Genomic DNA, 288358 nt, shown 5'->3' with positions numbered 1-288358 from the left:
AATTACTACCTTATTTTTGACCAGTTCACAAGCTCATTTCTCTTCCATACAGCATAGAAAAAAAAGAATAGATAATCTTCTTACAATTTTAGAAGATGGTCAAACCAGTCCAAAAATGACATCAGTGAAGTGACTGTTTCTACTTAGACATTTAAAGGAATATAATAACTTCTCCTTGATTTAAAAAAAAAAAAGACATTTCTTATCTGGTTGAAAACACTAAATAAATGCACAGACCTGTTCCAGTGAGGCAGAAGAATAGCACAGGCCCACCAATGTGAAGCATAGGTCTGAGAAAAACTCCAATCCAAGACTGGGGATCCCAGGGCAGTATGGGAGAGTGAAAAGCAGGTTGCAGGAAGCAAGGCTCAAGAATGAGCCTTTCAAGTTTAAGAAGTGGAGAACCACCTCAAAATGACTTCTGGTAAGCTATGGAATCTCTACGAGCTGTATTCTTATAAGCACAGCAGGGCAAAATATTTTGTAGAGCAGAAATCTACTACAAGAGGCAGCATCCAACATATTCCCTAACAGCACCCAGGGACTCCTCCTGCTATTAGACTTGGACATGTAAGTGTAAAGTATCTTTACTAGCACTTACCACTAAGATTCTTAGTAAGCCACCACAATTATTACTTAAGTGGACTTTCTCCCTGAACATAATCCAAGTCAACAATAACCCACTAGAAAGACTCAGATAAAACAAAAAAGCATGAGCCAGAAGACACATACACCCCAACATATGTGATATGTCATAGTCACAATGTCAAAAAAAAGGGCAAAGAAGCAATACTACAAGGTTTGAAGGAAAAATGCCAAATATCACAGAGGCTGAAATATCAGAACAGGACATCTGTTGAGAGTAATCCTAAAAGCTAGGAAAGAATTAAATGATATATTCCTGGTCATGAATGTAAATTATTGTCAACCAAGATTGTTATGCCCAGGAAAGTTATCTTGAGACATAGATAGATGATAGATAGATAGATAGATAGATAGATAGATAGATAGATAGATAGATAGACAGACAGTCAGATATCTACATACACATACACAGATATGCAGAAATATGACTACTTCCACACAAACAGAGGTGAAAATAAATAGTGGTAACTAAACCAGCATTACATAAAAGTATTACTTCTTTTTTCTTTTTTTGAAAACTTCAAACGTGTACTTCATCTACATCACTCCTCACTTGTTGAGGTTTTTTTTTCTTTTTGCTATGTATCATAATGCTAATATTGGTCCCCAAAATTGGGTTGCTCCAGGGACAAGAGAATCCCACTTTATACCAAGTGATGCTATGTGAACTTGCTCCTAAATTTAAAACTATCAGTCAAATAAAGATGCATACAGCCTACAGCAGGGCAGGGCAGAAGAGAGGTAGGCAGAGTTTCAGTTCCCATGCTTGGGCTCTGAGGAAGACCATGAAGGGAGGGGAGAAGTGAGAAAAGAGAAGGTGGAGAGAAGAGAAAATGCCATGGGGTATGAGAGTCACAGAAATCATGAATATGAGAGCTGGCCAATTAAAGTTAAGAGCTGTCCAGATGGGTTTATTGATGGGGAAGTAGAGTCTAATAACTTGTATATCTGCCCAGCTCTAGTACATTAAAGGCGCATTATAAATATAAAAGGTGTGTGTGTTTTATCTGGGAACTAACTGATCTAAGGCGGGGTAGAAACCCCTAGTAGAGATTAAATATTTATAAAATCGACCACTCACATCCCCTCCAACTCTTCCTATGTTCTCCTACTTGCTCCCAAATCATGACCTCCTCTTTAAATATTGATAGCTACTGAATCCATTTAGCACTGATCTTACATACATGTGTCCAGGGGCGACCACTTGAGACTAGACAACCTACATAGAAGCTCATCCCTAAAGGAAACTGATTCTCCCTCTCTCATCAGCCACTCACCAGCTGCTGGTACCTCTTTATCTAGGAGCAGCACCTCATGGAGTTTCCCCCATCCACATTAGCATGTTAACTGGTGCTGTCATTATATAATTCTTGTCCAGGAACGCTATACACAGAGAATGAAGAAAAGCTGTTTCACACACAAAAACCCAAGACAGCAAAAGCAATCACTAAAAGATAAAAAAGTGTGTGTGTGTTTAATAGTAATAATGAGAGATTTCAACACTTTACCCTCATATCCTCATATCTTCTAAACTGGAATGCAGCAAAGAAACTTGAGATATAAATTACACCATAGATCAACTGTAATTAACACATATTTCACCCAACAGATAAATAAAACATATTATTCTCAATACTGTGTAGAACTTTCTCCAAAATTTATTACATTATAAGCCACAAGGCAAGCACCAATAATTTTATAAACAAACTTACTCACTGCATTCTAGCAAACCACAATGGAATAAAACTAGAAATCAATAAGAGTACCCCCAGGAAATATACATATACTTATATATAAAACAATACACTATTTAATGAATAGTGTGTCACTGGAGACATGAATGAGGAAAATTTTTAATTCATACAGAAAATTAAAGTGCAAACAACTATCAGAATCTCTGGAATACAGCCAAGCCAGTCCTACCATAAGCCTATACCTATAAGCACTCATATTTAAAGATATCAGAGACTCAGGGACTAGGGGGAGTGGATGAAGAGGATACTTTTAAAACAAACAAACAAAAAAACAGACACTAGGGCTCTGCTATTAAGAGTACACACTCTTACAGAGAGTCAGGATTGGGTTCTCAGCACTCATGAGGTAGCTAACAACCATCTATAGTTCCAATCCTCTTCTGGCCTCCACTAGCACTAGCCAAATACATGGTGTACATACATACATGCAGGCAAATCTCGTGACATAACACAAAAATTCTTTTTAAAAATCTGAGATTTTGTTCATTTACAAAATTTCAAAATGAGATATTTAGGTATAATTTTAAAAATCAGAGAACTCTCAAATAAATAACCTAATGGTTTGCCCCAAAGGTCTAGAAAAATGAGAAGAAAATCACAAATGCAGCAAATGACAAAGAAAAAATAATAAATTGGGCTTTGTCTCTGGTTCCTGGCTAGCCATCAGGTAACATGCTGTATTTAAAAAAAAAAAAAAAAAAAAAAAGGGAACCTTCTGAAGTCCTGAGACAAACAAAATAAGTTTTTCTTCCCTTTGGTTACCTCCACCAGTTACTCGTTGTCATAGTGAAAAAGTAATACAGATAATAATGTAAAGTTACATTTGTTTTTCATATTTTATATTATTTTAGCTACTTCTCTAATTTTATCAGGGCCTCCCTCGGCTGATTGTGGTACTAATTATAGCAGCAGACTTTAAATTATCTCTGATCTGTCAATGTCTTAATTATCTCTGATCTGTCAATATCTCTGATCTGTCAGTATCTAGACAAGCCACATACATACATGAGTTTCATTCTTCATTGTAAAAAGAATAATCATGATGAGGATACTTTAATCACTGAGTAGTAAATAAGCTTTAGAATTCTGTAGCATAGAGTAGACACTTCACCCAACAACTTTAGCACTAATTCAAATCATCATACACACGAAATTTATGGGAATATTTAAAGTGTAAAAATGATACTTCAGTAATCACTAACATACTACATAAATATCTTGTTCAAAGTCTTAACTATCTGAAAAATAAACCTAATATATTAATTGGAGAAATAAATAACATGGAATCTATGAACAATATTTGACCAATGCAAGCTCTCAATAAATGTTTAAAATTGTTACAACTGGAATTCTCAGTGAAGCCTCAGAGACTTTGTGTACTACCTATTCCAGACTACTAAATGTCTATAATATTTACATATAATGTCCTTTCATTTATAAGACAGAATATTATACTGTATATTAAAATGATCAATTATTCATGTTTTGAGACCAAAGACCCTCATACAATGTTATTAGAAGCAATATAATGTGAATTACCACTATAGTACATTACTTTTAGTATATATAAACAAATATATAGTTGTGTGTGTATATATTTACATATATATTAGTTTCAGTATATTTATACAATTTTAATATATATAAGACAAAATTATTTTACAAAGATAAACTTAATATTCAGGTTTTTATATAATTTTTTTCATTTCTCAATTTTTCAAATTATTTAAATAAATATTGATTTTTATACCCAACTTAATCTCTAGATAGCATGTATCCATATTTATACATTCAACTTAACATATTTCATTGGTTTTCTTTCTTCTCCAGGTTGTCTTTCAGAGTTAGATTTCACATTTCTAAGAACACCATCATCATGTCCACACATCTACCTCATTGTTACCTGAAATTTTAAGTACCTAAAATAAATGTATCCTTTCTCCAATGAAACAAATTCCACACATTCTCCTGTTTCTGTCAATGGAAGCTAAAGTTTAATCGTGTTATTTTTATCTTGTACTTCTGAATCTTTTGAAAGATACATACAAGGAATAAAAAGTCCTTAGGAGTTAACTAGATCTTGGAGATTCTTGATGCTATTCATCAGCTGTGTGAGCTGAAATAAGTTACTATACTATTCTAAAATTACTTTCCATGTCTAAAAACATTAGAAATCAAACAAACTAATACTGCATTTTTAAAGTCTAAACACAAGCTATACAAGGTACTTAGAAAATCATGGATATTCAAAAATGCTGTCAAAGCAATTTCTCTTCCTTCATCATGGTTATCAAAAACTACAGTTGCTTTCTTTGAAAATATCCTTATTATCATTTCTTATTCTAGGGCCCTCTCATTTAAATCCTCCCGTTTCAGGTATCATTTAGTACCCACCCATTTAAAGCAATAACCACAAAGCAGACAAAGTTTTCAGAGTCCTACTTTTACCTGGCATGGTAGCTTCCAGTAGCACAGAAACTACTTTGTATTAATTTCTAATCCACAAATGCCTTCCTCCAAGCTCCCGATGCCTAAGTCCCATCCATAAGATGTCTGGTTTACTTTAGGATTCTTTGAGAGACTTTGGCATGAAATCTTCACCACTTCCTCACCTATCTTTATTATGCCCATTATTGTTCTGTCCAGAGGAAATGTGTCTTCTTTAAACTTACCTAATATTCTATTCTTTTTCTTATTCCAACATTCCAATAGGGTCTTTGATTAAGATCTGGCTCTTCCAACAGGATACTAACTGTTTTTTGTAGTCTTAAAAGGTGGTTGTATGTTATTTCTTTGCCCTCTAGCTTCTCTAGGAGAATTGAAGCCTAGTGTTCTTGGTTTCACACTTCCTTTTAGATCATTACTATTCTTTGTTAAGTACTCTTTTTGAGGACAAGCCATAATACCAACCTATTGTTCCCCTGCCTATAATGAACTACTCTAAAAATCCTTCTGACTTCTTTTCTAGGTGCTGGGCATAATGATTAATACAACAAATATAACAGGATATTGCAATCAATTCCTCTATCAATCCACTATACCATCGCACAAGAATATTGAATGAGATATATTGAATTTTAAAATGTACACTAAAATTAATTTCATCTGTCTTCATATTTTAATGCAGCTACCAGCAGCTTTAAAAGGGTCTATGTAGATTACATTTGTAGTTCATGGTGTATTTCTCCTAGACAGCAATAAGATAGAACTTTCCATTTCAACTCTCTCAGGCCAGAAGTCTAAGCCTTCAGTGTGTCAAGAGGTTAGTTGAATATGAGTTGATATCTTCCTTACTTTAAATTTTACAATCTCTATTCTACACAGACATTATACTTTTCTATTTCTGATAACTCTCAGATGTATCATGAAATTTCATGCTTTGTTATGGTTTTGAGCTACAATGTCTTCCGGAGGCTTACTGCGTTGGCCTTCCCAACACAATGTTTGGAGGTAGGGCTTTTAGTAACTGACTGAATCATGAGGTCTTTGACATAATGAAAGGATTAAAGCATTGATGGATCTATAATTTAGCATCATTAGAAGGTAGAGCTCTTTTTATAACAGCTTCCTCTTAGATTAAAACCTATCTTCTAGTGGAACTCATTGGGACATTGGATAGTTACAGTGAGGTAAAACAACCTGATTTTAAGGGGAAGGCAAGATTCCATCCTGCAGGGAAGCTCATTAAGCTCTCAAAGTAAAGAACTCAAAATAGCTTCAAGGAGTACCTGAAAAGGGCCTGATTAATTAGGCTCCTCCCTCAGACAGGGTGAGTTGCCTAAGAAGACTAGCAGACCAGTCTTGCAACCTGGAAGCAGCAGATACCACCTAGGCTGCCTAGAAGAAACAAGGACCAGCAGAGCTGCCTGGATGGAAGAGGCTCAGAGCATCATAACTATTTGCAAAGGACACTTCCAACATGTTGAGCGTCTGTAGGCTCTGCAGTGTTTTTCCAGCTCCAGAGTTCCAGATTTTGTAAGCTGCCACCAATTCTGGGTGAGCTTTGGTAATGCAGCTCTATGTGAGTCATTTCTGGTCTTCATCCGTATTCCTACAAGTAACCCCAGGAAAACCCATTGGTTCATCCAGCTGGATTTTAACAATATCCTTGTGTTGGGGTGTTCTCTATCCAGCATTACTTGACATTTGTTCACAACTCCCTGGGAAATAGCATCACACAACAGTGGTTAAGCTGAAAGAAGTGGGTTATTAGAGAAGTGCCTAACTCCTGGCCCCATCCTCGTTGTTTCTCTCTCTCTCTCTCTCTCTCTCTCTCTCTCTCTCTCTCTCTCTCTCTCTCTCTCTCTCTCTCTCTCTCTCCTTCCCAACTGTCCTGAGATAAACTATATCACTCCTCATCATGATACTCTACCTCACTGTGGCCGTAGTGACTAAACTTCTGAAACTACAAGCCAAAATAAATCTTTCTTATAAATTATTGTTTTGGGTATTTTCTCAGATCATCAAAAACTGTTTGTCCATACCCAAATTACCTTTTTACCTCTCATCTTTTCCTGTCACAAAAATACTTGATGCCCTCGCCTAAGGAAGGACTAAATGCTTGGAGATAATTGATATCAGAATAACCTAAAACATGGAAGAATAAAATGTTAGATATGACATGTATCATTTCCAAATAGAACTCTTAAGAACTATTATTCTGTTACAAAATTGTCTCTTTTCTTCTGAGACCAGAAACATTCCAGGTAGAAGCTAAGCTAGCACCCTGACTCCTTCCATGGGCATATGGAAACAGCGATAGGCTGACCTACAGTGGACAGGTAAATAGTAGCAATAAATAAATCATTATTGAAGACTATTGGGGGTTTTAGCTTTTTATTATCAACTGCAAAAGTTAACCAAAAGTGGCTAATGTATCATATCCTTTGAACAGAATCATTCACATTCATTAAAGCCTACCTTTAGACCCACCATCTCCATCTTCCTTAATAAAACCATTCATGAATTAGCTTGTTTTCCCCTCTTTTTCTCAATTTCAGATGGACCATTTTTTCCATCCTACTTTAATTCTTCTAAATGATTGTTTAAATGTAAATTATATAAAACCACTTAATAATTCTTCAGTGTCTTCCAGCATCACAAAAACAGAAATCCAGATGATTGCAAGCCTTTTGATGGAAGCATATACTACTTCTGAAAAAAGTTCAAACCTAATCAAATTTCTAGTTGTATCCAATAATTCATACAAAATATGCAAACATGAGAAGGTTATACTATACCAAAGAAATGCAGGAAATCAATCAACACAATGCAGGAAAATCACCTGTCTTATTCAAACAAGCAAACAACAAAAGTTGAGCTTTTAAAAGAAAGAAGGACCCTTTCTCAGGCTGAGGCTGGGCCTCTGCATAATATTATTATAATATAATGAAGCCCTGTTTATATGCTTCCTGGCCCAACAAAATATATCTGACAGGTTGATCTATCATAGTTGGCGTTAGTTTTCAACCGCTAGTCTAAGATAATCATCATACAGTGTGGTACAGAAAATAGAGATACATCTCAACTCTTTCCTGATAATGAAACTATGTGGCTATAAACACTGAGATGAAGGGATAAGTCCACCTGGATCACTGACACCTGCAATGCTTTTGTGTTTTTAAATTAAAGGTTAGTCCTACTAAAAAGTTGCCTACACTGTTCTGCTAAATTGGAGGAGTGATTATAAATTTCAGCTTAAATAGTGTTATGGTTGTCTTTCTGTTGCTATGATAAAAAGATTCTGACCAAAAGCAACTTAATGATTTATTTGGCTTATGCTTTCAGGTCAGAACCTACCATCAATGAAGTCAAGCAGAAACTTGAAGCAGAAACTAAGAAAGAAGACATTATCTGTCTTAGAGTCTCATATTTGGCCAGCTTTCTTATATAGCTCTGGACCACCCATGGAGGGAATAGTATTGTCCATACTGGGCTGGATCCTATAATATTAACAATGCAATCCTCAACAAACATGCTCACAGGTTAATCTAATCTGGGAAATCCTTCAATTGAGATGAGCTATATCAAGTTTACAGTTAAGGCTAACTAGGACAAATAGGTACAACTAAGCCTAGTTAGCTGGCCCCATATTTTTGCTTGTATATGCAATTGGAAAATGCGTAATTCCCTAAAGTCAGTTCAGAAAGTGCCCATTTGCTAATATTTACTTTCCTAAGAGTGTATACTAGTCCTGGCCACAAAGACCATCCAGAGGGGGCTTTAACAATGATGGACTGCAAAATGCATGGACATGGGAAAGACTAGTCCAGTTCTTTTAACTTCCTGCTCCTACTTTTGTTTTAACTAAAATGATATACACTAAAGAAAGAGCCTTGTATTGTTTATGTTCCTACTTTCTTTTTATAATTCTAAATTTATTGATAGCTCAATGTGCAATTGTAAAGATATGGCTTGGACACTGGGAAGGTAGCTAGATATATTTGAGTAATGATCATTTTAGTTAAAAAAAACTTTCTCTTCTTTCCAGAATTCAGACTGAGCTAGTGTCTCTCTTGTTCCTTTATAATTTCTATATAAATTCTAAATGTTATTTTTAAAACCTTATAACCAAGAAATAATGGCTTCTGGATGTGTATAGCTAATGTGATAGTTAATGTGGTAGTAAATGAAGACTGGCAAGTGCAGTCAGTCAGACATTCACTCATCCAACATTACTTTATGCCTAGGATAAATTTGCTTAGAAATTCATAGCAATAAAATTTGCAAAACTGAGAAAGGTGTACACGAAAAATTAGAACAATATGGTTCTGAAAATATATGAATAAGCTTCTGGGACCCTTTCCTCAGCTCATAAGCCAACTTTCATCCTTGGGAGTGCCTTTCTTTCTTCCTTTCTTTTGTTCTTGATAAGCAGTCTATTTCTATTGCTTTCTCTCCATTTCCTCCAGACAGGTCCCAGGATTGTCATCTAACCTATACTATGTTTTCTCTTCAACACTAATAAAATTGTACTTGAGCTTCAAAGAAGGCTATATGAACAACTTTGAAGGTTTATTTAAATTTTAATTACTTATATTTTTCAAAGAGAATAACACTTTCAAGTAACAGGGAAAGATGATTTTAGAATTAGTGAATTTAGTGATTTTTCAAATGCTTCCAAGGATTGTTTTACTTTTCATGAACAGCAATGTCCTTAAATTTATATAATATTAACAAAAGTATATATTTCTGCCAGTAATACAATTATTTTATTTGCTATAAAAATATAAAAATAGTTTACTAAGGAATTTGGAGGATTTTTTTTATTTTCATTAGTTTTTTAGGAATTTTGTACAATGTAGGGGTTTTTGTTTTGTATTTTAGACTGAACACAGACTCTTTCTTCTACTTCTGGCCAGCCATTTCTTGTCATTTCAACTCAAAAAGCTTCTAAAAATGTCTGTTATTTATCAATAAGAGGAAGAATACTGTGCTAACCCTGCTGGGCCACATTCTTATGGGCAGAATGAGCATCTTTTCATTGCTAAAAAAAAAATAAACCCATTAGACAAACTGCATCATCATTTGAATTAGCATGAAGCATTCCTTTATTATAGGAGGGACCTGAAAGGAAGAATTTTTAAGGATCTGAGATTTAGTTTTGGCTCTAATGGTTCATTTTTGTAATACAGCTCACATTACTCTTTAGGTTTGTCTATATTGCTACTTTCTTTTTAAATTTTCTTTTATTTTTGAGATTATATAATTTCTCCCTTCCCTTTCCTCACACCAAACTCTCCCATATAGCCATCCTTACTCTTTTTCAAATTCATGCTCTTTGTTCATTAATTGCTATTATGTATATACATAAGTACACACACACACACACACACACGCACACACATACATGCACACATGTGTTTGTATGTATTACCAAATACATAAATACAATTTGCTCAGTCTGTATAATAGTATTTGTATGTATGTTTTTGGGGCTATTTTATATTGGATAACCTATTGGTACCATCTTCCCTATAGAATACTTTTTCTCCCACTCTCAGCATTCCTTAGTTGTTCTCTACATTCCTCTGTAGTTCTTTGTATAGAGCCGAGATCTCCCCCCATCCACTGGAGCATGTTTATTGTTGTCCTGTTCAGCTTATGCTAAGGTAGTCAGATTGGTCACGCTGGTGAAACTTTTTGATTGTAGCTTGTAGCAGAACTAGAAGACTTAATCTCACAGAAAACTCCTTTATTCTCTGGCTCTTACAATCTTTCCATCTCCTCTTCCAAAATGATCCCTGAGCCTTTGGTGTAGGAGTTGTATTGTAGATGTATCAGTTAAGACTGGTCTTTACAACTGGTCTCTATATGTTCAGAGAAAAGTTTCCTTAATGAGGAGGGGTAAGTGTCCACACTTTGGTCTTCATTCTTCTTTAGTTTCATGAGTTTCACAAATTGTATCTTATATCTTGGGTATTCTAAGTATCTGGGCTAATATCCACTTATCAGTGAGTACATATCATTTGAGTTCTTTTGTGATTGGGTTACCTCACTCAGGATGATGCCCTCCAGGTCCATCCATTTGCCTAGGAATTTCATAAATTCACTCTTTTTAATAGCTGAGTAGTTCTCCATTGTGTAAATGTACCACATTTTCTGTATCCATTCCTCTGTTGAGGGACATCTGGGTAGTTGGTTTAATTAAGTAGTGGGTGTAGGTTCTCCTTCAGAATTTACAAGAATTACTTTACAAGTACTGGATTGTTGGCTAAATCTCCAGTACCAGGTATGAGCTCCCTTTTGTTCAGATGGTTTTAAGACCAACTAGGTTACCACCGAGATATACATGTCACTATTGCACTCTTCAGGTTATCATGCCACAGGGGTCTTTGTTGTGGTTCATAAGCATCATAGCTGTATAGGAATGTTCGTTGTTTCCCTTCTTTGGTAGCTAGCATAGTACTTTCATGAAGCATCTAAGATAGTCCTCATGGAGGAAGCATTCAGGTCAGTTCCAGCTCACAGGCCTCTTGGCCCTCTGATTGAAATGAATGCCTTTAGCAATAGGGACTTACTTTCCACCTCTGAAGGCAGGGAGCATCAAAGGTCAATAGCAATAGCCTATAATGTTCTTGGAGTTTATTGGACAACTCTGACCAACAATTCAAAAGAGGGCTTCTCATGCCTGGAGCTGGTTTAAATGATGGACTTTTCATCTTGGAAGGAGCATTGTTAGTCCAGAAGGGAAAAATGCAATTAAACCGCATGTGAGCATGTTTGTGTGTGTTTGTGTGTGTGTGTGTGTGTGTGTGTGTGTGTGTGTGTGTGTGTGTGTGTGTGTACGGCAGTATTTAATATATATAGTATGTGTGTGTTATCATTAGATAATTATGATTTTTTCAGATATTCTCATTGTTGCCCTCCTCATTTATCTTCCTCTCTCATCCTTAATTAGAACCCTTTGTTTTTGCTATTCTCTCCATCAGATCATTTGTACCCTGTTATTCCTCTCTCTAGTGTTCCATAGTGTGCCTAGCAATGGTCCTTTTTAACTTTCCCAGGGGTTAGAGTTGATCTAGGGTGTGTTGCATGACATGCTATACAAGGCATTTTGATCATATTTTCTTCTGTTCCCCCAGCTCTTCCCACATACATCTCCCCTCACCCATCCACCCAACTTTGTGTCCTTTTTTCACCCATCAAGACCAATTTGTGCTACTTCCATTGGGAATAACCTACTACTATTTTGCTACATGGACATCATATTAAACCAATTCCTAATGACATGCATGCTCACATTATCTAGAAAATTCTTTCTTAACACTCCTTTACCAGCTTATTCTGGAATCTAGAATCAAGATTATATCAGACTGGCAATTAAAATTAACCAGTAAATAAGTATTGAGAAGGCATAATAAACTAGAAGATAGGTAACCTGGATTTCCCATTATCAGTTTTCTCATATCAAAGTAACCGATGACCTCACTGTTGCTAAGTCTAGTCTCCTTACTCCCCATTTCATGTCACTTGGAAGTATTTAGTCTACTGAAGAGTCTACTTATCTTGAAATACTCTTTTGATTGCTCTCTCCCTGATTATACCTTCTCAGTCTCATTGGAAAGTACTAAAATATCTCAGTTGACCCTGGGCCTTTTCTCCCTCTACACAATTTCATCCACATTCATAACTATCTCACTTCCAAAATAACTATCTCCATGCAAGTTCAGATATAAAGTCAACTGCTTTGTCAATGTCTCCACTTACTTGGGTGCCTTAAAGATACCTAAAACTCCATAGTCAAAAACTAAATTTATGGCTTTCCCTCTAAAACTTAGCCAAAGATCTATTTTAACTTTCCCTATCTTTGTAGTGGCACAACCAACCCTCATTTGCAAAAGATAGAAAATGATTGATTTCTGATATCTCATATTTCACTGAGTTCTATCTATTTTATCTGCTGTGTCTCATTTCTACATCCCTGCTATTATTTCCTAACAGTTTCTCCTATAGACACTCTTGTATTAATACTTTCTACTACAGCAGAAATAGTTTTCAATTATTCTAATGACTCTATATTTCCACTTAAAACCTGTTGTAGTTTCCCATTAACCTTGGGAAATTTGAACAAAATTACAGTTCTATAAGGCCTAGCTTCAGCTTTCGACCTCTCTCCTCCCATTGTCTCATGAGCACCCACCCACATTTGTCTCCTTTAAGATCTTTACAAAGTATATTAATAATTTTGCCTTGAGGTCTTTGCACTTGGGTTCTCTGTGCCTATACTTCTCTTTGCTCTCTCCCTTTATTCAATCTCTATCACCTTTCAAGTAAACTATCACTTCCATTTAATCCAGTCATTTATTCATTGAGAACATATTTTACATCTGATTTAGTTCTAGACCATATGAGATTAATAGGCAAAGCAAAGCCTTTGTAGATTTTATATATTAGTCAAAGGAGATGGATACTTAATGATAAAAATAATAATCTGTTTACTTATATAATTGATTCAAGTGGGATAAAAGATTTTTAAAAATCAAGAGAATCAAAAAGGGTTTGCAGTGAGTGCCTAATTTGGTATTTCACATATAGTTAGCATTTAATAAACATTTTAAGTGCATGAGTGGATGAATGTTCTGTTCGTGTTCCTAAACATTTTTTCATAAGAAGCACACTGCAAAATGAATAGAAGAAATGGAGATACCAATCAAAAAGAAATCATAAAAAGCCATAAAAATAATAGTGTCTTGTACCATTCTTGTTCATTTCAAATAGTTTATTGTTACTGTTCCTTTACTACATAGCCTTATAACTAGTGGTGTGTGTGTGTGTGTGTGTGTGTGTGTGTGTGTGTGTGTACAAACACAGGCATGCATGCAACACACAGTGAGGAGGGTCTGGAGTAGTTCAAGTGAGTCACTCATAGCTATAGTTTGCAATGTCTTATTAACACATACATAAGGTAATATATAGCTCACTTTAACTACCCACCAATCTGTATATCCCAAAGTCACTGGTTTTCTATGCAAACACTGATATTAACCCTTAAAGTTTCAGCTGTTCAGTCCTCTGCCAGTTTTACTAATCTCCTAATATAAAAAAAGGACTCTTGCTTTCTTCTATTAGCCTGTAAAGCACGTTGGTTACTAATTCTCTAAGTCCAACCAGACCCATAAGGATACCCTTAAGAAACAGAATCCTGAGTTTCCATTCTTATCAGAATCCCTGCTACTTAAAGGCTATCTTATACTCACAGAGATAGGACATGTAACCCTTCGTAATTCTGAATGACCTTCAAGACCCCAAATACACGTATGCACTCCCGACTCCTTTGGTTGGGTGACCCTTCAAGTCTCTTGCCTTCTTAAGGACAAGATTTGTATACTTTGTGTGTGACTCCTTAGTGACTCTTAGGACTTTAGAGTTCTCTCAAACACAAATATTCTGTAAAAACTCCACTTCTATGGAGCCCAAATGGAGGTAATATATCTTCCACATAAACTTGCTTCCTCTCTCCCCAGTTCCAAATCATATCCCGGGTTGGGGGAGGGGATACCTTCCAAGGTACCACAAGAGTTTGAACACATTCCTTTTCCAGGATTTTGACTCAGTCCCCATAATAGGTGCCTCTCGTTATTATGGGTCCAATATCATCTTTCCAAACCCTTTCTGGGCCCATGCTTACTCAAGAGTGTAAGCCCTCCATCAGCAGAACTTTGAAATTCCCTGCTGGTCACTCAGAGAGATACAGACCTCCAGTGAACCCTGACCCTGAAGTAACCACCGCAGTATCCTACAAGGGCGCCTCCTCAGGGATAGGGCAATGAAGAGTCCCCAGTCCCCTCAGGCCCAAGACTGGCACCTCAACCTTCCCCTGCTCCACAGCCCTCACAGACCTGCCTCTGGCGCTGTCTGGCTCCGCTCCGCCATTTTTGTTGTCCGTCAGTCAATGAGCCCACGCAAAAACCACCGGGCAGTGGGGAGCGAGCGGTGGGATCCGCGGGCTGACAGAAAAGGCTCCCTCAGGAAGACGCTGCGCGGCGGTTGCCAGGGAAACCGGCGGCCCCTGAGCGGCCGGCTGGGAGCAGGGGGCGGGGCAGAAGAGAGCGTGCAGCCGAAGCTCCGCCTCCCCGCACGAGCATACCGCCTTCAAGCTCTGAAGTGCACTCTGCACCCAAGCCACAGTAACCTGGGGATTGAGCTTGCTTAGCCGCTTCTGTCTTGTCAAAACTAAGTCTGCAAGGATGACACTTTATTGGCCCCACTCTCCAGGTGCCAATCAAAATGTCTGGGTGGGTTGGCATTTCTAAGGCTGGCGATTATTCTAAGTACTTGGGATAAGTTTCTTAATTTCCCAAAGCTTCTTCCCTTAATGTCCTTGCTTTCATGAAGATGCTGAGTGACCTGTATTCAACTTACAAATATTGAGAACTAATTGAATAATTAGCAAAACTAAAGCAAACAGATGTCCTAAAGACCCTGGCTCCTGGCTCCTCTGCAACTGGGACATTAGTCTGTTAATTTCCATCAGAATGGCTGTAGATTGCTTTCTGTTGCTTAAATGAAACTCTCTCATATTTCCTTGTTCTGTTCTCCTGGGCCTAGCTGGCTTACAGAGTTTGAGAAAATGCCTTGATGCAGAAAAGAAGAGAGACCATTAAGCTTTTTAGGTAAAATGCTAGAGATGTGGCATACGTATTCATTCACCCGCACTAAAATATGTCATAAGATGGGGCACCATAAGAATATTTTACCGCATGAGTGAACATTCAGGATTGGTTCACAAAAAATATTGATAGATATGGATAGAAACTACTCGTTAGACATGTCTTTGACACTTAGGCAGTTTAAAATTCACAACATGTCCACATGACCAGCAAAGTGACAAGTAAGAGCCATGAGACTTTGTGAGAATTTCCTTGTAAGAGCAGTTATTTGAAGCTGAAAAAGACAAAGGAACTTCATTAAGTATGGGGAGATGAAAAAAAAATAGTGAGAAGGATGTGGGTTCCATTAACACCCTGACCTTATAATGCTTTATTTAGTCTTGGGGGGGGGGGATCTTAAACCCGTTGAGCCTCAGTATTCTTGTCAACAAACTGAGAAAAAGGCATTACCTATCACAGAAGACTGCTTTGTGTCGCACATGCGTGATGGACAGGGCTTCATTGCTTGATAAAAATCCAGTAAATTTTTAAAAACTTAGTATGCTTAGAATAATAAATCTCTCCCGATGCCTATTGGGAGCCAGACACTGTGCAGATGCTGGTAGTAAGGAGGGAAATGAAGCACAGGACAGAGATGCTCTGTTCAGATTTTACTTTAAATATTATTTAGAACCTAGTAATTTAGTTGTGCTGGCCACGTTTCAAGTGCTCATTAGCTCATTTCTTGTAGCTAGTGGCTACCATAGCAGACAGCATATGTGCAGAGTACTTTCATCTCTACGAAAGGTTCTGTTAGACAAGGGTTGATAGAAAATTGTCGGGTGGGCAGGGACATGAAATGCCTATAAAATTAGCTAACTGCCAGATTCAGTTCTTCTGTGTGCCATATAGTCTTTGGGAAGTATTTCGGGAGGAAACGTAGAGTACTTCTTTCTTAGTGAAGTTCCCAGCGACTTCATACATTTATTGTATGAAATAGCACAGCATGGAAAGTGGCTTAGAAGAGCACCCCACTGAGGGTCCTAGAAATGAGTTTCCCCATGGTATCATTCAGAGTGTCCCTGGTAGTCTATCTTTTTAGGGGCCTCCTGTGGTTTCTATATCCAGACAGCAACCTCCCACTGCATAGTTAGGGTGCCTCTTTTCAAATAAACATTCCACATAGAATTCACCCACTCTCGGTAAACACTTATTAAAATGACACCTTCCATGTGCTTAGCCACTGAGTTATATGTAGTATGGAATGAGGGAAATAGTCATGCTACACTCACATTTTTATGCAAGCAAATTCATTTTGTTAGCAAAACAATACTATAAAATTGCTATTAATAAAATTTTATAAAAGATAAAGGTGAGGTGAAGAGAATTTAAGTGTCTATTCAGAAAGCAGTAAGCAGGCTTCTTTAGTACCAGTACCAGGCTAAGAAATGTTGCCTCATGTCATTTTCACACCAAAAATACCATGTCATTAAGTTTACAAACTGGTTGGGAAGAAAATATTAACATATAGAAATCTAGTGTTACAGAAGTGGATGCTCACAGTCAGCTATTGGATGGATCACAGGGCCCCCAATGGAAGAGCTAGAGAAAGTACCCAAGGAGCTAAAGGGATCTGCAACCCTATAGGTGAAACAACAATATGAACTAACCAGTACCCCAGAGCTCTTGTCTCTAGCTGCATATGTAGCAGAAGATGGCCTAGTTGGCCATCATTGGAAAGAGAGGCCCATTGGTCATGCAAACTTTATATGCCCCAGTACAGGGGAACGCCAGGGCCAAAAAGTGGGAGTGGGTGGGTAGGGGAGTGTGAGGAGGGTATGGGGGACTTTTGGGATAGCATTGGAAATGTAAATAAGGAAAATACCTAATAAAAAATATTTAAAAATAAAAAAAAGAAATCTAGTGATCAACTCCAGTGCAATAAGAACTAACATGCACAATGCTCAGAAACAGTTAAGAGCACCAATCATCATCATCAACTTCATTTCCTCCTTTCTATGAGAAAAAGCCCTTTGAGCAAAGTACAGAGAGGCATTTATTGCTAAGACCTGAGAAATACAAGAACAATATTTTAAAAGAAGCATCGTTTTGGTGCACAGTTGAAGAGGTTTCAACTTCTAGTTGATGGTTCCACCTCTGTGCACCTGAAAATTGGCTTATGATGGTAGGAAGCAGGTGGTGGACCAAGCAGCAGGGGGAGAGAGAGAGAGAGAGAGAGAGAGAGAGAGAGAGAGAGAGAGAGAGAGAGAGAGAGAGAGACTCACAATTAAATGTAATACTCTTACCTTTTGGTAATTTAAAGGCAAATAAATTAATAACTGTACATACTTATGAATTTCATAAAGATAATTTCTATCCTTCTTCAAGTCTTGTTATCCAATCTCCTATATGTTCTTATACAAACACACATATATGTATGTGTGTATATATTAAATATATATTAAATGTATGTTTCATATATATGGTTTTACTTATCTATAAAAACCTAGAGTCTGCAAATGAAAGCAATTATGTTATATTTGTCTTGCTTAATCTGATTTCACATAGGGTAGTCTTCATTTATGACCATTTCCTGCAAATGTTATAGTTCCATTCTCCCTTATGAATGAACTAAATTCTACTGTGTAGATACACATGTTTTCTTGATCCATATCTGTTGACAGTTGCAGGATGATCTCACAGAGTGGCTCTCGTGAATAGTGCTGCAATAAACATGATCATTCAAGTGTGTCTTGAACTTCAGTTTTATATCCATAAGTGATATAGACAACTCATCTGGTAATTCTATTTCTAGAATTTTAATGATACTCAATACTTATATCCATAGTAGCTGAACTAATTTCCATTTATTCCCACCAGCAGTACATATAGACTGCCTTTCCCTATATCCTCCCCAGCATTGCTCATTTGTTAACTTTGTGGTTGCCATGGGGACCAGGGTCATAAATAATCTCAGGCTATTTTTTTATACCTATTCTTCTGGAGGCTAAGAATGCTGACATTTTTTGTTTGTTTTTGTTTTTGTTTTGTTTTTTGTTTGTTTTTCAAGACAAGGTTTCTCTGTGTAGCTCTGGCTGTTCTGGAACTCACTTTGTCGACCAGGCTGGCCTCGAACTCAGAAATCCGCCTGCTTCTGCCTCCCGAGTGCTGGGATTAAAGGCGTGTGCCACCATGCCCGGCTTGACATTTTTAAAATATATTTTAGTCATGTTTACTTTATCTTAGGGGAAAAGTTTGATCATTTCACTAGGCCATTTGTCAACTGAATTAACTCAGTTTCTGCTCTATAGTTTTGCACATTCTTTATATATTCTGGATATTAAAACTTTTCCAGATAAATATATATAACAAAGACTGTCTTCCATTCTGCAAACTCTCTACTCACTCAGTTTACTTCTATTGCTGTGAAAAATCTTTTTAATTTTACAAAATACATTTGTCAGTTTTTTGTTTTGTTTCCTAAGCTATGAGAGTGTTCTTCAGAAATACATTCTGCATGACTGTACCTGTAAGTGTTTTGGTATTATATTGGTGGTTTTAATCTATTTTGAGTTGATATCTGTACAAGGTAAGAGATACAGTTCTAGTTTCCTTCTTCTATATTTAGATATTCAGCTTTCCCAGGACCATATGCTGAAGGAGCTATCTTTTCTCCCTTGTATGTGGTTACAGGTATAACCTTGAGAGCTACACCCTCAGTGACCTACTTTCTCCAGCTTGACTCTACTTCTTAAATTTTTTAAGATCTCCCAAAATGTATCACCATCTGGACATTGAGTTTTCAGCACATTAGCCTTTGAAGAATTCCATATTCAAACCATAACAAGTGTGATCAGCCAGGTAAAAAGTAAAATGGGAATAAGAAAGAAAATCACTTCTAAATCCAATTTGTCATTTATATCTGCTTTAGTTACATTGGTTTGGCTATGTAGAAATGCCTTAAATTAGCTTCTCAGTATAGATTTTTTTTAACTACCCTATTTTAAAGCTCTAAAGATTATTTGTGGAATTCTTTTTAATGCCTTAGAGTTTTATATTTTACATCTTTGACCCAATTGAATGTATGTTGATATAAGTTAGGAAACATGGCTCTTGTCTTTTTTCCATGGTGACTATGCTATTACCCAAACAAAACCTGCTTTAAAAAATCCACTCATTGCCCTACAGATTTGAGGTGTCATCTTAATAATTTTCTAAATTACAGTGTTTGTATTGATTGCTGAACTTTTTATTCCATCTCACTGACATATATATGAACTCATGCAAAGTTAATCAATCCACTTTAAAGGTCTTTTGACATTCTCTAATGACAGGGAAGACTTGTCCCATTTTCCATTAATCATTTTTCCATATTTCACTGTATATTGACATCTTCAAAAGAACAGAACCTGGGAGAAACTGATCTGCCCAGGTTTAGGTACTTCTTTCAGATACCAAGAGGTTTCACAATCTATCTTGAGTTTATAGCCCAATCACATTCTTATCTAAGTCTAATGCATCTAGCTGGTTTTCCTTCTAGTCTATTAGGTACCAAACAACTAGAACCCCAACTCCTATAGGCCATTTCCACCGGAATTATTCAAACTAGTCAGTTGCTATGGTATGAGAAAAATTTATTGCCATTTAAATAGTTTTAAAAATTGGGACCTTTATAGGAGAATAGAAATGGATTAATGTCATTATTGCTATAGTAAATAATCACAGCAGTGAGTTCACAATTAAAAAGGATGGATTCAGCCCATTTTCCTTTGTCCAAGCCAGGCTGTTTCTAAGACTATAGGTTGTTCTCCACAAACTGACAATAAAGCCCCATTGCTGAAGACAACACCTATACCCCTCATTAAAGATAGAGATGTTAAGTGGGTGCCTATATAGAGCCTTCATTTCTACATTCCAAGATCTTTGGTACAGGAACATACTCTGCACACTCTTAAAAGAGAAACATAAACACAAAGACAGTCACAAATCATTTTTCTACCATAGTATACAGCCCTCAAGGTATGTAGCTTGTGGAAGTAACCAACAAATAATTGACCTGATATAAGACCCAATCAATGAGATGGAACCCATAACTTACCTTGAGTCTAGATAGCTAAGGGACATGGGGTTAAACTGAATAATACTGGTCTAAAAGAAGGGGAAAAGAATGCAGTAATATAACAACTCCTAATGATATTCTGCTGTACTCATAAATGAATGCCTTGTTCACCTATCAACACAGAAGCTTCCTTCTGCAGCAGATGTGGACAAATATAGAGACCCACAGCCAAATGTTACACAGACAGTGAAGACCTTGGAACACTCTGCCCTAAATGGGATGTCTCCATCAAATCCCTCCCCTCAGAGCTCAGGGAACTCTGAAGAAGAAGATGTGAAAAGAGCCAGAGAGAATAGAAGATATCAAGAAAACAAGTCCCTCTAAATTCACATGAGCAAAACTTGTACGAACTCATAGAGACTGAAGCAGGGTGTATGGGGTCTGCATGGGTCTGCACCAGGTCTTCTGCATATATATTATGGCTTCCAGTTGAGTGTTTTAGGGGATTCAAATTAGTGAATCTCTGGTTGTGCCTTCTCTGGGGCTGGTTACCTTGTGTTGGCTTGTATTATCAAATTTGATGTGATAGATTTGCTTTACCTTATTATATTTTAGTTGGTTGTATTATTTAAAAGTGAATGAGTGAGTGAGAGTGAATGAGTGAGTGAGTGAGTGAGTGAGTGAGTGAGTGAGTGAGTGGAAAAAATGAGAGAATGGGAATCGATCCACTGGTGTAAAGCTTAACTGAACTGCCATAAACTGGGAGAGGGAAAATTAGTTTTCCCAAATAGAGTGACACTGCATATATCAATGACTTCAGGTCAGGCCTTATGTTCAGGTATAGTTGATCAACATAAAAAAAAATTAGACTCCACAGTTTTGTGTGCTTTTATTTGGTTATAGTTTGGTGGGGTTTTGTTAACTTTTATTGATTGTTTCTGAGTTTCAACTCAAGTACCCTAATCCTACTCACTTCCCTGTCCCCTTGTATACACCCTCTGCCTTTGCAACCCCCCTCCCCCGATAATAAAAAACAGAAACAAACAAACAAACAAATAAATAAACAAAACAAAGCATAGAAACATCTTGTCAAGGAAACTGTAGTGTGTCATGGTGTGTACCAAACAATATCCCTCTGTCCACACATCTTCACTTGAGAATGTTCATTCCAATGAGTCATTGATTTGGTTCAAGGTCTCTAGCTTCTGTCCTACCATCAATACTGGATCCTCACTGAGACTCCTTCTGGTTATCCTGTTGCTGCCCTGTGTCTTTGAGATCCTTCAGGTTTGGATCAGCGGGACCAACCCTTTCACAAGACCCAACAGTTCACAAATGATATAGATTCAGGAGTAAGTCAACTTGAAGCCTTGGAATTGGTCCTCTTGGGTAGCTGAGCTGGTCAGCTAACTGAGTCTCCCTTATCCCCATGGTGGTTTGTTTCTTCGATTATAGTTTGTTTGTTTTTGTTCTTTTAGGTGTGGTTTTTGTTTGCTTTCTTGGTTTGGGGGAGATTTGATGTTATGTTGGATTTTTGTTTGTTATTTTTATGAAGGAACTTAAAGTTGGATGGATAGGAAGGGAAAGGTCTGGAAAACAAATGGAGGATGGAAAAAGTATTACCAAAACAAAATTTAAATTATTTTAAATAATAAAAGATATAATAATACAAAAACACATTTCCTCTGTCTGTGATCATGCCTTCTTGTTTGCACTATTATTATATTATGATTTAGCCCTCAGTAAATAGGAACCCCTTGCTCTTGGAATGCTGAGACTACAGAAAGATGAAACAAATAAATTTCCATTTTTTATAATTAACAATCAAATATGCTGTTATAGTATTGGAAAACTAAAGCAGCACTCCTAACCTCAGGAGAGCACGGAGAAGGCAGCAGAGGTGGCGGTTACAGTAAAGCAGCATCAGCTTATTCTTAACAACAAATAACTGATTCTGTGATAAAGGCCAAAGAATTATCATTTCAGGTAGTCTATTTTCAGATCTTATTTTTAAAGGAAGGAGGGCAAGGAATGGCAGTAAAGAAACTATGAGTTTTTCTCTACATTCACCTTCAGCAAATGAGGTCTCCTAACTAAAAAGCCATCCTTATCAAACACACTACATGTAAGTCCTGTTATTATTGACTAGCAGACTTTAGTTCTCTTCTAATCCAAGAATTATTCCAGAAAATAAGTCGCAGCTTCCCACAGGATTAAGGCAAGCACTCAACTCTTTTGGAACTATAAAGTCTGTACCTCACAACCTCTGATTATTTCCCCTGTTACTGAATTCCTAAGAACTTGGTGCAGGCCTGTGGGTTGCCCAATGGCATCTTCTCCTACATATATGTGTATGCAACTAATAAATTGATTTCACTATCCTCTGTCATTTCAGGTATCATATATTAGCCCATTCAAGACATGAGAGCATGAATCTATACTTGACCAGTAAAGAAAATAAGAGGGAATTAAAACAATATTTTTCTTCTTAAAGTAGAAAGAAAGGAGTGCCTTCCAATTGTTCATACAATCCAGTGGAGTAAGGTAAAGAAAAATGAAACAGAACTTTAACAGATTTAAAATGATACAACAAAATGTATATATTTGCATAAGGCATAATTGTCTGCCTAGTAAAACCCTAAGAAATAGGTAAAAGCTTGGCTGTCATTAGAGTGCTATGAGAAGTGATAATCTATGAATAAATGACAAAGTTTTTAAGATTACATAATGCAAAGTAAATTGCTTTTACTATGTTTAAGTATGGCCTTGAATTCCTGATCTTTCCAAGACTTTTATCATGAAGGGGTGTTGGATTTTGTCAAATGCTTTCTAAGCATCTAATGAAATGATCATGTGTCTTTTTTTTCTTTGAGTTTGTTTATATAGTGGATTATGTTGAAGGATTTTCGTATATTGAATCATCCCTGCATCCCTGGCATGAAGCCTACTTGATCATGATGGATGATCATTTTGATGTGTTCTTGGATTCGGTTTGTGAGAATTTTATTGAGTATTTTTGCATTGATATTCACAAGGGAAATTGGTCTGAAGTTCTCTTTCTTTGTTGGGCCTTTGTGTGATTTAGTTATCTGAGTAACTGTGGCTTCATAGAGTGAATTGTGTAGTGTTCCTTCTGTTTTTCTATTTTGTGGAATAATTTGAAGAGTATTGGTATTAGGTCTTCTTTGAAGGTCTGATGAACTCTGCACTAAACCAATCTGGTCCTAGGTTTTTGTTGAGTGGGAGATTATTAATGACTGCTTCTATTTCTTTAGGGCTTAAAGGACTGTTTAGATCATTTATCTGGTCCTAATTTAACCTTGGTACCTGACATCTGTCTAGAAAATTGTTAAGATTTTCATTAAGATTTTCCAGTTTTGTTAAGTATAGACTTTTGTAGTAAGATCTGATGAATTTTTGGATTTCCTCAGTTTCCATTGCAAAGTTAAAAAAATTCACATACAAGACAATTGCAGTTTTATTTGTTAACAAAAGTTAATTCAAAATTGAAGTTAAGAAAATGATATCCAGAAGAGAATGACATAAAAGTAAAAAATTAAAATAATAAAATCCGTACAAGAACTAAACATGAGAAACCAGAAACTCTTCTTTGAGAAAATTTAAAGAAAACATAAACTTCTTGGTTTATCTTGTAGAAGTTGGTTTTGTTTTTTGTTTTTGTTTTTGTTTGTTTGTTTGTTTGTTTGTTTTTGCTAGGGATTGAAGACAGAGCCTTGCTAGATAAATGCTCTACCACTGATCTATATCTCTAGATCCTGGATTTTCTAAAATGGGTTTCATTATGTACAACTAGCTATCTTTGAACTCTATACAGCTGGCCTATCCATGAGCTGTGAACCTCCCTGTCTCTGCCTTCCAAGTGCTAGGATGACAAGCATGAACTACCACACATATTTGAGAATGTTGCTTTTATTGAATAGAGAGATATCTGCACCTCTTCTGTGTGTGCCTTATCATTACTATCAGCCACCTGCTTCATATACCTAATTAAACACTGTTTGCAATGAGTAAGACCTAAAAAAGCAATAATTCTACCTTATCATGGACTAAAATCTCCAAATTGTATGTCAAAATAAAACTTTGTTCTATATCATTTGATTATATCAGGTATTTATCAGAAGGCTGATTATTATATATATGAAGATATGTTTATGGACCAGAAAACTCTGTCTTTCAGGTATCAATTCTCCTTATATGTACTTACTTGTAAAATGAAAAACCACTGTTCATATACTATAATTTAAATTTAAACTAATTTTTTAAGCAATGAAATGTACTTCTTGATTACACTAGCCAACTTGAAATTTCTCAATAATCACATCTGCCTATTGGCTACAATACTGAACAAAGCAGATTTTTAAAAATCATCATTATAGAAAGAACTACTAAAACAAGTCAGTACAATTTTAATCAAAATACCACTGAATAATGTTAGTTTATTAAAAATTATAAGCTGAATCTGAAACATATATATAAGCGGAAACAAATTAGCTGAGTTAAAAAGAGTAGGTGAAAGAAAAAAATCACACTTGAAGACTTTCTAAAGGTACAGTAATCAGAAGAGCAAGTTATTCACCCAGAGATACACATATAGTTCTACAAAACAGAAGAGAATCCAGCAAGAGCCCCACATATATGATGATCTGATTATTTTACCAAAAGGGCTAGAGAAATGCAATGTAAAAAATATCCTTCTCAATATATGATATTAAAGCAATACCTTACATAACATAAAAATATTGATATAGATCCTAAACCTCTAACTAAAGGGAAAACTAAAAACTATGAATCTAAAGGAAAAAACAAGCTAATATAGTTGTTGATCTATACTATATAGAGTTATTAGATTACAAAAAATCAATACAATAACATTTGAGGCAACAGACATGACCAAAATTAAATACCTCTGCTATTCTAAAGTTACTGTTAAGATTGTAAATGACACTTCAGGGTATGCTGGCCCACACCTGTAATTCCAGGGCTCAAGAAGCAGAAACAGGAGGATTGCCTCAAGTTGAAGGAGAGCCTGGGCTGTATAGTGAGTTATAAACCAGCCTGTTCTACAGATATAGACTTAGAAATTGTCTCAAAACTCAAAAACAGTAACAAAAGAAAAGAGAGAGAATGGGAAAAAGAGACCTGTTGTAGACTAAGAGAAAATATCCACAAAACTCATATATATTTAGCAAAGACTAATGTTCAGAACATGAACAATTTCTATATATCAGTATCCAGAATATCTATAACTCAACATTAAGGCAAATAGCCTGATTATAAAAAAATAATTGCACAATAATATATGCAAATACAAAGTAAGTATATAGGAAGAGACTCAACATCATTAGACATCAAAGAAATAGAAGTTAAAAATCACATTATCACTACCCCTCTCTCTTTCTCTCTTTCCCTCCCCCCCCCCATGTGGCCATGGCCTGTCTCTCTCTTTCTACCTTCTCTCTTTCCCCCTGCCTTTCTACAATAAAGCTCTAAAACAATTTTTTTTTAAAAAAAAAGATACCACTACCCAATACTGGGATGTTTAAAATTTAAAATCTTAAAATAGAGCTAAAGAGATGACTCAGTGGTTAAGAGGTTCTGAATTCAATTTCCAGTAATCATATGGTGGCTCACAATCATCTGTATTGGGATCCAATACCCCTTCTGGAGAGGCTGAACACAGCTACAGTGTACTCATATAAATAAAATAAAATAAAATAAAATAAAATTTTAAAATAGCAAATATTTATTAGAATGCAGAATATTAGAATTCTTGTGTGTTGCTGGCAGCTCTTAACATGTTACCTAACAATCCTACAGCTATGTGTAAAACTTGCCACACTAAAAATGGAAAATTCAATACAAAAGTAATTGCAAGAAAGGTTGGTGGCTTGTCAAAGCAAGAAGAAACCCTAAAACAGAAACTATAGAGTATAGAACAATACTGAACATAGCATTCACAATTCCTGAGAACTATTTTGTAATCTGAAAGTATCCTGGTAGTGTTTAATGGCATATGAAACTTTTATTTCCATTTTATGGACTGAATATTTGTGCTTCTTCAAAACCCATGTGTTGAAACCTTAATTCCAATATTCAGAGGGGTAGACTTTGGAGGGAAATTATCTTTTCAGGGTGGGGCATTACGAATGGGTGAATTTACAAGAATCATGAGAAAGCTACTTTGTTTTTTATTTAAATTAGATATTTTCTTTATTTACATTCCAAATGCTATCCCCTTTCCTAGTTGCCTCTTAGAAAATCTCCTATCCCCTAACCCTCCCCCTGCTCCCCAACCCATCCACTCCCACTTCCCCTGTACTGGGGCATATAGAGTTTGCAAGTCCAAAGGGCCTCTCTTCCCAATGATGGCTGACTAGGCCATCCTCTGCTACATATGCAGCTAGAGACACGAGTCCCACCATGTTTTCTTTGATAGGTAGTTTAGTCCCAGGAGGGTCTGGGGGTACTGGTTAGTTCATATTGTTGATCCTTCTATGGGGCTGCAGACCCCTTCAGCTCCTTGGGTACTTTCTCTAGCTCCTTCATTGGGGACCCTGTACTCCATCCAATGGATGACTGTGAGCATCCCCTTCTGTATTTGCCAGACACTGGCAGAGCCTCATAAAAAACAGCTATATCAGGCTCCTGTCAACAAAATCTTGTTGGCATCTGCAATAGTGTCTGGGTTTGGAGGTCGTTTATGGGATGGAACCCCAGGTAAAGCAGTGAGAGAGCTACTTTGTAAAGATACTAGACACCAGCAGTTTGCCACCTTGAAAGGAGCCCTTAACTAGAATCAGAGCTTGCTGGTAGACTGGTCTCAAAGTCCCAACTTGAGGATTATGAGGGGAAAAAAAATCATGAGTCACTTAATGTATTATATTTTGTTATATTTAACATATCTCACATGGAAAGATCTAAGAAGCACATACCAAGTACCAAAAATAAGAAATTTGAAGATGATCATATCTGAACTCGGCTGATGAAGTTGACAGGAATACTTCCTTTACTTTAAGATAACAACAACAACAACAACAAATAAAGATAAAATACTTTAAAACGTAAGAGTTGTCTAGACTTGAAAGGACAGAAAATTTTTTGGTGTCAGAGGGAGAAACAATAGCACAAGGGCATTGTCAAGCATTAGATGGAACTTGAAGAGTCTTAAGGAAGAGTTGTGGAAAAGATTGAGGGACCCAAAGTGGATAGGGATGCCACAGGAAGACCAAGAGAATCAACTAACCTGGACCCCTGGGGACTCCCAGAGACTGAACCACCAGGCAAAGAGCATGCTTGGGCTGGACCTAGACCCCCTGAACATATGTAGCAGATGTGCAGCTTGGTCTTCATGTAGGTCCCCCAACAACTGAAGCAGGGGCTATCCTTGAATCTGTTGCATGCCTGTAGGTCCTGTTCCCCTAACCGGGCAGTTTTGCCTGGCCTCAGTGAGAGAGGATGCACCTAGTCCTCAGTGATTTGATGTGCCAGGGTGGGGTAATGCCCAGGGAGGTGTCCCCCTTCTCAGGGGAGAAGAGGAGGGAGGAATGAGGGAGGGACCTATGTGAGGGGTTACTGGGAGAAGAGAGGCTGATGTTGGGATGTAATTATAATAAATAAACAAGCAAACAAACAAATCAATCAATAAATGTAAAAAAAAATCCACTGAAATTGTTTCCTGCTCAAAAACAACCATCTAAGAAAGTGTGGGGGGGGGGGAGGAGGTGTTTGTTTATTTTTTGTGGCAGTTTTTTGTTTGGTTGGTTTTTGTCTAGCCATATAGACAGACTAATAATCAGCATGGTAGTACACTTGGCAGTACTGTCTACCTGGCACTAGTTTTGCAGGCCCAGAGTGACCATGTGTCAAGCTGCAAAAGAAAAGCCCAAATTACAATAGATTCCTGGAGGTTGGGGATGCCAGTACTGTGAGACACACACAACAGAGAGATGCAGACATGAAGATGGGACTTATTCAACAAAGAGTCTATGTGTTCTGTAGGTGGCAGACCTTAAGGGATAAACTACCCAATGATGCTGGAACCCAGATGAGTTCAAGATGCCACATATGGAAGTACAGCATCTGGTGTTTGCCCCTCCTGGATTTTAGTCTTTCTTTCTTGGTCTTCCCTTGCTATCTTCCCATTTCTTTATTTACAATGTTTACTGTGTGCTGATATATATTTAAAGCTTGTCACTTCTTTTTAAATTGTGTGTGTGTGTTCATGTGTGTTTTCATGTGTGTTTGTGTGTGTATATGTGTGTGTGTGTGTGTGTGTGTGTGTGTGTGTGTGTGTGTGAGAGAGAGAGAGAGAGAGAGAGAGAGAGAGAGAGAGAGAGAGAGAGAGAGAATGTGGGTTTATGTATTTGTGGTAGAAGGGGGCTAGCATGGTAGCCGAACATGGTAGCACTGACTACCTGGTACCAGTTTTGCAGGCCCAGAGTGGCCATATGTCAGTACTGGTGCCCATAGAGGATAAAGAAATCAGATCCCTTGGACCTTATGAGTGGTGTGCCACTTAAACATGACAGACAGTTTAACACAGGTGCTGGGAACTAAATGTGGGTCCTCTGAACAAATAATATATGCTCTACTCTTGCATGTCCAATAGGCCTCTCTTTCCAGTGATGGCCAACTAGGCCATCTTTTGATACATATGCAGCTAGAGACAAGAGCTCCGGGGTACTGATTAGTTCATAATGTTGCACCTATAGGGTTGCAGTTCCCTTTAGCTCCTTGGGTTCTTTCTCTAGCTCCTCCATTGGGGGCGCTGTGCTCCATCCAATAGCTGACTGTGAGCATCTACTTATGTGTTTGCTAGGCCCCGGCCTAGTCTCACAAGAGACAGCTATATCAGGGTCCTTTCAGCAAAATCTTGCTAGTGTATGCAATGGTGTCATCGTTTGGAGGCTAATTATGGGATGGATCTCTGGATATGGCAGTCTCTAGATGGAAACAATCACCCATGGAAGGAGTTACAGAGACAAAGTTTGGAGGTGAGACAAAAGGAGAATGGAAGCTTTTTAAAATAGTCTTACAGTTAAGAATATGGTTAGACCTTATAATCTCTAAAGGAATAGCAGTCATTAAAAGTGTCTCCAACCAAAAAAAAAAAAAAAAAAAAAAAAAAAAAAAAAAAAAAAAAGCTCAAGGCCGGATTGTTTTAGTGCAGAATTCTGCCAGACTTTCAAAGAAGAGCTAATACCAATGCTCCTCAAACTATTCCACAGAATAGAAACAAAAAGAACACTGCCAAACTTACTCTATGAAGTCACCCTGATACCCAAACTATATAAAGACTCAACAAATAAAGAGAACTTCAGGACAACTTGTAACTTCAAATTTTCCAACACTACTTTTGATATGGTTTCTTATATGCTTTAACCTCCCTTCTAGGCCATCACCCACCAGAGGTAGTGGAAAAGAAAGATTATTAGGATCCAGTGGAAGTGGAGCTGTTTAGAAATTGTTCTTTGAAGCAAACCTCATCTGCTTTGTCAGGAAATTAGTAGTTCTGGTCACAGAACTCAACAGGAGCAGCTCAATCCACTTACAAACACTTCATGAATATACCAGCAGTCCAGTTCAATAGTATTGGGATAGCAAACATGAATCAGTAGTGGTGGTATGGCCTAGCAAATATCTAGGCCTCAGCCAAAACACCACAAGTTAGCAAGAGTGATATCAACCAGCAAGAACCCTAGGAGAAGTTCTCCCTGTGATTCTCAAAATGAACTGGATATCAACGAAGATGAAGAGACCAAGAAGCATTGCAAAACTAGCTATGCAAGTTCTCATCGCTATCTGTTGAGACCTATTTATACTCCCTCCAAACATCACGTGTCCTCCACGGGCCTTGCTTCACCATGTGTCTTACCTCAGCATGTGAGTATATAAACAAAACTCTATGTGAGTCTATATCAACTGACATCACTCTTCCAATACGCCCAAGTCCACAGAAGCAGCAAGAAACTGGCAGAGCAAGACAAGAACTTTTTGGTGCACTTCTCTCTATGGAGTCATGGCAAATGGAGCTCAGCTACACAGTGAACAACAAATCAATACGTGTGTGTCCTTAGCAAAGAATCCTTAATCAAGTATCTTTTCACATGAATGCTTTAGCAAAACATCTTTTCACTTGTGTCCACTTCAGGAAAACACTTCTTCAGATGTTTGTCCTGGCAAAACACCATCCAACACAATGGACTTTCCAAAGAAACCATAAGTTTTTATATCACCAATTTTTCTTATGAACATTGATTCAAAATACTCAATAAAATACTTACAAACCAAATCCAAGAATATATCAACGACAACATCCATCATAGGCTTCATCCCAGGGATGCAAGGATGGTTCATCAATGTAATTCATCAGTATAATCCACCATATAAATAAATGGAAAGAAAAAAATCACATGATCATCTCATCAGATGCTGAAAAAGTCTTTGACAAAATTCAACACCCCTTCTTGATAAAAGTGTTAGACATATAAGGGATATAAGACGCATACCTAACCATAATCAAAAAAGCATACAGCAAGCCAAGAGCCAACATCAAACTAAATGGAAACTTAAAGCAATTCCACAAAATCAGGGGCAAGGATATCTCCCTCTCTCTCTAGCCATTCAATATAGTACTTTAAGTTCTAGCCAGAGCAATAAGATAGCTAAAGGAGATCAAGGGTACACAAATTGGAAAGAAAGAAGCCAAAGTATCACTGTTTACAGATGGTATGATAGTATACATAAATGACCCCAAAAATTCTACCAGAAAACCTCTAAAGCTGATAAACACCTTCAACAAAGTGGCTGGATACAAAATTAACTAAAAAATCAGTAGCCTTCCTATATAGAAATGAAAACAGGCTGAGAAAGAAATTAGGGAAACAATATTCTTTACAATAGCCACAGATAAAATAAAATATCATAGTGTAACTCTAATCAAGCAAGTAAAAGATCTGAATGGCAAGAACTTCAAGTTCATTAAGGAAAAACTTGAAGATATCAGTATATGGAAAGATCTCCCATGATCATGGATGGGTAGAATTACCATGGTGAAACTGACCATCTTTCCAAAAGAAATTTACAGATTCAATGCAAATCCTGTCAAAATTCCAACACAATTTTATCGACAATGAAAGATCAATTCACAACTTCCTATGGAAAAACAAAACACCCAGGATAGCCAAAATAATCCTAAACAATAAAAGAACTTCAGGAAGAATCACCATCCCTGACTTCAAACTGCACTAAAGAGCAATAGTGATAAAAACTGCATGGTATTGTTACAGATACATTGATCAACGGAATTGAATCCACCACCCAGATATCAACCCACATACCTATAGACACTTGAGTTCTGATAAAGAAGCCATAACCATACAATGGAAACAAGAAAGTATCTTTTAAAAATGTTGCTAGTTTAACTGGATGTCTACATGTAGAAGAATGCAAATAGGTCCATATTTATCACCCTGCACAAAACTCAAGTCCCATTGGATGGAGGACCTCAACATAAAACCAGATACACTAAATTTCATAAAAGAAAAAGTGTGAAATATCGATGAATGCATTGGTACAGGAGACAATTTCCTGAACAGAACACCAATGGCTCAGGCTCTAAGAAAAACAATTGATAAATTAATCTAATGAAATGGAAAAGCTTCTGTAAGGCAAAGGACAGTCAATAAAACAAAATGGCAGCCTACAGATTGGGAAAGGATCTTCATGAACCTTAACTCCAACGGAGGACTAATATCCAAAATTTATAAAGAATTCAAAAATTTAAACACCAATAAACCAAATAGTCCAATTTAAAAATGGGTGCAGAGCTAAACAGAGAATTTTCAACAGAAGAATCTCAAATGCCAAGAAGCATTTAAAGAAATGTTCAAAGTCCATAGTCATTGGGGAAATGCAAATCAAAATAACTCTTAGGTTCCAGCTTATACCAGTTAGAATGGCTAAGACCAAAATCTTAAGAGAGAGTACATGCTGGCAAGAATGTGGAACAAGAGGAGCACTCCATCATTGTTGGTGGGAGAACAAATATGAACAACCACTTTGTAAATCAGTTTGGTGGTTTCATAGAAAACTGGAATAATTCTACATCGAGACCCAGGTATACCACTTCTGGACATATACCCAAGAGATGCTCCAACATATCACAAAGACACTTGCTCAACTATGTTCATAGCAGCTTTATTTGTAATCACCAGAAACTAGAAATAATCTAGATTTCTCTCAACTGAAGAATGGGTAAAGAAAATGTGGCACATCTACACAATGGAACACTATTTAGCTATTAAAAACAAAGACATGGTGAATTTTGCAGGAAAATGCATGGAACCTGAGAATAACATCCTGAGTGAAGTAACCCAACCCCCAAAGGACATGCATGGTATGTATTCACTTACAAGCAGATATTAGCCATAAAATATAGGATACCCATGCTACACTCTGTGGATGTAAAGAAGTGAATCAAAAAAGGAAGGCCCAAGTGAGATGTCTGAATCTCACTTAGAAGGGGTAATAAAATAGTCATAAGAGGCAAAGGGGAGGGTAGAAACAAGGTGATAGAGGGGATGGGGAGGAAAATTTGGAGTGGTTCAGGATCAGGTGTGGAGAGGGACAGGAGGGATGGCCAGATATCCATGTGAATGAATGGAAATCTTCACTTTACGGTGGGTTTGGGGGGCATCTCTAGGAAGAGACAGAGAACTGGGATAAAAGAGGTTCCCAAGAATCAGTGGGGTGATCTTAGATGGGACTCAAAGCATTGGGGATATGGAACTTGAAGAAGCTACCTCCTGTAGTCAGGCAGGAACCCCAATGGAGTGATAGGATACCAACTCACCCACAAAACTTTCTACCCAAAATTTGTCCAGTTTACAAGAAATGTAAGGACAAAGATGTAGCAGAGTCTGAGGGAATGACCATCCAATAACTGGCCCAACTTGAGACCCATCCCATGGACAACCACCAATTCCTGACATTACTAATGATACTCTGTTATGCTTGCAGATAGGAATCTACCTGTTCTCTGAGAGGCTCTACCCAGCTGACTCAGACAAATGCAGACATCTATAGTCAAATACTGGGTGGAGCTTGGGGACTCTAATGAAAAAATAAGAGGGATTTCAGGGCCCAGAAGTGGATAGGATCTCATAGGAAGACCATAAGAGTCAACTAACCTGGACCCTTGGGGCTTTCAGAGACTGAACCACCAACCAAAGAGCATACAAGGGCTAGACCTAGGCCTTCCCACACATATGTAGCAGATGTGAACTTGGTCTTCATGTGGGTCCTAAACAACTGGAGTGGATGGAGGCTATCCCAAAAGCTGTTGCCTATGTTCTTCCAGCTGAGCTGCCTTGTCTGGCCTGAGTGGGAAAGGATGTGGCTGGCCTAGCAGACTTGCTGTACCAAGGTGAGGGATACCTATGGGGCCCCTACCTCCTCAGAGGAGAAGGTGAAGGGTGGGAGAAGGATCGTGGAAGGAAATAGTTGGGTGAGGATCAATGAGGAGAAAGGAGGATATAAATTGAATAAATAAATAAACAGAAGAAAATTAAGTTTAAAAAAAGAATATGGCTAGACTATAGATCTAGATAAAAACCAGTAGGTTTTCTATTAAGTGGTCATAGTATTAAACCACCCTCTAGTGACCTATTATACACACTATTTAATGCATCTCTCAACCCTCATCACAGAAGCTTCTGTTTGCAGGAGACCTCCAACTGGCCCAGCTGTAGAGGATAAGAGACTGGAGAATGTTCAGCTCTGCATGTAACATATATTTTGTACTCATCCTTCAAATGTTCAGGGGTCACTGCAGAAGACAGGGTAGAACAAATATAAGATCCAGAGGCAATAAACAAGTACAAGGAAATGGTGTCTTCTGAACACAGCAGGACAGCTGCACATATGAACTTACAGCAGTTGTGATACTGTACATGAGACCTGTGCAAACCTAAACCAGACCAAATCCCAGCATGGGAAAGGTGGATGTGCTCAAAGTCCCATGCACCCCTGCCCCAGCAGAAGAGCGTTGGCAGTTCCTAGCTGCTGGGAGGAAAAGGATCAGTGTTCTCTAAAAGTGTAACCTCTGATAATTTGACCCACTCTAATAGAAAGTCACATGTCCAAGAATATTAAGGCAGAACGATTGACCTAGGTAGGGAAAATTAAAATAAAAAGGAGACAAAGTTGGATGAGAAGGAAAGGAGAGGTCAATCTAAAAGGAGTTAAAATTTGGAGGATGAAAATGATCAAAACACATTGTGTGAAGTTCTCAAGTTTAAAAAAATTGTTATTGAGTCTTAGAAGAGATTTGGGGCTTTTGAATAAAGTTGGGACTATTAAAGACTATGGCATGTTTTGAGTTGTACTGAATTCACTTGGCTGTATAAGATGGTGTGATAATTAATCTTTGTCTTCTTGATAGGCAGTTCCAGAGGAATTGCCAGAAGGCAGAAGAATCTCTCAGTGTGGGTATCACCTTTTGGCTAGTGATTCAGATATGAGGAGTCTGAGGGGAAAATGGCATTGCCTACCTGGCTGCCTTTGCTGCTTGCAGCTGAATGTGTGTATTGCTGCTTCCATTCTCTGCTTACATCAGACTCCAGTCTCTTCAGTCTTCCAGTGTGGACTGAGAACCAAAGCCTGATCAGGAATCTTCTAGCCATAAGGCCCTGATTAGGACTTCAAGCTTGATTAGCATCGAGCTTCATGGACTTGTTTAGCATGCCGTTATTGAGCTACCTGGATCCTCTTATGCAAGCCAGCTTAATAAATCTTGTTTTATGATATAAAAAGAATTCAGTAACATAATACTAGCTGCCTTTTCCCTTCTTGACCTTTGGAATATTTTTCCTGAGTTACTGCTTTTGCCAGGGCCTCTAGTATTATATCAATTAGAAAAAAATAGTATCATTAAAATATGTCAATACTATGAATATCCAAAGCAACCTATTCCTAGGAAAATACCAATGACATTTTCAACAGAACTATAGGAAAATCTAAACTTCAACAAAGCATGATGGCTCATTCCTGCCGTCCTAACACCTGGGAGCTGAGGTAGGTAGATCATAAGTTTGAGTTTAATAGAGACTTCATAGAAAGAGCTCTTAATTAAGCTTATATGAAAACACAAAAGATATTAGTGAAAACTTTAGCAAAAAGAATAGAGCTGGGGATATCACAGCATCTGTTTTGAAGATGTTTTACAAAGCCATAAAAACCCCCAAACCCCATAAGAGCAGACGCAGACATGGAACAAAACAGTGATTTGTGATGGCTACTTTTTATTGTCAACCTGACAGGATCTAGATCCCCCCCCAAGAGACATGATTATCTAGATTATGCGAGCCTCTAGGTTTACCTATGAGGTCATCTACATTAGGTAAATTGAGGTGAGAAGACTCGCCTTAACATGGGTGGTACCACTTCATGGTGCAAGATGGCTGCCAATGAGTTCACTTCAACGAGAACCAGAAAGATTGCACTTTTTATTGTATCTTGCACATTCTTTGAAAGCACTCTACACTAACTTATACTCCCAACCCATGAAGAAATAACTTTTAAGGAGGCAGAGTGTACTGGCTAGTTTTGTGTCAACTTGACACAGCTGGAGTTATCACAGAGAAAGGAGCTTCAGTTGAGGAAATGCCTCCATGAGATCCAACTGTAAGGCATTTTCTCAATTAGTGATCAAGGGGGAAAGGCCCCTTGTGGGTGGGACCATCTCTGGGCTGGTATCCTGGGTTCTATAAGAGAGCAGGCTGAGCAAGCCAGGTGAGGCAAGCCAGTAAAAAACATCTCTCCATGGCCTCTGCATCAGCTCCTGCTTTCTGACCTAAAAGCTAATTGATAAGGCTAGGTATGAGTCAAGAATCTTACACACATTCTCCTATTTCTTGGTCACAAGGGCTGCATAGGATTGATTTTATCCCTATTTACTGACAAGAAACTGGAACTGTAAGAATAAAAATAAGTTAACTAAGCTGCTTAAAGTAACATAAAAAGTAAACTGGAGAGATAAGGTTTGAAAACAAACTTGATCCCAGTGATCATATTCGTTATTGATACAGTCCATTGCTTTCCCACACTGGCTTCTCAGACGGCATCTATAACACATCTATCTACCTGTGGGGTTGCACCAGAGACAGGGATCTATGTGGGATCTGTACAAGTCTGACTTGCCATGGGCTTAAGGACTCACTGTCTAAGAAAGACTATAAAGATTTAGATTTTAAAAAATCTGTCTACTTCCTTGACCCTACACTTCAATCATGGTAATCCACACCATGAAAGAGAATTTAATAGACACTGGCATTACTTTTTCTCAGGATAGAAGGGCGACCATGGGCAGTAAGATGAGTACATGTGAAACACAGACCAGGCTCAATAGGTGCCAGTGACTTCATAGCACAGGGGCAACTGTTCTGAAAGGCGCAGGGATCACTTCATTATGACAGAATAGAAAGGGTGTCTTTGGTCTATATTAATTATCAACAAATAATATTAATGCCTGTCTCACCCCTGGGTGAGATGTTGATATAGCTTGGAAGAATCAGTAGAGAAAACACAAGAAACATCCTTCTGAGTAGGCCATGGCTAAGAAAAGAAGGCACCCAAGGCAAAGATGAGGCAAGCCAGATATATTTCAAGAATCAAAAAAGAATGGCCTTCAGAGAGGAGGACTAGAGTTTATACCCAACAAAGGACTACATGGGGCTGGAATTTGTAAGGTAATAAAACTGAAGAGGTAAAGGGAGAAGGGAAAGAGATCCCAAAGATAGGAATTCCCATTTTCCCCTTGAAGGCCCAAATCTAAAAGGCTTCCTCTTTTTCCACGAAAGATATTTCTAAACACGGATGAGTTCCAGCCTCTGTTTCTCTAACAATACTTTTCCTGCTCCTTAAAAAGTGGTGATTCCTTTAAGAACCTTTAAACGTTATGATTAGCAGGGCAGGTCATATTTCACCAATCCTTTAGTATCTAGGACTCTGGTGGAGATAGGATAGTGTGTGTGTGTGTGTGTGTGTGTGTGTGTGTGTGTGTGTGTGTGTGTATACATGCATACACACTCACATGCACCATTAATTTAGAGGACAAAGGCACTCATATCTTTCCTTGATGGATATATATATATATATATAAAGTATATATATATATATATATATATATATATATATATATAACTATATTCACTAAATTCAGTGCTCAAAGATTCCCCTAGCCTGTCCAGGCAATGAGCCTCAATATGTCTTCACATTCCTTCCAAAGGTGCTGAGATTATAGTCATAAGCCACTACCCTGGCTTTTTATTTGAACTCAGAAGGCTCTGAACTCAGGTCCTCATGATTGTGTCCTCATGCTTTATTACTACTGAGTCATCTCTCCAGCCTATGTAACATAATTTGTAAAGGGTGATACTTTTAATATATACTGCTTTTGTCTTATTATCATTAGCTAATGTTAATTCATGGACATTTTCTCAGATGATAAAATGTTCTTTGAAAACATTCCAGTTGGTGTCTATCTCACAGAAGCATCATAACTGAGCAATTCCTTTCATGTATATATATATATATATATATATATATATATATATATATATATATATATGCTGCCTCATATCCTTTTCTCTTATAATATAGCAGTGAACACCCTTACATATTTACCAGTCATCATAATTTCTCCTTACTTCCTTGGTTTGGAATTCTATGCACAAGATCACTAGGTTAGGAGGAGGATTTCTTTTTCCCAACATACTGGCAAACTGTTTTCCAAATGACAGCATCTTTCTTTCTGCTCCCACTAGCAGAGTGTACACACCTGTCACATGATACTCTTGTCAACATTCTAACTGTGATATTTAGAGGGAAAAAAATGTTTTACCCAATTAGCCAGGTCACGTGAACTGATAGACCTTAGCCATCTGCCGAGAAGTAATTTGAGAAGTTTGCTTTAAACATACAAAATGTGATTGTACTAGTCACAGATGGGACACCTGCAGAAAATGGAGGAAATTGTTTTCAACACATTATTTCCATTGGGAGAAAAGACTGCCAGATCCAAGCCTTTCAGAGAGAGTTTAGGGTGTGGACTATGTTACTGTGTTCTCTGTAGCTTAATAAATAAACAAATTTTAAAATCCTTAATTCTCTCCTCTTGCCCTTGACTTGTACTTCTCTATGGAGTATTGTGCAAAAGGTGAAAGATTAATTTGATCTAAAAAGAATCCAGAGTATTTTAGAGAGTATTAACAAGACAATAAACACAGTTTATTCTGATGACATAAATGTTTTAATTACTTAAATGTTGAATCAGTAAAATATGGAAGCTGGAGTTAGAGGACTCTGAAACCCCCATTTTGTTATGTCCCCCAGTATCATTAAGATTGGGCTTCCTTATGTGACAAAACAAGAAATCACTCTGAGCATGAAACTAATAAATAAACCATGGCTGTTGCTGACTTGTTCAATAAAATGAAAACATTCATATGGACAAAAGACCACAGAATTTCACTTTCAGTGCACAAATGACTGCTAATCTTTAGAGTAGATATGCAGACACCAGTGAATTTACATTGCTAAATTACTGCTGAAGTACAAATAGCAAGGTATATCTAAATATATAATAAGTACCTGTTAATTATACAGGGAGATGATTGATACAAAAGTTAATGATTGATACTTATTTGGCATAGTCACACTACCTAGAAAGTTATAGCTACAGATGAAAGAATGAGCCACACTTTTTGTCAAAAGATATCCAAAAAGCAATCTTACAATCACAATCAGTAATATAAATCTGGAACTAAAGCTATATGTTCTCTGATTTGATACATAACAGTTATGAAATACAGTTAAAAAAACAGTATTCTAAAAATATGCTTAAAACTTGCTACCTTTCCTCAAATAAACTATTTTAGCAGAGATGCATTCATCTTAGATATTAATTACATGTTTTTAAACAGAAAGAAAGGTCTTATTTGACTTCAAAGTACTATAGAATGTGATGTGTATAGATAGTGCAGCATAGGCATTGGTTTTGCAGATCAGTATGCCTAAATACTAGCTCTGTCAATCCAAGGAGTGTTCTCTTCTTAGCCTTTACAAGCCTTCGTGATCTGTGTAGGCCTTTTTTCTGATCCCATCCCCCACTTATCCTTTCTTCTCACTCATCTCTGCCTGCATAGGATTCCTTGCTGTTCCTCAGACACAAACACACCACGCTATATTCCCTATTAGCCTTTCTTATTCCCTCTGCTTGAACTGTTCTATTTCGCTATGCAACCTGCTCTCTTGTTTTATCCAGGACTCTTTTTCAAATGCCAAGTCTTAGAGAAAACGTTCCTGACCACAAAGTCAAGATATCTTCTGCCCTATTACTTTGTTCTTTCTTCTTTACTGGATAAATGCATAAGTTCTATTTGTTTATCTACCAGTTGATTGGCTGTCTTTTCAACTTGAAGTTTGATGAGAGCAATAACCTTATCCATTTTCTGCTCTACTGTATTTTCAACAGCTATGAAAACTTCTGGCACATATGGATATCTTACAAATTTTCCAAATGTCCAACTGAAGAGGTAAATGTACAAATGCACAATATGTAGTTCTATGAACCTAAGGAGGACAGAGAAAGAGTATATAACTAAACCAAGCTGAAGTAGGATGCGATCAAAAGGTTTCTTGGGAGAATGTGAACAGGGTTTTGAAGGGCAACCAAAGAAATGTGAAGAGATGTGAGGCACAGAGCATAAGAGAAAACACAGTGTACTTACTGAAGAGCCATTGGTGATCTGGAGTGATAACAGTAACATGAAGGAGAAAATGGTTCTCTGCGACTCGGATCACTGAGCAATGGTCCTAGAAATCCTACAAACAATTTGAGTCCTAAAGATGACAAAATATTCTCCAAAGATAATTGAAATCATCCAGTCTTTCCATTTATAATTCCCAAGAATTAGAGAGGTTAAAAACACTTAATAAATCAGGCAGTGGTGGTGCATGACTTTAATCTCAGCACTTGGGAGGAAGAGGCAAGGGGATGTCTGAGTTCGAGGACAGTCAGGGCTACACAGAAAAACCCTATCTCACAAAACCAAAACAACAACAACAACAAAAACCCACTTAATGTGAAAGAATTCATCTTTAAAAATTCTATATGTATTCCTTGCTTGCTGTATTGTCATATCAACTCTCAACATAAGATCTGAGAGATCAAGACAACTACCTACCTATTTATATGATCCAATTATATAGTATAAGCTATATGACACCAATTATATAATATAAGCCAACTTCTCTAGTGGAATGAGATATAGGTTCTATAGGGTTAGCTTCTCTCAGAGTGGCTTTAGTTAGTTATACCTAGTAAGTTGTATTGTCACTATATGTTTATTAGAAAATGTTTTAACTATCAATGACTCCTCAACTAGAGACTAATAGATTGACAATAAAATAGTTGCGAAAACCCACAATTTCTCACATTGACATACCTCACAATTTAAAAGTCATATGTTCTCTATATTTGGAGAAAAAAGAAAGTATGTGCTAATTTGCAACTGGTAAACTGGACTAAGCAACAAAACTGTATATGTACTCTAAGGAGTCTATAATCCCAAAACAAGAACAGGCATGCTTGGAACATAGCAAAACAATACCTATATAATGCAGGCAGATGGAGAAGCATATGGCCACCACAGCTGGAACACTTTGTAAATGATCCCAAACCACCACTGGTCTTTGAACACTTTCCCAGTTCAAAGTATAGAGAACCATATATTATCAGCAAGTTCTTAGTGAGTGAGATGTTTACATTTCTTCAGTAAACTCCTTGAATAATATTCCTAAAGTGTGTAGAATAAAAAATTAATGCTTTCTGGTAAGCAATATGCTTCTGTCCATGTACAGAGCCATCTATCCTTGGTGACATGCTCTGGATCCTAGGAAGTAATTATTACCTGTTGTCTTTTTCTGATAAGGTGCTGCTAGCTAATGCTTCAATAAAGGTCATAACTACTTGGGGAGACCAATTGTTCTAGGAAGAGGATTTGGAAATTTTTCACACAGCTTATAAAGAGAGTTATTAAAATCTGATGTTGCTATTGCTTATTTTATTGCTAATTTTTAGAAACAACAACTATACTCTAAAGGGGATATGGCAAAAAGATCGTTAGAACTGTAGTCATTTCGAGTGACTGATTCACACAATCATGCTATCTCACTCTTCTGAGCTCCATTTTTATTAAAGTATAATATAGGAACAGAGAATTACGTCTATTTCGCCTAACCACTTAGGAATTTCAATAAGGTAATATATATTAAGGCATTTTCTAAGCCAGGAAACTGTGTGTAGACATTAGAGCTTATTATGTAACATTGATTGATAGCATGTTCCCCCAGTTTTTTAGAAGCTCTTCAAATAACCCTACAAACACTATTATTTGTTATTGCTGTTTAAAAATAGGATTAAGCGTATTGCAGACAAAACAGAGAAGGTAATGTACAGCTGCCCCTTATTTCATACAGAGTCTTTCCTATTATTAGTATCTAATATAAGCATTGTACATTTGTGGCAGCTAATGAATTCTAATAATTATTAACTGACGTCTAGAAAGTCTTACTTTGCTTAATCTCTGTTTTCTTTCTCAAGATCCCATGCAAAGAACCATATCACAGTTAATTAACATGTATTGTTAGGCTACTCTTGGCAGTAACATATTCTCTCTCTCTCTCTCTCTCTCTCTCTCTCTCTCTCTCTCTCTCTCTTTCTCTCTCTCTCTCATTCTCTCTCTCTCTGTGGGTGCACTTGCACAAGTGCATGCTTGTGTACATATGAGAGAGAGAGATTGACAGAGTTGGAGAGTATTTTCAAGCATTATGTAGGATACTTGAGCATTTGGTGGGATATTTCTCTATTATATGTTACCTAATCTTCTGCTCACGATTATATTGGGATATTTGGGTTTTAGAAAGAAAGGCAAAGTGTCATTTATATCATATAAAAATGTTCTGTGGTTGCTAAAGTAATGCCAATCACCTGGCTTAGGTATGCTTCTTCAGTTTCTCTACTGCATAGTTACATTTCTCCCCTCATTTCCAAATTATGCATTAAGCTAGCCTCTAAATGTAGCTCATACTTAAGGAGTAGAGAATGATAAGCTCCTCTTTAGCTATGTTTATACCTTAAGTCAGAAGTTGGTCACTTTCAGTATACAATATTGAGACTAAAAAATTCTAATAAAAGCTAACTCCTTTTTTAAATTATTTATTTGTGTCTCAAATGTTGCCCTATTCCCAGTCCCCCCCCCTTTCAGAGTTCTTCCCACCCCATCCTCCCCCCCAGGGTATCTCCCCATCCTGGGGCATCAAGTCTTTACAGGATTAGGAATATGCTCTGCCACTGAGACCAGACAAGCCACCCCTCTACTACATATATGCCTAGGGCCTCAAACTAACCATGCATGTTCTTTGGTTGGTGGTTAAGTCTCTGAGAGCTCCCAGTGGTCAGGGTTAGTTAACATTGTTGTTCTTCCTATGGGGTTGCCATTCCTTCACTTGTTTCAATCCTTCCCCTAATCCTTCTATAAAGGTTCCCAACTTCAGTCCAATGCTTGGGTGTGCGTATCTGCACCTGTCTGTGCATCTGTGCATGTGTCTGTGCATCTGTCTGTCTTGGGTGTGAGTATCTGCATCAGCTGTGGGTAGAGCCTCTCAGAGGACAGCCATGCTAGGTTCCTGTTGCAAGCACAACATGGCATCAGAAATAGTGTCAGGGATTGGTGCCTGCCCATCAGTCATTGGACTGATCCCAAGTTGGGCTGGTAACTGGTTAGCTATTTCTTCAGTCTTCACTCCATTTTTGCCCCTGCATTTCTTTTAGATGGGAGCAATTTGGGGTCAAAAGTTGTGTAGGTGAGTTGTTGTCCCCATTCCTCCACTGGGGTCCTGTCTGACTACTGGAGGTGGTCTCTTCAGGTTCCATATCCCCAGTGTTGGGCATTTTGGCTAAGTTCACTTATATTGTGCCCTGGCGGCCTCCCCCATCCCTGTTTTCTTGGACTTCCTACAGGTTCCCCTCACCCCCCACCACCTGCAGCTGTATATTCAAAATATATATAAAGAATTCGAGAAGCTAAATTCAAAAAATAACCCTATTTAAAATAGAGTGTAGAGCTAAACAGATTTCTCAACTAGAGAATCTTCAAAGGCCAAGAAGCACTTAAAGAAATGTTCAACATCCTTAGTCATCAGGGAAACGCAAATCCAAATGTCCAAGTTCCTACCTTACATCAAGCAGAATGGCTAAAATAAAAATGACAGCACATGTTGGTGAGGATGTGGAGGAAGGGGAACGTTCCTCCATTCCTGGTAGGACGGCAAACTTGCACAACCACGCTGAAAATCAATCTGATGGTTCCTCAGAAAACTGGAAACAGTTCTACTTAAAGACTCAACTACACTGCTCCTGGGCATATATTCAAAAGGTGCCAACAATATCATGGGGACACTTGCTCCACTGTATTTATAGCAGCTTTATTCATAATAGCCAGAAAGTGGGAGCAATAAGATGTCTCTTCATGTAAGAGTGAATACAGAAAATGTGGTTCATTTACACAACGGAATGCTATTCAGCTATTAAAAATGAGGACATTATGAATTTTGCACACAAATGGATGGAACTAGAAAATATCATCCTGAGTGAAATGAACCCAGACCCAAAAGGACATGTATGGTATGTACTCACTGATAAGTGGATATTAGCCAAAAGGTACAGAATACCCATAATATAACCCCACGGGCCCTAAGAAGTTAAACAAGTAGGAAGGCCCAGATGAGGATGTTTAAATCCCACTTATAAGGGGAGCAAATAGTTATGGGAGCCAGAGGGAGGAAGGGAGTTGGGTGTGAGAAGGAGAATAGAGGGGCATGATCAGGTGTAGGGGAGACAGGAGAGAGGCCCAGAGGGCCAGGAGAAGGTAACCTCTTCTTAGAAGAAAAACTATAGTCAGGGTAGTTTTCTATTTCTTGCCTTGAAAGTCAGTCAGCTCCTGTTTTGCTTTCAAGATAATTTTACCTTAAAGAGAAATGTTTGCTTTGTTCAGTTTACCCTTGAATGCTGTGGGGGTCTACTTTCATACAGCCTTGTTTTCCCCCTTCCTTCTACTGTCTTATCAGCCACTTTTACAAAAGATAACGTGTGCATTCATTTCTCCTTTTAGAATTCTCTACCATGCTATTTCAAATATGTTGGCTGTATAATTTTCTGAGATAAAAAAAAAATTAGAATCCAAAGCTTCTCTCTGAGGGAATTTTACCTTTGAAGTTCAGGGAACATCAGAATCAAAGAGAAATCTACAATTTACTTCCTTACAACAAAATCAGGGGAAATAAAACTAACAAGATATAAAAGAAAAAAATCTGTTTCAAACTGATAATAAAGATGCTGTAATGAGGAGAGGAAAAAGAAAAGAAACCATGAAGTCATGAAAAAAGTTATTTGGTTTACAATTGCATTTCCCTAATCCTTGGCAATGTGAGGCATCCAACGTATTTAAGTATTTCTATATCAAAATTATGATTCAGCTTTTCCTGTCAACTTCTGGCCAAAGGCAACTAGTTGCAAGGACAGAAAGCAAATAGAGTAAATATACAGAGTGAAATTCAACACAAGAATTTAAATAGATTAAGCTGAGCATATAATGTGTTCCTTAATTTTAAAGGCTATATGTAGGTAGGCAACATTTTTAAAAGAGATTTATGTCAATATACTTTTCTATAAAAGAAAATATTCATGCATTGTGTTGAGGATATAAACCAATGTTAAAGGGTCTGTTTAGCATTTGCAAGGACCTAAGTTTGGTCTCAGTTGTTGAAAAAATAATTTAGATGTGCAGAAAAGTTTTTATTTGGCTGACAAATTACTAAGACAACTTGATTTTTCAACAATACAATAGCAGCAAAGATTAGCTGTTTCCTTAGTAATAGACAATGAAGTATAAAGGACAGAATATTAATTTTGGAGCAAGGAAGAGTTGGATTAAAACTATTAATTCAGTAGACACTTGCTATAGGCCTTGGGTGAATAACTTAATCTCTCTAAATACCAGTCTCATTTTATGTAAAATATACTTACAAGTACATTGTTTGTATGTCTTCATGACAAACAGAGATAAGGCAAATTATACACATAGCCAAGAGTTTCATTAAATATATTGGGAAAGAGAGAGAAAGGGGGCATTCCTGTCTTCATATAATTTATAACCCAGTAGACAAAATTAATCAAGAAATGACCAAAGTGAGATAAGATTATCAGAATAATAAATTATATGAAGGGACTTAGAAAAGTATAAGGGTTCCTTGGAAAATGATTGATTAAACTCAAAAGAAAGCTAGACATTAACCAAGCCAAACCCAGAAGACAGAACTCAAGACAAAGGAAAAAGAACACACAAAATTCCTATGGTGGGGAAGATATGATATTTCCAGGGAACTGAAAAGGGTATGCAGAGAAAGACTGTGAGGAAGGACAGGAGGCAAGAGTCAAGCATGCAAATCTTTGTTTAAATTAAATTGTTTTATTTATTTACATTCTAAAATGTAAGTTTGGCCCTTCCTGGTCCCCACTCCATCTCCCACACCTCTGAGAGGGTGCTCTGCCACCAGCCTTCCAACCCCTACCAGCATTCCTCTTCCCTGGGACATCAAGTCTCTACAGGATTAAGCATATCCTCTCCCACTGAGGCCAGACAAGGAAGTCCTCTGCTACACATGTGCCCAGGGCCACAGACCAGCCCATGTTCGTTGACACTGTTGTTCTTCCTATGGGGTTGCAATCCCCCTCAGCTCCTTCAGTCTTTCCCCTAACACTTCCATAGGGGTCCCCAACTTCAATCTAATGGTTGTCTGTAAGTATTTGTATTTGTCTTAGTCAGCTCTGGTAGAGCATCTTAGAAGGCAGCCATGCTAGGCTCCTGTCTGCAAGCACAATATGACATAAGTAGTAGTGTCAGTGTTTGGTGTACTCTCATGGGATGGATCCCAATTTGGGTCTGTCACTGGGTGGCTTTTCTTTCAGTCTCTGTCCATTTTTGTCCCTGCATTTCCTTTAGACATGAACAATTCTGGTTCAAATATTTTGTAGATGGGTGGGTGGCCCCATGCCTCAACTGGGGACCATGTCTATCTACTGGAGGTGGTCTCTACTGGTCAATCTCCCCACTGTTGGGCATTTTGGCTAATGTCATTCCCATTGAGTCCTGATAGACTCTCACAACTCTGGTCTCTAGGACTTTATAGGGGTTCCCCTCCCCCCACCCACACTGCTGTATATTTAGATTCATTATGTTGGCACTCTGGGCTTCTCTTCTGTCTTCCCCCATACATGGTCCTGTGCCCCCATTTCCTCTCCCTCTTCCTTCCCTCCTCTCTCCCTCTATCTCCCATGATTATTTTGTTTCCCCTATGTGGGTTTGAGATATACACATTTGGGCCTTCCTTCTTGTTAAGCTTCCTATGATCTGTGAGTTGTATCATGGGTATTCTAAACTTTTTGGTTAATACCCACTTAAGTACTTTGGCTGTCAGCCTTAGAGTAACAAGAAGTTGAAAGGCTACTACAAGAATATAGAGAGACAGAAGATGCAGAAACCAATGCCAAGGCAATTGGTTAAGCAGATAAAGGAGTCATCAGAAAATTAAGAAGTTTAGAATCAGATTCATGTTATCAGTCTTCTTTCTAAATGCTGTGTATCTTAGCTCTCATATGCTACAATAAAATCCTAAAAGCCCAAAGTGAGTAAATAGAGAGGTGTTTCAGTTTAGTTAAGATAATTTTCCCATAGTCAAGCATGTCAGTTTATTTTTATCAATAAAGCCACATAGAAAACATGAGTGCTAAGGATGGAAGCATTCATAAGAAACTGAAAAATTAACTACAGGTCAGAAGACAGGGGGTGTTGGTGGAATGGAAGTAGATGGGAAATTATGTGCTAGAGCCCCATCTCTGCTAACAACTGTTAGACAAACCCTTTGCCCTACACCAATATCCACCTGTACAATGACTAAGTTTAAGCAGCTATTCTCCAGCTAGTTCCCATCCAGATCAAATGTTTCACTATAGAAAACACATCTATGAACTTATAAAGGCAACTGAATGCAGTGTTTTGTAGTGCAGATTCTGAAGCCATAATAATAACCTTAAAGACTTAATAAGCGCTTGCTATGTGCAGGCATTTATTTTAAGCATTGTATATAAACTGCCTTAATCGTCCCAACAAATCTTTTAAGGGGTAACTATTATTATTATCACAGCTTCCTATTATAGTAGAGAAAACATAAACACAGAGACATTAAGAAATTTGTTCAAGAGTTTACGATCATTAAGAGGCAGGGTCAAGACATGAACACAGCTGTCTAGCTCAGCTAAGTGTGCCATCTTATGATGCCTGCACTCAAATATCAGCTTTGTTGCCATCAGAGGAGAACCTGTCTGTGCCTCAGTTTTCTTACTTATAAGATAGGGATGATAATATCTCTTATCTAAAGGAGGTGGATTTTTGTGAAATTTTTAAGGTATACATATAAATAATTGCTTTGGCTATGTGATATCTTTTTTTCTTCCATGTGAATTTTAAAATATCTTTTTCTACTTCTGCAAAGAATGTCACTGTAATTTTCATGGCAATTGCATTGAAACTGTAGATACCTTTGGGCAGTATTGTTCTTTTTATAATGCTAATGCTGCCAACTCATAAGTGTATGGAGGTCTTTCCACAGTCTAGTATCTTCTATTTCTTCCTTCAGTGTCTTAACATTTTCATTATAGAGGTTTCTCATCTCCCTGGTTAAGTTTTGTGTGTGTGTGTGTGTGTGTGTGTGTGTGTGTGTGTGTGTGTGTACGCGCGCATATGTGTATGTGTGCTACTGAGAATGTTTTATGTTTTTTATTCCTTGGCTTCTTTCTTGTCAGTTATTAGTACATAAAGGACCTATTGAGTTTTCATGTTGATATTTTGATCTGCTACTTTGCTGAAAAGTGTTTATTAGATGTAAGAGTTTTATAGTGGGGTCTCCAGGGTCTTTTAAAAGTATATATTCGTATTATATGTAAATAAAAATACTATTACTTTTCCTGTCCTCTTTGTATCCATTCTATTTCTTTATCTTATCTTATTATTCTACTTAGAGTTCAAGAACTATATTGAATAAGAGTGAAGAAAGTAAATATCTTTGTCTTGGTCCAGATTTTACAATAATTTGCCATTATTATGGTTATATGCTTGACTTACATTGCCTTTACTATGTTGACATATATTGCTCCTATTCCTGGTTTCTTCAGAGTGTTTATCATGAATAGATATTGAAACTTGTGGACGTTATTCTCTCAGTTGACTTAATGGATCATGTGAGTTATATACTTAAAATTACAAATGTGCTACTCACATTTATTGAATGCTAATACAAGTTGTAATTTTATTTCCATTCCTGCAATAAAATATAAAATAAAATAAGGGAGGTAAGGATTTGTTTTGTTTACAGTTTCAGGTAATAGTCGATCATTTCTGGGAAGGCTAAGCAGAAATTAAAGCATCTATTCATATCACATTCATAATCAAGAGCATAGAAAAATTAATATATCCATGCTGTCTGCTTAGCCCTCCTTTTTCTAACATGGTCCAGGGCCCAAAACCAGGTAATGATGTTGCCCACAATAGGATTGGTCTTCCTACATTAATAGAATCAAGACTATATCCCCCACAGACATACCTACAGTCTAACTTGATCTAAATAATTCAAACAAACAAACAAATATAATGCTCAAGTCCATCACAGCAACAATTCCACTCCTAGTACTATAATCTCTATATCAGGAATCTCCAGAAAAATAAAAGCTATAGAATCAATATATATTAAAGAAGGATTTATTAGATTGGGTTATACTTACAGTCAGAGTAGTTCAACAATGGCCATCTCACATCTTGGAAGCCAAGAACCCAGTGGTTGTTCAGCCTACAAGACCATATACCTCAGCAGTTCCAGTCTGGCACTGGAGGCCTGGAGGATTCCTGGAGAGACTCTAGTCCTCAGTCCACATTGTAAGCCCAAGGATGCTAGTTCTATTATAAGCAAGTGGGTCAGCAGAATTTTTAGTTCAAATCAAAAGCCTGAAGAAGTTTATTCTGGTATTAGTGATGGAATCAGCAGCAACAGAATGGATGAACTCATGAGCAAGAATGGAAGCTACAGAAGCAAAAACACAAAGTCCTCTTCCTTTCACACTACTGGAAGGTGCCACCCATATTTAAAGCTAGTCTTTCAACATCAGTTAAAGCAGACAAGATAATCCCACACAGACACACCTACAGGCCAACCTGATATAGACATGATACCAAGACTCTCTCTCTCTCTCTCTCTCTCTCTCTCTCTCTCTCTCTCTCTCTCTCTCTCTTTCTCTCTCTCTCTCTCTCTCTTTCTGGGTGATTCTAGATTGTGTGAAGCCTACAATTCAAGTTTATCTTTATGATATATGCTCTCAAATTATGCTATAGAGCCATAGTAGCAAAAACAATAAGGTACTGGTAGGCCAGGGGGACAGACATGTATAGTAATGGAAGAGAAATGATTAAGAAGAAACTTGCCACAGCTACAATCACCTTGTGTGTGTGTGTGTGGTGTGTGTGTGTGTGTGTGTGTGTGTGTGTGTGTGTGTGTGCGAAGGGACAATGAGAGAAGAAGATGGAATCTTCAAAAAGAGAGGGCAGTGAAATCTGAGTTTGGTGGGGATCAGCAAGACAGGTTAGGATGAATGGCAAAGGTCAGTAGGAAACAGAAATAATGTATAGTGGTATATATGTATAGAAATGCCATAATAAAATACACTAGTTTCTATACTAACTTCAAAATTAATAAAATAGACTTAAAAATAAAAGGGTTTAAAGAACAGTACCTATAAATCAGTAAGTGGTCAGTAAATGTCACATGTTGCCGTTATTTGTTGATACAGGAAATAATGGACACATGCATTTTTGAAAAAAGTACTGGTATGGGTGATGCATTACAACTTCAGACCTTTATGGATTGCCCAAGACAAAGAGACAAATTTTAAATACTTTATAACCCTAAAGAAAATGGTTAGTGTCTGCTCTATACAACGTATGTCTTCTAGTATATTTTTAATTTATATCCTTCCTTAACACATGAAAAGTGCTAAAAAAAAATCATGGTGGTGAACAAATTAACATATGCACAAAATAAAGAATAGTTATAATCCAGTATGCCTCAAATCAGATTTCTGAAGTGCTTTAGAGTTGTGAAGAACCACTATAGGGCTAGCAAGATAGCTTGCCAGGTATCCAACCCAAATATAGATGGAAAAGGGGAATCAGCTTCACAGAGTTGCCTTCTGACCTTCACATGTTCGCTGTGCCCAGTATACCCATGTGCATGCATCATTTACACTTTCACAATTTCGATAAAAATTTTACATAGACACGTTTTGTTGAGTAGAACACATTTAAAATAAATCAAATAGTGGAGGAGTGTGCATTTACATAGAAAACGTCAAGGTGAGTATAGATAGATAAGCACTGCTTGATAAAATGTGTATCCCAGTGAAAGACAAAGACAGTTAGAGGCAGAAAATGTAAATTGTATTTTCATCATGGCTTAGAGTCTTTTGAACGTTAAGCAATACTGGGCTATGTTAGTTGTCCATTCAACATTCAGCCTGCCTGGTCTGTTCTAAGCATGCAATCCAACAGAGTGGGGCCCACTAGAAATGCTATTCCAGATTGAAGAACTTTGAGTCAAACAGAAAAAGGAAACTGTTAGTAAAACCAAACTAAATTTCATGTGGCAAACATACTGCTGTCTAGATGAGTGGCATTTAGGAAGTAAGACATGTAGAGCTATTGACATATCGTGGGAAACCCAAGGCTAGAGAAAAGAAGCCTATTCTACCGGGATCAGTTGGACTTGGTGTATTTTCATTTATTATGTTTACCTCAATTTTTAAAACTATAAAACTATATGTACATCAGGAGGAACCAATAAACTATGAGACATAAGTCACAGTTCCACTGATTTCATATGTTTTCCTGCCTCCTTGGTCTCATTTGCTTAGGAACACTGGAGAGAGAAGCATTGGGTGACACTAGATTGCCATCTGTGCCTTCTCCTAGATTACACCATGATGGGTTAAAAAGATAAGCTCTTGAATTTCTGGACTGCATTTAGTTGAAGTAATTAGTGCAGGAGCCACACCAATTGTTAATGAGTATTTGAATTAGCACCTGCTCCTTCCAGGACCTGTTGTGAGCCCACTGACAGCTGGGTCCCTTGATTCAGGGAGAGGACGTGGGGATGGACAGAGGAGTTATCTTGTGGGTGTTTACGGAAAGCCCCAAAACAAGTTTTTTATGCTATGATATGAGAGGAGCCATGAAAGTAAAAAAAATCACAATCCTTTCCTACAGTGCTTATAAAAAGGAGTAAGACATTTAGAGGAAAGAAAATCCAAATTTATTTATTCATTCATTCATTTAGATACAGCTTTTCACTGCTAGTCTCAAATACCTGGTTATCTGCATTGGCCTTCCAAGTGCTGGGATTAAAGGCATATGCCACCATTCGTGGCTCCAAAACATTTATAAAGTAACCCAGTTTAGCATGCAAGCTCAGACCTAAGCCTGAATCAGGATCCTCACATATTTTAGCATTGTGGTTTGTTTCAGAGTCAAGTCATCTTCGAAAGATTTATTTTCTATATGCAAAATGTAGATACTTAGATGTACATGAGGAGTAGGTAATCAATGAAATAGACAATATAAATATACAATGCTCAGAAGTTAAGTTGACTGCAAAAGCAACCACAAAGGAATACCAGTGAAATTCATTGGAACTTCAAAGGAGGAAGCAGTCACAGAAGGAACAATTTCTTTGAGTTAAATTCTGAGGTAAACTTTACAGAATTTAGCTGAGTTTGTTTGTTTGTTTGTTTGTTTGTTTGTTTTTGTTTTGTTTTGTTTTAACCAGAAAGAATGCAATAGGAGGAAAAGATTCCCAGTGAGACACCATGTAAGTAAAGCCATTGAGGCATGGTCTTTGTGGGACATGCAGTAGCCTGGATGAATAAGTCTATGGGCTCAAAATACTCACATCCTCGACAGACACACAAACCAAAATGGACAAATGCAAGCAACAACATGACAGAAGACTGCCCAGGGGCTCAGAGAGTCCAGAGGCAACTCACAGCAAACAGCTAGAACTAGAATGCCAGAACATGAAGAGAGAGAGTATGGATAGATATGGAGTGTGACAAAGACATCATAACCCCATAACCTATGCTCGGTCATGACATCACAGCACTACTGTGTGAATAAAAACTAAATTGGTAGCAGTGAGGGAATAAGAAAGGTTATCAGGAAGAGAGCTTGAATCAGTGAGGAGAATAGCAGGATGCTAGAGCTTTCAGGCAGAGTCACTTAGGCTCAGATGAGGTGAGAGGTAAGCTTTTGAAAGCTGAATGACTGTGCTATAAGGAAAACAAGTCATTGAAAGAGAAGGGTTCAGATATCAGTGGGATTACATGATGGCATAGGCAGATAGAGATGGAAGACTGTGAGGAATAGAAACCAGTGAACTGGAGATAATATCAGCCAGAAAGATGGGAGGAGTGTGTCTGGGAGGGAAGTACAGGGATTCTGTGCTCAAATAGCCTTAGCCATTTGCTGTTGGGGAGCTGCTTATACTATTTCTAAATGTATTAGTTGGGTGGCGATGACAGGAAGATCTAAAACAGCTGTAACATAAATAAAACTTTATTCTTCTGTCATATAAAAAGAAAACCATAGGCATGCACCTCTTGGCTGTTGTAACAGCACACATAACCATCGGAGTTTCAGACTTGCTCTAGTTTTGTTCTCCTGTCAATTTTTACCCAAACTCCCCATACAGCTCCCATCATGGTCCTGCATTCCTGTCAGCTGGAAGGCACGGAGCATCTACATAGCATGACTCACAGTCACCAAGATCCAAGAGGGAAAGTGGATTCTCTTTTGGGGAGGGAATAGCAAGGTCACATTGCAGAAGAGCAAGATCATTAGAAAATTCTGTTGTGGTCATATTTAGAAAATATGACACAATGGATGCTGAGATGGGGAGAATCGGTTTTCTCCAGGGATAAATCCTTATAGATTATCCAATCCCAAATGGTCAACCCTAAGCATGTGTACCTACAAGCCACACACAGTGGATTCAGTAGGTTGTATTTATAACACACACACACACACACACACACACACACACACATGCACACTAATTTAAGAAGCAGTTATGAATTTGAAACAGAGTGAAGGGAGCATGGGGAAAGTTGGAAGGGAAGAGTGGGGGCTAAAGATACGGTAAATATGATACTCGTTTTTGAAATTATCAAAAAGTAAAAAATGAATAAATAAAAAGAAAATACAAATAAGTGGCCTCCAATAGACTGCTGCTCACTCTAATGAACGTCAGTGATCTGAAGACCAAATGGTCCGTGTAATTCAGAGAGTAGCTCTCAAAGGTAGGTTCAAATTACAACCTTATTTTATAATAAGAGAAGCAAGGAAACTAGGTAATATTCCCGACGACAGTGTGAAGCTGAGATGTGAACCTGCAGCTGTTTGACACTCAGGCTTGCACTCTCTCAGCACTCAGGCACTCTTGAAACCTATCTTTTAGAAAGCAAACGAAAAAAGAAAAAAGAAAAAGAAAGAAAAGATTCACCTTGATGATCAGTAGAACTCAATACATATTGGTTGAATCAATCTGAATTAAATTTGACTCCTGGAGGAGAGTCTTAAGAACAAGATCTGAAAGGTGCATATTAAAGTTAGCTCTCAAAGAAATATGAAAAAACTTATCTGTGGACACTGTTTCTTCATTTATTGGTCTAAAATGAAGTTCCGGTGTGTGTATGGGGAAGCAGGGCACTTCTATATTAAAGATTCCAGGGGCTGATTGAAACTGATTTTTTTTTTTTTGAGAACTGGAGTGCTGAAGTTCCAGAGAAAAATTATCTTGAGCTACCCTTAAGCCTCTTTATACCCACTCATTGTCTACTCTGTGTCTGACCTAACATGGTAATCATGTGACATGCCTCCTGGGCTATTTTAACAGACCAATAACTTCCACTAACCTACAAACTAAGATTGTCTTCAGATAGCACCTGAAGTGCACAGTAGAGATGCCCCTGCTTTGCTATAGCCCAGCTACTTGTTATTTCTACCAACTTATTTGAAAACTGCCTTGATGCCTGACTTTATTCAGTCCTATAAACGTGTCATGTCTCATCACAACATGGAAACAAACTGAATCACTCATATTTAGTTCCATAATAAACTGCCTTTCTCATTCCCTTTGAGGTGAAAGCTGTGTTTTGCATCAACACTGCTAGCCATACAACAGATATTTACTTTTTTGGAAAGTATTTTCATTTTAAAAAGGATTCAAGGGAGAAATCTTACACTTAGAATGCCAATAAATGAAATAATATTTAGAAATATTTAGTTATTTGTCAGGTAATTGGAAATGTCTACTGGATGGTAGCCATTGCCAAACGGGATCTATTCCTGGGTCAGCTTCATGTTAGCTATTTGAATTCTGGACTCTCCTGGACCTGACTTTCTTAATAAGTAGACTAAGACGATATCAACAATCTTTAAGGTCTTCTCTGGTGCTAAAACCTACATGAAATCTGAATACTCTTTTGTTTTTTCAATCATTCCATGTACCTTGTGATCGGCCAAGTTATTAGTTTTTTTAACTGCAAAGAAATTATCTATTAAGTGAAAAGTGCAGCTGTGAAGAAGCAGCTGATAATAGTTAAAACTGTCAGAGTAAACGCTGTTTCTGAGCATATGCTACCAGGCTTACTTGCAAATAGCACTTATTCATTGTTCACATTAAAACCTCATGTGATAAAACATTAGAACACACAAATTCTCTTATAGACACAATAATCCACAAAAATTACAATAAAGCCGCCTTACTCTAACAGTGGGGAAAAAAATTTTCTTGCTTCACAGCTATGTGGAGTAGGCACTGTTCCCAGGCTTTGATGTTGCCTTTCTAACCCCAGCTATTCACTTACCAACTCAGGAGACAATCTTGCCACCAAACTCTCTTAGAACCTACATCACTCCATTCTCCAGCATCTCTAAGCTGCTTTGAACACACTTGCCCTGAGCTCTAGAAAACCCTTGTGTTTCTGTGATTGCATTGACTGCACATCATTGTCATTGTCATTTTCCTTGCCTTGTCCACAGTTCCTCAAGGCTGTGATTGCCCCCCCCCCCAAACAGAAGACAATTCTACCATTAGAAGCATATGGGCTAGCTGAAACATTGCAGGAGATCTTGGTAATGAAGATAACTGATGGGTGCTCTGTCCTCTATCAAATTCCCTGAACACCTGTTATTCTGTTGGCCTGCATAGCTGAAGCCCGATTTGAGTGTGCCCAAGGCAGAGGCTAAAGAAAAAAGAGAAGCAATTTAAACGAAGGAATCAGTTTACCTTCTTCCCCAAGAACACTAAAATTCACCATCTTCACAGTGAACCCTAAGCACTGTTGTCTCTGTTTTTACAGAAATTGGGGCTCAGAGACATAAAGAAGTCTGCTGAAGAGCACACAACTTCTGAAAACCATTGGTGGGAGCTAGGCACTGGTGAGCTCTCACAGTCTGAAATCATTCCTGTTTTCTGACTGATCTATTCCCCCTAAGACTCCCCGTGCCTACTAAACTTGAGTTTTAGGTGTTTGCATATGGACACAGCAAGAAGCGCTCAGTGTGACACCTGATAACTGCTCCTCACCATTCATTATTTGAGCTGGGAAGGTTGTATGGATACTATTGTTAAGTTGTTCTCATTAAAGGAGAAAAGGGGCGGGACAGAAAGGGAGTGTGCAAATCAAATCCTCAGGTCCAACCAACCAGATAAACAAAGAGGCACAGGTGCCCTTATAATTAAGGTGCACAATGAGCTTGTGGTGTCTTTGTCTAAGGATTCTGGATTTGTAAAGAAAAATAACATTGTGCTTAAAATAGGAATTGCCTTTCAGAAGAAGAAAGTAAGTTTCAATGCTTGTACTAATTGGTTTGTCATATTGTGTAAACTGTCCAGAGAAACAAGAGTAATTTAAATTATAAAATTAAAACAGGTGCTACTCATGTTCTGTATTGAAGAGAAATATTCGTTAACATTACACTTTGGAGATTTTGATGTAATTCCAAAATTTTCATGTTAAACTGGGTAATATTGTGCTGATAGTTAATATTTTAAATATGCATGCATGTATGTAGTCATATATATGGGTTAGCCTAAAAGATATTTTTAATTTATGAAAAACATTTTCGTATTGCAAGTTGTCTTATTCTATGATGATATGCTCTTTCTGATGAAATTTTCAATGAGTGATTTTTTTCATATTTGATTCATAGGTCTTTCTTCAGTTACTTCTAAGATACAAATTATAAAATTGGAGATGTACTTTTAATGTCTATGTGGAATTTTCAACTGTTTTTGAAAGACAATATAATATTAGGAAATGTATTGACTCATTTAAATGCAATAGATAGAATGCACAATCACTTTCTAATATGCCATAGTATATCTGTATTTTGAAGAATTTATAGTGGTACAGGTTCTGGCAAAATTAGGAGTGAAGTGATTAGCAGGCTTTGTATTCCCTGTGTCTTGATTTAACTTCAGTTTAGTTACATGAGCATGTAAATGCCATGCTTTCTTTTTTGTGGAGATATATATCTCCACATAAAAGTGTGCACCAAAATCTTTGTTAGAAGATGATTAGAAGTTTAAAATTCTAACCCTGAAATAACCTTAGAACTATAAGTATAGTAGGTACTTATTCTTCCTATTTTCTGTGTACTAATTAAATTCTTAGAACTTGTTTTGATGTCCCTTTATATAAAAAAAAAACTGGGGTACAAGAAAGGGTTATATAGCTTACCCAAAACCACAGATGTACAAGAGTCATAGTTTAAACTCAAACCAAGACTGACTTTAGAGCCAAGCACTTACCTCCCACACCAAACGGCCAAATCAAATTCCCTGAAGAGATAGGTGATTTGAGTAATAAGAATGTTACCCAAACTTCTTACTACTACGACTGCTTCTTTTTTTTCTTTTTTAATATTTTATGAGGTATTTTCCTCATTTACATTTCCAATGCTATCCCAAAAGTCCCCCATACCCTTCCCCCCATTCCCCTACCCACCCACTCCCACTTTTTGACCCTGGTGTTCCTCTGTACTGGGACATATAAAGTTTGCAAGTCCAATGGGCCTCTCTTTCCAGTGATGGCCAACTAGGCCATCTTTTGATACATATGCAGCTAGAGACAAGAGCTCCGGGGGTACTGGTTAGTTCATATTGTTGTTCCATCTATAGGGTTGCAGTTCCCTTTAGCTCCTTGGGTACTTTCTCTAGCTCCTCTATTGAGGGTCCTGTGATCCATCCAATAGCTGACTGTGAGCATCCACTTCTGTGTTTGCTAGGACCCTACATAGTCTCACAAGAGACAGCTATATCAAGGTCCTTTCAGCAAAATCTTGCTAGTGTATGCAATGGTGTCAGCATTTGGAGGCTGATTATGGGATGGACCCCTGAATATGGCAATCTCTAGATGGTCCATCCTTTTGTCTCAGCTCCAAACTGTGTCTCTGTAACTCCTTCCATGGGTGTTTTGTTCCCAATTCTAAGAAGGGGCAAAGTGTCCACACTTTGGTCTTCGTTCTTCTTGAGTTTCCTGTGTTTCGCAAATTGTATCTTATATCTTGGGTATTCTAAGTTTCTGGGCTAATATCCACTTATCAGTGAGAACATATCATTTGAGTTCTTTTGTGATTGTGTTACCTCACTCAGGATGATGCCCTCCAGGTCCAACCATTTGCCTAGGAATTTCATAAATTCATTCTTTTTAATAGCTGAGTAGTACTCCATTGTGTAAATGTACCACATTTTTTTGTATCCATTCCTCTGTTGTGGGGCATCTGGGTTCTTTCCAGCTTCTGGCTATTATAAATAAGGCTGCTTCTTATATACACCTGGCAGTTTAAATGTGCTTAAAATTACCCCTTTGTGTTTAATCCACACAGATGTATTTATCTTGATGTGTAAACTTAGGCAAGTTATTTAACTTCCCTCCTTAAGAGCATTTTCACATCAGCTGATGATGGAATGAGACGGTACAATGTGCTTCTTAGTTCACTATTACTATTAATATGGCTACTACCATTAGGCTTTAGAAAAAAACAACTGTTCCAGATGATATACTCTAAAGAGGACATATCTCAGATGTGAACCTATGTCTGGTTGACCCCCTAACCATGGTGCCTTCCTGAGACCATGTTTTTTTCCATGTTAAATGGCACGGAGACTTTACCTGGCGCTTACCAAGAGGCTTTGGTCATTTTAGGCATTTTTATAACCATTATATTGATTTTTATTGATACAGCAAGACAAGATTATTTTAGTTCTAAATAAATACTTAACTTTCATAAAGGTTTCTTTACATTAGTATGAATAAGTAAAAGAAAAAAATTTAAAAACCACTCATAATTCTACCTTCCAAAATAACCAGTACTCTTTCTAATAAGGAATTCTATGGAGAATACAACTTTGTCACTTGTATTTTTTACTATAAAATATATTGCAAACATCTTTCCATGTTGATAAATGTTCATTGACTGTCTCATCTTTAATTTCTCTAGAATATTCCATTGTTTGGATGATAAATCTCTTTTGTTGACTATTCAGTCTTCCATAGTGTTCTTCCCATATTTCAAAGGCTATAACAGTAAGCAATAACAGGATCAATCATTGGGTACATTAATGTTTACTTCCTCGAACTTATAAGAATGGGAATTGCAAGTCAAAAGGATTTATACTAGCAGATTTCTGAGTTGGTATATCCCTATTTGCTTAAAGAACAGCTCTCTTGCATTAGAAAGCAGCTCTTACAACCAGCAGTGGTCACTCAGCTTTGCATGTAATCATTTAAATCTTGAACGGAATGAAATAGAATGGAAAATACAGCTAATACGACTTTAAAAAGCGTTAAGAGACCAAATTTGTTTCATTGTTACTCCTTTCTCCTTTTACAAGGTACTCACACTTCTTCCACAATGTAGTCAATTTTGAGGGGAATTGTTTCAAGGTAAAACTCCTTAAAATATGGTATAATGTGAAAATACTGAGAACTATAAAGTAAATAAGTCTTTTTCCCAAAATCCCTTGCGGCTCAGGGTAGTTATCTCAGAGAGTCTTCATCTATCGATAAAGGTCAGTGTTCTGTTCTAACTTCACACTAAGCTTACGTTAGCCCAACTATTCTTTCTCACGTGTACCTTTTGTTTGTTTTTATATTTTGTGTGTGATTAAGAATTAGGGTTTAGGTTTTTTTGTTTTGTTTTTGTTTCCTATATTTTTCTTCAGGAAATAGTGGGCATTCTCAATAATCCAAGAGTGAGTGTCTGAATCCTGGGAGTGATCATTTTAAAATAATCAAAAAGGGTCAAAGAAGCCCCTTTCACAGATTTGACATCCATCCTCTTACCTATCACAGGGCTAGTAATACTGGATTGTTCAAACCTCTGATGTAGTCTAGGAGGTCACAGAATAACTGAACATCTAGCTAAGCAAACATCTTTACTTGAAACCACAGTGCACAAAAGTCTTGGTCATTTTATTTGCATGTGTGTGTGTGGTGGTGGAGGGGGTGTGTGTGATACTGAAATCGGTCATTCCCATTCCTCACTTTACTTGGACAGACAGTATCTTAACACAGCAAACAGCCTAACATAGCTTGAAGCATCTACTTCCAATCTTACATTCCCTGTTAAAGAGAAGGTCTGTCAGTCTTGCCAAACTTGTGTTGATGTACTTGAACCGTGCAAAAAGTATCGCGCTTAAAACTCAAGAACAGCATAAGCCGCAGTCTTGAAACATTGTTCCTTTAGATTTCTAAGCAAGAGTACCCTCCAAGCCCACCCCCTTGAAGGGAACCAGGGTCTCAGGATGGGTCCTCCGACTCCACGTCAAGCGCCCCCTAGAGGCGGCGGCGGGGATGGCGTAGCGGGCGACGAGTGTGCAGCGCGGGACCCAGTGAGAAGCGACTCGTCCGGCGTCCTCGAGCCCGCCGTGCCCGCTGGGGCCTCCATCGCTTACCCCGGACCCCGCCTCCGCGAAGATGAGGCTCCAGAACCAGGTAGCGGCGCCTGAGCGCCCGCAGCGCGCCCCCAACGCCCCGCCCACCCGCCGTCACCAGCGCCGGCGCCCGCTGGCCACGTGGTCGCCACCGGCCTGTGGACCGTGCGTCCCTGACCAGCACTCCGGGATCGGGAACGAGCTTCCATGTCCTTTCCGAGGGGCTCCGGGCCATGCCCTCATTGTCCCCCGCGACTTCCACCTGGGAGAACCACTGAAATTTGAGTGGGTGCCTCTCCTCCCCTGGTCCCCAGTCAGCCTACCAGGCGGCGACTCGCGCCACTCCTCCGCCTCCGGGTGGCTTTGCTGAACTGATGGCGCCGAAAAGTCCGGCCCCAAGGTGCAGGGCGCACGAGCGCGGGTTCTCAGGGGGCTCTCAGCCTTTGTGACTCTTGTTAATTGTCGCGCAGGGAGGCGTGCACCTCTGAGTGCCTTTCCCGATTGCAGACCCGGGATTTGTGTTTCTAGATAAGACGGAGTCGGCTCGTCTGTTGTCCTAAGCAGTGCTCCGTTTAAGGAGGAAAGAGGCTCTGGTGTTGGGTATTCGTGTGTTGTAATTGTCTTTCTTTGGACTGGAGGTTGTAAGACATTTAAGATTTAGTAAACGCAGGCTTCTGAAACCGTGAACCTGTTAAAGCGACACAGCTTCCCCTCCCCCAGCATATATTAAGAGACTTTGGAAGGCCACGGGGAAGCGGGGGCAAAGGGGGAACTTCTAGAAAACAGCTCCAGGTTCTGGGGTGGGGGTGGGGAGGGATGAATCATATTGATTCCCAAGCTGTTAGCAGATACTGCTCATGGGCAATAATTCTCATAAAATCTTCCCTCTGAGGTATTAAATGCCCGCCCCCACAAGGGTTTGTCAGGAGCAGGATGGGTTCCTGGAAGCCCTGAAGTTCCTTACCCTAGCTGCCTTGTTTTTTTGTAAAGCATTGCCCTCGCATTACCCTCCTGCCTTCGTCTGCCTGGCTTTTCATATTTTATAATACTTGCAAATTGACACTGAACAAGCTTTAACCTCAGTCATTTCAGAATAAGTTTGATGTTTTAGGTGAGATGTGAATGGAGCTCCATTCATGAGGAAGGAGTCTGTGTGAAGTGTTTTGTAAATGTGAGTGGGCTGAATTTAAAACACTGAATAAAATTAATGTAACGAGGAATCAAAAGGTTCAATCCAGATGTTTCTCTCCCTGCTTCCTTAACAAAATGACAGTACACAGCTCACAGCACCTTACCTGGTGACTCTCTGCCAGGGTGGCCTGTGACACTGTGGATGAACTACTGCACAGTTTTCAAAGCACTTAACAGAATCCATTGGGGCTGGGAAGGTTGTGACCCACCTACCTCTCTAGAGGATTTCCCCCCATTTCCTAACTACTCAAGAAACATACCAGGGATTTACATGCAGGTTTTCATTTAAAGAACTTCTAAGTAATCCTCTTTAGTTACTTTTGTATTAGCCTGGAAACCCCTGCTTGCTTATTAAGATAAGGTGCTCTGGTGTGGATTTTAGTTAAGGTGGGGTTATGAGTTAGATCAGTTGGCCTCTAATTCCTCTATTTAGTGTGTGTTTGAGGTAGAGAGAGAGAGAGAGAGAGAGAGAGAGAGAGAGAGAGAGAGAGAGAGAGAGAGAGAGAGAGAGAGAGATCCCAGTACTGGGGTTTAAAGCTACCACATCATTCAGTGTTAGACAAGCACTCTACCAACCACTCAGCTACATTCAACTCCAGCTCTCTGTATGGTTTGTTTATTTGATTGTTTGGTTTTGAGACCCATGTCCTTACCCAGTCTGACCCACAATCCAGTGTGGGTTTGTAATTTCTAGATTATAAGCACCAGGACTGCACCCTAACTTTATATATATACAGGCTATACATTTGAATAAGGGCTTCTGACTCATATTCTTGGTTCAGGTCTGATATCATCCATCACTCAGTTGTTATGAATATGCATAATCAATATCTTGGTCTCCCCAATAGTCTACTCAGAGACTGGGGTACAAGGCTGGGTAAAACACAAATCTTAAAAAGTTGATATGAGAATTAAATAGAACACCATACATGTGCAGCAAATGCCAAATGGAAACTGACTGTGCCTACAGTAGTTGTTATTTAACCTCATTGCTACTGCCTATTTAAAAATAGCTATCAGCTGCAGAGGCTGAGAGGCACTGAGAGTTCAAGACCAGCCTTGGCTGTATTGTCAGACCCTGTCTCAAATAAGTGAAGGAATAAATAAAGTACTCAGAAGTTACTGACAATTTTGGAAATGTCTTCTCTATTCTTCAGAATGGTTTAATTATGATAACAACTACTTAAGGGGGAACTATTGAATAGTATTTTATTTAAAAAAAGTATAGGTTTAAAATATGAACATTGGTTTATTAAAAAGCAAACCTCAGTACCTGGACGTTTGACTCACTGTAGGATCATACCTATCGTTTTTTATAACTGAGGCAGCCAGTATCATTGATAGGTGTGATTTAGGATTAGGAAATGAAGTTTTAGGATTGTGTTCATCATTTTATGAATAAACTAAGGTCTCTTGGTGCCATAACAAATACCATACAATGGGTGGCTTACATCAGCAATTCATCTCCGATGATTCTCACTGCCAGAAGTTCAAGGTTGGGGTGTTAGCAAAGATTTTAGATGGCTTCTTTCCTAGGACTGGTTGATCATCTTCCTTGTCTCTCTGTAAGTCTTACTTCTTGTATCTAATCCCCAGTTTTAAAGAAATAAATCTCTGAGTAGGGCCCACATAATATGACTCATTTCATCTTTTGATCTCTTTAAAAGCCATTATTTCAAAATCCAGTCACATTCTAAGTGGTTGGAGGTTATATTCATTCTATATGTGATTTCTGAGGGGCAGTTTCTTATTACACATGATACAAGTATTTACTAAAAGAGCTAAATTGCCTCTTTTGAAATAGTTCAGTATGTGATATACAAAATAGACCACGTATTGATTCTAGTTTTGAAGCAGTTCAATTTTAATTTAAATGTTGTAGTTTGTTGCTACAGTGAGAAACTCTAAAACATTTATCATGTGCCAAAAAGTACATAGCCATACTTGCACATAGGCACACACACACACACACACACACACACACACACACCAGACATGTACATTCACACACACACACACTCACACCACACATACATTTTATATGGGACACTAATTACAACTAGAACAGAGTTAGGACCATTGTCCAAACTGAGATCAGTCTGTAACAATGTCCACTATGAGTGCTATCCTTCACTGACAGAGAAAGATAGCCATGCAGTGACATCATAGTCTTTCTGGCCATGTAGTGACAGAACAGAAGGTATGACTTTCTAGAAAGAAGCCTTCTGATACTCTTATATTGAGTTGTTATGTGAGCTCTTAATTTGATTTTCTATTTCTCTCTGCAACAAAATAATAATGTTAATCCTTTGGTGTTTTTTTTTCCTAAAGTGCAAGCCAAAAGTTTATGAACACAGTTTGGTATACAAGCCACCTTTGTTCACTCAAAGCAGCTTCACAATGGTGTATACAGAGACAGCTAAACTACCTACAGTTTAAAATCCATCTTTACTCAACGTGTTTATGCATCAGAACACAATATTTTGTTTAAGAAAAATGTAGGAGAACTATAAACTTCTGTTGCTTTGGCAGAAATGGTCCGCAAATGCATTTATGTATGCTATGACCAGTTTGAGTTCATTGGCACAGCCTCTGGTCCACTGTCCAAGTGGCTAGTGTTGACATTGTAGCTGCCACATGGTACCTAGTTGCTGGAGGAATCCTTACATTTTCCTAGTATAATGACAGAGTGAGCAGTTATCCAAAGTATGCTCACTGCAAGCCCTCATTATTTTTTTTCATTTTTTATTGGTTATTTTATTTATTTACATTTCAAATGTTTCCCCCTTCCCAGTTTCCCCTCCACAAGCCCCCTATCCCCTCCTCCCTCTCTCCTGCCTCTGTAAGGGTGCTCCCTCCCACCCCTCCCCACTCCTCCCCCCCACCCCCCTGCACTGCCACTCCTGCCTCAGTGGCCTAACATTCCCCTATCCTGGGTCATCAAACCTCCACAGGACCAAGGGGCTCTCCTCCCAGTGATGCCAAATAAGGCCATCCTCTGCTACACATCCAGGTGGAGCCATGGGTACCCACTGAGTACTCTTTGGTTGGTCCTCATTAATTTTTAAACAAGGTTTATTACTGTGTGTGTGTGTGTGTGTGTGTGTGTGTGTGTGTGTGTGTGTGTGTGTGTGTGTGTGTGTGTGTTTTGCCAGCATATTTATTGTTATGTCTGTGCAGTAGTTAAATGCCTATGCCTTCAGAGACCAGGAGATGATGTCAGTTCCTCTGAAACTGGAGTTAGTTACAGAGAGTTGTAGTTTGCCAGGTGACTGGAGGGACTTCAACCCTGGTCCTCTGGAAAAGCAGCAAATGCTCTTAATTCCTGAGACATCTTTCCAGTTCCAGTTGCAAACTCTTATGATCTATAGTATTAATTTATGCTTAATCTCATGTTTCCTTTAATAGAACTATGGTGCTTTTACATGCAATTAAAATGTGGATTAGCCGGTCGTGGTGGCGCATGCCTTTAATCCCAGCACTCGGGAGGCGGAGGCAGGTGGATTTCTGAGTTCCAGGCCAGCCTGGTCTGCAAAGTGAGTTCCAGGACAGCCAGGGCTATACAGAGAAACCCTGTCTCGAAAAACCTAGATAGATAGATAGATAGATAGATAGATAGATAGATAGATAGATAGATAGATAGATAGATAGATAGATAAAATAAAATGTGGATTAATCTTCACATGAGGTTTCACCTATAAGTAAAATTTAGGAACAAATTAAGATTTGGATGAGGCTATGAGATCTAAAATATAACATCAAAATTTCCTTTTGGCATCTTCGAAATTTACATTGGCACAAAATTGCTAAAGTCCTTGAGCCTTCTGAAGCCATTTTATATAACTAAGTAATGGATTGCTTGAACCAACTGAGTATTTCCTTAGAGCCTTGTGTGGGTCAGGCCTGACTGAAGGGGCTTACCCAAAACACAGCTGACCCTGTGAGCTCAGGGAAAAGGGACCTAAACCCTAAAAATAACTATAATAATGAAGTACAGCACATAGTGTGTTAGAAAATTACAAATGCAATGGAGGAAAAAGTTAGGCTAGGACCGGAGAGTTAGGGACTCAAGCGGGAAATTGCAATCCTGAGCGGAGTAGACCTCATTGAGACAGTGACATTTAAACAGAATTTGATGAGAGTGAGAGACTTAACCATGTGCCTGGATCTCTGAAACATAAGCAGAGGGAATATTCAAAGCTGACACTTTTAGACAGTAGTGTAGTGGTTCCCAGAACAGCAAGGCAATCAGTGTGACTGAAGGGAGTGAGCAAAAAGATAATGCATGATTCGGAATTTCCAAAAAATATTGTCTACCAGTAACTAAATAGATACTTAGCTTACGTGCTAAGAACATGATGATTCTCTGTCAATGATTGTTAAAAGATTTCTTTGCAAGTAAAATGGTGTTTATAGGAAAAGCTGGTTCTAGACCACAAAAGAGAGAGACTTCTGATTCCTGCCCTGCCTCTGTTACTTCACATTAGGGGAACTACTTTTCCACTTATACTCAAATTATTTGGTACCGGAGATTTTCCTTTTCTGTTTCACTGTTGTCCTTACATTTTCATTTTTGACCAGAAAGAAAAATTATTTTAAAGAAAGAAACACTTATTCTGAAAGATTGACATCTATCAACCTTGACAGTCTTGTATCACTACTTGTTGTTGCTTCTTATAGATCCTCATGATCCACACTTTTTTTTAAATTGCGGTGTATTTTTACATGTTATTTTGCTTGAACCCCTTAGCAAATCTATGTGGGAGACAGGTGGGCAGTTGTTATGTTTGGAGCATGGTATATTCCATTCGCTCACAATTTTGTTTGTTTATCATAGACCTTCAAGGACTACCATTGGGCTCTTGTGTTCTCTTGTTCTAGAAAAGTTCAGCCTATCCACTATTGAGAATGTATGAGATAGAAAAGGGTGGGATGAGCTCCCTGCCTGTCTGGCTTCTGGTTTGGTTAATGAGTTGAGCCACACCCCTGTCCAATCTATAGATGCAACTTTTTCTCTTTGGAGTTCCTCAAGGTCTAGGGCTAGTATCGTCTCCCTGTTGCCAGCCCCAATGTCCTTATCCAACCCTTCATCTAAATATCATTCAAAGCCACTTTGGGAATGGGCCTTCTGTTTATTGTTGAAATCTAAGCACATAGCTTCTTAAAAATGACAACCTAGAGAAGCTGAGTAATTTGCCCAAGCATTGACATGTGATAAATGGCAGGGTAAGAGCTTGAATCCTGTTTCTGTGACTCATAGTCATAATCAATTTTGAATATTCTGCAAAGAAATCTGAACCACCTGGTAGATACTATTGAAAGAAAACCTTGCTATCCTGGTCTCAAAAGTATCTTATTTTATATCCTATTTATATACGATATAAAAGCATGTTTATACGCATGGTACACTAAATTGTTATTTGTATAAAATTTCAGTTTTAGAAGCCCCTTTTGTAAAGAGTAGAACTCTTTATTGATGTCATTTACCACATCACCACAAATGAAGCATATCATCTCTCCAAAAGAGAAATAGGGAAGCAAAATTAGGACTCATTTAGACCACTGCTTTTAGTTAGCCACAGAATAGTAAATACACTAAATAGTAAGTGATCTTTGAGTTTCCTTTTTAAAGTCCCACTGCTGTTTCTACCACAAAATCCTCTTTACTCTGTACTACTTTCAAGTCCCTTTTCTTCTCTTTGATCACAAATAGTAAATGCTATTCCTAAAACACAGATCTGACCACACACTATCCACGGTATGATGCCCAAGTTTATTGATTTGCCTTTCTTCATCCATCTTCACCCTTAAATTAATCTTCTGGCATGCCACTCTCTCCCATTCACATCCTATGCTGCCAAGTTAAATTATTTGCAGTTTACAAAACATTCTTTATATCTGCTTTTGTCCTTTTAAATTTGCCACTTTTCTACCTACAATATCTTAACTTTCTTAACCCCACCGCTTGTTAAAGAAAACTGCTTATTTACAGTGATTCTGTTAAAGAATGCCACATTTTGGGTCCCATAGGCAGAGTTGACAGAGATGGAGAAAGGCACTCAACTCCAAGAAGACAGAAACTAGCTCTTATTTGGCACTGTATTCCCTAGAATCCCAGAACCCTGGTCCTGTACTAGGTCCTAGACTCTAGTTAGTGGATAGTTAATAAATTATTTACTGAGCAAAGGTATCAGTATGAGTCGATCAAAGACTAAACAAGAAGGATTAAAGTTGTTGGGGTTTTTTTTCTGATTTTAATTAAAATCAAGGAAGGTTGGCTGGAGAAGACAGTTTCAAAATGTAATTATTTTGAGAGACATCAGCTTTATGCAAGTGCTTTATGTAAGGAGTCTATGTCGTGGAGGCATGTGTTTGTTGCTGAAGAACAGACTAGGACCCTGTGCAACTCTAGTCTCTTGTCTACCGTGTAGTTTCTTTGTATTTTCCTGCTCTGCTGCTGTTATAGAAGGGATTTTTTATTTCTTCTTAAAGATGAATTCCCCATTCACCTCCATGTGACTGATGATAATCTTCTTTCAGGTCTCAAGGCACTGGTTTTTAAAAGAATATCACCTGCAAAGCAGCTATTTTGAGGGTCTTAATTGGGTCATTGTAATTAACAATCTGTCAGTGCCTGGTTCATGACTATATTAACAAAAGTCATACTTCAAGTTTGTGTCCTAGGAAGTATCTGTGTCTCATCAGATGATGACTTTTGACAGGAGCGTGAACGACAAACACGATAATCCTTGTCGTAGTTAGGGTTTCTGTGGCTGTGATAAAAGACCATGTCCAAAACCCACTTGAGGAGGAAAGGTTGTATTTGACTTATAAACCTTGGGTCATAATCCATTGAGAGAAGCCAAGGTTGGAACTCAAGGAAAGAACCTGAAGGCAGGAGCTGAAGTTAAAGGGGAGCTGCTTAATGTCTTGCTCCCCTTGACTTGCTCAGCTTACTTTCTTATACACCCCAAGACTACCTGCCCAGGAGTGGCACCACCTCCAGTGTGCTTGGGCCCTCATTAATTAAGAAAATACCCCCACATACCTGCCTATAGGCCAATCTTACAGAGGCATTTTCTCAGTTAAGACGCCCTCTTCCAAAGGATGTCAAGGTTTGCATCAAGTTAACAAAAACAAAGACAAAAATAACAAGAACAAAAAAGCAAGAAACAAAGAAGCAGCTCACTATCTTATCATTTGGATAGGGTAATTATGTTGTTTAAGGGCATGTGACAAAAGAACAGAAGTTAAGAGACCTGTGAATATGTGGAACATTCTTAGACATTGAAATAGCTCCCTCACCTTCAAAAATATGATTTATTCTTTAGCGGCACAATGATGCAGAGGTATCGTATTATAATTAATTTAAAGAGATGAATAGCCCCAACACAGTTTACCAAATTGAAGTGAGCTTAATTTTCTTTGCTAATGTTTGAGATGGAAGAATCAGAGGTTGCAAAGGGAGAGAATTCAAAGTAAAGAGCAAGTCAGTGATTTGTCCCCTAATCACAAAGTGGTGTTAAATAAGAGGCACAGTGCACCACTGTCTGCTTCCATGGCTAATTCTGCTTAGTGGACAGCATGCTCTAATTTGTAAGCCAGAGAACAAGCTTAATAAATTTGTCACCCAAATTGAGATAAGCAGTGTGTAAGCACTGTCGTCATAACCACAGAAAGCCAGACACTACTGAACTGATATGCAGCAGAGACAAGGCCAAGGTAGAGCTTAAAAGAAGAAAAGCCGGAACACTGAAACTTCAGAAATGTTCGTAAGCAGCAACTTTATTACTTTTTGTTTGTGTATCACTTTTTCATTTTTTTCTCTTCAAATTTCCACATAGGAAAGGTGTTACAAAAGAAGCATAAAGATGAAAGAATTTTTTTAAAAGTAAAAGTAAAACTCTGAATTAATAATAATTCTGAGTCAATTTCTTTATCACCATGTTCTTGTCTCTAAGTTCAATATCCTGGCTAATCTCATCACTGTTCACTCAGCCCTAGGCAGAAGAATCTTGAAGAATTATCCTAGATCCAATCTTCTGCCTTCCTATCTGCAGTTCTATTTTGGGTCCATATTGCGAATCCTATTCCTGTAGTTATTGGTCTTGCCCTTGTGGACCCTACATTTTCTTATGCATCATATTCACTGATTCTCAGATAACATTTGTGAAATGTATATGTGTTTTTCAGTCACCACTGGGAAAACAACATGAAGGAAAACTTAGGAATATGTTGTGCTTATATGTATGAACACGGTGAAGTTCATAGAAAGCATTGCCCCAGCTGCCATGTTAATTGAGCTATTTGTATTTGAAAGCCTCACATGCAACTGAATTTAGCTGAAATTTATATCTCTGCTTGTTATTTTAAAAAGTAGTGGAAAAAAGGCATTAGAAAATATTTAGTGCTATCAATCATAAGGAAATGCAAATCAAGACTATAGTGATATATAACTTCATATCCTCTAGCAGAGCTGCAATAATTTTTAAAACTAAACACATGAAAACAAGTATTTGTGATGTGGAAACCTTCATGTGATGATAATTAGAATGTAGAGTAGTGCAGCCACTTTAGCCAGTCTGTCAGCTCCTCAAAGCATAAATACATCATCATCTGATGTTCATGGTATACTCCAGGTATATATTCAGAAGAATGGACCATCGTTACTTGAGTTCATGTTCACACATATTCACAGCAGCACTACTTGCAAATTGAAAATACCCCAAATGACTATCAATGGAAGAATAGATAAACAAATTGGGATATGAGCACATAATGTAGTATTCCTCAGTGACAAAAGGAATAGAGTTCTGATGTGTCCTATGGCAGGGATGAATCTCCGAGGCATATAAAGTGACAAAGGCTAGATGAAAGGGTCACCGATTGTGTGTGACCATTTATGAGGCATCCTGTACCTGGATCAGATAAATCAGACAACCAGAAGGCTGATTCGTGTTTGCCATGGGGGAGAAAAGAGAGAATTGGGGAGAAACTGCTTAGTGAATACGTGGCTTTACTTTGGATTGAAGCAAGTGTTTTGGAACTAGATAAAGATGGTGGCAGTGCAATGACATGGACATGCCAACTGCCACTGAACTGTTCCCTTCAAAATGGTTAATTTTGTGTAATGTAAAATTCACCTCAAGTTTTAAAAGCATGCACTGCATCAGTTAAAAAAAGAATAAGTTTCCAAATCTCTTTATATTGATCTAAACTTTTGGCGCTCTGAGGAGAGTTTGGTCTGCCCTTTTTATATGTCACCAATGAATGTCTTTTAGTCACCTGACCTACTTCAAAAACTTGACTTACAGTAGCAGCTGCCCTGCTTTCTCACTCTATGTAATTAAGAAGAGCAGATGTGACCATGTGTCCCGTTCAGAATCTTGAGCGGTGTTGCCCTTTACAAGAAAGCCATGAGGTGCTTGTGGGTGGGTTCAGGATCAAGATCCAGAGCCAAGGCTAAGGACTCTGTAGAGCAGAAGCTGCCTCTATTAACCATGTGGAGGCTGGTCTGCACAGTTAGGATGTGAAGACTAGTCTGTGTGGTCTTCCACTGAGAATGTACAAGATGGGGTCCTAACTTCTTCACTGCCACCTTCTGATCTCACCTGCCAGAGTACTTCCTGGAAAACACACTGTCATTTGCTACATCACAAGCAGACGGCAGAGCTCCTTTGGCAGAGTGAACTCCTCTCACTCTGCTTTGTGAGTCGGGAGCTCACCTTCCTCTTATACGCTCTGCCTTATGGAGAATGACTAAACCAAGCTCTCCCAGCGACTCTAACTGTCTTAGAGCACTCAAACGGGATTTGCACACCTCATTTGAGGTAATATTTCCTGTTTCTCTTGATGGAGAGGGGAAATATAAGCAAGTTAGATTACCAGCAGAAAATAACGCTGTGCATTAAAAAGTTTCACCCAATACAGAAGAAACCTCACTCTCTCCCTTGGCATCTCTTGAAAGTGCAATATCAATCCTCAAAAGAACCAAAAGCCAAGTTCATCAGGATATGTAGATAGCCTGGAGCTGAGTCCCTGGGATGCTCTGCCTAAATGACTGAAAGTGCTGGAGAAGATATCTTAAATAATTGTTTTTATTCTTAAAGTTATATACAACTTTATGTTTCAAAATTTGAGTTTTAGCCAACTTGAATAGAGACTAATTTCTTTGCTAATTTTTTTTTTTTAGCTTGAGCATCTTCAGCTGCATCTGGACTCCCCTCTGGGCAGGCTACATTTATTGGGCAACTATAGCCAATGACTGAGCAGGTTTTGGGTGTGATATACTCTGTCCTGGCCATTTCTGCCTTGCGTAAGGACTCTTCTTGTAAAAAAAAAAAAAAACTCTCCATAGGGTTGACCATGCTTTCCTCTGATCTCTGTTGTTGTCTGAGACTACTCTTCTCCATTTGTATCCATAATTCCTTGTATTTTCTCAATAAAATGATAAATCTCTTTTACCACTAACTGTCCCAGGGTCTATTTCTGGGAAGATTCAACTGACAAAGGTAAAGACCATTATTGCCTCATTTTGTAAATGTTGAGGCCAAGACTACAAATGTAGAGACCTTGTAGCCAAATCATATCCAGTATTCTTTATATGTCCTTAATGATAATGGTGTGTTACCTCCTTGTTCTAAAATTCTTGTTCATCCAATTATGTACCCTTTCTATTCTGGGAAACTCTGCTTGAATCCACATAATAATATATAGCTTCTGATCTCAAATATCCCATTCTGGAAAAGCCAAGGAGAATAGGAGACAGTTTCTATTTGTGCTCTAAGCAACAATGAAGAGGATGTTCTGAAAGCCTAGAGGGGAGGGATCTAACTTGAGTAATTTCTCATTTCCTCCATTCTTGGCATGGACTTCTTACTGTTCTCCTTCCTTTCCCCCACCATCAGTGATTTCACCACACCCATCTGGGCTGCCTCTTAAAAAGTTAGCTGGGTAGGACTGCTCTGTATTTTCATAGGAACCTCTGGATTTATTAATAGCATACCACCTTAGTGAATGTCTGCCCACCTATCCCTTAGCTATCTGTGAGCCTAATGCCTGTTACATGCTGACTAACTGAAGGAGCCTAGAAAGTGTTCTTTTGAATTTGTGAAAGGAAACCACTTATTTAACTAGCTATTTATATACTAACTTACAAGACTCCAAAGTATGAACAGAAAAGAGCCTTGAACATAAATGCCCAGGATGGCGGTGATGAGGGCAGATAGCTTTCACCTTTCTCTTAAGAATATCTGACTTTATTTCTTATTATCATTGGCAGACTTCATTTCAGAGATGTTTTCCTGCCCCTTTAAAATCTTGTTTCAAACACTAGCAAATGCTTTTCATCTTATTTTCAATACATCTGATATTTGTATCCGTATCTACACCTACGTACATATACCTGTTTATTAAGTCTACTAGCATATGTATGAGGTGCCTTCAATGTATCAAGCACAGTGCTGAGTAGTAGTCATGTAGTGATGTACAAAAAGTACAGTATCTTTAATAAGGCGCTTTCATTCTAGCAGAATTGTTGGGTCTTAAACAAATGCATCCTGAATGTCCTCAAGACCCTAGTTCTTGCATCCAGGTCCAATCCCTTTAAATGGTTATCATTAACTCCGGTATATGTGTGCGCCTATTTACCAAATGGCATGCTGTCAGTTCTGCTCCTTCCTGAGTTTTCCTTGAGTGTCCTCAAAGGCCCTTTATGTTCTGGAAACAAAACATAATATTAGTATAGCATTGGAAATGTAAATGAGCTAAATACCTAATAAAAATGGAAAAAAAAAGAACAGCTAAAAAAAAAACCATAATATTAGCGTTTGTGAATAGTGAGCATTATCATTAATATGTGTCCTTGTACTTACAGTTTTGCCTTTCTTTCCCTTTACTATGTATCTGGACTCTTGTCTACACTTCTTCAGTTTGTGTCTTTAAAACTACACATTACACACCTTTCCATTGTACGACTGTCAGTGTTGGAAACACCTCCATGATGTGACCTGTTGGTTTGTTAATGTCCTCTGCCCGCTACCTTCAGATCTGTGTCTGAATAGCAGTACCTGAACTGATACACTTTGCTGAACGCATCTCTCTGACTGAACATCCTCTTACCAAAAGCATTGATCCTTTTTCATTCCTACTATTTGGGGTTTGTTGACAACTTGTCTACCTCCTGGTTTCAGGGGTTTTCTTCTTCAAAGTCATTAATTAGACTTGGTTTTATTCATCTGCTTTCATGAAGCGCCCATAGAATTGTGACTCGAGTTTTAGCTATAGTTATTTTATTCTTCATCACTCATCCTTACTTTTCTCAGACTTCTCAGTGTGGGTGTCAATTAGAACTCTGTATTGCAACTGGAATAACTGAACCCTTTCAAGTCGGGTCATCAATCACTTTCCTCAGTTATGATGAGAGTCCCCTTCCAGAATTCCTGTTTTTCCTCTTACAACTTGAAATGACTTTTACACTATAGGGTAAAGAAAATGTAGAATTAGCTAAGTGAGAATTTGCATATGTTGAGTGCGCTACTGTCAGAACATGAGAGAGAGGGCCTGCAGGAAGGACCTACTGGGCAGTGTCACAGAGGGCAGAGGTGACAAGAGGGTATGAAAAGGATGTTCCTGGGAGCTGTACTTGTGGGATGCAGACATGGGTTGCAAGAGGAGTCCTTGGGAGGTTAGATTGTGTCAGATCAGGGAGATCTTTCCTGAATATTGAAAATAGAAAATAAACCAAAAATGAAGCTGATTGAATTTTTACAAGTGCAATTGCACTAATTTTGCTCTGGCCGCCAAGTGTTACCATACCAGTCTCTAATATTTGGTGACATTTTTGCATAGCTTACATTTCTTCCTTTTTCCCATGCTTTTTCTTTATGCTGACCCTAAGAAACTGCCGCAAAATTGTCTGTTTTATGAATTTGTTGATTGACATGACCTGGTGGTTGCCTCAAAATTTTAGGATGTAATTTTTAGATTTGTTGGGACTTTCAGATGAGTCCTTTTTTCCCTATATATAAGGAATTGGCCTTGTCCAAATATACTAGATTTAAATAGTTACTGCATGGATGTCTTTAAGATACAATCACCATGACAACCTATAACAAAATCATATACCTACAACAGAAGACTGCTCCCATAGGAACTCTCCTACCCTGTGCAACCCTCATATTCCTTCCCATGGAAAGCTTTGCCAGACAGATTCAAACCCAGGTTTCCCTAACTTCCCCCTCAGATTCAGGAATGTAACTGCCTATTCCATTCATCCAGTAATTAGTCATAGCCTCTTACATTTCATTTTTTATTTCAGAGATTTGTATTGATTTAAGCACAGATATGCTTAAAGGATTGTGGCTTCATCACTGTCAACATCAAGTATGCTTAGGTCGGTATACCGACCTAGCTACTGTATGTCAATCACTTTATGTGGCATCCAGACACAACCAAGGATTGCAGTAAGCACCAACCTGGTTTTGGTGCAAATATTTGGTAGGAAAGTTTTTTGTCCTAAGAATGATTCTAAAATGACACAAAAAAATAGTATTGGTTCAAAAAGTCATTTCATCATTGCCAAGTATTATATACTATATATAAATGTTACACTGGTTTTTTGGTATGGGTGGGAACCTACTAGGTTTGTTTACACCAATGTCACTAGACAAGAGTCATTTGTTTCAATATATTCATGTTCAATGTTCATATGAATATATGAATGATACACTACACTAAGCTATAGAAAAATTTCAGCTACACTGTAATCGTAGGAGTCTACCATCCTAAACATGGCCCATCATTGATGACAGAAACATCACTGTGTGGTACAAGCCTAGGTATTCTTTATATTTTCTGTGTATTTTATTCCTATATCTGTAATAACTTAAGACACTTCATGGCAGAGAATTTGGATTTAACGTCTTTGAAACTTCAAGGACCAGTTCCAAATCTAGAGACAGAAAGGGTATTTGTTATATGTTTGCTGAATAGAACATTTGATTAGCAAGTAAGCACAAGAAGGTGTGGGGAACTTCAACTTGGATTGGATGAAAATTTTCCTGTACAGAATATACAGAATGAAAATTAAACAGTTCAGGGTGCAGCCTCTAGAGTTATCAGATATGATGCTGCAGCACAGAGAGGCTACTTCCTTGCAGGTTGGGTGGGGCACAGGTGGGGGCACATGGCCTCCCTGAGATCCACTCTCTCTTCTTCTGTGAGACACAGGTCATATCGTAACAGATGATTTTAAATTCCAAAAGATATAATGTACCAATGAATAAAGTCACAGTCACTCTTATAATTATTTACAGAAATGGCCCTTGAAGTTGGAGCAGCTGCAAGTGTAGGCAAGCTTAAAAGCATCAATCCTAGAGAGGACTGGAAATGTTCCTTATCTGTTGGATTAAGAAAATGCCTTCTTTCTTAAACCAACTGCTGTTTCTAGGAAGTTGAAATGCTGTATTTTGGTTTTGGCCCCATTGTTTGTTAGTTAACACTGGAACAAGTTACTCTAACCTCTGTGCACCCCAGAATGAGGATAAGATGAAGATAATATTTGCTGCATAAATATTATTGTTAGGACATAAATATTATTTTTAGTACAGTTCCAGACTCATGGGTAAGCTCAAGGTAACTGAGGTGCTGTGTTTAAACCGTGTTTCTAAAATGCAGTTTTAAACTGTGTTTCTTATTGCTCATGAGTATACAAGTCAGCTGAACCATTCACTCATCAGCACTAAACTCTGGGGCATAAGATAACTTTGCTGCTCTTGAATGTTGTCACATGTGTGGGTGTTGCTTGTCTACCTCCCTGGCTGCCTACCTGCCTACCTGCTTCCCTTCCTTCTTCGCTTGCTTGCTTGCTTGCTTGCTTGCTTCCTTCCTTCCTTCCTTCCTTCCTTCCTTCCTTCCTTCCTTCCTTCCTTCCTTCCTTCCTTCCTCCCTCCCTCCCTCCCTCCCTCCCTCCCTCCCTCCCTCTTTTCCTTCCTTCCCACTCCAGGACTTGTTTACAGGCAGCTTCTGCCCAGGGCTTCAAGAGACAGTGAAAATAAAACAGAAAAGACTGAAATTTCTACACCATCCACTGGTCAAACACCACAAGGTCAGTCCCAAAATAGGAATGAAGAAAAAGACCACATCTTTTGGTAGAAAGAAAATGCAATCACATTGCAGAGGGACATGAACACAAGGCAGGATGAAGATCATGGACAGTTTTATAGCTGATCTACTGCAACACCCTTACATTTCCTCAAGAAATAATAGAAACAGGTATCTGTATCATGGTCTTCAGATGACAAAGTTGTTTGGCTTGTTGCCACCAAATAAGATATTGTGAATTATCAGGGCCCTTATAATATGTTAGTTGCTATCCTAGGCATATCTTTAAGCTTACATTGATTGAAAACATTTGAGTAAGCCTTCTTTTCTCCTGACTCTTCAAATGGCATGCTATTTACTTTTATGCTTTCCTGCTCTACAATATGCAAGAACATTGATATTGCAGTCTAAACTCCCTGAAGTCTTCTATAGCTAACAGTTTCTTGGCTCAATAGTTACCACATAGCTACTTTGACCTTGGTATGTTCAGATGTTTAACCAGATGTGTAATTCTTTTAAAATATAATTTTAAATTTATAGAAATTGTAGAATAAGCTGATGATTAGCATCTTGAAATACTGCAAAAATACAAAATACATGGAGTAATCATTTGAGGGGGTCTGTGTTCTTTAGCCCCTAAAAATTTTAGAGACACTGAAAAATGCTTTGCTATTATTAAGATTCTCAGGAAATATTCTCCGAACAAAGGCTTTTCTCACTTGCCTTAATTGTGGACTGGTAAGTAGGGTCCTGAATATAAATTGGGCAGCCAGGGAGCTTAGGAGATTTCAGAGTTTTTTATTTAGGGTTTTAGTGATGCTACTAAATATAGTCTGTCCCATTTTTCCTTTTCCCTCAAACTGTCTCATTGATGTAACATGAAACCAAATAGAACAGTGCCGAACAGCTTGAAAGAGTGAATATCGTGTGTTGAAAAGGAATATCACAGTATCACCTGATAAAAATAGCTTGTACCCACAGCAAGCAGAGATTGATGCACTCTGGAAGAGTGTACCATTTTTTTTAAAGGTAGTATTCACTCTCTGCTCTTCTTGAAGAAACTGGTAGATATTTATTTATTTATTTATTTATTTATTTATTTATTTATTTATTTATTTTTGCAAAAGCTCTACCAAGTATGAGATTGATAGCTAGTAAGAAAAACAACCTTTAAGCTTGGTGACCAAGTAATTACTACTTATTTTAAAACGCAACTGTAATGTGGTTAAAATGACACTTTGCTTTTCCATGTTACTGGTCAAATATGTTCATGTTCTCAAGGATCAAAATAAAAACAAGATTAAAAAGGCTAAGGAACTGGTAAAGATGAAATTTCATCATTTATTAAACAAGCTTTAGCCAAGAGATCACATCATTTAATCACTCAATAGATATTTACCAAGAAATGTTCTCCCTTGGGTATCCAGAGGACGTGAAAATGAAATGTAGATGAGTCCTCAAGGACTTCCCAACCATGGAGAAGACCTACTTATCTGTTTTAATATTATCATGTTGGAAGGGAAAATATGGTCAGAAGGTTATGAAGTGGTATGAAGTTTGTGTTGTCAGTCTGGAGATAGGGTTTCCCTCCAGGAGGAAGCATAAATAGCAACCTGACTATATGAAACAGTGCAGATATTTTTCCATTGGTCACCATTAACTGCTGTAATGATAGTATAGTACCTAAATGGGAATACAATGGATAAGATGATTTTTGGTGGATAGTCAGGTATATATGGAGGTGGTGGGTAAGAAACAAAGGCCTTCCTGGAACTAAAGAGTAGACATGACTACATATGTGAAAACAAACAGGGTGTGTAGTCAAAATCAGTCCACTGTAACTTGTTTAGAGGTACGTTAGGTGATAATATGGCTCCTGACATCTGTAAACGTTGATATTCTTTTCCTATTAAATATAAGAAGAAGGAGAAAGTTGTAGAAATCTGGAAAAATGGCTAGAGGTTTCAGGGCAAAAGTCCAAAAGCCTATGCAGTCTAAAAGTGCAGTGTGACTTGTGACATCATTTAACAAGCATGGTTAACGACCTGTGAAAGAATTGTCATCCTTCTTGCCTATCACACTGCCTGAGATATAGTCAGTGATCATGAGTTAATATTTGAGTTGCATTTCTGAATATCACACATGTCTGGTTGTGTGAAATCCTTGGATCTTCTTACAAGTATGTGGCTGAGATGGCGATGGAGTTAAATGGAAATCTACAAGTATTTCTCCTTAAAGAAAATACTCTGTTTTGCCATCTTTGGATGAAATGGATTAAAAATAACAACCCCCTTTTCATTTTGTAGGCATTTTCTTTTCCTAAGATCAAATTGGTTTTGTTGGTGATAGAACTGTACCTAGTTTTAAACGAATATAGCAATCTAATTTCTATAGAAATTATTCACAGCCATTTATTTATTTTAGGGTAAGTAATTTATCTGTGAATTCACAGATAGTAATCACAGGGACTTGTGCCCCTAAGTCCATGCTTTTTCCACTACATTCCTGTATCATCCATGAAACAGATTTCATTTAGTGCAAGCTTTGTTGATATATCTCTGTGTCATATTTCAATTTCTTCAACACTGGCATCATTTTACTAGTTAAGGAGACTGCCTGGTCTGAATGGTTGGAGACCTAAGTACTGTGATGAGTAGCTGCCTTATGACCTATCTCTTCATGGTAATGAAGTCCTTCTAGATCTCTCTAGCCCTTGCTCCCTCACTGTTATTCCTTTCTGATTACTTACAGTGTTGACTATACCTTGACCAGTGCTTCTCACAGTTAGCTTATTGTCTTATTACTTCTGGGATAGTCTTACCATCAATGGGTTGTATATTATTTTAATCCAGAAGTTTCATTGGCATTTTCTCCAATACTAGATGCGACTGAAAGGAGTTACAGCAAACTCCTTCAGAGCAGTAATCAACCATGTTATAAACCTTCCTTGCAATGTTACCTACCAGCTTCTGATCCAGAGTTGTAGCTCAGTTAAGAATTTTTCAGAAACTTGCTCATGATTCCCCTACACCCTGGAGTTTTTTTCCTTGATATCTCTGTTCACTAGTATTCCTCTGAATAGCTGCTTATCTCACCATCCTTGAGGTAAGGTCTGTAGCTTATTTCTACAATAATAACACTAATAATAGTTCCATTTTAGGGTAAAGAATATTATGTTAAGCACTTTATGTGAATTCACTTGTAGATCAAGCCTTTAAATGCAGGCAGTCTAATTCCATAGCCTGCCTCCCTCCTCACCTTGTTACTCAATTGCATTTGTAACTTCGTTAAGTTCAGTAAACTTACAGGGATCATCCCTTATGAGTTTTTGGTAAAGGTTATTTTTATGATTGCCTCAGCATTTTAAATATTCCCAAGTCCTTTCTATTTGGGAGTCAGTTATTAAAATCATCTATGAAATTCCACAATTTCTTTTTCATCTTAGGCACATTTGCTAAGTGCAGATTTTTTTTTCTTAAAATGACTAAACATCATTGTATTTCCAAGGCAAAAGGAGTTGTTTTCCTGAGATTTTTTAGTATGGTTAATGGCGTTAGATACAGCATGAGCAGTTCTAAATCATCATTCAATGAAATGAAGGAAACAGCAGTTCTTGAGCAGTGTCTCTGGGTTTCGGGAGAAGCAATGAAATTACAAAGGCCAGAGAGGCTGAAGACTGCATTACTTCCCTGAATTCTCCTTTGGCTTCTACTCATTTACTGCTATTTGAGAGTCAATTCTGAACTATGGTAAGAGGCACATGGACTCCTCTGTAGGACTCCCTTGCCCATCATTTAAATTTTCCTTTTAATTAGTCTGTGCTTTCATTTGGTAGTAAGACTGTGGAGCATGAAAACCCCGCTGTTAAGTGGTGAGGTTTCAGAGGACAGAAAAAGTTATATAACCTTTTAGGCCCCAATGCCTTTCTCTATAAATACTGCAAACGCCATAGGATAGTTAGTGAAGCAGCTAAGGCTTAGATTCCTAACATGGCTCACAACATCTGGCATTGTCTGAACCATCCTGCTTCTCCCACCTAACGTGGGATCACCATCAACTCTTGCTTGCCACCTCCAACCTAGTTCATCCTCTTGCTCTTCTTCTTGGATGCCCAGCTGAATTCTTGACGTCATCTATACAACCTGGACTTCCAGCCCCTCATGTAGGCTTCCTCCTTAGCCCAGGCATTGGCCTGAAGGACCCCTGCTATTACTCTCCCCTCACCCCTCATCTAGACCGTTTCTCTCACCCCCTTATTTGTGTGTACCCCCATCCTGCTGCAGTTTCCTTATACTACTTACTACTATCTTCTACAAGTATTTTAATTCATTATTATTTGTTCATTGTCCTCTCACTTGAAGGTGAAGTCCATGAGGAAAGAGACCTTATCTCTCTGGTTTCTTTGCATCCCCAACCTTGCCACATGGCTTGCAAATGGCACAACCCATTCTACAAAAGATGGGTAGAGTTCTTAACATCCACCTTTTCTACCTAAGTTACACACCTCTTATTTTTACCAATTTAACCAATGAAAGTTTATTGGATTACGTGGTTATGGAGACTTGGCGTCAAAATCAGGCCCAATATGAATACTAGGAATTGTCTATATAACAATAGTTAGATGCAAGCTTATTACTGGCTGGAAACCTTGAAGAAAGTAGCAAAAGTTAAAAATAACATGACAGCAGAATCTAAGTATACCAAGAGATCACCAAGAGTTTAGTCTGGAACCTCATGGGCTCTATAACCAAACTAGAGAAACAAAAAGTACCAAATGACCTGTTATTAATGTGGCTGATCAAGTTCCTCCTCTGTGCTTCAGCTTGCTTGTTTGCAGAACAAGGTCCATAAGTGGAGAAGGGTTATGAGGAAGGAGTTGCTTCCCACATAAGGGTTGTTGTAAAATTGTAGATAGAATGTATACAATAATGGTTTGCATCAAGTGGCATTCACATAAATTGATATAAATGCATAGAAAGTGTTTGGCACCCAGTAAGTAGTCAACAAATGGTACCTATTGCTATTTATATTAATACTAAATCACTTGGAAATCACTTGAAACACTTGGAAAGATTTGGGCATCTTGGTGATGTTAATGATAAATTTTCCTTGTCTTCTCTTCCATTTTTTTGCATTTATAAGCATAAGAAGGCCCTTGAGTGTAGTGATTATGAATGTAGACTCTAGAGTGAGACAGAAATGAGCTGATGTCCTGAAGTGAATGAATAAATGATTAAGCAAATGGGCTAAGGACAAAACCTAATCTTAGCCCAAGCAAGGTTGTTTCCTTTTTCCATCACTGCTACAGAAAAAGCCAGTGGTGAGAGAAAAACTGTGGTTTGGACAGGCAAATACTTCTTATACCCTCTGTGTGGATTGAGCCTCCTTGTGCTTCTTCTGTAGCAGACATGAGCATACTTCCTCCATACAGCCTCACTGTGTCTTCTGCCACTTTACGAAGCAAAGATATCCATCTTTCTTGAAGCCCCTCAAAATTCTTCTTAGTGCTGATTGACAGGCAGCCTGGAAAGGTGCATCTGTCTCCTAACCACCTCCTTGTCTCAGTAGCCAAACTGGTGTACCTTGAAGACCCTTCATATCTCAGGCATTTACACCTGGAAGTAGTAATATTTCTACAAAAGTCAATTCTTTGCTAAATGCTAAGTTGTATGCTCTGTCTTTCCATAGTTCTAGTAGACTTGGGTACCATGCTCATCTCTACTTTGGATACAAGGAAACTGAGGGTTTGAGAGAGAATGTTCCCTTAGTACCACAGCTAGAGGGTTGAGGAGCTGGGATATTAGCTGAAGCCATCTAACTCTACAGCCAGTGCTGCATGGCCATCGCTCTAAATTTTTCTAGCTTCTCAGCCAGACCCTGAATGCCTTGGGGGGGGGGGGGGCACGGGGAAGACAATCTCATTCACCTTTGTCTAGCTCAGTACCTGCTCAGTTAGTGCAGTGATGACATTTTGAAATCTACTCTGAGTGGTTGGTGCTCTAAATTGTTTCTTGAGCTGAGAGATAGAAAATGCTTTTACTGGGGCTGGAGAAATGGCTCAGCAGTTAAGAGCACTGACTACTCTTCCAGAGGTCCTAAGTTCAATTCTCACCACCCACATGATGGTTCACAATCATCTGTAATGGGATCAGGTGTCCTCTTCTGGTATGTCTGAAGACAGTGACAGTGTTCTCATTTTCATAAAATAAATCCAGTTTTTGAAAAAGGAAAAAAATAAAGAAAAGAAAATGCTCTTACCTGTGCATTCTACTTAGCCTATGCCCAGACACACAGTCTCCCATGGATCTTACAGCATCTTCTCAATGCCTAACAATGGCATCAAGAACTTACCTACTGAGGCGGGGACATTCCGCCAGACCTTCATAGTAGGCCGTCCAATTAGGATATCATTCATATCTTCAACTAGATTTTTATTCTTCTGCATGTTTAAACTTAAAAAAAAAAAGAAAAGAAAAGATTGGGAGTTATATGGATATGACATGTTCTCCTTTATTATTTTAAAAAAAGACACCTTAAGTAAGAAGCAAGAACTATTTTATTCTTTAACACAGCCACAAATGCTCTATTGATCTTTTTAAAGCAAAGTAACAAACAAATTAAAAAAAAAACGTTTCCCTTTTTTCGAAAAATCATTATTACTGAATGTTGTGGTCTGCAAGATGCTAAAAAAGAATTCTACCTAAAATGCTTTGCAGAACCATTTCAGTACAAAGTCAATAACATACATAAAATATTCATGAGAAAATAATGAATTAAGGACAAAGCATCTTCTTTCCTTTCAGTGGCCATATATTCACAAAACATTCATATATAAAACATTAACATGAAGTGTTAACTTACAGTCATCCACTAGTTTGAGACATAGTGACTATGGATGAGGGGTTCACGGGGATGAAAAGGACCTAGTCCGTTACTTTGAGGGGCATTCCCAAAAGATAAAAGGCATTACAGTAAGTTCAGTGCTACTTGAGCTGTGGGAGATCAAGTGGAGTGACTTGAAAACCTTGAAGAAAGAGCATGATGCAACTAACTCTTAAAAATAAAATAGGAATTTTGCAGATGATGACATTGGGGGTGTAGGAGAGTGGATCAGTGTAGGTACAAGAGGCAGCAAAAGCAGGGATAAAAAGATTCCTCACTATGTAATGGTTATACAATGAACACCTCTTGTTCTGGGTACTGGGTTGATTAAAGCTAGAGACAGGGCAAGGGTTCAAATGGTGGCAGCCTAGAATCAGGGATAAGATTACTTTGAGGGTTAAATAAGATACAGTTAGTGAAATGACACTAACACTCAGAAAACAATAAGTCCTGGATGGGCTAAGCTGTTATTATCAAGGAGTAACCTTCTTCTTCAAATCAATGGTTACACTCCCTTCAATTTGCACAGCATTTTACAACTCATATACCCCTTCTATGACAAGGACATGGCAGGCATGAGGGTTAATGTACATGTCAACCTTCCTGGGCCACTAAGTGTCCAGATATCTGGTCAAACATTACTTCGTGTACATACGTAGAGATGCCTCAGGTAAAAATTACATTTGAATCAGAGAACTAAGTAAAATTAGGGAGACTTGGGTAGACTGCAACCAATCATTTGAAAGCCTGAGAGTAAGAGTGAACTTTTCTTGCCTAATTGATTTATGTGAGGATATTGGTCCTTTCCTTCCTTCAGGCTCTAACTAGAACACAGGCTCCTTCTGAGTGCCAAGCCTGCTAGCATTAGAAAAGGAATAAACCATCAGCCCTCTTGGGTCTCTGTCTCACTGACTGTGGATTTGGGATTTGTCAGCCTCTATAACCTGTACCCTCAATGTAATCCTATCCCTTCTTCCAGGTGCCAGCATTTGAACTCTAGCCCTGTCCTAGCTTTCATCAACTTAGAGGCAAATTACTGACTCAATTTCTTCAGTATCTAGTCCTCCATTTCCCCTTTTATGAAATGTAATACTTGTTAAGTACTTAAAACATTGGCTGACTATAAATATAATGTCTGAGTTACTTTTCTGTTACTATGATAAGATACCATGACCAAGATGACTTACAGAAGAAAGACTTTTTATTTGGGGCTTATAGTTTCAGAGAGTTAGAGTCTATGACTACCATTTCAGGGAGCATGGCAGGTATGGCGCTGGAGCAAAGAGCTCACATCTTGAGATGCAACCGTGAGGCACAGAGAACACTAATATAATGGTGAGGGCTTTTGATACCTCAAAGCCTGCCCTGAGTGACACATTCCCTCCAACAAGGCCACACCTTATAATCCTTCCCAAACAGTTCCACCAGCTGGGAACCAAATATTCAAACATATGAGTCTACGGTGGCCAGTCTTATTCAGATAAACACATTGACCTCACTGGACTCCCAAAGTAATTAGAACACTGGCTGACATTATATACGTACATACATACATATCACATATATAATTTGTATATGTACATATGTCTGTTGTAATGGTGATGATGGTAAGGATAATTTCACAGACAGTACACACATGTTCTTGGGCACCAGTTACATGCACGAAACAGCTGTGAATAATAAAGTGGAGTAGTAACATCCTCTTAATGTCAAGACATTATACGCTAAAATTTACAAAGCATTGCTTGGACCACAGAATCTTGTCTTTTTTTTTTAATCCCTGAATTGCCATATTCAAAACTGTGCAATGGATATAAGTAGTTCTCTTAACAAGTAACAAAATCTACGATCACTTACAGGGAGAGCTGGGACTGAACAAAGAGGGGAGAGGACTTAACCAGGATACCCCTTTGATCTATCAAACAGCCTGAAGATTTCTGGGAGAATGGAATATGGCCAGTCCACCTCACAGCCCATTCACAACATGTTGTAGATGAAATTGTTCACTTATTTGTAGTAGAGGTCAAGTGAGGAAAGGGGACAGGTTCTGGTGTTCCTTGACGTCTCCAGGAGTATCTCTCCTTCAGGGCCCTCTGTATGCAAATCACACATCCTAGTGACATCATCCCTCCTTCATCTTCATACCTATAACCTGCGCCTCTGAAGGTGACCATTCCAGTTATGGCTTTGTTTCTATGTCTGTGTTGCTCACTCTATTGTGAGCACAGACAGGTTAGGCCTTATTCTTTTTTCCATTGCCTGCTACCCTAAAATACTAGCTTCCACTGAGTGACACTTTCCAGAGCTCAGCTCTAGTCACTGATCATCTAGCATCAAATAATGAATTCCAGTCCATTAATTTACTACCTAAGATGGTTAGTATCCCACCTTTAAAAGTGAAGTAAAGGACAGGAGATGAAGTACAGGGTCAAGTACTTAACCTAGTTTGTACAAATCTCTGGGTTCAATCATCAGCATCAAAAATACAAGTGAGAATGGGTCTAGAGAGATGGCTCAGTGGTTAGAGCTCTAGCTGCTCTTCCAGAAATCCCTGGGTTAGTTCCCAGTACCTACAGCTCTTTGTAACTCCAGTTCTAGGTGATTGGACACCCTCATACACACACATGCAGACAAAACACTAATGTACATGAAATAAATAAAATGATTTTTAAAAATACAAGTGAGATAGTAATGTCACTGGTTGCATTGCATTTCTTGATAAGATTCTTTGATTCTTTGGTGTGGATCGTTAGGAGAAAGGAAGGGATAAAGGGGTTCAAAGAGAAGCAATGAAGCAGAGGCAGAAATGGGGCTGCAGTCCACCCTCGGTGAACATTCAGCAGACCGGGTGCTGAGGAGTGCTGAGGCTGCCATACCTTTACAGAATGGTCCTAACTCCAAAACTCTGTATTGACCAATCACTGGATGTGAGTACCTAACAGGAGCCCATGACCTTGAAAAGGACAACTCTTTATCAAAGCAACTCCAAAGAGGGGTGACTATGGAGGGCTAAGTCCTTCAGCTTTGAATGTGTCTGGGGACACTTCAACAGCCTCCACTGAAATAACTTTAGAGTGTTATCTGAAAGCAGATACACACGAGAGCATAACATTCTATGCTAAATGAGTCTTATGGGTTTTTTTTTTACATATTCGTTATTATTTATATTAGCAGCAATATCATTAGGCTCAGTAAAAATGTCTTCAACTGAGTCCGATCCATTTTCACAGAGCATCTCCTCAGTGAGAATCAGGAAGTCAGTATAGACCTTGTTTTTATTCTGCTCACTTCCCTGCAAGACAGCCTTTCCCCCTCTCTCTTTTGTTATTAATCTCGTCTTAAAAGTGCTTATGCCATCCTATTTTAAAACCTCTAGGGTTGGTTTGATTTGATTTCCCTTCCACTGAAATGACTGTTCTGAACTCTGACCTTAATCCGGGATGGTTAGAGCAGCTGGAAGCACTTTCTTGACTATCTATCTATCTTCACACTTTATATTCTGTAGCAGCTCAGAGAAATTCTAAGACTAAATGCAGTCTTTAAACATTGCTAACATTAACAGTTCCTATCCATGGGGTTAATTAAATGTAAATGAGTGCTGGCCCTAGCATTCCCAACTTTGTAAGGACCCTGGGTCAGTTCTGTGAGCTTGTAGAGTACAGACATCAAAATACCTTGGCCAAAGCTGTCAATGGAAAAAGATAAATGATCTAGAGATCAAGAATATTGAGCAAGTCAGAGTCAATTCCAGTAACCAGCTGCTTAAAGACAAGTGATATGCGTGGGAGTTCAAAGGTATGATATGTTGTTGATTTCACACACACACACACACACACACACACACACACACACTCACACACACAGAGCTAAGCTGGTTCTTTTTTTAATTCTGAAGTCATATGATTTATCTCAAATGTATGTATATGTGCATACATATTTCTAACTCATAAATCTTTTTGTGTCACTTCTCTGCAGAGCCAAAAGGCTTAGCGGAGCCCTTCTATGTCCATAAATATGCCAGGAATTGTATGTTCTTGTCTATTTCTTTTTCAGTATTGGAGATCAAACCCAGGGCTTATGCATGCTAGACAAACACTCTGCCACTGAACCACGTCCCCAGCTGTTCCTGTCTTTGTGCATGTCATTTCTGTTCTCCAGAAAGCCTACCTATTGCTGAAGCATCCTTCAAGTTTCAATTCAAATGCCATTGGCTCCAGATAGCCTTCCCTGGCATGCACTTGCTGCTCTGAACTGCCTGCTTTTCTCCAAGAAAGTGAACCACAGGTGGAGGAAAATAAATTTGGGGGCCTTATGGAGAATGTCCAGGTATAGAGAGAAAGGGGAAAGTTGTGTATAAAACCTTCATAGTTAAAACTTTATGTTGTAGGGTGTGTGTGTGGTGGGGGAGAGACAGACAGACAGACAGACAGACAGAGACAGAGAGAGAGAGAGAAGTTTATCTCTCTGATTTTAAGAACCTAGCGTCATTGTTTGACTCCAGGATTAGAAGCTCCTAAAGCAGGCTTTCTGACAAAAAGAAAGTTTCCCCTGAGTGCCCTCTTGTGGAAGTGCTGAAAGAGCCGGAAGATATCAAATGTATAAAACCAAACCTTCGCCAGGCTGAGAGTGGTGTTCTGTGCTATCCTGTGTCCTAGTTGGTTGAGCAGACATATGCAGCAAGACATGACCCAGAGTGAATCTGTAGCTGGTAGATCAGATGTTTCCTTAAGAATGCAATGTACCCAGAGTGAGGACTATGATAAAGAAGCCCATGGAGAAAGGGTGTGTACCTAAGAGGTGGAGAAGTGGTACATGCTCACTAGCTTTCTCTAGCACATCACCATAGTCTGAAGAACACACTTTCAAGTAAGAGTGCTGTAAGTTCTGCTTCCCTAGGCCATTAGCTCTTAACATGCCCCAAACCACTTGCTGAGCCATGTTAAACTACTGATCTCTCTCTGAGAACCCATGAGACTGTAACTTAGAAATCATTCCAGGGCAGTTCTAACAGATAGTCTTCAGACATCTTGTAGTGGATTGAGTTTTGTAGAGCCATTTATATATTTTCCTACAACTTAGGTAACTGTGATGGTTGGAACATAAACAGCCCTCATAGGTCCATATATTTGAATTTTTGGTCCACAGTTGGTGAAACTATTTGAGAAAGATGAAGGTATAGCCTTGCTGGAGAGGGTATGTCACTGGGAGTGAGCTTTGAGGTTTTTAAAGTCCATGTCAGACTCAGTCTTGCTCTCCTTCTACTTGTGGATCAGGGGCTAAGCTCTCAGTTACTGATCCAGCACCACGCCTGCCTGCCTGCCTGCCTGCTACCATCCTGCCTACCATGATAGTCATGAACTAACCCTCTAAAACTCTAAGGAAGACTCCAGTTAAATGCTTTCTCCTAAAAGTTGCCTTGGTCATGGTTTTTCATTACAGCAGTAGTTACCATGTATCTAAGAACATGACTTTTTATAGTCATGATTTCAGATATTCTAATTCATTGTCCCTGTGAGAGTACCCTTTTGAGACCTCAATCCCTAGTTTTTGGTCTGGAAGACATGATCTTTATTTTCATGCATGGGAACTGCTAGCTAGAACTATTTGAACCATAGTTATAGAACAAACCTTTCTTTCTCCTTCTCTCCATCCTTTCATGTATTTATCAATCAGCTGTCTTTGTACCCTATGGATTTCCCTGGAATCCATGCCTTCCTTGTGCTTATTGGTGTGCAAACACATGATCTCATGCCTGTACAGAGGTGCAACACTTTTATGCATATACATAGCCTGACATTGGGTGCCTTCTTCAATTACTCTCCAATTAATTTTTTGTTCTTTTGAGTCAAAGCCTCTGAATGAACTAGGAGCTTGCCTAGTTGAGTACACTAGCTGACCAATAAGCCTCAAGGATCCCATTTGGCTCTGCACTCCCCAATGGCAGAATTATAGGTGCCTGCCATTCTGCCAGCATTTTTAAAATTTGGGTGCTAGAGATCTAACTTGGCTACTCCTGCTTGCATGGCAAGCACTTTGCAAGCTGAACCATCTCCCCAGCCCTTGGGCTATTTTTGAGAAGGAAAGAAAGATGGCATTAGCCATGAAATAGCTCTCCTGGGGCACAGTACTGACAGTCATTCCTAGAACAAATCTCAGACAGTGGTAGCTACTATGGGCTTCTTAGGTACATCTACTAACAAAATACTACAAATAAGAGGTGAGGGAATTGGAGCTTAAAGAGGTTATACGCCACTTAATTCATCTGCAAACCTGAACCCAAGTCTATCTGGCTTCGGGGCTCCGCATTGCCTTTCACAAGCTGAGCAGAATTAACTACCTGCAGGTAGGCTCATCTAAATCACCTAGTCAGTTTTGTCGTCAATAAACATAACATTTTAGGAGAAAAGTCCATGCTTCAGAAAGTAAGTTAGCAATCAAAATTTTCCACATAGCATTGACACCTCCCTGGATTCTGGGAAATAGGAAATGAATACTGAATGAAATAGAAAAAATGGAGCGGTCGCCATCTAGTTCCGGGACCTGCCGAACTTAGGAAATTAGTCTGAACAGGTGAGAGGGTGCGCCAGAGAACCTGACAGCTTCTGGAACAGGCGGAAGCACAGAGGCACTGAGGCAGCACCCTTTGTGGGCCGGGGACAGCCAGCCACCGTCTGGACCGGAGGACAGGTGCCCGCCCGGCTGGGGAGGCGGCCTAAGCCACAGCAGCAGCGGTCGCCATCTTGGTCCGGGACCCGCCGAACTTAGGAAATTAGTCTGAACAGGTGAGAGGGTGCGCCAGAGAACCTGACAGCCTCTGGAACAGGCAGAAGCACAGAGGGGCTGAGGCAGCACCCTGTGTGGGCCGGGGACAGCCGGCCACCTTCCGGACCGGAGGACAGGTGCCCGCCCAGCTGGGGAGGCGACCTAAGCCACAGCAGCAGCGGTCGCCATCTTGGTCCGGGACCCGCCGAACTTAGGAAATTAGTCTGAACAGGTGAGAGGGTGCGCCAGAGAACCTGACAGCTTCTGGAACAGGCGGAAGCACAGAGGCGCTGAGGCAGCACCCTTTGTGGGCCAGGGACAGCCAGCCACCGTCCGGACCGGAGGACAGGTGCCCGCCCGGCTGGGGAGGCGGCCTAAGCCACAGCAGCAGCGGTCGCCATCTTGGTCCAGGGACTCCAAGGAACTTAGGAATTTAGTCTGCTTAGGTGAGAGTCTGTACCACCTGGGAACTGCCAAAGCAACACAGTGTCTGAGAAAGGTCCTGTTTTGGGCCTTCTTCTTCGGCCAGGAGGAGGTCCAAATACAAGATATCTGAGCACCTTCCCTGTAAGAGAGCTTGCCAGCAGAGAGTGCTCTGAGCACTGAAACTCAGAGGAGAGAATCTGTCTCCCAGGTCTGCTGATAGACGGTAACAGAATCACCAGAAGAACAATCTCTAAACAGAGTCAACTATAACTACTAACTCCAGAGATTACCAGATGGCGAAAGGTAAACGGAGGAATCTTACTAACAGGAACCAAGACCACTCACCATCACCAGAACCCAGCACACCCACTTCGCCCAGTCCAGGGAACCCCAACACACCTGAGAACCTAGACCTAGATTTAAAAGCATATCTCATGATGATGGTAGAGGACATCAAGAAGGACTTTAATAAATCACTTAAAGAAATACAGGAGAACACTGCTAAAGAGTTACAAGTCCTTAAAGAAAAACAGGAAAACACAATCAAACAGGTAGAAGTCCTTACAGAAAAAGAGGAAAAAACATACAAACAGGTGATGGAAATGAACAAAACCATACTAGACCTAAAAAGGGAAGTAGACACAATAAAGAAAACTCAAAGCGAGGCAACACTAGAGATAGAAACCCTAGGAAAGAAATCTGGAACCATAGATTTGAGCATCAGCAACAGAATACAAGAGATGGAAGAGAGAATCTCAGGTGCAGAAGATTCCATAGAGAACATCGGCACAACAATCAAAGAAAATGGAAAATGCAAAAAGATCCTAACTCAAAATATCCAGGAAATCCAGGACACAATAAGAAGACCAAACGTACGGATAATAGGAGTGGATGAGAATGAAGATTTTCAACTCAAAGGTCCAGCAAACATCTTCAACAAAATTATTGAAGAAAACTTCCCAAATCTAAAGAATGAGATGCATATGAACATACAAGAAGCCTACAGAACTCCAAATAGACTGGACCAGAAAAGAAATTCCTCCCGACACATAATAATCAGAACATCAAATGCACTAAATAAAGATAGAATATTAAAAGCAGTAAGGGAAAAAGGTCAAGTAACATATAAAGGCAAGCCTATCAGAATTACACCAGATTTTTCACCAGAGACTATGAAAGCCAGAAGAGCCTGGACAGATGTTATACAGACACTAAGAGAACACAAACTGCAGCCCAGGCTACTATACCCAGCCAAACTCTCAATTATCATAGAGGGAGAAACCAAAGTATTCCACGACAAAACCAAATTCACGCATTATCTCTCCACGAATCCAGCCCTTCAAAGGATAATAACAGAAAAAAACCAATACAAGAACGGGAACAACGCCCTAGAAAAAACAAGAAGGTAATCCCTCAACAAACCTAAAAGAAGACAGCCACAAGAACAGAATGCCACCTTTAACAACTAAAATAACAGGAAGCAACAATTACTTTTCCTTAATATCTCTTAACATAAATGGTCTCAACTCGCCAATAAAAAGACATAGACTAACAAACTGGCTACACAAACAAGACCCAACATTTTGCTGCTTACAGGAAACTCATCTCAGAGAAAAAGATAGACACTACCTCAGAATGAAAGGCTGGAAAACAATTTTCCAAGCAAATGGTATGAAGAAACAAGCAGGAGTAGCCATCCTAATATCTGATAAGATTGACTTCCAACCCAAAGTCATCAAAAAAGACAAGGAGGGACACTTCATTCTCATCAAAGGTAAAATCCTCCAAGAGGAACTCTCAATTCTGAATATCTATGCTCCAAATACAAGAGCAGCCACATTCACTAAAGAAACTTTAGTAAAGCTCAAAGCACACATTGCGCCTCACACAATAATAGTGGGAGACTTCAACACACCACTTTCACCAATGGACAGATCATGGAAACAGAAACTAAACAGGGACACACTGAAACTAACAGAAGTGATGAAACAAATGGATCTGACAGATATCTACAGAACATTTTATCCTAAAACAAAAGGATATACCTTCTTCTCAGCACCTCATGGTACCTTCTCCAAAATTGACCACATAATAGGTCACAAATCAGGCCTCAACAGATTCAAAAATATTGAAATTGTCCCATGTATCCTATCAGATCACCATGCACTAAGGCTGATCTTCAATAACAAAATAAATAACAGAAAGCCAACATTCACATGGAAACTGAACAACACTCTTCTCAATGATACCTTGGTCAAGGAAGGAATAAAGAAAGAAATTAAAGACTTTTTAGAGTTTAATGAAAATGAAGCCACAACGTACCCAAACCTTTGGGACACAATGAAAGCATTTCTAAGAGGGAAACTCATAGCTATGAGTGCCTTCAAGAAAAAACGGGAGAGAGCACATACTAGCAGCTTGACAACACATCTAAAAGCTCTAGAAAAAAAGGAAGCAAATTCACCCAAGAGGAGTAGACGGCAGGAAATAATCAAACTCAGGGGTGAAATCAACCAAGTGGAAACAAGAAGAACTATTCAAAGAATTAACCAAACGAGGAGTTGGTTCTTTGAGAAAATCAACAAGATAGATAAACCCTTAGCTAGACTCACTAAAGGGCACAGGGACAAAATCCTAATTAACAAAATCAGAAATGAAAAGGGAGACATAACAACAGATCCTGAAGAAATCCAAAACACCATCAGATCCTTCTACAAAAGGCTATACTCAACAAAACTGGAAAACCTGGACGAAATGGACAAATTTCTGGACAGATACCAGGTACCAAAGTTGAATCAGGATCAAGTTGACCTTCTAAACAGTCCCATATCCCCTAAAGAAATAGAAGCAGTTATTAATAGTCTCCCAGCCAAAAAAAGCCCAGGACCAGACGGGTTTAGTGCAGAGTTCTATCAGACCTTCAAAGAAGATCTAACTCCAATTCTGCACAAACTTTTTCACAAGATAGAAGTAGAAGGTATTCTACCCAACTCATTTTATGAAGCCACTATTACTCTGATACCTAAACCACAGAAAGATCCAACAAAGATAGAGAACTTCAGACCAATTTCTCTTATGAACATCGATGCAAAAATTCTTAATAAAATTCTCGCTAACCGAATCCAAGAACACATTAAAGCAATCATCCATCCTGACCAAGTAGGTTTTATTCCAGGGATGCAGGGATGGTTTAATATACGAAAATCCATCAATGTAATCCATTATATAAACAAACTCAAAGACAAAAACCACATGATCATCTCGTTAGATGCAGAAAAAGCATTTGACAAGATCCAACACCCATTCATGATAAAAGTTCTGGAAAGATCAGGAATTCAAGGCCAATACCTAAACATGATAAAAGCAATCTACAGCAAACCAGTAGCCAACATCAAAGTAAATGGAGAGAAGCTGGAAGCAATCCCACTAAAATCAGGGACTAGACAAGGCTGCCCACTTTCTCCCTACCTTTTCAACATAGTACTTGAAGTATTAGCCAGAGCAATTCGACAACAAAAGGAGATCAAGGGGATACAAATTGGAAAAGAGGAAGTCAAAATATCACTTTTTGCAGATGATATGATAGTATATATAAGTGACCCTAAAAATTCCAACAGAGAACTCCTAAACCTGATAAACAGCTTCGGTGAAGTAGCTGGATATAAAATTAACTCAAACAAGTCAATGGCCTTTCTCTACACAAAGAATAAACAGGCTGAGAAAGAAATTAGGGAAACAACACCCTTCTCAATAGCCACAAATAATATAAAATATCTCGGCGTGACTCTAACGAAGGAAGTGAAAGATCTGTATGATAAAAACTTCAAGTCCCTGAAGAAAGAAATTAAAGAAGATCTCAGAAGATGGAAAGATCTCCCATGCTCATGGATTGGCAGGACCAACATTGTAAAAATGGCTATCTTGCCAAAAGCAATCTACAGATTCAATGCAATCCCCATTAAAATTCCAACTCAATTCTTCAACGAATTAGAAGGAGCAATTTGCAAATTCATCTGGAATAACAAAAAACCGAGGATAGCAAAAACTCTTCTCAAGGATAAAAGAACCTCTGGTGGAATCACCATGCCTGACCTAAAGCTTTACTACAGAGCAATTGTGATAAAAACTGCATGGTACTGGTATAGAGACAGACAAGTGGACCAATGGAATAGAATTGAAGACCCAGAAATGAACCCACACACCTATGGTCACTTGATCTTCGACAAGGGAGCCAAAACCATCCAGTGGAAGAAAGACAGCATTTTCAACAAATGGTGCTGGCACAACTGGTTGTTATCATGTAGAAGAATGCGAATCGATCCATACTTATCTCCTTGTACTAAGGTCAAATCTAAGTGGATCAAGGAACTTCACATAAAACCAGAGACACTGAAACTTATAGAGGAGAAAGTGGGGAAAAGCCTTGAAGATATGGGCACAGGGGAAAAATTCCTGAACAGAACAGCAATGGCTTGTGCTGTAAGATCGAGAATTGACAAATGGGACCTAATGAAACTCCAAAGTTTCTGCAAGGCAAAAGACACTGTCTATAAGACAAAAAGACCACCAACAGACTGGGAAAGGATCTTTACCTATCCTAAATCAGATAGGGGACTAATATCCAACATATATAAAGAACTCAAGAAGGTGGACCTCAGAAAATCAAATAACCCCCTTAAAAAATGGGGCTCAGAACTGAACAAAGAATTCTCACCTGAGGAATACCGAATGGCAGAGAAGCACCTGAAAAAATGTTCAACATCCTTAATCATCAGGGAAATGCAAATCAAAACAACCCTGAGATTCCACCTCACACCAGTGAGAATGGCTAAGATCAAAAATTCAGGTGACAGCAGATGCTGGCGAGGATGTGGAGAAAGAGGAACACTCCTCCATTGTTGGTGGGATTGCAGGCTTGTACAACCACTCTGGAAATCAGTCTGGCGGTTCCTCAGAAAATTGGACATAGTACTACCGGAGGATCCAGCAATACCTCTCCTGGGCATATATCCAGAAGAAGCCCCAACTGGTAAGAAGGACACATGCTCCACTATGTTCATAGCAGCCTTATTTATAATAGCCAGAAACTGGAAAGAACCCAGATGCCCCTCAACAGAGGAATGGATACAGAAAATGTGGTACATCTACACAATGGAGTACTACTCAGCTATTAAAAAGAATGAATTTATGAAATTCCTAGCCAAATGGATGGACCTGGAGAGCATCATCCTGAGTGAGGTAACACAATCACAAAGGAACTCACACAGTATGTACTCACTGATAAGTGGATACTAGCCCAAAACCTAGGATACCCACGATATAAGATACAATTTCCTAAACACATGAAACTCAAGAAAAATGAAGACTGAAGTGTGGACACTATGCCCCTCCTTAGAAGTGGGAACAAAACACCCATGGAAGGAGTTACAGAAACAAAGTATGGAGCTGAGATGAAAGGATGGACCATGTAGAGACTGCCATATCCAGGGATCCACCCCATAATCAGCTTCCAAATGCTGACACCATTGCATACACTAGCAAGATTTTACTGAAAGGACCCAGATGTAGCTGTCTCTTGTGAGACTATGCCGGGGCCTAGCAAACACAGAAGTGGATGCTCACAGTCAGCTAATGGATGGATCACAGGGCTCCCAATGGAGGAGCTAGAGAAAGTACCCAAGGAGCTAAAGGGATCTTCAACCCTATAGGTGGAACAACATTATGAACTAACCAGTACCCCTGAGCTCTTGACTCTAGCTGCATATGTATCAAAAGATGGCCTAGTCGGCCATCACTGGAAAGAGAGGCCCATTGGACACGCAGACTTTGTGTGCCCCGGTACAGGGGAACGCCAGGGCCAAAGGGGGGGAGTGGGTGGGTAGGGGAGTGGGGGTGGGTGGGTAAGGGGGACTTTTGGTATAGCATTGGAAATGTAAATGAGCTAAATACCTAATAAAAAATGGAAAAAAAAAAAAAAAAAAAAAAAAAGAAATAGAAAAAATGTTTACTGAGGTTTTATGTCTGTTGTTTTGTTTTGTTTTAGAAGTTTCTGAACGTTGTTTTAGGACTAAACTGGGAAGCCATGTGTCTTCGTTTTGGATTTTATAGATAACCTGAAGCATTATTGAGATTCCTTCAAAGTCAGTAACAACTTATTGGGTGTTTCAAGCCAGTTGTGAGTCTCTGAGTATTTGCCCAGTTTCACATTTATTGTTAAAGTTCCCTTACAAGTATTGTATTGCCCTCTGTGTTTAAGGCTACCTCAAATGTCTTGTGCGATATTGGAAGTACATTTGTTCTAATGGAAAGGCATTCAATATAAAATAATTAATTTTCTTTTAGCCCGGAGAATGTTTTTAAAATAAAGTTTATGTTTCACTGATAATGAAAGAAACACATGTTCATTGTTAAAAAGTAGAAAAATTAAAGACAGTATAAATACAATTCATTGCTTATGGTCCTCATCTAAGAATGACAGTCATGATAATAAAAAAAAATTATATTCTGGATGTATGGCATGCTTGTGTGTCTGTGACTGTTATCAAATATAATTTTATAGATTTTTGTAACTAAGGCTTGAGAACGTTAAAAAAAAGCAGCAGATAGTGAGGCCTCGATAGAATATTCTGTTTTTTTCTTGTTCCAAAGTCTGAGCTATCCTATATAAGCACTGTTAACATTGTCGTATGTTTCTCCCTGGTCTCTTTGAATGCATACTTTTTATGGCCGAGATCATGCTGTAAACACAATTTCCAGCCCTCTCATTTCACTAAACATAATGGCTAAGCATATTCTTGTCTGACCTGGCTTTACCTCAGTCTCTGCCTCTATATCATACCTTCTTCTAACTTGCATGTCACACGCCAGCCACGCTAGCCTTCTGTCCGTTCCTGGAGCAAGCCATAAACTCTCTTGTACTAGATGGACCTTTGCACTAGCTGTTTCCTCTGCTTTGACTATTCTTAGTGCTCAAATGGTAAGAGTTTCTTTTGTTGTTTTGTTTTGTTTTTCTCTCTTATTCTTTAGATTTCACCTTAAATGTATATAGGTTTCCTCTGAACATTCAAAAATTTCATTCCAACCTCCTGAGGAATATGTCTGTCGCCAACTCGGTAGGTGTAAGGATGCCAAACTTACTCCATTCTTCCCAGCATGATCAGATGCAAAAGGCCTTTGCTATCTCAATAAATTACTCAAATGACACTTGAGCACTATGGGTAATCTAGGATGCTCATGTCTGCGAAATGTAGAAGCTCTCTTTCCTTTGATGGAGAAATGATGGCCTAAAGTTGATGCCTGACTAGAGTTCCAATAGCACCCATGACCTTTTATAGACTGGAAAAATAATCTACAGTCACAGAGAACCTACTCAGAGGACAATGGCACAGAGTGGTACAGACTGATTCCATCTATAGTTCTCATAATCTGGGTTACACCTTGTAAAGAATTCTTTTTGCTGAGCCTCACAAGTAGCAAGAGTCAAAAAAAAAAAAAACCCAAAAAAAACAAAACAAAACAAAAGCCCTAACCCTTAAGTATAGGGGAAGACCATTTCAAAACCTTGTCATAACTGATACATGCATATTGAAATGCCATTTCAGTATTATCTCTTGGATCTGGAGAGATGACTCAGCAGTTAAGAACATTTTTTTTTTAGTTTTTTATTAGATATTTTCTTTATTTATATTTCAAATGTTATCCCCTTTCCTGGTTTCCCCTCCAAAAAACCCCCATCCCCTCCCCCTTCCCCTCCCCCTGCTCACCAACTCACCCACTCCTGCTTTCTGGCCCTGGCATTCCCCTATACTGGGGCATAGAAGCTTCACAGCATCAAGGGTAAGAACATTCATTATCTTGCAGAGGACTCAGGCTTGATTCCCAGACCACATGGTGGCTTACAACCATCCAATAACTCCATTTTCAATACCTTCTTTCTACCTCTGTGGGTACCAGACAGGCAAGGCAAATGGTGCAGAGCTGTATGTGTGAGCAAAACACCTATACACATAAAATATGTTTTTCAAAACAATCTCTTAATAGGTAAAGTACCATTTTATTTACACATCAAATTAATAGATATCCTAAATGTGAATAACATTCAGTGCATAGAACGGTAAAATCTTTACCTTTGAGGCCAAGACCCAGTAGAAAGCTGTTGATTCTAACTTTACTTTGGAGGTGCAAGCCTCCCCCTGACACAAGTGGTGGAGGTCTTCCTTTATCAGCATTATCTAACTAGTTTTGAGAAGAGATGTTTTCATGTGTGTTAGTAACTAGAAGTCATCTTTGTGGTAACTATGCATTTTGTCTTAGTCAATGCATGTTGATGTCTTTTTTTTTTTTTTGCGGGGGGGGGGGGGGTTGGTTTTTCGAGAAAGGATTTTCTGTGTAGCCCTGGCTGTCCTGGAACTCAGTTTGTAGACAGGCTGGCCTAGAACTCAATCCACCTGCCTCTATGATAAAAAGCACTTTCCAGCTTCTGCCCCTTTTATGTTTTACTGTTTTGGTCTTACTGGATACTTCAACTTACATGTGGTCCCATATTTTCCCTTCTTAACTTGCATTCAAGCATCTAAAGGTCTACAATTGAAGAAATGATTACTTATTTTTTTTGCAAAATTATTTTATGGTTTAATAAGTAGGACTTGTTTGGAAAGGGGCTTGCTAATTGCATTAAGGAACATCAAAGTCATGAACTGTAAATAGATAACTCTCTAGCATCTTATCCAAAATCTGCATGAAGATTTTTCCAATTTGGCTTTGGAAAACAAGTTTTAAAACAAGGTGTATAGTTCTCCCTTTGTTTAGTTCCCGGAACCATTCAACTCTTTGTCCCTTCGCTTTTCTTTTCTTTTTTTTTTCCCATTTACACTCCCCTGCTCCCTTCTCGAAGAATACACTAAAGATTCCTTTAGCATACTAATATAATAAGGATGCTTTTGGTGGCTTCAAGGATCTTGGGAATTCTTGGGAAATGGTTTGGTGACTCTGCAATGGAATTAATGTTTTAAAGTCAGAAACATGCATCTATATAAGGTGTATTTTAGTCTGACCCTGCTTCCTGCTATCCTGGGAGTGTTGCATCCCCACCCCCAGACAACTGGATTGTAGCCATTGTTCCTTTGTTGTTTGCTTTTCAGCGGAGGAGGGCTGGATGTTACATTTGAAAAGGAAGGGGGCTGCTATAGACTAAGTGCATTGTCTCAGGGCTTCTGCAGATCCAAGGCCAGTCCTGTATTCAGAGCTTGCAAGTCACTCTTTGGCCTCTGCTGTTTCTCAACAAAAGGGAGAAAAGGGGAGATACCCCCTCCCCATTGTTTCCATTTATTTTTCCAAGAAAGAATGCCAGCATCAAGGAAGTGGATGGGCTTAGAGGGTCAATCAGTTATCTTCTGGGATGAAAATTAAAGAAAAGAAGCCCAGAGTGTAAAGATATTTATCATATATCCTTACTTATCATATATATATATGAAGACCCCTCTAGAGCAAGAGATTCTTTTCCTAATCGCTGTACTGATTTGGATCTTCCAAATAGCCAACCTAAATTCTGAAACATAACTTATTTTGAATGAATGTGTTTTCTCATTTAAACCAGCTTAGTGTAATGGAGAAACAGAGATACAGAAAGGGCTAATGCCTTGGCCAGGGTAAAGAACTACTTAGTGACAGGTCAAAGGCACTTCCCTCGCATGCTTGCTGCTTTGCTGCTTTCCTTCCACTCTCCCACTCTCGTCTCCCACAGTCTCCAGCATCATACGTTTTACAGCTTGACCTATAAACAACAGGTCATGTCCCTATTACAGCTTTTAAATCTTGGCTAAAATAATCCATTGAGAATAAAGATATTTTTATTTTTAGAATTCTACCTTATTGGCATGACTTAAAATGTAACCTCATGAGGTGGATGGACACTGAACTTTCTATATAAAAGGTTGATATGGATGGAATTGTGCACTCAAAACTCAAGTGTTGAACCTTTAACTCCTAATTTGACTGCATTTGCAATATAGAGCTTCAAAAGGCAAACTTAAATGTGATCATAAGGCTAGGGTCCTCTCTAATAGGGTTTGTGGCTGTAGAAGTAGAGTGGGATTTTTCTCTCTATCCTGTGGTGATACAGGAAATAGACATTTGCAAACCAGGAAGAGACTCCTCACACAGCATCTGGCCATGCTGAACTCTAGCCTCATACTTTCAACTCTTACAGTTGCAAGAAAATAAATTTCCCTTGTTCAAACCACCCTGTCTATGGCATTTTATCATGGCAACCCAAGTTAACTAACATCAAAGGTTTTTTTGTTTGTTTGTTTGTTTTTGTTTTTTTCTTATTAAAGTTCTTTTTTTTTTCCTAGACAGGCATTGTGGAAGCAGTAGGATTATGAATTTCAGCCACCTCTAGCCTTGTCTCAAATCAACAAGAAAAAAATATATATGGTTCCTAGACCCAGACATGCTTATTCGAAACACTGTTCTGGGCAGATGTGGTGGTGCATGTCTGAGGTCCTGGTATTTGATAGGTGAAGTCAGGAGCATTAAGGATTCAGAAACAGCCTCAGCTACAGGGCTAGATCCCATCTTAAAATACCAAATAAAAAGAAGAAGAAAATTACTCCAATTAGTCCCTTACTACGTCCTGTACTTGTCGTGCGTGCCCAAGAACACTTGCTTTAATTGTAAGAAGTAGCTTATTGTTGCCTAGAACTCTGACTCTTGAGCAGACATAGTAGACGGGAGCTGACCTGTCACTATTGAATCAGGAATGAAGGATATATTAGCATCATGATGTCACTGTGGCCAGAGACTTGGCTGAACTGGGAATTCAACTCCTGAATTCCAGAAATCACTTAATTATACACTCACACACATTAACATTTGTACAAAACGTCTGAGTCATCCACTACGAGGTCTCCTAACTCCTGCTTTCTATCCGTAAACCAACTCATCCCCAGGAAATCTACAGAAAAAACTTCCGAGTTGCTCATCTCCCCTCCGCCACCCTGCCCCCCGGCCCCGCCTGCAGTGTTGATGCCCTTGCACTAATGGAGTGGATTCAGCTGATGTCAAAATTGGAAACAAATATTTAACAATGCAACCTCGAACCAAGTACAGATCTAAAAATGTGCAGCCTCAAGCCTCATAAAGTTCTTTTAAAAAGAAAACAAACAAGAAAGGAACTGCTGAGCTGTGAGTCTCTGAGGGGTTATGACGCTTCCATAATGCTAATCACCAAATGCCCTCCACCTTCAAGGATGGACCAGCACCTACAAGCACTCAGGGTACTGGAAACCAAGAAAGAAGAAAGAGTACCCACTCACAAAGCCAGCCAGCTTTGTGAACCCCTCACATACTCCCACAGACCCTGCTCCCCCACATCCTAGATAGCAGAATAACCCATTAAACTTTGGCAAGTGGCCACAATCTTCAGAATGCTCTTGTAACTATTAGGTTCCACTTGTGGTTAGAAGTTATTCTGTGAAGCAGGCAGAATGCAGCCATAGCTCCATTTCACAGCCAATGGTGCTGACTCAAAGCAAGTGTTGGAATCTCCATGACAAAGAAATCGAGCATCCTCATGAGCCACCCTGAAAATGAACAAACTTCTCAAGTAATATCTGGCATAGTTAGTGTTGAGTAAAAAGAACTAGACATGGTCTCCAGCTTTGCAGAATTCTCAATGTAGCATAAGGTAAATGCATGAAAACTAGTTATAACAATGTGAAAAAATGCTGTTAGCATGGGAAAGGAGTGGAAGGAGGGTCCTTAACTTAGAGTCTTAAAAACTGAAGTTCAGTGGAAGAGATAAAGCATTTGTTTACTTACAAAGGTCTTGTTTACAATTCCACGATATTCTTTATAGTTTCAGCAGTTTTATGTAATAGTTTTATTAATTCTTTGAGAATTTCATGCATACATACAGTGTATTTTGATCATGGTTACACCCTATAATTCCTCCTAACTCTTCCATATCCATTGCCTCACAACTCTTTTTTTTTTAATAACCCATCCACCAAATCTAATTTATATTGTTCATAGGTATGGTGTAATCCATTGTAAAACTACCAGACATCACACCCTTAAAGAAAACTGGCCTGCCCTCCCCCAAGAGGCCATCAACTATCCATAAAACCTCAGTGAGGGATGACTGCCTTGATCCTGTGCATGTGTTTGGCAGGCAAGCATGCATTCATGAGTGCAGTAGTCCTGTTATGTCTAGAAGACACTGTTTCTCTATGGTCTTCCCAACCTCTGCCTCTTACAGTCTTTCTGCCACCTCTTCTTCAGTGGTTCCTAATGGTGGGGAGAGAAGAGTGATATAAATATCTCATCTGTGCTTAAGCACTCCACAATTACTAATTCTCTACACTTTAACTAGTTGTAAGCTTCTGAATTCAATATTATCCACTGCACAAAGAAACTTCTCTGATAAGGTCTTCAAGATGCACTGTGGGTATAGAAATATGAATTTAGAAGGCACTTTTGTTCACCCATGGAACCTATGAGCTCCCCAACCATAAGTTCTTGCCAGATTTGCAGTACCAAGCATGTGATCCTTCTATAGAGTGGGCATTAAACTATGTGAGAAAATGGATTGTTATCCCCATCACATTCATGCCACCATGGCACCACAAGCCTCTCTTACCATGCTGGTCATTGTTGTACAATACATGGTTCCCAAATGAGTAACACTATTAATGGCTGTTACTCCCAGAAGCCTGGATAGCACCTTCTGGCATTGTGAAAGTTAACTGGCAAGGAGGAAGCTACCTGGTCAGTACCAACTTGATTTCTCTATGTCCTATGGGCAAAGTGTGTAATATCTTCAGTGATAAGACCTTACCATCAAAAGCATTATCAATAGCCTGCACTGTTTTTATTTTGTCATTTGTTTGGTGTTTGTTTTTGTTTTGTTTTGTTTTGTTTTGTTGGCATGGTGGATCTCCAGAATACCTACTGGCCAATGACATGAGAAGAGTTTCTGCACACTTGGCACTGGACTTGTTAGTTGACAACCTACGGCTTCTGGGTGAAGCACTGTTCTCCCAATAGCATGGGGTAACAATAATTAGACTCTTTTTTATATTAAAAAAGATTTAGGAAACATAAATATTCTTAGTGTTACCTTTCCCTCCCTACCCTCTCCTCTGCCCTATCCACCCATCCCTCTCGTTACTTAAACTTCTCTCCCCATCTTACCTTTATCACACCACACCTCCCTTCATATCACCTGAATTCTCCTCCCCTCTCCCACTTCACGATCATCCTCCCCATCAATCATTTGGTACACTTTTTAAACTTTGGTTTAATTTCAGCCTCCTCTCCAGTTTTGGCTTTTTAAATGCTTCTCATCCTTTCATTTGTTAGAATGGCTGCAAAAGGGTGTTTCCTCCAAGTGTGCTACAAGACTGGCGAGAAGGGTGCCAGGTGGAAGGAGAACACTTGCTGAAGCCACCTGCACAAGAGTAGCCTGATGGGGAAATTCAATACCCAAGCAATTTGTATGTTTAGGGGTCACACAAACTCTGGCCTTTGGAGTCTCCCATGTGAAGTACAGCTATCCTAAAGATGTTTGGGCATGAGAGAGGCAGGTGATGATTGTAAAAACTGCCCACAGGAGGGAGACGGAAGGGTGTGTTGCCAAAGGAGTACTGAATGGCAAAGGCTAAACATGCTCAGCCAGGGTTTTCTACATCACTCTGGGTGTCGTGTATCTTCATTTTAATAATGATGGCAGCTACATGTCTCTGTTCAAACTGTCCATAAGGCTTAAGTGATCTTCTCATGAGTAAGAAGCCTGATCTTTGAAAACCTATAGCCTTCTCCACTATGTCTTCCTTCCCATACCCCTCTTCCTACTTTTCCACACCAATATATTTTACATTTCAGAAGCCAGAAGTCCATAAAGAGAGAAGTTCTGAAACAAATTTGTGCTAATTTGGCTTCTTCAAGACAAGGTGACACGGAAACTCCAAAAGCATTTAGTCTGGTGTTGCTGTAATTTAATTGAATCAACAATCAATGTTAGTCAAGATGGGCTAATAACTATAACAAATCTCAAAGGTGTAACATAGTCAAGGTCATTGCGCCACATGTGTCCACAGGAGACCATGCTCCATGCAGTTTTTCAGGGCCCTGGGTCTTTCCCAGCTAATGAATTCCTTGACATTCTTCCTCATATACTCTTGTCTACTCCGGAGGCAGAGAGAAAGAAAAAGTGGTGCATCATACACCCGGTTAGGAGCCAGGTTTAAGAATGATGTATCTTACTTCCAGTTCTATTCCACTGTGGAGCACTCAACTTTGCTATAGTCTAGCTGGGCTGCCAGGCAGAAAAACAAACTGATTTGGTGGTGGTACCTACTCCATGCTAAGAGCTAGCTCTATATTGGGCAAACTATTGGCAAGGGGTGACTGAGCTCACTCTCCGAGAAAACGAATGTGAGAAGCAGCCCGTGGCCCCATTGTTTGAGAGTCTTTTTAGAATAGGGTGTGAAGGTAGGAGGGACTCTGGATGGAAGAATGCAATAGCTGTCTCAGTCTCTGAGATTCTCTGATTCAATGAAGTAGCAGAGTCTCAGAGCCGAATTTCTGGTGACTTAAACTGAGTTCCTGGAGTAGAAATAGAACGTTGAATCTCATTTTTTAAATTGTTCTTCCAGCTTGACGTATTGAAGATTTTTAGCACGCACGCTCACACCTGGCTGCACGCCACCTTCTGCCATTGCAGATATGCTTACAGGAAACCGTAAGTGGATCTGCTCCTGACGCTGGCAGCATCTTACTAAAATGCTTTTGCTGGCATCATGGAACAGGAGCAGAATTCAGCTGGGACCAATAATGAGGCTATTTAGAAAGTTCTCCCTTCCACCCCCTGACAAGGCAGATGTGATGGGGATTTTTCCACTCCCATTCTGTCGCCCGTGGCCGAAATTAGTTCAAGGCCATCAAAAATGTTTAGACCTTGAGAGCTGAAACCCAAGTCCCATAAAGAAGACAAATCCTCTTTCTCCTATCTAGCAAGAGAAAAAGAAACTCATCTCAGAGACTCCCAACACAGTAGTGTGTCACCACCTATTGTTCTATAACAGACCTAGAAAAATCACAGCCCTGAGTCGGTTTGGGATGGGGAAAAAAAAAGTATTGACTTCCATTAAAAATGTTTCTAGGTAACATTTACAATGGCCTCTGCTTTCTTTTCTCCCTTGAGATCATGTTATAGTGAAACATTTTTAAAGACTGTCTCACTTCTGCCATCACATTTTAAAGTTCACAGCTATTGTCCTGTGAGCTGGGTATTTCAGGCTATGTCCCTGTTTAATAGATAAGGCTACTTGAGGTCCACAGAGATTAACTGACAAATGCAAGATTAGCACCCAAACCTCTATACTAATGTGTTGCACTAGATACTCACTGTACTTCACAAGGTTGTGTCAGCTAATGCTTGGTGTGTGTTGGGGGAGGGGAGTAGGGAGTGTCTCAATTTTAATGGACTTTATCTATCTGTTAATCTATTCACCCATATGTGAATCCATAAACTTTGTACCAAATACAGAAACAGAGGGGAGTCAAGATTTTCCTTTCCTTTCAAAAGTTCATAGCCTTGTAGCAATAGCACATAAAAGTAAACAGACTACGAATAACTGTACAGACCACATATAGCAATATCTAAGTGGGGAAGAGGCAGACTTTGGCACACATTGGAGGCGTGGCCATTTCTTCCTTAGATGGTCGAGGAAGTCCTGTAAGATTTGCCTATTAGCTTGGTCCTAAGCCCATAGTGACCTAGTACAGTTCTCTGAATTTTAGAGAACTGTTATCATCTAGTTAGTTATGTATTCTTTTATCTTGTACTGCCTTTGCTTCATGACTAATCCTGGGCCCCGAGGTCTAGTTCTAAATACTCAGGGCTCTTGAACCACATCATATTCTTGCTGCATTTCCCAAGCCCCAGGCTGAGAACAGGCCATGGTGAGTACGAAGGAACTGCTTGGCAATTGTAAAATATTCAGAAATCATGCTGTGAACTCAAGGGAATGTTAAGTGAGTATGGCTTGGAGAGACGGAAAGAATTCATACTCCCATTTAATTAGGTAAGCCAGCACCATGCCAAGCACGGAAGACATAGATGTTAAACAGAAACCTTGAACTTTCAGATGTTTCTAGATTACACCAAGGGATCTCTTTTCTCAAGCATCAGTGAGGAAAAGTTATTGATACAGAAAAGTGTGCTACTAGAGATTAGGAACACTAACTCAACCTTCATGTAATAGGTATTTACTGAATGTGAATTCTTTTCTAGATGTTCTAAGGACCCTAAGGATAAAGATGATCTTTCCTTGATCTATATTTCAAAGCAATTACCTGTCTATATTATCTATCCTATCTACCTAGCTGGTTGTGAGAATAATACAGAACATACTAAACATTTAAAGATTATAATTAGTCAAAAATAGATGTTTCTTCCCCATGGGTTTTCTTGGGTTATGTATGAGTAAACTGGTAACAATAACAATACTTGTATTATAGAATTATTTTATGTTAAATGAATTAGTATTTTAAAAAATCTAAGGATAACACTTGTCAAAAGCAAATTCTCAGTAGGTAACTGTAGAATGTAAGAGCTCTTTACAAATGGAGTAGCATTACCTATAGCTTTCTCATAATAAGCATAAGTGATGCCGCAATGTAGAAGCCTTGTCCAGGGAAATTTGCAGTTCTCAATTTACTGATTCATTGCTTATTATGAGTTGATATAAGCCTCATCCTCCAAGAACTCAAGCTTAGTAAGAGAGACAGATATGCAAAATAAGGCCATGAATGTACACGTTTTTGTCAGCAAACCATCTCCTATAAATTTGCTTGGTTGACTAGACATCTGCTGGGTATATTTTTTCAGACCACTCATTGAAAAGGTCGAGAAGACTTGAGTTCTGTAACCATTGTTCCCACTGACTGTGTCACCTTGGACATATACATAAGATCACAGTGCTTAGTCTTCATATCAAAATCTATTTATCTATCTGTTATCTATCTATCTATCTATCTATCTATCTATCTATCTATCTATCTATCTATCATATATCTAAAACTATCTTAAACTTTGACTATCTACCTCCCAATCTTAAACTTTGACTATCTACCTCCCAATCTTTTTTCACTTAAAGAAAGAAACACAGGATACAATGAACAGTGGAGACTGATAATCCTGGAGATTGATAATCTATGTCTCATAAGTGCCCAGAGAGAACTTGGAAAATAATCTTTATCTTGATTCTGTCTTGAATTGTTAGCACCTGCATATTCTTTTCTGCAGTTTGATGAACTCTCATCTGCTACCCACAGGACCTTTCTAAAATTCCGCTCTAGCCACACTGCCTCCTTATTCCTCTTGGAGTGTTATCTAGAATGGCCCAAATTGGTTTCTCCACTTACCGATGAGTTAATCGGGGTTCCTCAGGAACTGTGGTCAACATTAAGTGTGTGAACCTTACTCTTCCCCTAAGAGAACAGCTATATTTTATTTATTTTTATATTGGGAATTTTCATATAATTTTCTATCAGAGGAAAAAACACTCTTGCAAAACTAAATTGAAAATTTGAAAATAAATCTTCTAGATTTATAAACTGGTTATTACTTCTGCAGTGGAACTATACACTCTTCTTTTGCCTAAATTACATATACATATATATGTAAAATACATGATAAATGCATATTCATTAATATACACATATGTACAACTATGTGATTGTTCAATGTTAATTATTTAAAGACACCATTAACTGTCTTTTTGTTGTTGTTGTTGGTTTTTCGAGACAGGGTTTCTCTGTATAACCCTGACTGTCCTGGAACTCACTTTGTAGACCAGGCTGGCCTTGAACTCAGAAATCCGCCTGCCTCTGCCTCCCGAGTGCTGGGACTAAAGGTGTGCACCACCACACCTGGCTACCATTAACTGTCTTAAGTACTTGCATCACCTAAAGTTTTTCCAGAGTCCTGGTTGGGTTGCACAGGCCATGGAAATATGGGTCAATGATGAATTCTCTCACTACAAATCGGCAACTTTTTTTTTTGTTTGTTTGTTTTTCTTGTGATTCCCAAGACTACTGGAATTATCTGTCATTAAAAACCTCACCAACCCATGTAGAGACTGCCATATCCAGGGATCCACCCCATAATCAGCATCCAAACGCTGACACCATTGCATACACTAGCAAGATTTTATTGAAAGGACCCAGATGTAGCTGTCTCTTGTGAGACTATGCCGGGGCCTAGCAAACACAGAAGTGGATGCTCACAGTCAGCTAATGGATGGATCATAGGGCTCCCAATGGAGGAGCTAGAGAAAGTAGCCAAGGAGCTAAAGGGATCTGCAACCCTATAGGTGGAACAACATTATGAACTAACCAGTACCCCGGAGCGCTTGACTCTAGCTGCATATGTATCAAAAGATGGCCTAGTCGGCCATCACTGCAAAGAGAGGCCCATTGGACTTGCAAACTTTATATGCCCCAGTACAGGGGAACACCAGGGCCAAAAAGGGGGAGTGGGTGGGCAGGGGAGTGGGGGTGGGTGGATATGGGGGACTTTTGGTATAGCATTGGAAATGTAAATGAGCTAAATACCTAATAAAAAATGGGAAAAAAAACTCACCAACTATGGAAACATAAATCTGTGGGGCAGATCCTCCATGTTATCTATACCAGATAAGGTTTTATACGTACCACTCCTATCTTTATCAATGAAACATTGTTAGAATCCCATGGCTTCAGCTGAGTGAATTTGCCTCAGAGAGAAGCTTCTACTTTAGAGTTTCTTGTTCTAGCCACTTGGGTATTGCCAGGGAAAAAAAGGCACTACCCTAAACTAGAAATAGATTCCTTTGGAAGGGTGAGTTCAAGTTATCTTTAGATGCATCCATTTTCGTGTATTTCTAAGAGAGGTCATATTTTAGCCTGTTTGGCAGTATATTCATGGTACTTTCACAAATATTTACGAGGTACCAACTATGACAGCCACTCTGCTTAACTAGCAGGAAACAAAGACAAGTAAGAATAGTCCTTGTCTCTGAGCTCCTTGAAAGCAGGTGGGAGAAGCAGTGCTGTGGAAAACTGTGGTAATGCTCTAGCATGGAATCCGTGGTGCAGGAAGAACAAGCCCTGTCAATGGTCAGATAATGGAAAAGCTCGTTTTGCTTACTGAGGTCAAGCCTTTGAAGAAGAAATGTGACTTTCCTGTAAGAAAAGGCATTCCAAATAGAAGAACCAACAGAAACAGAAGCATGGGGTAGAATTATGGAGAGAATAGATAGTCATGTCTAGAACTGTGTGTTGGAAATCAGTGTCCCAGTAGAGCCATAAGACTTAAAGAAGAACTACATGGGAAAGAGGCTTGAATATCAGACTTGACCTGAAAAGTGAAGGTCTTAGGAGGATTGTGATCCAGGAGAGTAAACAGAACTAATACTATTTGACCTATAAAAAATAATTTCACGTGTTTTAACCTGATACCCAAATACTCAGTGGGGTAGAAAATGGCCCAGAAGTTAAGATCACTTGTGCTCTTTCAGAGAACCCAAATTCAGTTACCACCACCCATGTCAGGTAGCTTTTTTTTAAAATTTTTTTATTAGGTATTTTCTTAATTTACATTTCCAGTGCTATCTCAAAAGTCCCCCAAACCCTCCTCCCCCCACTCCCCTCCCTCCCACTCCCACTTCTTGGCCCTGGCATTCCCCTGTACTGAGGCATATAAAGTTTGCACAACCAATGGGCCTCTCTTTCCACTGATGGCCTACTAGGCCATCTTCTGATACATATGCAGCTAGAGACACAAGCTCCGGGGGGTACTGGTTAGTTCATATTGTTGTTCCACCTATAGGGTTGCAGATCCCTTCAGCTCCTTGGGTACTTTCTCTAGCTCCTCCATTGGGGGCCCTGTGATCCATCCAATAGCTGACTGTGAGCATCCACTTCTGTGTTTGCTAGGCCCTGGTATGGTCTCACAAGAGACAGCTATATCAGGGTCCTTTCAGCAAAATCTTGCTAGTGTATGCAATGGTGTCAGCATTTGGAGGCTGGTTATGGGATGGATCCCCGGATATGGCAGTCTCTAGATGGTCCATCTTTTCATCTCAGCTCCAAACTTTGTCTCTGTAACTCCTTCCATGGGTGTTTTGTTCCCAATTCTAAGAAGGGGAAAACTGTCCACACTTTGGTCTTCATTCTTCTTGAGTTTCCTGTGTTTCACAAATTGTATCTTATATCTTGGGTATTCTAAGTTTCTGGGCTAATATCCACTTATCAGTGAGTACATATCGTGTGAGTTCTTTTGTGATTGGGTTACCTCACTCAGGATGATGCCCTCCAGGTCCATCCATTTGCCTAGGAATTTCATAAATTCATTCTTTTATTAATAGCTGAGTAGTACTCCATTGTGTAAATGTACCACATTTTCTGTATCCATTCCTCTGTTGAGGGGCATCTGGGTTCTTTCCAGCTTCTGGCTATTATAAATAAGGCTGCTATGAATATAGTGGAGCATGTGTCCTTCTTACCAGTTGGAACATCTTCTGGATATATGCCCAGAAGAGGTATTGCGGGATCCTCCTGTAGAACTATGTCCAATTTTCTGAGGAATCACCAGACTGATTTCCAGAGTGGTTGTACAAGCTTGCAATCCCACCAACAATGGAGGAGTGTTCCTCTTTCTCCGTATCCTCGCCAGCATCTGCTGTCACCTGAATTTTTGATCTTAGCCATTCTGGCTGGTGTGAGGTGGAATCTCAGTGTTGTTTTGATGTGCATTTCCCTGATGATTAAGGATGCTGAACCTTTTTTCAGGTGCTTCTCAGCCATTCGGTATTCCTCAGGTGAGATTTCTTTGTTTAGCTCTGAGCCCCATTTTTTAATATGGTTATTTGATTTTCTGGAGTCCACCTTCTTGAGTTCTTTATAAATACTGGATATTAGTCCCCTATCAGATTTAGGATTGGTAAAGAGCCTTTCCCAATCTGTTGGTGGCCTTTTTGTCTTATTGACGGTGTCTTTTGCCTTACACCCTTCTCAATAGTCACAAATAATATAAAATACCTTGGCGTGACTCAAACTAAGGAAGTGAAAGATCTGTATGATAAGAACTTCAAGTCTCTGAAGAAAGAAATTAAAGAAGATCTCAAAAGATGGAAAGATCTCCTATGCTCATGGATTGGCAGGCTCAATATAGTAAAAATGGCTATCTTGCCAAAAGCAATCTACAGATTCAATGCAATCCTCATCAAAATTCCAATTCAATTCTTCAACGAATTAGAAAGGGTAATCTGCAAATTCATCTGGAATAACAAAAAAACCTAGGATAGCAAAAACTATTCTCAAGGATATAAGAACCTCTGGTGGAATCACCATGCCTGACCTAAAGCTGTACTACAGAGAAATTGTGATAAAAACTGCATGATACTGGTATAGCGACATACAAGTAGACCAATGGAATAAAAGTGAAGACCCAGAAATGAACCCACACCCCTATGGTCACTTGATCTTTGACAAGGGAGCTGAAACCACCCAGTAGGAAAAAGACAGCAGTTTGAACAAATGGTGCTGGCACAACTGGCGGTTAACATGTAGAAGAATGTGAACAGATCCATTCCTATCTCCTTGTACTAAGGTCAAATCTAAGTGGATCAAGGAACTCCACATAAAACCAGAGACAGTGAAACTTATAGAGGAGAAAGTGGGGGAAAGCCTCAAAGATATGGGCACAGGGGAAAAATTCCTGAATAGAACAGCAATGGCTTGTGCTGTAAGATAGAGAATCGACAAACGGGACCTCATAAAATTGCAAAGCTTCTGTAAGTCAGGCAGCTCTTAAGTGTCTGTAAATTTAGACACAAGGAATTTGACAGTGTCCTCAGATCTCCACAGACACCCACACACAGGTGTACACACACAGTACATTAAGCAAAATAAATAAATAAATAAATCTTTTTAAAGTACTTAACATGTCTGGGTACTTATTCGTGTATCATACCCATACTTTATTTGGATGATCTTTTTACATTCTCACAAAATTATTGTTGTTCTGGGTTTAAATATGTTTTGTCCCCAAAGTTGATAGAGTATCTATGGACTTGGTCAAAGTCCTGGTCCTAATAATGGTTTCAATTATTTTAACCAAACAAATTCAGTTAGTTCTACATTTTATTAATAATATTTCCAGTAACCAGAAAGGATATCAGAATACTTCAATAGGAAGCTGGTTCTCCATTTGAGGAAGATTTTCAAATCTTCATCAGAAGTTTTTCCCTTGATGCAAAATTCTTAAACTGTAAAGTAAGTTGAAAATCTGAGTTTAAAGGCTTGGAAGTTGACTCAGTAGGGAAAAGTGCTCATAAGGTCCTTAGTTCAAATACCCAAGACCCACAGAAACCTGGGTGTGGTAACACACTCCTGAAATCCCAGAGAATCTATGGTAAAATGGGAGGTAAAAGCAAGAGGTTATGGTACAAAGCAGAAAGAAAGAAAGAAAGAAAGAGAGAGAGAGAGAGAGAGAGAGAGAGAGAGAGAGAGAGAGAGAGAGAGAGAGAAAAGAAAGAGAGAGAAAGAGAAAGAAAGAGAGAGAGAGAGAGAGAGAGAAAGAAAGAAAGAAAGAAAGAAAGAAAGAAAGAAAGAAAGAAAGAAAGAAAAAGAAGGAGAGAGGGGGGAGGGAGGGAGGGAGGGAGGGAGGGAGGGAGGGAGGGAGGGAGGGAGGGAGGGAGGGAGGGAGGGAGAAACCCTATCTTAAACAAGGTGCAAGTAAAGGTCCAATAACTAAGTTTGTCCTCTGTACCCCATGTGCATGAGCATGCCACATAACTAAGCACACACACACACACACACACACACACACACACACACACACACACAGAGAGAGAGAGAGAGAGAGAGAGAGAGAGAGAGAGAGAGTTAACTTTACCAAAATGGCAAAGACTGACCATTCTTGAGGCTTCATGATCCCACCCTGCCTACTCTCTAGTGTAAGTTAAAATGGATTTTCCTTTCCTTTCATGAAAACAGAGCAGCTTCTGTGCATAAAGCTCTTTATTCTGGACTCTTCTGCACACGGAAACGCACAATGTTTCTCTTTATTCTGGACTCTTTCTTCTGCACACGAAAACGCACAATGTTTCTCATTATTCTGGACTCTTTCTTTCTTCTGCACACGGAAACGCACAATGTTTCTCTTTATTCTGGACTCTTTCTTCTGCACACGGAAACGCACAATGTTTCTCATTATTCTGGACCGTTTCTTTCTTCTGCACATGGAAACGCACAATGTTTCTCTTTATTCTGGACTCTTTCTTTCTTCTGCACACGGAAACGCACAATGTTTCTCTTTATTCTGGACTCTTTCTTCTGCACACGGAAACGCACAATGTTTCTCTTTATTCTGGACTCTTTCTTCTGCACACGGAAACGCACAATGTTTCTCATTATTCTGGACTCTTTCCTTCTTCTGCACACGGAAATGCACAATGTTTCTCATTATTCTGGACTCTTTCTTTCTTCTGCACACGGAAATGCACAATGTTTCTCATTATTCTGGACTCTTTCTTCTGCACACGGAAACACACAATGTTTGTGTTGAGTAGATGGCTCAGCTGGGCTGACTAGCGGTGCTTAATGAGACATGTAGGAGAATAGTGCATCTTTTGGTGCCCAGCATCTTGGAATTGGCACACATAGGTTGCATAGTCCAAGTTAAAAATATACCTTTAAAAATGAAGAGGCCACTGAGATTGCTGTGCTGTGGGCGTTTTGTTTCCTTCTGCCTCAGGGCACCTGTGCACTATCAGACAATAATAAACACATTTCAAACTGGAGTTTGTACTTTATTTAAGTAATAAAACCTTAAGAGTTTCAAAAGTCTTCTTGGCACACATTTAGATTCACAGGATTTTTGGAGGCCAGGAATATTTTTTGAAAGCATTCTCACTTCACTGATAAAAGACAAACAGTCGACTGTGGTACGCAGTGATCACCTTATACTCCATTTTATTTATAATGAAGCAGACAAGCTAAGTATCAAATCATGAAATCCCAAAGTCCTAATTTGAAGCTAAGTCCGTATGTTTTTGTGTCTTATCTGAATTGTGCACAAAACCTTAAGTTCCATGTAGCATAGTAAATGCCTAATGTTGACTTTAAACTCTGTGAGTTTAGCTATTTACTCTTCTCCGGAAAGGTGTTGTGATGGATAGCTAGATAGTGATTCTGATATAGACATGTTACAAGAATATATCTTTAAAACATTACATTTTAAAAGAATTAGATATAACCATAATTTCTGTAGGAACCCAAGGTAAGTGGTGACTTGATTTTTTTGAATTGTGTTTTTAAGAATAATTTCAAAGTAGGATCAGGGATTTTCAGGGACTGAATGTTTGTAGGAGGCCAGCATCATTTTGATTACCTATAATGTGTCATAAAATGTTTACATGTAGTAGGACTCTGTAGCAAACAATTCTTAAAGAGGTTGTAATGTTAAAACTTCTGCCCAAAAACCTTACATAAAAAATACTCATCTTCATTAAAGATGTGATCCTTTCAAGGAGGTATTTTGAACTTGAAGCTGCTGTTGCTAAGGAGTTGCTAAGGCAAATGAGCTACTCAGCACTAATGTGCAACTTTACTCCTCTGCTTAGAAATAGTAAAATCATCCCCCCAGCTTCAGAGCCAAAAGTAAGAAGGGTCAAGTGGAGAGTTGCCTCTTTCTGACAATTGTCTAGCACAAACTCTCTTGTTTCTCATTTTTCCTTACCTCTCATGGAGAAAGGAAGCAACCTCTGTGTGTGTGTGAAAGTTATACATGTAAACTAGGCCACTTAGCAGGGCACGGTTCTGTGAAATTAGAAGATCCTTGGCTAAGACAAAAGGGATGTGCCTGCCCATTGAAGAGAAAGAAGCTATGGTTGCTGATCTAATACATCTGCTGGTGCCCAACCTCAGCAAAGTTTTTTTTCCTTTAATAACCCAACAGTAAGAGTAAATCAATATAGAGAACTATGCATTAGTCCATAAAGTGCCAAATAATTGTGCCCTAAGCATTTTGTTCATGAGTTTGTCTAAAATATTTGGAATCAATAATTTATGTTCTTTTATTGAGTGCCCACCATATCCCAAGTACTGATTTTCTATGTGCTGGGGTTCTAAGGAAATAATATACAATTTCTGCCATGCAATCTCACAGTATAGCATAAAAATAACAGTGGGCTGTAATTCATTGAATACAGTCTATAATAGATTTGTTGAAATATTATCAAGGCTTGGGATTATGTTCACAGTTGAATTTTTTTAATACATTTATAAAGTATCTTGAATGGTAAATGCCTTCGGGTTTTAGTAAACATCCAAAGATCAGGCACTTTCTGATCTACTTCCAGTGACCAGAAAGAATACACACAACATAACAGTGGGCAACTAGGATGCTCTTAATTTTTTATAGGTCAGGGTCTATCATCACCTGGTGGCAGGATATTGAAATTGCAGTATAAGCCTTGGGTTGTGCTATTTGTTACTACTATAAAAGTCGGGAGATGTCAAAAACATTACTCTTAATGTGAATTTTTAAGTGTAAAATAGTGCAGAGAATAATACTTAAATTTACTTAGACCTACACTTTTAAATGGAACGTACTATATCTATGCTATAGTAAAAACATGTGAACAAGTTGGGTGGGAGCACATATATATATGAAAAATAAAATTCCTTCTTAATGGTCATACGATCCTCAGGAAAAAAAACAAAACAAAACACTGAAATGTCCTGGTAATTTATTTCTTCATTTGCAGTCTCAGGGTTGTGAAACTGATATTTATAATCAAAGCATTTTATGCAATGTTTGACACATAATAGACACTGTGATTTTTAATTATTGTTCCTTTTACAGCAGTGCTTCTAAATAAAGGTCCTTGCATTCATCATCATATAATCATGCTCTGTTTATAATTTAAAAGTAGGAGCAGTTACTATGGGTTCCTTGGAAGGGGTGTGGCTAGAATAATCTGGCTATTAATATTATTTTCCAAATCTCATCCACTAGTTTTGTTCTGAAACAAGATATTGTAACTTTTCTGGCAAACTCATATCATTCTTTAAAACTTAACCCCAAATGTAGCATCTCCAGTTTATACTGTCTTTTAACATTCTCCCTATACTGTTAGGACTCAACGCATGCAAATCAAAGTTGTTCTCCATTTGAATTGTAAGTTCCTTGAAGGTGAGGACTGCAATTTATAATTATTTTTTGGGTCTTACATTAAGAATTTAGCACTAAACTTTGCCCACGGGGCTAAGTAAATGTTTATCTACAGCATGCATTAGAACTGAGAGAGTCCATTCAAACCTTTGTTAGCTATTATTGTGTTAGTATTCTCCAATTGTTTGAAGAGTCTTTATATCATACATTCTTCAACAAGATTTTCTCTTGACGCTACTACTGATTTATTTATTCCTTACATTCTTTATATTAGTAATAAAAGACTTCCATGTAGGGTACTATCTCTACCAAGCCTGTGTTTGTTTTTAACACTGGCAACAAACTTTAAGAAAAGTATTGTACTCATTTTACAGATGAAGCTAAGAGTAATGAAGTTTAGGGTGTCGTTTTATTCCCAAGGAACTGTTCAGAAAACCCTAGTTGGGTTGAATTAATTAGGCCTTGGGATAGTATATATGTGACTATTGATCTTCACTCATATATATATATATATATATATATATATATATATATATATATATACATACACACATATATATATGTAAGCTTTTATATATATAAATATAGTATATATACATACACACACATATATACATATACATACACATATACATATATACTGTCCACAAAGGAGAACATAGAAGTTAATTCAACCAATGATCATTGAGATTTTCTAGATATAGAAGTGGGGGAGGTGTACTTAGCAATTCTGCCCTTTGGGCTTTAGGAATTTTTGCCTTCCAACTTTAATCCTTGATATCTCCCACATTCTTGATTTACAGCCTAATCATAATAGATTATAATGAGATAATGGAGGTTATACCTGGCTGAAAACAACAAACAAATCTGTTGGTCTTTTTCAGCTGAGAAAAATTAGACATGCCTTCTACCTTCCCTTCCCTTTCTCTTCTTGACTGTGTCCATCTTCTTCAATCATTCAACAACTTTTTTATTGAGTTCATTGTTCCATGGTGGAGGAAAAGCTTACTTTTAAATCAGGAAGGTACTGTTCTGTGTGCTGTGATGTTCTGTGATGTTGTGTGTGTGTCAGATGCCTAGTACATTGTTTAGTGTATGGTAAACTTCTGGTAAAAGACTGCATATTTTGCTCTCATTTATAAACCCTTTTGTTTGTCCCTCCTCCCCTCTCTCCTTTCATCCCCTTCCTCACTCTCCTCTTTTTTCTAAATTGGAAACCTCCTTGTCTTTTATAATACATCTATTTCATTATTATCAGCTGCAAAATTATAAATGAACCTAGACCTTTTTATAACACATTGAATTATTTTCAGAACAGATCCAAGCAAATTAAACATTATATCCTCCAAGAGCCTAACAGCTACCCCAGATTCATCACTTGTTGTACTTTTTTTTTTTACTTAAATTTAGACAAGGACTTCTTTGCTTTGTTTTTATTTTCTTTTTAGTAGAGCTCTTTTGAACTATTATTAAAAGGTCTCAAATCCCTTAATGCAGGGATATTCTGAAATCCTGACCCTGCAGACTGTCATGTGCTGGAAAGAATATATCAAAGTCCAGACTGTTGCTACATCTAAATTCTGTCCTTTTTAGAAAACTTCCTAAATAAAGCAATCTTCTTATCCTGTGCATTTCTTTTCCAGAGAGTCATATTATTTTTTGAAGGGTGTGGTCCAAGGCAAATTTGAGAAGGCAAATGTACCTTGCCTCTGGAAAGAAGCCTACATTCAGAAGCCACTCAAGCATGAGTTTAGGAGAGTGGGCGATGGCGTATAAGTCTGCTCTGGTCAGTTACGTGCACAGGTGAACTCTCAGCAATTCAAGTAGACCAGCAATCTGTTAGTCATGCATTCCAGACAGCAGCACTCTCCCACAGACTATAGTCGATATGCCACTTAGGAAGGAGAAGGGCATCAAACAGTCAGATCATATATCTTTGAGAGAACATTCCACAGTGAATTTCTAATTCTCTTGCAGTGTCCGTGTCAGCCTGGTGCATCTTTCTTGCCTCAGCAGTATGTGTCCACTTTGCAATAAAACTGATTTAATGTTTCTACAGGGGAAAAAAAGAAGACCACCAACACCTTGATTCAACAAAGGAAAATTAAGCTTTAGTTTTTTTATCAAAGCTTTTAAATATAGTATCCCATCATCTGAGATTAATTATATTGTCTGTAAAAGAAGAAACACCAACAATTTATATATTTTGTTTTGAAAAGGGAAAAAGGATAAAAAGAAACTGAACCACAGGAAAATGTCAGGTCGCAGTCAGTGATGATGCTATTTAAATGGTGAGCCATAATTCTATTAGGACAGAGCACGTGCAATTCCAGATTTCTGCATGACAGTGAAGGAGAATCAGCAATTGTGTGTGTGTGTGTGTGTGTGTGTGTGTGTGTGTGTGTGTGTGTGTGTGTGCGCGTTCTACCTTCCCTCACCATTTTGCTAATTCAATTGAGGAGCAAGAAAAGATCATCTGGACAGCCAGAACAGGAGGCAAGGTCTGCAGCTGTGCTCGGGGGACTGGTGTGGAGAGAGGCGCAGACTGACTTGGAGTTTTGTGTGTTGCACGTGAATGCTCTGGAACTGCCCTAATCGACTGAAAATGAGCCAGCCACAGTCATATGGAACAGGTCTGTTTAGCCACATCTTTCGGTAGCATGGCAGATGGTAGACCGTCAATGGGTGGTATTGATTGGCTGGATTTGCCTTAGGGTAACAAGACTATGGGTCTTTAAAACCCCCGCTTCATCTTATTTTCCTTTGTGCAGCTTCGTACAGTAGTGGTTTTCTCTTTTCCCTGCCCCAAAGCCCTGACCCTTAGCATTTCCTTTTTCCCTTTTGAAATCTAGAGTCTTCCTTGGTAATCAAGTTAGAAAGGTTACCTTGAGATAAACACTCTTTAAATTATCACCAAGGCAAGAAAACTCGAGAATACTTTATTTACTAGGCTGATTACATTTTAATGTTTGAAGAAAGTGACATTTTTTAATTAGTGTTTAAGACATATGGTGAGTGTACAAATTAGCTTATTTCATACAACCAGAGTTTGATGAGAGCAACTCCTCCTTCTCACTCCCCAGTTAAAAATTGTCACTTGAAACTTAATATATGCGAGGAGGTTAAATGCTATTAAATGATGCAGACTTGACTTAAAGATAAAGGAGGCAGTTGCTATCTTGTGTAGCTAAGTGCTGCCTGGATGGACTGGAAAAATACAAGAATTGGCATTTGTGTCTCCAGAGATGTGGACGTTCAGAGCTTCAATATTGTCCAGCCAAGAAAAACAAAAATGCCAGGTATGTGTGTTTGTGTGTGTGTGTGTGTGTGTGTGTGTGTGTGTGTTGGCTTCCGATGTAGACACACTGAAAAATAAACGCTATGGGCTTGCTTTGTTTTTAGTAAGATTCTTCTTAAGATACTGCCACATAACAATGCAGCTCTATATCCTTATATTACCCTCTTCTCCATCTCTGGGAGATTTCAACTTTATTTTCCTCTTTATTCTTGGCCGAAGATCAGGTTAATTGGAATAGAGTGCTACAAAGAAGATGCCAAGTTAGGTACGCCTCCCAAACAGCATCCAGCAAAAGTGTTCCTCTTCAGGGTAGATCTTAAGGGGAAAGAAGAGCTCTGGGTAGAGACATGTGTCTGGATTGAGCTTGTGGTTGTTTATAGCTGGTAGTATGACTGCACTTTTACTTAGTTTTGGTTTTGCCTTTTGTTTTTGTTTGTTTGTTTTGTTTTGTTTTTGGTGTCTTTGCTTTAAGCTTTTGGTCATTTACATCAGTTGAGATGGTGTCAGATAAACTCAGAAGGAAAGTTACACCTTCGGCTCTTGTCTCCCATTTGTATGTGTTTTATTCACATAGTATACACACATCTGAATCCAGTTTTTATCGAATGTGCATATTTCTCTCATTGTAAAAAGAAAAAAAAAATTTCATGGACTTTTTTAAGTTCTCCCTTTCTCAGGGTTAATTGTATCCCCCTCATTCATCATTTGCAGAATGAAACAAGTCTTGCTTGTGCTCCATTCTTCACAGTTCTTGTTAGAATTGCTTGGTAGTGTCTTGTTCTGTTTTGTCTCCTTGCTTTAAGTCAAGAAGAAGAAAATTATTTACTTAGACATAATACAGTAGAAACAAATTTGAACAAATTTGCCTGTGTCTCACATCACATCCTATACCTAAAAGCAATTCCAAGGAAAAAGCGCACACACACACACACACACACACACACACACACACACACACACACCTACCTTTTAAGCCACTCTATTTCAATCTGAGCACTCTACCCACCTGGTGGTTATATAGTGAACTGTTACTTTAAAGAGTAGTTTAAACACCAGCCATGTTTGGGGCAGGCTGCTCTTGCAAAGAGAGCAGTGCATGTAACAGGAGTCTCCTGTGTGAGAGAGAAGGGAAAATTCAGCTCACTGACTAGAGGTTTTAATGTGCGAACTCTGGGGAAATAATATATTGACTGTTCCGTGGTGCGCAAGAAAATTGAAGAACCCTTTGCAGACGGAGTGCTTTGCAAAGGATTCTATCTGTTTCTCTTAAAACAAAATCTGTGGCAAGATGTTTGAAATCAGCAGGACGCTTAATGCTGCTTTATTAAATAATGAGGTAATATTTTGTCACTTTTTTCCGGGCAGCATCTGTTTTTATCCCCCCCCATCTTCCCCCTATGTTTATGAAGGGTTCTTTTTTCTTCTTCTTTTCCCTTTCCTTTTTTTTTCTCCCCCGCCCCCCTTCGTAGAAGTCTAGAAAAATAATTCATGCTTCTCTTTCTGTCCTTTGCTTTCCGTGCTTTTGGAGAATTTGGTTGTCTATCTTTCTTTTTTTTTTTTTTTCTTCTGTTTCCTAGCCCATTGTGCCACGTAAGGCTTCTCCACTGTGCGGAGTAGGTAGTTATTAACGCTGAATTGGCTTCTGGTACAGTCCATCTGGACTCTGTGTGGGAAAGCTGGCTGCCGGCGACCGAGCTGAGATATCTGCAGCCTTTGGGATGTGTGCATGGTGGCGAGGGGCTGCCTGATATGGGATTACTTCTTTTAAGGGAAATTGTTATTAATGAGTCAAGAAACTGCTCATTTATGGTAAGAGGGACACAGCGGCGCAGCCAGCCCCACAGCGCTGGGATACCGTTGTTTTTTTTTTTTTTTTTTTTTTTTTTTTAGGTTGCCTTGGCTGCTTGGAGTGAGACAAGTTTCTTTCTGTGGTGGTGGATTGTAGCAGGAAAAAAAAAAAAACATGCATGACTGGGAGACTCGCCTGCCTGATTCTTACGATAATATATTGAGAATCTGTTGCTTTACAAATGTCACACCACTGATGTAGCGGTCAGCCCCTCACGCTGAAAGATGAATGGTACTATTGGAAATGCGATAATAAGGTTGACTTTTCCCAACAATAGGATTCAGCCTTTGTCTTTAGAGAAAAGGCCTCTGAGGACATTTGTGCGTTTGTTTGAGGATTCCTTTGAAAGACTTTAGAGTGGAGGGTTTTTTTTTTTTGCAGAAGTGATCAATATACAAAGCGCGTGCATTTTTTTTTTTATCCTAGGAAGACCAGGTAATTGTTTATGATATAATGTATAGTTACTATTTTGGAAACATGGCCGGAATGTTTTTAAATATACCTAATGTTAATTTAGGGCTCAAAGAGTATACCGTGATTAATATGGATGAGAAAAAAAGAGGTGCTAAAAATTTCACCTTCTATGACCTGCATAGAAATATCAGGTAAATATTTTCTTCCAAGAGAGCTGTTTTTATATACGTAATTGTCAGAATTGTGTCAATATATTCCTCCAATATTTTGATATTGGTGAGATACAGACAGGATGACTTTGGCTGTCAATTTGGGACACATAGACCTATATCCTATATGTGAACATCAAGCTGTTTGGAGCATTGAACCTGGGAATTCATCCTTAGAGTGCAGTGCAGCAAGTGCTACGGCTCCAGTGTGGCTCACAGGACTCACCACGCAGGTGCTAAGGAAATCGTTTTTAAAGTTTCCTTCCTTCACTGTTGTTCTACCTGAAGGGCGCAGCTCCAGTGAAGCTTCATGTTTCTGCTCCTTCTTCATCCACCTTTATTTCTAAATGCTGGATTTATTTAAATGTAACCACAAGGATTTACATCATGTGCCTGATACATTGTTCCATGGTATATCTGTATTTTCATAGAGTGTGTATATGTTTATTGCCTGTGTTCATGAAGCTATGCTTTGAAAAGAATTGTTTTGACCTTTAAAAATGAAGGGTTGTAGCTTTCTTTTTTAGCAATTTTTCACCAACTCATTTACACTTAGACTCTGAAGTCCAGAAATATAACTTAGTTTGACCTGTGGTTCCACTATTCCTACTCTAGCCCACTGTCAACTTCAGGCAAAAATTAAACACTACATGGACTATTTTTTTTTTTACCTCTGTGCATTTATTGGAAAAGTTTATTAAACTGTGAAGTTTATTAAATACATAGGGTGTTACCCTTCTTCATAGGTATGAGGCAAAGGGTCTCAGGTAAGCCACTTAAAAATGCAGGCCCAAAACATCCTGTGGGTAGTTTTGCAAGTGTAGTGATACAGAGGCTATGAAATGTGTCGTATAAGCATACAGTCTATATACACCACCTCATACTTGCTAATTGTCCCTTTGTACCTCTTGTAAGAAAGCAGGGGCTGGGGAAAGAAGCGAAGGGAGAGGCAAAATACCTCCTGTTCAGCTGAGCAAAAGGAGTGGTCTGCACACGTAATAAACATGAGGCTCTTTAATTTCCGAATCATATTTTACCCTCACCACAGTAGGGAAAGCAAAAGTGAGTATATTTTTTTTAAATGCAGAGCATGCCCCTAAGTTGGAAAATAAATTCATTTAAATAAATCATTCACCCTTCTCTGTCGTAGAAAGCTCACATAGAAGACAGAAAGGTAGAAGCTGACAGTGGCCCTCCTCCTTCCCCCAGCTTTTCTTTCCTTCCTTTCTTCCTTCCTTTCTTTCTTTCTTTCTTTCTTTCTTTCTTTCTTTCTTTCTTTCTTAAACTCTTAGGAAATAGTTTTTAAGGCAAAGTTGTGAACCCAATTCACTCAACAAGCTTAATCCCAAACTTGAATGCTTTTGAAATGTTGGTCATGTTAGCTGTAAAAAAAAAAAAAAAAAAAAAAAAGCAGCACTACTTACAGAAAACCAGCGATACTGGGAAATAATAAAGTTAAAATGTAGAATTATTAGCACATTAAAGTGCTTTTGTTGTATCTTTAAGCCTAGAGGCAGATCATTAAATATGCATTTCGCTAGAAAGCAACTGTCAAGAAAGATAAGGTGGTTGAAAATACTCTCCACAGAAAAAGCCCTCTATCGGAGGGATGGGCTCCTGTATCCCCCAGGACCCAGAAAGGAAGGACACTCCCACTGCGAAGGCTTGCAGTCCTCCAATGACCTGCAGTTGTGACAGGACTTTTTGAGCTGGAAGAAGGTAAAAGGTAAAAAATACAAGCATGGCTGTTGTTGCTTCAGCCGGGCTTTAATTACCAGACACAAGAAGCAGTTCAGAAATCTGGTCTCTGTTGTTGTAGAGGTCACCAGATCATTAACATCGTCAATCTGGCAGTAGCTAATTTAAATAGCACCTGATGTTGCAACGCCTCCCTTCGTTTCCCCAGCCAATCAGAGTCTGGCTTCAGCTGACAGATGGTCCCATAAATGGATGTAAAAAGGGGAAGCTTCGAGCCAATTTCAGCAAGGCTCTGTTCAGTTGTTCTTATCTACATCCTAGAATCGGGGGTTTCAGCTCACTGCGCCTTTTCTTCCTCTCTTTTTTTTCCCCCTTTCTTTCCCACCCCACCCCCTCCCAATAATAGATTTACTTTACAATCATCCACACTGTGGTCTGTGGATCTTTAATATATATATATATAAAACAATAGTAGTCATTTTTAAGTATATTCTGAAACCTTTGCAAATTTTAAGAGAAGAGTCGAAGCGCTGCGAGACCCAATATTTGCCAATAAGAATGGTTATGGTAGGTATGCCTAGATATGTAATCTGTTGTTCGTGTTGCTAGAGGGAAGACAAGCGTCTACACCTTGGCCAGTCTTAATGCTTGCACGAGAGTTTAGTTCTCTGCTGCTCTCTTGTTCCTTCATTTACTATATCTTTTGTGTAGCGTGCGGGTAGGTCCTTTTTTTGAAAAGCAGTGGGGAGAGAGATTGTCATTTTTAACAGGTCGTTGTCAGTTTTCCCTTCCACATAAAAGCCGAGGGTGGGGATGGGCTGAAATAATTGCTGGTTTGTTGAAAGAGATTCTATTACTTGAGACCATCTGAGGGGGTGGAAGGGGGTTTCTTTTTGTAAGAGAGAAGAGGCTTGTCTACATGCCTGGGTTTTGTGGGGCATTGGGTGGATGCAGCAGGGTTAGGAATCTCTCCATTTCTGTGCTGGTGGAAATGTAAACCTCGAGAGGCAGCTCCTGGATGCTGAACGTTGAGATGGGCAGTTGTGTTTCTGGGGACTGCGCAGTCAAAACGGCAAAGAGAGTGATTTATTTGGGCTTCAGTAAACGCTGCATCTTGTATTTCAAAGAGTTTCCTGTCATGACCTCATAAAAAGAGGAGGCGGCTTGTATGTGTAGCGGTGCCTGGCGTGTTGAGTTGTTGCTTCCTTCTCTGGGCAGCAGCTCTGTAAGAAGGGAATGTCAGCTTTTACATAACGCTCCTTTCTGCTTTTGACACACTGTGTGAGGGTCCATCTTCTGATCACAGATGGAGTGGAATGGCTTGAAGATGGTAAGTGAAAAGAAGGCAGCTTGGAGGTTCCAGCCGTGTGTGTGTGTGTGTGTGTGTGTGTGTGTGTGTGTGTGTGTGTGTAAGGATGGTGGACTGCATCGTAAATCACTATTCTGGTATGCGTGTGTGTGCATGTGTGTATTAGTATTTCTTTTTCTGAAATTCAGAATCTGCCTCTAAGTATAATGGCATTGCATGCACACAAGGCATATACTGTCTCTTCCTTCCATCAAACACATTTTAGGCAAGCAAGGTTGGTGTCTTTTTTTGACAATCACAATGTCACCGTCACTGTTGGCTGGCGTGTCCACCGCCTCTGTGAGCCTTCAGCCGAATTACACGACTGTTAAAGTTAAAGGCACATTTCTTTTTCAGTCTTCGTGCTAGGAGTGATGGGGAAGGCAGGGAATGAGGGGTGGAGGAGGTGAGATTCAGTACCAGCAGATGCAATTGTGAAACAGGACTTTGAGATGTGGATAGGGAAGTGGAAAACCTTTCTGCCGAAGTAGTAAATCTATTTTTAGCATCGTCTTTTTCTGGAAAAAGAAACAGGGAAACTCCTTGAGTGTTGTTCCTGTCTCCTGGTGTTGACCCTAAAGATATGGCACAAAATGGCACGAATTGATGCCATGAGTGCCCACTTTGACTTTGAATTTTCACCAGCAATATATTTCAGGGGATTGGGGACTGGGTAGTGGGGAAAGGTATAAATTCATTTTTTTTTTTAAAAAATCAGAGAAGCCCAAGGAGGACTTTTCACTCTGCATAGATGTTATAACAAAGCTATGGTCTTTTTCCCATTCTTAGAGGATTGCCTTTGTCTGGCTGCTTGTTTTGATGGGTGTAAAACAAATAAGATTAGACCGAGCAGCCCAACTGAAAGCGATAGCTGGGAGGAAAACCCAATGAAAGGTTGCCGGGGAAACGAACAGAGGCAAAGCCGAGCAGGGAGCAGGTGGCTATCATGAGAACACACTGCAAACAGTGTAAAAAGGGAGGAGGGGGGACAGGACCTCGATTATCTTTGCTGTTCTTTGTGACTAGCCCAACTTTAATTATTCTTCATAAATAGGTGTTAATTACATTTCTAACTCTGGTTTACAGTGATTTTTCAAATCTATTTTTAAGCATCTGTTCAGTCTCTCCTCTTTTTCTTTTTGTTTGTTTGTTTAAAAAAGAGAGAGAAGGGGGAAGGGAGAATAGGGTCTCTCTGTCTCTCTCTTTCTCTCTCTGTCTCTCTCTGTCTCTCTGTCTCTCTCTGTGTCCCTCTCTCTGTCTGTCTCTGTCTCTGTCTCTCTCTCTCTCTCTCTCTCTCTCTCTCTCTCTCTCTCTCTCTCTCTCTCTCTCTCCCTCTCCCTCTTTCCCTGCTGTGAAATTGTACGTGCAAAAAATTACAAGAAATCTTCTGAGACCATTTGAAAAAAATGTAAATTATATTGAATGAAGTTGACAGAAGCATAGTAGTAAATTCCCACAGCTGGTAGGTTCTGCAAATGATTTCTCCAAAATTTCCAGCAATTATTCATAGGAAAAATATAAGTAGATTAGCTTTATACTAGCCAGTGATTTTTGTGTTAGGTGATACTGGCATTTTTACTACATTGGATGCTGCTACTGTAGTTTCAAAGAGTTCATCGTATCTCTCATTTTAGATCTGGAGTATAAATAAATGTCTTTAGGGTATAATAACTGAACAACCTTTTCCTCCACTGCCCATTCCTCCGGCCACAGAATCCATCCATACTCCCCACTTGCAAATGCATTTTGTCTTGAGTCTTGGCATAAACTGAGTGAGAAGGTGATCTTTTGTAAGTGTCTCTTGATGTGTGGTGGGACCCATGCACATGCTGGATGTCAGGCATCTCTCACTCCTCTCTCTGAGTGCTTGTCTCAGGAGTGTCTTTTTCCCAGTGATGCTGGGTCCCAACCAAAAAGCACTAACAGAGAGGGTACTTGAGTGAATCGGAGCAGCATAAATGAAACCTGAAATAGTCCTCAGTTGTGGTTGCTTCCTGGTGACAATAGAGATACATAATCGAGGAGCTAATTTGAAGCCCAAAAATGAAAGATTAAGAAACTCAAATGTATTGCAAGGGTGGAAAATATAATTGACTTTATTGAAAATCCTCTTAATTTGTTTTTTCTCCATTACAAATCTGCACCATTGGCCCCACCATTTTTGTTTTTCCTGTGAAAATGTTTTTTTGTTTTGTTTTGTTTTGTTTTCCGGTTGGGGGAAGTATTATTTTGGTTTTACTCTTAAGGTAAAAAAATAAACATATTTTTGTCCTATGCTTGAACCTTGTTTTTCTCTCGTTAGTGCATAACCACATATAATCTATTAAAATAAGATAGTTTTTATTATCAGTAATAAAGTTTTATTTTCTGAGAATTTTCTGGCAGGTTTTAGTTAGGGGAAATGGTTTCTATAAAAAACTGTCACCTTGGCGTGGTTATGAAAAAAAAAGACACATAGCTCTGCTGCTGATTTTTCTTGCTTCTTTGTTTTAAAAAATATTAATACCTACTATCTTCATGTGGGGGGATACCCTGATGGAAGCACAAGACCTACGTGCAATTATTATGAAGTAAAAAATCTGGATGGAAATATCGCTGCAAAAACATTGACTAATATCAGTTTCCAATTGCCTCTGTGTTTCATAGTAATGCATTGGTTAAATCAGATGATATCTAATTTTTTTGGAGGAATTAAATGAATGGAGCAAAGGAGAATAGGAAAAATTACTCTGAGAATCATTTATTTATGCTCTGATTTTAATATCGCATTTTTAAGAATGTATGCAATTATTTGAGTCTTAGTTCCATTCATTCCTAACCATCATTTATTCAAGTCATTCTCTTGGCAAGACTAGGTGGGCTTGCTGATGTCTGGTGGTTTACACAAAGCCTTAAAACTTTTTTTTATTCTCCTAAAAACCTTTTTTGTTTCTTTTAATATGGGGATTTTGTTATGAAAGCAAGACCAGGTTATTTTGAGGTAGTTCTAGCCGAATATTTTTAAAGAGAGAGAAATAAAAATGATAGTGTGTATGTATTTTAGCTCCAGATTCAATATCGCTAAAAGTATTTGAGACATGGTAGACTTCAGATATTTTAAATTTAAGGTTTCTATTAGGAAAAATGGGTTTGAAATTTTAAATCTAAAATCATTACATGAATGGTATTTGTGTAATGGTGTGTATGTGTGTGTGTGTGTGTGTGTGTGTGTGTGTGTGTGTGTGTTCATTTTCTCTAAAAGGATTTGTGGAAGAAGTGAGGTCTTTTCTCAAGTCAGAGTTACTATGAACAATGAAAGGGTTCCCTCAGGGCAAATCCTTTGCTTTGGTCTCTTCTCTCTGCACTTATCTCTTTTCTGTGGTTGAATTCTCTTCCTAGACAAAATACTATCCCATCTATAAAGAGACATTCTGCTTCATTTAGCCTTTGGTACTTTAATACCCAATTTTCATTAAAAACAAAAAAAGAAGAAGAAACAAATTATCTGTGAGTGTCACAAGTAAGGAATGGCGGACAATCTTGATAGAGGGCATTACATATGGACAGAACTACTTCAGTCTTGACAAATTTCTTCAGCAATTCCAGTGATCTGTGGCTACCGCACACTTAATTTACATGCCTGGACATTTGATACGTATTTTTTTTTATTTTGGTGAGCTAGTCATCGATTGCTAGACATACGAGTGTGTGCTGGCAAATGCTGCAATGCAGTATTTTTCCAATGTCATTGCAAGTTTGGGGGGGATAAAAAGGGACATGAACACTCTCAAGCTTGTATCTTAAAGTCTTGCAGGTGATGGACTGTAGGCAGAATTAGTTGATTCCCCTTTGGAAGGAAGCAATGTTAACTTTTCATTCCTGATTACCCATTCCTTCATGCATTTGATGGATATGGGGGAGGGCAGTATCTGTACTTTTACGAATTCTTGCGTCTGTCTTAGCTTTTTCTTATTTGGTGTTAACCAAATGTGTTAACATTAACCTGTACGTGTATATGGATCTCTCAATGGAAAAGAAACTGAAGTAGGCTGCTTTTCTTAAGTACTTTATTTTCTGTATTAATTCTAAGAGTTCTCCTATTAGAAAAAAACATAAATTTTCATATATTTATCCAAAAAGATGTTGAGACTCTAGAGACTTCCATTAGAAGCCAAACACTTTCTGTGCCAACCTCTTGAGGAGCTATAAATGTGCAAATCCTGAACTATGTCTGTGAGCTAAAAGAGGGCCCACTCGATCAAGAGATCAAGGGATAGAGTTTGAAATAAAATGGAGGCTTTTGTTCTTTGGGGGCTTATTAATGTAATATTAGCAGTGGTAATAGTAAGAATAATGAGGAGGAGGAGGTGGTAGAATAGCCCTGTTGCCATCCTATGTTTTGTTTTGTTTTGTTTTCAAGTTTTGTAAGTGTAGGGTATTTTAGGGTCACCCTCTGGCTTTAAAGCCTCAGCTATTTTTTTATAGCTAGAGGATGTCTGTAGATCAATGGCTTCTATAGGTTAAAAGGGGGGAGGGTAACCTAAAGGCAAGTGGGTAGGTGGAGGTTTCACAAGCAGTGATTGTCTTAATTTAGCTATCTAGCAATTAAAAGGAAAAAAAGACTGAAAGACAAGAATGAGAGGGAGGAACGTAGTTGGGTAGGGGGGCATTGGATCATGACACACAGGACATCAACATGTGGATCTATAGCTTTCTGGTGTAGAAGATAATGAGTAATAAATCTGAACTGTTAAATGCAAGATGCCCCGTGATTTCACAGAACCTTGACTTTGCAGGTTCATTACTTCCTTGTTTGCTTGTTCACACCTTTAATAATAGCCAGTTTGTGGTGCTAGCTGGGGTACAGAGATGAGCCATTTTGTTTGTTGTTTAGCTCATTAAGAATTCAGTCAGCATGTCCACAATAGCTTTGGAGCATCAGTGTTAGGAACCAATCACTTTGGAAAGGAAATTGTTACAAAAGGAAGAAAATAGGAAAGCGATCAGCCAGCTAGCTAGGTATGGACATCCATTTAGCTTGGTGGTAATATTTATGTTGTTCATGAATTCATTAAAAAATAAACTACATTTTTGGTGCTCTTATCAGGCTAGTGCCTCGCTCTCCCACCCCTCCCAGGTCTCTCTTCTCCCCTCTTTCTCCCCTAACCCGGAGATTCTGCCTCCACCATTTTTGCTTTGAACTAGTCTTACGGAGATCCTTGTAGTTAACACCTGAGATTAGCACTCACACACACACACGCACACGCACACGCACATGCACCAGTAAAAATTGTCTCAAGACTCAAGAAATGCTGAGATTAATCAAAGAATCTTTAAATTAATTTCAGTTAAGAAATCAGTAAAAATATTGAAGAAATATTGTTAGTACATTGTGTTTACATCTTCGTTGCTGATGCTATTGTTAAAGGATACTTGTTTTTAACCCCAGAAGTAGTTAAATACAAAACTAACATATGGGGTTTTGCTAGTGAAAAAAAAAATTACATGACTTAGGTGTCCCCTGAAAATGACTTTTGGTGGACTCTTGATTTGAAAAATAGCATTTATTGAGTTTAAGTTTTCAACTATAAAAACAAAATAGATATTTGTTTTCTATAGGAAATGTGATTGCTTTTCCGGATAGAAGGAGGCAAAGAGTGAATTCCAGTCTAGACAACAAACTCAGAGACCACCACATCTTGCAGGCCTCCTCTGCCTGCGCTGTGGGCGCATGGGACCCTGTCTTGCCCGTGTGCTTCTGTAAACCCACTTTCTTTGTTCCCCCTCTTGTAACAAGCAGCTTTTGGGTTTGCTTTGCCATCAGGGTACAGCAGAGCTGATGGCCATTGCTTGTTCCATGAAGATGTGTTTGCTGAGGACTTCTTATGTACATTCTTTGTAATTCAAGGTTGCCACTTCTTTCAACTTTTTTCAATGATCAAAAAACACAATTAGAGACTGTTTCTATGACTAGGGATAAAGATGAGGTGAGAGGTTTTAAGAAGCCTCTCGCCCAATGTCACTGTGTCAAAGTGTGAGCAAATTTTCATCAGAAACTTCAAGTTGAGCATCAGTGGTGTTTCCTTTGTATGAGTCTCTAAATGACTCCAAAAGACAGAAATTAAAGATCTTCTAGACATTTTTGTCAGTAAGGTTCCATGTATCCAGGTATTCACCCTCAGAAAGAAGCAGTTTGGACAGTTAGAAGGAAATTATCTTTCAGCTAGATACCTATGAAACTTGCCTGAAACCTGTTACTTTTACAGAAATAAGAATACCTTTCTTCTAACAGAAATTCATTTTTAATTCTTTCTTGAGACAAGGCCTCTGTGTATGCTGTCCAAGCTAGTCTTAATAGACTGGACTTGAGCAATCTTCCCAGCCGCCTCAGCCTTAAGAGTATCTAAAACTGCAGTTGTATGTCACTATACCTGGCACAGATGTCTTTTATACTTTTGCTGTGTGACTGTACGTGGGAATACTGTGACCCTCCTGGCATACCTTTGCACAAACAAGAACTCTGCTAATGGAGTAGAAGGCTTAGTGTTATCTTTTAATACATATCTAGATAAATAGTGTGGACTATCGATCATCTATCTGCTTATCTCTGTGTGTCTCTGTCTCTCTGTCTCTAACCAAGAGTGTGTTTGTGTGTGTGTGTGTGTGTGTGTGTGTGTGTGTGTGTGTGTGTGTTAAAAATGGCTGGGACCTCTACTATGCCATGGCTTGTGCCAATAATGACTTATCAAGTAGTCTGTGTTTTATGAACTTAAACCCCTTAAAAGTTTGCTTTTGAATTTGTATGTGAAAAACAAGAAACAAGTTGAGCTAGTTACTTACTTACTTACTTATTTACTTATTTACTTAGAATGTCCCCTTTGAATAAGCCACAGTAGTAAATACAGGTCTAATGATAAACTTAGGCTCTAAGGGTTTTTTAAAAGTGGAAAGCCTGACATATTTGCTAGTGGAACTTGAATTAGGAAACTGCTTACTTAAAGTGGAGTAAACCCACTATATCCCTGCAAATTTGTGATTTGGACCAGATTTGGCTCATGATCTCTTATGTTCCTTTTTGCAACATAGCCAGCCACACATCTAAAGTTTGGATGTCGTACATGTCTTAAACATTAATTATCTCTGTTGATGTACTGGGTCCAGACAGTCTAATTCCCCCAAGTCCAGATTCTTACTGTAACACCAAAGCAAAAATGATACTTATGAAAAATATTGGGAGAGTTGTCCTCATCATAACTGTTCCCCAAAGGAAGCTTTACATAAATGTACATTTATTATTCAGGATATTAAAAGGCAATCCTTAGCTTTTACTTTGTAATTTGGACTAAAGTATGTAAATTGCTTTTATTTTGGAGCTGCTCTGCTTTAGGTGGCTTTGGGGGAGGATAACTTTCCAGCTTGATTATATTTTAATTGCCTCTATAATGGAAGAGGTTCCACTCTTGAAATCAACCTGGTTATTGTGATTAGGACCCAGAGGGCCACTGTGCAGTTGAAGCTAAAAATCATATATTTTGGCCCTGTCCCCATATAGGATAATCAGTTTCATTCCTACAGATTCCAGAGTAGGCATGCTTATGTTGGTAAAGCCAGCTCAGGGGTTGGAGAGCCCTAAGTGCCTCTGAACAAGGAGGATCTTCGCCTGCACTGGCAAAATTCTAGAAATTCTGTTCATTTACTCAGTGTTCCTTCCTTCTTTTCATAACTTCTTATTGTCCTCCTTCTTTTGTGTGTGTGTGTGTGTGTGTGTGTGTGTGTGTGTGTGCATGTGTGTGTGTGCATGTATGTGTGTGCATGTATGTTGGGCACGTGTATGTACACATGTCTATGGAGACTGGAAATTGATATCAGATATCTTCCATAATCAATTTCCACTATATTTATTAATGTAGGATCTCTTACTGAACTTGGAGCTTGCCAAATTTGGCTAGTTTAGCTAGCTGGTTTGACCTAGGAAACCTCTACCTCTACCTCCTGAGTGCTGAGATTACAGGTGGCTGCCACCCCTGCATGGCTTTTTATATGGGTTCTCGGGATCCATCTCTTCTGGTCCTCATGCTTGCTTCCCAAGTGCTTTATCCATGAATGCATCACCCCAGTCATTGTTTTATTTCCTAAGAAGCTGAAAATTCAAAAGTTTTCAGGGAGCTAAAATGGTGGCTCAGTGGTTAAGAGCACCTGCCGCTCTTGTAGAGAACCGAGGTTCAGTTCCCAGCAACTGTATGGCAGCTCACAGCCATTCCAACTCCAATTGCAGAGGATCCTACTCTCAGCCTCTGAGGGCACTGTGCATCCATGATGTGTAGACATACATGTGAGCAAAACACCATACACATGAAAATAAAACTGTTTTTAAAAAAAAAAGTTTTTCAGAGTCAGGTATATATGATGTCCTGGGAAACCACATCCCCTGATACCTTCCCAGTCAGCATCTCCTCACAGCACTCAAGGGAGTTGACAGATGGTAGATCTCTCACACAGACAGACCCCCAGTCCTTCCGTGAAGTTGGGTAGCTTTACTGTATTTTCTGTGTCCTCCCAGTTTTAAAGGACACATCCTTTGGAATTAGAATTAACTTGGGATTTAGTCATCAAAAAAAGAAAATCTGAGGATGCAATCAATTTAAACCGGTGCTGTATTGTCTTTGAATTCACAAAAGAGCCTGCTAGAATCTTTAGGAGACAGCTAGAAGGAAAATAGAAATGAGTTCAGCTTAATTAATATTTTGTTTCATTTCTGCCCAGAACCAAAATTTCCTTTGGAGCTATTTTTTTTAACTGTCTCTACCTCTACCTTTTTCTCCATCTGCCTTGTGTTCTCAAACACGTGGCTGCACTTTGAAATTCTGTTTCTAGAAGCAGAAAGAGTTAATGTAATTTTTCTAACTTTCCCTTCAGTTTTCCTCCTCTGTTTAGAGAGGAGAAGGATGGATGGCCATGGCAATGCAAACAGCTCTGGAAGTGATTGACTGAAGATGCGTGTGAGGTGTGAGAATAATACTGGCCCTCTATTTATCACCCTCCTATTTGGGAGAGAGAGACAGAGACACAGAGAGAGACAGAGAGACAGAGACAGAGAGAGACAGAGAGAGACAGAGGGAGGAGGGGAACCATCACAAAAGCTTTGACATGGCAGTCATTGATGACACATCCTAAGAATAGTGAGAAGTCAGGACAGGTACTTGTTGGGCCAAATCTCACAGTTGTACCTTTATCCCATGGCTATGAGGAGGTGACTAAATTGAAACAATAAATAAATTCACCCATTGTCCTATGCCTTTACCAGTGAGGATGGAAAAAAAAATACAAGAAGTTACTGAAGTAGTTCAAGACTTAAACTAAAAACACAGTCCTTAAAACAGTGTTTTAATGTCACAAAATTTTAATTCCACTTCAGAATGCAGAGGAGTAGGTTTTTTCAATTTGATCCTTAAAACAAGGCAAGGGCTTATAAATCAATCTGACCCCCTCTCCAGTCTTCTAAACTCTGTGCTTTCCTTTTTAAAGCGCTATGATTCTATGAAAGACAGTAAGACGTTTCTCTTTATGTATGAATCCATTTCAAGTCCTTACCAAGAATTTCCTATGAGTTTAGCAGGTATGTGTTCCAGGATATTTGATCACACTGCGAATCCCGAGATTGTGTTGCTTAATGGAAAATATTGTTTCTAGCTGGGGTGTGGCTCAGCCTTAGCACACACCTTCAATTCCTCTGCCTGGAATACAAATACACCCTTAGTGCACACCTTAAATCCCAAACAATGGAGGTAAAGTTAGTTTGTAGAAGGAAACCTTAGTATCTGAAAGTGATGTCTAATTGAGTGGCAGACAAAGTAACAGATCAGAAAGATTTGACAGAGTAGGATATGCCCAACTCCTGTGAGAAAAGAGAGGAAAGGGAAGCTACTTCAAGGACAGTGTAGAGAGAGGGGGAGAGAAAAAGGAAGCAATTTTACGAGGAGAGTTTTACAGAGCCAGGTTGACGAGAGAACAAGCTAGACACAGGTAAAGACAGATTGAGCCAGAGAATGAGAAGGAGCCAGGAGATGAGAACAGATTACTAGAGATAGTTTGAGGCCAAGGAGAGCAATTCAGGAGAGGCCTCGAGAAAGAAGCCATATTGAATCAGTCAGCTTGGAGAGGAGTTTGAGACAGAACTGCTCTGTTGACCAGCCACCCAAGTCTCCGAAAGAATTTGAAAGGGTGAGTTTATTCAGCAGTAAGTGTCATAGGCTAAAAACATTCTAGCCTAGATAAGATTGTACAAAGATTGGACCAGGGCCAGCCTAGGTTAGCAGATGGAGGCAGAAGGCTCAGAGACGATTACTTTAAGGTGTGCATCTATATACCTTGTGTGGTATATGCAGGCACTCCCGGCAAATTTGGGGGATTTTATAGTGTGGTTCTATGAGCATAAATACACCTGCAAAAAGGGGAGGCTGGGTCTATAATTCAGTGACCATGTCCTTGCCCGTGTGAAGCCATGGATCCAAACCCCAGCCTTAAGAGTTTAGAAATCTTAAATCTAAAGATCTTAAGATTTTAGAAAAGGACGATGGAGAAGACATTTCTCTGGGATTTAAAAAAATAAAGTCACCTGTTAATGAGGGACAGAGAGAGAAGATTGGATTGATAACTTGAGTAAGCAAATGGTAGGGCAGGGAGTAGGAGGATAGTTGTAGGTTCATGCTAGATAGATATTTGTGATTCTTAAAAATTGAAACTTAATCAATGTTTATAAGAAATTAATTCTTGGATTTTATTTTATTTCTAGCTTACAACTTTCTACAAGAAGAAAAATATTTGAACTTAAAATTGCAATTATAAAGACTTGTTTTGTTTGGTTTGTTTGTTTGATTGATTGATTGTTTGTTTCTTTGGAGTTTTTGTTTTATTCTGTTTTGCAACAGAGTAGGGTTTCTCTATATAGCCCAGGCTGACTGACCCTAAAAGCCCATAATCCTCCTGCCTCAGGCTCCCCCAAGGGTGGGTATACACCCAGACTCTGCCAAAAGAACTTTTATACAGTTCTCCTCTTAATGAATTTTGGAGAGGCAGGCTTGAAATTGGTTTAATCTTGGTGCTTTCCCAGCTAGCAAGTTGTACGAGCGTTCTACGGACAGAGAAGCAAGTTTGCATTCTCGAACTTCAGCTTCCTCCTGTTCAGTTCTGCTTAGAACACACTTGTCCCCATGGAGATCGTCACTCACATTCACTTGACAATGGACCATTTTTGCCCTATGCTGTCAATTTGGTCTCTTTAAATGTAATTAAGGCAGATGATGTTAGCCCCTTTTTATTAAAAAATAAAGCTTAGACACTGCCTAAGTTTATAAATTCTGCAACATCAGAAGTCATCACTCCTAAGTGTCTGGGAACATGTTTGCCTTCCCCCAAAATTACATTTCTTGGGAGGAAACAAAGGTAATTCCTTTTTGAGACTGAAATTTTAATTGTGGACTAAGCAAACAAATATTGCATATATACTACATGTAAAACCATGTTGTAGACACCTCTTAGAATGTTTCATTACCCACAACACAGTGAGTAAATGGTATCAGACTGGTTGTAGACCATGTCTGGACAGAGGAGCTACGCTGCACACAAGAAGGAAACATCAGTTCTTGTCAGGGAAAGGAGACAAGGCTTCATGGACTAAATTCCGGGAAACCCCCACAGATAGATAGACACATGGGAAGAAAGAGGGATTCTCCATGAGAATAGCATGTCTAAAAGCACAGAGGCAGGAACTTGCAGAACTTGCTTAAGTAAGAGTTCTTGAGTGAACACAACAAAGGATGTTTAAAGATAAAGCTTTAGAGGCAGGAACTACCAGCAAAGAAGATTTGAGCATTGTGGTGTGGTAGTAACACTGAATTGGTAGCTTAGGTTAGAATATGCTTATTTCCTGGTCATTTTTGCAAGACCAAGATGTCTTTACTTAGCTAACATATTTCAGAAGTCACAACTCTCAAAAGATGCTTTCTGGCCCTGTAACCTAACCTCTGTAAACCAAGTCAACAGGAGTAAGAATATGAAATTTATTTTATATCATAAAGATATAAGCCATTAAAGGAGTGTATGCGTCTTGTTTGCACCAAGAAGTAATGGTCATTTTGTGAGATAAATAGCCAGAGAGAAGATGGCAGCGATGGGAAGCAAAAAAGAAAGGGGGGGCACTTAAACTCTTTCAAGCTGTGTAGCATGTTATCTCACTTTTCATGATAATCAGTTAGGTCTCTCTTGGTTATCTTTTCAGCTTGGAGACAAAAGATCATGCCAAATGCTCTCTTATTTCAATGTCTGGTATGTAGTAGGTTCTTCATAAGTGTTTATATAGAGTTGATTTAAGTTATCATAATGTAGTTTTTGCTGTATTGTTTTTTTTTTCTGTAAAGAACCTAACTATAGTTAGAAGACTTGAAAATCTTGAATCTGTTTAATCTTACAGGAGTCTGGCCTAAATTACCAAACTTTTCTGAGTTTCAATTTCTTAGTATATAAAATAGAATTGATTCAACTTTATCTCTTAATGACGAAATCCATAAAAATGACATTGGAGGTGCCATTTTTTAAAGCATATAGATAGGAAACCAGTATTGATAAACTAGGAAGCTGTTGTTTGATTCCATGAAAATATATTGAAATGCCTACTGTACATGAACAAAGATAGCTAGGTCAGTTTGTCTCTCCTCTTGAGGATTTATTACCTGCCATTTGGGCTTCTGATTTAATCATAACAGGAGATATTCTGGCCTAGGAATTGGGAAGAGAATATCAGAGAACATTTAAGTCATAGTATCACTACAGATTTTGTGACTGTGCCTCACTGTGTACATGTCTGTACCTGCAATGTGGCCACAGTCATTAGTCCTGAAGCCAGCATTTTGGAGCTCCTAAAACTGACAGTAGAAAACACACAATCTGAGTTTTCAAACTCAGATTGTGTGTTTTCACTTTGAGTTCTCCCCAACCAGAAAGGACATTTTCCTCATAGTGTGAAAATAAAAACCCTTTGGTGGTAGCATTTAGAAAACAAGTCAGTGGTGGAGTTTCCTTAGAGTTTAAAATAACAGTAGTAATAATCATGACTATGTCGCTAGTTTTACTGTGTCCCTCACAAGCCTTATATCTACAAATCATATTATTCCCCAAGCCTCAGTTTACCTATTTGCAAATTGAGTTCTAACTCTCAGGCTGTGGAGGTTAAATAAATCCATTTGATAAGTATTTATGGAGACTCATTTGGTGATCTCAGAAGAACTAGCAGTAAAGGCATAGAGCTTCTGCCTACAGGGAGGTGTTGTAGCACTAAAAGGTAGGATTCAGACTGGAAAAATGAGGCACCCTGTGATTTTCCTTGGGGTGTGTGTATTACCTTCATGTACGTGCTTCATTTGCATTGTATTTGCACTTCAGGCTTATTGAGGCAACAGTGTTGCAATACCCATCTCTTTTGCCCCCTTTGCCTTTGGGTCTTAACCTTGTCTATTGGCACATTGCTCTTTATACCATAGTTACTGAATAAAACCAGCCCAATTCAGCAAATATTTACCAAGTTGTTCCGGGTACTGTGCTGGAGAAGGGACAGTTACATTTGCTGAGCAGAATTTACTTTAAAATGGCTTTGGAGCACAAAAGGGGACCAGCATCGTGGGGTAGTGATATGCTGCTGCTGAAAATGCCTCTGATCTATTCAGGACAAAAATAGGACACTGAAGAGGATTCAGCTGTGAGCCTGAAACAAACAAACAAACAAACAAACAAACAAACAAATGGATTCTTTTTTGAGTACTTTGTTTATACATCGTGGAGAAACCATTTCTTTACTATAGGCACACAGTTGGGATGGTCTTTGAAATAGTTACTTCCTGTTCTGTGGCTCCAGCGCAAGTCCTTCTGCCTTCTCAGGCCCAGGAGGCTCTCTGAGACCTGGCAGTGTGCTCCTGCTCAGTTTCCCATCATGCATCCCTCTCTGCCTCCCGCTTCTACTCCACTGTGAAAGTACACGCCCAGCTGTTCCTTAGCTATGCAAACAGATCTTGAGGTCCAGCATCCTTCTACTCTCTCACCTTGTTTCACAGGATTTCGGCTCACCTGGTAAGGCTTCCAATACCCATTTTGCGCAGGAGGTTCCTCTGTAAATGCCATTGGTGACCTTCCATCCTTGTTCTTCCACACAGCGTAGTCAATTATTGAGTTGCCTTGTGGACTCAAAGCCCTTCATCCTGAAGTTCGGTTGTGACGCTGCTATTGCTCACCAACCGCACTTCTATAACTCTGGAGAGTGCCTATTTCTGTGAACCTTTTCCTGATCATCGTGACTCACCTATAATGCCTCAGTAACTCTTCTTTCTACTAGACTACTTCAAGTCACTTGTTCTCTGCACCACGCAGCTAACAGTGATAAATCACAATAATGGTGGCTTTGTAGTGTGTAGACCAGGATTGGGGGTGGGGAGGGAGAACTCTATTTAGGTTATTACATCCAATCTCATAACAAGTTTTGGAAGTGGGTATTTTTCCCACTTAGAAAAAAGAACCCATTGTATAAGGTCACAAGGCTGGGACATGTCAGACTTAGAATTCAAAGCCTCATCTGGGGCTGCTTAATTCCTAAACCCACCTGTTCTTCCCCATTTTGCATTACTCATCTCTTCAAAGGTAAGAAGTAATACAGGAATTTATCCTAGTGGTTATTAATAGGGACTTTTGATCTAGAATGCATGAGTTCAAACCCTTACTTTGTCATTTGCAGCCTTAGACAAGCTAACTACTTCCAAACCCATGACTGGGTCATTTATCTGTAAACCAAACTTGTTAACAAGATTTGGTGTGCCAGTGTATGTTGAGAACTTGAGACTGTGTTTGGCATACAAAATGGTCATGGCATCATCATTATTATTATCATACAGGTTAATTTGTAAGCCACTCTTCAAATATTTGCTTAGTGCCTGCTATATGCCAAATGCTGTTCTTGGTGCTAGAGGCAACAGCAGTGGCTAAGAGAGTGTTTGTCCTTATGGGGCTTTTTGTTTTATGGTAAGGCAAACTCAGAATAAGAAAATAGGTTTATATTAGTATCTCTTACTATATATCATGTCATAAAAATAGGAAATATATCTTATAATGAAATGTTATTTTTATACTAGGAAATAATTGGCATACAGAGTATGTTGTGACTACTGTAGTTCAGCCACTGAAGTGATCCTACCTGGTAAGCTAGAGTCAACAGTGCCTGTTCTAAAAGACATAGCTTCATATGGCCAATTTATGGTTGGGGTAGGGGCCGGCTGTCCTAGGGGCAAGGTGCCATCTCTAGACTGTAAAAGGAGTAAACAACTAGGTTAAGATGTCTGGGTCTCAGCAAAACATGACACAGAGAACTCATAAATAGGCCAACTCATAAATATTCCCAGCCAATTGGGAATAGGTTCCTTTTATTGTCTTTTATTTGGCAGTGAAACTAGATACATGTCCCAAGAAAGTCATAGTGTTTTATCTATTTATTCATCTAGCTAAGGACAGCCTCAATCACATTATCTTGTCAAGAAAGTCTATGATATCTCCACATGGATCCTGTAATAGGTTGGTGTGGCATTCTATATAGCATTGAGTCATTGCTAGAAGAGTAGCCACTGAGGAAAAGCATCCCCTTTCAAGTCCTAGAAATAAGGCTCTTATTCCTTACCCACCTGGTGCACTGGGCTCTTGTCAAAGTCACTAGCTTGTCTGAGCCTTGATTTCCTTATGTCTATAAGGTGAGACATAGTGCACCAGAGGTTCATCTAGATGACTGCTTACTAATTAAATTAGCATTTGTATAAACCCTGATTCAGAGTCTGGTGTGCAGTAAGCAGTTAATAGAGGAGGATTTTCAAAACTCGCTTAGTCTCCCCCTGGGTGTGCATTTTAGGTATTGGTCATTTACTTCCAGACTCACAGGTAGAGATTTAAACTGAAATATAAGAGCTACATCCCAGCCCACAGCTTTCAAAGAACAGAGCAGATAACCTAGAACCAGGGCTACATCATCTCTGAAAGGATTGTGGATGCTAAAGGAAAATAAGATTGGATTTACTTCCAATCAGCATGATCGAGACTGAACCCACCAGTCTCTACCACAGAGCTTCGTTGATTCCATCTTCCTGGGGTCATGAACCCTTAGCCGCATACCACAGAGCTGCATTGACTCCATCTTCCTGGGGTCATGAACCCTTAGCCACCGTTGTGAAAGCTGAATGAGGAAAAGTAGGTGACAGAAGGGCTCTGGACTCTGAAATGTTCTAAGCATTTGGAGTTCAGTTCTTATAGTAAATTAAATATTTCCTTTTGAGTGGGGAGGGAGTCTGGTGAGAAGGGACAGTTTTATTTTTATAGGTCAAAAGTACTCATGGAAAGCTCCTTGTTACTAGAATTACAGATAAATCTATTTGACATTCCAGTGTGAACAAGTAGAGAACTTTTATTTTAAAATACAAACCTAAGCCTTGCTAACTTTTAAATCACCTTGCCGTTGTGTACACTATTCCATAAAATTACATTAAGTTTCCTGAGAGGGAGGAAGGTACAGTTTATTCTCATCCTACACCCATCATTTATCAATATGTAGACTTAAAACTACTTTAAGAAAAAAAAAATCTCTCCATCAAACAAAAGTAAGAAAAGAGTAATTACCTGAGCATTGGCCAGCATACTTTTTCATGCAGAGCCCTAGATGAAGTCCTAAATATTTTCTCCCTCTTGTGGCTACTGCCATATCAGTATTGTGATTCTCCTGGAATTTATTTTACCTTGTTGGCCACTGGTTCACATTTATTTTGATCTTATTACCTGTGTTCATCCAAAATAAACAGCAGGAAAAATGGAGAAAAATACTTTAAAATATAGAACCACATGTTCTTCTTCAGCATGCCAGGCGGTTGGTATTGGGAAGAAAGGAAGGAAGGCTTCCTCTATGTCCACGTGGGCCTTCCTCTTGAACAGACCTCTGGTAATTTGCCCTTTCAATGGGTGAGGGTTGGATTCTGTGTATTGTATGCAGAAGACAAGAAGTTGTCCAAAATCCACACCTTACTTGGAAGGAGCACTAGTCTACCGGTGACCATACAGGTTAAAACATAAGGTAACTCCCTAAATATTTTGGACCTATGGAGTGGTGGCCTCCAGGAATCAGAGAAGTCGGGAGGTACCTGAGGCTGTGTGGGTCAGAACGGAATCCAGGGAGTTATAGGAAATGACATGGTCAGGTAAAGCTGAGATTGGGACTCTGGTGGCACTTGTCTAGAGGCATGGAAGGAACATACTGCAGAAAATAGTGACTCTTGCTTCATGGCATTTTGTAACTCTTATTTGCAGAATTTTCTATTAACCTATAGACTGAACTCTAGAGGGCAGCCAGGGATCAACTGGTGTGCGGCTTAGTTATCCAACAATAATAATTCACTTCATCATTGCCATATTCATATCATGAACTATGTCAGCATTATCTTATTAATATGTTCCTTATTACAGTTGAGATAACTAAAGTGGAACGGTTAATTGGCTTATCCAAGCGCATAGAGCAGATAAGAATTTGAACCTGAGTAATCCAACTCTAATGTTCACGTTAACTCTTGGGCTCTAGAATAAATAATTCATAAATATGTGAATGGGTTTTAACTGAAAAGATGTGGAATGATTTACAAGTATGTATTTTTATTCATTTACTTAAAAAGAAATAGCATCTAGGCATGCTCAGATCTAATGGCTGTGCAGTAAAATGGTAAGAGCTCCCACTGGCTTTTTCTTTGATTTGCATGACTTGTAAAAACTCTCAAAGCAAATATGATAAAACATGACTGCAAGATCAGCCCTTTGGGAGACTAAGGCAGGAGGATGAAGAGTTCTAAGTCAACTTAGAATATCAATACCATGATGAAAAACAGCAAAAACAGTACCTCTTATGAGTGGAAATGTTTCATGGTCTCTTAACTTCCAGAAGGTACTAAAGACTGCCACCAAATTCCAACCAAGAATGGAAATGAATTCCTTAAACTGTGAGGAGTTTGGGACTGAGACAGAGAAGACCAACGGTAGAAGGAATGCATGGATGAGTTAAATGGCCTAACCCAGGGAGTGAAAGGCCCACAGACTTATAATGCGTTCTTTTGGGTTCATTTGAAAGCAGTTACTCAGCACAACAACAGCAAAGGCCAGAGTATATTTTAAAGGATGAAGTGCTCCTATCTTTAAATTGATCCTAAAGAGGACAGATAAGGGAGAGGTTTACGGCAGAGCAGAGTGACGGAGAAGAGCAAGAAGAGCAGCTTTGGCTGTGGGAAGCAGATAAGAACCTAACAAGCCATTCACTTATCCACAAATGCCACCAACAGAGCCTAGAATCTCCACTGGATCCTCACTAGTCTCTGGGGTTGCAAATAAGTCAATGGCATCAACCACCACCGAGGAGCTCACATTCCATTTGTAAAGGAAGACAGGGGCGTGGTAAATGTCCAGAATGGAGTGTGTATAAGGGATGCAGGTTTGAGCTGTGAAGAGAGCACAGGGGACGGGGTGTCAAGCATAGTGGCAGGGAGGCTAGATCTTCTCAGACCAAGAGAGATGCTTGAACAGCGCAGTGCAGAGCAAACAGTGTGCCTGTTTCTCATAGCCAGCTCCCAAAGGGTGCTGAAGGCTGTCACCTGGAATGTGCTTTCCAAGGTGTATGGGACATGTAGTGGATAAAGAAGAAAGTTGGAGTCGGTGATCGGACATCCGACCCCAGCTCTGCATCTGAGAAAGGACATGTGGCTTTGCTTTCCGTTTGCCCTCCGCACTGCAGGCTGAGTCCATCTCTAAAGATCAGCAAGGCAGTAATGCACATGAGTGTAATTTGATGAATTCTCTTCTAAGTGGGAGTTCAATGGGGGCCAAGCCCGTCTCTTCCACGGGAAGTACCACTTGCTATGTTCTCTGCTCTCCCCACCATACTTTTCCGGCTGCACCCTGGAAGACTGACTTTCCAAGTCAGTGTGACTGTTCCTTCCTGGTTCAAGAGCAGTGCACATGGAAGACAGGACACGTGCTCATCCACCCTGAGCAGAAACTGCAGTGACCTTTGGTTTTCAGTGTGCAGAGCACACTGTGGCAGTGCTCTGAAACGTCCCGTGAATGTCTGAGCCTGGCCTTAGGAGAAACCAGAAACAGTAATGACTGGGTTTATTTGTATTTAAAATAACTAAGTCTAGTCACAGTAGAGGCCCTTTTTGAAAGGGCAAAAAAAAATGCCAGAAATTATGTTGGTAAATATCAAAACGTACTTTCATTATTCATCCTGTGGATTTCTCTTAACTCCCCACCTTTGCTGTGTATCTTCCTGCCTAACGTTATCATGAGAACTTAGTGAATGTTTGTAAAGTGATGTGAAGATGAAGGAAGTAGCTGCCAGCCTAGGTGAGAGGCAGTGAGGTCTAAAGTGCTCGTTTCTGATTCAGATACTAAATACCACAGACAAATGTTACCAAGCATTCAAGTTAGTGCCCTTTGTCACCTGCAGCAAGACTTGTAGACACTTTTTTAGTATGTTATGACTTGGACAAGGGGAACAAATGAGTCTTGAGGGCTTGTTGTGTACCAAGCTCTGGACCAGGTGCCTTCAAGTTGTTATTTTTAACCTTCGAGGAACCAATATCTTTGTTTGCATCTTTCAGATGAGTGCATTTAAATTACACTTCAGAGAGTCTGAAGGGGCTAAAGCAAGGTCAAGGCCAGCTCTGGACTTCAAACCCAGGTCAAATCAACTCCAACACCTGCATTTTTTTCCATTATACCATGAAGAATTATGATCCCTATCCTTCCTGTAAAATCTATTTATTTGGCAGTATTTCCCAACTAATAGACTAGACAGCAGATACACTGGCTAGACTGTCTTAATCATATTAGAGTATTTGGTTTTTCTAACACTTGGGAACTTTACTCAGAGGTATAGGAAAGGAGGCAGATTCTTTCAGAATTGGGTTCGAGTTGCAGTGACACTGGACACTGAAGTGAACTGTAATGTTGGTGGACGTTAACCAAGGTTTCCTTTTTCCATCATATATAGTGTGACCACACTGCTAGATCTGTAAATGGGGAAAATGTCAATAGCCACTTTGCAACTTTGTGTGAGATTGGAGTGAAGCATTGTGCATAAAGACACCAGTTACCAGTTCAGCACTTATTAGGAATCCAGTGCTGCTATCATTGGAAGGGGTCCATAGTAATCGCTTGACTAAACATTTTTCTGGGTGACCCAAAAGAACATTTGAATCAGCATTCCAACAAGATCTCCATGCATTAAGAATTTCCTGTGTTCCAGGCAAGGAAGATCTTCATTACTGTATCTAAGACTTTGTATAATTACTCGTTTACGTATTTATTTACTTCCTTGCAAGCAGGAAGTCTTTCTCTCTCCCTTCTTATTCCTGGCATTTGAATTGCTTCTGGCCTATTGAATGAACTTGGATATGTAACAGCAACTAGCTTGGCTTCCATTCCTTGAACTGTTTTTGTTTGTTCTGTTTTTAAGAGCTAACTTCAGTTGTAGGGGAGGGATATTTAAACAGAGTGCTATAATGTAAGCATTCAGTTGTGGTTTGTAACTTGCTTTCAAATACTCTTTTCAAATGTAAAATTTGACAAGAGATTCCACATGTTTTGTTAGTCTTTGCTTTGTTGTTGTTGTTGTTTATTTGTTTTATTTTCTTTTGTTCTGAGATAAGAAGAATATCTCCAGAGTTGGAAGAGTTTATCAAGCAAATTTACTTGGTGACTGTGATTTCAGAGGACAGAGGACAAGATACTGTATTCAAAGAACTCTGTTCTTTTCGGTGCCTCATTTTACTCATGAGTATCATGACAATTATTTTCTAGAGGCATAGTAAATCAGTCCTGAAAAAATCTTAAGAATGATAATGCTTTGGGATTTTAATGTGTTTTAAAAGTCTTACTACTTATGAATTTTTTAAAAGTCCAATTAGTGCTGATTCAAAGCATATTTTGAAAACAAAAACAGTTTGTGAAGAGAAAATATTAAGTTTATTCTCTATTATCTAAAACTCATTTTCATGAGACAAACCATAAAATACATTGGAAGATATTTTAAAATAGAACAACCAGTGAATTAGACAAAGGGGATAAAAATTCCAAAGGTAAATTCTGAAGTAAGGTTCATGATTTATTTATGACAAGTCCTCACTGTGCAGCCTCACACTCCCAGCAATCCTCCTGCCTCACCCTCCTGGGTGCTGGTATTACCTGTGTGCACAAAAGTTCTCAGTGAGGCCCTGTGTTCTTTACACTCAAGGGAGTGCAGATTTAACACTCATTTTCCTGATAGTATATTTTTAATAGCTCCAAAATGATTCTGTTTGGTATCTTCAAACCAAATAAAGCCCATCCCACTGAGGCCTGAGACTATTAGTGGCTTGTTGTCAGAATAAAGAATTCACCTCGATGCAGACAAAAATATTTTGATACCTATGACTCTTTTCCTCCCCACTTTGCTTCTTGTCTGTGGATTTTTTAATAAATAATGTAGTGAGAGGATGTCTGTATGGAGGAACGGGCCTTTCAAAGCATGGTGTGGAATGACACTTGACGGTGTCATGCATTCACAAGATGTCCTTGAAGATGGAGCACAAAACAGAGATCAGGGAAATTTTGGCAGCTGCAGTTGGGAAAATAAATGGCTGTTGTATGATTGGGCAGATCCTGAAAGCAGGCTCCTGCTCAAACCATGTAATTAAGAAAAGTGGGAGCTTTTGTCCAAGTGCAGAATGTTCATAATATCAGAGTTTGTCAGCCGGAGCTTTCAGAACGGCTCGGTGCTTTCCACTCCCTGATCCAGGGAGCGCAAGTCTTATAAATCATCTTCTCTCCTTGCTGTCCTCATGAAGGCTGCTGCCAGGCCAGGCGCTGAGGCAGGTGCAAGGCTGTAACCTCACTAACTCATGCTGATTTAGGTAAAGGAGAGACTGAAGAGGAGACTCTATCAAGAACTATGGCCACTAGTGTAGGAACAGGGTGTGGCCAGAGTTCCTGCCTAATGGCTCTAGGGAGGAAGAACAGCGTTTAGCTCTGTGGCTCCAAACTGAAGGACTTACTTTTTTCATTTTTTATAACTTCCTTTCAGATACAAAATTGCTATATTATTATAAAAATGAGGTAAATGTGGGAAAATAAAACTACAGATAAGTATAACCATCACCTGTAATCCTACTTTACTATTAGTGTATTTATGTCTCTCTCCTATTCTACAAATGTTTATGTAACTGAGATAGACATTTTTCTACATGAATCAAACATATTTTCTCATTTACAAAAACCCATTATAAACATAATCTTAGCAATTGTAGAGTACTGTTCCTAAGTCTATTCATTAAGTTATTTAACCAGCAGCCACCTTCCTTGTCAGACCCCTGGTTTGCTATTCTCTTTTGTACATCTTATGGGGTATACTTCAGACATCCAAAAATAGAAACATAACATACAGAAAGATTGTGGCAGCTTTGACTCCTCAGGTAATCATGAGGAAAGCCATTTCACTGCTGAGGCAACCCTAGAGCTTGTCTTTACTTTTGTGAAAGTGTTGCACACAAAGAATTCAAAGCCACACTTCCTCCAGCCTGGGGCTACAAGCCCACCTGTGCCAGTTTGATGGGATCTGCGTCACTTCTCCAGTTCACCCAGAGAATGTGAAGCAGGATAGTGTCCCACGCAGTCCAGTCAAGTCAGAAACTCTAAGAGAAGGGAGGGGAGCGGAGAGTGTAAGTGAGCATGGTATCACCTGTCTACCATCTCAGCCTTGAGGAGGCTAGAGAGGTCACTAACCTGAGACCAGCCTAAGCTACCACTATGAGATTGGGGGGGTCATGGAGGGGGAGTGAATATGAAAACGGCTCTGATACAATTTCCCTTCACTAATGAGCACACAGACAGACAGCCTGTGTGAATTGAGTATGGGTACAGTTTTCTGTAACCATGCACACATACATGGAGATGCTGAGAACCCTTCTTTTCACTGACTTCTGTCTGTGGAACCACACAAGTGGAAGAGCTGTTGACATTCTATAGCCCCCTTGAACTAGAGAAGATTATTCTCTGAGATTCTTCCTAGAGTTGCACTCCTTCCTTCTCCTCCTCATCCTCACACCCACCGTCCATCTTAAGACAATAGCATTCATTGTTAAAATAAAATCTATTTTCTACATTGATTTCTGAAATTCTTAATCAGATTACAAACATGACATTTAAATTTGGAAGTAAAGCTGCTTGCTTTCTGGGGCTAAATCTCTTTGATTTTGTTCACTCTGAGCCACTAGCTAGGTGGTTTATAAATATACAACACTTATGTTTACATGAATTGTGCCGTTGGCTATTGCTTATGCATTTAATCAGAAGATAAATCTGACTTAATCAGTCTGTGGGCAGTTTTTCAAATGATTCATTAACTACTCTTTGTATGAAAGACGAAAATAATGTATTTACTATCACAACCCGTCCCCATCCCAACAGGTACCCAGAGCTTATCATTATGGATTTGGATTATTTTATCCACATTAAATATCAGGGTTCCAAAGGGCCTAGTGAGTGGGATGGAAAGAGGAGGAAAGAAATTTGTTTCCATTGAAACGTGTGTGTTTGTGTGTGTGTGTGTGTGTGTGTGTGTGTGTGTGTGTGTGTGTGTGTGTGTGTATGTGTGTGTGTTCTGGCAGAATATACATAGATCCCAGTGGACTCTAATATACATATTAGAACTAATGTTTTTTACAGAAAACTTGAGCTTGTCTACCAAATTATATTTATATTACAATGAAAATATATCTTTTTTAAAATATGCTTTTAGCAAAGAAAGTCTCTTAGAGGTTTAAGGACAAACCTTCTTCCTAGTTTTCCCATTTGAGCTCGCCTTTGTTCCCTGGCCATTTTGGAAAGAAGGACTGGGGTGGGGTGGGGAGGTGGCAGGAGTCAAAGAAGTTTCCCTCATCTTTCTGATGAACTTGATGGCTCACCCTGCCCCTCAGCTCTGATGAGTTTGTCATCAATGTCTTACAGTCAAACACCTACAGGTTTGACCAACATCACCCAGATGGACACACCGAGAAATCATTTTAGACTCAGGGTAAAGCTCTGGAGAAAACTGTATAAAGGTATAAAGGAAAGTAGAGCTTATTTAGGAGAGAGAAAAAAACTGTATGGTGTATCTGGGGAAGATTAAAAACTTGGATTTCTGTGAATTTAAGGATAATGCCTGAGAGGGATTAAAGTTTGATGATGTTGTTCCTATCACTGCTGGCCTTCTCCTTTAAGTATTAATGCTTCTTGTTGGGGGTTTGGTTTTTCTCCATTGTTTGTTAAGCCCTGCCTACCTCTCTGCTCAGAGCACATTTGCCATGCCTTCTCCAGCAAAGAAGATGCTCTTTCAAAGGAATGGCACCCTGAGTTTCCCTCTTCATTACAAACAGCCTTTGTTTAGGACAAGACATTTCCAACAAGGGGGGGGGGTGGCGCTACTGTGTATCAGAACATCATAGAACTTGTGGAGTGTCGTTGAGGAAAGGAGTCAGCAGAGGAACTCAGGGAAGGATTGTTTACGATAAAGGGATGCATGCAGTCAATTAGAAGTAATTACCTGCCTACCTCCAGTCTTTCCTGCTTGAACTCTGGATAGACAGACAGACCAAATTGTTTGTTTGTTGTTCCCCCAAGTCCTAGAACAATGCCTTGGCTTATGATACCGTTCAGGAAACCCGTGCTGAACTGAATACACTTGTTTCAAGAATATGCTGAGAATTTACTGCCCCCAACTTCCTAGAGTAAATAGGTCTTTCTGGTTATTTGTGCATCTACTCGAATGTATTATTAAGCTGTCAGACTGTTTTTCCTGGTTGGAATTAATTTTTTTCCCCTAGAGTTTTCTAGTTACCTTCCAGCAGACTCTACACACACTCAGTATGAATAGTGTGGGGGGACCAGGGTGCAGCCTTCAGCCAGGTGCCCTGGACCAGCACAGTCTTTGTGTCACCCGGGATTTTGCCTGAGAGCCCTGTTGCAGGGTTTTCTTTACCTGAAGGAGTGCCGACCATCGATCTCAGCCCTCCCTTCCTCCTGAGCACCATTAATAGCATCTGTCCCGAATCATAACTGAGGTGTTGCATTTAAAATACAATTAAATTTAAAACAAAAACAAAAAAATATTAACCGGAAGGGACTGGAACCAATTAAGAGCTGATTGAGAAAAGTAGAGAGGAAGCCGGGCAGTGGTGGCATACACCTTTAATTGCAGCACTTGGGAGGCAGAAGCAGGCAGAGCTCTTCGAGTTCAAGGCTAGCCTGCTCTACAGAGCTAGTTCCAGGACAGTCAAGGCTACACAGAGAAACCGTGCCTCAAGGGTTGTAGGGAAGAAGTTTAAAAAGTAAAAAGCAGCCAGTGGCGATCAGGGACTTTATGAGTTGATAAAACCAGCCGTAAAGAAAGATGAAATTGGGGATGTTGTGTGGGCATTTTTTAGCAGCTTTAAAGGAGTAAGAACAGAAGTAAGGATTCATTCCTAAAATAATGTCTTCTTCAGGAACACAGCACCTGCTATGCAGCTTTCTAACTTTGGAGATTTGTTTTTTTCAGACATTTGAAAGGCAGGTAAGATGGCATGGGTGAAGCTGTCCCATGAGAGTCTAACATCTGTGTGTCAGAGTTTTAAAAGGGTTAAGAGAGAAATGCCTACAAAAAGAATTAGGACTTTTATTTTTGTTCTCATGAATAATTTAAATCTATTTCTTTAATGGTTCGATTCAGTGACTGCCCTTGGTAAACATTATTCTTCATGCTCTTGGGAACGCTTGCTCTATTACATAAGGGTTAGTTTTTATATATAAATTTTCAAAAAGTCCTTATGCAGTGGTAAAAGAGGACCTTTAAATATTGGTGATAATATTTAACAAGATCTCCACATATGTCTTACGTATGTACACTGAGACATGGCTACAGTTGGTACATTTCCTTAGCATCTTTCCAGTCTTTGGAACTGCTGACAGTTAAAGGGGCTCAAAAGGAACATTATATTCTTGTGACCTTCTCTGGTTCTTTCCTTGTGATTCTTTTGCATAAGTTGAATGGTGAGACCACACCTCCACCTGCCAACCAGAAGCCAGGACTGCTAGGCACACACTGATGGTATACAAGGACCTGCCCTGGGCCAGGGCCAGATGAGTGATGGCAGTGAGCTCTAAGTCAGGATAGAGTCCTATAATGTAAATTTGTAACCTTTTACTTGCCTCATGAAGTAAATCTTGAAAGTGTAAACTGAGTTAAAATATAGAAATACAACAGTGATTTACGGTCTGCCTGCCATTTTTATGGACAATATTGGAGCAAGGACACAATATGAGACAGCTGGCAAGATTGATGAGGGGACTGTACATGATCCATGAGGTGGCTCTGTGGAGCTTTACACAGTGACTGTCCTTAACAGTGAAAGGATCAGTCTGCTCACTCCAGCCTGAGCTTTCCTCAATGTGTGGAAGACTGACAATGTAGAAAGGACTCATGAGCTCAAGGAAATAATACTAAAGGGACCAGAAAGGCCTTTAGTTCTTAGGCATACTTTTAGAATTTTACAGTGGCCTTGCCTAATACACTTTGGGGACTTCATGGGTAATAATACACTTTCTCATCTAATATTTGAGTCCTTCAGGAAAAAAAAAGTTTGCTTGTTCAATGAGTGAATTAATTCTAAAAGCAAGAAAATATATGAGAAGAATGATTTAGAAAAGAAGAAACCATTTTACCCTGAGATTGCATTACTACTCTTAGCTTTTCTGGTCTAACTCTCAACTTCACTTCCTAGGTGTTTTTGTCCTTCTTCTGGTCCACTCTAATAATATTGACATATCTATAGAAGGGTTACCAATCCAGGAATAGTATGACAGTTCTATGACAGCAAGTATCATTTTCATACCAATAAGGGCAAAGGATGGTGGAGAGTTTCTGGTTCTTCTTTCTCCCCCATGATTAATTAAATGAGGTTGGAGCAAGGGTGTGGAGGGGACCCAGTGAGGGCCATGGGTGCTCTGTGTTCCCAGTATCTTAACCACATGTTCTCACCTGCCTTGGTATATTGGGACTAAGGAGTGAGGCAGTAAATGGAGGACACAGAACCAGCTTCTAAGTTTACCTAGTCAGGAAGTTACAAGAAAAGTGTTGGGCTGGCAAGATGATCAGCCAGTAAAGACACCATGTCACCAGGCTTGACAACTTGAGTCTAATCCCAGGTCCCATGTGATTAAAAGAACCAAGTCTCAGTCTCTCTGTCTCTCTGCCTTTCTTCCTCTCTGCCGCTCTGCCTCTCTCATGAACACACACACACACACACAAGCTAAATCTAATAAAAATTTTGAAAGAGAGAGAAATATGTGCTTTTGCTACACAGAAGGACGGAGAAATTGTCAGGGGTTAAATAAGAAGGCTCGATTTGAGAGCTTTCAGTCTAGTAACAATAATAAATTGGCTTTCTAGGGAGGAAAGACCAGGGCATTCAACAGGTTCTCTGCTATATCCATCTGAGCCAAAAGTTCAATCCTCTGCTTAAATGAATTTGAGATAGAGATAAAAAAGTAGAATTGTAGTTTCTAGAATAGTGGTTTCCAGGACCTAGGGGTTGGGGATTGTGGAGTTACTGTTTAATAAACACAGTTCCAGATTTGCAAGGAAAAAATGATTTTGAAGATAGATTGTGGTGATAGAGCAATATGAATTTACTTGATACAACTTAGTTATATCCCTAAAAATAATAAAGATGATAGATTTCTTGCTATTTATACATATATAGAGAATTTTATATTGTAAATATAAATGTTATATATATTTATTATAAAAATAAAACTATTATAAACATATATTGACTAGAATAAGCATCTTATTAAGCATCAATTATATGCCAGGCATACATTTTAAATGTGGATTTAAAAAAAAACCTATGTGTGTGTGTGTGTGTGTGTGTGTGTGTATGAATGAATGAGATGATAGTTAACACAGGTAGCTGTGTTTTACAGGTTGCTTGAGGGATCCAGGAAGCGATTGAATACATGAGGACTTTCATTCATTCATTGAACGGTCTTTTATTAACAGCCTACCTATTATCAAGCCTAGTTCTGCATATACCGTGTAGATATTATACTAAGCAAGGGATGTTATCTCTGTTCTGTGAACTGTAGAGTTCCAGTCACTATTCTTTGTGAGCAGTAGATTCCTATACCCAGATAGGTAAGTCTCTGTTCCTCTATTCAAGTCCATTGCTAGAATATGCCCTTCTCAGTACCCCAGAAAAAAAAAGAAGCAAGTCTTCATTCAAATGGCTACTCCTGCATTGTCAAAAGAGTAAACAAGTGGGGTGATCTGTAGCCAGGGATTCCAGTCCATCTCTCACTTTAAGTAGGAGCATAACCTTGAGACAGTCCTTTCCTTTGGTCCCCAGTCTCACCACTGAAATTATGGCTCTGGGCCTGTGGTCACTAATATTCCCTGCTATCAGTTGGGCAGCCACATCATGGACTCAGTGGTGCCTGCTTCTTGTCTTTATGCCAGGTCCTATCTCAGAGCCTGGCACATCAGGCGTCCATCTCTGTTCCCCCAACATACCCAGATCTAGACATGATAGAAATAAACCGTTTTTGTGTGGGTATGATTATGTCATGTCTGAGAAGTAGAGCTATAGGTAGATATAAATACTCTATATGGCAGCAACTGGGGTACCATGAAGGACAGAGAACATATCCACCCTCCCCACCACCACCACCAAGCCTGGGCGTATCTCCAGAAAAAGGCATGTGCAGTCTCTGCTCCTTCCTCTCCTCTGCAGAGATAAACAACCTGGTGATGCTCTGACAGCTGCATGGTGGCTGAGGCCTTCCCTCTTGCTTTTGTTATGTATTTTGCAGAAAAGAGTGATGGGAGGGGTGAGGTTAATGTGTGGAGTGTAAGCAATTAGTCACTCAAACCATCGACATTTTCAATGGCAGGATTTGAGTGCCTGCGTTATTGTGCACTGTTCTGATAGTTTATCCCTGAAAATTTCTGCCTGTATAATGTTTCTTAAAATATATCACGGGAACATAAAAGACTTAATGCAGTGCTTTGTACAACCATTAGAGTTTGAAGTCAACTGAACCTCCTCAAAGCTCTATCCTGGGTGCTGACAGTAATTCTGCTCTTAATTGCCATTCAGAAGAGGAGGGGGAGGCACTTTAGGGGTTTGGAGTCTGGTCAGCTGCGAAGTTGGCTGTAAGACTCACACAGAATGTTTCATGAAAGTACATGTGAGTATTGAGGAAATGATATATTTGCAATGAGGAAAAAAAACAAAAACCAGTCCTGTTAGAATGTCAGAGGTGTTCGCCTGAGGGCAGGCGCTTTGATTTTGCCTCGCCAGCTTCTGTGCTTATCGGAGGATGAGTTTCCCACCACATGTGTTTTCTTTACTTCTGGTCCATTTCCCAAAGTAGAGAACACAGTTGTCTTCTCTTTAATAACCTTAAAATGCCACAGCTTCGTAATCATGCTTTTAACATCCTTCTCGCCTAGCAACTTCTCTCATTTCCAGGTAATGTTTTAAAAATCTTCCTCATTCATTCAGATGCCAGGTTTCATGTTGACATTTTAAATTTCTGATTGTTTTTGTTATCCTGTGATGCATTCTGGAATAAATCGTTAACACCAGTGAGGGGGTCTCTTAACATGATCTATTCAACACATCTCCAATGGTTTTTCAGTCTTCAGACTATATTTTTCTGAAAATACTGTGTGTGTGTGTGTGTGTGTGTGTGTGTGTGTGTGTGTGTGTCTGCATGCACATATATTTTCATCAGTTCTTCTGAAAGAAGATACAAAGAATAACTGTGTAATGTGTCCAGCACGCAAAAATGACATGACCTAATTCATAGCTACCTATAGCCTGTGGAAGGAGCTCAGTGGTGAACACACTGCATTCCATGGCACTTTTTCAAAAGTTAAGGTTCAGTTGGGGTTGTCGGATATATAGATAGGGCTCAACTCTGAGAACTGGCATAAATCAGGAAGCCTGCATAGGATGTGCGGAGATGTAGAAGTTGGAGGAGGAACTGAGTTACTCCATGTAGACTTGCCACCTCCTGGGCCTCCCTGGAACAGCTTTACCTTCGAGAGGCTCAAATGGGCCAATGCTTTCACCACATGTCTGACTGTGAGCTGAGCATTCAGCAAATGAAAGATGACCCTGCTAGATGTCCCTTCGAGTGCTTCAGTGTGGCGTTCATTATATATGTTGTATCATTAGCAGCAGAAAAGCTGCTATGGTCCAGGCTGTCTTCTTGGTCTTTGGTGAAGCTCTCTCTAAGAAGGCTAACGTGAGAAAGGTGTTTCTCAAAAAAGGGAGGCTGTAAATTGTTTAACAGATTTGGGGAGGGCATTTGAAGTGTGGGGTATGGTTTTTTTTTGTTTTTTTTTTAAGAAAACTCAAAAGCTGGTTAGCCTGAGCTTCTGTGCGATATCATTAAAACAAAATTCAAAAGCTGGTTAGCCTGAGGTTCTGTCAGAGAGACCTCCTAAATGGATGCATTCTGGTTTTGAAGTTCACTGCTGACTCAGCAGTGTTTCCTGTGTTTGTTATCTAGGACATAAAGAGAAGTGGGGGCAACACAGCAAATGGAAGCAGGTCACAGGCCCACATAGTTCAAGGGTGGGACCCAGGAGAAAGCTGCCTCCCAGCCAGGGGTCCTGCTGATGCCCTGTGACTTCATCGCTGTTAGCATGTTCGCAGCAGCCCTGACTCTTCTAAACCCTCGTCTCAAGGACAAAGCCACTTTCTAGGTATAGTTCTCATCATTAACCCTGAGGACAGCTTCAGTGAAAAGCCTTCTCAAAAGCCTTTTGCTTTCTCTTCATGGTCTGGACCAGCTTTCTGGGTTCCTCCAGTTGACCTGAGACCAAGAAGGAAGTTCTGGTGATGTGAGAAGTGGAGCCACATAAGTTACTTACACGATGGTAAAGAAACTTAGCCGCTCTCCGTCTTCCTCGATCTGCTTTATTTCCTTGGCTCTTTTCAAGACTCCTTGTTTTCCTTTCGGTTTCATTTCCCATATGTAACCATCAAAGGAGGAAATAAAGGATCACTCACCTGTGTTGGACATAGGGAGAAATAATAGCTCCAGATACCCATTAACAAGAACTCTCATTCTAAAGGCAGCAGTGCATGCTGGCCTTCATTCCAGCTCAGCAAAGGAGGATATGAGCTCAAAGCAATGAAGTAGCCCGCCTGAGATCACATGGCTAATAAGAGATAGAACTAGAATTTTAAGACACCTCAACAACAACAACAAAAAAGTTCCTGGGTGGGAAAGATGCCACACCATGTAAAGGCACTTGCCACCCAGCTTGAAAATCTGAATGTAATCCCAGGAACCTACATACTGGAAGGAGAGAACCAACTCCTGCAGGTTATCATCTGAAATCTACATTTATGTTATGGTATGCACACATATGCATGCATAAGCACAGACACACATTAAAATAAAATTTAAAAAGTTTTAAATTCTAATCAGACATCACTTGACTCATGCCTTTAAGCTCTGCATTTGGGAACCTGATGCCAAAGGATCCTAAATCGAAGATCATCCTTGGCTTCATATATGTGCATAGATACATAATAATGATGATAATAATAATAATAATAATAGCAACAACGATAACAATAAGTGAAATTCTCTTAGCAGCAATGTTTATATTGCTATGACTAAAAACAACATTAAAAGGAAAGAAATGAATTATTCCTTTTTACTACACCACTCTGCTTCAGCTGACAAAGATGAATAAAAACCAAATTTTATTTTAAAAATGAACAAATATTGAAAAAATGTGGAACGAGGTATTCATGTATTCATTCTCTGCTGACAAGAATGTTAAGTGGGTGTATGCACTTTGAAAGCCCAATGGCAGTATCCATTAGGGCTTATCATACATATCCCTTATGACCCTAAAATTGGAATCCCAGAAATGTGTATAGATATACCAGAAGACACGTGCCTAATGCTCACTGTCATTAGATCAGAAGTAGAAGCAGCGTAGATGTTCACCCACAGATAAGTAAAATGTATTAACCCTATACAATAGAATGCTCACTGAAGAAGAGCAGCCTATGGCTGTATGTATGAACACAGATGCCACTTCAGATATGTGACAAGCCACAAAGGAGTCCATATGGTACTATTATGTATATGAAGTTTGAGAGGGGAGATATACAATGTATGGACTGAACATTAGAATTCTGGTTATTTTGGTGTGGCTGATGTAAATAAGGGTCAGGGGAAGAGACCTTCTGTCATTCCAGTCATGTTCCAGTTATGACCTAGAGGAGGTCATCCAGGTCTGGCCACTTAGTAAACACTCGTGAATTGTAGCCTTAATGTTTTATGACATATTTGTTGTTGTTACCAAAATGTTTTGTTGGCACTCTTACAGTAATCATCTGAAGGTATGGTTATCAGATGTCATCTGTCCCTGGTTTCCCTAAGTGCTGAGATATAGAACATACTAGATATGTAGCATGGTCTCCAGTAGTTGGTGACAATTCCAAAGGCAATGGAACCATATCATGATGGACAATTTCTGAGTTAGGTTTCTGTTGCTGTGATAAGACCATGATCAAAAGCAACGGGGGAGGGGGGAGGAATTTATTTGCCTTCCTATCCCTATCCAGGATCACAGTCCAGTGAGGGAAGCCAGGACAGGAACTGGAGGCAGAAACCAGGAGGCAGGAACTGAGGCAAGAACTATACTGGGACACTGCTTACTGACTTGCTCATCCTATCTTGCTAAATTTGCTTTCTTACACAGCCCAGGACCTCTTCAAGGGGTGGCACCACTTACAGGGGCCTCCTACATCAATCATTAATCAAGAAAATGCCCCTACAGATTTGTCTATGAGCAATCTGATGGATGCATTTTCTCAATTGATATTTCCTCTTCCCAGATGATCCTGGTTTGTGTCAGGTTGACAAAATCACAACCAACAGTCATCTGGGAAACAATACTATAGTCAAGAATAAGGGGCATACTGGTGGTCTCTATTTGGGGCCAGAAAATCTGGGTACAGACCCAGATACTGCTCCACATTTCTACAGACAGTCACTGGATGTAAACAGGAATAATGAAATACCTGTCACCCTACCACTAGTCTACTGTATTCTGTGACCTCTTAAGACTACATGTTCCTACCTTATTTATAATAGCCAGAAGCTGGAAAGAACCCAGATGCCCCTCAACAGAGGAATGGATACAGAAAATGTGGTACATTTACACAGTGGAGTACTACTCAGCTATTAAAAAGAATGAATTTATGAAATTCCTAGGCAAATGGATGGACCTGGAGGGCATCATCCTGAGTGAGGTAACCCAATCACAAAGGAACTCTCACAATATGTACTCACTGATAAGTGGATATTAGCTCAGAAACTTAGAATACCCAAGATATAAGATACAATTTGCTAAACACATTAAACTCAAGAGAACGAAGACCAAAGTGTGGACACTTTGCCCCTTCTTAGAATAGGAAACAAAACACCCATGGAAGGAGTTACAGAGACAAAATTTGGAAGTGTGACGAAAGGATGGACCATCTAGTGATTGCCATATCCAGAGATCCATCCCATGATCAGCTTCCAAACGCTGACACCATTGCATACACTAGCAAGATTTTGCTGAAAGGACCCAGATAGAGCTGTCTCTTGTGAGACTATGCCAGGGCCTAGCAAACACAGAAGTAGATGCTCACAGTCAGCTATTGAATAGACCACAGGGCCCCCAATGGAGGAACTAGAGAAAGCACCCAAGGAACTAAAGGGAACTGCAACCCTATAGGTGGAACAACAATATGAACTAAGCAGTATCCCAGAGCGCTTGTCTCTAGTTGCATATGTATCAAAAGATGGCCTAGTAGGCCATCACTGCAAAGAGAGGCCCATTGGACTTGCAAACTTTATATGCCCCAGTACAGGGGAACGCCAGGGCCAAAAGGGGGGAGTGGGTGGGTAGGGGAGTGGGGGTGGGGTGGGTATGGGGGACTTTTGGGATAGCATTGGAAATGTAAATGAAAAAATACCCAATTTTAAAAAAAAAGACTACATGCTCCTAAGGATTGTTTTTGCATGCTTCCTGGTACAGTTCAACAGATATTTATATTAAGAGAAACTCCCCGTTGAATAATAAATAAGAGCAGTAGTGAAGGTCTAGAAGAAAAAAAATTATTCTTATTTGTGTTTTTGTTTGTATTATTAGAGACACCAGGAAAAAAAGTAACAGAATGGATTGATTTTTTTTTAATTAGATGACTTTGCATCTCCCCCCTAAATGCACCTATGAAAACAGAAGTTTGATCAGTGTTTAAACACCAGTGGAAATCTAAGACCTTCCCATATGGAACAGCCCTGCTTAATTTAATGTCATTTTATTTTATGAGATAGTTAATAAACAGGTACTGTATTTGATCTTGTGAGTTTAGTCCTCTATATTTAGCTTTTTCAGCTTTAATGGAACTATAATTTTAATCATGATTATTACTTTACATTTTAATTATAATTTGGTGTGGCTTAAGTATACATTTCTGAGAGTGATTGTGTAATGAAAACAGGAATTAGCTTTTCATTAACAAAATAATGGGAGATTTCCCACTGCATTCTAGTCTGTGTTCAAAATCAAGGGGCTGGTCTAAAAATAGCAAGGGGAACTTAACATCCTTGGTTAAAAACGTGCTTCTAAATTGGCTGTGTTCACAGCCCAGTCTCTCTGCTCCATCTTGCCTCATCTTGTTCTCTTTCTTTTCAGCAAATAAAATCTAGAAAGAGACTTTGTGTCTTCTGAGATTTCAAAATACTTTTTTTTATTTAGATAATTAGCACCATGGAGCCTCAGGTGTCAAATGGACCGACATCCAATACAAGCAATGGACCCTCCAGCAACAACAGAAACTGTCCTTCTCCCATGCAGACAGGCGCCGCCACAGATGACAGCAAAACCAACCTCATCGTCAACTATTTACCCCAGAATATGACCCAAGAGGAATTCAGGAGTCTCTTTGGGAGCATTGGTGAAATAGAATCCTGCAAACTCGTGAGAGACAAAATCACAGGTACGCTCTTCAACATTCAGGCTAGGGATTCACAGCAGATCTCAAATGCAGTGCACGTGTGTGGTAGCACATCTGAGCACCTACATCACATATTCTACATATAAGGATCGTGTGCATACACAACATAAATTCACACCATGTACACACATGTACATCACAGGATCCTGCAGACTGAAAAGACTAGGAAGATTTTGAAGCGTTTTCACCTTCATGTAAAATGAGCCTTTGGTTTTATACTCATTTATTCTTGGTCAGCTGCTACTCTTTTTTTTTTTTTTAAAGACAGGGTCTCATATATCTAAGGCTAGCCTTGAACTAACTAGATAGCTGAAGATGCCTCCACTTTCTGACTGCAGGGATTACAGGCATGTACTACTGTGCCTGGTTTTATGGGCACAGGAGTATACTACTGTGCCTGGTTTTATGACTACTAGAGATAAGGGCTTCATGTATGCTGGGCAAGTGCTCTACCGAGTGAGCCATGTCCCTAGCTCTTCTTTTGCACTTTGATCCTGAGTTCTCTCCTCCCCTGTGCTCCACGCTGCTTTTATTCCTTTCTTCTGTTCTCAGACATTTGGTTTGTGCCCAGTTTTCCTCCATATGTCACGACAAGTGTTTTAAAGAGGGCCAAGTAGGATGACATAATTGCTCTTTGTCTCTGAGACAAGCAAGTCCCAAAGATAGCAGAGAATTCTAGAATGTAAATACAGAAGAAGGGAGATGCTTAATGAAGATATGTAAAGGAGATATTTTATCTCATATATTTGTTCATCTTGAAGAGTCTTTACTTAGTCACTTTCTTCTTGACCTTGTACTTAAAAACAAAGCAATGCCCTTATCCCCATATGACCTCAATAATTAGGGTTTTGATGTTTTTGTCAGACAATTATACTATGCCTGTTTTTTTTTTGGGGGGGAGGGTTCAATATAATCTTACTGGAAGTGAGAATATTTTCCTTAAAAAATTAATGAGCTGCATAATGAGAGCAGTGAAGCTGCTTCCAGAGAGTGCTCTACTGCAGTCACTCACATCAGCCTCGAGTCCCTGTCAGTCGTGTGAATGTTGACTGCTGTGTCAGTTTAACTGACAAGCAACTGGCTTGCATAAGTAAAAATGAAGATCTGTGATTTAATCAGGATAAGACAGCATCCCCCTTTTAAATCAGATGCCACAATGTATGCAGGTACATACAAATAAATACATTCGTTTACTCTTCTAATTCACACATAAATGTGTCCCCCTTAAATAAGCACTATTTGCTACAGTGTAGGTCACACAGTGCCCCCAACACAATTTCTTTAGCTGTACTTATCTTGAGAGTATATTGCAAGGATGAACTGAGAGACTGTCTGTATCACACCTAGCAGGATGGCTATTGGATAGAAGTCTTCAGCTAGTGGAAAGTGCTATTAATGAAGATATAGCTACTATCCTTAAAGGAGTGTGGTCAAGATGGAATGCTGATACCCAACCTCCCTAATAGGACCAGACTTTCCAGCTCTTACCCACGTGTACTGGATCTTCTATTCTTTAACAAAAATGCCTGTACTTTCATAAAGCCGATGTTTAGATTCCTTGAATAATCTTTACATAATGGGATGATAATTCAAACCAAATTAAAACCAGTTAACCATATGATTCTTCCTCCCACTCTTATATAGAAAAATGTATTTTTGGTTTTGCCTTACATTCTAAATAGGGATTCTGCAGGCTACATTAGTGAGTGGGTATTACTAATCACCTTTTCAGGAGAGTTCCCTTGGAATGGTAGTGAGATTTTTTTTTTTTTTAAGTACTGATTCATGGTGTTGTTCCTTGTTTTCTGAAGACACATGTTTAAACAAGCAGATTCCTTTACTGAAAGAATGCTAATTTGGTAGTTCACCGAGTGGATCTGAATCGGAGTGACAGCTTCGAAGACAGCCTTTAATTTGGTATACAAAACCAAAATTGTCAACTCTGCGTTGTTTAGCACCCTATCAAGCACAAGCAGAGACATACAGCAGCATCTGGCCTTAAAGATGAAGCTTATGGGTTCAAGGCAGAAATACGATTTGGGCATAAATTTATAATTGTGTAATTTTTTATCTCTGGGAAAAAAACATATTTGTAGGGAACTTGTGGGAATGAGGCAGGGAAATATAGAGAGAGCAGAGATATTTGCCCTCATTTGGTAGCAGTGTTTAATAAAAGTAGAACTTATGGTTGTAAAGAGTGCTTATTAAATTCTTCATTTACACTACCTAATTAATTCTAGCATTTTAAATTAACAGTGAAACTGGTCCCTGCTGTACCATTCCATAGATGCAGCATATTTTCTCCATCCGCCCGTTGTTCAGGTTTAATTGGCTATGCTAAAAGTCAGAGAAGGGAGAGATGGGCCTGTGGGGAGGTAGGGAAGGATGCGAATCACTCTAGGAAGACCCTCAGAGGCCTGCTGTGGGGTTCAGTCCTAACCCAGGTCAGCAGGAGTGAAGTATCACATCAGACAAGTGCAAAGGCTGCAGCGGGTCCAGAAGTCAGGGTGAATGACATCAGAGGTATTTTTGTTGCCCTGAATTTTAACGCGCCAGTCCCCCCTTCTCCTCCAACACCTCCTACAGATCCCAATGCATCTCCATCCTGTGAAGTTTACTAGAAGTTCTAAATATCTAGTGGGAGGATTGGGGGAGGGGTGATAAAAAGATAAGAATTTAAGATTAAGATTTCCCAACCCCCAGTCCACTCCCTAGGAGAGAATGGAGACAGGGTCTGAGAAGTTCAGATTGGTTGACTCTTGGCCCTTACTGACTTCTCCATGTGAAAATGCACAAAAGAAACTTGGCCAAAGATTTTAATGATAAGAGGACACCATGAACAAACACTTAGCGCTAGGTATTTGCTGAACACCACACATAGCTCACGGTCTCACCACGGAGTACAGCTTCCATTTTCTTAGAAAAGAAAATGAAGCCAGGCTAAGTAACTTCTCCAGGCAGCTCGGTTATCCTCTGTGAGCTCTGGAATCCCTTGATTTTATTCTGGAGTATGTGCTATGTGCAAGGAAGACAGCCAATCCCCTCCCCATAACCCAAAGCAACACTGTGTTCCTGCGAGGAGAGGTTGTTCGCTGCCCTCTGGAGTGCATCCCTAATGTGCCATGCCCTTAAATAAGACTCCTGTGTATGAAGAGAAGCATGGATAACAATATTTGTCATCCACTGGGGACATAATTCAACCTGTATCTTTCTTCAACGTTCAGGCAAATTTTCGAGAGCACCAGATTTCAGACTCCCTTATAACGCTCCTGGACATCTTTGTCAACTTACTAAGCAACGCCTTCTCTGAAACATTTGATTTTTCATTTTGCAATTGGGAAAAGACACTTCATCTAGGTAGCCAGGAGAGAAAATATATTTCCTGAGTTGTTTCTGGGTATAGCCATGGGCACATATTGTCACAAAAAGCTACGTCTCCGAGTTTTTCCTCCATCCACCTGCTGCTAAAGAGAAAGGGACATGTCCTGTGACCTGGGTCCTGTGACCCTCAAGGTTCAGACAAAGAGCACCAAGCCTGGGTAAAACTATGGATTTCTCTGTGGACTTCTGAGAATTCATTTAGGTTCCTAGTTTTTGTTTTGTTTTATTGCCCTTGGCTTTTGTTTTGCTTTACCAAATACAGATTCCTGTATGACTGGCATTTTAGGGAAGAAGCATACAGCTTAGCCAGGACAGAATCAGGTGAGACAGGTATATATAAATCCAGTTCAGCTGTGATGCTAAATTTCACTATTATAAATGTCTGTCTTGTTACAGCCCCTCCCCAAAAGGAATAAAGAAGGAGGTAAAAATAAGAAAAGGAAATCCCCTAGAGGGAGCTGGGGACAAACTCAGTGTTGGCTTGCCTGCTTAGCATATGTAGGCCCTGGCAACCACCACCACCTCCACCACCACCACCACCACCACCACCAAAACAACAACAACAAAGACCTAAACCCCTCTATGTGCATCTGCACAGGAATAGCTTTTAAGAATAATTTTATGGCCATTTTAGTCAAGTTAGAGCTCTACAGGAGTTTTTGAGAATAGAGCAGTCCACACTGAACATTGCACACTGGTGTGTAGACAGACCCTAAGCACTCTGGTGCTTGAAGAAAGTGGATGTGTTTGCTGATGCTACTGCAGATTAGAAAGATGGATAGAGGCAATAAAGGCAAAGAAATAGAGCTGACATTTCAGATGAAGAGCAAAAGCTCCCCCTCTATGCTTTGGCCAAAGGAAGTACAGTTCCGAGGTGAAGGGGGCTCTTTGGAAGCAATGGTCCAATATGAAGCAGCATTGGCAGATGAACTTAAGTATGCTGAAAATAATTATGACTTTTCTCAACACTAGAGTTTTCCCTTTATAACACATCTTTGACTTAGTATCGCCATTCAGTTGTAAAAACAGAACAAGTGGGTAAAGACCCACCAAGCATTCTGGGTGCCAGGGTGAGTTCTTTGCCAGGATCTTTGTACCTGACTTTAGCTCTAATTTAAAAGGGAAACCAACTCCATTTCAGTATAGAGGCACCAGAGTTCTTCGTCGGTCTGTGAAGGGCTAAGCAGCCTCCACGTCTCTAATGAGTTGAGACTAGGATAGAGCACAGCAGTCGTGAGCCTTTCTCCATAGAGCTTACAAGTGAGGGGCCTGACAGACGGCATGATCTGAAAACTAGGAGAGGAGAGTGAGGCTCCAGGCTTGTTCTGTTTCCCCTCTGCTTTCAGGGAAATGGATTTGTAGGAACACTGTGAGACTTTAGTCACATATCTCTGAGATGGCTATATATAAATAAAATAAAATAAAATAAAGGAATCAGAAAAAACAAAAAGCCCTAAATTCTGAAAAGACTTTGAATTTATTCCTAGAAAATGAAGTCAGGCATTGGATGAATTTATTAGACCAATATCCTAAAGAATTAAGCAAAGACAAAGAAGAATAGCTGCTGCTTTTGGTGTGCCATGGGCGTCCTAATGAGTTTCTGGGGGAAGTTTTCTGTAGCAGCTCACTCATAGAATAATAGTACATTGGGATTCCTGGAGAATGATAGGGCTGCCACTGCCTGATAAGCACCTTCCTTCACTAAGCATTGTGCTCAAAAGACAGAGTCCCATCGAATCCTCTGCCTCCTTTACAATGAAATTTGAAGTTGGGGTAAATGAGCAACTTCCCTAAGTTGAGTGTAGGAGCTGATACTTGAATCCAGCCCAGTCTCACTAACCATGAGTTGCCCAGTATGCACTTTATATCTAACTGCTTCCTGCAAAACATTCAGCTGACTTCTCCCCTTTCCAAACCAGACCCAGGTTGTTTTATAGGCATTGGAAATGGAAATTTTTCAATAAAGGGAAAAGGTAATAAGAGCTCAGAATCTTTTGATTTGGAAAATAGCACTTAAATATATGCATTTAAAAAGAAAGATTCTGAATTCAACAAGTCACTGCTTACCTGAAATCAAACCTAGAGTAATTTTCTATGTATAGCTTTTTTTGATATTATAATATAATTGCATCATTTCCCCCTTGTTTCCCTCCAATTCCTCCCATATGATCCCCACCTTAAATCCATGGCCACTTTTTCAATTAAATTGTTGTGTATTTTAACTTCTGATTTTCTTTTTACTTCTTGAAATGCCTTGTATCATGTTCGCCTTTTTCTCTAAGCACTGCATTGCAGTGGAAACTGCCTTAGGTTTCAGTGTCGTCAGACCCAGCACAACTAGGTATAGCCAAGAAAAAACCCAAGATTGACTCTCTAAATGAAGTTTTCTTATGTGCACACGCAAAGGATACTTGTTAGTGAGGGGAAGTGTGTAGGAAATTGCTTTCTGCATGTTTTGCTCTGACCTGGAAAGATGCAGGCCACTAGGTGCCCTGGTTTGCATGTACCACCTCCCTGAGGCCACTTTACATGTGTGCCACAAAGAAGAATAAACAAGGTTTGATGTGTTGACTTGGAGGGGGATTGATCACTGATGACGGATGTTAAGGGGAAACTTTTTAGATGGAGAGTAAATATGGAAGTCTACAGGGACTGCAGACTAGGAGAAGAGGAGTCTACCTTATGAAGGAGAACAAGGCTGTGGGAACATTAAGTGTAGACAGCAAAGCGTGTAATCGTCGTGCCTCTTACACACCCGCCAAGGGCAGTCAGAGACCTTCCATTGCTCCTAATTAGAACTTCGCAGTTGAGTGGAGCTGTGAGGTTTAGGGTTTGTGCTGGCACATCAGGATTCTTTCAACAGTGTTTTGTTTTTGTTTTGTTTTGTTTTGTTTTTTTCCCAAGATAAAAGTACTCAGGATTACAGACCAGCTGTGGTTTCCTTTGCCTCCTGGTTATCTTCCCCTTGTCTCCCCCTCCAAATTTGACAGTTCTGCCCGGATTCCAACCTTGGGTAGGGAAATATCCTCTCATCCCGGGAGCGGTGTCTCCATGGCTTTTACCTAGGATGTGAGTCTTTGGAAAGAGCATGAGGGAAATGATTTGTAACAGTGCAAGGTGGCGTGGCCAGGTTGATTGCAAGTGGGCACTAAGAAGCACTAAGGAAATGTCGGACTGAACGTCCCACCATTATCTGAAAGTGTAAGTCATCACATGCGGGGCAGGAGGAAAGTGCCTTCTGAAAGCGTAAGGGAAATTCACTTTCCTCATTGGAGAGGTGTGGTGGTGATGACTTCCTTTCTGGTCTGCCCCACTCCCATTCTGCATCTCCCTTAGGCTCTTAACTGATGAACTCTGTGCCTGCCTACACCCCATGAGAACTAAAAATCTCTCAAGTTGCCTTTTTGGGTTTTCTACAATGCCAAAATTGATCTTTGATAGGTGAGGATATTTCTAGATTGGAGAGAAGATAAAATTCAGATAGAGGACATATATCTGTGTAAGGCTTTTTACGTTTGTACAGCATTTTAATCAGCCAACAGTTTTTATTTAGTGTCTACTCTCTCAATCCAGAAATACGTTAATCTCTTCCCTCTCTTAAACTCTACTAGGGTTTATGAGGAAGTCCAAAAATAAAGGACATGCTACTACAGGGAAAATAAGCAAGGAAAAGCCAGACGTTATGGGTCCTTCATCAGCCCACAGATATAAAAGAGACACCTTTTTTGTTTTCTAAAGTGGTTTGTTGTGGTTTGGTTTTTATTAAAGTCCAATCTTACTTTTCTACCCCTGACTGTTACTACTGTGGAAAAGAGCTGGTTTGATGAGTGAGTAACGGACTTAGTGCCAAGCATGGAGATCCGAGCTTGGATCCCAGCACCCATGTCAAAAGCCTAGAGTGGTGGCACATAGCTGTTCTCACAGTGCTAAGGCAACAGAAGCAGGGAGGTCCCTGAAGTCCAATGGCCACCCAATTCTAACCAAACCAGTGAGCTCCGGGTTCAATGACAGACCTTCTCAAAATGAAGTGGAGAGCAATTGAGGAAGACACCTGATACTGACATCTGGACTCTATGTGCATGCACACACATATACAAACACATAAGCACATATATACCACATACATACATACACACACACACACACACACACGCATGTGCATGCATAAGTCTTTGGAAGGACAACACAAGAGAATTGATTGGTAACAATGCAAGGTGGAGACTTGACAGAATGCCTGCTATGTTGTAGCTATGGTAACAGGCATACAGTATCTGTAATTTCACTGAAGATTAAATTTTCCATGGTCAGTGATTATTACCCCATTTTGCAGATGAGGATGCCAAGCCTAGAATTACCTGATGAGTCTGTTCAGCCATAAAACCTGTATTTTTTCTATTATCTTACCATTCTGTTCCTATCAAGTGAGGGTAAAGACAACATTCACTTTGAATATTCAAAGTAAAGGGTGACAATGGAGTGAGATGCTCAGAATAAGTATCCAAAAAAGTAGCCCTTAAACATAGCAAAACATAGATTGTAAAAAATCAATATATAGTAAGGAGGCCATTGATTCAAACTTCAGAGGTATTGCTAAAGAGTCAATGTTTATGCCTCCTCACCCACCAGACTCATATACTGAAGTACTAGTTCTCAGAGTAACTGGAAATAGGACCTTTGCCCAAGTAATTAAGGTTAAATGAGGTCATATGGATAGGATCCAATAATATTAGCATCCTAATGAGAAGGAACACAGAAAGCAGGCTCTTTGTGTATCTGATGTCAGATGAGGCAGTCCTCTGCATGCCAGAAAGAGGGCCCTAGCCAGGACCTGACCATGCTGGTACCCTCATCTTGGGCTTTCAGCCTCCAGAACAATGATAAAATTAATTTATTCATTTTTTAAAAAAATCTATCTGAATAAGAATATTTTTGTTATTAGCAGCCCAAGCTGAGTAATGTGAACAGTATCAAAGAATAGTGAGTGGAGCAGTTAGAGCCACTTCACAAGGAAAGTTTTGCACGCCCTCTTTGTCAATGAAGGAACTACAGCTCAGGGAGTTTAAATGCTTCACTCAAGGTTACAGCTAATAAATGAAACTGAGATTTCCACCCAAGCCTGATAATGCCTCTTACTTTGCTAATAAACCATACCCAACACAGGAGATAATGTCTGTCACCCTTCTGAGGTCAGGTGCATGTTTGCTCACTGACTCTTTTTCCACGTCCATTTCTTTATAAGTCTGATTTTTTTTTCTAATCAGCTCTTATTTCATACTTGAAAATCTGGTGATTCCAAGCTCAGTTACAGAACGTGGATACCCGAGATAAGATGACAACTCTCGGTACTGTGGCTACTCAGGGATTTCTCAGCACTTTTGTCTTGGATAAGATTAAGTAATTCCCATCCATGGTGTAAGCCAGGTCTTTGCTCACATTAGCTGTCAGAGGATTTTCTTTTCAGTGCCTCCTTTCACCTGTAGAAGCATCCAACACAGACAACTGTCTAATCTTACTTTACAAGTGCGCCAGGGAAACCCAAGGAAGACTTGAATCAATCATGTGGCTATTTTCCTTGCTCTTTCCTGCTGCTCCTCCTCCTCCTGATGCTGCTGCTCCTCCTCCTCCTTCTCCTCCTCTCCCTCCTCCTCCTCCCTCCCCCCCCCCACAATCTCCTATCCTTTTTCTTTCTGCCTTCTTATTTACACAAATGCCACTTTGATCTGAAAGAACTTGAGTTGGCTTATAAGATAAAGAGTTAATATTAAAATAGCTCATCGGCAGGGAGAAATAGATACAGAAGAGTAAAAGAGACACCGGAAGGAAGTTAGTAAATAAAATGCGTGTCTGAGAACGAACAGACAAGCTAGCCAGAGTTCTCTTGTATAGGAAGGAAAAACAGATGTGACAACCTTTGTCGCTTTTTCAAGTGTCAACCAGGAGCTCTATCCTGTGTTCCCAGCTTCTTCATAGCCCTTTCTCTGGATTTCCAGGTGTCTGATTGTGGTGTCAGCTGCCAGCTATAACACAAGACAGGCTGCAAATCCTGAAATCATATACTCAGAGCTTCTCTTTGCTCTTATCTGTTTCCTGGACCCAATTTGGATTGATTTGGGTGTTTTTTTTTACTTTTTTTAATAGCAAAGGCTGACAGTAACATGGAGAAGCTGCCTGAATGGAGTCGCTGTTTGTACATGAGATATAGACAAGGTGCCATGAGAGCAGCTCCAAAGCAAGCTGTTCTTGCTGCTGCTCTTCCGTGAAGTGCTACCTTGAGCCTCTGTAGTCTTCTCCCTCCCTTTGGGTCTCAAGGTTGAGCACACAGGATTTTTTTTTTAAGTCCATGGCTTCCATCTTTTTGGTGAGGTTCTGGTCCAAAGGTCTGGCCAGAACCCCAATCTGGACAATAAACAGGAATCTGGAATGTCATTCTCATGTTTTGGTACTGACCATGAATTGGGAAACAATTCTTATCTACCTTTCCTCTTTCCAGCATCCCTCCGAATCAATGCAGCCTTGCAGAGGAGACAGCAACATGAGTACAAAGGGAAGGGCCCTACCCTAGCGCCACTCTCCCCAAACATACCCACATCCACCAAACAGTGTCTGCTCAGAATACCAAATAGCACATCAAACCATCCCAAATAGACATTAACTTCAGTAACACCCTGCCTTCCCTGCCACACACACACTGACAGATGAGTGGGGATGTCCTATGTGTTGCTTTACTACCGCCACATACCATTCCTTCCTCAATATCCAGGAAAGTGGAAAACTCCCTCCCCTCCCTTACTTCATAGCCCTTGTGGGTTCAAATGTGGTTACATGTGTGAAAGCATCTTGCTGCAATGACGAAAGACCGGTTTGATGGGTTTGTACGACTGCGAGTGGAAGTCTTTAGTTCAGTATTTGAAAATATCAAGATAAAATGTAAGATTATTTTAAGAATTAGACCATTTTAAGGGCTGGTTCAATCAGTTAACTGTGTGCAAGTTAACTTGAGTTAGACCCACAGAACCTATAATTCAACAACAACGAAGAACAATCATGGTATTATGTTCTTACAAGCCTCATGCTGAGGAAGCAGAGACAGGCAGATCCTTGGAGCTCACTAGCCACCAGCCCTGCCTACTGGTCAAGTTCCCAGCCAGTGAAAGAATCTATCAAAAAAAAAAAAGATGGTTCATGAGAAATGTCACCAAGATTATCCTCATACCTACACATACATGAATATATACATACATGTGCATACTTACACACGCTATATATATATATATATATATACATATATATATATATATATATATATATATATCATTACATGTGTATATTATAATTTTAAGATAATTAGGCCAGTACAATAGAAATAGAAGGATCTACCAGGTTCTTGCTCTAGCACTGGCTACAGGACTTTCTGTGTATCAGGACTTTCTGTGCCTTAGGTGCTTCTATAAAGGGGGCTAATAGTGCTTCTCGCCTTCCTGAGTGTTGTGAGATTGGATGAGATGCTAATATTCTGGTGAGTTTTTGAAGTGATATTGGTTCAGGATTTTACTGTGGTCACTCAGAAGATAGGATGCTGTAAGCAGGGGATTTATAATGGACAGGCAAATAGTCAGCACCCTGTGATAAGCCAGCTTTACTTTCTAGTCTGCCTTCCAGATGTTTTGTTCAGTTATCTATGTGCATCTCAGCAAAAGCTGATTAACTCTCTCAGACATCAGTGTCTAACCGTTATTAATGCTCGAGCTGATCAAATTACATTGCCACAGATCCAACTTGTGCTGTTAATATTAGATTTTGGATTCCGGTCTATAATGAATGATTTTTTTCCTCCATGCATTGGAAAAATTGGTTAGCTGAGTTCATAAGAAAGTTTAATTAGCAAGCTGTTTGTGAAAATAGCGGTGGTGAATCATCACTCAGGATGAACTAACATTTCTCAGGGTTGAGTTTGTTCTTCTCTTCCCTGAGCAGCCACGCAGGATCCTTTTGTTTGTCAAGCTGGCACATGCTGCCCACTTGAACTGCACCATGTAATAAACTAATAACAAAACCAGCAGATTCTTAAAACCAGAAGGAAGGGGAGGTGTGGGGTGTCTGTATCTGTGCATATGTGTCTGTGTCTTCCAGAGGAATAGCACAGACTTCCTGGAATCCAGCAGTGTGCTAGGCAGAAACCTAGTGATTAAAAGCTAGATTGCCCCCAATACACCCCAGCCTTCGTAGCTGTACAACAGGTATTCTCACCCTCTTCTCCTCAGTTTCCTCACTTCTAAAATAAAAACATTCATTGAATTATTGTATAGGTATCAGTATGGGTAAGATAAACTGAACATCATCTGGCATGTAGTAATATCATTCTTATACCAGTTCTATGAGGTGTACGTATTACTATCCCTATTTTATATTTGAGAAAATATGTTTTTAAAGAAAGACTAGTTAACTGATTCAAGGTCACTAGTTAACTGATTCAATGTCTTCTTGGTAACATGGCAAGGTTGAACCGTGTGTGTTTGACTCCAAAGCCTCTATTTTTATCTTCTACACTAATAACCTCACAGAGTCGGATATCAGTATGGATACGTTCTCTCCCCCTCCCCTCCCCTCTATGTGTAGCTCATTGCATTAGAACCAAGTTATACCAACATAAAAATGTATCTTCAGCTTTCTGATCCCCTCCCACTACAGCGCTATGCAGTATCTAGCTGGTCTTAGAAGCATGACTGTGCGATGTCTTCTGAGAAGTGGAATCCCAAACAGTGGCAAGGGAAAAGAAACCTTGAAAGTTTGCTTCCCTCGTTTTCCTTTGGCTCTCTGTTATCTCATAAGAAGTATCTCCGTGTTGAGAACCACCTTATAGTAATTATATAGTGATAAGACTCTGAACAGTCGTGTTTCAGAGAATAATGTTCACTTAGGAATCCCATTGGTCTTTTCCAAAACTGTTTAGTCTGCAGTGGGTTGTGTCTTATTTTTAAAGGGGGTTCTTTGACAAAATCAGTGAACTGCAGTGAACCAAGAAATGGGCATTTCTTTTAAAATCCCTCTTCTGTGCTAACATGAATTAGGGACTTGTAAGGAATGATATAGCATGTGGGATTGTCCTAGGTGGTGATAAATTGCTAAGCAAGAGGTCTTGGTATCTCACCTGCTCCTAGGAGGAACCGAAAGTGGTACCTGATGTATCCTTCTCGATAGGACAGTACAGTCCCTTCACACAGTATGGATTTTGGAAACCTTTGGGAACTGGGCATGCCCTGGGCATGATTCGGCCATGGCTTCATTTGGCCACCTAATAATCAGAATGGTATTTCATTTTCCATTGAGTAAAGATCTGCGCTATTAGGTGTTCGCAGCTTGCCATTCTTGCATGTTCCTGGGCACTCCTTCATTTTCATACCCGGTGTCATGAGAATGCTCATTCTTTGCTTGGATTAGCCATTCTCTGACATTCATTTCAGAGAGCCAAAGGTGGCTTTCGCCTTCCATTCCTACCCTACAGACCTATTTCTACATAAGTGTTTCTGTCCTTGGGTGTCCTCTTACCTCAGTCCCTTACCCTCATAAGCTAAATGTTGTTGTAGTTGTCATTTGTTAAGAAAAATATACTATTGCTTCTTTTAAGAATTTAAAGAGTTTCTTTCTATTAAAAGATTTGTTGGAGTCAAGCTAAGCACTCAGACCACAAAGACGGGCATCATGTCCGGTTCCTTCCTGACAATGAGCTCTTCCATGGTGGGAATAGGAGAGCTTGTCTTCACATTAGCAAGGTAGATCCAAGGCCGGAGAAGCCCAACTCCTTACTGCAGAAAGGACACTCTGGTAGGCTTCCAAGGTCCTGCTCCAGCTAATATTTGACATCCTGACTTACCTCTGTACAAGCCTCTATCTCATCTCCTTTAGTGAGGACAGAAATCTTTCTTCATCTGTTCCAATAGGCTTCTATTCTGCTAATATTTATGGAGCACTCCTTTGTGCCAAATGAGATAGACACAACCTATCTCATTTAATCTACATTTCAGTGTGACATTAGCAGCTTCTACATGCCCTTTATAAGGATAGTGTCTGGTGGGGGGACTCTTGAAAGCCGTTGTCTCAGTATTTAATTCAGTGGTTCTATTCACCCACAGACACTTCACACATGAAGTTTCATTTTGCCCAAAGGCTAATTACAGGGCACACAATTAGTATTAATCTGGTAGATCTTTTTGCCTCTTCTTCCTTTTTTGTTGCTAAACCATTGTCTTTAACATCTGCAGTGCACTGCTTCCGGAATCACCTGTTGGTTTGCATCCACTCGGGGTGGGAAGTCTTGTCTATCTGACACCCAGACCTTTGTTTCCTGTTGAGAATAAACCAACCAAGAATTAAGAATTCTGGATCATTTCTGTGGCTAGCTGGGAGTTTGCCAAAATCCTCTTCTTTTTGTTTCAAGCCTGTTAAAAATATTTTTAAATGTATGACTATTCATTCCTGTCTTGTAAGAACATTCTGAGCATAATTTAATTTAACGTGGCTTTGATTAAGAATCTTTCATTGCCCCGGGGTCATCCGTCTGAACACTCCTTCTTTTCAGTACAATAAATTCTGAAGGTGAGATAGTTGTCGCTGAGGCTCCCATTGTCCTCAGTACATTACCCAGAATATTTTTCCCTTTCAGTCCTTTTTTAACCAAGCACTTGATACTAGCTTTTTATCTTACGAATTTCTATTCTTTCTTGCACAACAGAAAAAAAAATAGGACTCAGATTGGTTCCGTTTTTCATTTGTGGAAGTTTATTATTGAAATTTATATTTGAAGAGCTGTCACTTGGAGCAAGTTATTTTATAGGACAAACCAAAGAGAATGGGGAAAAAAAGAGATCTCTTTTGAGAAATGAATTGCTTGGCTTTTCTTATTGTATAATGTGCATTTCTGTATGGGGAGATGCTAGAAATGGGTATCTACATGCTGTGGTCCCCTTGTGCCCTACCCAAGCAGAGAGGGCATCACACTTCACATCTGCATAATACAATCTCTGCCTCTAGCAAGAAGCTCGAAGCCTTTGTTGGGGTTGGCATTAGATAGACTCATTTGAGGATCTAGACCTGGGTATGGGTATCCTTGATTTTAAATTGTCGTGATGCTTGCATTATAGGGTGATTTTAAGGAGTAAGTGAGGTCATAAAAACGGTTGGTATAATAAGTAGCACTCAAAATAATAAAATTTTGGTACTACTCATTCACTTATTGAATTCATTTATTTAATTTAATATACTGAACAAATTTACTAACAGTCTACTATATATCAGGCATTGATCTTACTAACATTAACTATCCCCATGTCCTCACCCTTAAGGAGGCTTTCAGTCCATTGAGGAATATATTCAGTTCAGCAAGCATATTTTAAATACTTACTGTGGGCCAAGCACTTCACTTATTGTCCTGATGCCACATAATTATAGAAATGGAAAATGACACCTACTTATGAATCTGGAATGTAGCCTCTGGAAATAACTACAGACTGGCTTAAGGCCATGTTAAATGCTTTGGGAATTCAGAATTATGTATGGTAGGATCTTACACTTTCAGCGTTGTTTACTGAAAACAAACCCCCTCAAGACTTCATATTCCTGAATGACTCTTGACTCTCTGCCAAAGATCTAAGGAGACCTTGTATCCACCTCTGAGGATGAATTCAACTTAGAAACAGTAGTGACAGTACAGGGAAATATCAACAACCAGCAACTTTTGGATGCAATGGCTGCAAACTTAGTGGAGGGTCTTTCCCCTTGAGGGCTTGGGTGCTTATCCTGTCTCATCCTTCCAGTGTCCTTCTCTGCCTGTAACCTGGATACTTCTAATCAATCTTTTCAAGTTAGTCTGATCTCAAGTATCACATCCTCAAAAACAAACAAAACAAAACAAAAGTCACTCCTTCTCAATATTATATCACTAAACCATACTCAACTATCATTGTTAATTCACTGGCCTGACATTCCTGCTAGAGCACAAACCCTGGCTTCTCCCTTGGTCCTCATTTCCTGCATCCGTAGATTTTAAGATTATGGGTCTGACAGTCTTCTCTCAAAATGGCAATCTATGATCCAGTTGGATCCCGTTTGACATGCACAGCCAAGCTGCGAGATGTCAACTAAGAGAAAGAGTAAAACCTTAGAGACAGTGCTATAAAACCCAAGTTTCTCAGGTACATGGTGGTAAGTCGGGGTGGGGGCGGGGTTAGTGTACAAGTCAGTATGCGCTTAAGAACTCCCATGCAGCAGGAGTTCACTAGCTCTAGAGTCAGGGGGCTTAGCGGCTATTCTCTAATCACATAGCCAGGCTTGTAAATGCCTGCTTCAGAGAACTGTAAAGCTTTGAGTAATAAAGTGATGGTCGCTGGTTCCTTAGTGATGGTGATAGTCACTGGTTCCTTAGTAAATGCTCAATAAATGTCCCCTATTTTCTCCCTTAAAACTCAGGGCAAACTGAAACTGTTGTGAGCAGTAAGTTGGGACTAAGATAAATATCTCATAGAACCTTTGACTCCTTCTAATCAAAGCGATCTCATGGGGCCGATCTTGCTGACTTGTTTCTTTTGGTAAGGGTTAGATCTGTCCCCTGTGTATACAGTTCCGGTGTTTTACACTTCACACGGCACCCTACCTCCTTATAAAATCAATCTTTGAAAGCTCTTTTTTTTTAAAGATTTATTTATTTATTATATATGTAAGTACACTGTAGCTGTCTTCAGACACACCAGAAGAGGGAGTCAGATCTCATTACGGATGGTTGTGAGCCACCATGTGGTTGCTGGGATTTGAACTCAGGACCTTCGGAAGAGCAGTCGGGTGCTCTTACCTGCTGAGCCATCTCTCCAGCCCCTTTGAAAGCTCTTGATCAGGCTAAAACAAACAGCCCCCCAACTTAATTATGCCTGATCCTATTGTCTTCTCTTGGGTCACAGCAAGTGCACCCGTGGCTTTCCATGACAACCTTTCAAGTGTAAGGAAATGGAGGATCTCTGGGCTAACTAGTGGGCTAGTTAGTCTCCTGTGGGCTAACTAGTCACAGGTCTTCTGAGGCTGTCATATGAGATCTGGTTCCTGACCACTTATCAGCTTCCTTCAGGCATGGGTGAAGCTCTGCCCTTCTTCCTGATCCCTTCCTCCTTGGTATGTAGGAGACAGAGAGTGGTTAAGAGGATGTAAATAGTCATGAAGATAGGAAACACTGTCATACATTCACTAAACAAGTGTTCCCCAGCTAACCAACAATGCCAAGACTCTTTGAGGGTATAGGGTCAAGTTGCTCCCAGTCTAGTGGGGTACAGAGAAACTAATCAAGTGGTAGTTTTGAGGGTTCAGGAGAGAGCTCAAGTAACAAAGTGCTTCCTTTGCAAGCACAAGGCCCTGAATTAGATCCCCAGATCAATGTGTTTAAAAATCCCACAACCAGGAAAGGTAGCCTGCACTTCTCTTTTTTTTTTTTTTTTTTTTTTTTTTTTTTTTTTTTTTGTACTGGCTTAAGTATTTATTCTGAGACAGAAAGCAGAAATTACAAAACAATTTAGACAGTATAAATTTGAAATAATAGGAGCATAGACCACTAACAAATCTTAATTGATAAGAATCCTTTTTGCTGTTTTTATTTTTTTTTATTTTCTTTTTTTTTTTTCCATTTTTTATTAGGTATTTAGCTCATTTAGCCTGCACTTCTAACTCCCATGCTGGGGAGGAGGAGACATGTGGATCCCTGGGGTTTGCTACCCAGCCAGCCTAGCCTATCCATGAGTTTCAAGCCAGTGAGAGACAGTGTCTAAGAACTACAGAGAAAGGAATAATGGATGGCACCTGAGGAGCAAGATGAAGGAGTTCCTGAGCATGCTCACACACACACACACACACACACACACACACACACACACACACACACACACACACCTGCACACACAGAAGAGGTGGGTTTGAAAAGGTTTGTTAGTCAGAGGGAAGGCCAATGTGGTTTTACAATGTCTTCTTGTTTTAACTCATTTGACAAGGGTGATATGGATTGCCTTAACTCCTGTTGTATCTCTAACACAGGGTATATTCCTGCTCCTGAGCCTTTGAACATGAGATGCCCTCTGCTTAGAATGTCCTTCCCCCAGATAGGGCTAACTGTCTGCCTCTCTTCTCACTAGTCTCTATCTTTATGTTGCCTGAGTAGTGAGGCCTTCCCTGACCTCTGCATAAAAATTTTCAGACATGTCCTAGCAGTGCTGTTCCCTTGTCTCTGGCCTATTTTCTCCCTAGGACTCTCCATTCTCTGACAACCTTTATATTCTCTCAATATGTCTTGGATGTCCTCTGTACTCTCAATCAGAATACCAATCCAATGGTGACAGAAACAAAGATGTCCTGTTTCTTGTTCCCTTCTGTGTTTCCAGGGAACATAACTGTACCTGACACACAGTGGATGCCCAGTGAATACCTGTGGGATAAGGGTAGGTTTGGAATTAGGCCTCAAGCTGCAATGTCATCACTTTAGTGGGTAACCCTTCTCAAATGCTATCCTTTATACAAAGCTCCTCTATGTGCCTCTTCCTTCAGGCAATCTTTCCCTATTCTTCTTAGTGAAAATTGGTGTCCAATGGACAGCTTTGTTTATTCAGGGCTCTCATTGGTTCTTAGACTTGTATTTCTCTTCACATAAGGAGCATCCTAAACCCAGGAACATCTCAGGGTTCACCCATAGTGTCCAGCTTATAGCAAGTGCTTGTTCTGTGTGAATTTGTGTGCTTATATAAAAGACAAACATCAAAATCATTCTCCACCTTTGGGGAGATTAGGGCCTCGTGGAGGAGAGAATATCACCTAGACAGCGTGAAAACTAACACCTAACAGTGTGTGAGGGAAGAAAAAGACAGCAATACCCAATTGAGGTTCTGTTAAAGGCCAGACACTTTACATGAGTTGTTTCATATAAAGCTCCTACTAGCCCCTTGAAGAAAATTGGTGCTATCTTCTAAATCAGAATGCCAAAACAGAGTCAAAATGGGAATTCGAAGTTTGGAGACCAAGAGAAATAGCATATATTAAGAAAACTTGATAATTTTCTTGTGGGAGTTTGCCTTCCTCATTCCCATTCATTAGATGTGTGGTTTTTCCCAGAAACAAAGGCACAGGGAGGTTAATTACACATAGTCAGGGACACAGAACAGTATTTGAAACTGAGACTAAGACCTACATCCAATCCAACTCGCCAATTCATCTCATTCTTCAGTAAGCATTCAAAGCCCCCAAGGATCACACTGAGAAGCAGGTGCTGATTCAGGGGATCTGGGGTGGGAGGGACCTGAGGCTCTGCATTTCTTGTAGATGATGTCAATGAGGGTACTACAGGGACTGTGCTCGAAATAGCAACAGTGCTTAGTCTAGGGCAACCAAAAGAAAAAAAATCCCTGCCTCGTTGGTTGCAATGGCACTGGATTTTCAATAGGAAAGCTGAGTTTCAGGCTGATCAATACTGTTAAATCCCTAGAGGATGGTGGAGGGCACACAACTACAGTTTCAAGACTCCATGGTACCCCCTGTCCTGGTGAGAGCAAGAGTGCCCCGTGAAGACTTATCAGACGTCAGACTTTTTCTAGGCACTTGAGCTGAGGGCAGCCGTTGTGGAGAGAAAGCATGAACTAGAGTGTCACTAAAAGGGTCCGTGCAAGTCCAAGCCCTGAAGCCTAGCAACTCCTTAACTTTGAACAGGTCATTTTACCACTTCTTAAACCACGTTTTTTCCATGTGTGCACCACGGGCCCAATGGTGCCCATTTCACGTAGGATTAAATGAGGTAACATGAGTAAGCCACTTAGCACAGTGCCTGGCACAAAGTGTCACTGAATAAAATATAACATCTATTAGTCCCCCTGTTCATATAATCCTCACAGTGATCCTTTGATTATGAGGATTAAAGGATTAGCTCTCTTTTTCCAGACAAGGGAACAGGCTGAAGGCACTTAAATGACTTAACCAAGGTTATACAGCAAATGTGGTTATGAACCACACACAGGTTTACACACGCAGTTGCAGGCACACTCTCCCTGCCTCTCCAGTATGTTCAGACAGACTCCGGGAACGACATCTCAGAACTGGCAGCCAGGGAGGGCACCCTGAGATTTGAGGTTGAGTGCTGTTAACCTGACGTGTGAATTATCGCCAAGCAGGTGATCTGGAGGTGACTAGGGACTTTATCATGTGCTTTGAAAACAGGATTTCAGCTTGAGCTAGGGGTTCTGATGGCCACAAAAATCCCTTACTCAACTCAGAAGTTTTCATCAACAGCAACTGCCCATCTGGCTGCCCCCTCAGGGGCTCTGCAGATGAGATGAGCCGATGTGAGGTTTCTGGAGAAGGGTGATTCTCACAGGGAAAGAGCAAAGTGTGCAAGTTGGCAGTGCAGAAATGCTGAGACTCCTTCTGGCCAGCTTTTCTGCTGCTGTTGTCAGCCATGAGATCAGAATAATCCTAGGACCCTGAAGACCAGGCCAAGTCCTGAGAAAACAGGAGTTTTAAGGGGCTATGATTGGACAGTTTCTGGAACTCGAACGTGTAAAAATGCTTAACAGAAACAACATAAAACAATTTACATTTCCTTAAATGAGTCCAAAAACCCTCGGTTGTTAGTAACATCTTACTTTTAGGAGGGAACCATGACAATGGCGAACAGCAACCAGAGCCAAAAGATCGGCAGCCTATGGTTCAAGGGACAAGTCTGGCCATTGTCTGTTTTTCTAGATAAAGTTGTATTGGACCACAGCCATTGTTGTTGTTGTTGTTGTTGTTCAGATAGTGTCTCTGGCAGACACACAACGGCATGGTTGTTGTAATAAGGACTGTGGCCCACCAAGCCTAAGTTGTTTACTACCTTATCCTACACATTAAAACAAACAGACAAATGCCTACTCAAATCCTGATTGATCAAAAATTCAGCTTTGTGATGTTGGGAAAAATTCGGTTCCCTTGTTTCTGTTAGATGATACTTTTCTTTCTTCACATAGTGTTGCCATGAAAATCAAATGTGTTGTGAAATAGCGGGAAAGCACTCTGTGCACCTAGGATAACTGTGGCTCTGTGGCTGATCTGCCTTTCAGGAGAACCCAGAACACAAAAAGAGGTTGTACATGAGAAGTGACGCCAAGATTATCCCCATACCTCCACACACACACACACGCTCACCCTGCGTGAGTCTTGTCAGGGTCTCTCCTTCCTCATAAATACAAACTTAATCCCCCAGTTCCTTCCTCTTTGTCTCTTCTTCCAAACATGTTCTGCTTAAACACCTGCCAAGGACCTAGTGTGTTCAGAATATAATCTTCCATAAATTAATTCTTGTAAAAAGGAATGTTTGGTTCCTAAATGGAGAGGTTTGACGCATAACCTATAGCCAAATAGAAATGCTTTCTATCATAGTAGGAGGGCACATAGCAGGAGGAAATATTATCTCTCCATGTGTGCAAATGCCCATGCTATATCAAAGCATCAATACTCAGGTTCATATTTAGGAGAACAGTTTTCAAAACAAGAGCCTGTTTAATCCAAAATATATGGACGTGATTTAAGCTGTGGCTATTATGCATACAGTTTTCTCTTTTGGAAACTACATTTTGAATTCTAAGTTTCTATCCCAGACTACCTCGGGTGCTTCTTACCAATACACGGTAAGTGGAGATGTTTTACCCTTGCCAGCTGGACAGGACTGCTAGAAGCTGATCAGATGTGGCCAACAAGAAGCCAGATGTTATAGCCTAAAATTTTAGAAACAGTCTTTATTTCCTACCATTTCTTTCTTAAATAAAGATGAGTTAGTAAGCAGAACCTGGATGACTGCTCAACTTGCAGTCAACGTAAACATACATTTAGAACAAAAATAAAGTTTAGTGTTCAGTTCTTAAAATATTGTTGCCATAACTATATGCTCACATTTTGTTACCATTGATAAAGGGAGAAGATATGACTATTTGAAAAGAGGAGAAAAAAGAGAATGGTTTATCTATGGACTGCAGATACATACACATGCTCTGGGCCCCAGACTATGTCCCCTGAGGCCTCTCACCATAGCAACTCTCTCAGTCCCCATGGAAAAAGCATTGGCATTCTTTATGAATGTATTCCATCTATAGCTTTCTGTGTATGCTTACACACAGGACTGCTGAATCAAAACCTACCACCAGTGCTTGGCCATCAAAATTCAAACACAAAATTCTTGATCATTTTACTCTCCCCCAGTATTAAAACTGTTCCTTTCAAAAAAAATGTAGCTTGGGTTTTTTATAACTTTTGCTCTGGAACTTAATCTTCTCCAGGTTATGTTTTTAAAAGAGAATGCTTAGGTCCTTGAAGCATTTTTGTTAGACATAGCTGGACTCCTGTGATCCTGTGAGGCATATGTGAAGGGAGCCTACTCAGGAACTAGGCTAACTGCAGGTAGTTTCATTGTGCTGCCCAGTTACCTCCTACCTTCCCATGCACAGGCAAGCTCCTCCATCTCTGGCCTCTTCTTCAATACAGGGCTCTGTTCTAGAACTTGCAGTTTATTTTATACTGAGAAGAATCTTCTTTGTGAAATTACATTCTTCTGGGCTTTAGTTTTCCCTGAAGCATTTTTTATCCTTGATGCTAAATGAAGTCTCTCTAAACCTGGGACAGGTGATGATAGCACAGGAGAGCTAATTATAGTGGGAGCCAGGGTAATGGAACCCTGGGGATGATACAGGGTGGGAGGGTTGATGTCACGCATCTTGCCTGGACTGAAGTCCTTTCCCTTACTTGACCTTCAGAACCTCCTGGGACCTAAGCCTGAGTTTTCCTCCCTCCAAAAGCAAAAATCTAAGACCAAATTTAGAATGCAAAACCTAAACTCACGATGCATGTTTTAATAGCCATTAATATATGAGTAGTTTTACAGAGAACGATAGCATACTGGGAACATACACCACACATGTATTTCATGATCATGAAGAACACAGAAATTTTTCAGGATGATCAGGTCTACTGTTAGCAGTTAACCAGTGAAGGTCTTATTTGTTTGTTCTATTTCAATTTTATGCAAATTACATTAGGCTAGAAAATGACCCATTCAATGGTTTCCTGGAACTCCTACAGCAGCTTGGTCATAGACATGATTGCTTTAAAATGTTCTTTAGGAGCAGTTCAACTTGCTACATGACTAGTTTTTTAAAGTGATTATAGGAATATTATATATGCAAGATAAATACGACTGAGAAATTTGCATGATGAAAATAGATTTAATTAGGTGAATTTAGTTAGGCTTGATGAGGTGGAGACAAATTTAGGATAGATTACATTTTTAAACCAATGAAATTAGTCTCTTGTATTTTTGTATTTGCAAAATGGCATTGCGAGAACATGTGGCAGGGTCTTGTAATACAACTCTCTCTCTCTCTCTCTCTCTCTCTCTCTCTCTCACACACACACACACATACACTTACAGAGAGAGGGGGAGGGAGAGAGAGAGCAAGAGAGAGAGTGAGAGAGAGAGAGAGAGAGAGAGAGAGAGAGAGAGAGAGAAACACACCAAACTTGAAAAATAAAACAAAAAGAAAAGGGTCAGGGGTCATGGCAGCTGAAGTACGCCCCATGCTTTACAGCCTCTCCTCCTTCATCGAGCACCGTTTCTGGCTAGTGATGAGCCCGTCTAGCAAAGCTAGCCTCTGTCTTTCCTGTTCAACACAAGACATTGACGTTTGGGGTTTTCATTTGATTGAGTTTCCCCTCTGTTCTCTCTGCTTCTGTCCTATAACAATAAAAAAGATGCCCATTTTCTGATCCAGAACCCAACTTGTTTTCCCAGGTTCCCTCCTACAACCAACACAAACACAGACATTTACCAGCAAAACAGAAGCTGTTGGAAACAGTTTTTTGGCTGCTGAAATGGGCTCCTGTCACCGGGACGTGGCAGGCTTTTTGCTGTATTATCTCCCAGCCCTGGCCCCAGTACGCCAAAGAGAGCTTTATGTAATCAGTCTTCCCTGATGTATGACATCCTGTCATTTCCCGCCCCTTCGGCTCTGCTGCCACCCACAAATCAATAGCATTGCCTGAGAAGTTCAAGCTGGCTCTGCAGCCACCACAAGCGCTGTGTTTCTTAAAGAGTATGTCAGAAAATGTAAAGTTTCCTAATGATATTTCTGGCTGATGACACATGGCAGAGCTGATGGACTATTTATAATCAGTGGCACGATCGCAAGTACATTATTTTTATTTCACTTAGGGGGGAGCCCTGTCACTTGCTACCTCTTTGTAGACAAGTTGATATCATCTCCGCCTAAAGTAGCTAAATCCTCTTTGCGGAATGCATTTGTGCTTTCCCCTTTGTGTGTTAGGAGCTTCTCCATTCTTTCTGAAAGAAACCCTTGCCCTTCCTTTTATCTAATGTTCTTTGGCTCCTGAGATGATGAGGGCAAAGAATGATTAGTAGCAACTGCTCTAAATTCTGGCCATGTCTACATCCTTCACTAAAACTGTCTCTGGTCCTCTCTGCTCAGATCCTGCTATCGCCCCCTCTGAGTGTGGGAGTGGCTGCCATGACCAAGACAATAGACAGCTACGGAGTCTAGTGTTTCTCCCAATTTTACAGGACTGAGCAGAGTGTAACTGTCCTTTGTTGAGTACCTACTATGGTCAGGGCAATGTACTTGGTAGGCATTTTGTGTACGTTACCTCACTAAACTCTCTCAGAGTCTGCCAGAGGTAAGTGCTATTATCCCCAGAGAAGGGATCTGGGAGAAATGGATGGTAAATGACTTCTCTCCAAAATGACCCAAATGACCAAGACTCTACTCAAGATCCTTAACAAACTGCATGCTGTCTTTCTACTCCCTGGTAATGGATCTTCCTGATCATGCTGCCTGCCCCTTGTATATATCGGGTTTGACTATTCAAGGGCATGTACTATTTTTACTTTGGGTGATGAGAGCTACTATGAGATGAAAGCCCCATACCCAGGATGAGAATTGTTGGAGTTGGAAACCTCTTATCCTAGGATGAACCTAAACAAAAAGAAATCCTAGACCAGAGGAGGTTTTTAACACACACGACAATGGGAAGTGTGGCTTCTGCAAAGATATTGAGCTCTCTCTCTCTCTCTCTCTCTCTCTCTCTCCCTCCCTCCCTCCCTCCCTCCCTCCCTCCCTCTCCCCTCCCCTCTCTCTCTACTTCTCTGTCTTCCTGTCTCTCTTTTTTTAATATTTCCACAGGACAGAGTTTAGGGTATGGATTTGTTAACTATATTGATCCAAAGGATGCAGAGAAAGCCATCAACACTTTAAATGGACTCAGACTCCAGACCAAAACCATAAAGGTAAGAGTCGATATACCGACTTCTGGTCCAGGGGGCCTTGGTAACATTTTTGTCTGTGGGTCTAATAAGCCCAGGCTCATGGGATCCAGAAGTTATATTCTTTATTTACTCAAAGAACAGTCACTGTCCACTCTGTTAAGTAAAGGGCATGAGCCATTACAAAATAGTAAAATTGAGGTGAAGAGTGCAGGGAAAGGGTTAGGAGCCTTGACAACTCTAATCCAGCAGTCAGGCTGGGGTCAGGGATTCAAGGCCCTACAAAGCAGGCCTGCCAGCCTGAAGTTCTGCACACACAATGGCCAGAAGCAAGCTGAAGGAAGAAACTGGGGCAGGAGAGCTGTCCCAGGTATGAAGTGTAGCCCTAAGTTGGGGAGGTGGGTCACGAGGAAGATGGGGAGTAGGCAGCTCCAAGTCAGGAGACCTCGTGCACTGAAGTGAGCAGCAGGACTTTCACTTAAGAATTATTAGAAACCTACCATTAGAAAATGGGAGGGGGAACGTCAACTGTAAACAAACAGTGCCGAAAGAAGGGCAGCTCCAGTTAAATGGATGGAAAGATAGTAAAGGAACAACAAAAATAGTAAATCTAACAGTCTAAAAATAATTAGGTGACCGGGGAACATCTCAAGAATCATTGCTGTAAATCAGAAATCAGTGATCTAGAGGCTACTTGTCCAGGTAGGTAGGTTTCTGGGGCTGGACTGCCTTCCGACTTCATGTCTGGAGGACGCGGCCGCCTTGGGCATCCGGTGGTCCTCTCCTGGATGAAGCTGCCTGATCCTCACCTCCCTTCCCTGTCTTCCCCCCACCTCCAGGCAGCATCCTGTTTAGGGGCAGCTGCCAGGCGATTAATGAGTCCCATCCTTCATAGCCTATTAAACCACAGGGAAGTGTCTCCTGGGCGCTCTTATCCTCATGACAGCAGGTCTGACTCAAAGTAGGACAAAAGAGAAACCTCTCCCAGAATGGAAATCTATAGATGGCACCAGCTCTCCGCATCGGAAAACACAAAACTAGAACTTTTTAGTTCAGCGAAACTACTTTTCTGACATCCAGGCTAACAAAAGAGACGAGCAGTGTAAAGATAATCTTCGCTGGAAGGAAATAAAAACAACAACAGAACTTTTCTCTTTTTGGAACACATTACATGAGTATTTTTCTTTTTTAAGCAGCTTTATTTTTGCAATTGTGTTTAGATTATTTCTTTTAAAAAAAATTATTGCTTTCTCTGATCTCCTACTGTCTGTGTAGTACACAAAGACCCTGAAATAAGCCTGATTTAGACTGCCTTCGACAAGGCATAGAATCAGTTCCTAAGAATTCTCTGAGGGGGAAATAAAAGTTGTTTAATTATGCCATAGTCCTCAGAGAGGCAGAAAGATTAATTCTTTCAAAAGAGAAACACATATTTTCATACTTTAAGTCAAGAAACGTGTTCCTGTCTCCTGACGCTGAAGAGGACCTTGTCACATTGAGAGCTGTTTGAGGGACCGATTGATTTGTGTGTGTTATCCAGTTCAGCATTAGAATGTCAGATGTTTATTTTTTCCCTTGCCGGATGCACTGACCTTGAACTGAGAAAGGTACTTTTCTGTCCTCTGCAGCTTTCTTAAAACCAAACCCTTTTCCCTCAGCTCGGGACCAAATCACCAGCCATCAATTCACCTTCTAATTTTTTTTAAGATCTCTGTGGTTTCCCCCAAAGACTGATTGGACCCAGCTTTTCGAGTATCAGAATGGTCCCCGTAGCCCATCCTACAGTAGGATGCTTTATCTAAATGGATCTCTGAGCGTAATGGGTCTCTGAGACAAGGAGCATTGATTATTTTCTTTCTGTGAAGCGCTGCTCGTCCTCCTTCCCTGCTCTGGATCCTTCTCTGTATCCTCCCACCTAGCCCAGGCTCCCCCTGCATCCAATGCTGCTGACAGACACATTTGCACCCAGTGGAAATGTGGGCTCCTAAGTCACTGTAGGATTCAGAATGCATGATACCACTGCTGAATCAATAATTTCCATTCTCTACTACAAATGAAAATTTAATGTGCAAACCTAGGGATTTCAGCCCTTTCATTAAAGGAGTTTATTTGCCATACAAAAAAAAAAATTAAGTTTGACTGATAGGTTCCTTTATTAACTTTTCTTCCCTTTCCTAAAGGGACACAGTGTTTAAGGTAAAAATCATATTAAATGGAAGGAAAAAAAAGAAAACCCTTTATGTGTGCTGTTAATAGTCTCATCATTTATTAATTTCTTAAAATTGCTTTTTTTTGCCTTCCAGGCCACTGTTTACTTCTGCTTCAGTTTGCTTTGATAAGTGGCACAAGATTTATCTCTTTACTCTTTTTTTTAAATATTTTTTATTACATATTTTCCTCAATTACATTTCCAATGCTATCCCAAAAGTCCCCTATACTATCTCTTTACTCTTGACTCCCAGGAAAGAGTAGATAGCTTGTCAATCTGTAAACAAAGACAGACAACGACACAAACAACAAACCACACAGGTCACCTCTAGAAGCATGCATGACAGAGATCTTGGGACCATCTGGCACGAGTTGACAGACTTGGTCAAGTGTGTGCTCATTGTCACATTTCTGATAACCCAGAAAACACAGCACTGTAGGTGTGATATACAAAAATATTAGTGTCCCAAAGCCAAGAATTAACCCCTAAACAGTAAAGGTTACTGACTAACTCCCAAACTCAGGAATAGTTTCAGTGATGGGAGCTAACAGAAAGCAGAGAGGGCAGAAGTCTGGTGATGATGATGGTGATGACGACGACAATGATAGTGATGACGTTGATGGTGATAACAATGATGACAATGATGATGATGACAATGGTGGTGATGACGTTGATGGTGATAACAATGATGACAATGATGATGATGACAATGGTGGTGATGACATTGATGGTGATAACAATGGCAATGATGACAATGGTGGTGATGACATTGATGGTGATAATGATGATGATGACGTTGATGATAACAATGACAATGACGATGATGGTGGTGGTGATGATGGTTTGACAACAGTGATTCTGAAGGTGTTTAATTCAGATTTTCAGTTGTTCAATAGGAGCTGAACTCTAAATATCCTTTATGTCAGATCTCCCAATTTTTACAAGCCAAGAACAAAAACGAAGAATGACATATGAAGAAAAACCAAGCAGAACATAACAGTTGACCTTTGGGTATCAGTCTTTTACCTATGACCCTGAGATTTAAAAATCACAGCGGTGCTTTTGTCAGGTATCAGTGAATTTCCCATTACCTGGCTGCTAGCAGGAGGTGTTGATCCACAAAGACACTTTTCTGTCAACAAAAAAAAAGGGGGGGGGGAGCCACTTTCCTTTTATTAAAGAGGCTGTATGTAAGGGGCCCAAGCAATCACTGATTGTGTGTGAAGAGCCTGGCCAGACCTCTGGCAGAGGAAGGGCATGATGAATTGCCCTACACTGAGCAGCTGTGAATGGGAACTCCGGAGGGATTGTTCTTTAGATTAGACTTCTTTCAAGAGAGAAGAATCTACCTGGAAGCAGGGTAGGTAAGACCAGAAAGGCAAAGTATCCTGCCAAACAGCTGTCAGTTTAGCACTTGCAAACAGGAACCAGAGAGAAAATGGCAGCAAACAACAGTAACACTAGTTTACTTTGAGTGTTTACATCGTGCCCGTTAGGATTCTAATCTCTCTAATGTTATCATTTAACCTTTGAGCTGTCCTGGGAGTTACATGCTTTGCTCACAGCAGCTCTGGCTCTAAAATTAGCCCTGTAAGAAGGGGTGCTGTTATCTTCTTTATGCTAATGAGGAAACTGAGGCCCGAAGGAAGTTCAGGAGACAGACCTAGGATCACACCGTGGGTAAATGACAGTTGGGGTATTTTTAAAAAGCTTTAAAAATAATTCTCTGGCAGTGGGTCCTCAGTGCTGCAATGTCAAGCTGCCTGTTTGCCTAGCAGCGTGTGAGCCCTGTGAGAGCGTGTGGGTGGAGAGTTTGGCTCCGCACAGACAAGGGTTAATTCCCTGGTGTGGTTAGAAGATATAAAAAGCAAATAAATGAGCTGTGTGGTTCTCCCAGGTTCTTCATAGATGGACTTACGGTTCAGAACGTTTGCCATTAACTTGAAGACACACTGGACTTTAAATAACTTCTCCAGCCCTTGCTTTCCAAGCCTAAGGCCTTCCATCTAAGTGAACCGCAGACGGCAATGGCCTGGAAAGTCTCCATCCAAGTGTTTCATGGGCCATAGAGTGGTATGGACCGTGGGCTTACCACGGGGGATGGGGGGGCTGGTTTACCTCACTTAGGACCTGGGGTGCTATTTGTTCTTTTTGCTATTTTTTCCACTTGTCTCCAATGAGACTCTGAGAATATCCCCAGACTGAGATCTGTGGGTCCTTCAAAAGGGTTCCCTGGTGCTCCATGACAACTGATGCTCATCGTAGCCATCTCTGAAAGAGCACCTTCTGAGTCTACCCTGTCACTTCAGCCTCTTACTAAGAAATGCTCAATTGAATCCGGTTACCTTTGCTTCAGCTCCTTGTCACATTAATTAAGAACAAACAGAACTGGAGCTGAGTGTGATGCTAATTCCAGCATTGAGGAGACTGAGACAGAGAGATTATATGAGTTCAAGGCTTCGTAGCCAAATGGGAGGGGCATAGGGAGAAGAGAGAGAGAGAGAGAGAGGGACAGAAAGAAAGAAAGGGTCTTGAAGACAGTAATAATACGAACAGGTGTTGGACTGATATTCAGCTTTCCCTGAGACTCTTGCAGGGTGCTGCGGTAGGTTTATCAACCTTAGATTTTTGACCAATAACTACTAAGAGGTTTGCATTTGGTTTGAGGTGGGTTTTTTTGTCCCTACATAATATAGAACACGCGTGCGTGCGTGCGTGCGTGCGTGCGTGCGTGCGTGCGTGCGTGTGTGTGTGTGCGTGTGTGCGTATTTGGGGTTTTTCTTCATTGAATTATATGTTTATAAATGATTTTATGTCTTACATAATTACATGACCCTTTCTTTAAATGATAAAAGCATAACCATCCCTAGAGCACAGCTCTTGTGCAAACTAGGGCGTGAGCAATCTCAGCACCAGTCTCAGATTAAGGGGTTGCCTCTGTCACTCTGAGTGAGCCCCTGAGAGCTGCAGTTTCGAGACGTAAGAAAGGTGCCTTATCACTAGGCAGCAGCCCAGGTCTTCAGAGAGCCCAACTAGGGAAGAGGCTGCTGGGGGGAGAGAGCTCTTCAGAAGGAACCTCCCTTCTTCTCTGGGGAGGAAGCAGGCTAGTTCTTCCACCTCTCCTGTAAGGATGCTGCTTAATCATTTTAACGTTTACTCTTTATTCTCCTAAAGGCGCTAGCACTGCCTCTGGGGATCTCTCCACGTCTGAGCTTTGCAGGTTCCCATTCACTTCACCAGCTCCTTTCTCTTGCCAGGGGTCTAGGGCAGCAGTGCCTCCTCCCTCCCCGCTTCTTCAGCTATCCACCTGCCTTGCTAAAGGCCTCCATTCCGCTGAGGCATCTTTTCTTTGCACTCGGCATAAGCAATTATTTCTCCTATCACGGTTCTTAATGCTTCCCAGAGAGTTAGCAGATCATTTTTTGCTGACGGATATCACCCCACCCAGAAATAATAGCCTGCCTCCTTCTATCTTGTTCATGACAAAAAGGCACTACCATCTCCCATCAAAGCTGTATCTCAGAGTGCAGGAGCCCTTGGCTGCCAAGGTCAGCCAAGGTGCTGGGTCACTGAATCCCCAACAAAAAGACTAAAGATATGCCATTGAAACTGGAGATGCCCAGTTGGACCAGCCAACCCCCAGTACCCACCTCTGTTGCTCTTTAGTGGGAGAATGCATTTGGCTCCTCTAATTTCAGGTGCCCCATTAACTTCCTTTGAATGACTTATTTTGAATACATACAGATATAGGGATATAGGGGGTTGGAAATAGAAATGGTTCTGTCTTCTCAGACCACTGAACTTGATACCATCCCAGCATCTTGAAGATCATTCTCTGGGTCCTGGGTCTGGATGACAAAAGAAAACTGGCCAGGTACAAGTTGGAAGCACATTCAAGTTTTCAGAAAGGCTTAGGTGGGGTTTGAGGGCATTTGTAAATGCAAAAGAAGCAATGGGGTCATGTGAGCCCCTCAAAATAACCACACATCTACACAGCCGGGGACTGCGATAGGGTTATATCTCTACATTAGAGAAAAGGGTGGGCCTCCTTGACCCAAGTCTTCCTGGTATCCTGTATTCCATTTTTCATCCCCCTGTTTTAAAGAGTCCTGACATTTGAATGTTGTCTGAAGGTGGATAACAAAGATAGATAGCGGGTTGTGTGCCCACATATCTACCCTGAAAGGCTACTGTTCCATTCTCCTGGGGGGAAAATTTGCAGTGAGGCTAGGGCATTATTTCAACCTTTTATTTAAAATAGCTGAGGAGAAAACCTGCATAGCTATCAGTACAGAATAGGAAACACAGAATAGCACAGAGCCCTTTATCATCAGAGCCATTCAAATGGAACCCGTCCCTTCTGGATGATCCCACGGCGTGAATCCTGACTAAATGAGCCTGTATGCCCTCTTAGCTCTGAGATGCTACAACTCAGCATTGTTTCTGGGCCTGGAACTGCTCAATTCAATGTAGTAGCCACTAGCTCCACATAGAGTTAATTAAGTAGTTAAATTCCCTAGTCACATTCAGATGTTGGGAGGACTCAGTAACTGTGTGGCAGTAGTAGCTATCATCAGACATTATGGGCATCAAATGTCTTCCTGAGCCCAGAAAGTTGGGTGAAGTGGTGTTGGTCTAGGACATCTCTGGCCCTGAGGATTAAAGAGACAGTTCTACATAGTACTCATGAGGCTGGGGGTAAGGTGGCTTGTCTGTTAAGGAGCAGAGAGCACATAGCCCTCCTTGAGTTTCCCCTTTTTCTCCACTCAAAAGAACTCTTAAGATAGTGAAGCCCCAGCTCTCCTATAAAACTATATGGGATGACCTTGGGCACCACTTTCCTTCTGCAAGTCTATGTCCTCTCTGGAAGATGGTTCTTTCCAGATCTAATAGTCTAATAAAATATTACAGCACGGCCATTCCAGCTTGGTACCTTCCCAAGAACAGTGACAGTTTGTGCCAAGAATGTAGCTTTTATTTCACTGTCCAGGTTGGTGTGGCCCAGTGGAAAGATCCCAGAACTTTGAGTCACATTCAAGTTTGTCTTCGTTTAGCTGCATGACCTTGGCAAAGTACTTAATCTCACTGCACCAGAATCTAACATCCAGAAGATGGAAATAATGATGTTTCATGTGTAGGCAATCATGGCTTGCAGCAAGTGCTCAACAGATGCTCTCAGGGATAAAGATGAGTAGGTGTAGCCCTGAGGTGAGTGACAGAGGCTCAGAGCAAGAGTGGGCAGATCTCTTTTTCTATCCCAGCCGTTCTGGAGATGCATTCAAAGAGAGTGGCTGTGACTCTCACTAAGGCACAGACAGCAAAGTCAGAAGTCCTGTATGGTAGGAAGTAGTGTGGAGTTTCCAGATGGCTTCAACACTCCTACCAGTCTTCCATGAAGCAGGAGGCAGGAGCTGCAAGTTAGCGGAGAGGAAGCTGTAGCACGCCTGGCATGTATTCTTCCCCTAACCACGACAAGAAGCCTCTTTAACATCTCGTCCACTTAGAGGACCCAGTCAAACATAAAGAGTCTCATACTAAGGGTGCACCTTTGACGGTCAAATGCTTTTTTTTTTTCTGGTTGTGATCCTAGCCTTTAATGGCTAAGCTCCACCCCAGTCTGATAGATTTTAAAAAATAAATTAAAAAAAAAAAAGAAGAAGAACTTTCAAGGCACATGAATCTATCATCACAACTTTCCTAAAAAGACATTCTGGGCCTCTTGTGTATCAGCTACTACTGTAGGCCTGCTGTGTCTCAGATACACTAATGATACCCTTAGATATTCCCCAACTATATGATTCTTTCCATTTGCATCAGCTCCTGTTAAAGCATATGAAACCCACTCACTAAAGTGAGTTAGACATTTAGTTTCAGTTGGGCTCCTGCCCTAGCAAAGCTTTGAAGGGAAGTGAGTATGTCAGGATAACTGTGATGTGCAACCTGATGGAGGAGGTGAGCTGTTAGGGACAGGTGACTGTGATGGGGGATAGGGCGTGATAGCTGTGACCATGGAGACAGACACTTCTGTAGCAGTCATGAAAAGAATCGCCATGTATACCTGGACCTCGTGGAGAACATGGCTAGGCCTAGAAGGGAATCGGGAATTCATTTTGCCACGAGGATAATCAAACACAAAGAACAAAGGCGTGGAGGTAGAAACTTTCAATACGTATCCAGAAACCTGGGACTGAGTTTTTGTCTGAACTGAAGCATAGGGTGCATGTGGAGGTCAGCAGGAGATGAGGTTGGGCCAGCTGCCAGGGCCAGATGCTCTGAATGCCTAGGTAAAGCATTCGGACTTCTATCACAAGGTGTTTAAGACACGCTGGGGAGTTCTAAGCAGGGGGAAAAATGTTATGGGATCAAACTGCACCCGAGATGTTGCCTTGAGGCCTTAACCCCAAGATTTTTTTTTTTAAGAATGGTCTGTATCAGGTGGCAGGTGTGGAACATAAAGGATAAAGCCACAAAAGCAGACACCTGGCCTGTTTGTGGGGAGGGCTGAGTCCACGGACACAGAGGTGAACCAGTCTCACAGTCAAAACTGTGGTCTCCAGGAGCCAGCTGGCTGCTTTCTGTTCTCCCTGCTCCCACAGGTGGGAGCACAGGTCCCTGGGAGGACTTGCTCATAAAAGCCCGGCAGCCCCAGAGTCTGCTCCCTGCTGCCATTCTCCTGGATTCTTTAGAGTGAACGTTCCCTGGGGACCTGCCTGCTCTGGGGAGTTTGTATTCACTCAGAGAATAGGGTGTTACAACAGGCTGGGGGAAAATCTGTAGCTTGATCTTCAAATAATGAAGGAAGCTGTGCATGTCTCCTCTGCTAGACTAGCAGTCCCGCATGTCAGGGACTGTTGTACACATTTCTGCTCCCCAGTGTCTAGAATAAAGCCTGTTTACATAGCAACCATGTCAAAGCCAAGGTTTATTGAGCACTTACTTTGGGCCAGTCTTTGTGCCTAGGAATCTTACATGCAAGTGGCTCTTTTAGAGAACTTCTGAGCTATGTTACTCAAGAGATACCTCTCAGGTACAAAGTCACACATCTGGAAAGGGAACAGAAATCATATCTAAATTTCACCAATACCAAAGCTGTTCCTAATCTCTATATCTTTTTTTTTCCTATTCTCTACTGGGATCTCTATTTCAGTTAAAGTAACATAAGCATACACTTTGGAGTAACATTTCAAAACGCAGTTCCCTAACATTCTAACTAGCACCCGTCAAGGATGGAGGCTCATAAGAACGGTAAGGATGTTCCTGGGGCCTCAAAGAAGAGCTTTGCAGCAGCCAGTGGTGTCCAGGGGTAGTGTAGGATCTTCATGTAGATGTGAACTTCCTGTTCTCAGAAATGTCTATGAGAGATGAGCCTTTCTTGGGTGCCCCTCTCTAGATTGTCAAGACCACTTCTAACACCTAGAATCCTAAGTTTGTTGCTATTGTGTCCTTTTGTAGTGGGTAAGGGGACTACAAACTCACAGGAAGAGAGATCTAGGGCATGTGGAAATGCTGAGAATCTCTGTCAAGATTGTGTATGCAGTCTGCAGTTCAGTCACCTGCCTTTGGGCCACCCTCACACAAAGAGGAGTGGCTTCTTCACTCACAGCTTTGTCTAGAACAAGAGCTGAGCTGACCTAGAAATGCCAATCTTCTCGTCAGAGATCCTAGATGAATGAAATGAGCACAATCCTGATGGTTCGAGGCAAGTAGAACTCTCCCAGGGCACTGTCTATAGCCCTGGGACACCTGAGCTCAAATCCACCAGCTCAGGAGGGACACCATGCCACCAATACAGTCCTTCTGCATGGGCTGAAGGTCAACATTTGCAGGATGTGTTTCAGATTAGCAGAGGACATTTGCAGTCCTTCTGCTGGAGTTTAACAATGTTTGAGGGAAGTTGAACTTTTTAGGTCCGTCTGAGGGTGAGCATTTGGATGCGAGATTGAGCAAATCTTTTCCCCATCACTTTTGCCTGGTCCTTCCCTCAGAGGTCCCTTGAACAAAGGGTTAAGAGAACAATAAACTGTGGCTCTAAATAGAGAAGAAAACTAAACAGGGCTTAGAAGGGGGATAGAACATTCCAGATGCTGTTCCTTTTCAGGCCTACCACTGCCCTGGGTTTGGGTCGGTCTCTGGGGTTCTGAGCTGTCATTCTCTCCAGCTCAGCTGAGATTCTGCCTCAAGGTCATCTTTGGGAGAAATAGTTTTTGATTGTGATATTGACTTTCCAGTCCCAACTCCCATTGCCCAAGAGTGTGCCTCAACATGCTACTCCCTGGACCCCAGCTCTAACTGCCCCGAACCAGTAGAAATGCAGGCCTTTGTCATGTGCTATGCAGCTACTGGGTAGTAGAGACTATGCACTGCCAGGCATTGTACAACCCTTGACCTCCTTTACCTCATTTGTCCTCACAGAAGAAGGCTGTGACCAAGCCACCATCTCCTCGTCATCTTACCACCAATCTCATTGCAGCTCCATCATCTCCCTCGTCCTTCTAACCGTCAACTTTTAGTCTTGGCATGGCACACATCTTGTGACTTTCTGGCAGTGGGTCACTATATTTGCTCATTTGTCCTCCCACTCACCCCATGTTTATTTAGAAAATCCTGGCATACCCGCTATCTGTTGAAGGTGAACAAGATGTGTTCCCACCACAGAGAGAGAGAGTTGATCTTCCAAAAGTGATTGCTGAGTGAGGTGATATCTCATTTTGAAACAAACTCCTCTTGGTCCTTCCAATCTCAGACTCTAGAGAGTACGAAGTCTATCTATCCCTTAGTACTTGTCTTGGTGAGGGTACACAGCTATGATTCTGGGTGCTTGGCCCAGTGATTGTTTTAGTGGAGGAACCAAGCTGTAGTTAACCCTGAAGAACCACAGACATCAGCATCATTCATCATGAGCTCTGGGTATTCATTCACTTTTGTCAGTGCCCTCTACAGGTTTCAGACCCTGTTCTGAGAGGTGGAGCCACAGATATATATATATATATATATATATATATATATATATATATATATCCACATATTCACACACCCCTCAAGAAAACCATAAGATTAGATGGGGAGTTAAGGTCATAACAAGCGTGCCTCTACAGAGGATCTCGGTTGAGGCAATTGCAGACAGGGAAGAATGCCCAGAGAAGGTGGCATTGAGCTAAGCCCTTACAAGAGTGAGATTTGGCCTCTTTCCCCCTGAATAAAGGCATTGCAGTGAGGGAGGTTGAACTTGGAGGGAACACAAATGTATTCAGATAACATCAGTAACTGGCAAGGTGAAGCAGGTAAGCCTTATTACTGTGGACGGATTTCTTCCTTCCTACCACAGTTCCTCCTGAATGAAAAACAGTTCTGCTATGCTGAAACCTGCTCTAGCCCCTAAGAAAACACAGGACAGGAGCACCTTCTGCGGAGTAGAGTCCTGCCCAGACAGTTACATGGAGCTGTTGATCCTTCAGCTCCCTGGCCTCAAGTGCACACACAGACCCACTATGTAGGGGCCACTGTGCTTCTCTGCCGTGAGCTGGGAAGATGTAGCATGTGCGGAGGCTCCCAGGCCACCCATCATTTTCTAGAAGATGTAGATACTGAAGGCAGCTGCCTGGCTCCATCAGGGCGAGGAGGCTAGCGAGGCAGATTAGTCATTCACATCATTTTCTGTTGAGTCAACATCTATATTTAGGTATAGAACTCATAAAGGGACCTAGTGTCCCTGTTATAGGAAGGGGGGCTGCGCCATGAGCAAAGGGTCTGCCCATCCTTCATCTTCTCTCTGAACTTATTTTCTTTGCCTGAAGATGTCACAAACAAGGCCAGCGTTGCTGCTCAACGTTAGCTCTTAATGTCAAAATCGTGTGCCCATACGTTTATGTGTACCCATAATCACACATGCACGGCCACGCATGCATTATCACCCTAATGGATTTAGTGGGTCTTCTGGATCTGTGGTATAGATTAAATAAAACTGCCAGCTGAGAAATGCTAAGGCATCTAGGTCCCTTCCTGTCCACCGTTGTCAGATGTACTCTGAAATGACTGCTTTCATCATCCATTCTGAGCCATAACCGCCCCAGAAATAGCTTTAGCAGGAAAGTGCTTTTGTTAGACTAGCTGTAAATTATATTTCAAATGTCTGATGTTGTTTTCTTTAAAAAATAAATAAATAAGTAAATGAAAGTCTAAAATTAATGACTGCTGGGGTTTGCTTTGCTTATGTGTACTGCTGAAGATTTGGCTTCTTGCAGATGGAATCTCAGATCTGTTTACAACTCTGTGTTAGCTTTTTGGGGAGGAAAAAAACAGCAGTTGGGAGATCTGGGAGGACAAATTTACAAAGTCAAGCTTATTATAAGCACCGTGGAGGCTCTCTCTTCTCTCCCACCACCCTTCCCCCCTCCTTCTTGTCTACCGTGCCCCCCATTCTGTTTGTTGTGGTTCTATCTGCCCTGCCTCAAAGTTAGAGGCAACCGGTCCTTGCAGATGTGACAACAAGGTCACATATCGAGTTTAACAAGCAGATGTTCATTCAACCCCATTTCACCAGCACTTTGTCATTCAGCGAGAGCAGACCTCATGGGAACAGATTGGAGCAACACAAAGGATGGGACATTGAAAAAAAAAAAATCTTACAGAGAACCTGATTGCTTTTATGCTTTGGATAGGGAATGGGGGTGGGGAGGATGGCACAGAGAGAAATGTGCAGAGCAGAATTTCAGGGGCTGGTTTTTTTTTTTTTTTTGGTTTATTCAAAGATTATTATGTGTTGGATACAGTAAATCATCTATACTCCCACATCCAGGAGGTAAATCTTCAGAACTTCATGCGTGGGTAGTTCTGCATTTAACAGCTGCCATACAGTAGCTATTTTGTTCTGCACTTAGAGACCCTTATCTGTGCGTTTGTTTTAAGTTCTATCAACAACTCTTCTTTTGTTCATCTCTTGTTGTTCTCCTGTTCTTATTCTTATACAAGAGCCATAGGTCCCCGGGACAGACAAGGGACTGTCATCTTGGTTGTTACCCCAGTCTCCTCCCGGAGGATGAGTGCCTTTCCTGCATTTAGCATCTCTCGCCTTCTCCTAGGTGTCCTACGCCCGCCCAAGCTCGGCCTCGATCAGGGATGCTAACCTGTATGTTAGTGGCCTTCCCAAGACCATGACCCAGAAGGAGCTGGAGCAGCTTTTCTCTCAATACGGTCGCATCATCACCTCACGCATCCTGGTTGATCAAGTCACAGGTTAAGTGTTTCCTTGTCGTTGGTGTCCCTGTACATCTATGCCCTCTTACTTACAGAAGTAGGCTCATGGTTGTTGAAGGTGAGGGTTTATAACTCGAACAGGCAGGTTTCTAACGCTTGTACATAGACTACCAGAATGGGCCTTCTTGAGAAGCCAGAGTCTCCACAGCTAAACTACTTGGCAGAGTTGTAAAGGAAGATTTGAGTGTCAAGTCGGGAGTGGGATTCTGTGGCCTTCAAAGTTTCTCTCAGCCTCCAGCCAGTGTGTGAAACTAACTATATGTACAGCTCTAGCTCCAGACCATAGTGATGTAGAACTAGAAGGAACTTCAAGCTCCCTTATTCTACACATCAGTAATCAGCTGAAGTAGGGAGTCAGATTTCCCACTGGCTCATCAACAATGCAGAGGTATGGACCAAGGTTCTAGTGCCAGGGTTCTTTGTCCATAAGAAAGAAACCCAACCAGCGTCTCAGGAAGAGATGTAAGGTAACTTGAGCTGCACTGTCCATTACAGTGTCTTGACTATGCCTGATTTGATGCCAATTTGAGATGCTTCCTATTTGATTCATGCTGCCATCTCCCATTGGTGTTGATTCTGCCTCAAACACTGTGCAGAGAGAGAGAGACGCTCCGAACCAAGGATAAAGGAGACAGAGAGCCTGCTTTCACATGACTCCAATATGGCAGATACTTGCCAGGGACTGTGCAGTTTCCCAAGAGAGCTCAGAAAAAGGTGTACTGTAGCTGGTTGTAGTCGTTGGAAAGTCTCCATGGCAGAGGTAATTTTGGAACAGAGCTTATGGAGAGTGATGCAGTTTCCTGGCAAAAAGGAAGGGATAGAGCAGGCTGAAGGCAGAAGGTAGAATGTTGAGAATGAGTATGGCTTGTTCAATGAGGGTCAGTATGGCCTGTGTGCATTTCAATAGGAGATTTGAAGCCAGATTGCCAAAAGCAACGATTGCTACCCCCAAAAGTCTGGATTTTATCTGCATGTAGCAAAGACCCAGGGAAAGGACATTTGTAGGTTTTCTTTGTTCCTGTTTAAGACAACAAAGAATGAGAGTCAGGGATAAAATGCTCCATCCAAAAAGTTCAGAAAAGCACAGACTATGTACCTACAGGGTGCAGTGTGTGGTCAGAGGGTGCTTTTCAGATCAATGACAGTTCCAGTTATGTGGTCTATAAGGCATTCTGCAGAACTTGGTAGTTTTGTGTGGCTATTGACAATAACTAAAGGTGAATAGGGACTGGGCAGGGCAGCTGTGAAGGCCTGGAGGGATACAGCCCTATGCTCTCTGCATTGGAGACATCTGCCCAGAGCAATGCCGGCAGAAGTGCACCCAAGCCTTTTGCTGAGTGACAGATTCAGGAAGCGGGCCTTGCAGGTGGCCTGAGTCAAGGCAAAATATCCACAGGGCACTTCCCAGTGATTACATTTGTTCACTCTTTACAAATGTTCTTTTTCTTTCCCCAGGGGTCTCTAGAGGGGTGGGATTCATCCGCTTTGATAAGAGGATTGAGGCAGAAGAAGCCATCAAAGGACTGAATGGCCAGAAGCCCAGCGGTGCTACAGAACCGATTACTGTGAAGTTTGCCAACAACCCCAGCCAGAAGTCCAGCCAGGCCCTGCTCTCCCAGCTGTACCAGTCCCCCAACAGGCGATACCCTGGCCCTCTCCACCACCAGGCTCAAAGATTCAGGTAGGCATGCCCACAGAGGACGGAGCCCACTACCCACCACACAGACACCAGTGTGGAATGACGCAAGGGCCAGGGAGCCCATAGCTCTGAAGGACAGAACAAGGCATATGTGCCCCGCCCAAGCCCTCATGTGTGGTGATTACTCAGAGCATCAATTTCTACTTCTACAAAAGCAAGCAATCAGACAAAATGCACTTCCTAGCCCTCTGCCGGCCTGTCACTGTGACTGTGAATTAAACTCGAGATTCACTAGTAGAAACAAAATCTCTGAATGTAGCTAGACAAGAAGAGTCTGTTTCAGTGGAGCTCATCATTAAGATGTTGCCATAGGCAGCAGCTCAGACTTAAGGCAGGGTAGACCCAAAGGCAGATCCTTGCCAGGCGTGGCTTGCTCTCACCTCTTTTCCTAAGTAATTCTGTTGGAGTCCAGGAAAGGAGAGACTCTCTTTAATATTGACTTGACTCTCTTAAGTCACATGCCCTGGGAAGAAGAAAAGGAAGATTCATCCATACCTTACTAGTGTTTCTTTGGAGACCCAACACCAGCAAGTCCCTGGTGCAATGGACAAGTTGCCTGAAAGGCAGGTTTTACCCAGGCCAGCAGTTAGACTCTAACCAGCCTCTGTTGTGCAGGGGAGATGCACGGACTTGACCTCCCCTTAGTAAATTCTAAGCAATTACTTTATTCTGCCCATGTAGCAACTTCCCTTTAATGAAAGGCTTTTCTTGCTGTCAAACCTCACGTGAGAAAATAGGTCCTTCTCTCTGTAATAGTAACCATTCATCTGGCTAGAGTGAGGAAAGAAATTGGCCTCTTCGTGTGTCCTCCTGTGCCCCATGACTCTGAAATGGTTAATAATTTCATAAAGGGCCCGAGCCATGTAATTTCTATTTTATGTGAACTCGCATGTAGTATTTATGTAAAAGAGCCTTTCCAGCAGGCTGCTGATGGTGGAAACTATGGTTACTACTGCCCCATAGTGTGAATAGCTTGTCCCCAAGTAAGGTAGTGCATTGGAGGAAGATTATCACATAATGACATTTTGCTGGGAGGTGCTTTGGGACTGTGAATAGTAAGCCGTTTGGGAGGGGTTGTCTGTTTGTTTTGGGGGGCGGTTGTTTTTTGTTTGTTTGTTTGCTTTTAAATCTTAGCTTGCAAAAACTCCCTGCCTTCCAAACTGTGTGTGTGGCCAGATTTAGTAAAAGCAGCCAGACTAACAGCAAAGGTCTGTTTCCTACGTGAAGTCCATGATGATGTGTTGTTAACCTGCAACAGATACCTCTGCTCACCAGCTTAGTTCTTAGATAAACAATGTAAGACCATCACCAGCTTTAACAGTTTCACAGATAGCATGAAAGGAAATTTGGACAAATTTTCTGGGGTAGGGAGATGTTGAATTAATTCAGACCTTGAAAGAAAACAGGGCTCGTTAGACACCTGCTTTGGACTCTAGCTTTGACCTGGACATGAATTACTTGCCATTGGAAACAAGAGAAAGAGAGAACTGCCCGTGGAGAGTCTCCTGAGCAGTGGGGAAAGTTGTCAAGCTTTTCTTCTTTGAAAATGGAGCATTCTTATTAATAGTTCCATTGAGTGATCTTGCCATCTGCGAGGCATTAACCCAGAGACCCTCCTTCTCTTTGCAGGCTGGACAATTTGCTTAATATGGCCTATGGCGTAAAGAGGTAATTAAAACTCCACAGATTGCCAGATGTCCGTGTTGGCACAGACTGGGGCTAGATTTTTTTTTTTAATTCACTAACTTTATTTTTTTTTTAATTCTTGTTTTTTTCTTCCACCAGCATGTCAAATTCTTAATTTTACTTTTGGACCTCGGTTAATTTTGTTTCTTTTGGGGCACACAAAAATGTATTTCTTTTTCTTTTTCTTTTTTCTTTTCTTTTTCCTTTTTTTCTTTTTTTTTTTTTCTTTTTTTTTTTTTTTCCTTTTTGCAGGTGGGCTTTCCCTATGGTTCAGGTGCCACAGCTACCAAGTCCTGGGTGATCTGATCTAGTCCTGTGTGCCTTCCCTTGAGAGAAAGCCCTGACTTTTCTGGCTGATTTTGCAAACTTGCCAAGCACCTGTCTTACATTTCTTATGAGGATTCAGTTTAAGAGGTCAGATCCCAGCAAATAAAAATTAGAACGTTTTGCTAATCATGCCTGACAATCTTGTGATTTTAAGTAGGAAAAAAAAATTTTTTTTTAACTTTAAGCCCTGGCCAAATCATGAATTAAGACATGGATGGCTTCTTTGACTCTCCTCATCTCACTGTGCATTGCGAGGCACATCTTGAGAATGAAGTGTATCTGTGTGCACCTCAACCAAGGGTTTCTTTTATTATAGCTCTCAGCTGTTATCATAAGTATTCTCTCAGTTATATGTGTGGGAGGGCTTACATTTGAGGTTTCTTTCATTTAAAAAATATTAAAGATTATTAAAGAATAAAAAGTCATCCTTTTATAGGGCTGGGGACTGAAAAAGGCCCAAGGGTTTGAGAGTTTCTAAATGTCATCAAAAGGTTTTCCAGGCCCAACCTGAAATCAGAGTCTTGAAAGTTAGGTTAGGTGGGTTATGTCACTATATCCGTGAGGTTCCCTTATGTGACCTGAGAGGCTCCACTGCACTGCCAGGGACACAGGTAGCATCCTCACCTTCCTCAATAGAGATGTGCTCCTTAATGCCCCTTCATCAATTGAACGAAAGGGATGTGGTCTTAAAGAGCCACCAGTACAATCCCTACTTTATCCAGGTCTTTTACCACTTGGCTATGCATGGTAAGCACCCTGATTCTGGGATCTAGCACACCCATGAAGGGAGTAAGCTGACTGCAGCTTCATAGCAGAGAGAGCAGCAGCCTCTGAAATCCCAATCCCAGCACTGGTGATGCTGACCATGACTTAACTCCACATGTGTAGCGCACTGCTTGCCTGTTCCCAGGCACACTGCATCTTTCTAGCTCTATTCCATACCTTTGCTGCTCTTTAACTTTGGTGAGTGAGCTATGTGGAAAAGGTTGTAACACACATGAGACGAGGAACAACTGGTCCATGTGTTGCCACATCATCCAGCGTCCAGTCCAGCCCAGCCCAGCCCTACCAAGTGTAGCCAGCACTAGTCAGTAACACAATCCTCCTTTTTATTAAATCAAGATTTGGATGTGGCCTCCGTCCTACCTTAGTGTTCCAGGTAATTATCACCAACTTGAGTGGCAATCCTACTTAAAACCCCTTTACTGGCTCTGATCTTGACCTTATAACAAGTAAGGTTGCTTTGTGCACCCACACGGAAAGATGTCAGGCTGAAGGAGAAATAGTTTATAAGTCAGTCTTTAAAAATAATACAAATAATAATTAAATCGTTTTACCCCTTTAAGGATATGTACCATAAATAGTTTTTTATTCTGTTTTATTGTTAGTTTTTAAGCAAAAGGAAAACCTGGTTTGTTGAATAGTAGCCAAAAAAAAAAAAACAAAAAAACAAACAAACAAAAAAAAAACCTACTGAGTTGTTCTTCATAGCATATCTTTAGATTACTATCTAAATTCTAGTTAAATGTGAAACTCTAATGACTTCTAAACTTCCAAGAATGTCTGTTTACTTTTTAAAATAGTCATAACTTGCACCTTGTCCCATACCCCCGTCTATTTTGGACTTCCTCTTCTCCCATTCCCTCCCTCTCACTCCTCAAAATTTTCAACCAAATGAAAAGCAATCTGGTCAGCAGGGAACAGGTCAAAGTTCAGGGTGAAAAAAAAATATTGCCAATACTGTTCTGCCACAGACTCTGGTATCCTAACTGTTTTTTCCATCACAAATGCCACATGGGTTTATTTTGTCAGTGAATAAAACCTACAGGTTTTTTTTTCTTTTCAATTCTAAACAAACATAAAAACATGGCATTTCTAACCTAAAGCAATAGTTGCACTGAAGAAAAGAGTAGTTTTATGCTTTTCTAATATATAGCAATTCAAAAATTATAACTGCACAAACCACTTGAGGTCTTGTTCCAATGATGCTCAGAAATGGATTTGAGACGATATAGTATGAAGGAGTAGTACATCTATTATAACTGCTCCAATTCTATGGGAGAAACCTCATAAATAAATGCTGAAAAGAACATGAGCCACTCATCTGGTTAATAACAAGATACCTCCTCATGTGTTTACAACCTTAGTGGCACCAAGAGGTCTCTGACAGACGTTAGTGGAGGGCCGTGATGATGGTACAATTGAGCGCTTCTAGGGCCATCCCTTAGTCTCCTAAAAAGTAACAGAGTAACATTTTCCAAGCACCGACATCAAAATTGTCATTCACTCAATTAATAAACATATATTTTTTCCTATGGGCCACTGTGTCTGTGAGAGCCTGTGTGCACTCCACTGAATGAATAAACCCAGCATTAGAATGAGTGAACCAGAGTCCCTTCCCCATAGAATTCACAGTCTATGGCCGGGTAGGTTTGGGGTGGGGGAATGTATGAACATAGACTGTGTTAGAACTGTGTAAAGCCTTGATCTGGGGGCCTCTCGTGGCTTTTAGGAAATGACTTGGTCATTCTCTTGGCATGCACATGCCTTAGCTGTCTATCTCATTGAGAGAAATATCACAGATGTTAGCTTTTGCATTTTGGTTTTGAAACCCTGAAGACTCTCCTGCAAACACTCACTCAGCCCTTTGCCCCGTGTCTGTGTCTGTGCATCTGTGTGTCATCCATGGTCAGACTGATGTCTGGACCAGTCCCCCCTTCTGCTTGTCCCCCCAGGTTCTCCCCAATCACCATTGACGGGATGACAAGTCTTGTGGGAATGAACATCCCTGGTCACACAGGGACAGGCTGGTGCATCTTCGTCTATAACCTGTCCCCTGATTCTGATGAGAGTGTCCTCTGGCAGCTCTTTGGCCCCTTTGGCGCAGTGAACAACGTCAAGGTCATCCGTGACTTCAACACCAACAAGTGCAAGGGATTCGGCTTCGTCACCATGACCAACTACGATGAGGCAGCCATGGCCATCGCCAGCCTCAATGGCTATCGCCTGGGAGACAGAGTGTTGCAAGTTTCCTTTAAAACCAACAAAGCCCACAAATCCTGAATTTCTCACCCTTACTTATTAAAATATATATATAAATATATACGAACAAAACATGCGCGCACACACATACACAAAAGAGAGAGACAAACTTTCCAAGGCTTATATTCAACCATGGACTTTATAAGCCCGCGTTGCCTAAGTATTAAAACATTGGATTATCCTGAGGTGTACCAGGAAAGGATTTTATAATGCTTAGAAAAAAAAAGAAAAAAAAAACAAAAAAATACCTTTGATGCATTGAATGTTCTTTCATAGCTGTCGTTGTTGAATATAATATACATAGATAGCAATGTGCAGGGATTTTTACCCAGCCAGCTAACTTTACCACCTTCCTTGAAGGTGGGTCTTTTTAAGATGACCATTCGCTCATTTGAAGAAGAAAAACAAAAAACACAAAAAAATAACAAACAATTTTTACAAAGTAATGGAATTCAAAGGAAGAAAAAAAAGATTTTTCTTTTTTGTCAAAAATGTTGATCCAATCAGATTGGTTAAAAAACCCCCACACAAATTAAAGAGGAATAATAAAAATTGCAAAAATGAAAAAAAACTTTTGCAAATTTTTTTATTTTTCCTTTTTCTTTTATATCATGTGAACTAAAACAGTCTTCTGTTAGGGGACGGGGAAAGGGGGTGTACCTGATGACATTAACAATTTAATAACATTAACATTGTTGCCAAAGAGGTGGTCTCTTTGCTGAAAATGGGTTTCAAGAAAAATCTATTTTTATAAAATATAAAGAATTTTTACAAGAGAATCTGGATTTGAGAAAAAATATTTTGACTGGCTAATTTAGGGGAAATTGACAACTTTGTCGCGTTCATACTGCACTGGTAACTTTTTAGAGATCAAGATGTGTGTTTTAAACTGGATTCGTAGACTGTTTTTTGAAGGATGGGCTATAAACAGATGATCTTCATATCTTTTCATAGCATGTAATAATAATAAAAAATATTAATTGCTAGGGAAAAGGAGTGTTCGTTCTACCCAGGGTACCACAGTTCCCCACAGTCAAAACCCAAAAGCAAGGAGATGAGTTGAAAGACAGTTTTTCTTTAAGTCATCAGTATGGGATGTCAGCAGAACAAAAATTAAAAAGATTCATTTTCCTTTTAATCTAAAACTTCCTTAGTTTGAGCAGTAGGTGCTACAGAATTATTTACATATCTTAGTATCATAGTTAAATGTAAGCGTGTTTAGGAGAGGAGACACAAGATACATTTGCTTTACATTCGTTAAGCAATTTTCTAATTCACTTTGTAGCCCGTGCTGATAAAATTGGGCTGTGTGGGTACATTTGAAACACTGTTTATGTTGCTTGAAACACTTATTTATTTAATTGCAGATGTGATGATGATGCCTCTGGCCAAGATCAAATATAGCTAGATTGGCTAGACTACTTGTTTGTTTACTTAGACTTTGGGAAGAAGCATATTACTGTGTCCTTCTGTTGTGTGTGTGTATGTGTACATATAATATAAATATATATATAAAGTTATTTTTTTCCTTTGGTTAATTTATTATAAGTTGTAACACTTGGCTAGTTTTGTTTGTATATGTCTTAAGATGTTTTCTTATGATATTTAAGTGACAGTTAAAGAGGTATCAAGGTAACTTGTGTAGAACTATTGTTTGATATATTGTCATGTTTGTTGTGAATATTTTTTCTTACTGCACAGTAGAAAATTAAAAAAAAAAACTGGGTCTTTATTTTAATGTAATTCAGATTGGGGAAAACTAAACAGAGCTAAGGGAACAAAAGGACCGTGGGAGCAAACTCCCACGTCCAGTGCACTGATCATTTTAGTACGTTTGTGCTTTGTATGGTTATATATTTAAAACAAAAATGAAACAAAAAAAAATACAAGAGTTCATGCTCTTCCCTGGGTAATAGAAACAGTTACTCGCTATGCATAATCTAGTTGATAGTAAAATTTGCTATTGCTTTTCTTGTCTTGTTACATAAAATCTTTTCAATACAAGTTTAGTCTTAATGGTAATAAAACGTTATGGTTATTTATAACTTGTGCTTATTTTGTGCATTTTTTCCCATGCTGAACCCACTAAGTGCATGTAGACAGGACTGTTGTTTGCACATTGAAGAGGCAAACTTTGTAGTAGTCGTTGTAGTGGTAGACAGATAACGAAAACCGAGGCTGCATCATAGACTACTCCTTTAAATTTTTTTTCTATTTTTTTTTCCTCTTTTCGGTTTTTGGAGAAAAATAAATAACACCAGATTTCAGTTCAGAGAACACTCGTTCAACATTCAGGGAAACCTTTATATGTCACCTGCTATGAATGAATGCAGTTTGCTGGCAAAGTTCTGATGCATTTGCTAAGCATTCATGGGAAAGGCATGCCAAAATCTCTTCTCTATGATGTGTTCAATCTGAGGGAAAAAAAAGGAAAAAAAATCTTAGGACCAGGCAGTTGTATACTTTAGTTATAAATGAATGACTTCATGTTAATCTTGCTAGTTTAGATGATTTCTGAGGGAAAGTATTGTAAATGTTTTTTTTTCATAATCTTGTTGTGTTTGAATTATTTGTACTTTATCTGTCCAGACAATAAATGAAAGTGTGTAGAATGAATTTGAGCTTCCCAAATTTTTAAATGTGTTTATTCGAACTTTTTTTTCCATAGTCTATGCAGAGTTCCCTGATATGCTCTCGTTACATAAATAAAGGAATAGAGTAAAGTTCTGTTTTGCCCCTTAGCCCGCTCTGTCAAGGTTACTCAGTATTTAGAAGTCATTGCCCTAATTGTATGCTACTTAAAAGTATGGTCCCTAACAGGCAGTACCTTGTCCTCCGAGAGCCCGTTAGAAATGCAGAGTCTCGGGCTGAAGGCAAATTTATACAGAAGCAGATCCGGGATGAATCACAGGCCCTTTAAAGTTTGAGGCACACTGTCTATTTGGTAAGCCAGAAGATTTGGTATTTCCTGTGGCATTATGACATGTTCCTATCAGTTATTTATAAGAATACCTGTGGCATGTTAGGAAGACAAAGGTCACTATTTACAAAGCACCCATAATGCTTCAGCCAGGCTGTGTGGGGATTACTATATATATTCTGTCACTTAATTCTCTCAGCAGTCTGTGAAGAGCAGCTAGCATCATCCACATGTCACAGGGGATGCGGGCAAGGCTCCATGAGTCGAGTAACCTATGGAGGATGCGGACTACTTGTTCTGACAAGAAAGATCATCTTTTATCATTGAGCTCACTTTTATTTAGAAGAAGCAAAGACATGACTTTCTATTTGAGAAGGAACTCGGCACAGAGACTTGCTTGTGCAGTGTAAAAAGGTCAGGACTTATCCACGACCTATGAAGGTTAAAAAGTGTCTTCCTTATCATGAAGTCACGTTAAAATCTGCCCTGAACTTTACAGAATGAGTGTTTTATCCGTTTCTGAATGTGATCCTTCCTTGATGATCTACTGTCTGTCTTTCATTTCCATTTTCTCACTAATTGAAAATTCATAATGCCCAATAAAACATCCACCATCCGTAAACTGACACTTCAAGGAAAAAAAAATTGCCCCCACTGATCCAGATGGATGAATAGCCCAATTCTCTTCCTTTTCTCATTAACCCCTTTTTATTATTATATTAAATTACCACATCAGTTGGGATAATTAAATTCAGGGCATAGAATGGGATTTAATTAACCAAGCTAAATATTAAACCTGTAAGTCAGCCTGTACCTCAACAGTTGAACTCAAAATGTCTCTCTAGTCTTCTCTAAATACAGCCCTGTGTTTCGTTTGTAAAGGAAAATGAACATTTAAACAAATAGCTGCCCCCAGAAAATAACACAGCTTCACAAATATGTTTGTAGGGTCTAAAAGCTTTGCAATTAACCCTGTGATATTTGCCACTCATCAGGGGTCATGTTGGTGTTGGACTATGGAAAGATGCGATAATGCTTCTCATTCATGTAGTTCATTCCCACACCCCAGTAATAGATCCATGCAGAAAGTTTCACAAATAGATGTAGGTTTTTAAATAGGTTCTGAAGATGTCCTTAGAAGGACACATTCCACACACACACACACACACTTCCCAACATAGGCACAATGTGTCTGCTTAATGTGGAATAAAAAAAAAAAAATTCCTCTTGTTGCAGCTGTCTGTCCATTACCTTAAATTTCCAGGCAAATATAGTTTCCGTGGGTGTTTGTAGGGAGCTCTAGCAAATCACAAGAATGTGGAGAGATTATTAAATTTCTTTGAGGTCCAGGGTATACTGTATTTTGCTTGGATGAAAAATTGCATGTCACAGGAGGCTGACACCATTTAGTTAGTGTAATTTCTATCAAAAAGATAGGAAGAGTGTTATGGGTCCTGTCTCTCTCTCTCTCTCTCTCTCTCTCTCTCTCTCTCTCTCTCTCTCTCTGTGAGTGTGTGTGTGGGGGGGATGATGGGTATGTGAGTGTGGTGTGTGCTCGAGCACTCGTGCGGTCTCTGTAACTGTACCATATAAGCACTGCTCAAATCAAAACATAACCTGGATCACACATTGACCAGATGATAATTTCAGCTGGAAATCTTTATTCATTTGAGTCCTGCTTAAATTTCTTTCAAAATCAATTGTTTATTCATTTGTAGATATGATATTCAACTCCCCAAAGGAACAACATTTCAAAGTCTTGTGGGGCTAATACTTCTTAGATAACTTAAATATCTTCATTTGGCACAGAGTCACCTTTGAAATAGATAATTCAAGACCCCACTCCCTCTCTAAGCAGCACTGTAGGCACTGTGCAGCCATTTCTTAATAAACACACACATATGCGAACAGGTGGAGATAATGTATAATTATTTCTCAATGGATGTATACAAGCAAGCAGGTAGAGGCAAGTTTTGTACAACTAAGTTAGAAGCTGCACTTTTCACTTTTAAATGTGAATTCAAAAACCATCTCTGGCAGACAGAAGAAATGTTTTCTCTAAACGGAAGTCATTAAAATCTTAATTCGAAGCCATCCTGCCTGAATTTCTCCCCCAGCCTTATAGAGAGCTGAGGAACACTGCTCTATAATAAATACCCTCTACCCTCCGCTGCCTTTGTTCTACCTGATGAGAGGAATAATAAAAGGAAATTACATTTTATTTCCATGAGCTAAAAGCAAGTTTAATATTGTCCAAAAATGACTCGTACCATTTCTTTATCTTATTAGCTTTTTGGCATATTAGGTAATAAGATAATTTCTCCTGGTGCAGTATTTATGTAAGAATCGTATTTCTCTGTGTGCAGATCACTTACAGAAGTGTCTGTTAACAGGAGAGAATGATGCATAATCGGCACTTAGGATTAAAATAGATCTGAGAACACGAATGTGTTCCTTCAATTAAAGGAACAGCATTGCTCCAGACTCATCTTTTTTGTTTCTGCCACAGAATGAAAACTGGCTTAAAATCACCCAACCCCAGGTTAATTACCAGGAGGCTTTCATTGTAAGTTCAGCTTAATCTACTAGTGGTTCAAATTCAAAGTGGACTCACATGACTCTCCAGGATGCCTTATAATTAGTTCAGAAACTCTCTAACAAAGTCCTTGAGATATAAACAAATGTTTCTAGGGACAGGACCAGTATGTTGAAAGCCTTTGCTATTCCAACTGCTAACATGTGTATTCTACTGAAGGGCATCATTGCCCGTTTACATTGAACAAAAAAGACTCAGAGAGATTAGGTAACTTGTGCAAGTAGATAACGAAGCAAAAATTTAAACCTAGGTCTGTCTAGTCCCTGATACCCCATTATATTGCCCTGGCTCTGAGCCAATGTCTCCTTCACAGGAGTCAAAACAATTACCAAATGGTCTTTCCTTCAGTAAAAAGTAGAGATGAGCCCAGTTTTGTAAAATAACAAGGGAAATTCCATTAATGAATGTACTCTGCTGGGATTAAACTCCTCCTCAGATCTTTAATAGAAAAATGGATCCCATAACATGTCTTCCAGACAAATGGATAAAGAAAACCTGACAGTGATACTTTTAAAGCACTATTGTTCAATGGCGATTTAAAAATAAAATTGAACTATTGACAGGTTTGTATTAATTGCCAGAAGTTATTGAGATATAAAGCAGTTGAGGATGGAAGTGGGGGGATGTAGGACTACTGCTGTATCCTCCAGAGTGAACACCAGCAGTTGAGGATGGAAGTGGGATGTAGGACTACTGCTGTGTCCTCCAGAGTGAACACTGTGACTCACACGACTCGCGGAAGATAAAGAGCCACCTCCTTTGAGGTCTTTTGTTAGAGCCTGAATCCCACTCATAAGTCTCCTTCCTTGGGGCTTAGTCATCCCTAAAGACCTGGTGGCGGTGGCCATGCTCTAGAATTAAGTTTCAGTGCTTGACTTTCGGGGTGCATTCAGACCATAGCAATGGTGAAATGAAGGTAAACAGAGACAGTAAGTATAACACCCCCATCCATAACTGCAGTCAGGATGTAAAGAATAAAAAAGAACACTAAGTCCTCTTAGCTACCCTTCAGAGTGGCCCCACTTGTCTCCCCAGGAAGCATTGGGTGAGCCGACAGCATCTGTGTGAGCTCTCCTATCTTTAACACCACTGCCCCTGGATTCACAGAGCGTTACTAAAAGATGCATAACAGACTCTTCATTTAATATCTGACAGAAACAAGCTCAAAGAAACCTAGTTTCAATCCAATTTCTTTCCACTGAAACATGTTAGTGGAGTTTACTATAGCACTCCGATTTCCTGCCACCCACCTAGGAATGAGGTTCACCTGGCTAGGTACTGAAGAGAAATCTGCTGAAGCTTAGTCAAGTCCATGCTGGAACCCTTATTCTAGACACTGTGTGTCAGGCACTGCAGCAGGGGCATGGGGAGCAGACATGGCCAGACTGCTCTTCTCTTGTTTCTACTTTGTGAGTGACACTCCATCAGATTATAAGAGAAAAGAAGATACAATGTAAACTTGAACTTTGATACAAAAATGTGTAGGGCAATGATGTGCATGCCATCTGTGAGAGAGGGAGAGCCACGGGGCATTTAAAAATGTTGGGGGGTGGAGGAGGACAGGGGAGTGGGGGAGGAGGAGGAAGAGAAAGAGGAATACTCTAGAATCCAGGAAGAACAACCTAAGACACATGATGGCCCTACTGAGCTAGGGAAAGCCCTAGGAAATCAGTTCAACTTCTGCATTTGAATTGGGGGGGGGGAGGGTACAATTATCTCATTTCACAGCCATCAAGGTTCCTCTCCTTAAAATGCCATTCCTCTGCATAATCACCATTTCACTCAAAGTATATACAATACACTTTCTGAGAAACCTTCCATGACCCTAGGGTGGGTTAGTGATTCCTTGGTGATTCTGTGTATCACAGCACTCTCTGGGTAGCATGTTGAAATTGAAGGCAAGCCTCCCTGGGAGCAGAGGAATCAGTCAGGAATCAGTCACCGTAGAAGAACTCAAGTGTAGGCAGAGTATATAGGGCCCATATCAAAGATGCAGGGTATTTGGGGAGCACAGAGGAAGCAGTAGTGGTGGTAGGGTGGGGCAAAGTCAATGTGTAACAGGAAAAGGCATGCTAGAGGTGTTTAGGAATCAGTCATCCATTGAAAGGAATTGGAGGAGGCATGGGTGAGTTGAGAACCATTGTGTTGGGAAGGAAGGAAGTGACCCAAGACAAGAGTTAGAGACTGCAACTCTGTCGGGGACTTGCTGTGTGACACTGCTGCTGTCTGGAGAGTGAGAGAATAATGACATGTTGCAAAAGATTAGAGTGGAGTGGGAAGTGAGGCCCAGTGAAATGCTGGAAGACGCCCTGTGACTCCACAGCAGACAGAAGGCAAGATGCTGGGATGAAAGTGATCGCCAGCACCAAACCATCAAGCCAGAGAGTGGACTCTGATTTTTTTTCACTGTAATTCAGAGTAATGAGAGCAAGGCATAGTGACATATGTATGTGATCTCAACTCTTGGAAGGCTGAAGCAGGATAGTGAACTCCAAGGCACCTAGACTATATAGTGAGATACCAAGCCACCTTGATTACATTTCAAGTCTGTCTCAAAAGCAGGGCTGGGAGATAGCTCTGTCTATAACTCGATGGCCTTGCAAACACCATGACCTGAGTTTAAATACCCAGAACCATTTTTTAAGTCAGGTATTATAGTGGACCTGTGTTCTTCCCACTGGGGAGGCAGAGATGGGAAGGTCCCTGGCACTAAGTGTCTAACCAGCCTACCCTCCATGGCAAATTCCAGGGCAATAAAAGACCTTGTCTTTAAAAATGAATGGAACCTGAGGGAATGACATTCAAGGCTGACCTCTGGCCTACACACACACACACACACACACACACACACACACACACACACACGCTCATGCATATATCTGACACACATACACAAAATGGTACGTGAAGAAAGGCATGTGTCACATGTCACAAATCTCCTCAATCTTATATATATAATTTGTTCATTATAATGATTGATTCCTTTATTTCTTTATCTGCTTTACATCCTGATCACTTCCCCCATCCCAATCCTCCTCTCCTCCCAGCCCCACCCTTACAAATCCCTTTCCCCACCAGCCCCTCCCCTTCTTCTCCCCTTGGGTACCACACCACCCTGAGATATCCAGTCACAGTAGGCCTAAGTTCATCCTCTCCCACCAAAGCCCAACTAAGTAGTCGAGTTACGGAAAGAGGTTCCAGTAACAGGGAACAGAGTCAGAGACAGCCTCCACTCCAATTGTTAGGGGATCCACATGAAGACCAAGGTGAACATCTGCTGTGTATGTGCAGAGGGCCTAGGTCCAGCCCCTGCATGTTCTTTGGTTGGTGGTTCAATCTCTGTGAGCCCCTATGGGCCAGGTTAGTTGACTCTGTAGGTCTTATTGTGATGTCCTTGACCCCTCCAGCTCACTCAATTCTATCCTCCACTCTTCCAAAAGCATTCCTGAACTCTTCCTGATGTTTTTGGCTATGGGTCTTTGCATCTGTTTCCACCCACTTCTGGGTAGACCTTCTCAGGAGACAGTTATGCTAGGCTCCTGTCCTCAAGTCTAGCAGCATATCGTTAATAGCGTCAGGCTTTCTTACATGGGATGTGTCTCAAGTTGGGCCAGTCATTGACTGGCCATTCCCTCAATCTCTGCTCTATCTTTATCCCTGCACATAATTTTAGCTAATGACTGTCCAAATAACTGATTGCTGTTTATACCTTACTTGTCCCTGAAAGGCCATGTTTTGGAAGCTTTTTACTGGGACGTTGGGGGGGGGGGGGCGCTACTAGATGGTGGCAGAACCTTAAAGAGGTGGAGCCTAGGGAGAGATCTTTAGGTCATTGGGGGTGGCCCTTGAAGAAGGTGATAGGATTTGAGTCTCCTCTTCTTTCTCTCTCCCTCTTTGCTTCCTGGACATCAGAAAAACAATTGGATTTTTTTTGTTTGTTTTTGGCATTTTGTCTTGTTTTGTTTTGTTTTGTTTTGTTTTGTTTTTCCTCTGCCATTTACTTCCACTACGACTGGCTTCCATGCCTCAGGCCTAAAAGTAATGGAGTCAGCTAATAGACTGACACTCCTGAAACTGTGAGCCAGAATGAGCCTTTTCTCTTTATAAGCTGGTTATCTTGGGTATCAGTTACAGCAAGAGAGAGCTGACTGACCCAGTCACAGTATGTTGTTTCTTAGTATGTCTGTGACTGGAGGAAACTGGCATTTGAATCAGTAAGAATTCATAAGAATCAGTAAGTAATTAGTAAGCAAGATTACCCTTCCTAATGTGGATAAACACAGCACAATTTGTTGAAAAATCCATATTTTATAAAAAGGCAAAAGAAAGAGAGCTGAGACACTCCATTCTACAAAATATAAATGATACTAGTGCCCACTCTGAATAAACTTCTGTCTTAGTTAGGGTTTTATTGCTGTGAACAGACACCATGACCAAAGCAAGTCTTATAAAAAGCAACATTTAATTGGGGCTGGCTTACATGTTCAGAAGTTCAGTCCATTACCATCAAGGTGGAAGCATGTCAGTATCCAGGCAGGCATGGCACAGGCAGAGCTGAGAGTTCTATGTCTTCATCCAAAAGCTGCTAGTGGAAGACTGACTTCCAGGCAACTAGGGTGAGGATCTTATACCCATACCCACAGTGACACACCCATTCCAACCAGGTCACACCTATTCCAACAAGGCCATACCTTCAGATGGTGCCACTCCCTGGTCCAAGGATATACAAACCATCACATTCCACTCCCTGGTCCCCATAGACTTGTTCAAAAACATGAGTCTATGGGGGCCATACTTAAACATAGCATAATGCAAAATGCATTTATTCCAACTTTCAAAGTACTCATAGTCTATAGCAGTCACAACAATGTTAAAAGTCCAAAGTTCAAGGGATTGAGAGGAACAAATTAATAATGTGTTAGTGCTTAAGCACTGCCTGGCAGGTAGTAATAAATATACAAATGTTTATTTCATTATTATTTATTTGTCTAGTTCATGCCTATCTCAAAATCTAAGAGTCTCTCTTAAGAATTCCTATCTAGGTTTCCCTCTCATGCTGTGGAACTAACTATGTATTTCTATGCCTTCTCTCCTAAGCTGGAAGACTCTCTAAGAGCAAAGACTGTGCCTTATCTGTCAGCAGAAGACCAAGCACATGTCAGTGAACATGCTTAGCTTTGACAGGCAGAATAAGACCCAAGCCTCAAATTTTCACAATGTAATCCTATAAGTGTGATACCCATCTTGGTCCTGTTAAGCTGCTATAAAACACTAGATTGTGTAATTTATAAATATCAGCAGTGTATTGATCATAGTTTGGAGAATAATAGGTCTTATGGTTGTATTTCCATAGATTTGGAGTCTGTTGAGGGTTTGTCCCCTGCATGGTAAATGGTACTTCTCGTCACATCGTCACATCGTCACATTGTCACATCGTCACATTGTCACATGATGAAAAGGTAATCAACTCCATTAGACCGATTCTATAGGTACACCAATCCCACTCTTACAAATGAGACCCCTGTGGCCTAATTGTCTTTCAAGATCCCAACCACTTAATATCACTACATTGGGGGTTGGTTTGAATTTATGAATTTGGCAGGAGTACAATCATTCAAATATTGGCATTACTTTAAATGGTTAAAGGAACTTTGCAAATGTGAACCAGTTAAGGATTTTGAGATAGAAACAGGATCCTGGATTATTTAGGTGTACCCAATAAGGATCTTTGCAAGAGGGAAGCAAGAGCATCAGGGTCCACAGTATAAGATGTCATGAAAGGAATGTAGGCAGCCTCTAGAAACTAGGAGATGGACTACTAAAACCTCCCTAATACCCTGACCTTAGAGTTATTGTCCCTAGAATAGTAAAGCAATAAATTTATGTGCTTTAAGCCAATAGATGTAGTGATTTGTTGCAGTGACAAGAGAAAAGGAGTATTTCGGCCAGGTACAAAACAGAAATCTGAGAAAGAATGGCTAAAAAGAAGTTGTCACTCAGCCCAGGTCCTCCCTGAATCCTGGCATCAGGGACAGGAGCAATATTGATGGTTCCTCCCACTCTCTCACACACCCTCATCGATTGGTACCTTCCAGAAGGGAAAAAAAAAGCTTCATAGATGGAAAAGGGGAAAAAAATAAATGGGTCAAAGGCTACCAGCTTGTAATCTGGACTCTAGAAAATGTTAGAGTATCTAAGGAGTAATGGAAAGAATGGTAGCCCAGGGAATATGGTTTAAGTCTCCAGTTTCTGAACTCAAATCAGTCAAATTCCTGTGCTGTTTAAACACATTCTAAACTATAAACCTGCACATACATTTGTATTCCACATGTCAGTTAGCAGTGGGAAGCCTGGAAGTATTTCTAAACTGCCTGGATCCCTCCAAATATCTCAGCAGTTTCCAAGTCTTGTCAGTTTTACTCACTGAAAATCTCTTAAATTCATCTCATCATGCATAGCTACAAAACATCTTCTGGTTTACTCTGTGACAGTCACCTCACAGAGCTCCAACCAATGAAGTGTAAGAAGTTCCTGGGAGGTCTTCTGGGACAGCTCTTACGACTGGTGGCACTCACCTCTCGAACTGTTTCCCTTTGGCATTGCCCTGTTGCCCACTCTTCCATCTCACCTGGAACATAAATGCAACATCTAAAGCTACAGATCTTATGCCACCAAGTAAAGCCTTCAGTGATTAGAACATGTTACATCTTGTTGAAGCATTGGCCAAGGAGGCCTCATGGAACCCTTCAGACATCACAGTCGACATTGGAAACATGAGGATAACAGCCAAACCATGGTCTGCAAATTAAAGGCAGATGAGAAGCACCCATGAGTGGTCTCCTCTGGACCTGAGAAAAAATACTCTGTTGCACGGCTTACCAATCGATGAACACATTTTTATTTTTGACATGTTCACTTTATTTCTTTAAATTTCTCCAGAGTGAGGAAGGATTTTTGGTCTTGGGTAGCACCCAAGCCATTGTCTGCAGCCCCAGTAGCCAGTCACTCTACTCTGTTAGGCCATATGAGTGTCTCTGTATGTGTGTGCTGCTACATGGAAAAGTTTACACAACTTTGCCTCATTGAACTGATCTTTGATGGTTGCTTTGTCATGCTCAGCCACTTCCTATCCCTTCCACTTCCCAGTGCTTTCCAAAAGTCCGCATTGCTAGGATGCCCAGTACCACCTCCAGGCTGTCATTGTATTACTGTTGCCTGCTCCCCAGCAGCCACATCTAGCAACCCAGAATTCTCAGTACCCCAGTGCTCTTTGGCTACTCATTACTTAGAATATTTTAACATCTTGGCTCATGTCCAAGGACTCCTCTTTTCAGTGCACTCTCTCTTGGTCACTTTCACTCCTTTGCTTGTTCTATCTATCTATCTATCTATCTATCTACCTATCTATCTATCTATCTACTTATCTACCTATTTCTTTCTCTTTTTTTTTCTTTCCATTTTTTATTAGGTATTTAGCTCATTTACATTTCCAATGCTATACCAAAAGTCCCCCATACCCACCCACCCCCACTCCCCTACCCACCCACTCCCCCTTTTTGGCCCTGGCGTTCCCCTGTTCTGGGGCATATAAAGTTTGTGTGTCCAATGGGCCTCTCTTTCCAGTGATGGCCGACTAGGCCATCTTTTGATACATATGCAGCTAGAGTCAAGAGCTCCAGGGTACTGGTTAGTTCATAATGTTGATCCACCTATAGGGTTGAAGATCCCTTTAGCTCCTTGGGTACTTTCTCTAGCTCCTCCATTGGGAGCCCTGTGATACATCCATTAGCTGACTGTGGGCATCCACTTCTGTGTTTGCTAGGCCCCGGCATAGTCTCACAAGAGACAGCTACATCTGGGTCCTTTCGATAAAATCTTGCTAGTGTATGCAATGGTGACAGTGTTTGGATGCTGATTATGGGGTGGATCCCTGGATAAGGCGGTCTCTACATGGTCCATCCTTTCATCTCAGCTCCAAACTTTGTCTCTGTAACTCCTTCCAAGGGTGTTTTGTTCCCACTTCTAAGGAGGGGCGTAGTGTCCACACTTCAGTCTTCATTTTTCTTGAGTTTCATGTGTTTAGGAAATTGTATCTTATATCTTGGGTATCCTAGGTTTTGGGCTAATATCCACTTATCAGTGAGTACATATTGTGTGAGTTCCTTTGTGAATGTGTTACCTCACTCAGGATGATGCCCTCCAGGTCCATCCATTTGGCTAGGAATTTCATAAATTCATTCTTTTTAATAGCTGAGTAGTACTCCATTGTGTAAATGTACCACATTTTCTGTATCCATTCCTCTGTTGAGGGGCATCTGGGTTCTTTCCAGCTTCTGGCTATTATAAATAAGGCTGCTATGAACATAGTGGAGCATGTGTCCTTCTTACCAGTTGGGGCATCTTCTGGATATATGCCCAGGAGAGGTATTGCTGGATCCTCCAGTAGTACTATGTCCAATTTTCTGAGGAACCGCCAGACTGATTTCCAGAGTGGTTGTACAAGCCTGCAATCCCACCAACAATGGAGGAGTGTTCCTCTTTCTCCACATCCTCGCCAGCATCTGCTGTCACCTGAATTTTTGATCTTAGACATTCTGACTGGTGTGAGGTGGAATCTCAGGGTTGAATTGATTTGCATTTCCCTGATGATTAAGGATGTTGAACATTTTTTCAGGTGCTTCTCTGCCATTCGGTATTCCTCGGGTGAGAATTCTTTGTTCAGTTCTGAGCCCCATTTTTTAATGGGGTTATTTGATTTTCTGAAGTCCACCTTCTTGAGTTCTTTATATATGTTGGATATTAGTCCCCTATCTGATTTAGGATAGGTAAAGATCCTTTCCCAATCTGTTGGTGGTCTCTTTGTCTTATTGACGGTGTCTTTTGCCTTGCAGAAACTTTGGAGTTTCATTAGGTCCCATTTGTCAATTCTCGATCTTACAGCACAAGCCATTGCTGTTCTGTTCAGGAATTTTTCCCCTGTGCCCATATCTTCAAAGCTTTTCCCCACTTTCTCCTCTATAAGTTTCAGTGTCTCTGGTTTTATGTGAAGTTCTTTGATCCATTTAGATTTGACCTTAGTACAGGGAGATAAGTATGGATCGATTCGCATTCTTCTACATGATAACAACCAGTTGTGCCAGCACCAATTGTTTAAAATGCTGTCTTTCTTCCACTGGATGGTTTTAGCTCCCTTGTCGAAGATCAAGTGACCATAGGTGTGTGGGTTCATTTCTGGGTCTTCAATTCTATTCCATTGGTCTACTTGTCTGTCTCTATACCAGTACCATGCAGTTTTTACCACAATTGCTCTGTAGAAAAGCTTTAGGTCAGGCATGGTGATTCCACCAGAGGTTCTTTTATCCTTGAGAAGAGTTTTTGCTATCCTAGGTTTTTTGTTGTTCCAGATGAATTTGCAAATTGCTCCTTCTAATTCGTTGAAGAATTGAGTTGGAATTTTGATGGGGATTGCATTGAATCTGTAGATTGTTGCTTTTGGCAAGATAGCAATTTTTACAATGTTGATCCTGCCAATCCATGAGCATGGGAGATCTTTCCATCTTCTGAGATCTTCTTTAATTTCTTTCTTCAGAGACTTGAAGTTTTTATCATACAGGTCTTTCACTTCCTTAGTTAGAGTCACTCCGAGATATTTTATATTATTTGTGACTATTGAGAAGGGTGTTGTTTCCCTAATTTCTTTCTCAGCCTGTTTATTCTTTGTGTAGAGAAAGGCCATTGACTTGTTTGAGATAATTTTATATCCAGCTACTTCACCGAAGCTGTTTATCAGGTTTAGGAGTTCTCTGGTGGAATTTTTAGGGTCACTTATATATACTATCATATCATCTGCAAAAAGTGATATTTTGACTTCCTCCTTTCCAATTTGTATCCCCTTGATCTCCTTTTGTTGTCGAATTGCTCTGGCTAATACTTCAAGTACTATGTTGAAAAGGTAGGGAGAAAGTGGGCAGCCTTGTCTAGTCCCTGATTTTAGTGGGATTGCTTCCAGCTTCTCTCCATTTACTTTGATGTTGGCTCCTGGTTTGCTGTAGATTGCTTTTATCATGTTTAGGTATGGGCCTTGAATTCCCGATCTTTCCAGAACTTTTATCATGAATGGGTGTTGGATCTTGTCAAATGCTTTTTCTGCATCTAACGAGATGATCATGTGGTTTTTGTCTTTGAGTTTGTTTATATAGTGGATTACATTGATGGATTTTCGTATATTAAACCATCCCTGCATCCCAGGAATAAAACCTACTTGGTCAGGATGGATGATTGCTTTAATGTGTTCTTGGATTCGGTTAGCAAGAATTTTATTGAGGATTTTTGCATCGATATTCATAAGAGAAATTGGTCTGAAGTTCTCTATCTTTGTTGGATCTTTCTGTGGTTTAGGTATCAGAGTAATAGTGGCTTCATAAAATGAGTTGGGTAGAGTACTTTCTACTTCTATCTTGTGAAAAAGTTTGTGCAGAACTGGAATTAGATCTTCTTTGAAGGTCTGATAGAACTCTGCACTAAACCCATCTGGTCCTGGGCTTTTTTTGGCTGGGAGACTATTTATAACTGCTTCTATTTCTTTAGGGGATATGGGACTGTTTAGAAGGTCAACTTGATCCTGATTCAACTTTGGTACCTGGTATCTGTCCAGAAATTTGTCCATTTCGTCCAGGTTTTCCAGTTTTGTTGAGTATAGCCTTTTGTAGAAGGATCTGATGGTGTTTTGGATTTCTTCAGGATCTATTGTTATGTCTCCCTTTTCAGTTCTGATTTTGTTAATTAGGATTTTGTCTCTGTTCCCTCTAGTGAGTCTAGCTAAGGGTTTATCTATCTTGTTGATTTTCTCAAAGAACCAACTCCTCGTTTGGTTAATTCTTTGAATAGTTCTTCTTGTTTCCACTTGGTTGATTTCACCCCTGAGTTTGATTATTTCCTGCCGTCTACTCCTCTTGGGTGAATTTGCTTCCTTTTTTTCTAGAGCTTTTAGATGTGTTGTCAAGCTGCTAGTATGTGCTCTCTCCCGTTTTTTCTTGAAGGCACTCATAGCTATGAGTTTCCCTCTTAGAAATGCTTTCATTGTGTCCCAAAGGTTTGGGTACGTTGTGGCTTCATTTTCATTAAACTCTAAAAAGTCTTTAATTTCTTTCTTTATTCCTTCCTTGACCAAGGTATCATTGAGAAGAGTGTTGTTCAGTTTCCACGTGAGTGTTGGCTTTCTGTTATTTTTTTTGTTATTGAAGATCAGCCTTAGTGCATGGTGATCTGATAGGATACATGGGACAATTTCAATATTTTTGAATCTGTTGAGGCCTGTTTTGTGACCTATTATGTGGTCAATTTTGGAGAAGGTACCATGAGGTGCTGAGAAGAAGGTATATCCTTTTGTTTTAGGATAAAATGTTCTGTAGATATCTGTCAGATCCATTTGTTTTATCACTTCTGTTAGTTTCAGTGTGTCCCTGTTTAGTTTCTGTTTCCATGATCTGTCCATTGGTGAAAGTGGTGTGTTGAAGTCTCCCACTATTATTGTGTGAGGTGCAATGTGTGCTTTGAGCTTTACTAAAGTTTCTTTAATGAATGTGGCTGCCCTTGTATTTGGAGCATAGATATTCAGAATTGAGAGTTCCTCTTGGAGGATTTTACCTTTGATGAGAACGAAGTGCTCCTCCTTGTCTTTTTTGATGACTTTGGGTTGGAAGTCAATCTTATCAGATATTAGAATGGCTACTCCAGCTTGTTTCTTCATACCATTTGCTTGGAAAATTGTTTTCCAGCCTTTTATTCTGAGGTAGTGTCTATCTTTTTCTCTGAGATGTGTCTCCTGTAAACAGCAAAATGTTGGGTCTTGTTTGTGTAGCCAGTTTGTTAGTCTATGTCTTTTTATTGGGGAGTTGAGACCATTGATGTTAAGAGATATTAAGGAAAAGTAATTGTTGCTTCCTGTTATTTTTGTTGTTAAAGTTGGCATTCTGTTCTTGTGGCTGTCTTCTTTTAGGTTTGTTGAGGGATTACCTTCTTGTTTTTTCTAGGGCATTGTTCCCGTTCTTGTATTGGTTTTTTTCTGTTATTAACCTTTGAAGGGCTGGATTCGTGGAGAGATAATGTGTGAATTTGGTTTTGTCGTGGAATACTTTGGTTTCTCCATCTATGGTAATTGAGAGTTTGGCTGGGTATAGTAGCCTGGGCTGGAATTTGTGTTCTCTTAGTGTCTGTATAACATCTGTCCAGGCTCTTCTGGCTTTCATAGTCTCTGGTGAAAAATCTGGTGTAATTCTGATAGGCTTGCCTTTGTATGTTACTTGACCTTTTTCCCTTACTGCTTTTAGTATTCTATCTTTATTTAGTGCATTTGTTGTTCTGATTATTATGTGTCGGGAGGAATTTCTTTTCTGGTCCAGTCTATTTGGAGTTCTGTAGGCTTCTTGTATGTTCATAGGTATCTCTTTCTTTATATTTGGGAAGTTTTCTTCAATAATTTTGTTGAAGATGTTTGCTGGTCCTTTGAGTTGAAAATCTTCATTCTCATCCACTCCTATTATCCATAGGTTTGGTCTTCTCATTGTGTCCTGGATTTCCTGGATATTTTGAGTTAGGATCTTTTTGCATTTTCCATTTTCTTTGATTGTTGTGCCGATGTTCTCTATGGAATCTTCTGCACCTGAGATTCTCTCTTCCAGCTCTTGTATTCTGTTGCTGATGCTCAAATCTATGGTTCCAGATTTCTTTCCTAGGGTTTCTATCTCCAGTGTTGCCTCACTTTGAGTTTTCTTTATTGTTTCTACTTCCCTTTTTAGGTTTAGTATGGTTTTGTTCATTTCCATCACCTGTTTGTATGTTTTTTCCTCTTTTTCTGTAAGGACTTCTACCTGTTTGATTGTGTTTTCCTGTTTTTCTTTAAGGACTTGTAACTCTTTAGCAGTGTTCTCCTGTATTTCTTTAAGTGATTTATTAAAGTCCTTCTTGATGTCCTCTACCATCATCATGAGATATGCTTTTAAATCTAGGTCTAGGTTTTCGGGTGTGTTGGGGTGCCCTGGACTGGGCGAAGTGGGAGTGCTGGGTTCTGATGATGGTGAGTGGTCTTGGTTCCTGTTAGTAGGATTCCTACGTTTACCTTTCGCCATCTGGTAATCTCTGGAGTTAGTAGTTATAGTTGACTCTGTTTAGAGATTGTTCTTCTGGTGATTCTGTTACCTTCTATCAGCAGACCTGGGAGACAGATTCTCTCCTCTGAGTTTCAGTGCTCAGAGCACTCTCTGCTGGCAAGCTCTCTTACAGGGAAGGTGCGCAGATATCTTGTTTTTGGATCTCCTCCTGGTCGAAGAAGAAGGCCCAAAACAGGGCCTCTCTCAGAAGCTGTGTTGCTTTGGCAGTTCCCAGAAGCTGTCAGCTTCTGTGGTGCAGACTCTCACCTGTGCAGACTAAATTCCTAAGTTCCAGGGAGTCCTGGAACCAAGATGGCGACCGCTGCTCCTGAGGGTGAGGCCTCCTCCCGAGCCAGGCGGACACCTGTCCTCTGGTCCGGACGGTGGCCGGCTGTCTGCGGCCCGCCAAGGGTGCTGCCTCAGCGGCTCTGTGCTTCTGCCTGTCCCAGAAGCTGTCCGGTTCTCTGGCGCACCCTCTAACCTGTTCAGACTAATTTCCTAGGTCCCGCGGAGTCCTGGAACCAAGATGGCGACCGCTGCTCCTGAGGCTGAGGCCTCCTCCCAAGCCAGGCGGACACCTGTCCTCTGGTCCGGATGGTGGCCGGCTGTCTGCGGCCCGCCAAGGGTGCTGCCTCAGCGGCTCTCTGCTTCTGCCCGCCCAGAAGCTGTCTGGTTCTCTGGCGCACCCTCTAACCTGTTCAGACTAATTTCCTAGGTCCCGCGGAGTCCCGGAACCCAGATGGCGACCGCTGCTGCTGCTGAGGCTGAGGCCGCCTCCCGAGCCAGGCGGACACCTGTCCTCTGGTCCGGACGGTGGCCGGCTGTCTGCGGCCCGCCAAGGGTGCTGCCTCAGCGGCTCTCTGCTTCTGCCCGTCCCAGAAGCTGTCCGGTTCTCTGGCGCACCCTCTAACCTGTTCAGACTAATTTCCTAAGTTCTGCTGAGTCCCGGAACCCAGATGGCGACCGCTGCTGCTGAGGCTGAGCTATTTCTTTCTCTTATTAAGAATGTACCTTCCTTTCTTTTAATCAACTTTTTAAAAGTTACTTTTTGTTTTTGAAATTATAATATAATTACATTATCTCTCCCTTTTCTACTCAGTCCATATGATGGTGTGTATGCCTGTGTGTGTACATGTATGTGCGTGTGTGTGTGTGTGTGTGTGTGTGTGTGTGTGTGTGTATCTGTTTTCAGGGATGACCACTTGGTATTTGATAAGCAACTAATGTGCTCTTCCCTGGAGATGACTATTCCTCCCACTCTCAACACTCCTGTGTTGCCTATAGTTCTTTATCTGGCTAGGGTTGAGGTCTCAAAAGCTTTTCTGATTTCACTTAGCAAGTCAATTGGTATCATCCTTGCTCAGGTCATGCTTAGACAGTCATACAATGAGATTTTATAGTTGTAATTTCTTTTTTTTTTCAAAATTTTTTATTAGATATTTTCTTCATTACATTTCAAATGCTATACCGAAAGTCCCCTATACCCTCCCCCAGCCCTGCTCCCCTACCCACCCACTCCTGCTTCCTGGCCCTGGCATTCCCCTGTACTGGGGCATATGATCTTCACAAGACCAAGGGCTTTTCTTTCCATTGATGGCCGACTAGGCCATCCTCTGCTACATATGTAATTAGAGACACAAGCTGTGGGGGGTAGTTAAGATTTGTTATTGTTGTTGTTGCTGCTACTGCTGCTGCTGCTGCTGTTCTTTTGATTTGGGTTTTAATTCTAGTTGCCTCTCTTATTTCTGTGAGCATGTTTGCCATGGTCAGGAGAGACTAGGAGGTACTACACTTGTGGAGATATTCTTGTCTGTTACACTGGTATTTCAGAAACTAGGCTCTATCTCCAATCTGTCCCTATAGGTTGAGTACTACACCATCATCCTGCAGTTAACCTACTCTGACACGTGAGTAACAACATGTGACTACAAACTACACTTGTTAAGTATCAGCTGGTTTAGGGAGAAACTAAACCAGCTAAATTTAAGGATCCTTGATAATCCTACATGTACTACTGTGTTAGGATGAGTAAAAAGGGAAAGACAAAAGGAAAAGAGTCACGGTGAGACTAGCGAAAAGTCGTAGGGTGTTAAGTGGGAAGGAGGGGAGATGCACATTCATAGAGAGGTAGGAATAATTGAGACAATGAAAAATTAGGTGGGTCTGTGAGGGGATTGGGTAACAGCAGACTAAAGAGAAGGGGTAAAGTATATAAGCATATAGATATATGACTATACCAGGTCAGCCTCTGGGCTTTGGGAGAGTAGCAGAGAGAAGAACACATAGGGTACATGGGAAGTGGGGAAGTGAAACACAGCAGAAAAAGAAAGAAGGAGTGAGGGAGCAAAGGAAACAGTAAAAGGTGAGAATAGTGGGGAAATCATGTTGTCCACTACTACTAGCAGTGGGGAATGAAGGAAAACTCCATGGAGCTAAGTGTAAGAGAATGGAATCTCCAGCAGAGCAGTAATAGCTCTAGTAGGAAAGGAGAGCTGGGTGGAGATGTAAGCTAATGGACTCTCTGGCCTGAATGTTGGTTTAGTCTCTGTGGCAGATCAGCTGCTTTGTCTCCCTGGTCCTCATTTGGGCTGTGCTCCAAGATGATTTTTACTGGTCAGTTGTGCAAGTGGACTTTTTTTTTTACTCTTCTCCAAGCTGTGTGGATAGGTGGGGCAAATCTACCCAGCCACAGTTGTATTCTCACCAAGTCCAGAGCAGTGGGTGACTGTGTAGTGCCCAGAGCACTGTTTAGGGATTTTGTTTAGTTCCCATGCCTCTACCTTCCTCAATTGGGGTGCCCAGGGTAACCCTGGCAGTCATTACAGGCAACTCCTGTGAAATCCCTCCTTGTAAAGCTTTTGTAGGATTCCTGCTAGCCCAGTTTGCCTGGGATATAGTACAGCAAATGCTGTGGCATGGCTTGTGTTGGTTGCAGTCTCAGCAGCAAGCCCAATCTGACCATCAACAAAGTTCATGGATCCAGTAGTAGAGAAACTTTGCTGGAATATTGATCAAGCAGACTCAGGGACTAGAGAAGTAGCCCATAAGGTGATACAATATCCCTATTCCCTTTGTTTCCACTCCTTCCGATATAGATTGTAGTTTCTCATCTTATCTAGAACATCCCAAACGGCAAGTTTCAGCCCTCACCACTCTCAGTCTTGTAACAAGAGTTCACTGTACCAATCACTTTCTTCTTCATGTGTGTCATTCCATTGCCTCCCAGGACTCCCTCCTACCTTTCTGCCTTCCCCTGACTCTTCCCCTCTACATGATGGAGGCAAAGATGTGTATCTCTTATTCTGGGTATCATGAACTCTGAAGACACGTATGCTGTTGCTTAGCTGTGGAAAGATTTGTGTCCCTTCTATTCACCACTCTAAATCTAGTTCCTGGAAGAGTATCTGCCCTTAATGGAGGCTCAATAAGTGTTTTCTAAATAAAGGAAAATTTTAATTAAATTAATTGAATGGCTAGGGTATCATCAAGTCATTCAACAAGTAAAATTATAAATTTTGAAAAAGTCTAAGAAATAGGATGCTAATGGAGAAAATAACAGAAGAATTCCACTTAGGCAGAGTAGAAATGTCTTTCTTAAAAAGGTTGACTTGGAAATCAAACCTGAAGAACCATCATGAAAAGTGGCAGAAAGAGTCACCAAAGAAGTGGACAGTTTCTAGGAGACAACAGATGACCAATGGACAAAAGAAGAGTAAGGAAAAAAAGTAGGGGACACTGGTGAGTGTGCAAAGGCCAGATCCTACCAGCTTCTGGGGATCTTCAGTCTGAGTGTGTTTTGTTAAAGGGTCACTGGCTTCATTTGCATATTAACTTCTGGAATAGGAAATGTGTAATGATGACAAAACTTGGGGATTTGGATCCCTCGTCTTCCTGGTTTAAAGCTATACAACTGTCCTGGCTAGTGTTAATGTCAACTTAACAGAAGCTAAAGTCATCTGGAACTTGCAATTGACAGAATCCCTTCTTAGGACTTGCCTGTATGAAAGCTTGTGGTGTGTTTTCCTAATCAATCATCCCTGTGGATGATGGTACTGCTGAACTGGCGGTCCTGGATGCTATAAGGAAGCAGGCTGCACAAGCCATAAGTAGCATTCGTCCAGGTAAGTAAGCAGAATGAGAAGAAACTCTGAGCTAGTAAGAGCCAGATGATTTCAGCAACAGACTACAGTATTCTTAACCTGTGGGTACAAACCTCCATGGGGGTTGCATATCAGATATCCTGCATATCAGATACTTACATTACAATTCATTACAGTAAAAAATTACAAGCCTTTCCTCCTAACAAGGGAAGTCTAGTGCTCATCTAGATAGTGTGGGAACCAGTAGCCATTGCCTAGAGGTACTTGTTCAGGCTCTGTCCTCTGAGATCTACACTTCATGAGGGCAAGCTCCTTGCCTTCTTTGTCACTAAAGCCCAAACAATGTACTAAGCACAAAGGAGAGTCTTAAAAAACACTTGGCAAATGGATCAATGAGTGGATGGATGGACAGATGAAGACACTATTTAAAGATTAGTCCTAGAAATTGGGCATAAAACCACAAAAGGAAAAATAATTAATAAGATTAGTGTGCTACTAACTTTTGACTGGAACTGTGGCCAGCACTGGCAATAAAGAATAAAAGAATGTGTGTGTGTGTGTGTGTGTGTGTGTGTGTGTGTGTGTGTGTGTACACGCATGGGCATGCACATGCAGAGAGAGGGAGTTTCTTATAAGCATTATCTGTCAATAAAAAAGCTAATGGCCAATGAACTGAGTCAGGAAATAGGATGTGGGACGTTAGCAGGAAGAAAGAAGATTCTGGGAAATTGTAAGAGATAAAAGAGAGACATTGGGAGACAAGACAGAAGATGGACCTAGGAGACAGATATAAACCAGCAAGTAGATATACTTGGGGAGACACTGAGGGAGATGCTGAGGAGATGAGAAGGAAGAAGTAGACCAGGACTGAAGGAGAGGTAACTAACCAAGTGGTAACATAGAATAGTTTAAATGCTTAAATAAATTAAGAGCTAGTCAGGGAATGAGCAAAAGCTTATGGCCTAGGAACTTAAGTCTCAGAGTCTTCATTCCGGGAGCAGGACTGGGAAAGGAAAACTTGAATTTAATTTTAACACACACACACACACACACACACACACACACACACACAAACACACACACACACAGGGCAGAGGTAGGCATCAGGTAACCTTCTCTAGTGCTTTTCACTCTCTGTTTTGAGAGACTCTCAGTGAACCTGAATCTTACCATTTGGGCCAACAGCCCCTAAGATATGCTGGTCTCCCCCCACTTAGCACTTGATTTGTAAATACACACCTCTATACCTGTCCTTTCCATGGGTCCCAAGTCTCATGGTCCTCATTCTTATGCAACAAGCACTTTACTCACTGAGGAATTGAATCTCCCCACCCCCAAAAGTGTGTTCTTTAAATCACTTGACTAAGAAAGATCTAATATACCAGAGGCTGGATAGCTCAGATCCCTAAGACGGGAGGGGGGGGGGAGAATTAATAAAATGATCCTAGAAAAAACTCAATAAAATGATCCTAATGATATATACTCATAGATGGGTGTGTGTGTGTGTGTGTGTGTGTGTGTGTACACGCATGGGCATGCACATGCAGAGAGAGGGAGTTATACTCATAGATGGGTGTGTGTGTGTGTGTGTGTGTGTGTGTGTGTGTGTGTGTGTGTGTACACGCATGGGCATGCACATGCAGAGAGAGGGAGTTATACTCATAGATGGGTGTGTGTGTGTGTGTGTGTGTGTGTGTGTGTGTACACGCATGGGCATGCACATGCAGAGAGAGGGAGTTATACTCATAGATGGGTGTGTGTGTGTGTGTGTGTGTGTGTGTGTGTGTGTGTACACGCATGGGCATGCACATGCAGAGAGAGGGAGTTATACTCATAGATGGGTGTGTGTGTGTGTGGTGTGTGTGTGTGTACACGCATGGGCATGCACATGCAGAGAGAGGGAGTTATACTCATAGATGGGTGTGTGTGTGTGTGTGTGTGTGTGTGTGTGTGTGTGTGTGTACACGCATGGGCATGCACATGCAGAGAGAGGGAGTTATACTCATAGATGGGTGTGTGTGTGTGTGGGGGTGTGTGTGTACACGCATGGGCATGCACATGCAGAGAGAGGGAGTTATACTCATAGATGGGTGTGTGTGTGTGTGTGTGTGTGTACACGCATGGGCATGCACATGCAGAGAGAGGGAGTTATACTCATAGATGGGTGCCTAGTCCAATCATTATCAGAGAGGCTTTCTCTGGCAGATACCCACAGCCACACATTAGGTAGAAAGAGAGCCCAAATTTGAGATCTCCATCAGGTTTCTCCCCTTGGAGCTGGGGTAAACCATGAAAAAGAGAAAAGAATTATAGGAGCCAGAGGAGTCAAGGACACCAGGAGGACACAGCCCACGGAATCATTTAGGCAGGACTCATGGGTGCTCATGAGACTGAAGCGGCAACCATGGAGCCTGCGTGGGTCTGTACTAGGTCCTCTGCACATGTGTTATGGTGGTTTTTTGTGATACTCCTAACAGTGGGAGCAAGATCTCTGCCTATTTCGCATGCCCTTAGGGCCCTTTGCCTCCTACTGGGCTGCCTCACCCAGCTCTGATATGAGGGTTTGTGACTAGTCTTATTGCAACTTGTTATGCTGTGTTCAGTAGATATCCCTAGGAGGCCTGCTCTTTTCTAAAGAGAAACAGAGAAGTGTTAATGTGCAAAATGGATTAAAAATAATTTTAGCTATCCCATAGAAAAGACACACAATCCAGGTATTTTATTTTACAAGGTATATGCCTAGATTGGGCAGGTTATGGAGATACTCCTACTTATATCCCAGCCGTGTATTTCTTGTTACTTGCTGTTTCTCCTGACCACATGCTCATGGTACATCTCCTCTCATGGAGGCCTCCTCCCTCTCTCCTTTGTTCTCCTCACTTTTTCTCTCTCTACCTGCAACCCCCAGCCAGGTAACTGAAAACCCACTTATCTCAATTGCCCAATCACAGGCCTGGGTTATATAGCATCATTTGGTATATGTGTGAGGATCTCCTTAATGGAGGAAATCAGATCTTGGGGGGCCAGTATTTAGCATCTGAATACAAGCAGCATCAGACCGATCACCTATGTATCTGGGGGGAAAGGTAGACGGGACATGGAGCGGGGGAAGGGGAGAGACTGGGAAGGAGTGAAGGAAAGGGGGAGTGCAGTTGGGGATGAATTGTATGACAGAATAATTATTAAAAACTTAAGATATTTAGGATACCCAAGATATAAGATACAATTTGCTAAACGCATGAAACTCAAGAAGAACGAAGACCGAAGTGTGGATACTTTGCCCCTTCTTAGAATTGGGAACAAAACACCCATGGAAGGAGTTACAGAGACAAAATTTGGAGCTGTGACGAAAGGATGGACCATCTAGTGATTGCCATATCCAGGGATCCTTCCCATAACCAGCTTCCAAACGTTGACATCATTGCATACACTAGCAAGATTTTGCTGAAAGGACCCAGATATAGCTGTCTCTTGTGAGACTATGCCGGGGCCTAGCAAACACAGAAGTGGATGCTCACAGTCAGCTATTGGATGGATCACAGGGCCCCCAATGGAGGAGCTAGAGAAATTACCCAAGGAGCTAAAGGGAACTGCAACCCTATAGGTGGAACAACAAGATGAACTAACCAATACCCTGGAGCTCTTGTCTCTAGCTGCATGTGTATCAAAAGATGGCCTAGTCAGCCATCACTGGAAAGAGAGGCCCATTGGACTTGCAAACTTTATATGCCCCAGTACAGGGGAATGCCAGGGCCAAAAAGGGGGAGTGGGTGGGTAGGGGAGTGGGGGGTGGGTGGGTATGGGGGACTTTTGGGATAGCATTGGAAATGTAAATGAGGAAAATACCTAATAAAAAATTAAAAAAAACAAGATATGCTTCTACTTTGTACTGAAGCTATTGGCAATGCCCCCAACCTCATGTTGAACTCATTATTCAGTCAAGGGTGACTCCGAATTCTTCATCCTCCTGCCTCTACTTCCTGGGTGCTGAGATCATGGATATATGCCACCACACCTGGCTCCAATCCCATGTCCTAATTACAAAGGATACTCTGATACAACTATAGTTCCAGCTGGGTCACCAGGTATTCACTGGACCTCTTCCACTGGATGACACCTGGAGTATTTCAAATTCAGCAGTTTCAAAGCAGAGCTCAGTATCTTCCCCCTAAAATCTTCACTTCCTTTTCTATCACCATTGCAGTACCTGACACATTTTGATTATTGCCATATAGATGTTGCCCTTGACTATACTCTTTACCACACACATCCGACTAAAGAGTGAGACTCTCTCTATGGCCAAGAGTGTTGGTGTGCAACTGTAGTCTCAGGACCAATTGGATCTGAGGATTAAAGATCACCTAGAAAATTGAGTAAGACTGTGTGAAGAAGAATAAAAGACTCTAAAGCTCGTCTGTGGCCTAGCTATTCTTAGGAAAATGGATAGAACTAGAAAATATCATCCTGAATGAGGTAACCCAATAACAAAAGAACACATATGGCATATACTCATGATAAGTGGTATTAGCTCAAAAGCTCCAAATAACCAAGATACAATTCACAGACCACATGAAGCTGAATAAGAAGGAAGACCAAAGTGTGGGTGCTTTGGTCCTTCTTAGAAGGAGAACAAAATACTCATGGGAGCAAATATGGAGATAAAGTGTAGAGCAGAGACTTAAGGAAAGGCCATCCAAAGACTGTCCCACCTGGGGATTCAACCCATATACAGTTACCAAACCCAGACACTATTGTGGATGCCAAAAAGTACGTGCTGAAAGGAACCTGATATGGCTATCTCCTGAGAAGTCCTGCCAGAGCCTTACAAATACAGAGGCAGATGCTCACAGCCAACCATTGGACTGAGTGCAGAGTCCCCAATAGAGTTAGAAAAAGGACTGAAGGAGTTGAAGGGGATTGCAACCCCACAGGAAGAACAACCATATCAACCAACCAGACCCCCCAGAAATCCCAGGGACTAAGCCATCAACAAAGGAGTGCACATAGCTCCAGCTACATACGTTGCAGATGATGGCCTTGTCATGCATCAGTAGGAGGAGAGGTCCTTGGTCCTATGAAGGCTCAATAGATGCCCCAGTGTAGGGGAATCAAGGGTGGGGAGGTGGGAGTGGGCAGGTGAGTGGAGGACCACCCTCATAGAAGCAGGAGGAAGGAGGATGGGGTACAGGGTTTCGGGGGAGAGGAAACAGGAAAGGGCATAATATTTGAAATGTAAATAAAGAAAATATTCAATTAAAAAAAAACCTAAAAACAGAATTCTCTCTGTGGGAGAAAATCCTACATGGTGATATTGAGTTCTATAAAAGAGTAAACAAGTCAGCTAGAAGTTTCTGGGGGCCTATGAAGCAGGAATCCAAAAGCCAGCAGCACTTGGGTCTTGTTGGGAGCCTCCTTAGAAGCCTCCTCTAAGGCAGTGGCTGGTGGTAGCTCCTGCACAGTCCCTCTCCATGGCCATCAGTATGAGCTCTGCTCAGAAACCCAAATGCACTGGTGGAAGAAGTCTACAAAAACCAAAAAGGAGAAAAAGATAGACATGAACCACCAAGAAACTATTAAATCAAGGTGATCAGAGAAAAAGATCTGGTGGTGCAATGGCCCTTGTATTGTGCAAGAGGAAAGGTGGCAAGCCTTCAGCTTCGTGTAGCTGGGATATCATGCAAAGGGCCTGGGTGTGGACATCAAAGTGACTGATGTGGTTCCAGAGCAAGTGATAGAATCTCCCATGTTTAGCCATCAATCAACAAACTACCTTCCAAATCAATCCAAACCAAATTACTTCTCACCTCCTCTCCTACTACTTACCATAGATTCAGATATATTGTACATATAGATAATGGATACAGATAGAGATTTAGATATTCATATCATGAGATGCAGAAAGAATTTCTGCTCGTTGTGCTGGAAAGTAACTTTATTAGGAAAAGACATTGATCATGTTCACTGATATTTTTCCTTCCTTGGCTAGGCAGAAAAATGGCTAATATACAGCAGAGACCCAATAAGTGGATAGGTTGATAAACTGGTGACTTGATGAATCACAGACTGGGTATGATGTGAATTTGTCCTGAACTTGCAGTCTATATTAGTCATTATTAGGTCAATTATGTTACAATAACAACTCCAAAGAATCCATGAGTTGGCATACCGAACATTTATTTCTCGTTAAGTATCCATTGTAAATCACCAGAAAGACCTTATTTATTGTCACTGAGGACCCCAGGAGGATGGTGGCTGTATTTTAGCACTGGCCTTCATCACAACACAGGAAAGAATGTTGAATCATGCACTGGATCTCACAGCTTCCTCCTGTATTTTATTTACACTTGCAGAACTAACTAAAGTCATATAGTTCTACCAAATACATAGAGGAGCAGGAACTTGCTAAAAAGGAGGAGGTGAGTGAAATCTGTAGATAACTCTGTCATTACCACAGATGGGTAGAATACCCAATGGAGAGATATGGGTGATACACAGTGATGGTGGTAGTAGAACGATCCAAGGAAATCAGAAAGGGCTTTGGGGGCATCCGAATCAGTTGTTTATATTCTCACCCTCTCCTGTCTGACCTTGTCCTGACATCTGGCTTCAGATCAATATCATTTACTGAACTCTGCTGAAATAGACAGGTAAAGCCCCTACTTTACCCCTGCACCAAGCTCTGCTCTCTTCACAGAACCTGGAGAGCACTGGGTCCAGCTCCCATTACAATAAATGCTCTAAGGACCAGAGAAATGGATCTGTGGTTAAGAGTCCTTACTGTTCTTGCAGAGGACCTAGGTTAAGTTCCCAGCACCCACGTGGCTACTTATAACCTTTCCTTAGTGCCAATTACAGAGGATGTGGTGCTCTATGCTGGTATCTATGGGCATCAGGCACACAGACACATACATAGATGCAGGCCAAACACTCATACAAATAAAGTAAATATTTTTAAAAATATATGAAAATAAAGTCTGTGGGCTTCTGATATTTGGAGATTTGCCTGCCTTTAATAACAGACCAGTGATTCCACCTCTCTCCATTTCCACATCCCCATCTTAGCCATTTTCCATTTTCCACTTCCCCCTCCATCATTTTAACTCCCAATACCCACAGCTTCCTTCTCCTAATCCCACTCCTTTACATACACTGTCTCTCCTCTAAAGCAAGACAGGTGGGGTGGAAAGAGCAGCGGTGTGGGGTCATACCTACACTCAAATCCTGACTGTACCATTTACTGGCCACAGAACAACAGCTTCCCTTGGCTTATAAAACAGGAACAAAATATCAAACTCAATAGACTGCCGTGAGGGGTTTACGAGAGAGCAGGAATCTCATCTAGTAGCTAGAACAACTGTTCTTGTAGGTATCTTATGGTCACGCGTCATTCTCCCCTTCCAACTGAAAACACCTGGAGGATAAGGAACTGGATGTGAACACTGATTCCTTAGACTCTGTGCCTAAGGCAATATTTGGACCCTAGTACGTTCTTAATCAATATTTACTAATAAATATGAAGTATTTGTTAATAATAGTCGCGTGTATATAGATAGACCCTGGCATGGGCAGATGCCACAGACACCCCAAACTAAAGCTATGCCCATCGTCTCTGAGTCTGGCATCTGGCTGTCATCATATTTATACATATCAAGGCTTGGACACATTATTAAAATATCTCAAAGTTACTTCTTTCCCAGCTCCCTTCAGGCTGTTCTGAAATGACAAAGCTCTGACATCTTTATCACACAATTCCTAAAGCATTCTTCTTGAGTCATTATGTTTAAATATTTGCCTAATATAGCTTGAGTTTGGGTTTAATTACAAGGGATGTGGGTCTGAGTTTAGCTGGATTTAGATAAGGGAAGAACAGATAGCATGGTACATTTTGCTTACTGAATGACTTTTTCCAGAGAGAGAACTCAGGAATCAGCCTGGGCTTGCAAGAATTGCAAGAAAAGCAAGACAGACAAACAGACAAGCAGACAGGCAGGCACGTGCACGTGTACACACACACACACACACACACACACACACACACACACACACACAGAAAGCTCTATGGAAAAGAAGTTATGTGACAGGCCTCACTACAACTTAAAACTCTCAGAGTTGTTCCAGGGCCCTAGGACTCAGGACGAAAAGCCTGGCCTAACATTTAAGACTTCTAAAACTTGGTCACCTCTCCAGCTTCTGCAACCTTGTTTCTCAGCTCCTACCAGTTGCCACCCCACCACTACTGGACCTTGTGGCTCTTGTAGCTTCTCTCTTGGCTGGGGCCCAACTTTATTTCTTCTATTTCATGGCCTAGATTAAGCTTGCCTAGTCCCTCAACCACAAAAACTATGAGACTTACTATGTACCCTTGTAGATGAGAAGAATAAAGCAATTAACAACTCAAAATTAAATCCTGACCTAACTAGGAAAAAGACAATAAAAATAACTGCATAAGTAGGTCTTTTAGATTCTGACAATTGCTTGCTGCATTTTTTTTTCTTTTTTTTTTTTAGGACTGGCAGATGAAGCTGCCAAAACAAAATTTGTTCTTGAGTTAGGATGGGTTTGGTTTTGGTTTGAGTTTTGTACATGTATATGCTGGGTGTGGGGCAGGGGATGGAGCCATGTGCATGTTACTGTAGGAATGTGTAGAGAAAAGAGCATAAGCTTGGGTTTCAATCCACACCTTCCACATTGTTTAAGACAGGCCTCTTTGAGCCAGGCATGGTGGCACAGGCCTTTAATCCCAGAACTTGGGGGGCAGAGGCAGGTGGATTTCTGAGTTAGAGGACAGCCTGGTCTACAAAGTGAGTTCCAGGGCTACAGAGAAACCCTGTCTCGGAAGAAAAAAAAAAAAAAAAAAGACAGGCCTCTTTGTTGTTTTTCCATTGTATGTGCCAGGCTGGCTGTCCTGCAAGCTTTCTAGAGATTCTCCTGTCTTCATCTCTCATCTCACCAGGAAAGCTCTGGCTTTCTGGGTTTCAAGACATGCACCACTGTGCCTGGACTTATATGGTGTCTGGCAATGCAAATGTATGTCTTCAAGTTTATGTGGCATGCACTCGGTTCATGAGCCCATCTCCCCAGACGCACTATGTATGCTTTTTAAAAGCATCTGTCTTTAACCTTCTAAAGAGTCAGGAAAACATCCTGTTTCTCTACGATTGCATGGCTCCTCGTTTATCTGACACTTATGGAACATATCCACCAACTAGATAAAGACTTGCCTAAGGCCAGAGGTGGGGGTTGACTCGAGAAGATGCAGGAGACAATCTAGGGAAGGAATGAGAAGAGGAGGGTGGTGCCCACTCTGGATACTCTGAAATACCTCAGAAACATTTCTTGTTACTTCAGGTACTTCCCCTCCTGCAGTGACCTGTCCTTGCATCCAGAGAAGTATATTGAGGATACAATCTCTTTGAGTTGAGATCCACAATGACATTACAACATCCTAGCGACAAATGTGGCTATTTCCTAGCTAAACTCTGTGACAGTAATTATTGCAAAAGTCATTTCCCAGCGAGGTCCTTCTATGGACAGGAATCATGCCAGGCACTCTTCGCAGAATATCTTTTTAGACAGTTAAAATTTCTGCTTGGTAATCCTCGCAGCACCAGTAACTATGTGAAGTACATGGAAATTGCTAGCTGCTATCAATATTACTGTGTCTAAAACTACCGTTTTCCCCTGCATTAGAACAATCTGAACATTGTTAGGCAAAGACATCTAAGCAATTTTAAAATTATTTGAGTCATGACAGAGAGACTCACAACTGAAATATTTACCTTTCAATTTCAGGTGAGGACGTTCCAGGAGATGGAAGATGTGACAAGTTCCCGAGTCGTGTGAACATCAGAGAAAGGTTCCCCTGACAAGTCACGTGCAGAGACAGGAATCACTGATTAAGAAAAGGATTAATTTTATCTACAAAGTAGCTCTGCCAGGAAAATTCTCTGTGCTTATAGTATGGGGCAGGGAGGGTACTTTCAGGTCTCCTTTGCTTATATATAGGGAAACAGAGGCCTCGAGATAAGCTATGCTTGCTAATTGTTCAGCCTGCCTCTCACGTTCCCTCCTCCTATCCACCCCCTACACTCTATGTGTTGTTGAATGAAAATGAGCAGAAGTGGAGAGGTATTTGAATCTTGGTTCATTTGTTTATTGAACAAACTTGTTGAGTGGACTTATGAAGAGTCCACCACTTTCCAGGTACTCTTCCAATCCCTAAGGATCCAGCTGTAGACAAAGCACTTGAAACGCACTGTTGGCTTGGAACTCACACTCTAGAGAGAAGGATGAGAGCTAGTGCACAGACCGGTGAATTGCCATAGCTTTAGAGAGAAAAATAAGGCAGGAAGGGGGGCCCATGGTGAAGAAGCATGGACAATTGTAAGCAGGACGATCACAGAAGTTTTCAAAAGCACTGAAGCAGGGAAAGGCACCACGAGGCTACCTGGTAGATGAGCATCAGACAGGCCGAGCAAGTGTAAAGACTTCATAGGTCAAAGAACATTCAGGAAGACTCTGGGGCTGGGACCATGTGAGTATGAGATGTGCACATCAGTCAAGAAAGGTAACAGGGGACAGGGAAGAGTGGGTTATATTCTGAAGTTTCTGCCACCAAGGATTTGTGTCCCCTCACACCAATGCTCCTCCCTCTTTCTGTGCCATCCATCTTCTAACTAGATTTAAGCAATGGGATGCACTGGCTGAAGACAGGAGGGAGGGAAGTTATATCTCCTTGGTCCTTTTTTTTGTTTAGTGATTTATTTATTGTGCATTGATGTTTTGCCAGAATGTATGTCTGTGTGAGGGTGTCAGATGAAGTTTCAGACAGTTGTGAACTGCCATGTGGGTGCTGGGAATTGAACCTGGGTCCTCTGGAAGATCATCTAGTGTTCTTACCCACTGAGCCATTTCTCCAGCCCTAACTCTACTTGGTTCTAATGATAGCTCTTCCAGGGGCCACAACTCCTGGTGCTTCAGCTTCCCCCAGACAGGCCCAAGCCTTATGGAGGCAAGCTCTATATTGTCTGGCCTTTCGCTTCACCCGGGTTCCCTTTGTGAAGTAGCAGTCCCTGTACTTGATGAATCAGAGGTTTGCCTCATCTTCCCTTGGACACTCTTTCTTTCATCTCTTCTAACAACTCCGTAACTACTTCCCTGTACTAACTGACCTGTCTGAATTACCTAGTGAATTTAACTTTCCTTATTAATGTGACGAAATACCTGACAGAAGCAACTCCAGAGAGCAAATGGATCCTCGTGGTCACAGATAGTTTCAGTCCATCGTGTCAAGAAAGGCATGACAGGGTGGCTCAGATCATGACCACAGGAATGTGTGTCAGAATCTGTTCATGTTATAGCAAACCAGGAAGCAGACCACAAGACAGGAAGTGGACAGGTTGCATATTCCCGTGGCCTGCCTCAGTAACCCCCTTCCTCCAGCTGGGCTCTGCCTCTCAAAGTTTCCCACCTCCCCCAAGTAGTACCACCAGCTGTAGACCAAGTGTTGAAGACGCAGCCTGTAAGGATGTTTCAGATTCAAACCATAACACCTGGTATGAATTGTTTCCCAGCTGGACTCTGGATGATAAAGGCTTCATAGGCTGCTGTAATACATGCAATTTTGCTCTAAGTAAAATAGACAGCCATTTTGGGCAGATATTCATGAAAAGCTTTGAAAGTGCAGATGAATAGAAAAGCATTTCTGTCTTCATAAATGTTTCTTGAATCAAAGACACCTGTCAAAGCCTCATATAATTTGCATGGGACAGAACCCCCGGCCTACCCATTTATTCTTCATGCTCCTTGAATAAATGGCATTGAAAACACCAGAATTTTCAAAGACAAGGAGAGGTGTTTGCACGTCCTTTTTAAAATTGTGTGTGTGTGTGTGTGTGTGTGTGTGTGTGGTGTGTGGGGTGTGTGTGTGTGTGTGTGTGTGTGTATGTGGGCATGCTATATCTATGTGGGCATTCATGTTCCACAATGCATATGTGGAGATCAGAGCACAAAGGGAGTGAGTTCTTTTCTTCTACCAAATGGGTTCCAGGAATTGAAGTCAGGTCTTCAGGGTTAGTAACAAGTGCCTTTACCTACTAAGCCAGCCCTGTTTGCACATTCTTAAACAGTTTTGCCCAATATGCCAACACTGTGAAGACCTTTGGAGGTCAAAGATGACACTAAGCAGGCTGAGTTGTCATTGAGAAGACTTCTACAATAACGCAAAGGAAGGCTTTTCTCTGAGTTCCTGGGAGAACTTCAGTGTCAGCAGAGACTGGGAAAAACACTAACACTGTGCAGCCCCTGAAATATCCCAGGCACTCTGCCAGGCAATATCACATATAATGGCTCATTTAATTCTACAAGGACACTGCCAGGTAGATGTTAGTATCTTTTAAAACAGAGCTTTTGAGTTTGAAAAGTTAGAAACTTAATCTAAGGTCACACACATCCTCATATGCCAAGTCTGTAGGTTAAAGGTATAAGGTTGTCCATCAGGGCAGTGTACCTACTAAGAGAGACTTTGGAAAAAGTTATTGGATGAGAAGTCTAGCTCTTGGAACTAAAAGTCACCTTATCTGAGTCTCAATCACCCCATCTGTAAAGTGGGAATGACATCAATGATATCCATCCCAAAGACTCATTTCCAGGGTTTAAAGTGAGTTTAAGTGAGGTAAGGATTTTGTGTTAAAGCTCTATACAAAATATTTAATTGGAGGCCTTTACAGGTCAAAGGAGATAAAAGAGGGACCCATCAGGCAGAAGAAGAATACTTGAAAAATTCACATGGCAGGGCCTGCTTAGAGAAATGTCAGGTCTGGAGTACAAGCCAATGTGTGGAATGAGCAGGAAGGAAGCTGAATAAAGAATAATTAGGTTTCAGTGTCAGACAGGATTCATACACTACTCTCCATCCCAACTTCCATAGCTCATTTCTCTCTCTCTCTCTCTCTCTCTCTCTCTCTCTCTCTCTCTCTCTCTCTCTCTCTCTCTCTCTCTCTCATAGCTCAGGGCTGATTACTAGAACCTGATCAAGGATGTCTTGCTTTGGGGAGGAAGGTCTTTGACCTAGGAAGCCTAGATCAAAGCAATACATACCAGGAGGTTGAGGGTGTAGCCCAAATGGCAGAGGACTTGTCTACATGTACAAAATCCTGAGTTCTATCTCCAGCATCACACAAGTCAGGTCTGGTGGCACAAGCCTATACTTCCAGCACCTGGGATGTGCAGCAGAGGCCTCAGAAGTTCAAGAGTATCCTCAGGTACATAGCACATTCAAGGCTAACCTGAGATGTTTGAGATCCTGCAATACCAGCTGGTATTGAAATGTTGAACAATTCTTTTACTCTCTCTGAATCTACTGCCTTTCTCTCTAAGATGGAGTCATGATCCTCCTACCAGAAGCCACTAGCAGTACTCAATAGAGTTTGCCTCTCAGTAGGAGCTCATCTCATTAGTTGAATTGCCTTCTCATGAGGTTCTTGGGGTGTGCCAAATGAGACAATACATATCCAGTGGTTAGGAAGAGGGGCCTCAAAGTCCTGCATTATTTCCATGGTCCCCGTTCTCTCGAGCAACTCTCACTCTTCCCAAAGGCAGCAGACACATCTCCCTTCCACATCACACCAGGTTCCTTCTATACTGAGAAGACAAGAAGATTTATTAATTGCCTGGGCTGAAGCCAGATATTGAAAACTTTCCAGTGCATGCTATTGCCATCGACCCTTGCTGAAATGTGTTGGCTTTCAAACAAGCTTATTTGACTCTGATTCACCTCTAGAGAAAAGAAAGGTTATATTATTGATATGAAGAAATACTAGAAGACAAAGTTGTTCAAACAACTACTCTCTCCAGGCCTGAGCATTTACAACTTATGAAAGAGGTTATATGACCACTTTCCTCAGAGAGACCACAGACCTAACATCTACTCAGTTATTAATATCGGTAAATGTTCACCTGTGTGGACCCTGTGTGTGCCTAAAAAGCTCTAGCAGGACATAGAACTTAAGCTATAGAATCTCCAACTTGAAGGTCAGGAAAGGGACAAACACTTAGACCTAAACAAGTAATGTGTGATGAGTTTTAGGATAGAGCAGTACCCGGTGCCCAATCACAGTTCTCATGCTGGCACCAGCCATGCCAATGAGTTGCAGCTTTTATTTGCAACAAACCATTCCGTGCAATCATGCCTCTGATGGGTCATGCAGAAACAAAGCCTGGAAACCAAAAAGAAATAATCCTTCAGGAAAGAAAAAAAAAAAAACTAAAACAAGATTTCATTAGGCGATAGATGTTTACACCAGATAGAAATAAATAATCTATCAGAGGGGCAATCAAGGGGCATTGTGTGGCATTTGGGTAAAAGAAAAGGCATCAATAAGGAATATAACTAAATTGGGAGTAACCAGTGTGTAAGGTTGAGGCTGGGGGTAGGAGCAAGGTTACTAAAAGCCAGGTTACTAAAAGCCAGGCTGAAGAGTTAGGTTTGCTCCTGTCAGTAGCAAGGAGTCCTTCAAAATATTTTAAGAAAGCCAATGATGGTATCATGGTTAACCATGACAGTTATCTGGAGTCCTTAAAGTCAGATCTTAAAGGGCCATGATTCTATGGTTTATCAGGAAAATCTGATATTTGACCCCAGTCTAGCTCTTCGTCAGTCTCTCTCCTTGCTAGCTTGCAAGGGGACAGCCAGGGAGTCTCTTTCGGCCTCCCTCTCCTGATGGCCTTTGATGGCACACAGTTCCTCACCCACACTCCAAGACCAAGCCTCTGAGCAGTCTTTTTCCAAGGACAGATTTGATAGCAAGAAAATGGCCCACTAGAGAAATAAAATGCTTGTGTTTCTTCAGCAGGGAAGGCTGTTGGGTTTCTATTATCATTATTATTTTTTTTCTCTGAGCTGAACAAGTGACAGGACATAATAATATCATTTATTCTAACTTGCTCTTGCAAATCAGAACTTTTTAATATTTTCCTTTCAAATGAAAATGCCATTTATCATTATCAAATGAAGTGCTAATGAAAACAACATGCAGAAGAAACACATTCACACAGCCAAGCGTGATGGAGCACCTTGTCAGCAGTCCATACTCTCGCCGTTAATTTGATTTCTGCCGAAAAATCACTTAAGTGAGACTTGGAGATTTTTTTCCCCCTCAGTGCTCCAGGCCTTTCTACTGAGGCCTGTTTATTCCTCTCCCCTGAGTAGGCACTGAAATCCCAAGCTAGTTTTAGTCTGACTTTTAGTGGCACTGGCACAAGGAGCCACGCTTGCCTGTCTGTGTGTTATGGCTCACTTCTTTCTCCTACTACGTGGTTGGCTGGCAGGCTTTGGATGCATCCTAGGTTGGGTATGTGTGTTTGTGTATCTCCACCTGTGTACATCTATAAGTGTTTGTGTCCATGCACCACGAGAATAGTAATGAAGTCTATCTCATTCACTATGGAGGCCCAGAATCTGGCCTATTGCTTGACACACAGTAGGCACTCAGTAAACATGTTTTTACATCTGTGCATGTTTCGGTCTCTAGATGTGAGCATGCGAGATTACTAGTGGCGCAGCTGTGTCTCTAGGGTCTATCATACAGCCTGACAAAGTACAGCCAGGAAATATGGGAACGTCCTGCCACCTTATCTCTCTTTCCCCTCCCGATACCCCTGAGCCTTACAAAGACTTTCCCCTTAATCACTATTCTTCATTCCCACATCTGTTGTTGTCAGTTAAACTCCAAATAGTTCCTTTGTGATCTGTCTTAGTGTTCTTTTCTCCAGGCAGCTTTTCCAGCATCCAGAATGGGTCCCAGAACTCTTGCACCCCAGGCTACCCCTTGACCTGTGCTCTCTTTAGCAATGTCCCTGCCTTGCTATGTGGTTGTCAACTTACTTGTCTCTCTCCTTATTAGACCATGAGCTCCTAGAGGCAGGGAACTGAGTCTTTTTCACCTGCCAAATCTTAAGGTTAGCAGGATGTTTTGTTTATGGTAGGGGTCTCTCAAAGGTTATTATGTAATAAATGAGTGAATGAATTTAAAAGTATTTCATGTAGAGGGCAGATGGTGCAAGAGCCCAGAGGCATGAGAGAACATTAAACAAAACAAATGAAAATAAACACTGTGGTGGTTTGTGATTATAAGCCTGGTATGTGTATGAATGGAAAGGAAAATGAGAGTTGGCATAGGGAGTAATAAGTAGAAGAAGGCCTCCCCTGAGCCATCCTGAAGGCGACAAGAATTCTCCAAAGGTCAAGCTTATAGGCTAGATAACATCTTCAGCTTTCAAAATCATGACGGACTGGGGAGAACCAGAGTGAACAATCACGGGCCACTTAAAGCTACTGTGTTAGTCCAAGCAAGCAATGCTGCAAACCTAATGCAGGTAGCAGGGAAACTGGGAGAGTTGCATGGTGCTCAGCAGAGTGGTCGGTGAGCTAGGATGGATCTGTGAACTATAACCAGTCCACAGTAAGATAAGCATAAGAAGGGAGTGGGGGCGCAAAGACATAGATAGCTTTATAGAAGATGGACTTTGCTGAGACATTTAACTATTTCACACACCAAAAAAAAATGGCCCATGATACATCAGAAATGGAAAATTAAAATATCTTTTGCCATAGATAGTTCCTAGTAGGAGTGTCCAACCTGAGGCCCACAGGCCTCAGGAACACCGGGATAGCTTTGAAAGTGCCCAGAACCAAATCATAAACTTGCTTAAAACATTATGAGCTTTCTGTGGTGGGGATGGGGTTTGATGATATGGTTCCCAAGTATGAACTTTGTAAATGATGGTGTTGTATTTCAACATCAAAAGACAGACACACCGGCAGAGAAAGTTAATGAGTGACTATGATTGGGAGTAAGAGAAAGAGAGGAAACAGGGATTCTCACAGCAAGACTGACAATAGTAGGGACCATCTGTGAAACACCTCTGTGTCCCAAAACCCTTGCCGAGGATCTCACAGAGTTCAGCAGAGCTAATGGTCCTGAAGACAGCCCAAGCTTCCATGGGATAGTAGGAAAGATGCGGGTAAAAAGCTAAGTTAAAGAAAATGGGCTCTGAGGTTCTGTAACCATTCACCACAGAGGGGTGTTGCCCTGTGCCTTCATCTTCATCCAGCTTTTCCTTGGACCTGTTGCAGGGAACAGGATTATTATGAGCATCTGGGAAAGCTGGAAGTCCTCTTGGACCCCACCTTGGTTCTCATCCCTCACACACACACTTCAATGTACACAAAACTCTATGACCTAAAGAAGCAATGGATGGGGGTGAAGGTGTGAGATTGTCCCTCACACCTTGAGTAAGAGTTCAAATTCTGACTCTACCACTTGCTATGTAGATAACCTCAAGAGTGATTCTACAGCCCTCTGAGTCTGTTTCTTGGGCTGCTGTGACAACTGAATGAATCACGTCTCAGGCATTTTGAATAGTGCTCTGTAATTAGCAAGAGCTCTTTACGTCATCTGCAGTTACTATCTTTGCATTGGTTGCTTCTCCTTCCTCAATATCTCTTGAATGACCATGTCTCCTTCTCCATTCTTTGTACCTCTATCCAATCCTGGCTACCACCATTTCTCCCCAGGCACAACAAGCTCTTCCTTCCTGTCCTCCCTACCTTATGTAATATCTTCTTTTGATCTAATGCTGCCATAGAATGCTTCTGAGTCGTGAATATGACATGTCCCTCTATCTAAATAACCATCCCCAACTCTTTTGCCAGACCAGTTTCTCTGCTTCCTTCAAGTCTTAGCTCAGAAGTTCCTTCTGAGATGCCTTCCCAGATCGCCAGACCAAGTTAGGAGCGACTTTTCTGAGTTCCTCCAATGCCCATATCTCCTTGACATAGTCCTGATCCAACTGTGATGACTTTGTGGTTCCATATCTGCTTCTTTGGGCTGAGAGTACCTCTAGGCCAGCAGCTCCTTGGTCTGACCTATCTGTGTGGGTACTTGATAAACTCATATTAAATAGGATTGCACTGGAACCAGCTCAAAATTGCATTTTTAAGAGCCAGAAAGCAGAATAAAGACACCAGATCCAAATTCTCCAGAAGTGGTTCATGCGTGGGCAAGAGGAGCATGAGATGTTCTTTCTCACACCATCCTCTTCCTGCTGCAGCCCCCCCCCCTCCTCGCCACATGAGTCTCGTGAGTCGACTCCAGACTGGATGGGCTTGGCAGTGGCTCCCTGGCTAGGTGCCCACTACTTGTGGGTGCCCAGGAAACACGCTGAGAGGAGCTGAGCTCCCCACCAGTGAAGCAGCCCTACCCTTTACTCCTGCTACAGGGTGCTGAAGAGACCAGGAGGTGGAGAGCAGGAGGTAGGCTTCTGTCTCCTCCTGTAAGAAAAGGAATGGATAATCCTGACCTTAATGGTTGCCAAGGAGATCACAGATGTGGGCACATAGTGAACATATTCCACTTCTGCTTAAACCTTGTTAATGTTCTTGGAATTGCCAGGAAACCGAGATGAAGAGTAAGAAAAAGTAGAACGTGGGTGTGGGTGGAAAGGTGTTGTACAAATGTGTAATATCTGCCAAAGATCTGGGTCATTTTCAATGTTCTCACAGATAGACACCTTAGGCACTGATCTGTGATGTTTGAGGAGAGGGATTAGTAGTTCAAGGGACAAAGGATTATTTGTATATGAAAGGGGTTATGAACTAAACACACCAGTGCCCCCATAGCTAGCATCCCACGGACAGGGCTTGGTCAAGCACTTTATATGAATAATCTCAACTGGGCTTCATAACACTGTAGTGAGGAAGGTGTTACTCAGATGAGAAAATTCAGTTGAGGGAATTAAGTATTTTTGCCAAAGATCATTAAGGCAAAGCTAAGATTTGAAGCCCATTGTACAACCACTCTGGAAATCAGTCTGGCGGTTCCTCAGAAAACTGGACATAGTACTACTGGAGGATCCAGCAATACCTCTCCTGGGCATATATCCAGAAGATGCCCCAACAGGTAAGAAGGACACATGCTCCACTATGTTCATAGCAGCCTTATTTATAATAGCCAGAAGCTGGAAAGAACCTAGATGCCCCTCAACAGAGGAATGGATACAGAAAATGTGGTACATCTACACAATGGAGTACTACTCAGCTATTAAAAAGAATGAATTTATGAAATTCCTAGCCAAATGGATGGACCTGGAGGGCATCATCCTGAGTGAGGTAACACATTCACAAAGAAACTCACACAATATGTATTCACTGATAAGTGGATATTAGCCCCAAACCTAGGATACCCAAGATATAAGATATAATTTGCTAAACACATGAAACTCAAGGAGAATGAAGACTGAAGTGTGGACACTATGCCCCTCCTTAGATTTGGGAACAAAACACCCATGGAAGGAGTTACAGAGACGGAGTTTGGAGCTGAGATGAAAGGATGGACCATGTAGAGACTGCCATAGCCAGGGATCCACCCCATAATCAGCATCCAAACGCTGACACCATTGCATACACTAGCAAGATTTTATTGAAAGGACGCAGATGTAGCTGTCTCTTGTGAGACTATGCCGGGGCCCAGCAAACACAGAAATGGATGCTCACAGTCAGCTAATGGATGGATCATAGGGCTCCCAATGGAGGAGCTAGAGAAAGTAGCCAAGGAGCTAAAGGGATCTGCAACCCTATAGGTGGAACAACATTATGAGCTAACCAGTACCCCGGAGCTCTTGATTCTAGCTGCATATATATCAAAAGATGGCCTAGTCGGCCATCACTGGAAAGAGAGGCCCATTGGACTTGCAAACTTTATATGCCCCAGTACAGGGGAATTCCAGGGCCAAAAAGGGGGAGTGGGTGGGCAGGGGAGTGGGGGTGGGTGGATGGATATGGGGGACTTTTGGTATAGCATTGGAAATGTAAATGAGTTAAATACCTAATAAAAAATGGAAAAAAAAAAAAAGATTTGAAGCCCAAACTATCAAAACCTAGGCTCTTTCCACACTGTGCCAAAGGTGCTTGGCTGTTCTTCCATGACATCAAGGCCATGATCCTGAGAAGCAGGCAGGTGACCATGCCATCTGGTTCTAGTTTTGTTCTTCAGTCAGAAAATATACATGAGCCATAAGATCTCAGAATGAAAATCAAAGCTACTTTTGACTGCTGTCATCTGCAGGAATATGGGTTCTAAGATCCTAGAAGCTATCCTGACATCAAATCCAAAATATCTTTAGGGTTTTGGCCTCCAGTCAATACCTTTACTTTTACTTTTTACAATCACTCTTTCTACCCTTTCAATGGGAAGCAAAGGCCTGGTCATATGGTCCAGTATCAGCCTAGCAGGGTAAGGTCAATGCTGAGGCCTCTGCAGGACATTGGTGAGATGACATGAAAAATGAGATAAGTATGTACTAGACCAAAACCAGGAAATAAAGGTATGGGTCAGGGGACTCCCAATAGTCATAGGATGCATTAGGCTCCACTTTGAGACTAATTTCAGGGCCAGAAACTGCTGCTAAGGCTGATGGCTTCAAGATAAATCAGGACCTGGTAAAGCAAGCCAGCCTTGGAGCTAGCAGCTGAGCGGGCTAGAAGATGTAAGACCAAGAGCACACCTTCTGTCTGCCTCCACGACCCCTGAGAACCCACATGCTTCCTGCTGATTGCTCACTTGAGAACTTGACTAAGCATAAGCTTTGGCTGTTGCCTGGCCATGGGATGTGCTCTTCTAGCTGGGCTGCCTTCTCTGGCCTCAGTGGGAGAGGATGTACCTAGCCCTCCAGAGACTTGATGTGCCAAGGTGGGGGGATACCCAGGGGAGCCCCCATCCTCTCAGAGAAGAAGGAGAGGTGGAGAGGGAGGAAAGACTTTAGGGTGGGGTGACCAGGAAGGGGGCAGTGTAAAATGAGTTACATACATACATACACGCATGCATACATACATACATACATACACACACACACACACACACACATACACACACACACACACACACACACACAAGCAAGCAAGCTTTGGTAATTTGACCAATTTAGGCCCACACCTCATCTGTTTCATTGGTCTTCTATTTATTTATGAAGTGGTGCTCACTGGTCCTGCTATGAGCATGAGGATTGAATACAGTGCATAGAAAGTGCCTGGCTCAGCTCCTAGCTCCTAACCTGCTGCAGGTGTCTATTAGGCAAGTCTTCCACTCTCCACATTCTCATTCATAAGCTCCCTCATTTAGTTAGTTAGCATAAATAGTATATGTGTCTCCTAAACTACTATAAGGCCTAAGAAACTAAAAAAGAAAGCTATCTCTGCTCAACTCACAGTGACTAGTTTATTTTAAGCTTAAAATACGTCTTAAATAATAAATAAACCCTCACATGCACAAAAAATACAAAGATGGAAAAGGAGAAACGAGTCTTTTCTACACAACCTGAATATGCAGTATTAGGAAGGGCTAAAACTCTGGAATCAGCTCAACTTGTTTTAGTTCAATCTATTCTTTCCCTGGATCCTTTTCCTTCCCTCCCTCCCTTTCTCTCACAAATAGTTGTATGAGAGGCCTGAAAACCCAAGATCATCTCGGAGGCTAGTGGGCAGACATGGTGGGCACTGACAATGACACCCTCTAGCACACAGAGCACTGGTAGACACACACAGCACAGGACACACCATGGAGCTACTGGTGTTGTAGAGGTCAGCGGGAAACCTGAGAACTGGGAGGAGAGGACTTCCTGGAGGGAATGACTAATGTGCTAGATTAAAATGAAAGAATGGAAAGACATGCCAGGAAGGGAGCAGGATGCAGAGGCACAAGAAAGGAGCCCATACACAGGGTCAGATAGGTGACCTGGTGACGCACTGGTGCTTGTCTACAAAGTAGGATGCTGCCTACTAGACAAGGTCACTGTGGGCGTGGTAGCAAAACAGAAAGGATCTGGTGTATGGTGGGTGTCAGAGAGTCCCTCCATCTGGTGAGGTGACAATGGCCTTCCCTAAAGCACAAGGTTCAGTTAGAATAAAATGTTTCTATTTCATGCTAACTTGCTGAGATTTACAGAAAAGTAAGCAGGTGGGACACATCTCTGTACTCTTGCCTCCATCTCCACACACGTATCCCTCTGTTGCTACCCTCTTCCATGGGGGTCATCATCGGTAGAGATGCTTTGTTGTCAGCATGTGAAACAGCTCCTCATATTCCTCATTACACTGCCAGGTGTCTTCCTTCTTTTCCTTGTTTCCTTATTTCTTGTTTGTTTTTAAAGCAGAGTCTCAGGACATAGTCTAAGTGTGGTGGTTCAACGAGGATGCTCCCCACAGACTCATGTTTAAATGCTTGGTCCCTAACTGGTGGCTCTGAGAAGTTGGTGAGAAGGAGAAGGATCTGTGACCTTGTTGGAAGAGGTACTCTAGTCGGGGTGGGCTTTGGAGTTTCAAAAGACTCTCCCTCCCTTCTCTTCCCTCTCCCTCTCCTTCTGTCTCTGTCTCTGTCACTATGTGAGCCCTTACCTGTTCCTGCTGCCAAGATTTTACTCCACTATCACGGACTCTAACCCCCTGAAATCTGAAGCTGTGAACCCAATTAAACACTTTCGTGTTTAAGTTGATGTGTCCATGGTGTTTTGTCACAGCAACAGAAAACTAAGACACTAGGGTAGCTTCAGAATTTACTATGTAGCCAAGGCTATCCTTGAACTCCTGATCCTCCTGCTCTGACCTCCCAAGTGCTGGAATTTCAGGAGTGTGACATCACATCCAGTTCTTAGGACATCTTTCTAAGCATGGCTTACTGCTCATCACAACAATTTAGGAACAATACATCCCAGTCACCCCAGATCCCCACACCAGCATGAACATCTCTGAGGTTAGAACCACCCAGAGTCCAAGCTGGCTAAGAGACTGCCAGATGTCAGTGAGCTCCTCTTAGCTCACACTGTCCCTGTTCGTGTAGACTTAACTGCTACAGCAGAAGGAGAAACCATGCCTGACTTTCTAGCTCCCCTTTCAAACTGAACAAGCTCCTGAACTTGTCAAACATAAATGCAAAATTATGAAAAACAATTGCAAGTGAAAACTGGTTATTAAAATGTATGGGGATTAATTATTGATCCAATGATATGCTGAATGAAAAGAAAGAGGCATGCTTGGATAAACGGAAATCTTTTAAAGTCATTAATATACATGTGTTTATTTTTCCTCATCGACGCTGGAAGCTGCAGAAGAGTTGTATTGTCTAACAAATTAGAGGGGGTGGCAATGCCATGTTCAGCCAATGTGTGATGTCTCTCCACTCAGACTTACTAATTTCTGCCAAATTAAAATAAGTATGCCCCCACCCGCAAGATGCAGGATTTTGAGATGCAAATATCAATGCTATTGGGAGCCCTTTGGGTTTTGGGGGGGTTGAGGGGTTACAGGGGAAAGCTGCATGCTAGCTAGAAGCCGTTTCAGGATACACAGGAAATCGCTGGCCTCAAACTGGATTTTAGAACCAGTCAGTTCAGTTCTACAGCTCTGCCTTTAACTCTTTCTAAAGAGATCATCATGTCCTTGAGTTCTTTATCTCCCTTCTGCAAACTGAGGCTTCCAATGCCAGGAGAGCTAGTATGCTGGTGACAAGTTGAGACTATAGATTTAGGATCAGCTCGTGTGACCCTGGCCTATGTGATGGCTCTGAATTTCTGTTTGAAAAGTCACAATGAAAAGCAGTAGTTGTATAAACCCCATGTGATTATATGAGGGTCAAACAGATAATGCATAAAAGCGCTTCAAACTTGGCATATAGTAAAGCTTCAGGAACCACCAACCATTCTTAGTATTGACTTTCTCATAGTTAAGCTAAATCATTCAAGATATTCAAAAACAACAAACACACCTCCTCAAAATGTTTAAAGAGGGGAAAGGATGTTATTACATTCTTTCTCACAGCCATATTTGGCAGGGCCACTGATGTCTAACTGTTCTTCAGATTTCTGCAGGAACCTTGGGCTTAGAGTCTCAGCATTATGGAATAAGTGTAAATATCTCTGTTCTTGGCCATTCTGCAGTGCTTTGTAGCCAAAGCTGCCATACCTTCAACAGAGGGAGTACCCTTCAGATGCATGTTGGAACCTTGGGTAGTGATTGTCTTAGTTTGGGTTCTACTGCTGTGGACAGACACCATGACCAAGGCAACTCTTATAAAAACAACATTTAATTGGGGCAGGCTTACGGTTTCAAAGGTTTAGTCGATTATCATTTAGGTGGGAGCAGGACAGCACCCAGGCAGGCATGGCATAGGAGGAGCTGAGAGTTTAACATTTAGTTCTGAGGACAAACAGGAGAAGCCTGATTTCCAGGCAGCTAAGAGGAGGGTCTTAAAGCCCACACCCATATTGACACACTTCCTCCAACAAGGCCGCACCTCCAAATAACGCTGCTCCCTGGGCCAAGCATAGTATTCAAACCACTACAGTGATTCTTCTCCAAATAGCATCTCTCCTACCTATGAGTGAGGGCCTGTGAGACAGGGTCTGAATCACTCAGTACAAGACCCAGGAGACTGATTACCTAGGCTAACTTCTGCGCAAGGTCCTGGGCTAATCAGTTCATAAACACAGTCTCATTTTATCTCATGGTGCTTCTTATGATGAGAAGAAACACAGCACAGCTGATTCAAAATTTTTTAAAAATGGATGAGGAATCTAGACTTGGAGAAATTCATTCTCTTGTCCAATATCATACAGCTAATAAACAACGAGTCAGCCTCCCCTAGAGCTCTGACAACTCCTTAGCTTCAGCCTTAACCACCATTGCTCAGAAGGGATGGAGAAGGGAAGGATGCAAAACTACATTAATTGCTCTTTCTTTGAGTGAGCCAAGACCATAATTAGGAAGTTGTTCTGAGCAAGTGAGTAAAAGGTTACAACAGCCTTATCAGGACAGAAAAGGAGGTGGTAGAATCCATAACCACTTGGGCAAGGCACCTTTCACATCTTGCTGAATGAGTGCTAAGGAAGCCGGTAGGATAAATGACAAAATAATGCTTTTGCCAGAAATGTGAACATTGAGTCTTCACCTTCACTACCACCACCATCACCACCATCACCACAATCATCACAACCATCACTATCACCACAACCACCACCACCACCTTCTTTATCATAACCAAAGCAGACTCTGAATTTACTCCCTGACAGGCATTATAGTAAGTTCCCTATACATATTATCCAATCTAGGACTTGCAATAACCCCATGAGAAACTCTACTTCCCCCATTTTCTAAGAGAAAACTATGGAGGCTTCTACACAATACCCTCTTAATGACAATTTATACGAAAATTATTTGACACTTAAAAGTAAATATTTTATTGGCCCTTTTGAGCCATGAAATTGTGCTCCCTGGATTATCCATCTTTCCCTTGACATTGCAGGATTGGGAAAGCCTACATTCCTTACTTTTTGCCTCCAGAATTATAATTTAGCATCTGGGATCCTGAGAGTTAGTCTGAAATTATTCCCCAGTTGCAGCTCTAAGAAAGTTTAGCAAGTCTGTCCACAAACAGAGAAAATCCAGTTGGTATCTAGGAGTCCTCAAGCAGGCAGGCAGACCAACAGGCAGGCAGACCAACATCCCTCTCATGAATGCTCACAGATTTCTGGTGTCCACTTGAAACCTACATTCCTCTACTTCTGAACTCCACCCTACCTGCTCAAGGACTCGCTCTGGCAGCCCTCACCCCACCCCCATCAAGACCTCAGCTCCCTGCAGTACCTGCCCCTGGAGAGCTATCAGGATTGGCTAAATGCAGCTGTTCTTTTGAAGGAATAAGTTGAGGGCACTTAGCAAATCAACTTTGTAATGAATCTTTTCAGGTCTGGATGGAAGCCGCTCCGTTACTATGGAACTTGGCTTGATTTAGAAATTAATGTGGTAATTTACAGCCACTCTGCCAGGCAGGAAGATTAAAAGAGGGAGAGAGTGTGCAGGGAGGGAGAGACCTCAGCAGTGATAGTCTTAAGAGGCACCAGCCAGGGGAGTGTCTAGTGCACTGGCTACTGTGAAAGTGACTTCAGCCAGGATGGACCCTGGTGGGACACAGACAAGAAAGGACACTTGCCAATGCAGATATGAAAGCCAAAGTCCAAGGTCTTCAGAAAGGGGTCTACTCTTACACACACACACACACACATACACACGCACGCACGCACCCACACTGATTTCCATCTCTAGATCTCTCTAATTTTATGCATCACTTCCCAGTATCATGATTTTTGCAATATCTGTAACATTATTTATTTTTTATGTTTCTTTAAATTTACTCATTTTGTATCTTGGAAGAATGATTATATACAAAAAAAAGGAGGGAGAGAGAGAGAGAGGGAGAGAGAGAGGGAGGGAGAGAGAGAGAGAGAATGTGTACAATTTAATTACAATGAACACTGGATACATGGGCTCAGGCCTGTAGTCTTACCACTCTGGAAGCTGAGGCAGTAGACTCATCAGTTGAGGCCAGCATGGCCTATATAGTGAGGGCTTGTTTTTGTTTTTGTTTAATTATACTGTAAACAAAACAAAGGGCTGAGTGCTAACCTCTGTGGTGTGAAATACCCACCTATTATATTTAGGGATCTGGGTTCAATTCCCAGCCCCATCTTCAAGAAAGCAAATCAAAAAGAGATAGAAGTATCTAATTCTAGAGTAATTCACCAGCCAACAGCTCAGCATCCCCGTCTGAGGGAAAAAGCAGGAGTCAGAAGGAAGGGAAGGCACCTCTTGATGTGCTCAGATCCAGCGGGAACCACTTTCCCACTGTGTGAGTCAGTTCTGTTTAATGTATGGCCTTTGCATTTTATTTATTTAACAAACATTTACATTTCATGTGCTATGGCATCCGAAGTTGTTCTGAAAGCTTTAAAAAAAAAAAAAAATCTCATTCCATTCCTGTACTTGCCTGTTGTCTATTGTTATTCACATTTTAGGGAGAGGGGCTCAAGCATGGTGATTTTTTTATTTTAGTATCTTGCCACTAGGAACCTCAAACCATATTACCTAATGTCATGTGCTATCCGTTCTCTCCTAAGGTCAGTCAGAGAGGTCCAAAACTGTAGGTACTTGATGGGGGCAGCATCCATTCAGAGCCCTGGCTAGCTGCAGGCCAGTGCTGCAGGCCTGAGCAGGGCCAGTGATGGCCCTTTCTGATTGACCCCTTCAAGCCACTCCTTGAGTGACCCCTGTGCTGCCCATCTGGTGTAAACTGGGTCTATGGAAGGTGGGCAGGAGGCATGTGGGGGATGAAGCCGGGAAGATTCTCCAGGGGAGAAGGAAATGCTTTCCTTTGGGTATTGCTTTTCTTTTTTAATAAAGAGATGCAGGACCAGCCCCTGGAGCCCCTGCTTTTGTCTGTTAAGTAGCCTAGGAAGAAGTCAGGCTCCTGTTATTGGGCTCAGGTGGCTGGGGCTGGTCGGAGAGCAGGTTCCCTGGTGTTCGGTGTGTGCACAGGAGGCCAGGGGGGTTCTGGAACCAGCTGCTTCTGTAAAAGAAAGCAGGTGTGGATAAAGGGCCCACTCCAGCTGTTTTCCCCTCCATAGCATGCACCTGGCTGGCTTGTGGGCATGGTGAGCTGAAGCCCTAAACATAGCCTGAAGGGGAACACTGTGTGGTCATTATGGTAATTAAGGATTAGTGGCAGCAGAAATATCTATTGGAAGATAGAGTCACTTTTCCTACTAAATGATCTGGCCCCATTTGACAGATACGAAGTTGAGAATCTTCCAGAGGGAATTCCAAGACAAAGATGAAGCAACACACTTGAGCTTTTCAAAAATAGCCAGCATTTTGTCCCAGGCAGAGCAAGAAGCAGAGGGAGAGGAGAGGCCCAAAGACAGATCCTGAACATAGACTCATGTCAGGCAAACAACAGAAAACAATGCTACATTCTTACTGCAGCTCTAGGTGGAAGGGGAAGATTAGTTTGAGACCTCACTAAATAGTTAGCTTGACTGAGCATTTGCTGAGTATTTTACATGCATGGCCTCATTTAATCTCCTGAACAATCCTGAGGTTGTACCATTACTATTCCTTCTTTAGCAGTAAAGAAAATGAGGGAAGGTCAAGTCAGCCAAGGTCAGACACCAGAAGAAGGCAGAGCAGGGATTAGATCCCTCGGGCCTTCAGTATATTTTCCTAAACTATACCCATCAATCCCAATACGCTACCAGGCCCCTTCGTCTCTGATTCATGCCTCTCAGAAGCAAGAAGATCCACCTTAGGAGAGCATCTATGTTCAGGACTCCAGAACCAACACTTGTTGGGTTTGTGTCTGTCAAGACGTCACTGGGACATCTAGCCCTTCACAGGTGCCAGAGCACGGAAGGAAGAGAAGATGTCTAGAGATGCACAGTCCCTACCCTGGGGTGTGTAACTGTGTCTGTCTTTCTGGGCAGCTCTGTGTTGCCACATTTGGACTCTGCATCTATAAGCACTTTGGGTGGCACATCCTCTTCAGAGGCCAGAGCTCAGAAAGCCCCTCAGCTGCCAAAAGCTAAGAACACCAGCCTCCCCAGTCCCTGAGAGATACCACCCTCCTATCTCTAGGTGGAAGCTAGAGTCTCAAATAGTACCCAGTGTCCTTTCTTATCCCCTGCACATTGAAGATGGGCCATCTCTTCCATTCACCTTTCTCCTGGTTTTGCCCTTCAGACAGAGCCCTACCAATGAGGCCATGAGGCCATGTTCATCGGCAGTCCTGTTCTCTGAGACACCCAGAGCTCTTCTCTATCCTTGAGCTTTAGTTTGAGGGACCAGCCTTGCTGAGAGTGAGTGTTGATGGCTTCCATTGGGAAGCTATCTACCCTGAACCTCCTTTTCTTCACCAACAAATAAGGTGCCATCCCCTCTTGGGTTTGGCACTTGCTACTCCTGCTGTCTAGAGTAGACCTAGTTACTACCTACATCTTTCCAGGTGCAGCTCAATTATAAGACCTTGGGAAGATCTTTCTCCTGTTTTGCATGTTCTCACTCCTAAACTGTGTCCACTTTTTCTACTCCAGTAATAATAATTGTATTTTTAGTTAGAAGTAAGCCTTTTTGAAGTATCCACCCTATGCCAGCTCCACAAGAATTAATTTATTGTGCTCTACCCAAAACTCCATAAGATGGATGCTGTTAGTGTCTTTATTTTACAGAGAAGAAACTGAGAAATGACGATAAAATGATTCACCCAAGATTCATCTAACAAATGGGTGGCAGTCCTGGGATTTGAACTCCTACACAGTTCTAATGAGTAATGTCATGGAGTGATGAGGCCCTATCTGTAACAAGCTAGCTGCCTTAGCAGCCATTAAGTTCTTTCTCAGGATTTGATCCTATTCATAAAGGAATAACAAAGTTTCTGATCAAATTACTCCCCACCCACCTACCACCCCTACCACCCCCAGGGTCCTTACACTGTATTCCAAATCCACCTTTCTGGGAATACTCTGACATCTGTAACTCTCTGTTCCCACAGTTCCAGTGACCTTCCAACTTACTTCTGAAGAAAAGAATGGGTAGAGAGCAAGGGCCCTGGTCAGAACATGATCCAAGATCTGACACAGTGTGATTTGGACAAGTGACTCCATTCCAAGCTTTCCTTGCCTGAGAAAACATAGGGCTTCAATCCCACATCAGAGACTCAGGGAGCAGCAAATAAAATAATGGGTGTCAAGGCTGTGAGCAAGTGAGAAATAACTCTCACTCAGCTGCTAGTGGCTAGGGACCCATCCATTCGCACCAGGTCTGTTGCTTTTCAAAGAGGATGAAAATCCCATGTCTGTCTGCTGAAGGTGACATTGGAGCTGGAGTGTCTCCAGACCAGCTCTTCCTGAGGGAGCCTGGATTTGCTCGTTAGATCGTCACGTGGCTGTCCCATCTGAACCCCGGAACTCTTGCTGCCATGTTTATAGCCATAACCTCTTCTCTTTCCCCACCCAGGTCAATGGGGGCCTCCTGCTACTCCCTCCTTTCTCTGGATCTGCTTCTTTTCTCTAGAAAATACATCCATGACCTCACGAGATTACCAGGTATATAATTACTGAGACTGAAGAACCTCCCAAGGGTTTTAAGTTTCCTCATCTCCTGCTGACAGTGCAGGTATATTCTCCCCCAAGTGCCTCTGTCTGAGTAGCTTCTTTGCTCTGGAATCGGCCTCTCCATTCCTTGGATTCCTTACCTGTCCCAATAATACCTTTCAAATCAAAGCAGCAGTAGTAGTGGTAGCTGTCTCCTCCTAGTCAATATCTCTGTGCCTTGCATCCAAGAGTTTCACTGTGTTGGCACCTGTTTATTCCACCACATCAAGAGACCTCAAAGACATTGTATTTTAGTATGCCTCCTAGCCCCTAGTTCAGCACCCTGCTCATATTAGGTTCTCAGTTAATACTGGACAGCTTGAACTGAACGAAATTTGAAGCCACCTGCCAAGCATTACCAAGTGGCAGTTCTAGGATTTGAGCCTGGAACTGGGAACCCCAGATCTGACACATCTCAACTCCCTAAAGCTGTCAGAAATAACAGAGGGACATACTATCAGAATAGTGGTGTTCAGATCAGCTGCTTTCTAAGAGGGAGGAATCCATGGGGAACCTAGGCTGCTTCAGAGGGGTTTTCAGGGTATCCTGAGGCCTCTGTCTGTATATGTTTACATTGCTGTTCAAACTTGTTTCTATCCTTTGCCCTATTCAGCCATAATGAGCCTGGCCTCTGGTTTGGGGTGGATGTGGGGGGATGGGCTGCTGTCTAACATCTCCCTCCCCCTTTCTGTTCATTTCCCTAGACATCTATCAATACAGTGGGAAGCTGGCTTTCTGAATGAGATGGGAGGAGACAAAGAAAACCACCCACCCCCATGCTTGTCGAGTGCCCAGTTCATATTCCTGCTGCGACTGTATCTAAATTTGCAAATCCTCACCCCGAGCCCCGCCATCATGTGTCATCTTTTATGCATGGCCACCTCTGCTGCGCTGCTCGGCCAGTTGCTACGCAACCGACGTCGGCGCCGCGGGGGCTTGACATTAGTGAAAGCAAATTGACCAGAGGAGCCCTCATCCCGCATGCAAAGCAGCCTGGCCTATCTTCAAAGAGAGGCTGTCTGTGCTGAAGCAGGGTCACCTTCATTCTATAGGGGCAGACCCTTGGACCACAGCCTCATCAGCCCAAGTGGCACCCAAGCTCTCCTGCTCCTTAAAAGGTCAAAATCTGGACAGGAACAGAGCAGCCTCCAGAGGGAGCAGAGGGCAAATGCACCTTCAGGCTTCACAATTCAGAACCCCCAGGGTGGGGTGTGCTCTGCCTTCAGGCAGAAAAAGAAACTAGCTACTGTGCATTGAGCACTTACAGTGTGCTCAACCTGGCACAAGGCCTGAGAACCACTTTGTGAAAAGCTCTAGGGTCCCTCAGCCCAGTTCCACTATGGATCAACTGTGAGCTGGGCATGCAAATCATTCAGGATGGTCCCAACCACAGCAAGGGGCTGTCTCAGAGGAGTATAAAAGTCTGGGTAATGCGATAGATGGGAAGGGAGGAAGGCTGGGAGGAGTAACAGTGAAGAATGAAAAAAGTAGGCCAAGGAGGGCCCTGCCTTGCACATTTAGGACTAAAGGCCTGCTAGACTGAGAAGAGGAAATCTGAGGTATCTACTCTGTTTTCCCTTTCCTCGGCCCCTAGAACCCATCTCCATTCCTAAGTCTCAGTTCCCATTTTACCTGGAAGGCCCAGTGGCCACACCTATCAGGTTCTCAGAAAAATCCTACCAGGCATCACACAGCCAATACACTCTCCTAAGAACCAGAGAGAGCAACAGAAACAAAGGAACAAAGACCCACCCAACAAAGACAAGAACAGATATCAGCACCTAGAATTACAATCTTCCCAAACCCAGATGCCTAGATGCTAGCTTAAAAAAATAATAATAATTCCTAGGATATTAAGTCTCCACTAAATCCCAACTACTCTACCACAGTTGCCCTGAGTACTGCAACATAGCTGAAGCAATAAAAGGACTTTTTGTTGTGTTGTTGTTTTTTGTTTTCTTTTGCTTTGTTGTTGTTTTTTATTAATCTTTTTATTCATTTACATTTCAAATGATATCCCTTCCCAGTTACCCTTCCACAACCCCCCATCCCCTCCAAGTTTCCTCCCTCCCCTTTGCCTCTATGAGGGTGCTTCTCCACCCACTCCTGCTACTCACCTCTCTACCATCACCCTATGCTGGGGCATCAAGCCTCCCTCCCTTCCTATTGATGTCAGATAAGGCCATCCTCTGCTACACATATATCTGGAGTCCTGGCTTCCTCCATGTATAATCTTCGGTTGGTGGTTTAGTCCCTGGGATCTCTGGGTGTTCCAGTTAGTTGATACTGTTCTTCTTATGGGGTTGCAATCCTCTTCAGCTCTTTCAGTCCTTCCCCTAGCTCTTTCATTGGGGTTCCTGGGCTCAGTACTCATTGGTTGGCTATGAGTATCTCCATCTGTATTGGTCAGGTGCTGGTAGAATCTCTCAGGGAACAGCCATGCCAGGTTCTAATCAGCAAGCACTTCTTGGCATCAGGAAGGGGTATGATGTCTGCAGAAGGGATGGATCCCTAGGTGGGGCAGTCTCTGGATGGCCTTTTCTTCAGTCTTTCTCTCTCTCTCTCTCTCTCTCTCTCTCTCTCTCTCTCTCTCTCTCTCTCTCTCTCTCTCTCTCCTGTCTTTCCTTTGGTCAGGAACATTTCTGAGTTAAAAATTTTGAGATGCATGAGTGGTCCCATCCCTCAACTAGGGAGCCATGCCTATCTACTGGAGGTGGTTTCTACAGGTTGTATCTCCCTTGTGTTGGGTATTTCAGCTATTAAAACACCTTTTTAAATATCATAGAGTTCCTTTAAAAGGAAATGAAGAAATCCTCTAAAGAAATCTGTGAAAACACAAGCAAACAGTGGAAGAAAATAAATAAAACATTTCAAGAACTGAAAGTGGAAATAGAACCAATAAAGAAAATCCAAACTGAGGGAAATCTAGAAATTACAAATTTAGGAACTCAAGCAGGAACTTCAGAGGCAAGCCTTATCAAGAGAATATACAAAATAGAAGGGAGAATCTCAGGCATTGGAGACATGATAGAAAAGATGGATATTTCCAACAAAGATGTTAAATACATATTAAAAAAATAATAAAACTTTTGCACAAAACATCCAAGAAATCTGAGATAGACCAACTTTAAGAATAATCGGAATAGAAGAAGGAAAAGGAACCCAGGTCAAAAGCACAGAAAATCATAGCGGAAAATGTCCCTACCATAAAGAAGGAGACGTCTATTAAGGTATAAGAAACATAGAGAACACCAAATAGATTGGACCAGAAAATAAATTCCTCTCAACACATAATAATCAAAATACTAAATGAACAGAACAAAGAAAGAATATTAAAAGCTGCAAGGAGAGAGGATGAAGGGTCCTATAAAGGCAAACCTACAGAATAACACCTGACTTCTCAATGGAGACTAAAAGCCAGAAGGGCCTGGACAGATGCTCTACAGTCTCTAAAAAAGCACATATGCCAGCCCAGACTGGGGTACCCAGAAAAATATTCAATAACACTACATGGATAAAATAAGACATTCCATGATAACATCAAATTTAAGCAATATTTGTCTACAAATCCAAGCCTACAGAAGGCACTCAAAGGAAAATTCCAATCTAAAAAGTTAACAACATTTAAGAAAATAGACAGAATACATAATCCCAGACCAACAAATCAAAAAAGGGAAAACATATCCCCTGCCACCACCATCACAACAACAAAAATTACAGGAATCCACAAACTCTGTGCATGGATACTGCTCACGTCAATGGTCTTAAATCCCCAATAAAAAGGCACAGAATGGATATGAAAATAGTACCCATCCTTCTGCTGCATCCAAGAACCAACCTTAATATTAGACTAGCCATCACCTCGGGAAACGATCAAGGTGTTGCTTGGAAAGGATATTCTAAGCAAATGGAAACTTAAGTAGCAAGTGGATGTAGCCAATTTAATATCTGAAACCAAAACTAATCAGAAGAGATAGGTAAGAACACTATATACTCATCAAAGGAAAAATTCACCAAGAGAACCTTGCAATTCTTAACATCGATGCACCAAATACAAGGGCATCCAAGTTCATAAAAGAATTACTACTATAGCTTAAATCACATATTGACAATACACACTGATAGTTTAAAAAAACAAAAAACTTCAATGCATCACTCTCCCCAAAAAACAGCTTATCCAGACAAAAACTAAACAGAGAAATGCTGAAGCTAACTGCTGTTATAAACCAAAAGGAGCTAACAGATACTTACAGAACATTTCACCCAAGCACAAAAGAATATACCTTCTTCTTAACTTATCATGGAACTTTCTCCAAAATTGGCTACATTCTCAGGCACAAAGCAAATCTCAACAGATACAAGAAAATCGAAATAACACCCTGCATCATATCTGACCAACATGGATTAAAGCTGTATATCAATAACAGAAATCTTGCAAACTCATGGAAACTGAACAAATCACTACTGAGTGAAAAAATGGATCAAGGTAGAAATTAAGGAAGAAACTGAAAACTTGCTAGAACTGAGTGAAAATGAATATACAACATACCTAGACTTATGAGACACAGTGACGGTGGTTCTAAGAGGCAAGTTAGGACACTAAGTGCAAAATTTAAAAATTGGAGAAATCTCATACTAGTCATTTAACACCATACATGAAAGCTCTAGAAGAAAAAAAAACCACACATAAATGGAATAAGCCACAAGAAATATTAAAACTCAGGGCCAAAACCAATAAAGTAGAAACAAAAAAATAAAAGAATCAATGAAACAAAGAGTTGGTTCTTTAAGAAAATCAATAAAATTGGCAAACCCTTATCCAAATTAACTAAAAGGCAGAGAGAAAAGATTCAAATTAACAAAATCAGAAACAAAAAGAGGGAGATGACAACAGACACCAAGGAAATCCAGAGAATCATATGAACATACTTTAAAAACCCATACTTCACAAAATTAAACAATCTAAAAGAAATGGACAATTTTCATGATGTATACTACCTAGCAAAGTTAAATCAAGATCAGATAAGCAATTTAAACAAACCTATATACCTTAATGAAACAGAAGCAGTAATTAAAAGTCTTCTGACCAAAATAAGCCCAGGGACAGACTTTCAAAGAAGGGTTAATGTCAATACTCCTCCAATTACTTCACAAAATAGAACAGAAAGAATACTGCCCAGTTGGCTTTACAAGGCCACAGTTACTCAGATACCCAAACCACATAAAGACCCAATAAAGAAAGAGAATTTCAGACTAGTTTCCCTTATGGACATAGATTCAAATTTTCTCAATAAAGTACTTGCAAACCAAATCCAAGAACACACCAAAAAGATCATCCACTATGATCAAGTAGGCTTCATTCAAGAGATGAAGAGATGGTTCAACATATATAAATCAATAAATGTAGTCCACCATATAAAAAGCTGAAAGACAAAAACCACATCATCATCTCATTAGATTCAGGAAAGACCTTTGATAAAATCCAGCACCCTTCATGATAAAAGAGATTAGGGATTCAATGAATATAACTCAACATAATAAAAGCAGCTTACATAAACTCCATGACTTATATCAACTTAACTGGAGAGAAACTCAAACCGACTCCACTAAAATCAGGAATAAGACAAGGCTATCCACTGTCTCCATACGTAGTCAGTATAGTATTTGAAGACTTAGCTAGAAGATCAAGACAGTTGAAGGGGACTAAAGGGATACAAAATATAAAGGAAAAAGTCAAAGAATCTTTTTCTGGATATTATATTATAAATGAATGACCCTAAAATTTTCACTAAGAAATGCCTACAACTGACAAATACTTTCAGCAAAGTAACTGAATATAAGATTAACTCAGAGAAATCAGTAGCCCTCCTATATACAAATGGCACTTGGTCTGAGAAAGAAATCAGGGAAACAACAACCTTCACAATAGACTCGAATAATATAAAACATCTTGGGGCAGCTCAAACCAAGCATGTGAAAGACTTGCATGGTTAAAAACTTCAAGTCTTTGAAGAGAGGTACTGAAAAAGATATATCAGAAGATCAAAAGATTTCCTATGCTCATGGGTCAGTAATATAGTAATATCATAATATAGTAAAAAATAGTCATCCTACCAAAAGCAACTTATAGATCCAGTGCAATCCTCCCGTTAAAATTTCAACACAATTATTCATAAATCTTGAAATGGCAATTTTCAATTTCATATGGAAATACACACACACACACATGCATGCACGCATACACACATACACACACAATCAGGACAGCTAAAACAATCCTAAATAGTAAAAGAACTGCTTGAGGTTGCACCATCCCCAACCTCAAATTATACTACAGGGCTATATTTATAAAAACAGGGTGGTATTGGCACAAAAATGGACATGCTGATCAATAAAATTTAATTGAAACCCCAGACATAAATCCATACACCTATGGACACCTACATTTTTATAAAGAAGCCAGAAATACACATTGGAAAAAAAGAAAGATATTATGAATATACCAACAAATGGTGTAGATTAAACTGGATGTCTGCATGTAGAATAATCCAAATGGATCTATACTTATCATGCTCCACAAAACTCAAACTCCAAATGGATCAAAGACATCAATGTAAAACCAAGACCACTAAACCTGATAGAAGAGAAAATGAGGAATAACCTTCAACTCAGGAAGGTTGGCACAGGAAAAAACTTTCCAAACAGAACACTGATAGCACAGTCATTAATGTCTATCAGCAATTAATAAATGGGACCTTATAAAACTGAAAAACTTCTGCATAGTAAAGAACACCATCATTTGGATAGAAGCAGTGAAAACAAGACCCTATAAATAAGTCAACATGATCAAAGCTCATATGACATCAGAGACTGAGACAGCATGCACAGGGCCTGCAAGGGTCTGCAATGGGTCCTTTGCGTATATACTCAGTTCAGTGTTTTCATGGGACTCACGAATTGTCAACAAGTAGGTCTCTGTTTCTTGTGCTATTTCTTGGCTCCTTTTCGTTTTGTTTTGTTATTCTTATTATTTTATTATTATCCCTAAAAATCTACTGGTTTCCTAATGAAAGACATAAAGGGAGTGGATCTGCATGAGAGGGCAGGTAAAGAGAAACTGGGAGAAATAGGGGGAGGAATTTATTTTTGTGAGAAAAAAATCTATTTTTTAACATAACATTTTTATTGATTCTTTGGAAATTTCCCATCATGCATCCCATTCTCATTCCCTTCCCAGTCCTTCCATGTCTGCTTCCCCTTGCGAATGCCCAGAAAAGTAAAATTAAGAATAAAAAAAAAATAATAAAACAAAAAAATTAAATAATAAAAAAGTCTAATTTGTGTTATCTGTATGCCCAAACAGAGCATGGTCAAACTCTCAGTGGCCTGTCCCTTAAGCAGAACTGAGTCTTCCCTTCCCACCCCCCCGCACCCTAACCCCACCCCCCAGCCAGAAGCCATCAGTTATAGAGCACTACACTTCAGTAACTGTGTCACACTTTTTAAGAGTTCTCTTCCATAGGCCCTGTCTAGGCTGATACTTTATTCTTTATTGGTGGGTGGGCAGGTTGGGGGAGTAGAAGTTATCACAGAAGCCTTCCATGTCCTCCCTTCAACTGTACATCTGCTGTCATCACTATCACAGCAAAAGTAGCTTCCTTGTTCTTCACAGTCAGTCGGAGCACAGATCTTCGCCCTCCACACCACGCCCTGCTGCAGTAGGACCAGGACCCAGACAAGGCCCTCAGAGGCAGCCCAGACTGCAGTCATCAACATGGTCTGAAGTGGAAGACCAGGCCACTTACATCAATATGGTCCTACAATATGGTATGGCACTACAGCCTGAGGACACCAACATGGCCCCTGACTGCGGAGCAAACCACTAACATCCACATGGCCTTCAATGGTAACACGGGCCATAGACATTGACACAGACCTTGGCTGCAGCAGGACCACAGACCCAGACATGGCACTTGACAGCAGCAAAGACCCAGGCATCACCACGGCCTTAGGTGGTAGCATAGTGCACTCAGATCAGTAAGGTCCCCCAAAGCAGCACAGCCTACTGGCATCAATATGGCTCCAGGCTGCAGCACAGACCATGGACACCCAAAGGTGGTTACATAGGTCACAGACTCAGCCACTGACCTCATGGCCCTCAGTGGCAGCATGGACCACTGACAGCACAGCCCCAGGCAACTACATGGGCCAATCACTTCAACATGGCTCCCAGCAGTGGTGTAGCCTGCAGACATCAACATAGCTACACCACTGCTGGGAGCCATGTTGAAGTTATGGCAACATGGGTAGCCTCATGGCCATGGGTAGCAAAATTGGCTAAATATATCACCACAGCCATGGGCATATCAGGACTATAGACCCACAGATGGCCCTCAGCAGCTACAAGGACCATGGACATCACATGTCTTCAAGTAGCTACACAGGCTACTCACATATCAACATGACCCCTGGCCTACAGCATGACCTTTGGCATCAACATAGCTTGAGGTGGTGGCACTGACGATGGATATATGAATGGCCTTGGGTGGTAACACAGGCATTAACACAGACATGGCCATATTAGGACCACCAACCTACTCATAGCCCTCTAACGCACCATGAACCACCATGAGGTTCAACATGGCCTCCAGTGTTTCACAGGGCACATGGCCCTGTGAGGCAGCAAAACCCAAGAATATTATCACAGCTTCAGTCAGCAGCACAGATGATACACATCCACATTGTGACCTGGAAAAGGAGCATGGACCACAATCATCAACATGGCCTCTGGTAGCATCATACATAACAGTGATTCTTGAATGAGGTCAAATCCAGAAAGTAAACTGTTCCTCATCTGGGGTCTCGATCATTGCCCAAAGCCAAAGAGATCCCATGGCTGGATAGCATGTTGTCAAGCTGAGTCTGGGCTTGTGTATGCACCAGGCTGCTACACATGGCCTGTTTACTGTACTGGGCAATCACATGTTTCCCTATTACGCTCAGCCTTCTCCCACACCTGTCTCCACCACTGTGTTCCAGTTCTACCTCTCCACATAGCACTCGGTTTTTCTATCTTTCCTATCTCTCCATCAGGTATTTGTTCATCATAGTGGTGGCTGGCTGGCTTCACTGCCTGGCAAGGTGGGCATGACCTAACTGGCTTCTGCCACACCTGCCTTGTGAGGCCAAAAAGTATATTTTCAATAAAAAGGAAAAATTTTGAGAGGCTCCACCCAGCATCTGACTCAGACAGATACAGACACCCACAGTCAAACAGTGGATGGAGATTGGGAACTCTTAAGGAAGAACAGGAGGAAGGATTGAAGCCCCTAAGAGGATAGAACCTCCACGAGAAGACCAACAGAGTCAACTAACCCAGACCCTTGGGGTTCTCAGAAACTAAACCACCAACCAAAGAACATACATGGGCCAGACCTAGGCCTCCACACACATATGTAGCAAATGTGCAGCCAAATCTTCATGTGAGTCCCAAACAACTAGAATAGGGGGCTATCCCAAATGTTGTTTCCTATATGTGGGATACATTCTTCTAGCTGGACTGCTAGAAGATATCAACATAGCCACAGTCATATCAGGACCACCTTAGTGGGAGAGGATGTGCCTAGCTTCACAGACTTGATGTGCAAAGGGGGGATACCGGGGGGGGGGCTGCCCCACCTGATCAGAGGAGAAGGGGAGAGAGGATATAGGAAAGGTTTGTAGGGAGGGCAGTTGGAAGGGGGCAGGGAGTGGCACATAAAGTGAATAAGTAAAGAAAAAGAAGAAGCAGCAGAAGAGGAGAAAGAGGAGGAGGAGGAAAAGGAGGAAGAGGAGAAGAAGCAGGAGGAGGAGAAGGAGAAGAAGGAGGAAGAGGAGGAGGAGGAGGAGGAGGAGAAGAAGGAGAAGGAGAAGGAGGAAGAGGAGGAGGAGGAGAAGGAGAAGGAGAAGGAGAAGGAGAAGGAGAAGGAGAAGGAGAAGGAGAAGGAGAAGGAGAAGGAGAAGGAGAAGGAGAAGGAGAAGGAGAAGGAGAAGGAGAAGGAGAAGGAGAAGGAGAAGGAGAAGGAGAAGGAGAAGGAGAAGGAGAAAGGAGAAATTTAAAACTCAGTAGGTGCCACTCTTCTTTAAACACTTCAGTGATTCCCGGTTGTCAGAAGAACAAATCAACTAACTTCCTTAGTCCATCCTGGCCTTTCTCTGTCTCCCTCATCCTAGTACCTCTGCATCTTTTGGGGGAAACTGCTGCTTCTCTCTGAAGCCCTCAGCAGCTTGCCCTCTGAAGTCAGAAACTTGCTCACAACTGTGGAAAAATATGTAAAGTTGTAGTTTAGATCTGTACCATGGTGTGAGCTCACAATCTCAGCTGCTCTGGAGGCTGAGGTAGGAGTCTTGATTAAGCTTGAGATTAGAACAACTCTCTGTCTCTTAAGAAAAAATCAGCTTTTATTTTAACCATTAGACCATCTTCAAAACACCAGAATTTTCAATGAAACATGCAGCAAGAGACCCAAGAAGTGAACCTCTTGTCTATGGAGACACCTTCTCAACTTTACAAAACAATCTCCCATAGGGTAACTATCCAGTGAAGACTCCTATACTATGGTTCCAAACCCTCAGGAACACATCTCACTCTGAAGATGGGCACAGAGAGCACAGCTAAGATACTTATGGCATACCAAGAACCATCACAGGTGCCATGACAGCCCCTTGGCTGATCAGTGTTTCACACTTCAAACTACTAATGACTACTTGTTACTATACTAACAATATCTTTGTTGGTTTTCATGTTAGTGACAGAGGTATCATCCCCAGTTACTGAAGAAGGAACTAAGGCTTGGAGAGAGGAAAAGCAGAATGTTCAAGGTCGCCCAGTGTGCTGGTGAGGAAAGTGTAAGTGGCAGATAGTTGTATAGGGAAATAGGACACAAGCTACATCACCAGTTGCTGTGGCCAATCTTCAACCTGACTAGAGTTTAAACCAACTACAAAAGTCATCTCTGGGCATGTCTGTGGGAACGTTTATAAAAAGGTTTAACTGGTATGGGAAGACTCCCTCCAACTGAAGAAAGGGCAAAGATTAAGCAGTACATCCATTCATCTCTCTCTCTCTCTCTCTCTCTCTCTCTCTCTCTCTCTCTCTCTCTCTCTCTCTCTCTCTCTCTCTCTCTCTCTGCTTCCTGGTTGTGGATGCACTGTCATCAGCCACCTCATGTTCCTGATCCCATAATTCCCATGCCTGTACCATCAAATAATGAACTAAAATAAACCCTCCCTTCTTCACATTAATTTTTTTTGTCAAGTATTTTGTCACTGCAACAGAAAAGTAACTCAAACGTCAGCCACTGATTAACCAGAAATCCCACAAGTTTCCAGGCACTTACCCATTTCTTACAAGAGCAAAACCCCTTTCATTTATCAAACCCAGAAAAGGCAGCATAGGGGCAGAGGGCACTAGCTCAATGCTGTGCCCTGGGAAAGTCTCCTGAGACTGATGCCCCCCCCCCTCTCTGAAGTAGAAGGTAAGAGATATACATGCCTGCATCCAACATCCAGGTCTATCTTGGGGATGTGAAATGACAGTCACCTGAGTGCTAAAAAAATAAAAATAAATAAATAAACCTCTTGTTAGGTATTAGCAACTCCTTAAAAACAGCACCCTTCCAAACCAGAGGTCCACAACCTGTACCTGTTTCTGACAGATATGTTTATTTCATTATTCAATGTTTAAAACTGTGTTGTCATTGTTTAAAAAAAAAAGAGATGCGCCAGCTGTATTGCCTTCATGTTATATTGAAAAGCATTTCTTCATTATTTGGACTAATTTCTAAACAAATTAAAAACTGTTGTAGCAATCAGGCATGAATGCTCCATCTATCAGATTCAGAAGATGGCAAACTCCTTAAAACATAGATATAAACAATTCTGGTAACACAATCTGATTTTATAATTAATTTTCTGCCTGGGAAGGTAAAGTTCTCCTTCCCATTTGCTTTGTCCTTAAAGTTCTGACTGCTGGGGGAAAGTTCATTACTGTGCTCAGAAATCTGTGGTGTGTAAAAAGGCTTAAATCTTTTCTCCAATGGTCCTTGATCACGGAGATGGTCATGGTAGAGAAAGTTGAGTGCAACTATAATCAGATCAATCAATTTCAGCTCCTATCTCAAGACAGCCACGGTAAACTCCTTACCAGGGATTGGTCACTTTGCACACAAACCCTGTTCAATATCCGTAGAGGCTCCACCTTTTGCTGGACCATTGTGCCTTGGGGTGCTCACTGTCCAATGAAGACATGTGGCAGGAAAAAAAATGAAACAAGGAGAATTTAAAGTATGTGCACATGTATGTTTCAATAGCAAGATGGTTTTCACAGAGCTCCTATGAAGGAGAATCAGCATCTGTTGACAACCCAAGAACACGGAGACGGGACAATATATGCTTCTCGGTGCTGTGGGGCATGAGCGCACTTGCATCTCAATTCTATAGTTCTGTATGCTTCCATGTATGCATCTAAGGTTGGCTTCTTCAGAACAGACCTTGAGACAGAAGCACATATGCAAGAAGGTTTTAGAGAAATTTACCAGGAACTCAATGAAGAAGCAGGGACAATGGAATAGAAAGTGAGAAACTGAACATCAGGCCACCCCAGCCAAAGCCTCCCAGAGGTCTAAACCTGGCCCTAAAGAGGAGCTCTGGGATAGAAATTACTCCTACTTGAGGTTAGGAGTGGGGTTTTCACTTTGTCTTCTACCACTGGCCTTCATTGGACATTCCAGCTGCCTATGGTAGTGAGCTAATGCTAGCACCCAGTATCAAAAGGGCAGTCCACAGATGGACAGCCATGGTGCCCCTGAATGTGCATAAATATCTGGAGAAGCCCCATATGGAGTACCAACCCTGTAGGCCAGCAGCCTATTGTGTTGTTCTCTGAGTCGCTGAACACTGACTATTCCTGCATGTTTTCTTTCAGGATCTCCATTTTATCCTTAAAAGACAGTGCTTTGCCTGCTTAAAATACCTTCTGTCTTTTAGCTGCCACCAAAACAAAGTCCAAGTTGCCTGTGAATGTTAAGGAGCCCTTCATTATCTGTCCACAGCTGAACATTCCCAAGCTTTAACATCTACAAGGTCCATCACTTGACCAAACAAACAAAACCTTAATTGTATGGAATTATAATGGGATTGTAGGTGGCCCTCAAATTGCTCATAGCCCAATGGGAAAAGAAGACTATAATAGAACATCCAGGAGTTTGGGAAATGGAAAATATCGAGCCCAGTCTGGGTTTAGGGCCAAAACTGGACTAAGAGTAATTATAACAGGTTTGTGACATGTTGTAGCAGTCAGGGACACAAAAGGGTAGGTCTGGAAGAGTGGTCACAAAAGAAACATTTGTGCAATGAGCAGACAAAGAGTGACTGTGGAGGGATCACATGTTCTAAGTGCTGGAATTTCTGTCTCCTTGTTTCTCCCTGAGAGAACTGCAACAAGCCATTTAATTGTGTTGGCCCTCAGTTTCCTCATTTGGAAAATAGGGCTAATGAGGCAGGCTAATGCAAGACAGTGATGCGAATCCCTGTTCAAATATAGGCTCATTCTTCATTTACGTATTTTTAAGAAATCTTGAGACCCCGCTTTATTACAAAATGTGTGCGGGAACTGACCTGCAAATGGGAATTAGAGGGCAGGCAAGCTTAGGAGCAAGGAGGGCAAGAAAAGGAGCAGAAGAGGTTTGCTATAGTGTGGCAAGATGTAGTAGTTGAGATCCAGGATCTTAGAGAAGGCGGTTGTGTTGTTAACTAATGAAGGACATTTCCTTTGATGCTAACATCTATGTTACTGTGCTTTTAAAGGGTCTTGGCGGCTGGTGAAGGGGGTCCAGGTAGAAAGAGCATACACAAAAACACAGAAGCATCAACAACATGTTTGGGCAACCAGGATTGGTCTCAGTGGTATAGCCGGTATGAAATGGGGATCTTACATAAGAGGGAGCAGAAAGCTCTACTTAAACCATATCATGGAAAGAGAGAGGTAGTGGGGAGACAATTGCTTTATTTGTCTGCAAATAATGGGAACCCTCTTTGGCATTGAGATGACAGGAACCACTGAGCAAGGGCTGGAGGGGAGCTGTGGGTATGCTACCTTAAAAACTGGGCAAACTTCTGAACTTTCACAACAATTCCTCCCATGGCACAACCTCCTGAGCTGCACGAAACCTCAGCAATCTGTCCCTTGGATAGCTACCCACTATGGAAATGCCAGCTCAGTGTGGTTCTTGAAAATGTTGCTCCTACATCATGACAGTCATTACACAACATTTCCTGGTGAGCTTTGTTTGGTTATTTTAATTGTGTTCCTATTGGCAGGCTATATGAAGAAACACCTTCTAATTAGTTCTGAATATCCCTTTGAACATCTTTACTAGCCTTCTATTTTTGTGTTCAACAACTCATCCAAAATTCAGGGGCTTCACACAACCATTTATTTAGCTCAGGATTCTGTAGGTTGGTAATTTGAGCTGTTCTCAGGTGGGTGGCCCTCCTGCTGGTCTTGGCTGGGATCATTCATGTGTCTGTGTATTATCTGTGGGTCAGTTAGGAATCTCAGCTTCTGTATGTAGGCTGGCTCTCAACTAGGGGTAATAGAGATCAGTTGAGTCATACATCTTTTATCATCTAACAGGATAGCCTAGGCCTTGTCACATGGCTGTCATCTCTGTGTTACCAGACAAGGAAGGAAGCTTTGCAAGGTCTCAGACTTAGAAATATCTCTTGGGCTACAGGAATAGCTTAATGTTAGAAGGCTTGCCAGGAATATACAAGACCCTGTGTTCAATCCTCAGCAGCACATTCACAGCACAGAAACACTGGCCAAAGCAAGACACCAAAGCTGAAATATACCCTCCTTCTAATCAGTCGGTTGAAAAGTTCACAAAGTATTGCAGTTGTTTTCCAGTCTACTCCAATTCACTCTAAGGTTCATCAACTTTCTTCCCATTGAGCCTCACATAAGCAAGGAAGAAAAATAACAAAGAACTCTCCCAAGAACGCTATTCATTGGTTTATTGAACTATCCCTCATAACTATAACAAATACCAGGAGCATGGTGACATGCAAGCTTGTGCTTTCTGCTCATTCTTATTTACAAAGCATCTCCTCCTCCATGGTAGTTGTCAGGGAAATAACAATGGAAAAAATTAAACACAGTGCTGGTTCTCATGAAGCCTGTAACCTACATAGAAAACACCTTGTGAACAATCAATCATTGGATAAGTACTATGCCTAAAATTTTTATAGTTTTATTAGACTTTTTTCTTATGATTTTCCTCTTTCGGGCTTTGAATTTTTACAACCTTCTCTGAAATTAAACACATGTTTATTGTTCTCAAATGTTTTTTTTTGAAAGGAAGCCATTGCACTCCTGGATGGAGGTTCTATTAGCTTGGAATCCCCAGTAGACAAAACCAGACCCAAGTGGAAAGTCATGACACAGAGCATGCCCTCACCTGTAAACACCTGGACTTACCCTCTACAGGTGGACAATGTCCTAAAGACATTCGAGACCTGCTTCATCGGCCCACACTGATCAGAAACACCCAAATTCACACAATTTACTCTTACCAGATTTTCTGTAGCCCCCTCTGCCCTGTGATGGTACTTCGGCACACAGACTAATGGAAAACTACCATTTTAAGCAGCATTTGACTGGCTTTAGTCCCAGTGTGCAGAGAGACAGACAAATGTGGACAGCTATACATAGATGCACAGTTTTATATCTTTCCTCTTTTCCCTACTTCATGTTGTATTAGGAATATTGCCCTTTTTTAAGTAACTCCACCCTTGGTATATAAAATGAACAAGTGAATATGATAGTATGCTAAAGAGAATCGGTTTGGGCAACGGGAAAGCTCAGTCCTGAGTGAAAGGACAAGCACACACACTTTTCTCCATTTCTGTGGCCATTAGCTTAGTATCTCCTTGAGTCTTTGTATGAAGATATAAGGCCTGGTAATCGTCTATGGAAAACAGCCTTCCTAAGCTAAGAAAATGCATCCAGTTACCCAGCTCAGCTCCCAGATATTTCTTGACTTAGCAATGTGGTATGCAGCTAGTCTTAAGTTCTTCAATCATAGAAACTTCCAGAGGCAAGCTGGTCTTGCCAATAATTTCATACCCAACATGAAAGGGTAGAAGGAAGGCTACTTCTATTACCCCAAGTTGAGAGCTAGAAAATATCTACAAACAGAGCTTTCTAGGTAACACAAGAAGGGGATTGTACCACATAGATCCAAATCCTTGCCAACAGGAACTTACCTTCTAGTAAACGTGAAGACAATAAACAACATTCATGTAAAACAAAATAAAGGAGAAAGGATCAACATCTTGGAAGAGATGATTTTAAATTAAATGGTCAGTGAGGATCTGGGATGGCTATTCTGGAATGTCAACTTGACATCTAGAACTAAAACCCAAAGATAGAGGCTTAATTTGAAGTAGGAAAATCCACTTCTAATCCAGATCTTTGAAGTAAAAAGATGGACCTTTAATTCAGAACTCTTGAGCTGGAATCTAGTATTTCAGTGAAATCCAAGATGTCATCATTCCTGGAGTGTATTAGAATAGCCTCTTACGAGTTAAAAATAATCTGGGTGGTGGTTGTGCATGCTTTTAATCCCAGAACTCAGGAGCAGAGGTAGAAGGATCTCTGTGAGTTTGAGGCCAGTATGGTCTATAAAGCAAGTTCAAGGACAGCTATGGTCTACAAAGCAAGTTCAAGGACAGCTATTGCTGTTACACAGGCAAATCTGAGAGAGAGAAAGAGAGAGAGAGAGAGAGAGAGAGAGAGAGAGAGAGAGAGAGAGAGAGAGAGAGAGAGAGATTGTATAATCCTACAGACTGCATACAGCCAAAGATAGCTATTTAATGCGATCTAACACAAAACTATATTTTCTTGATATATTGAGACTTCTTTTTGTGTGTAGGGGGTGCAAGTGTGTGTGTGTGTGTGTGTGTGTGTGTGTGTGTGTGTGTGTATAATTAGAGTCTATGTTTCTCAAGTATGAACAGGAAGTCATGTTGCAATGTCAAAAGTTTGGATTCATTTTATAACTGAAGACACTGACAACAGAGAGAGATGAGACTGTCTCCAGATAACCTAGCTAAGACCAGTGGAATCTAGAACAGATTACAGGGCTCCTAGCTTCTCTACCACACTCTACGTTCTGTAGTCATGGTACCCTCCCTCCCCTTGTCTATCACTCTCTGTCTTTCCCATCACATTGCAGACTCTATCCAAACTCGGACTCCCCAATTTCCTAAAAGTGAGATTATCTGCAACCAAGGATCCAGGAATCTCGTAGCATCCCAACAAGGTGTATGTAGTTCATCAGGGGATCCAAGGGTCATCTGAGGTTTCTGTCACAGAGGGTTGGCATGTAGAGGCAACACTGCTCAGCTTAGGTCTTCATCATGAGGCTGCAAGAGATCACCCTGGCAGCTGCCTCTGAAGTTCAGCCCCATCATCTTTCCCAAATACAAGACAAGCATACAAGTACTGCAGCAATGGGGAAAAAAATCAACTTGGAAATAATTAAACAGCAAGGCAGCCACCCATAATGATATTCTGCAGCACACTTTGGGGACAGTTTGCTGCAAAAGCGCCCGAGCACTCCGGTTGTTTAACATTGAAACGGCAGTTCCACAAGAACTAAAAACCCTGTTAATTTATGTGTCTCTTAATGATGCTCATTTAAATACTGTCAACTTTCCCTTAGTTTAATATTCATGATTTTGAGTCATTAAAGCACATGATCAGCTTGAGGTATGGGGAAGAGACTTTCTTATGCACCCAGAACCATTGTCTGAAGATAGTTATATCTGATGCCACCTTTCCATGCCTCCCTCCAAAAGCCAGCCACTTAGAGAGCCTGCGAACCAGTTCCGTGTTTTGAGGACTGAGGGGAGTGCACAGAGTTAAGTGCAGAATCTAGAGCACCATTGTGCCATTTGCTGTCCATTCACCTTTGGAACCAACTCGGGCCCATTCCCATTGTCAGTGTCGCAGAGCTGAAGAGCTCAGCTGGCAAACGCAGGCACTAGATTACCAAGAGACAAGGCTCTAAATCCCAGAGTGCTAGAGAGTGTGTTAATCATGTCTTTTAGCCATGATTACCCTGAAATATTTTTCTGGGACAGAGGAACAGTGAGGACTGATGGGGATGAAGTGCTGATGAAGCAGAAGGCCCAGTGCTCAGAATCATTCATAGGAAATATCCAACAAATTAATATAAGGCCCTGTAGGACCAGCTATACACATGGTGTGAACTATGGTGTCCTCAAAGCAAACAGACCATGAAAAATATTCCCAGAGTGTAGGCGGCCAGGTAAGTCCAATCTGTAGTGCAAGGATCACAAACAGATAGCTATGAAGAGACCCATGGTTCTCAGGCCTTTGGAACTAAATTAGAATTGTGCCCCTGTCTTTCCTGGGGTTTTAGCTTGCAAAAGAAAGTCTGTAACTACCTAAGCCAGCTTTGTGTGTATGTGTGTGTGTGTGTGTGTGTGTGTGTGTGTGTGTGTGTGTGTGTGAGAGAGAGAGAGAGAGAGAGAGAGAGAGAGAGAGAGAGACTAACAGACAGACTTCCTATTGTGTGCTGCATCTTCAGAGAACTCTCTGATCAGTGCAGGTGAAATGCAGTCTGGGTAGGAATGGCAACACCAACACCCAGTGTTGCCTTGATTCCTTGTCTTGGCTGCTATTTCCCTTGTGATCTATTTTCTACATAGTCAAAGAAATTGAGCTAATAACATAAATCCTTTCTCAGAAGAATCCTGACTTCCCCATCTGACCCAGAAGGGCCATCTAAGCTAATAGCACTGCCACCTCCAGCCACTGCCAGACTCATCTCTCCACCTGCCTAGTGACAGCCGGATGTCTCTTCCTAGATCATTCACCTGCTGTTTTCTCCACCTGAAAACTCCTTTCTTTTCCTCTCTTCCCCCTTTCCCCATAAGTTCTCTTCACATTTTGGGCTACCTTCCTAAAGAAACCTTCCCTGGTGCCCTCAGGCTAAGTCCAGCCCCTCTAACTCCATAGATGTCCCTTCAGTATCCTGGACACTTGTCAGACAAAAGGACATGCCAGCTGAGGTAACAGTACAGGGAGAGACAAGTCCTTGAATGGCCTGTTCTTGCTCAGCTTATCCGTGCCCACCCCCACCCCCGTAGGAGTAACAGGAAAAAGGTGCACCCCATCCCCCATACGCTCTTGTGGGTTTTGCCAAGGCGGGCAAAGCTGCCGAGCAACAGCAGCTTTCTCCTGACCTTCTGCCCCTGCACGTTCCCCTGACTCACTGATGGAAAACATCCACCCCTTCTGGGCCTCTTCCTCATTTCATCACTTTAATAAATTAAGAACAGATTGAAAAGCAGGAAACATTGTCTCCAGGGCCCAGCACCCACATTCCAACTCAATTACAAGATTTGTTTTTCGGGTCTGGCCAGATGCACAGGAAGCTGAGATGCAGCAGAAAGAGCTAGAGAAAGGGTTTAGGCAGAGAAGCCAGTTTAGAAACAGACCAGTGGCCTCAGACCAATCTATGGACCTCTCAGAGCCTCCTCTTTCTCATCTCCCCTCTCCTCGGAGGAAAATGCATAATAACAGAGCCCCACTCTTCCCTGCCCAGGCTGGTAGGAATCTATCAAAAGAGATGAGGCAAAAATTTGCTTTGTAAACTGCTAAGCCCTAAGCCATGTGAGGAATGGTATCTGAATTCTTTTGATTGTAGCTGAGATGGCATCAGGCCCCTTCCTCCCTCCTATAGCACTGGAACATTCCACCCGAACTCCACTACTGCTTCAGGTCAGGTCTTCGTTCTCTTGCTGCTTGAGACAACTAGCATCATGAAGAAGGGCTCTGCAGACCCTTGTGCTTAACTGCTGCCACAGCCACCAGCCTTGTTCTCTGCTCACCACTAGAGCACCATCCCAGAAAAAGAGGGGAGCCCTAGAGAGGACTGGGAGACACGGCTTTGTTCCTGTCTGCACTGTTTGATTTCTTGCCAATTACATCACTTCTGTGGCTGGCTGTTTCCGTCTGTCGGTGTACAAAATGAGGGTGTGAGGGGGCGAGCTAATAATCGTTTCCTTGATAACTTCATTGGGTGGTGATGAAGATGAAATTAGACCTTTTACAAGCTGTGAAGTCCTATATAAACATAAACTGTTGTGAAAGGGGACATTAATAGTTCAATTATTAGAACAGTGACAAAATGGTGATGAAGATATTCCAGCCACATGACAATGCCTCCCCTTCTCTGAGGGAGAGCACTGACTGACCTCCTTTGATCAATCCTTCTAAGTTCCTTACCACTTATGACATGCGAAGTCTTCCCTTCTCTAACCCAATTATCTCATGCTTCAGGCTTAGCCATTCTTATTTTCTACTCTTAGTTGGAAAGAAGAATAAGGTCACCATGTTCTCTGGGAAAAACTTTCACCAATTTAAGACTGTTCACAGGACAGCCTTCTTCCTTCTTGACATGCTATATGAAGAGAGTACAGTGGAGGAAAGCGACAAATCCTGTTTTGGAAAGGCAGGTTAGAGGTGCAGGTACAACTCTCAACTGAAATGCACAATAGACTAGCTGGGAATAAAGTCTAGTGTTCTGTGCTGAAAATAGCGGTTCAGGAGACCAGAGATCAAAAGTGGCGGCTCAACAGCTTCAGTCTCATTAAACTGTCCTCCATTTCCTCAGATGCTGTCCGCTTTCATTCTCCCTGCTTGCTGTCCATTCGGTCTAGAACACCATCACCACCACCGCTTGTCTGTGCTAAAGACTTCTCTAGGAAAGCCCTGAAAATTGCCAGATACTCCACCAAACCCTCAAAAGTGTTGTGAGGCAGCTTTCACCTTCCAGGTGCTGCATGGTGACCTTGCCAGGTCCACCTCACGTAGTCCTCACAACACCACTGTGAAATAAGAATTGCTTTTACTGATGCGAAGCAAATCAACCTCTGTAAAGCCACAGCTTATCTGTAGAACTAGGCTCAAAACCAGATCTTCAGAAAACAATTCCCAAGGTGTCACTACAATACTATATATATATATATACATATATATATATATATATATATATATATATATATATATGGTGGATCTGCTTGCAGTTCTGAGAGTCAGACTCAAGTAGCAGTCTTGCCTGCGTTTAGAGGCTTAGTCATTTGGTTTGGTCTGGGATTTAAATGGCCCAGTAAATCAGCTAGTCAGCAGTCAGGGCCCTCCTTTGCACCAAGAAGGTTCCTCTGAGTGTAGGGTTCTCGGAGCTGACCGTGGTGCTGATATAAATCCCAAAAAATCATGTTTGTCACACAGACACTGGGTAGTATATCTGGGAGGAGATATCGACATTGGCCATTTCCAAGAATTCCTCTCACTTCCAGCTTCTAACCTGGACTTCCAATGCTAAATACCCTCTCAGGTATCTGGATTAATTTCTCATAACATTCTTCAAGAGTTTTTTCTATTGGTTTCCCAACATGGCTTTGTTGACTTTTTGAGGAATTCTTAGATACCCACAATGTGCCTGGCTCTGTAGCAATGACTTTCATATGTAGCACCAAAGAATATACACCAACGTGCCCTGTAAGGATTTGTTACATTGATTACTCATTGTCTCCTCCATCACTAGAATTTGTTAGATCCACATGATAGGGCTTATTGCCTATCCACTGATCTCCCCCCAGCAACTAAGAAAGGGTCTGTATATGATAGGAAGGCAAAAAATGTTTTTAATGCTTAAATTACCAAATAATGTATAAACAACCATATGGGATAAAGCATATTATGAATACACCCTATTTTAGGAGACTGAACAAGAATGATTTCTCACGAGTATTTCTTGTCCCTTCCATATCTTAATTCACTATAAGTTGGAAATGTCAGAGCCAAGGTGGACAGAATTCATGAGGGGGTGTAAGTGTTCAGGAAAGTGATGTGTTCACCTATACTAGTCAATCTCATGAGAATCGTTGATGCTTCCAGTTTTCTCATGGAGAAGTTGCTGGTCAAAAATACTCTTAAACCATTCCCTATACTGAGGACAAGGCAAGTGGAATGGGCGCCACTCTTCTCTTTTCAGGAGGACCTGTGCATATCAGCATCAAAGCTGCACCTGTGCATCCCAGCATCAGAGCTTAATCCGAAGCCATAGCCAGGGTTGAGTCTGGGAAGATGTTCTGGGAACAGGGTTCAAGATTGCATCAGGATTCAGTGAGTAGTTTCAACTAAGCTAAATTTTTAAATCAAATAGTAAACTCAGAGTGCCTGTGCTAATGTCAGATGGAAGTCGACAAGATGCTTAATGAACAATGACAAGATAGCCTCTTCCCCTCAGATTAACCAGATTCTAGACAACATTCTAGCTTTCCCTGTTCGCCCCTGCCTTACTGAGCATCTTCTTCTTCTCTGTGGATCCCATCTGGGGGCTCTAGGACTAGGAAGTCTCTTTAATAATGTGATAGGGATTGGGTGGGGGTCTGTCCTAAAGATGGTAAACAACAGATCAAATACTTACAACCTTGGCTTTTAGATTTCTGTCCCCCATTCTGCTTCTCATACTCTGGCTATGGACTGTCCTAAGAAGTCCTACACCAATTGTTAGATATAATAGAAAGCTGTAAATAGCCCCCATTACCTGCCTCCCTGAGAACTTGCACTTGTATCAAGATGGTAGCAATAATAGGCTTTGCTTTCCCAGCTAAAGCAAAGTATGGTTTTAAAGACTGAGGACATAAGGCAACAAAAAGACAGCAATGTTTAAGAAACTGTGAACAGCACAGTGGACCCTGGAATTGCCCTAACATGCACATTAAGAGTACTAGTCCTCAGCACAGAAGGGAAAATCTGGACCTGTAATTCTCTGAATGTGGAAATCACAACTGAGAGTTCAAGAGATTTCATAAAGTCGGGTGTGGTATCGCACGCCTTTAATCCCAGCACTCGGGAGGCAGAGGCAGGCGGATTTCTGAGTTCGAGGCCAGCCTGGTCTACAAAGTGAGCTCCAGGACAGCCAGGGCTATACAGAGAAACCCTGTCTCGAAAAACCAAAAGAGAGAGAGAGAGAGAGAGAGAGAGAGAGAGAGAGAGAGAGAGAGAGAAAGAGAGAGAGATTTCATAAAACAAAGGGCTGGGGAGAAAAAAACATTTCAGTAAACATTCTGGTGGAGGGTTTCCAGTACTGAGTGCAGATGAACAGGACCTATCCATGCCCAGAGAGGCACAGAATCAGTATCTGAGCCCTTGCCTAGCATGTGCAAGGCCCCAGTTTTACTCTTAAAAATAAAACTACTGTTTATCCAAGTGATGGTAGACTGAAATATACCCATACCAAAATTGCATTAAATGTGCATGGCCCCCATCCCCTTGAGCCTGATAAAAGAACATGTGAAGGGCATCCATGCCTCATATCTGGATTTGATCCTCAAACCCATCCTTTAAGGTAGACAGGGCCATCAGTCATTATCTCCTGTCATGGACCAGCAATCTAAGGCTCCCTAAGCATCTCACACAAGTCAATATGAGCTTAAGTGAATCCCTGCTCTCCTTCATCCCAAGTCAAGGCTTCTTCAAGCAAGGCCTGAAACAATTCTCATTCTCTCTCTCTCTCTCTCTCTCTCTCTCTCTCTCTCTCTCTCTCTCTCTCTCTCTCTCTCTCTCTGAAATACAATTTGTCATGAATTAATGATGAGCCTGCCTGGCCAATTACCAGAGCTAAGTGCTTTCCCGCTGGGAGCAGCTCCCACAAAGCACTAAGTGATGTTGGACTAGTAAAGGGGGCCCCGCCCAGCCAGGCCTAGAGCCCTCCTGGGTCCAGGCTTAGAGGAAGCAGCTTCCAATTAGCTCCTGCCAGACAGACTGGCTTCTCAGCACAGCAAATTGGGTTATAGAGTGCTCTTCCAGCTGGCCTCCCAGTCTGGTCCTGCCTGCCCCAGCAAAGAGGATGCTAATCAACGGTGAGGCCAACTCTGCAGGTCACAAGCATTCATGGAGGGGATATACACAGACAGGTTTGTCCCAACAAAACAGTGTCCTATAAGGCCTACCCCAGATAGTCAATGGCATTGGGGTGTTGGAATAGAGGCTCTGGAGCTAAATAGAAGCAGTGCACAAAGGAAAGAGACCTAAAACCTACACTTTCACTCTCTTCATACCTCTCACTCCCTAAAGATAAAGAAAGATAGTCTCTGCCCTTGGGCCATTGAGCTGGTTTTTTCCTTATTGTTTGCTTCTCAAAGAGAGCCCCAAGTGCCATTTGACTCTGGAAAGAATCATTGCAGTGAGGTGAGCCTAAGACCTCATTACAATACATCCTGTACCCTGTATTCCTCTTTCTGGGCAAGCCCAGAATCTACTCCAGCGTTGGTACCTCCTTTCCACAGCCTTTAACACAGAGGCTCTAGACTGCTCTGCTGCTCCCTCTAGTGGGCACTGCTGGGCTATATTGCAAAGCTTTCTCAGAATAACTAAAGGTTACAAAAAATATTTCAGAGCTATTACTTCCTCCTCTGATAAGTAGGCCAAAAAGGCTTGTGGTCACTATTTTAGAAGTGAAGTATCAAGTATAGACAGACAAGAAGAGCAGTCAGGGTTTGTCTGTAGCAAAGCTAGTCCTGAAACCTCATTTTCTCACCAACAGCCATGTCATTGAAAAGGGTCCTTAACTCTGCTTCATGGACAGTGTATCTGATTTGCTTTGCAAGGCGAGGGGTTGGGTATATCTTCTCCTATGCCGTGACCCTCGCCGAATACTCCATTCATACAAGGCCTATGGAACTCTGGAAGAGTCTCAACACAACTTATCTATATGCATATAGTTGTAAGTGTGAACCACAATCCAGATGTTAAAGATAGCAAAGAGAATCAACCAAGATCCTGTATGAGCTAGTAAGGAAAATTAATAATGAGAATACACTGTGGAAACTCAGTGGTAGAGGTGTCAGAAAGTAGGGTTGTACCCAAGGCAGGCCTGTGGACCAGAAGAAAATTGACCCCAAAGTGGGCAAAAGAACCAGAGAGAAACCCATAGAGAAAGGGGTGTGAGCAAGCAGAGAATGTCAGGCAGGAGTCATAATAGAAAACTACAATGCGATATGGCATGATGCTGTGAGAAAGCAGGGCCAGACCACAAGGCTCCCAGTAGGCCAAGTGTCTAGGTCACAGCTTTGTCGGGATGAGCTCCCTTCGAGGTTGTGGCTGCAATCTAACAGCCAGCAAAGTTTATGGCCAAATGTTCTTGTACCAGTGGGGGAAAGAAGCAGAGATGGAACCTCTAGGGAATGAGCAGCTGTCTTGATGTTGAAAAGTGTCTGCCAGGAGAATTCAGCTGAGAATACTTCCCACTCCCAAGAGGTCAAAGGGCCCTGTTGTCCCTTCCTGATGGAGGCCATGAGATCACAGTGTCATACATAATTCATTCAACAAATACTCTGAATTGCCTGAGCCAGCCTCTGAGCTAAGGTTAGAGGGCACAGAAATGGAAAGATGCTGTCTGTGCCTTGAGGTTATGCTTGGACCTCAGAGGAAGAGGGCCAGACTGGGGAAATACTGCAGGGCTGAAGCCAGTGACTGCAGAGTCTGGGAAGCTGAAGCTGAGCAGAATGTGAACTGGGTTTTAAGAGTTGGCTGTGTAAGAAAAAAGAAAAGCAGGAAGAACACACAGCCCAAGGAGCAAGAACTGGCTGTGTGTTTGGGTGCACACTGAACAATCCAATTACAAGAGATCTACACTGCCAGGCTGGGAGGCAGGGATGCTGTCTTGAGGTCAGCTATGTTTTACAAAGATAACTCCAGCCAAGAGCATGACTCCAAGAGCTGAAGCAGAAGAACTCTAGAGAGACACTGAAGACAGGACCAGCAGAGCCAGGGCAACAACTGAATATTGGAGGGGTCACTCCTCTGTGTTTTGTTACTTGACAGTCAGTGGTTGTGTTTTTCAATGAGTGCCTTGTGCAGAGAAGATTTGAGGTGAGTTAAAGAACAAGAGAGCCCATTGTACAGATCCCACCCCACCTAGTAACAGAGTCTACACCTGTAAGGGTCTACTGCAGGCACATCTCATTAGGGCTCAGTGAATAAGCAAATGAGCAATGGATGATCAAACAGATAAAAGCATGGTTGATCTGTGGACCCATCTGGCAGCATCAATACAGAAACCTGCCACTCACCAAAGTCCTGGGAAGAAACTGTCCAGAAAGCCACCATGGTGGAGTGTGTTTCCCAAAGACACCAAGGTGGAAAAGCATATTTCAGAGGCTGTCTTGAGGTTTGACACCCAGGTGACCCTCACAGGAGGGTCTGACCTTCCTTCCTTCTTTCAGATGGTATCATGATGGAAAGACAGTGTGTCTACCCTTGACTCTGAGATCCCTCGCCTCAAGATTACTGATTTGCACCTAGCTACCTCACTCTTACTGTGCAAACCTCAGTAAGTCAGATGTCAGGGTGTAAGAAGTAGAATAAACACCAAGGGAATGATTGACATACCTTGGTCACCTCCTATGCACAGGCTCTGTGATAGGACCATCATGTGTATCCCTCAAAATAGCCACCCTGATTTAAAAAAAAAAAAAAGAGGGTTATCTGTACAACCTAATTAGGAAACCAAGTACCACAGAAATAGCATTGAAGTAATACATTGCTGCCCATCAGAAAAGTAAAGAAAAGTATCTACAATTTCATTATTGTAACATGGTGACTGTGGATTTGTGCATTTCCTGCAGTTTAGAACTTTTTGTGATTGTATTACTCATACAGTTTGATCTTCTTTTTTTTTTTTTTATTTATCATTGCATCACAACCCTGGTCACTGTGTCATCTGAAGAAACATTTTTCATGGTTGTATACTGTAAAGTGTCAACACCAGACTTGCCTTTACCTGTGGCTAGATGCTTAAATTGTTTCAGATCATTTGACATGATAATCAGTCTCTTATTTAGAATTATGTTTTTTGACAGATATGGGCCAGGTTCCCAAATATGGGCTATGAGGGCACATGCTATAAACATTTTTAAACCTTTTGACCTACTGCCAAGAAGCATTCAAACCATGGGGCCTTTGTCCTTCTTTCTCCTTTGCTCCCTAAGGTTGCCTCTCTCTCTCTCTCTCTCTCTCTCTCTCTCTCTCTCTCTCTCTCTCTCTCCTCTCCTCTCCTCTCCTCTCCTCTCCTCTCCTCTCCTCTCCTCTCCTCTCCTCTCCTCTCCTCTCCTCTCCTCTCCTCTCCTCTCCTCTCCCTCCCCTTGGCCTCAGCATAACACCTGTGCCCAAGACTCCATCTCTTTTCTGTAAGGTGAAGTGAATAGTGTGCTATGCGGTTGATCCCATGAGCCAGAGATGGTGATTCGGACACCCAACAGCATAAACCAAATGCCAAACTACCTAGGTAATCAAGCCCAGATCTGCTGTATGCTCTTGGGTAAGTTCCTAAACTGCACTCTTCCTCAGTTTCCTCAAAAATGAGGAATGGCAAAAGAGTAGTTACAACCCTTTGGATTTGTAGGTGAAGAATCAAGGAGTTGCTTTCTGCACACTGGGCTGTTCTGATGTGATATGTCTGCTTCAGGACACTCTCTCCCACTTAGCTTCTGTAGGGGAAAGGGGGTTAGTAGCCAGGTGCCTGAGAGGGTTTTTGTGGAAACAGCTGACATAGCTCTAATGACCATTAGTCCCTCCCAGCAACCTTTGCAGGGAGAAGGGGCTGGATCTCTCTTGCACCCCACCCTCTGCCCTCTGGCTGATGTGCCCTGATCTTATTTCTCCTTCATCAGGCTGCCTAACTGACTGGAAAATGCAAGCGCATCCCTAAATGCATGCCGCTGCCCCCCTCCCCAGCACTCTCCTCCCTTCCCGGAAGCCTGTCCAGCACAGGCCTGATGAGCAGCACTTAATTCTTTATTGAAAACCATTAACTGGAGTTCAGTTCTCTGAGCCCTAGTTTCAAATTACCCACAGGAAACGCCAGACTGGGAGAGTGGCTTTCAAGGGCAGAGACATCTCCTTTAGCAGACTGGTCCCAGGACCCTGGCTGTGGAGACTATTGTGAAAGGCAATAACAACCAATACCTTAATGGGTGGCAATCTCTTCAATTCCTTCCGTTCAGGCAGTTGACAGAACATTCTCCTTCTCCTCTCTCCCTGACCAAAGCCCAGTGCAGAAATCTGTAAGGCATTATCGCCCCTTGATGGATGAAAAACCTCATGGCCTTGAGGCCACCCAAACAGGGGAGGGCTCAAATGATCTGCAGACCTCCAGCCAGTGAGCTATGACCCTCTAATTGCAGCAACTCACAGATCCCTCCAGAGTAGACCCTGGCCTGTGGGAGATACAGTATGGAAGCAAGAAAAGGACAGGGGACTCCCTCCTGGAGAAGCTCTGGGTCATGACTGGGAGCACAGTGACAACCAGCCCTGCAGTAAGGCCTCCACCATCCTGGTTTTGTCCTGGGTCTGCCTCTAGCTGCCTGACATAGTTGGGCATTAATTATCATACTTGGGGCATGAAAGGAAGAATTAGGGAGAAGGCAGAGAACACAACGGGCATCCTCTGTCATCTCTCTCATGATCTCTAGCCAACCAAAAAGTGGTCTCCTTCGTTTTTTTTTTTAAGATTTATTTATTTATTTATTTATTTATTTATTTATTTATTTATTTAATGTATTTAATGTTCCATTAAAGCTGCCTTCAGACCAGAAGACAGCATCAGATCCCATTTCAGATAGTTGTGAGCCACCATGTAGTTGTTGGGAATTGAACTCAGGACCTCTGGAAGAGCAGTCAGTGCTCTTAACTGCTAAGCCATCTCTCCAGCCCTCATTCATTCATTTTTAATTACTTAAGGTCACCTACATACCCAGTACCAAGGGAAGCATTTGACAAACATTTCTGTTTGGTTTGTTTTTTTCTGATACAAGTCACGGTTGGCCTTGAACTCACTGTGTAGGTTAAGACTCACGTTCCTCCTTCCTCTGCCTCCCCACTACTAGTATTGCAAGCATTTGTGACTGTTCTTGGCTTGGGGCTCTGAAGTGGAAACTTAAGAGTTCTTTGGAAAGTTGGTTGGATGGTATTTTGCTGGGGCAAACATGTGAAAGAATGTTAAAGTGGACACATGTGTGAAACACTAAGGCAAACTTATGAAGGAACGGTTTTGCTGAAGCAGACACAGGAGAGAGAATGTTCTATTAAAGCAAGCACATGAAAGGACATGTGATGAAGGATTCTTTGTTAAT

At 40.8% G+C, this 288358-nt stretch overlaps 2 protein-coding genes and 1 long non-coding RNA gene across 39 annotated transcripts in view; 1 reads left to right on the top strand and 2 right to left on the bottom strand.

Moving 5' to 3' along the window:
• Agbl4 (ATP/GTP binding protein-like 4) overlaps positions 1–14997 on the bottom strand; it is a 1266676-nt gene extending 1251679 nt beyond the window's left edge. For 3 of the 8 annotated variants that reach the window (NM_001284190.2, NM_001048189.4, NM_030231.3), the window contains exon 1: positions 14741–14948. In NM_001284190.2, the coding sequence (NP_001271119.1) occupies positions 14741–14774 (34 nt within the window). In that variant the 5' untranslated portion in view covers positions 14775–14948. Of the gene's footprint in view, positions 1–14740 lie in introns of all 8 variants that reach the window. The other 5 variants (XM_011240654.3, XM_011240652.3, XM_011240657.3 and 2 more) reach the window with 4 other exon arrangements.
• Positions 14998–60706: 45709 nt separating this feature from the next.
• Elavl4 (ELAV like RNA binding protein 4) lies at positions 60707–208909 on the top strand. 30 transcript variants are annotated; one of them, NM_001357190.1, is made up of 8 exons: positions 125812–126176; positions 157141–157227; positions 161125–161365; positions 185998–186101; positions 199365–199518; positions 200995–201220; positions 202868–202906; positions 205987–208909. In NM_001357190.1, the coding sequence occupies exons 2-8, from the start codon at positions 157225–157227 to the stop codon at positions 206312–206314; spliced, it is 1095 nt and encodes a 364-aa protein (NP_001344119.1). In that variant the 5' UTR covers positions 125812–126176; positions 157141–157224; the 3' UTR covers positions 206315–208909. The 30 variants fall into 30 exon arrangements, with proteins under 30 accessions (XP_030109114.1, XP_006502861.1, XP_030109113.1 ...); XM_030253254.1 differs by lacking the exons at positions 125812–126176; positions 157141–157227 and adding an exon at positions 60707–60849; XM_006502798.4 differs by lacking the exons at positions 125812–126176; positions 157141–157227 and adding an exon at positions 60707–60849 and having other exon boundaries at positions 205945–208909.
• A 46894-nt stretch (positions 208910–255803) lies between these two features.
• On the bottom strand, positions 255804–259977 carry Gm33070 (predicted gene, 33070). The gene is made up of 3 exons (NR_168597.1): positions 259924–259977; positions 259186–259292; positions 255804–256506 (listed from the first exon to the last, which is right to left on the bottom strand). It is a non-coding gene; the product is annotated as a predicted gene, 33070 (long non-coding RNA).
• Between the last annotated feature and the right edge of the window lie 28381 nt (positions 259978–288358).

The sequence above is a fragment of the Mus musculus genome, chromosome 4 (genome assembly GCF_000001635.26).
Source record: "Mus musculus strain C57BL/6J chromosome 4, GRCm38.p6 C57BL/6J".
Classification (NCBI taxonomy): Eukaryota; Metazoa; Chordata; class Mammalia; order Rodentia; family Muridae; genus Mus; species Mus musculus.
The sequence above is the reverse complement of the archived record's forward strand: the minus strand, read 5'-3'. Positions and strand labels throughout refer to the sequence as shown.

Excerpts from the sequence above, each read along its gene's own strand:
- Elavl4 (XM_006502793.4), top strand. The coding sequence starts at position 122,426 with ATGGGATTACTTCTTTTAAGGGAAATTGTTATTAATGAGTCAAGAAAC. Across the intron at positions 161,366-185,997 it reads CGTGAGAGACAAAATCACAG|GACAGAGTTTAGGGTATGGA; the intron begins GTACGCTCTTCA and ends ATATTTCCACAG. Across the intron at positions 202,907-205,944 it reads ATGGCCTATGGCGTAAAGAG|ACTGATGTCTGGACCAGTCC; the intron begins GTAATTAAAACT and ends ATCCATGGTCAG.